The sequence below is a fragment of the Neofelis nebulosa genome, chromosome 15 (assembly GCF_028018385.1).
Source record: "Neofelis nebulosa isolate mNeoNeb1 chromosome 15, mNeoNeb1.pri, whole genome shotgun sequence".
NCBI classification, from domain to species: Eukaryota; Metazoa; Chordata; class Mammalia; order Carnivora; family Felidae; genus Neofelis; species Neofelis nebulosa.
This window is the reverse complement of record NC_080796.1, coordinates 7,360,054-7,644,048: the sequence shown is the minus strand read 5'-3', so window position 1 is coordinate 7,644,048 and position 283,995 is coordinate 7,360,054. Positions and strand designations below refer to the sequence as shown.

Genomic DNA, 283,995 nt, shown 5'->3' with positions numbered 1-283,995 from the left:
GGGCAGGAGCGCCCGGGTTCCAGTCCACACTGCCTGCTGGCTACAAGGCCAGAGCAAGGGGGTTAAGTCAGATTTTGTGGGAAGAGACCTTAACAAAGAGCCATGCATGCAGAAAGCTCTCGGTAAAGATATTACTATTACTGGCAACCATTTATTCAACACTCAAGCCTCTACACTGAGCACAGTCAGAATCCCTCTTAGCTCAGGGCACCTGGGGGCTCAGTCAGTTGAGCGTCTGACTCCTGGTTTCAGCTCAGGTCACGATCTCGCGGTTTGTGAGTTCAAGCCCCACATGGGGCTCTGTACTGACAGCTCAGAGCCTGGAGGCCTGGAGCTGCTTCGTATTCTGTGTCTCCCTCTCTCTCTCTCTGCCCCTCCCCTGCTCACACTTTGTCTCTCAAAAATAAATAAATGTTTAAAAAAAACAACTAACTCAAGGTTCTTTCTGTTGAATTAAGGACTCAGAGAAATAATGGATATAATGCTACAAAATTGTAAGAATATATATATGTATATGTTTATTGGTCTCTGCCCCCCATTCCTACTAATATTTTGTCATTGACCACTGTTCCTGACACGGAACTCCTAAATTCCTCAGAATTTCCTGGGTGGTAGTGTCTTTTGTTCTAATGAGGTGACTCTCAGTGAGGTGGAGGGGTGGGTCCTGGGGGCACCAAAGAGTCTAGACCATGTTTAGAAGCTTGGAACTTTCACCCCTCCCCCACTTTTGTGCACGCGCTCTCTCTCAAAAATAAATAAACGTTAAAAAAAAAAGAAAAGAAAAAGAAAGAAAACCCCTAAAGTTCAGGGTTCTGAGAGCCTCCAGGCTGGTGAACACGTCCGTGTGCCAGGAGGCTGCTGCACTCCGGCTCCATGGGCCCTTCTGGACCTCGCCCTATGCACCCCTTCATCTGTATCCTTTATCTGTATCTTTTGCAATAAGCTGGTAGGTGTAAGCACTTCCCTGAATTCTGTGAAACATTTTAGCAAATTATCCAACCCAGGAGGGAGTCGTGGGAACCCCGACGTGTAGCCAGTCAGTCAGAAGTACAGTGACAGCCTGGGATTGCGGCTGGCCTCGGAAACCCCTGCAGCAGGTAACCAGTCAGCACGTCCCACTGGCCACAGGGATGGCTGCAGGGTAAACATGGACGTAAATAAACCTAGTCAGAATGAAGGTGGGTTAGGAATGCGGTGCCAACGCATTCTCCTGTTCTTTAGAGATGAGAACAAAGAAACACAAAGGCCAAAGGTTGCTGGCAACCATCTTGGGACCATGAAAATCAGACAGAGAGAAATGGAGTCCTTGGGGAAATTGCTCAGCTGCTAGATCAAGCCTTGCCTGAAGCTCATGCTATAATGGACTTTTTTTTTTAAGCCCCAGGAGCAAATAAATCCCCGTCTCAGATAAGCAGTTTGAGCTCAGCTTTCCAGTTGCTTGATGCTCATGTATAGCAGGACTGCGGGTGCAGAGAGGGATGTAAAAGACATTGAAACTAGAAAGGTTTGAGGATTAAGCCACGAGAGGCTTTCCTTGTTCCATGCTAGGGTGCCAGACTTCATATAGGCAGTGGGGAGACTCGCTGAAAATTGTTGAGGAAGGAGGTGGTGTAATGGAATCTGTTTTTCGGAAATTAGCCTTCATGGCAGGATGAGTGGCAGACTGGAGGGAAGGGAGATTAGAAGCAAAAAAAATAAATAAATAAAAAATGTGATTAGTAACGGGTATGGGAAAGGACATTTTATCAAATATCCCCAGATGTCGACTTCGTGGGGAGAGGGGGCGTTGGCGAGCAGGCAGTCACTTCTGCACAGCGTCTCCTGTTATCAGCGCTGAAGGCCTTTCCTTCACCCCCTAAGAGCAAACAGCCCACAGCTGAGAGGCTCCAAATCCTAATATCGCAATAACTCCGAAGGCTATCCAGCTGTCTTAGGAGTTTCAAAAAGACAGAAGCTTTTTGTTTGGAAATCTAAAACAAAGTTAATTTTAATCTATTTTTTTTTAACAATACTTCAAAAAACTTTTTTTAATATTTATTTTAGAGAGGGAGAGAGAGAGTGAGTGTACAAGTGGGGGAGAGACATAAAGAGAGAGGGAGACACGGAATCCGAAGCAGGCTCCAGGCTCCGAGCTGTCAGCACAGAGTCTGACGTGGGGCTCGAACTCACGAACCGCAAGATCATGCCCTGAACCCAAGTCGGACACTTAATCGACTGGGCCCCCCAGGCGCTCCCAACTAACAATACTTTAAAGAGTGGAAAGAAGGGACACCTGGGGGGCTCAGCCGGTTAAGCATCCTACTCTTGATTTTGGCTCAGGTCATGATCTCACGGATGGTGAGTTCGAGCCCTGCGTCGGGCTCTGCACTGATAGCACGGAGCCTGGAGCCTGCTTCGGATTCTCTCTCTCTGTCCCTCTCTCTCTGCCCCTCCCCCTGCTTGCTTTCCCTCTCTCAAAATAAATACACATTTTTTTTAAAGATTAAAAAGAAACAGTGGGGACAAGAATACACCCCAAAACAGGCTATAACAAGGTGTCCCCGCTCCCAAAAGTTTGCGAGCCACTGATCTAAGTCATGGTGCTCCCAGATGTCCACCGGGAGCACCTGCCACAGCAGCTGCCAGTGAGCTCCAGCCTCCCGGCCCCTGGGGATGGCCAGAGGCCTCCAGGGCTCACGTGGCTCTGTCCCCACGTCCACGAGGAATATGAACACCTACATCTCCTGTCCCTGCGTCAACAGACAGCCCTGGCTGGCCCACTGCTCCGGCACGGCCCGAGGCTCCACACCCCGTCCCCCTGCCTCGCAGCCTCTTCCTGGCCGCGCAGTGCTCCCCGACCTGGCCGCGCCCATCCTCAGTCCCCAGAGCTTCCCACGGGCAGACTGCCACCCGCGTTCCAGACCCGCTGTTTAATCTACACGATTCCCATCGCGCTCCTTGCCGGCTTCCTGTTTGTGGAAACTCCTATACAGCTTTTGCGCGTCACGAGACCCAGGGGCCCGGCTCACGACAGCCCCCTGCCAGTGTAGTCCCTCTGCATCGAAGGAGACGGGGAGCCGCTATCTGATCATTTCCCTTTTTGTTGTAGAAACAGAAGCTTGAAAACACCCAGGGGTTTCCAATCCAGAGAGTTTCCCACAAGCTTTGACTGCACTGCCCGCTGGCTTCCTGTTAGCAGAACAAAGTTTCAGGCTGAGTCACAGCAGAGAGCCCAGCCCGGCAGTGATTCACGAGTGTGGCTAACGACGCCCCTGCCACCAGCACCGGCCACTGTGGGCGCTGCCCCCGCCGGGGCTGCCGTGGCCCCAGCTTAGCGGGCTCCCGGGAGCAGGGCGGGCGGGCCGCGTTCCTGAGTCTCTGTCCCGGGAGGCACAGGCCTGGCAGCAGCAAGAACAGGCTGGCCTTGAGATCCGGGGACCAGATGGGGCCTGAATCAGGACTGTTCCAGGGATGCCCAGGAAGGCACCCCTGCTTCCAAACAGCCACCCCCCGCCCCCCGGCCTCCACACGGCTGAAGAGTCCTCCCTCCGAGTTTTCTCGGTCTTCCTTTAAGGCACAAATGCAGCTTAAACGGGCCGCTCACACCCCAGTGTGTAACGTGATGAGCTCACTGTGGAAAACACTCCTCACGGGGGCGGCGGATGGAAGGCATGCGGCCAAACACGACCAGGCGGGGAGAGGCGGGCAGGGGACAGGCACGGCGTCCAGCACTTCTCAGTCCAGCCTAGGACCGGGCCTGGCTGCAGGGCCCACCCTGGGGAAGTCCCTCACCGTCTGCTGTGAGGCAGTTCGGGGTTCTTCCTGATTCCAAGAGCCTCCCGAGGGGCCTCTGCACACAGCAAGCCCCACGGCTTCTGCAGGGACAGAACGCAGGGGCTCCAAGCCATGCCCAGACCCGGACACGAAAGTTCACGCGTGGGCCTATCACCTGCATGGTCACCTGCACCGCATCCCGGGAAATGCAGCCCCTCCTGATGCCAGAGACGAGGGGGAAGGGACCCCACACGTACCTCTGACCCAGGTCTTCTGACCCAAACTAAGAGACCAGGGGGACGGGACCCCACGCGTACATCCGACCCAGGTCTCTGACCCAAAGTACCAGGATACGCCACGGCAAATTGATTAATTCCTAGACTTAGCAAAACTCCAGACATCATCACGTAACACAAAAATCCACGGTCAGCAGGTGGCAGCGGGTTCACTGTGTCGCCCAGCTACCAGGGGTCCCCGATTCCGCGTCCGGGCGGCACACAGACGGCCTTCTCGCAGCCTCCGCGACCGGCCTGACCCCAGAGGAGGCGAAAGCACAAACTCCGACGTACCGAGAAGGGAAGGCAGCTGCCTGGGGGCCGGCTGTGTCGCAGGAGCTCAGAGAGCCCCCGACCCCTGTCCCACAGGCCTCGGGGACTCTCCCACTCCCCGGGTTACGCTCCAGGAGACAGGAGCTCAGCCCTGTGGGTAGGCCTCCCACCTCGGGCATCTCACAGACATCTTAAACTTGTAATTTCGAACTACAGTTCCCCTTCTCCCCCATCCCCTCCGTCCTCCAAACTCACTGGCCCCTCTTCACCTCCTTTATCTCTGCTCCTCTCGCCCCAGGGACTTGGCACGTGTCGCATCCTGCCCTCCCTGCGCTCAGCGACTTCCCAAGCCCTCTCCTCCCGCACTGGGAGCCCCACCGCTCCTGGGGGCTCAGGGCCCCCGCCCCAGGGAGGACCCCTCAGCCGCCGGCCACACCGCCTCCCCACTGTGCCCTCCTGGCCGCGTGGACCCAGCTTCTGGGGCACACTTGCTGCCGTCGTGGCCGTGCACGCGCAGGGTGACCCCCTCATCAGTGTCCGCAGACCTCCCCGTGTCTCCCGGGACCCTCAGCGGCGGCACAACCTGGCACCGACCTGACCAGCCAAGGAGCTTGGTTTTGTCTCTTTGTTTTCACCGACGCACTTATTTATTGAGGTCTAACCTGCAGACACGGTGACTCAATATTTGTGTATATTGTGAAACGATCAGCACAAGAAAGTCTGGCTAACAACCACCGCCGTGCAGTCACTGAAAACACTTCTTCCCATGATGATGAGGAAGAAGCCCCAAGAGCTCGCGGGGACAGAGCGGCGGCGAGAAGAACCTGAAAACTGCGGCAGCAGGAGCCTGTGGGTCCTTCGTTCATCCCTGGGCCAGCTTCCGCCTTACTGTGACCGAGGAACAAGGTTTGCAAGAAATGTGGCTTCAGGCACAGGCCCGGCAGGCAGAGGACTTGATAAACCGGTTCCTACCTTTGGTCTACTCTCCCTGCCTGTCTTCCTGCTTCCAGAAGGCAGGCTGGAGGAGGCCCCATGCTGCCAGGCGAGGGGAGGACACGGGGACACACAGGGACGGCTGGGCGCCGGGGAGATGTGCACATTCCGTTCCTTCTCATCCCTGGGACTACGCGGCATTTCAAGGGCGTGGTGATTTTTGGGGCATCCGGGTGGCTCAGTCAGTTAAGCGTCTGACTTCAGCTGGGTCACAATCTCCCAGTGCGTGAGCTTGAGCTCCGCATCAGGCTCTGGGCTGACAGCTCAGAGCCTGGAGCCCGCTTCGGATTCTGTGTCTCCCGCTCTCTCTGCCCCTCCCCTGGTCACACTTTGTGTCTCTCTCTCTCTCAAAAATAAATAAACGTTAAAAAATTTTTTTCTAACAAAAGGACTTGGTGATTTTTGAGATTCTGTATGAAAATGATATGAGATTTAATTTTTCCAAGTCCTTGCGGTCCATTCTATCCAGAAGGCGTGAAATCCCAACACTGCAGGTACAATACTCAGAAATTACATTATCACGGTTTTTGGCCCAGCCCAGGGGATGAGACCGGTTCAGACACGGGCCCCAGTGGCTTCTAAGACGGAGAGTCTGGAGACTTGATTCCGGACCTTGCTGTTACTTTGAAGAGCCACATCAGATCAGATCGACGTGTTCAAGTGCACCGTCTGTGAAAACTCTGCAGTCGGTCACAGACGACTTACGCAGCGATGGCTCCGGGACAGAGTGGTGTAGACAGAGGCGCCTGGGCCCGTGAGCAGACTCGGGGGAGGGCATGGGGTCTCGGGGCTGGGGACAGAGAGTGCCTCCCCTGCGCCACTGCTGGGCCACCAGGCAAAGAGAAGGACCCGAGTTGTATCTCCTATACTCGAGACGAACCCATCATCTGCAAATGACACCGTTTTTACCATGACCGAAACAAGTCATGTGGGACACACCTTCTAGGTCGCCTGGACACCTGGTTGAGAAACTCAGAAATTACTGGATCACTTTCCTGGATGAGAAGGTGCACTGGTTTCCCAGCGTGTGCCTCCCGTCACCAACCCCGATCTGGCTTCGGTGCAGCCTGTCTGTGCTTCCAACACCACGGCCGTGTTGCCGAAAACCTGTGCGCAGTTAGGTCTTTGTAAACAGTCCCACGTTTGAAAGGCACTGAGGGAGCTTCAAATAGCGAAACGACGGCTACACAGATGGCAAAATGCTTAGAGTCGGTGTTAGGAGGAAAGAGTCACAATCAAACCTGTGTGTGCACTATGGACAAAGGTTTCAAATAACATAGATGTACATCTGATAAAATTCTGGAATAGAATTTACCAAAATTGATAATACATTAGGATGATGGAATATGGGTAATTTTTTTTTTAATGTTTATTTTATTTTTGAGAAAGAGACCAAGTGTGAGTGGGGGAAGGACAGAGAGAGAAGGAGAGACAGAATCTGAAGCAGGTTCCTGGCTCCGCGCTGTCATCACAGAGCCTGACGTGGGGCTCGAACTCACGAACCAGGAGATCGTGACCTGAGCTCAAGTCGGACGCTCAACTGACTGAGTCACCCAGGCGCCCTGGGTAATCTACTTCTCATTCTACTTTCCAAACTTTATGAATTGATGTTTTTAAAACTAAAAATATGAATTAAAAGAATTCTGAGTGCGTGGCTGGCTCAGTTGTTAGAACATGCGATTCTTGATCTCGGGGTCATGAGTTTGAACCCCGCGTTGGGTACAGAGATTACTTGAATAAATAAACAGAAAGAGAGAAAGAAAGAGAATTCTGCAATAAATCTTATGTTAAAAGTTGAACATTTATTCCACTGTGCTGTTATTCTGAATCTTTCCACAATGAACTTCTTTTAAGTTGAGGCAAATCTGTATTTCAAAGGGTTTAAAAACAATATTTCTCATTACAATAATATTTAAATGTAACAAATAGAATAACCCTGAAGTCAATCAAAATTAACAGGCGAAGGAGAAAAACAGAAGATTTCTCTGTAAGCAACTCCCCAGGCAGTTCACGTGCGCAGGACAGGCTCTGACCCACCTCTGTGCCGGTTCTGTCCCGGGACCTGTGCAACCTCCCCTGCGCCTCTGTCCAAATGGGGAAGCGTTGGTATTTTGGCCAACAGCACACACACCCCTTCCTTGAGCCCCTGGGGCGGGCGGAAACTACCTCAGAGACGCAGCCCTGATCTACACACTCACACACGCCCCCACCCACACACGCACACACACACACCACACACACACACTCTCACATATGTGTTCACAGCCACACTCACACACACTCGGTGTCAAGCCCTTCAGAGCCTCAGGGAGGTTTCCCTGGCCTTTTGGTTTGCTAAGCACAACTCTAAAGGCCAAAACAAAACAAAACAAAACGGTAAGCATCATCATGCTCTGCAAATACAAAATTGCCACATATAGGGGCGTCTGGGTGTCTTCGTCGGTGAAGCAACTGACTCTTGACTTCGGCTCAGGTCATGATCTCACAGTTCGTGAGTTCAAGCCCCACGTCAGGCTCTGTGGCGGCGATACAGAGCCCGCTGGGGAGTCTCTCTCTCTCCCTCCCTCTGTCCCCTGCCCCATCCACGTGATCACACGCTCTCTCTCAAAATAAATAAACTTTTAAAAATAAATAAATAAATAGAAAGGAAAAAATCTCTTCCTTCTCATCCTGAAATGCCCTTGTCCACTGGTGAGAAATCAACGCGCCCTGGGACAAAAGCTCTCGCTACCCGGGGACGTCGCTGACCACACCCTTGTAAAGTGACGAGCCTGCTCCTTGGTTCCATTCTGGCCCTGCTGGACGTTACAACAAAGGAGCCAAAGTCACTCAGTCTTGCCATCAACGGAGCCAAAGTCACTCAGTCTTGCCATCAACGGACGGCGTCTGCTTTTATCTTCCACGCGCCTAACAGCCTCTGCTATAAGCTCAGGCATGAAATTGAAACTTCTGGAAATAACCTCAAAACGAGATGCAATAACCCCGCCGCAGTGAGCCCACTCACGAGTGCTCCCCGCCAGTGCGGCCACGGACATCCGTCCAGTCCGGGCCACCAGGCTTGGTCAGGACTTCCAGGACCTTCCAGCATGGAAACGGGTGACTCGGTGAAGGTCGATGATCGAACTGAGATTGGCAAAACAGACATCGACTTCCTGGGACTGAGGGAGCAGACTGAACTGCGGTGAAGGTTCTGTCTTAAGCAGGTATGTGAGGAAAAACGCTCCTTCCACCCTCGTCTCTAACCATCAGCTTAACCTGCTTTCATAAATGGCAATGGAACGTTCCGTAAGCGATACACTAGGCCGACATCCCACCTTAGAATTCAGCAGGAAGAAAACTTGTGATGAAAATGACAAAGTTTAATGAAAGTTACAAAGTTTAATTTCCAGTAATGGCCTTGTTTAACAAGCAGCTTACAAAATCCCTGCAGATTTAACGATCCTCGCTTGTGAGCCAACGGCAGTCAGCTCTGGGGAAAGTCTCCTGGAACCCACGCTTATAGAACATCCGCTTTACAGGTAATAGAGAATTTCCCTGCAGGTCAGGAACTTGACAACCTGCAGCGTCTCAGACAGAGGACGCCTCTACAGTCAAACCACAGGGGACTACACGGAAGGGTCCTTGTTCCTTAGCTCAGGAGACGAGCTGATCAAGGTGATGAAATAATTCTGACACATAAAAGTAAATGACAGCGAGGGGCGCCTGGGTGGCTCAGCTGGTTAAGCGTCCGACTTTGGCTCAGGTCATGATCTTGCAGTTCGTGAGTTTGAGCCCCACGTCGGGCTCTGTGCTGTCAGGTCAGAGCCTGGAGCCAGCTTCCGATTCTGTGTCTCCCTCTCTCTCTCTCTCTCTCTCTCTCTCTCTCTGCCTCTCCCCTACTCTATCTCTCTCTCAAAAATAAATAAACATCAAAAACAAAAGGAAAAATTCTTTCTTAAAAAAAAAAAAGCAAATGACAGCGACAGAGGATTTCCAAGTTAACTCTGAGAGCAGATCCGCCCTGGTTTTATGAGCGTGCAACAAGGATGCCTCTGTACAGACAGCCCCCGACTGGAACGGCTCCACCTCCTAGTTTCCGACTCTTGAGACCGAAGCAAGGCACTACACGCCCGGTAGAAACCACACTTCCAGTGGTGAATTTTGACCTTTTCCTAGGCTAGCGATCTGTGACATTCTCCGGCAAGGCTGGTCAGAGGTCCCCGCTCCCTGCCAGCCGGTGGTCAAGGGGTTAGCACCGCACACCCACGGCCATTCTCTGCCCACAAGACCGTTACACTCTTCAGTACAGTCGTCAATAAATTACACGAGATACTCAACCCTTCACTACAAAATGGGCTTTGTGTTAGATGATTTTGCCCAACTGCAGGCTAATGGGGGTTTCTGAGAAGTTTCGAGGTCGGCAGGTGTATTAACTGTATTTCCGGGTTAACGGTATTTTCAACTGACAAGGGGTTTATCGGACTTGACTCCGTTGTAAGTCGAGAAAGTTGTGTATTAACAACCAGTGAACATAAGCGGTGAACCAGTGAACATAACAAGATATCAGTCGAGTTACACCGAACCAGAAAACTTCAAAACAACCTAAGAGGTCAAATCTGAGTGTCAGGTTGGGGCTGGACTGTAAGGAGAACTGGCTGGCCCCACCCTCACCTTTGCACCCGTCCACTTTGCACACCTGTCCACTTTGCACCCGGAGACAAAACAAACAAACAAACAAACAGAACCAAATCACAAAAACCAGGATCGCTCTGTGTGCTCCCAGCCCGCAAAATATGAAACCTCAAAGCTTTCCTGCAGGTTACCGACCTCCTACAAAAAAACGTGTCTCTCCCTAACTTTTACAAAGTTGATGTCTGAAGATCCGTCTCAGCCTCTGTAAATACTAAAATCATGCAAGAAAACTAATTTTTCTATGCTAAACAGACTGACTATAAACTCAGTGATTCAGTAATTTCTTCCCTTTAAACACCTGTTGCCTTTTTTCCTTGGTCAGCCTGCCTTTCTCAAGCCTGGACTCCCTTACAAACTTCTTTATAAGCCAAGTTGTTTTCTTAAGGTATTTTCATCTCTGAGTCCTTCTGTGACAGTGACTTGCTTATCTGTCCCCATCTTGTGGTCCTACATCCCTCTCTCCATACCTGCTTCTAGTCATGGCCGTGTGGCTCCTGTCAAACCAACCTTCTCACAAATAACAACTGTAAACTCTGGGCAAAACATAAAAACAACCAACCAAAGACACTGGGGAGTAACCAGAACAGGCAGATACCGGAAGGAAGTGAGCAATTGGATGCAAGGAAAAGAAGTGGGTGCATTTCCTGGTTTTCATGGCTTTTATCCAGGGGGACGTGCTTGGATTACAGTATACAAGGCAGCTGAAAGTCAGAAAGAAAACCCAAAGTCTTACTCCCGTGAAGCACCAGAACATAGAGTTGAGAGAGACACAGCTCCTGTAAAGCAAAGGGGAAACCCTGGAAAGTGGAGAGCCAGAAAGGAAGAGCCCCAGACTGCGTGCATAAATTTTGCGGGAGTCCCTGGCTCGTGCCAGAACCACACTGGAGGAAGCAGCCCTCAAGCCATCCAGCCAAGACTACATGAAGTGAGCAGAAATTTGACCTACGGTTCACAGCACAGAAGACAAAGCTAGCAGTCTGAATGTAACCAAGTTAACTGCCTACCACCAGAAACAAACAAACAAACAAACACAGAACACAACTCTTACAGACACAGAACACAACTCTTCACGAGAACATACCACAATTGAGAATCTCAACAACACATCATTCACAATGTCCAGGACACGGTTCTAACCTACTTAACAATTGGGGCGCCTGGGTGGCTCAGTTGGTTAAGCGTCTGACTCTTGACCTTGGCTCAGGTCAAGATCTCACGGTTCATAAGTCTGAGCCCCGTGTCAGGCTCTGTTCTGTTCTGACAGCGAGGAGCCTGCTTGGGATTCTCTCCCTCCTTCTCTCGCTGCCTTTCCCCCCAACCCCCATGCACGCACACTCTCTCTCTCTCTGAAAAATAATAAACTTAAAAAATAAAAAAATAAACTTAAAAAAGTACTTAGAATAATTACAAAGAAACAGGAAGACATTATCTACACTCCAGAAAGAAATAAAATCAATGAAGATCAACCCTGATGAATAGTATGTGTTGTATGAATAGTATGATTCACATACCGTTAGCAGATAAGGGCTATAAAACAATTATCGTAACTAAGCTCAAGGACATAAAGGAAAGTATGTTTATAATAAATGAAAAATACCAGCAGGTAACTAGAAACTACAAAAAGAACTAAATAGAAATTCTGGAACTGAAAACTATCTATCTGAAAGGTTAAAAACCACTGGATGGGCTTAACAGCGGAATGAAGACGAACTTAAAGACAGATGAATAGATTTCTTCTCTCTCTTTTTTTTTAAGTTTATTTATTTATTTTGAGAGAGAGAGTGAGAGACAGAGCTTGAGCAGGGGAGGGGCAGAGAGAGAGAGGGAGACACATAATCTGAAACAGGCTCCAGGCTCTGAGCCATCAGCACAGAGCCCGATGCGAGGCTTGAACCCACAGCCATGAGATCATGACCAGAGCTGAAGTCAGACGCTTAACCGACTGAGCCCCCCAGGCGCCCCAGTAGATTTGTTTTCTACTCTGAAGAGCCAAAGGGAAAAAAAATGATGAAAAAAATAACAGCTTCAGGAAGCTGCAGGACATTATGAGAAGAGTAAACATGCGTGCAATTAGAGTCACAGAGGAGAAGAGAAACAGACAAGAGCTTGAAGACATAACGGCCAAGCTTTTCCCCAAATTGCTACCCCATCTAGACAGCAAGCTCAGTGAAACTCAGGAACTCCAGGATACACATCCTTAGCGGTCGACTCAGCGCCTGGCAACACGGCAGATTTGCCCCTTGTACACATTTATGCGTTCAGCACCCAACCTAATTCTTTATTGAGTGCTTACTGTATGTAAAGCACGATGAAAGGCGCGAGGGGCACAAAGATGCCTCAGGGACAGCCGCTGTGCTCAGTGCGGGGAAATAGGGCTTTGAAAAAGACAAGAGGGAGGAACCCAGCTGCTTCTTGTTGAGGAAGGAGAGGGTTTCATTCTCTCCCAGGCCTTGCATGCTGATTTGCTCGGTTTGCTTACGGTCGTCCCTACCGAAGGGAGAACGTAACCCTGTGAGTCCCGAGTGAGAAGGGGTCTCCTATCAGCAGGCGACAGTTCCAGGGGCCTCTCTCCAGATCCCCTTCAAACAGTCCTTTTCTCCCCAAACTTTGTCCGTTTAGGACAAAAGCGGGAGCCTCGTCCACACAATTTTCACTAATTCTGCTTGAAGGCGCCTTTCGCTTTTAGGCAGAATTTATATCCTAGGGACATCTCCAGGTGATTAACCGCGACACACGACGACGCTTGTGTCACATGTAAGGAGAAACGGCTGAACGGGATCATCTCTCCACCTGGAAAGCGTACACAGTTGCAGAGGTGTGAACGCCCCTCCAGGGCGTAAAGCCTAGAAGCTCGACAGGACTCCGTTTGTGTGTATGTCAGAGAGACAGCAAGGCAGAGAGAGTCGCAGAGGCAGACGCAGGGTGAGCGGGACTCTTAGCATTCCCTCCTCTCCGTGAAACGTCGCGTCGCGGCCGTTTCCTCGGGCTGCTTGCACGCTGTCCACTTGCAGCCCGTGCTTCTGAGAGGCAGCCTGTCCACAAGTAAACTCAACAACACGCCCGGGCAGACGGGTGCCGGTCTGAGAGGCTCCTTCAAAGTCTCACCGTGGATACAAGGGCACGGTTTGGGGCACAATCCCCAAAACGAGACGCCTGGAACCATGAATTTAGTAAACGCCCTGAAAAGAACCGCTGGGAATATCTTATTTCTGTTGCAAAAAAGAATTCACCCACAAAGATATGAGCAGAAGTTAGATTTGGGTATGTTTGCAGCAGCCTCTGCGTCCAGGAAGTGGCATTTATGAGTTTGGTTCTGGATCTGTCACTGGCTCCATAAGTGACTTCAGCCAATGTTGTAGTCACTGGTGCCTGCGTAGCCGCCAGTCGGGGATGATATTCTCTGCCACCCGTTTCTCAGCCATGCCACATGTGTCATATCGTGGCGGTTGTCATCCTGAGTTACTCCTGTGCTCCCGGCACTGTGATGCACTCTACTTGCATTCTTTCTTTCTTTTTTTTTTTTTTTTAATTTTTAAACACTTATCTATTATTGAGAGACAGAGAGACACAGAGCATGAGCAGGGGAGGGGCCGAGAGATGGAGAGACGCAGAATCCGAAACAGGCTCCAGGCTCCAGGCTGCGAGCTGTCAGCACGGAGCCCGACGCGGGGCTCGAACCCACGAACCGCGAGGTCGTGACCTGAGCCGAAGTTGGACGCTCGACCGGCTGAGCCACCCGGGCGCCCCTACTTGTGTTATTTCTGATCCTACCAACCCTCCTAAAGGTGGGCACTATTCAATTTATAGATGATGATGCTGAATCTCAGAGAGGTTCAGATTTGGAAAAGTCACGCTAACTAGTACGTAGTAGTGACAGGATTCTACCAGACACCTCTTGCGATTTTATCTTAGTGTGGTTTTATCCATTACTTGATATATAAAAACACTCTATGTGTATATATATATATATACATATATATATATACATATATGTATGTATATATATGTATATATATAGGAGGAGAAGGGGGAGGAGAAGGAAGAGGAGAAGGAGAAGGAAGCAAAAGAAGGAGGAAGAGGAGGAGGAGAGGGGGAAGAGGAGGAAGACGAAGGAAGCTTAGGATCTACATGCATGGAGTGTAAATCCAGATCAAAGATGAGATACGGCCTAAATCAATCAGAGACTAAACAAAGCACAGAAAAAGCTACAAGCTGCGAGGACCACGCACAAAACAAAAAGTCAGAGAGTATTTAGATGCCTGGTCCATCCCCTGAAAATCACTGAAGACTCTTAGTTTTCGCGTTGTATCCATCTGGACCTGGAAAACAAACCAGGAGTCTTACACCCACACCACACGAGACCAGGGCTGTGCGTCCCCCCACATGACGTCTGTACTCGAAGACGAGTCTCTAATGTTTGCAAATCCACAGCACTGGAAAAATGGTTGTTGACAAGCACACGGGAGCCCACTGTACCGTCTCTGTATTGGGGCAGGCCTAAGATTTCCCATAACCCAAGTTTTAAAAGCGAGAAAGGGGGAAAGAGAAAGCAAAAGAAAAACGGCAGTCTGCCTGGGATGGAAAACAAGCAAGGCCTGAAAACAAAGAAGAAATCCTGATACAGTAAGTGACTCGTGAAGGGGCCTCTTTCCCCCGGCTGGACAACAGTTCTAGGACTTCAAGAGGAGAAAACGCAGGGAGAAGAGAGAAAGGTCCTCCTGTGAAAGCCCGAGTGTGTTCTCACGAGATGTGAGGGACTCCAAATGACCAAGAAAAGCCAGCATCTTGGAAGAGACGCCAGAGGGGCCCGATATGGCGGAGCCCGAGCACCTGCACAGGGACCTCGTGAACAAGGGCAGGCGACACCAGACGACTGCTGACAATGAACGTAACAGCATCCCAGAGCAGAACTCAAAAGCATGCCTAGGATATTGACATACACATACCAAAGACAGATCTACACTGATGTCCCCGTGAATCGGTCTGCTTAAGCACTCACCAGGACTTCCAAACACTTAATTGACCTTTCTCGAGTTGACCTTGTTTGCTGCCATTGGCACAAAGCGGCCAGCTGGGGCTGTGACGGTTATTCTTCCGTTCACGCATAACTTGTAAACCGGTGATTCCCGACGTTTTTCAAGTTACCATGGCTTACTTGATTTTATGAAAATTGTTCCTTTTTTTTTTTCTCCCTAAAGGAAAAAAAGCTTTATGACATATTTGTGTTTTGTTTTGGTTTTTTTTGATGAAACTAAACAAAACTAAAAGTCCTAGTAATTCTCTTCAAAAAACTGTCTTTCGGGGTCCGTGGCTGGCTCAGCCAGTGGAGCTGCAATCCTTGATCTTGGGGTGGTGAGTTCAGGCCCCAAGTAGAGATTACTTAAAACTAAAATCTTTAGGGGCGCCTGGGTGGGTCAGTCAGTTAAGCGTCTGACTCTTGATTTTGGCTCAGGTCATGATTTCACGGTTTGTGAGATTGAGCCCCACACTGGTCTCTGTGCTGACACCACAGAGCCTACTTGGGATTCTCTCTCTCCCTCTCTCTCTGTTCCCCCACTCTCGTGCGCAGCTCTTTCTCTCTCAAAATAAATAAATAAATATTTTTTAAAAAGAAGATCCTTAAAAAATTGTTTTTCATGGGATGCCTGGGTGGCTCAGTGAGTTAAACATCTGAGTCTTGATTTTGGTCATGATCTCGTGGTTCATGGGATCGACCTGTGTATGGGGCTCTGTACTGATAGCACAGAGTCTGCTTAGGACTCTCTCTCTCCTTCTCTCTCTCTCTGTCCCTCCCCCAGGTGCTCTCTTTCTCTTTCTCTCAGAATAAATAAATAAACATTTTTAAAAATTGTTTTTCTCTTTTTTCAATGTTTATTTATTTTTGAGAGAGACAGAGCGCAAGCAGGAGAGGGGCAGAGAGAGAGGGAGACACAGAATCCGAAGCAGGCTCCAGGCTCCGAGCTGTCGGCACAGACCCCGACGCGGGGCTCGAACCCACAAAAGGCAAGATCGTGACCTGAGCCAAAGTCAAATGTTTAACCGACTGAGCCACCCAGGCGCCCCCCCAAAAATTGTTTTTCATATTAATAGGAGCACAAAAATATCCAGCATTCAATAAGGTTAAACATCCAATGAAAGACTACGAGCCACACAAAGGAATAGTAAAACCTTACCCTTAACAAGGAGAATGATCAATGAGGATAAACCGACCCACAACTGATAGCCCCAGATGTGAGCATTAACAGACAAGGACATAAAAACAGCCATCACAGTTGTATTATACTTGTTCAAAATTTCAGTGGACACCTGAAAGCTATTTCTTAAAGACTCTTATCAAACTTCTAGACAATATAGCAATGGAACAGAACAAAGAGCACAAAACTAAACCCATGCATTTTTGGTCTACTAATTTATGACAAAGGACGCAAGGACGTACAACGGGGAAAATACAGTCTCTTCAGTAAATAATAGCACTGGGAAAACTGAACAGTCACGTGCACAGGAATAAAATCAAACCCCAGTCTCACACTATATACAAAAATCAACTCAAAATCGACTGAAGACTTAAATTTCAGACCTGAAAGCATAAAAATCCTAGAAGAAAACGTAGGTGGTGAGCTCCCTGACACCTCTCTCGCAATGAGTTTTTGGATTTGACACCAAAAAGCAAAAGCAACAAAGGCAAAAATAAACAAGTGGGACCACATCAAACGAAGAAGCTCCTGTGCTGTTGGCGGGACCTAATGTGGTGCCACCACTGTGGGAAACAGTACAGAAGTTCCTCAAAACATTAAAAATAGAGCTCCCTTATGGGCCAGTAATTTCACTTCTGGGTATACATCCAGGGGAAGGAAGGCCGGCCATCAAAGAGGCATCTGCAGCCCTGTGATCTTACAGCATTCTTTTTTTTTTTTTTAACGTTTATTTATTTTTGAGACAGAGAGAGACAGTGTGAGCAGGGGAGGGGCAGAGAGAGAGGGAGACACAGAATCCGAAACAGGCTCCAGGCTCTGAGCTGTCAGCACAGAGCCCGACGCGGGGCTCGAACTCATGGACCGTGAGATCATGACCTGAGCCGAAGTCGAACGCTCAACCAACTGAGCCACCCAGGCGCCCCTCTTACAGCATTCTTCACAAGGGTCGAGATATGGAAACAACCTAAGTGTCCATCAGCGAAGGAATGGACAACAACGTGCACACGCACATACGCATACATACACTGGGATATCATTCCGCCACGAGAATGACACTCGTGACATCGTGGATGGACCCTGATGGCATCACACGAACTGAACTAAGCCAAGGGGAAAAACTACATGGTGTCACTTCCGTGTGCAACCAAGCAATACAAGTCAAGCTCACAGAAACAGAGAACGGATGGGCACCTGGGGGGGCCCAGGCGGTGAAGCGGTCGACTTAGGCTCAGGTCATGATCTCCCAGCTCCTGAGTTCGAGCCCTGCGCCGGGCTCTGTGCTGACAGCTCGGAGCCTGGAGCCTGCTTCGGATTCTGTCTTCCTCTCTCTCTGCCCCTCCCCTGCTTACACTCTGTCTCTCGGTCTCTCTCTCTCGGTCTCTCTCTCAAAAATAAACATTTAAAAAATTTAAAAAAAGAAAAAAGAAACAGAAAAGAGACAAGTGGTTGCCACAGTGGGGGAGGGGACAATAGAGAGGTTGTTAAAAGGGCACAAACTTTCAGCTAGAAGATGAATAAGGACTCGGGATCTAATGCACAACATGGGGACTACAGCTGATAATACTGTGTCACATAACTGAAATTTGCTAAGAGAGAGAGAACTCAAATGTTCTCACACACATACGCACAAACACACACAAGATAAATATTGGAGGTGATGGGTGCGTTAATTAACTGGATGGGAGAAACTCTTTCACAATGCACGCATATATCAAATCATCACAGCGTATCCTTTAAATGTCTTACCATTTTAGGGCGCCTGGATGGCTCAGTTAGTTGAGCGTTGACTCTTGGTTTCGGCTCAGCTCATGATCCCAAGGTTGTGGGTTCGAGTTCCGAATGGGGCTCTGCGCTGACAGTGTGGAGACTGCTTGGAATTTTCTTTGTTTCTCCCTCTTCCCCTCTACCTTGCTCCCGCTCTCTCTAAAATTAAACAAAGAAAAATTTTTTAAAAATAAATCTTACCATTTTTTTTGGTCAATCATACTTTAATAAAGCTGAAAAAATAAAGTAAAATAAAATAAAATACCAGCCAACACCTAAACAACTCCTTAAAAAAAAAAAAAAGCTTCTAGAGACAAAAACTACATTATCTGAAACAAAAATTAGGTCAGATAGAATCAATGGCAAAGTAGATATTGCAAAAGAAAAGGTTAGTGAATTTGAGACATAGCAATAGAAACTACTCAAAAGTAACCAGAGAGAGAAAAAAAAAGAATTTAAAGAAATAAAATCCTCGGTGAGCTGTGGGCCAATGTCAAGCAGCCTCATATACATGTAATGGGAATCCCCCAAGGGTATGAGGCATAGGGACATAAAACAATATTTGAAGAAACAGTGGTTGAAATTTTACCAAATTGCATGGAAACTGTAAAGCCACAGATATGAGAAGCCCCATAAACCCCGGCACTTGCAACATGAAGAAAGCCATGTCAAGGCACATCATATCTATGCTGAAAACTGCTGATAAAAAGTCAATTGGCAAAAAAAAAAAAAAAAAAAATGAACCCCAACCGCAGCCTTCCACCGTTTACAAAAATTAACTCAAAATGCATCGATTCAAATGTAAAATGTAAAACTATGAAATTATGACGAAAAAACAACACAGGAGAAAATCTTGAAGATGTTCAACTAGGAAGAGTGCTCAGATTTGATGTTAATAATATGATCCGTAAAAAGGAAAACTTGACAAATTAGACCTCTTAAAAATTAAAAATGTTTGCTCTGTGAGAGAACCTGTTGAGAAAACAAAAAGACAGACTCCAGACTGGATCAAAATCTTTGCAAACCACCCATCTACCAAAGGACTCGGTGTCTAGAATATATAAAGAACTCTCAAAACTCAACAGCAGAAAGGCACACAATACGGTTAGAAAGTTGGTTAAGGACATGTCAATGAAGTGAATATACAGATGGAAAATAACCAGATGACCCAATGTCAAAAATCAGCAACCAGGGAAATGCACGTTAAAGCCACAGAACAAAAAATCTCAGTGCTGGCAAGAATGTGGAAAAACTGGATCACCCAGAGATTGCTGGTAGGAACATAAAAGGCTACAGCCACTCTGGAAAATAATTTGGCATTTTCTTCTCAAACTAAAAATGCACTTACCATGCAACCCAGCCTTAGCACTGTTGGGTATTTATCCCAGGCAAATCAAAACCCGCATACACTCAAAAACCTATACGTGAATGTCCATAGCAACTTTATTTGTAATAGCCAAAAACTAGACTCAACACAAATGTCCTTCAATGTATAAATAATTAAATACATTGCGGGACATCCACACCAAGGAATACTACTGAGAGATCAAAAGGCACAAATTCTTGGTACAATGAGACCTTGGGCTGGCCTCCAGGGAAAGCAAAAGGCTATATATTGCACGATACCATGTAAACGATTCCATTTACATAACATTCCTGAGATAACTAGAATACGAAATGGACAACAGATTAGTGGTTGCCAGAGGTCATGGATTGGAGGAAGGGGGGCAGAGTGGCTATGAAGGTACAGGGGAGCCTTGTGGTGATGAGAGACACTGTATCTCACTTGTGGTGGCAATTACAGGAAGCCACGCGTAAAGTAAAACTGCACAGATACATACATACACACATCCACGCACACGCAAACGAGTGCATGTAGAGCTGAGGAAATCTGCATAAACTCTGGGTTGTATCAATGCCAATTTCCTAGTTTTAATGCAGTCCTATGGTTACACAAGAGATCAACATTGAAGGAGGCGGCTGAAGGGGACACCGGACCTTCCTATACATTTCTCTGCCACTTCCTGTGGATCTACAATCATTTCAAAAGAAAAAGTTAAAGAGAATAAGAAACTTACTATTTACATAAAAACAATATAGCCTAGGGTTTCTTACATCCTATAGCAAAAATGTAAGTAAAAGATATGACAGCAATGGCATAGAAACCAGGAGGAGAGAAACAAAGGTAGACTCCACGGGCTCTCACACTACACCTCCAGTGGCAGAATGTAACCTGATGGCAGACTGACGAGTTAAAGACAATACCGCGACCCTAAAACCCCAACGTAACCACTAAAACATCAAGGTGAAGAGATACAACTAACAAGCCAACAAAGAAGATAAAATGGAGGGGCGCCTGGGTGACTCAGTCGGTTAAGCATCCAACTTCAGCTCAGGTCATGATCTCATGGCTCGTGGGTTCAAGCCCCACGTCGGGGTCTGTGCTGACAGTTCAGAGCCTGGAGCCTGCTTTGGATTCTTTGTCTCCCTCTCTCTGCCCCTCCCCTGCTCATGCTCTCTCTCTCTCTCAAAAATAAATAAACAAATAAAAAAGATAAGATGGAAACATAAAAAATATTCAAATCCAAAAGAAGGCAGCAAGAGAGGAAAAAGGGAATAAAGAACAGATGAAACTAATAGAAAACAAATATAAATGATAAATTTATTTTTTTAATATTTCACATAACCAAATTTTTTAATGTTTTTTATTTATTTTCAAGAGAGAAAGAGAATGCACACAAGCAGAGGAGGGGCAGAGAGAGAGGGAGACATGGAATGTGAAGCTGGCTCCAGGCTCTGAGCTGTCAGCACAGAGCCCGATGCGGGGCTCAAACCCACAAACCACAAGATCATGACTTGAGCCGAAGTCAGACGCTCAACCAATTGAGCCACCCAGGTGCTCCGATGATAAATTTAAATGTAATCATATGAGGGGCACCTGAGTGGTTTGGTCGGTTGGTTAAGCGTCCAACTCTTGATTTTGGCTCAGGTCATGATCTCACTGTTTGTGAGATCAAGCCCCGCATCAGTCTGTGCTGAGAATGGGAGCCTACTGAGACTCTTTCCCTCCCTCTCTCTCTGCCCATCTCCTGGTCGCTCACTCACACAGTCTCTCTCAAACTAAATAAAATAAACTTTTAAAAAAGGTAACCAGATAAATAATAACTGTGTCCAACAAAAGCAAAATGCACACTCTTCAAGTACACATGGAACATTTATCAAGATGGATCATATTCTGGGCCATAAAACTTATCTCAATAAATGTAAAAGGGCTTAACTCATACAAAGTATGTTCTGTAATCACACGGAATTAAATTAGGAATAACAGAAAGGTATCTGGAAAAATCTCCAAATAACACATCTCTAAATAACCCATGGGTCAAAGAATAAATCAAAAGGAAAATTAGAAAGTACTTTTCATGACATGAAAATGAAAATACAACCTATCAGAGTTTGTGGGATTCTACTAAAGCAATTCTTATAGGGAAATTTACAGCACTAATTAATTGCCTATTAGAATAAAAGAAAGGTCTCAAATCAGTGACCTCAGGACCTATGATATGAAACTAGAAAAAGAAGAATAAGTGAAACCAAAGTAAGCAGAACATAGGAAATAACAAAGATCAAAGAGAAAATCGATGAAACAGAAAACAGAAAAACAACATACAGAATAAATGAAATCTAAAGGTGGTTCTTTGAAAAGATCAATAAAATTAATACACTTCTAGACAGACTGATCAGGAAAAAAGAGAGAAGAGACAAATTACCAATATCAGGAATGACAGAAGTAAGTGACATCACTACAGACTTTACAGATACTAAGGGGATAACAAGAGAATATTATAAACAACTTTATGCTTATAAATTTGACAACTTAGATAAAACATTGTTTGAAAGATGCAAACTACGAAAGCTCACTCAAGAAGAAATAAATAACTTGAATAGACTTTTTTAAATTTTTAAAAATATTTTATTTATTTTTGATAGAGAGAGAGCACAAATGGGGGAGGGGCAGAGAGAGAAGGAGACACAAAATCTGAAGCAGGTTCCAGGCTCAGAGCTGTCAGCACAAAGCCCAAGGCAGGGCTCAAAGTCATAAATTGTGAGATCATGACCTGAGCCGAAGTTGGACGCCTAACCGACTGAGCCACCCAGGTGCCCCTTGAATAGAACTATTTCTGTTAAAGGCATTAAATTAAATTAATTAAGGTTTAAATCCTTCCACAAAGAAAGCTCCTAGCCCAGATAGTGAATTCTACCAAGTATTTAAGGAAAAAGTAACACCAACTCCACACAGAGTCTTGCAGAAAATTGAAGAAGAGTAAATAATTCCCACTTCACTCTATGAGCTAGCACTGCTCTGATACCAAGGCCAAAAAACATTATAAGAGAAAAAACCACAGACCAATATCCTCATGAACATGGATACAAAATTCTTAAATAAATTTCAGTAAATGGAATCCAACAATTATTAAAAGGGTAATACAGGGGTAATACAGTCAGTTAACCGCCCAACTCTTGATATTGGCTCAGGTCATGATCTCACAGTCATGAGATCAAGCCCCACATTGGGCTCTGTGCTGGGCATGGAGCCTGCTTGGGATTCTCTCTCTTCCTCTCCCTCTGCCCCTCCCCTACTTATACTCACTCTGTCTCTAAAAAAAAAAAAAAAAAAAAAAAAAAAAAAAAAACATAAAAATTTTAAAAGAGTAATACATTATGACTAAGAATGGTTTATCCCAAGAATGCAGCCTCAGTTTAACATTTGAAAAACAATGTCAGTCATTCTATTAACAAATTCATAAGAAACACCATGTGATCACTTCTAATGCAGAAAAAGCATTTGATAAAATGCAACACTTTTTCATGACAAAAAGACTCAACAAACTAGGACTAGAAGGAAACTTCTTCAACCTGATAAAGAGCATTATGAAAAGCCTGTAGCTGGGGCACCTGGGTGGCTCAGTGAGTTAAGCATCCTACTTTGGCTCAGGGCATGATCTCATGGTTCGTGAGTTCAAGCCCCATGCTGACAGCTCAGAGCCTAGAGCCTGCTTCAGATTCTGTGTCTCCCTCCCTCTGCCCCTTTCCTACTCACACTCTGTCTCTGTCTCTCAAAAATTAATAAACATTGAAACAAATTTTTTTGAAAAGTCTATAGCTAACATCATAGTTAGCGGTGAAGAACTGAATACTTCCCCCCAAGATCAGGAACAACATGAGGACATCCATTCTCATTACTTCTGTTCAACAGTGTACTAGAGGCTCTAGCCAGTGCAATCAAGCAAGAAAAAGAAATAAAAGGCATCGAGGTTGGAAAGGAAAACATAAAGTTGCCCTTAGCCCCAAACAATATCATCATCCAAGTAGAAAATGTGATGGAATCTACAAAAAAGCTACCAGAACTAGTGAGTTTAGTAAGTTTAATAAGAACATAAGATCAATATAACATGTCAATTGTATTTCTGTATACTCACAACACAAAATCAGAAACTGAAATTTTTCAAAATAATACTATTTATAACAGCATCAAAACAAAAAAAAATTAGGATAAATATGGCAAAAGGTATGCAAACAGCTACGCTGAAAACTACAAAACATTGCTAAAGAAAATTAAAGAAGAGCTTTTTAAAGGGTGGAGAAATATACATTTTCCTCGAATCTGAGAGCTCAATATTGCTCAGACGTTGACTCTCCCCAAATTGTTCTATAGATTCAGTGCAATGCCAGCGAAGATCCCAGGTGGATCTTGCAGAAATTAGCAAGGTGATTTTAACATGTAAATGAAAACGTGAAGAGCTTAGAATAGCCAAAATCGCTACGACACAAAATAAGGTTGGAGAACTCAAACTACCTGACTTCAAGATTTGTATAAAGGCTACAAGAATTGAAAAGTGGGATTTGGCGTAAATAAGCAAACAGATGAAGGGGACACAAACAGATGAAGGGAACCCGGAAATAGACCTACACATATATGGACAACTACTTTTTGACAAAGCTGCCAAAGTAGTCAGTGGAGAAAGGGCAGGGCTGGAATGACTGGTACCCACACACAAACACAATGACCTCCAGTTCATACCTGGCACCATATGCAACATGGAGTGATAGGTCTAAATGCACAACCAAAAATGGTACAACTTCTAGAAAAAAATGTTGGAGAAAAATCGTGTGATTTGGAGGCAGGCAAAGATTACTTAGAACACCAAAAACGTGACCCCACAAAAGAAAAATCGATAAAGTGCACTTAGCCAAAATCTTAAATTTAGCTCCTAAGAGAATGAAGACAACTTGTAAACTGAGAGAAAACCTTTAAAACGTGTATCTGATAAAGGATTTGTATTCGCACTACATAAAAAAACTCTGAAATACTAATAACAAGAAAACAACACATTTTTAAAGTTTATTTAGTTTGAGAGACAGAGAGAGAATGAGAGCGAGAGGAAGGGCAGAGAGAGAGAGGGAAAGAGAGAATCCCAAGCAAGCTCTGAGCCCGACTCAGGGCTCAAACTCACAAACAGTGAGATCATGACTTGAACCGAAACCAAGAGTCAGACGCTTAACAGACTGGCCACCCAGGCGCCCCAACAACACAATCTTTTAAATGGGCAAAGCATTGGAACAGGTACTTCCTCAAAGAAAACGCACAGATGGAAAACAAGCAAACAGAAGGACTCATCAGGGGAATGCACACCAAAGCCACGGCAAGAGCCCACCTCGCACCTATCGAAATGGCTAAAACTGAAAAGACTGACCATCCCAAGTGCTGGGAAGGTGACAGAGAGAGAAACTGGAAGTCCCACACGTTGGTGGAAACATAAGATGGTCCGACCACCTTGTAAAACAGTTGGGCAGCTCTTTACAAAGATAAGCAGAGCACAGGGGATTTTTAGGGCCGTGGAACTGTGGGGCATAAGTTTAGCAATTCCCTGAGTTTGCACCAATGGTTTAACAGGGTTTAGGACTAAAGCACCTAGGATTAGGTAAACAGAGCAAAAGTGCCCCCAGCATAGTACAAGGTCAGAAAGCTGCTTCCACAGAATGCAAGGTCCACAATAGGTAAACAGGTAAACAGGGCTGCAGACTGCACAGCAGGGTGAAATTGCCCAGATCTGAGCTAGTTAGCAAAATAAAGGTGCCTTGTTGACCCTGAGGTAGCATGCTCAGTCCGTCTTATCCCCTAGACAAGTTAAGATAAACAGACATGCCTCGTGCCTGCCATAAACAGCCATCTGCCCTGCGTCGGGATTTTGTTTTGTATTGAGCCAAACCCCTAACACCGCATATCTTCGAAACCCCCTTTCTCTCACACGCGAGTTAATGTTCACAGTTTTATTGTCTCTTTCTGCATGTCCATCACCATTGTTTGTAAGCCTTCTGATCCTACTAAATACGGAGCCGGGACCCTTACTCGGAGCTCTTGTCTCCTCCCGGTCATTAGCCTCTCTCATATTCAATTCTGCATCTTCTCCCTTGCTGGACAAGAGAGAACTCCAGACTCAAAGTCTGTGACATGGAACTATCCTGAATGATACTGTAACGGTGGATACATGTCATTATAATCTGTTAAACCCCATAGAATGAACATCGTGTGTCAACTACACTCAAGTAAAAAAAAGAAAAAGAAAAAGCCAACATAGAACGTAGAGCATCAGGAGCAAATCCTTAGGGATGCTGTCGATGGGTGATAACAACGTGTCAACACGGGTGGACAGATCGGAACGAATGCACCATCCGGTGTGGGGTGCTGTGCCTGTGTGGGGTAAGGGCTGCACCAGAACTCTCTGTACTTACCACTCAATTTTGCTGTGAACCTAAAACTGCTCTACAAAATAAAGACTATTCGAAAAGACAAAGGGGGTGAAGTATGGATCCACGCTACAACACGATGAACCTTGAAAACACCACACGGAGTAAAAGAAGCCAGTCCCAAAGGACCACATACGATATGATTTCATTGACATGGGATGTCCAGAGTAAGTAAATAAGAGAGACCAAACGTGGATTATTAGTGGGTAAGAGCCACCAGGGGAGGAGGAAAACAGGGAATGACTATTAACTGGCAAAACACAGTTTCTTCTGGGTTGAATGTTCTAAATTTAAGAGAGCAGTGCTGGTGCACAGCTCTGTGAATGTACTAAAAACCACTGAACTGTACACGTAAGTGGGTGAATTTTATGGTATGTTCACTAAAATCTTGAGAAATGTTTTAAAAATTAAAAACTATGAAAACCGAAAGAAGAAATGATTTATATGGTTACTCTGGAAGGCACATACGTGCGAGGAAAAGTATACGGTCAAAACCAGACATATACGTGAATTCGTGACATCTCTTTTACTTGTGGTCTCGAGTTGGACATGGGACCAGGACAGCAGGAGCCCCTTCTGTGCGGATATTGTTCCATGGAACACTGGCATGATGATCTCCCCACGGAAGGAAAGGGGTAAGAGTCGTACTGGCTATGAAAACATCTACTCTCCAAAACATATAATGACTCAGAGGTAAGTCTGTATTACACATCTTTTGTTTAAAACGTACAGTGATGGGGGCCCCTGGGTGGCTCAGTCGGTGAAACATCCGACTTCAGCTCAGGTCATGATCTTGTTGTTCGTGAGTTCAAGCCCCACATCGGGCTCTGTGCAGACAGCCCAGAGCCTGGAGCCTGCTTCGGATTCTGTGTCTCCCTCTCTCTCTGCCCTTCCCCCGTGCACGCCCTCTCAAAAATAAATTGAACATTTAAACGAAGATCCTTCTGTGCATTTATGGAAGCCCAGCTCCACCCCACCCACCCCACCTCCACGGCAACAACACTCAAAATTCAGTGATTCCAAGAACGACGGCACCAACAGATCCATTTTGCTGTGTGCACAGAGTCCTACCAGAGATCCGAGTTGTGTGATTTCGGTTTTTTGTGAGAGCAGTGGCCCTGTGCCGCGGTCTGGGTGAGAACAGGAAAACGGGTGGGTGCCACTGAGGGTCCCCATCTGTAAGTCTGGCTTCGGGTAACACGGACACACGAGCTTGACCTTCGCTTCCTGGAGACTAGAAGTTTGTAGTCGCGGGCTGTGTTGGCAGGTCCGTGAGGTCATCCAGGGTCAGCCTTCTGCCGTGGTCCTCGGCGTGTGGCTCCCGTCCTCGGCTGACATGGTGGCTGCTACAGACCTGGAATGTGGTCAGCAGCCGCGGGAAGGGGAAAGGGCAAAGGGAGGTGCTCTGACTGTTCCGGGAGGTAAGGACGGAGCTGCCCCGAGCAGGGAGAGGGCGATGGCCGGCAGGTCAGGCGCCCGGCTGCCTGGAGCCAGAAAGACGGTGGATGCAGGAACCGATCCCGGGATAACACGTGTGCTGTCCTGACCCTCGAGGGCACAAAAGGGCTGATGTCCGGAGCTGAAACGCCTGGGTTTAAAGACCAACAACCTTTCTTAAAGACCAACGGCTGCAAAGGAGTTCACTGCTGTGTTCAGGTCCCACCCTCCAGGGACCTCTCCCCATCCTGCTTAGCTGCCCAGGGTTCTTGAACTCACGAACAGTGACATCACGACCGGAGCCAAAGTCGGACGTTCAGCCGACTAAACCACCCAGGCGCCCCAGAAATATCTCCTGTTTACCGAGGCCGGCGGGGGGGCGGGATGGGAAGAGGGAAGAGGGGCATGAAAATGCAAGGCGGAGAGACAGGTGACAGGTTCATGGTGAGCTGAGTGAAGGGCACGGTCAAGCAGGGGCAGGAAACACGGGTATCGGACAGCGAGAAGCACAGAGAAGGTGGCCGCTTTCATCAGACCCGGCTCTCCTGCCGGAGGCAGGCCACCCCCACCCGAGCCGAGCCCTGCTCCGAGTTGGAACCTGGGAGAATCTGCCTCGCTCGCCCGGTGAAAGGTGCTCCTGGGGCCTCACACCTGCAAGGCGGCAGGGACCTGAGCTCGGGCTTGGCTCTCCACCTGGAGCCCCTCGGAGGGGGGCAGCCTGGCAGGGGCTGCTGCCTTCCCTCCTGTGCCCCAAGGAGCTGCCACAAGCTGCAGGACCAGCCTCCCCTCAGCAGCGGGCCGGTGAGTGAGTGCCAGGTGCACGGTGCTCCCTCAAAACGCATGAAGGGACTAAAGGTGCCTGAATGCAGAGCAAGGGGGGCAGGAGCCCGGGAGGGAACATCCTGCACTTCTGGGCATCCTGCCTTAGCTGGTACTTCAGCTACAATGTGAAGTAATTCACCCCTTCTGTGCACAACAGATCTCAGAGGGAACTAAAGCTATAAGATTAAAAAAGCTTCTCTTTCCCCTTCCCACCCCCGCACCTGCCGGCAGGCCCTATACGGGGCTGGTGCCTCAGTATGTACATATTCTGTCCAGATACCTTCTGTTGAATGTATTTGCAAGAATGTAACTTATAAACAATTTGATTAACAATAACTCACTTATAAAGTACATCCTACATTAAAATTACTAGGAAGGGCTGGGGTTAGGCGGGTGGGGGAGGGGGGTGGGCCCTTCCCCGGGAGCAGTTCCTGGGATGGCCACCAGGTGTCAGAGCCACCAACAATGCTCCCAGAGCCCGGGGCAGGGGAGTGCCAGGAAGGGTGGCAAGACCCCCCTGGCAGTGTTCGGCCCTTTGGTGAGAATTTTGTCTACTACGGCGTTGGGTGGGGGGAGTAAGGGGAGCTGCAAACCCCTTAAATTCTCAGGCCACAGATTCCCCTTCACTGGGTAGCCTCTGATCCTTGGAGAAGCCATGCGAGCGCGGCCAGGTTCTCTGGGGAAGCATGAGGATGGCCTGGGCCGTCTCCCTTCCCCAGCCAGAGGCCAGTGGAGAGGTGAGCGCCGCGGGGCACACAGAGGCGGGCTCGGCCACCCTTCCTCCACGGGTAAAGTTCTGCACGCAGAGTCGCGTCCAGCCGGGCCTGGCCCTGTCCAGCAGGCTTGGGGGGCTCAGCTCGCGGGCAGCGCCCAGGGCGATTCCGGGGTAACCAGAGCCAGCCCATTACAACAAGGAGGTCGGGGTGGGGGTGGGGGGGGCACGACGACCGTGGCTCCAGGCAAACAGCACATCTGTAGAGTGTCCAAAAGGAAGAGGTCCCTGGACCACACCCCGCTTCTGGCCTCGGGTCCAGACCCACTGCACACTGGGGCTTCTCACGGGTGAAACTTTACCACCTATAAGAATGCCAAGCTTGTGGGAGGGGGGTGGGGGTAAGGGGAGAGCTCGACACTCCCTGTACCACATCACTGACGTCTAAATAGGACTCCAGGTTCGTGATCTCCACGCATTCTGACAGGCAGATGAAGGTGACCTTTTTCTGTGATTGGAATGGCCTCATCGTCTAAACTGGTCCGTCCCACACAGGCCACGTGAAGCAACAGTAACTATCTAAGTCACTCTACACCTTACATGTCATGTGTGTAATTTAAAATAATACACCTGTTGCCATACACGTAATAAAAGCGGCAATTATCGTTAACACATAGGTAGTGTTCATATTCAAATGCGACCATGCATTTTATGCTCGATGTCTCAAGCGTCATATTCAAGCCAAATGATTCATTTAAAAATAAGAAAGGACAGAGCAACGTTTAGAGTGGGATCCACGTTAATGTACCACAACTGGTACAATAATCGTTGCTTTGATGTGGCCAACACTGGTCTGGCCGTGGAGGTGTTTTGTTCTCCATTCTCCTATTACACATGATATCAGAGGTACGGAATTGAAAAAATCTCTCATAATGCTAACCAGACTACTCCTGTGATCATTTCAGAGGGAACACTGTCCCTGAGGAGGGACAGACAGAGCCAAGGGAAGGGGCCGTCGAGCACCACCCTAATTTGCTCTGGGTTTGCCTACCTCAAGGAAGCCTCCCCTCCTGGATCATCCTGGACCCACTGGATTCCTGGTAAGTCAACGAGCCTCCCAAGCCCATGAATAGTCTAGTCTCCTTCATGAGGCCACTCATGTGACAGGGTTACACTAAGGCCCAGACAGATGCCACAGGTCAGTGTCTCACGAGATCCCCAAGCTTCTAGGTCTCTGAAAAAAAAAAAAACAAAAAAACCATGGGGCGTTGAGGGTGGTAAAGGATGGAATTCAGGCCCTGCCCACTTCGCTGAATCAAATACCTGCTTGCCACACGCCCCTCCAGTTTAATCACGTTTTGCGAGGGTGAGTCAGAGAGGAGGTGGGCGGCCGTGCTTGGTTTTCCAGGCATATGGTACCCTAATGACCAGGACTCCTCCCTCCACTTAAACCTCCCTGCACAGACACTCCTCCAAGCCGTGCACCCGGCCAGGCAAAAGGCCTGATTCAGAATCTCATCTCCTCACCGGTACCCGAGGCTGATCCCCTTCCATAAAAGGGTGAAGGAAATCATCAATGTGAACGCACAAAAACAGATGACTTCCTGAGTCACACCTGAGTTTGGGCGCAGAGTTTGGGTGCAGGGTAAGGTCAAGCTAAAAGCTCAGAGGTCACGGACCATAATTATCCCTCCAGAAGGGCAGCCTTCCTTACCCATAGCCACGCAGCTTCTGAGGCCATGAATGACAAAGAGCTGGGCCCGTCGAAACCCCAGAGGAGGAAACATTCCTCACCAGGTCTCCCAGCCCAAACTTCCGTGACAGGCACCAGAGGAGTAAACTGACTAAGCCAATGGAAGCAAGCGAGAACTGGTTCCCCTGCTCTCTAGATGGCTCATGACATTTCAGTTACGCTCAGCACAATATAGCCGAATTATTTATAACCTGTATGGAGCCTCCTGGCTTCACAGAAGAAATCTTAGTTGGTGGGGTTGAAGAAAGCTACAAGTAGAGACCAGAGAAAAGTTCACAAGTAGAAATGAGCCCGTCCAAGGGGCCGTTTGCGTCCTGGATACGTAAAGCATGGCGCCTTTTGTTCAGGAAGCCGTGAGGGTGGTGTGTTTTGGGAGGTGCTTACTTGCAATTTATTTCTCCGAATAATGTAGTGTTCATGTTCTGTCTCTCTCCATCCCTCCCCTGCTCGAGCTCTGTCTCTCTCTCTCTCTCTCAAAAATAAATAAACATTTAAAAAGTGTGTTTAAATAAATAAATAAATAAATAAATAAATAAATAAGGACTGTCAGCTTTAAAAAAAAAAAACAGGGGGTGCCTGGGTGCCTCAGTCGGTTGAGCGTCCAACTCTTGGTTTTGGCTCAGGTCATGACCTCATGGTTCATGAGTTCGAGCCCCATGTTGGGCTCTGCTGACAGCACAGAGCCTGCTTGGGATTCTCTTCCTCTCTCTCACTCTCTCTCTCTCTGCCCCTCCCCCACTTGTGCTGGCTCTTCCCCTCTCTCTCTCTCTCAAAATAAATACATAAACTTAAAAAAAAAAAAAAAGGACAATCTCAGGTCACTACTTTGCCAGCCCTACCTTCGATGACTAAAGGAAGTCACTGGGAACAGAACTGCCCTCAAAGTCAGGAACGTATGACTATCAGGCCTCGCCAGGACACCTGGGCAAGACACCTGGCCATCACGCATGTCAGTCACGGTCACCTTGCCTGAAAAGTTTAGAGGCCCAGATTCCTTTCAATTCTAAATGACCACACTGCAGAGTTCAATACATTTTCTAGATGGTCACTTCCCACAAGAACAACGGGGAACATAATAGAAAACCCCCCAAAATAGATCACTGTGCTGTAGCAGGGTCTATCACACTGTGTAGACGTGGCCTTGGTGAGGCCAGGCTGCTTGGTTAATCAGACACAGGGATGTGAACACTTTTTCGGGTAAGAGAGCCACCCACCCGCAGGGGAGGACGGACTACGATCTCCAGATCGCGACTGCGGTGGGGAGCACCTCTCTGGGGGACGGAACGAGCGTGGGTCTTTTTTGAACCTAAACCCAGTGTCTCAAGGGAACATTTTGAGTCAGAAAACAAAGCGGGCCGACAGGCTGTTTGGAGCCGCGACTCCTGCTTTTCAAGTTCACGCTCAGCCTACCTGTGGTGAGGCCTGTGGTTGCCACACCGGGGCCGTCCGCAGGGGCCAAGTGTGCTCAGAGAGGCTCTCGTTACATAACCCACGGCCACGGCCCCGCACATGCATGAGCGGGCACACATGGGATCTCGCACGCTGCATGCACGGGAAGGGGGTTAGAACACACGAGGCTGCAGGACAGTGACAGGGGTGAGCTCAGGGCCTCCTGCCGCACAGGTTAACAACAGCAGCATTTCACATTCCTGTGGTTGTATGAACCGTGTGCCTCGGGCGAAACAAAGGCTCCAAGAAGAGTAGAAAGCCAAGCGAGTTCTCAGTGAGCAGCTCCTACCCACAGGCCCTCATGACGCGGGGGACGTGGGGTTGGGCGGGGGAGACTCGGCACCTAGTGCTCCTGCGTCAGGTGTGAACGCCGTTCGGCCACTGCTGGTCAGTGTCCAGCTTGCTCCTGCTCAAAGAATGAGCCACCTTTGACTCCAAAACCAGCTTTACCCGCTCCCCGCCCCCCTGCGATCTCTCTCTCTCTCTCCCCTCCACTCTCTCCACCCACCCCTGCTCTCTCTCTCCCCCCGACTCTCTCTCTCCCCACCTCTGCTCTCCCACCCCCCAACCCCCAACCCCGCTCTCTCTCTCTCTCTCTCTCTCCACTTCTATCTCTCAGAGGCATTTTCTTCACCGCACCCTATGACCGGCCTGGCTTCAGGTAACCAGGGCTCATTCTAAGTCACCTTGTTGTCACCCCGAGGCTTTGTGTTATCTGTTGCCTCGGCCTGGAATGCTCCCAACCCTGATCTTCACGAAGGTGGCTCACAGAGGTCTCGGCCTCCGGGGAGCCCCTCAGAGGGGCCCTCCCCAGCCCTCCAACTCCAAGCATCCCCCACCCTGCATTCTGTCCCGTGACACTACCCTGATTCCCTGCCTGGCACTTCACACCCCCTCATTTATTTCCTGTGTGTTTCTTTCTTGCCTGTCTCCCCTCACTAGCATGCAAGCTCCGTGGACGTGGGCATTCTGTGTCTTGTTCACGGACTGTTTCTAGCCGCTACAACAGGGCCTTGCACACGGCCAGTGCTGGACGAGCGCCAGCTGAACGAGCGGACGGACAGTTGGATGAGGGAGGAGGGCAGAGGAGGCCATCCCTGCGAAGGGCCGATGGTGCGCTGGGAATAAGGCAACGAGGACTCCAGAGTCCGCCAGGGAAGACGGACATTTACCCAAACCAGTGTGGTGCAAGAGAAGCTCATGGAAGTGTGTGCAGCTGTCTGCTCGATGGGAATGTGAGGACAGTCTCAGGAAAGGTCAGAGGTGGCCAAATGGGCAAAGGAGACAGAGGGGTGACGGGGAAGGCACCTTGTCGGGGAGCATCACGGCAAAGCAGCACATCTGGGAACAGACCGCAGGTCCAGAGGAGCCCCACGTGAAGCAGTGAGGGGTGTGAGGCCTGGATGGGGTGGGGGCACAGGCCAGTGCAGCCTGGAAGGGGGGGCACGTGCCAGGTCTTAAGAGAGCCTCGCACACCAGTCCCCGTGCGCTGGATTTCAATCCTCTGAGAGGCGGGAGCCATTGAGGTATTTTTAAGTAGGGAGGTGACATGATGGGTTTTGACTTACAAAGATAGTTTGGGTGGCAGTGAAGGCCACGAGAAGAGAACAGAGCAGAGCACGTGGGTCACTGTCCCCTCTGGGCCTGAAAACGCCCAGATGTCAGCCCCCAGCAGCAACAGAGAAGGAAGAGTGGTCACAGACTGGAAGCTGTTAAAAGGGTGGAATCAGTGGGACTCAGTGACACTCAACGTGCGGGAGGTGACAGACAGGACGGGGCTGTGGTCTGTGTGGCCTCGCGCGTGGGGGTCGAGAGGCAGCCAGGCCAGAGTGGCCGGCTCATGTGAGCTCAGGGCCACCTGCCCAGCCAGTTATCTTCAGCCCTCGAGCCGCCATCGGTGACAGGTCCCTCTGATGGGTGCACATCCAGCCCACGACATGGGTGATTTATCTGCTCGTGAAGATTCGCGTGTTAGGATTTCAGCGCGGCCGTTCTTGGAGGCACACGCTGGGCCACCGCCACAGAAGCATGACTATTGGTCTAAATATAGACGCGCCTGTCACCTCCGAGAAAGAACAGACCAGAACCCATGGTTCCACTCACTCCGAGGAAGTTTTAAGGGGAGAAAATTAAAGAACAAACCTTGCCCTGTCTCTCAGGCTGTGAATCTAAGCAGCAAACCACGACTGCCTCACCTGCTGCCCTTCTCCTGTCCTCCTGGCTAACTCGGGCCCCAGAACCCTCGAGAGCGGCCCCCTCCCCAAGACAGTTCTCACAGGCCTCAAGGGATACCTCACAGGGGCTGAAGAGCGGGTACAGCCAGCTGGCTGGCCCAGTGCTCTGCAAGGACCCCACTTTATTCCTTCTGTCCTGCTCCCCCTGCCCCACCCTCTCCCCCCCCATCCCCCCCACCACGAGCTGCCACCACAAGAACAAATGCACAATTTGGAAAGCGTGGGCTCTGGTACCTGGCTGCTTGGTTGAATCCTGGCTTTGCCATGTGGGAGCTGTGTGACCCGGGCAAGTTGCCTAGCCTCTCTGTGCCTCCGTCTCGAAAATAATGTGGTAAAATAATGCAGTGATTAAATGAACGAAGCGCACGGTGAGGGCCCAGCAAATGTTCGCTGTTGTTCCCACGGCCGCCCCTCCCAGCCCTGGGGAAGCCTCGCTAAGTCCTAAGACAGGGAGCCCAAGCTGCGGGCATCCTGCTGCCAGCTCAGGGGCAGTGCCCTCCTTCTGCAACATGCTACCAATGGGGCTGACCAAGCAGGAGAGATGGCATCCAGTGTCTTCTGAAATTATCATTAGAATGTTCTTGACGGTTTATCTCCACAGCCCTCCCTTCTCACGCCGTCCTCCCAGGACTCACCGCAGTCAGAGTCATCTGGGCCAGGAGACAAGTGAGTGACAGACACACACGGTCTCCCTCCCTTGGGGAGGGGCTTTGTTACAGGGTCAAGTGGGGCCAGCCTGGCTCCTGCTCCCTTAAGATGGGCTCTTCCCAGGAGAATCCCTCGCTCCTCACCTAAATAGATTTCTGGAGTCTTCCAAAGGGAGGGTTGAGTCCGGTCCTTTGGAAGAACGAAAGCCCAGTTGCATTGTTAAATTATGTGTAAGTGGAAATGAGTATAAGCTGTAAAAACATGCTAAATTCAAGACTAAAACAATAGTTCTGATATGGACTTTTAACTTATCTTGGACGATGAGCTACCTGTCCGCAATCTTAACATTAGGACAGGGAGAGGAAAATGAAATTTTAAACATGATACCCATTCACATTAACATCAAAAACACCCGTCCGGCGCATAGGAATCAATCTTACTGATAAAAGAGGTGCAAAACCTGCCCAGGGAATCCAGAGACATTCCCAAGAAAAACGAAAGAAGACCTATATAAGTGGGACAGCATGCCGTGTTCCTGGGCACAAAGGTTCAATGCCGTGAACATATTCGCTTTTCCCAAATCGATCTACGGATCGTATTCGATTCCAGTCAAAATCTTGGCGATTTTTGGTGGAAACTGACAGGATGACTCCATTTTTTTTTTTTCTATGAAATACAGGACCAAGAGAACCAAGGAAATCTTGAAGAAGAAAAACACAGTTGAAAGATTTACTCTGTCAGATGGCAAGACTTATCATACGATTACAGCAGTTAAGTCAGTACAGTATTAGCACAAACTTTGGCCAGCAAAAGCGCAAAGATATGTGAACCGACCAAGAGAACCAAGAGGGTTTAGAAACAGACGCACACGTGTGCCAGTCTCTAATTCATGGTGACAGCACCACACTGCGGGGCAGAGAGGAAGGCATGGTCTTTGGACCCTCCGGATGTAAACACGGAAAAACAAATGAGCCTTGATCCTACCTCACACCAGTCACAAAGCTAAACTCTAGGGGTGTCTGGCTGGCTCAGATGTAAGAGCGTCTGACTGTTGGTCTCAGGGTCACGAGTTCGAGCCCCACGTTGGGCGGAGAGGTTACATAAGTAAATGAACTTTAAAACAAAAAGTCTAGGAGTGTGGACGTATCCAGGGCAGGTAAAGGATACCTCTGAAGCTTGCAGAGTCTATCTGAGAAGAGTATCTCCGTGCCCTTGAGGACGGGGAATGACTTCTGAAGTAGGACACAACAAGCACGAACCATAAGGGGAACAATTGATGAATTGGATTTCATTAAGAACTTCTGCTCGTCGAGACACCATTAAGAGACTGAAAGCAAACCACACAGCGGGAGAAGGAATCTGCAGGACGTGGGTCCAACAAAACACTCACACTCAAAATCCATAAAGAATTCCACAGATCAATGAGAAAGAGGAAACACAATGTTAAAGGGAGGGAGATGCAAAAGACTTGAAAAGGCACTTCATAAAAGAGAATATCCCATGGCACAACCCCCCCCAAAAAAAGAACAACTATCTTAAAAGGGCTCAACATGGTTAGTCATCAGAAAAATGCAAATTAAAACGACGGTAAGACGCTGCTCAGGTCGGGCAATGTTTGCTTTCGTGGCAGGGGTAGGGGCCTCCCAGGAAAGAATCCAGTGAGCTGCACACTTAAGGATTTATGTGCTCTTCTCTGTTTAGGATGCTTTCATAAACATGTTTCCTAAAAAAGCAAGAGACTTGAGAAATCTATCAAGCAAATTTAATGTGGAGACCTGACTGGATCTTGTTTCACACAAGGCAACTGTTAAGACAGTGTTTGTGAGAATTCGGCCATCAACTGCATATTTGATGATAATGAAGACGTTGTTCAGGTGTTTGGGTGACGTGATGGTGTTGCAGCGAGGTCTTGGGGCGCCTGGGCGGGGGGGTGCAGTCGGTTCAGCGTCCAGCTCTTGATTTCGGCTCAGGTCATGATCTCGTGGTTCGTGGGACTGAGCCCTGCGTTGGGCTCTGTGCTGACAGTGTGGAGTCTGCTCGGGATTCTCTCTCTCTCTCTCTCTCTCTCTCTCTCCCTCCCTCTCCCTTGGGCCCCCCACTCCCGCTCGTGTACACATAAGTATGAACTCGCTCTCTCAAAATCAATAAACATTTAAAGAAAAAGGAGAGTTCTTATTGTTTAGAGCTACCTACTGAAGTATAAATATGTACATTATAAATAAAATAATACCTTAGATATGCTTCAGTAATAACCGACGAGGGAGGACAGTAAAACAAGAATAGATGAGTTACTGGCCAATACTGGACAGTAAGTGCTGGACAGTAAGCACCTGGGGATTGCTGCACAGGTGGCCCTTGAACGTGGAGGGCAGAAGCACTGACTCCCCTCCGCAGCCAAAAATCCAGGCATAACTTCTGACTCCCTGAAAACTTAGCTGTTAATAGCCTACCATTGACTGGAAGCCTTGCCAATAATGTCAATAGGCAATTAACGCATTTTTATATGCATTATATACTGTATTCTCACAAAAAAGTAAGCTGGAGAAAAGAAAGTGTTAAGAAAATCGTAAGAGGGGCGCCTGGGTGGCGCAGTCGGTTAAGCGTCCGACTTCAGCCAGGTCACGATCTCGCGGTCCGTGAGTTCGAGCCCCGCGTCAGGCTCTGGGCCGATGGCTCGGAGCCTGGAGCCTGTTTCCGATTCTGTGTCTCCCTCTCTCTCTGCCCCTCCCCCGTTCATGCTCTGTCTCTCTCTGTCCCAAAAATAAATAAAAAATGTTGAAAAAAAAAAAAAAAAGAAAATCGTAAGAAAGAAAATACGTTCACAGGACTGGGCTCAGCGTATCGAAGAAAATCCGTATCTCAGCAGACTTGCGCAGTTGAAAGCTGTGTCGTTCAAGGGTCACCTGTACTGTTGCACTTTTGTGTACGTTTACAATCTTGTATAATAACAAGATTGTATTTTTTTTAATACAATAGCTTACTGTATTTGTAAAAATAGCTTTTTAAAGCTATTGCACAGCCAAGGTGTTATGCTTTGGGGCTATCCATGACTCCTCTCTTCTACCCGGCCCCGACATAATCAAATCATATCGTGCAGTGACAATGGAAACCATGCACACTGAACCCTCAGGCTACAGGGACCGCAGGAAGTCAACTTGGCCATTCCCTCCTTATCGAGCGGGGTATCTGAAACAGAGGGGCCCACGCTACATCTGCACACTGAGCAGCACAGGAAACGTCTACTCTCAGAGAAGCAGTTAAATAGAAAATATTTACAGAAGAGTAGTCATTGATCTGTACGCTCTGAGGGATATGCCGTCGTCGGAAGGTCTCTTAGCAGCCCGGGTGCCCTCCCTGGAACAGAAGACTCTTAACGGAGGCTCCCACAGCCTCCCTGAGCTAACTCTTTCTCTCTTATGCCCAGACAGTAAGCCTGTGCTGTCCGGCCTCTCTCGGTGTGAAGTCATCAACTGGGAATTCTTGTATAAAACAAGTCTGGGATCCTGGAGTGGTGTGGGCTTTCACAGTCGGGAAACAAACGCTTCACGAGAAAAGACTCAAGTGATTACAAAAGTAAGATGACTGAGGCCTCCTGACCCAGCGTGTCTCCCAGGAAGCCCTCCAGGTCTAGTCCTTCCTTCCAGCCCTCACTCACCACTTGGCAGTGAAGGCCACTGACTTGATAAGCAAATCTCCAGGTTGCACCTAGCTTAGTTTGCTCCCCTTCTGGGCAACAGGCCATGTCGACAAGGCCTTCTCGGAGAAATGAGCTCTCCCTGTGGTGGCTCCTGGAGGAAGGACCACCTTCTACCGCCCGCCCCAAGAGGCTCACTTATCTATTAATCAGGCTAATGAAACAGTGACGGCTTCAAAGGGAAGAGGCCAAGGTTTCATATACACAAAAAGGGCAAGGTTAAAAAATGAATTTATGGGACTGTTCCATTTTTCTCTTGACCCCCAGAGACCTCAACATTGGATGCTTTTCTGACTAATACCAGGCATCTCTGAAGAGCGTAGGGGGGGAGCACACAGCTCTGAAGCCTGTGCGCCCAGCTCTCCCCAACACCAGCTACATGGCCCCAAATTGCCAAGTGCTTTGGTCTATCACCTGTAAAATGCAGGTAATGTACACGCCTCCCAAGGCCGATGAGATTAAAATAGTACAGTTTGTGTAGAGCGCTCAAAACAATGCTTGGTGTTGGCTCCTCGTGTTATCCTATCGCTACAGAAGCCATGGACAGAGAGAACGAGAAGGGAGGCTCCTCGGAAACCGAAGGAAAAGAACAGTGTTGTTAAGGGGCGCCTGGGTGGCTCTGTCGGTTGACCGTCCAACTTTGGCTCAGGTTATTATTTACGGTTCATGGGTTCGAGTCCCGTATCGGAATCTGTGTGCTGCCAGCTCAGAGCCTGGAGCCTGCTTCTGATTCTGTGTGTCTCTCTCTCTGTCCCTCCCCTGCTCATGCTCTGTCTCTCCGTGTCTCTCAAAAATAAACAGTAAATAAATAAATAAATAAATAAATAAATAAATAAATAAAACACAGAGTTGTTGAAACTCTGTGGCTAAACTTTACGAACCCATCTATTTCTAGCTATTTCCATCTGTCACCAAACAATATTTGCCAATAATTTGGGGAGAGAGAAAGATATTCCGAGGTAAGAGGTCAGAGGTCTAGCAGGAAAGTGGACAGCCTTAGGTTTCAGAAACGTATACAGAAAGGCTGCTCCTTCGGGCGACAATGCAAACCCTACTCGCGCTAAATAAGGAGGCTGCAAGTCCGTGCACTGCCAGTCTGGACTCGGACACTGCCACTCCACTCGCCCCAAATCGGAGCTGAGAGCTGCTTGCACTCTCTCGTCGTTAATGACTGGCATCCCTGGGCTCCTTCAAACAACTTTCTAAAATTATTGACGCTATTTTAATGTTTCACATCTGTCTACACGCTTAGTATTAGTAAAGAGAATAATTTCAAAATAAGAATAATTAACCGAAGAGGTCCTGGGAATTAAAACATTAAAATTTTTAATTTTTAAAAGTGTAGCCATTAGGGGCGCCTGGGGGGCTCAGTCGATTAAGGTCTGACTCTTGGTTTCCAGCCGGGTCATGATCTCACGGCTTTGTGAGTTCAAGTCTTGCATTGGGCTCTGCGCTGGCTGGCCATATGGAGCCTGCTTAGGATTCCCTCTCTCCCTCTCTCTCTGCCCCTGCCCTGCTCCTGCTGTCTCTGTCTCTCTCAACAATACATAAACGTTAAAAAATGTTAACAAAAGTCTAGCCATTAGACCCTGTGTGTACATTCTGAAAACATACTCTTAATTAGCACTTGTTTCTTGTTAACAATCATTAATTGTGTTTTACCATGGACTGTTCTTTAATGATCATAATGCCAGAGAAGCGAACAAACAGCATACATGACACTGAGAATGAGGAATGCTGCCCAAAGGGCTTGCTGTCTACCATGCAGACTCCAAGGGCCGTGAATTATTTAGCTACTTTTCAAAGTTAATAAATAGGAGTGTCTTTTTGCCCTTTACTCCCCAGATGAATTTAACCAAATGAGAGAAAGGGGTGCGTACATTCAGTTAGCAGTCTGGGTACACAGAAGACACAGGTGATGAAAAGGAGATGTAAAGAATGTATAGATTTCATGTCAATTAAATAATGCACAACACTGCTTTATCCGGCATGTTTTCATTATGACTAAATTGTTGTGAATATTTTGATGGTTTTTGAGGGTATTTTAAAACACATGAGTACCTTAAAAACATACATTAACACACACACAAAAAAGAAAGCAAAATCCAAATGACACTTAAAAAATAGTGCCTTCCCACCACTGGAGTCCTTCCACCCAAAGGTTTAGGCTTTTCTGGGGGAGCCTGTGTGGCTCAGTCAGTAAAGCGTCCGACTCTTGGTTATGATCTCGCCATTTGTGAGTTCGAGCCCCACATTGGGCTCCGCGCTGGCAATGTTTATTAATGAGTATTATTATATTTATTAAGTGTTATTAATTTATTGGTAAATAAATATATTATTAATATAATAAATTCATATTGCTAACAAATAAATTTTAAAAAAACAGAACAAAAGGTTAGGCTTTTCTATCCTACTGGAAAAATGATGTATGCACATACGTTGACTTGTTTACTAAAAGAATCATATTTTTTTTCTTTTTCTGTGAGAGAGAGAGAGATTGCAAGTGTGCGTGGGGGAGGGGCGGAGAGAGAGGGAGAGAGAAGCTCAAGCAGACACGCTCGGCGCGGGGCCCGTCGCAGGGCTCAATCTCAAGACCTGAGTCGGATGCTCCACCGATGGAGCCCCCAGGCGCCCTAAAAGGCAGCAGATTACGCAGTTTGGCTACATGCATTTTGTCCTGAATAGCGTATGTATCCTGATACTTTCAGATCAGCACAGCTATTACCACATTCTTTTTGCTTTTGCACACGGCGCTTCAGGGAATAGCTTTGCACACAAGGCTTGGTGTTGTAAGTGGTTTTTCAACGCGACCTGCTGCCAAAGTCCATGCAGGCGGCTCCAAGCGGTCTATCCCACTTGTGTGGTTGGAAAAGAACACGTCTAGTTTCCTGGGTGGATTTGGGTGCTTCGGAAACTTTCCTGGGATGCCCTGATTTACACCCCATGGGTCTCGGGAACAGCACGGGAAAGGCCTGTTTCCGGCTGAGGGACGTGAATGCTTCCGCCTGTTCGCTTTTGAGCGTGAGGGTTCCCGTGGCAATGCAGGAGCCTGTCTTTGCCCTTAGGTCCTTTGCGCTCACCCCCTGCCGCTTACAGGTGCGCCCTGCAGGCTCATGGCAGGGGGAGATGTTTGCGGGAGGAGGAAACAGGGGAGCCCGGAACCGGGAGCGAACAGCAGGTAGGACTGCCAAGTTAGCTTGCCTTCGCTAGTGAGCAGGTGTCAGAAACTCCCCCTCACTGAGGACTGACGATAAGGAGCTGCCTGCCTGGGGGCCGGGGGCACGGGAACACAGTCACATGGGAGAGTGACCACAGGGTCTACGGCTCAGGACTGGTAAGAACAGGAAAGCCATCTTACATCTTGGCACTTAGTTGCCTCAAATCCTTTTTGAAATGATGGCGGGCTTAAGATCTATTTTGAGGGGTGCATGGGTGGCTCATCAGTTAAGCATCTGACTTTGGCTCAGGTCACGATCTTGTGGTTTGCGAGTTTGAGTCCCCGGTCGGCTCTGTGCTGACAGCTCAGAGCCCGGAGCCTGCTTCGGATTCTGTGTCTCCCTCTCTCTTTACCCCTCCCCCACTCATGCTTTGTCTCTCTCAAAAATAAATAAAGATAAATAAAATTTTTTAAAATCCATTTTGAAATCTTTTGACAGCATTTTCCCAAACGTTTGCTGTATTTGTTACCTTGTTTGACTACCACATCAACTCAACAGGTAGGCTGAGGTCATTTTCTGTATGTACTTACAAGACGGAATGACTACAGGGCGGCAAAGTTACACAACTCACCCGAGGTTGATCAGCTAAGTGTTTGGACTCCAAGCACAGTGCTCTTTCCTGATGTCTCCCTCACCCACCCAAGTCCCAGGCCAGCTTGCGACTGTCAGAACGCTGAAGAAGAGCTAGGAAAGGAACCAGGGATAGAAACACACCCTCCCCAGGGATACCTGAGATCATGAAAACTACCTCTTCCTAACAAAAATTTAATGAATTGAATAATATTGATGCTGCTAAGTACCAGGTTGAGATACCAAAGCCACATCGTGACAGAATAATAGTCTTGACTCATTTTACAAAGACTTCTATGATAGGGCTGGCTCAGTCGGTGGAGCGTGGGACTCCTGATGTCTGGGTTATTAAGTCTGAGCCCCAATGGGTGCAGAGATTACTTAAAAATAATAAAAACTTAGGGGCACCTGGGTGGCTCAGTCGGTTAAGCATTCAACTTCAGTTCAGGTCATGATCTCACCGTTCGTGGATTCAAGCCCCGCGTCGGACTCTGTGCTGACAGCTCAGAGCCTGGAGCCTGCTTCAGTATCTGTGTCTTCCTCCCTCTTTTCTTCTGTCCCTCCCCCACTTAGGCTCTCTCAAAAATAAACATTTAAAAAATAAAATAATTATTAATAATTAATATTAATCATTAAATATTACAAAGTAAAAAATTGTGGAAATGTGCTTTTATATCTTATTATAAACACACATACTATCTCAGCTTTTTTTTTTTTTTTTTAACGTTTATTTATTTTTGAGACAGAGAGAGACAGAGCATGAACGGGGGAGGGTCACAGAGAGAGGGAGACACAGAATCTGAAACAGGCTCCAGGCTCTGAGCTGTCAGCACAGAGCCCGACGCGGGGCTTGAACCCACAGACTGTGAGATCATGACCTGAGCCGAAGTCGGACGCTTAACCGACTGAGCCACCCAGGCGCCCCTCTCAGCTTTTTAAAAAATCCAGTAGCTCTTAATTTTTACGGTTAGACACTGCCTTGGATGGTACTAATAAGTTGTCATTTCAATATCCAATGCCTATTTCTTGAGTTGTCTTTTTTTCTAAGTCTTTTTTTGAGAATGTCCTACAGAAAAAACATAGTTTACTTTGTAAAGCCTAGATACATATCTGTCATAGAAACAAGACTTTCACAAAATCCTAATTGCCCTTTCTATGAGTGTTTTCCTTGGATATTATCTGTTTTCATTCTCTTGGGGACAGAGGTCTAGAAAGGCTCCTCTCTGTGGACTCGAAGAAGGGGTCTTAGTAAATTAGAAAACATTACAAGCAGCCTTCAAAACCGAAGGCCCGCATAGGTGCTACTCTAGGATGCTGGAAGTCAGGAAAGCCTCCCTGACCGGGCCCAAAACGAACTGAATCTCGAAAGACTAACTGGAATCAGAAGGGTAGAACTTCAAAAGATGAAATGAGCCCAGCACGTCTAGGGTACAGTCACGAAGGGTTCATAAAGGGAGTGGTAAGGGATAAGGTCTAAAAGAAAGCCTGCGGTCAGTCTGCAGAGAGCAAGACGGACGGTGGGTTTCATCCTGGAGGTGATAATGGCATTACTGAAGGTGAGTGTACACAGAGCTATTCCAGCATTGTTCTTCCGCACACGGACTGCAAACGCAGCTCTAAAGCCACTCAGAGTTCAGACACCAGGTTCTCCAGCTATAATGTAGCACAGAGAAAAATGCGTGTGCACGTAGACTTCATAAATTCAGAATTCTAGTGAGAGCAGTCGGGATCACATAAAAAAAAATAGAAAAGCTAGGATATACGTATTAAGTTTAGACAGCAACTGAGCCCAGTTTCTGTCTTTTCATCCTCTTTACTTTTGTTAATGAAGCATGAGCCTTATCTGCACTAAGTAACCATTTCCTTAGGAAAGCTATACACTTCACCGAGAACCTATCCTCAATACTGTTAGGAGCCTGACAAATTATTATGAACAACTCTTAATAATAATAAGGTTGTCTAAAGTGAACATACAAACAGGGCTCTCTGAAGGTGTTAACCATCCAGTAATTCAGGCTCTGCTGGCTATAGGGACAGTGCCCTACGATCCTTAGCTGGCACTCGGGTCTGTCTCAGGAGAATAAAAACATCCAATGTGAGTCACCTTGCGATTACACCGCCACCTGGAAGCATATTTAAGTGATGACAACTACAAAGCTAGGTCTCTGTAGGACCCTGCATGAGACTTCCTCTCCCTTCTTCCAGTCTGAGGATCAACAGAGCTCAGGATTCCTTTACCAATTTCTCCTCGGCATCATTCTTTACCATTTTTCCAAAGTGGAAAAGGACAGTCTCCCAAGGCCTGGTTAAAGCTACCATGACTTGTTATTACGGTAAATTTCAGAGACAGAAAATGCTTAGTTAAATCCATGTTTTTTCCAGAGGAAACGACTTAGGAGAAAGATTTTTTTTTTTTTTTTAATTTCTGAGAAAATGCACACACTAGGTATGTGAGCGATCACCCCACACGTAAATAAAACTCGTTGGGGTAGGGCAGACCACTCACCAGTGGTCAAGGTTCAGCCCAGTCTTTGCTGCTGCATTTCTGCAGCAACACAAACACGTACATCACGGTGACACGGAAGCCTTACGTTTCACCAAAAAATGTCATGCCTGGATCCCAAGCGGAGTTCAAATCCCGCTGGGAAGAGATGCACTTTTGGAGGAGGCGGATGGAAGGCAGAGGGGCCGCCCCTAGGCAGGTGCCCGAGCACCGCCGGTTTCCCCGCAGCAGCCCACCTCCCCAGGGGGTGCAGGGCTCTCGTCCGCCCGCCGCCCCAGACCCTCGGGCGGCACGCGATAATTCCAGCTGCTCCACACTAGGACCAGGAGGTTGTTCGCCCGGGGTTACCGCTGGCTGAGCCGCCGGGGCCTCCCACCCTGCGCCTCCTCGTCCAGATCCCGCCGCCCCGTCCGAAGCCCGCCGAGACCCCGACCCCCCCTTGACCCCGAACTCGACCCGGCGTGCGCCGGCACCAACCCCCACCAGACCCCGGCCCGCGCCGGCCCTGTTTCACCCCCTAACCCCAGCCCCGATGCCTACCCGCGCCGACCTCGACCCTCCTGACCCCGGCCCGCGCCAGACCTGGGGCTGCCGCACTTACTGCTGCTAAGGCGGCCGTCGGGGTCGGGGTCGGGCCCGCGTCCGCGCGGGGCCGGGGTCGGGGCTGGTGTCGCGTCCCGGCAGGGCTGGGGTCGGGGTCGGCGCGGACCGGGGCCGGGGTCGGGGTCACGTCCGGGCAGGGCCGGGGTCGGGGGTGTCGGGGCCGGGATCGAGGACGCGTCCGCGCGGGGCCGGGGTTGGGGGCAGCGGGGCCGAGGTCCGGGTCGAGGCCGCGTCCGCGCGGGGTCGGGGCCGCGTCCGCGCGGGGCCGGGGTCGGGGACGGCGAGACCGGTGTCGGGGTCGCGTCCGCGCGGGGCCCGGGCCCGGGTCGGGGGCTGCGGGGCCGGGGTCGGGGTCGCGTCCGCGGTCCGCCCGCCCCGCCACCCCGCGCACGTGCCGCCTGACAGGCCCCCCATAGGCTCCATACCTGCCACCGGAAGTGAGTGAGGAGGGCAGTATAGGCATTTCCTGTGACGCGAGCGCCTGGACTCCATTAGGCAGCAGCTGGGGGAAGAATCAACACACCAGGGAGCGGAGCGCAGCCACCGAGCGCCGAGGCGGCCGCTGCCTCCGCCGCCGCCCGCCGCCGCCGCCCGCCAGCGCCGGGGCTCAGCCCCGCGGCGGGCCCCGCGCCCCCCGCCGCCGCCCGCCGACCCCCGGCGCGCCCCCGCCGCGCTCCGAGCCGCCGGGGGGAGGGGGGGAAGGCCCGGACCCTCCTGCTCCCCCTCCTCCTCCTCTCCCTCCTCCCGCCCCTCCTCCCGCCCCGGCCCCGACCCCCCCCCCCTCCCCGCCCCCGGCCCCCTCGCCCCGACCCTCCCCCGGCCCCCGCCTCGCCCCGCCGGCTTCCCACCACGGCCTCTCTCGGCGAGGAAACTCTGGCCTCCGCTTCCTCCTCCTCCGACTCGGACGCCGGCGGAGCCTCCCCGCCCCCGCGGAAGAAACCCCGAGCCTCGGCGGCGGAGGGAGCAGGAGAGCCCGGGGCTTCGGCAGGCAGAGCAGGCCTCTCCCCTCCGTCCTCGTCGTCCTCGTCCTCGTCCTCGTCGTCGTCGTCGTCCTCCTCCTCCTCCGTGGTGGTGGTGGTGGGCCTGCCCCCGGCCGCGGCCCCCGCCGCCGCCCCCCACCGAAGTAGCGGCCACAGCCTGGTCAGCGGCGGCATCATGCAGGCCAACGGGGCAGGAGGAGGAGGAGGCGGCGGCGGCGGCGGCGGCGGAGGGGGCGGCGGGGTCCAGGGACAGACCCAGGAGCTGGCCTGCCTGTCGGCCCAGAACGGGGAGTCGTCCCCGTCGTCGTCGTCCGCGGGGGACCTGGCCCACGCCAACGGGCTGCTGCCTTCCGCCCCCTCCGCCGCCAGCAACAATAGCAACAGCCTCAACGTCAATAACGGGGTCCCCGGCGGGGCGGCCGCCGCCACCGCCGCCGCCTCGGCCGCCGCCGCGTCCTCGGCCACCCCGGAGCTGGGCAGCAGCCTCAAGAAGAAGAAGCGGCTCTCGCAGTCGGACGAGGATGTCATTCGGCTAATAGGACAGCACCTGAACGGCCTGGGGCTCAAGTAAGTGTCCGGGCGGCCGGTGCGGACGGGCCGGCGGGGGGGGGGGGGGGGGGGAGGGAAGGGCAGGGGGGCTGCGCGAATGGGAGGGGGGCCGGGGACTCGTCTGTCGGTCCAGACAGATGCGGGAGTGTATCCGGGTGCGGGGGGAGGGGCGGACGGAAATAATGGACCTCGGAGGTTTGTTTTTCGAGTGTATGTGAGAGGCGTCTTTGTGGGACAGCCCCCCGGCCCCCCCCGCCCTGACGGACACCCCCGGGCAGAGCACCAGCCCGGGAGGACAGTCCCCTACAAGTGTTCGTGGGAGCGGAGGGGCCGGGACGCTTGGGAGGGAGGCCGCGCTGGAAGCCTGGTGGGAGTGGACGAGTGGAACCCTGTTGTCATTTGAAGGCCCTTGTGTACGAGCAGGAGGCCTGCCACCAACTGCCCCAGGCCCCGGTTTCGGGCCCAGAAAGCCATTGCCTGTGAAAAAGGGACAACTGATGTGCAGATTCAATGCGGGTGGCCTTGCAGTGCCTAAAGCTGGGTGAAGGTGGACAGCAACCTGGGCCACAACCCACCGGGCCGTGTGCACAAAGAAACCCTGCCCGGGTGGAAGGTGGGGTGGGTGGGGGTGCCCTGGATGGCCGGCCAGTTCCGCTTGGAAGCAGGGGCCCCAGTGAGCTCTGGGCCAGCCCAGCTGTGGTTCTGGATTCATAGATTTGTTGGGGGGTGGGGGGACACTTTCTAGAAGTGACTTCAGTGTTCTGATTCTCTGGCAAAACGCACGGAGCTGAGCAAGAAAGCATCAAATCATAAACACAAACATGTAAAGGAGAGAGTCTCAGGTATCGAACTATCTGATGAAAGAAACTACATTTGATCAGTCTTTTCAGCTCACAAAGACAAACACGTCTTCGAAAGATTTCACTTTGTTCCCTGAGGGAAAGGATTAGTATGAAAACAGATTTTGTAAATGTGAACAGAGCATATTACTGAGACCAGAAGCAAGCTGACAGCAGCAGGAGGAAATAACTCGTGACTGTTTGGAACCTACACCATAGTAAATTTGCTATTTTTAGTAGAGCGAGAAAGAGAGTGATTTTTGATGCTGGATTTATTTTAATTTTAAAGAGCGACCTAGTAGAATTTCCGTGCGAACGTAATATCTGGATGTAAGGCCCTTCCTTCCCTACCCCAGGTCGTCCCGATCACCTTATCTGGAGCTGACAGTTTCTGTCTCCTGAAACGTTGTAAGGTGGTTAGTCTGTCCCTCCTGGGTCTTCGTTTATTTGACCCGTCTGTTAAGGCACGTCTTTGGAGATTTCATACTTTGCTAAACTGCTGAGGAATCACGTGGTAAAAATCGGAAGAACTTAACTCTGATTCTGGTTTCAAGAAGGCCTTTAACTTGACATAAGCACAGGAAGGTGGCAGTTTAAAAATGCAAGTTTGGTGAGCCAAGCACATTGAAAAGCTCTTTCTTTCTTTCTTTCTCTTCATCATGAACTTAGCTTGAAAACTCCCGCAACTGTTGTTATGGACGTTAGTGTATTTAGAAGGGTAAACCCTAAAGTTGGCCAGGTCTGTTTACACTGTATCTCTCCTGCAGCCAGACTGTTGATCTCCTCATGCAAGAGTCAGGATGTCGTTTAGAACATCCTTCTGCCACCAAATTCCGAAATCATGTCATGGAAGGAGACTGGGATAAGGTAAAGTAGGGCATATAGAGCTGTGTGACTGCTGCTAAAATTATATATTTGAATGTTCATCCGGTGACATCTCTGTTTTTCTTTTATACCAATTTTTGCAGGCAGAAAATGACCTGAATGAACTAAAGCCCTTAGTGCATTCTCCTCATGCTATTGTGGTAAGAGGCGCACTTGAAATCTCTCAAACGTTGTTGGGAATAATTGTGGTAAATACACTTTTGTTCTTAGTTTCACATTCATGCTTATTTTAGTAGGTTATTGATAATTGTAGGCTTTTGCTACCTATAAAAGATAAAGCCTAAGAATTGTTAAATTTTGCATAGTTAAGTTTGTAAACTGCGATGAGTGTTAATGATTTAAAGTTTTGAGTTTTATGTCTTGAAAATCGTGTTTCATGTCTTTAAAGTCATGTTTAATAAATGTGTCGTTTGAACCTAGTTTATAAATTAAGCTTCTACAGAATCGATCGAGAGGTGTTTGTGCTCTCGGTGCCATGAAGAACAGTTTTATGTGGAATCAAACATAAGTTCTACTTTTCTATTATCTGTACTGAACGTACCAGCAAAGGAGATGTATCCTAAGGATGCAAAGGAGATCTATCCTAAGTAGCTGGTACATTGTCTTTCTTTTCTTTAATCTTTGGGAATAACAGTCCATTCAAGCCAGCTCCTTCGGTGTGCTCACCATTTTCCATTCTTGCAGTCGTGTGAACTGACAGTGTCTGAGTTGGTCAGTGTATGTATATTGGTCTGGTAGGGGGTTTGTGAGCAGATCTGACCACGGAGCTCGGCTCACAGGCCTTCTTTCCCTGACGAGGTCACCTTAGTAGTTAAACTGGTTAGCCTCTCTGCTCAGTCTTCAGGAATCTTTTATACTGAGAGGACCTTAATTCTTCTGTAGATGTCGGTGAGGGAGAGGAGGGGATAAGATGTTCTGAGTGACTGTGATTGGAAACCATGGAGAATCAGCTGCAGGCTCCTGGCCTTTTAACTTCTAGCTGATTCATTTGTTGTCAAAAGCAGTTTCCTGTCTGGTGGGGGAGGGAAGGAGCACCAATAGGAAGTGAAGTAGGGAAACCAGCTGTTTGTTAAATATTAGTAAGTGACTACTGTTACCTTTTGGTTGTTGTTTTTTTGTTGTTGTTTTTTTTTAATTAGGCCAAACATTAATCTTTCTGCTTTTGTCTGTAAACCTAACAGGGTCTCTTATTTTTGTTTTTGGCATGTGTGTGTGAATCTTAATTACAAAAGAGTTTTCAAATTCATGATAATGATTTTATACGATAATATATAGTCCTAGGGAATAGATTTAAGGCGAATTAAAGGTACAAAGTATGAACAAATGTGGATTAGTTTAAATTGATGATCTAGTATACATGTTTTTGCTTTCAGTAAATACTTAAATATTAAAATTTTTACTTTTGAATCAGATGATTGATAATAAAATAACTCGTGGAATAATCAGTTCCCTGTCAAATATTAAAAATGAAAACAGAAGTTAAACATCTATATTTAAGAGGCTTATAAATTTTCCAGCAGATATAAGTTTTCCCCAGTCATTATGTTTGGGTTTTATCAAAAAAAAAAAAAACCACACAAAACAACCAAGTATATTTTAATGGAGCAGTTTCTCATAAGTGATTAGCTCTGGCAGAATGGAAGATAACCCTGAAATAAAGACAAGAAATATAAGTGTGTGAGTTTTGGGGAGATTGTTTGCCTTTTGTAAGCTTTGCTTCAAATTCCATTTGTAATTTAGTAGTGAAATTTTTATAGGCTCACTTCCTATTTTTTTCTTATAGAAATGTGGGGCTTGTGTCTTGGATTTAGGGTATGACTGTCTCATTTGAAATCTTCATTAGAAGCAACATGCAAACTCAGGAAAGGTAGTTGTAGATAATGAGGAGGAATCCTTTCTTTTTACAGCCTGTTCAGTCTGTAGAACGTTCTAGGATCTAATAAAACATGAAGCTTAGATCTCTGGCTGAGCCTCACGCCATCAAACTTTTTAGGTATTTATACGAAGAGAAAGGTTCCAGGTTTAAGATCCAGTTCAGCATTTTATCACCCTTCGAGTCTGTGTTCAGATTTGCTCCTCTCCCCACTCGATCTCCAGAAAGATCGTCTAATCCAAGCGTAGTTGTAATAATGCCATGGAACACAACATGGAGCTTTCTTTTAGCGTCATTATTCTTACTGTATGCCCAGACACGTTTGATGACTTAGTCTAGGCTAAAATTGTATTTTACTTTTTAAACTTTTCTTTCAAATTTATTTATTTTGCGAGAGAGAGAGTAAGAGCATGTGGGAGGGGCAGAAAGAGAGGGGGAGAGAGAATCCCAAGCAGGCTCCGTGCAGAGCCTGACTTGGGGCTCAAACCCACAAAACCATGAGAATCATGACCTGAGCCGAAATCAAGAGTCCAGCGCTTAACCCAACTGAGCCACCCAGGCGCCCCTGTATTTTATTTTTTAAGCTCAAATACTTTTATTCACCCAATCTACTCCCTGCCCGCCTGCCCCCTCCCCCCCCAATACCATATTTCTGAATGCTTTCCAGTCAGATGATACCAGAAATAGCAGAATTTGCTCTGGACTTTCTGGAAAGTGAGCTCATGAATCAACATTTTTCATTTTGGGTTCAAATATGGTTTGATACGTTTGGGGAGTTTGGGTTGGTAGTAGAGGCCAGTAGAATAGGAAACTCGGTCTAAAAGTTTTATGTATTTTTTATTGTATAGAAATGTGCTTAAGAAAAGTGTTCAAATGCTAATTGGAGGGACAGAGATTAACTAGTGTATTTTAAAGTTAAATAGGGAGGGGTTTTGAAAGCCATGGTTTAAATAGAATTCATTTCCCCTTTCCTCTGAGTCATGGTTTAATTGCTACGACTTGGTTATAACCTTATTCCAGAGTTAGTGAGAGGCACTCCTGAGTTAGCTAGGAGGCTGCCCGGGATAACCAGACTTCCTGTGCAACTTCGGGGTTTTCCTTCCCGTTGAATGGCGGGAGGAAAGAGTGAAGCAGCCCCGATACTGGGTGGGCCGAGGGGGGCGGGGGGGAGACAGGGTTTACCACGTGGAGCTGTCCCTTATCCATTTCTTTCGTTAGATGGTAGAAGGGACAGAGACTCCCTGGGCGGAAGGGCTCTGAGAGATGATCAGAGGACAGAAATAATCTCTCACAGAGGTCCCCCTAGGAGCTGGGAGAAGACAGAAAGGGGAGCCTGTTTTCTCAGTCTCTTTCTTTCTTCATTTGAGAAGCTTGTGCTCTTAAAGCAAAAAAAAGTTAATAACGCTCTGTCTCCAGCTCAGCAAACTTTAGTTTTGCCGAATTTTTTAAAACTTTTCTGGTAAATAATTAACATCATTGGTGAACGATGTTAATTTTCTTGAACTTGTGTTTACAGTTTTGGGAAGTAAATTGCAGTTGTACTCTTCATCCTTCTCATACATGTCAAATACAAATCGAACTGATTTTTAGGAGAATAAATATTTTCTCTTCCCACCAAATCGCTCGCTGTGCTTGGCCAGCGGTGTGTCACTCACCACGCCCGCCACCAGGGTTTGGTGCCCCTTCGAGGGTATTCTTTGTCTCAATCCGGATAGAAGGCCTCCTCGGGTAGTCTGTGCACTGCCTGTCTGGCGTACCCCGTATGTACAGGGAATGCGTGTTCACACCGGCTTCTCCGACCACGTCCTCTGCCTGTGTCCTGTGCTGCCTCTGCCCCTTAGGAAGAGAGTAACATCGTATCACAGGCTCTTGGTGGCAAGATAAAGGGGAAACCCCACTTGGGGCACTGTCCCTACCTACACTGAGCGGGGGTGTGCCTGGAACCTAATGATGGATACCCAAAAAATAAAGATTCGCTCTGAGTGCTAAAAAGTAATTTTCTCCAAATTTCCAATTGCTGAGAAAATTTATTGAAGAAATCAAGTACACATACTATTGGCCAGTTCCATGTGGCATTTAAATGAAAACTTTTGCAGCTAAACAGGATTCTCAAGTTTAATTAGAAACACTACGTGAAATGAAACTTGTAACAGCAGATCGATAAATGGAAATCTACATTTCATAGAGGTTTTTTTTTTTTTCTTTCCAGAAGATAAAATGGTGAGAATATCCAGGATAACTTCAAATATAAAAGTCTTTTAAGTTGTTCTTTTGGTTTTTGTCACCTGATGGACTTCAAAGTATTTTTTTATTTGACACACAGAGGTTAGCTTTTGGCTCCATGAACAACACGCTTTGCAGGGCCTCTTGGTACTGGTCTGTCTCTGAAGCATTCACTAGCCAGTCTGACTTTTAAGTATAAAATTGGGTAAGGGTAAATTCTAGAGTTGTAGGAGCTCATGTTACAGTTTGAAATTTTTTTCATCGTTCTTCAGTTACAGGTTGAAGTTTTAGATGATCACCAAATATATGCAGTATGTCTTATAAACGATGTGTCTAAATGTAGGCCTGACTAAATGACAGGGTTTGTTTCGTTTACTTTCGCTAGAAACCATTTTTCCAAGCTTGTACATATGCCTTTTTTCTGGATACTGCCTAATAGAAAACCGTGTAGGGGCGCCTATGGGTCAGTCGGTTAAGCGTCCGACTTGGGCTCAGGTCACGATCTCACGGTTCGTGGGTTGGAGCCCTGTGTCAGGCTCTGTGCTGACAGCTTGGAGCCTGGAGCCTGCTTGGATTCTGTGTCTCCCTGTCTTTCTGCCTCTCCCCTGCTTTGTGTCTCAAAAAAATAAATAAACGTTAAAAAAAATTTTTTTTTTAATGTAGGGAGGCTCATGGTACCCTTAACTCTGTGAAGAAATAATTTCACTACACCATTTTTGGATAGCAGTATATAAATAATGTTTTCACAGTAAGCCTCTTACTGAAGAAGAAGAAACTATCGTTTGGTTTTTTCTTTTAAGTAGATTTAAAATCTTTGCCACCGAGTCCTTGGGGTCTCGAATATGACTGATGTTTTCTGCACCTGTGGCATGCTCAGGCGCCACAGGTAGAGGTGACAAGAGAGCCCCTGTAAGCAGGGGTCTTCGATTGTAGAAGATTCTCACCTGGCTGCTCATAAGTATCTCTTTTCCAGCTAATAATAGAGTAAAGGGACATTAAAAAGAATTAGAACCAAACTCATTCCAGAAAAAACTAAATGTGAAAGTGCTTCATAGTAAGCTGGAAGTGGTTTGTCATTTTGGGGGCAAAGAGCTGATAATTGTCTGCCTCCCAGTTCAGGGCTTCAAGAGCTCTGGTTGTTACCAGTCCCCAAATACAAAACTGGAATCCTTCTGTAGACTTTTCAGGTTAGCTTTTTTTTTTTTTTTTTTTTAAAGTTTATTTACTTTGAGAGAAAGAGAACACATGAGGGGCAGAGAGGGAGAAGGAATCCTAAGCAGGCTCCGCAGTGTCAGTGCAGAGCCCAACTCGGGGTTCGAACTCACGAACTCCGAGCTCATGACCTGAGCTGAAAGCAAGAGTCATGTGCTTAACCGACTGAGCCACCCGGGCGCCCCTGCGTTGTAGTTTTTAAATGATTTCCTCTGAGAACCAGTTTTTCTGTCGTTTCCAAACTTGTTGCATAAAACCCCCTAATGCAATTATAAAAGTCAGGTGTTTAAAACAAATTTCGAGGGGCGCCTGGGTGGCGCAGTCGGTTAAGCGTCCGACTTCAGCCAGGTCACGATCTCGCGGTCTGTGAGTTCGAGCCCCGCGTCGGGCTCTGGGCCGATGGCTCGGAGCCTGGAGCCTGTTTCCGATTCTGTGTCTCCCTCTCTCTCTGCCCCTCCCCCGTTCATGCTCTGTCTCTCTCTGTCCCAAAAATAAATAAAAAACGTTGGAAAAAAAAAAAAAAATTAAAACAAATTTCGAATACTTGGAATAGTTCTGGATTTTCACAAAAGAAATAAAACTCTAGGTGAATGTTTTAAGGGCAGAGTTCGTGTTTTCCTGTGTTGATGCGATGGTCACTAATGGCCGTACCTGATCTGCGATCGTGCGTTGAAAGCAGAGTTTTCTTAAGATGTGGAATCGCGCAGTCACATTTCATCTGCTGTGACTCTGTTAACCCGAAATGTTTGAGTCATCGTAAAGCTTTATGAAAAGTTATTTTCAAAGGGCGTAGTAGAATGGTTTCTACTGTTCTGTTTAGGCACAAACATTTTCTGAAACTTCCGTCAACTTTTTTCCCCTGACTGCTGCTTTCTGTCATGTCAGAGGATGAAGTTTTTGCTGCTGCAGCAGAAGTACCTGGAGTACCTGGAGGACGGCAAGGTCCTGGAGGCACTTCAAGTTCTGCGCTGCGAGTTGACGCCACTGAAATACAACACGGAGCGCATCCATGTTCTCAGCGGGTAAGGAGGCCCGGCCTGAGCCGGGCCGATGAAGGGGCCGCAAGGGCTAGCAGGGGGCCGCTCCCGGGTCCCTCTTCTTAACGGCGTGCCCGCCTCTGAAGATGGCTGAACTCTTGGACCGTGTTCGTCTGGATAAACTCACTCACGTGTCCCAGCTCTTGTTGTCCTCACGGGAGGCTCTGGGATCAGCCACGCGAGAGGGTGAAAAAAGAAGCGCGTGTCGCCATTTCGTGGTCTCGCAGGAAAGCCCTGTGGCACGACTGTCTGTGAAGACAGTAGGCGGCGAGGCTTCCGGTGCGAGGCATCAGACATTTCTGTTACCGTGTACCCGTCGCGTCCCAGGCCCTTGCCAAGCGCCCCACTTGAGCCTCGCGTCAGTCGTGTACGTGTCGGGGGGCCGTGGGGCTTGGATCTGGCCCCCCTTCTGTTCGCGCACACGCTCTGGGCCGCACCTTCAGGTGCCTTCTGTGCACGAGGCTCCCGCTTCCCCGCGCATGTCTCTGGCCTGCCTGACGTCTTCGGGGTGTCTCCAGGGTGTGTCGGGTGAATGCTCACAGCAGAGTTCTCCAATCCGCTTGCCCCCTCCCCCCACCCCCGCTCTCACTTTCTTGCCTCTGTAAACGGTAAGACCTTCTACCCACTCGTCCAAACAAAGCCCAAGGTTCATCCTTGCAGGTGTTTAACCCTTTCACTCCGCTGTGCGTCGGCCTAACTCTAAAACATACCAGATCTGTCCAGTTCTCTCCGTCTCCACCATTTCTACCCTAGTTAGTCCACACCAGCTCTCCTAGAATATTCCCGTACCCTCCTCATGAGTCCCACCCTATGTGTTCTTGCTCCTCGAATGGCACACGGTTCACACAGCAGCTGGCTAGATACAGAAGTAAAACCGTACATTAAGTCATTTCTCTCCCTTTCTTAAAATGCAGAATCTCTGCTTAAGCCCACACGCTTGCTGATCCTTCCCTGCCGTCTTTTCCTTGATCCGTTCGCTCCAGTGACACGAATGTTTTTTCTGTTCCTTAACTTGCCAGGCCACTTACACTGCCTGTTCCCTTTATCTTAGATGCTCTTCCCCTGATCTTTTCGGAGGAGCTACTAGTTGCTAGGGTCCCAGCCCAAATATCCTCTCCTAAAACCACCCACCAGGTGTTCTCTGTCACATCACTGTGCTTGTTTTTCTTCATAGCAGTTTTTATTATAGGACAGGGCCCCGGCATCCAGGACAGCATTGACACATGATGAGGTTCCAGATACAAAATGGTGGGTAAAACGATGGACCCAGAGAGGTATAGGGTTCATTTTAGGGTTTTTGAGGGAAAGGAAACAACGTCAGAGAAGCGACGTAGCCAGTCCAGGATACGGCTAACACACCACCAAGAGCCGAGCCCCAGACTCCGGCTTGACTGATTCTAGAGTCACCGGTCCACACCCGCTGCCTCTTGAAATGGTGCTGCTGCTGGATGTCCTACAGTAGCTGACCGCTTCCTTCCTTCTGTTTACCTCTCCGATAGGGGGTCTGGTTTCTGGTTTCACGGTATGATGAGGTTTGTCTTGTCTGGTCACAGAACACATAACTTTATCACATAGCCTTTATTCCAGAATGATCTTAACCCAGTGTGTCCCTTGAGTGTTCCACATAAGGAAATGGCCCAGAGATGTCCAGGTGTGGACTTGGCGTTCAGACCCATGGTTTCTTCCTCTCACCCTCTCCTTCCTTTCAGTTACACTCTGTGGTTTCCCATAGACAGGTTCATTTGAAATCTTAAAGTATAACGTGTATTTTCTTTTAATTTTTTTATTTTAGAGAGCAAGTCGGGGAGGGGCAGAGAGAGACTCCTGAGGGGGCTCCACACTGTCAGCACAGAGCCCGATGCAAGGCTCGAACTCAGGAACTGTCAGATCATGACCTGAGTCAAAATCAAGTCGGACACTTAACCGACTGAGGCTCCCAGCAAAGTAAACAATTTTTCCATAAAATTATCGATGATAAATTTTACTCCCAAAAATTTATTTTAGAAACCAAAATTTTTATGATATCTGGCTTTTTTTTATAGGGTATTTTGAGTCAAACTACTCATGCTATTAAAGTAGCTAAGATACTGTATGCTAAATGGCAAGAGAGCGAGTAGGTCTGCTCCTGAGGAAGAAGGGCCTAAGTTACTGGCTGCTAAGTACAGTTCAGAAGGAGAGGGGGCGGCACTCCTGTTAACTGGGAGGTGTCGGGTGTTTCTCTCATCATTTAGGAAGCTCTACCTCCATACCAAGTAGTGGACTGAGTACTTCAAGTACTCCCTCTTATTTAATCCTGACTTCCTTATTTAGTGCCCTTTTTCCAAGTGAGAGGAACAGGTCTGAGAGCATCGTCCCAGAGTAAAAGCAGGAGGAGGGTCCCTTGCTAGGTCTGGTCACTGTGTCCGAACCGTGCCTTCGCTTCCCTGACTTTCAAAGCCCGTTCTCGTGAGAGGAGCCAGAGGCAGGTCAGGGTCCCACTTCCGCGGGGCCCTCCTGTGTTCTCCAGAATCCGTGACTTGAGCGTTCACACCTCCTTTGGCACACATAGTGAGCCGGGAAACGGTTCCCAGGTTTCCTGCTTTGGGGGATCACGATACCTTTCACGGGATGACACAAGGGTGATTATCCAGTCGTTCCGTTTCTTGAGTGACGTCTGTGATCAGCTCTTGAAAGTGTGGTGGTGTTTAATTAACATCGTGTAAATTGAAGGGGTTTTTTGGAGTTTTGTTTTACAACTGAGGAGCAGCTGAGTTAGCGTAGTATTTAAGAGCAACATTTGCAGCTAAAAATGCCTGGGTTCACATCCCCTTCGTTTTTGCCTCTTACCTAAGCCAGTTCCTGAAGCTTTTCTGTGCCCTCCGTGCTTCGTCTGTACAAAGAGAACGCTAGCGCTTGCTTCGTGCGGACTGTGGCGGGATCGCGGCGGGCGTTAAACCAAGTAGCGCGTGGAGCGCCTGGAACAGAGCCGGGCGCACAGGGAGAGCTGCACGTGTGCCCTGGTGGATTGTAATAATCTGCTAGTGGATGACACCATCGTGACAGTTACCGCGCATGCTGCCGTCACACTGTATTACGTTGTAGTAATTCTGTCCAGGTGCCAAGTTGTATTAGTGAATTGGGTCCACTGTAGAGATTTCTTCTTGATGAGTTTTTCTTAGTGAAAATATAATCAATATTTTCCAATTATGTTTAATCCGAAGCAAAGGGTTTGGTACTCACTGCTTTCCCTCTGTCGCATTTTCAGCTATCTGATGTGCAGCCATGCGGACGACCTCCGGGCCAAGGCAGAATGGGAGGGCAAAGGAACGGCTTCCCGATCCAAACTGTTGGACAAACTTCAGAGTAAGAAGAGTCTTCATTTTTGGTTTCTGTGTTTTCGCTTATGTTAGAAATAGATACTGAGAATTGATTAGGTAGCCTTGTGTCTAGACATACTCTTAGTGAGCAGTGAGCAGTAATGTAGGCAAGAAGGGAAAATCCATCACGAAGCCCTAAAACCAGAGGTTTCCAGACGGGGCCCTGGAGTCTGGGAGGTAGCTCACATCCTCAGGAGCCGTGGGGGGTGTGGGGTGCGGGTCCCAGAGCAGCTCTCCTTGCACCTGTGTTGCGCAGTCACGTTCCCGTTGAGATTTTCTTTGTGGGGGAAGTGCTGTGGTTCGAGAAAAAGGACATAAACCAGACCTTTAAAGAACTGTTTTTCCTTTTTAAAGACTTTATTGTACTTTTTTTTTTTTTTTTTTTTTTTTAAGTAAGTTCTACACCCAACGTAGGGCTTGAACTCACGACCCCAAGATCAGGGGTCACGCGCTCCACCGACTAAGCCAGCCAGGAGCCACCAAACTACAAGTGTTTTAAATATTTTGTTGATTTCAATAGGAAGGCCCATATTTAATTGTTTTCCTCAGTGTTATAGGTAACTTCCAAATTAGCAGAAGGGTTTTATTTTTGCCACAGTTTTATACATAAACGACCTTTTTGCCCTCTTGGATTTTAAATCACTTTACTCTGTTGCACGTTGAGGTGCAGGAGTAAACATCCTAGGAATCGGGAAACCTTGTGGTCCGGGAGGGGTGAGGCACGGAAGGATTGGAATAGATTGGTGTCTGCATCAAAACACCAGTCCCCCTCCGTCTCTAGATTTCTAGATTTCCCTGCACGTGCGGTGACGCTTAGTTCCCTCGGGCGCGTGGTCGTCTGTACATTTTCTTTCCATCACTGCCTTTTAGGGGGAGGGGGGTTGTTGGTGGTGGGTTTGTTTTTTGTTGTTGTTTTGCTTTTGCTTTTGTTTAGTTTTGGAAATTCACATGCAAGTGAAAGCCCTCCTGGGGCACCTGGCTCAGTCAGGGAGCATGTGACCTCGACCTCGGGATCACGGGTTTGAGCCCTCCTTTGGGCGTGGAGCCTAACTTAATAAATGAATCAAGTTTTTAAAAATTGTTTAAAAAAAAAAATACAAGTTAAAGCCTTCCCGTCTGTCCCGTTTTGCAGCGGCGCCCCCGTAGCCGCTGACAAATCCTGATGAAGCCCACGTTCTGTCGCACCGCCCGCCACTGCTCCGTTCAGGGGGCCTGAATTATCGGGTCAGGGCCAGTGCAGCAGAGAGCGAGCAAGTGTCTTCAGTAAAAGGTTATACTGTCTTGGTGTTTTAACATTTACTTTCGTTTCTTGTTTTAAAACTATCTTCTCCTGAAGCCTACTTGCCGCCATCGGTGATGCTTCCCCCTCGGCGTTTACAGACTCTCCTGCGGCAGGCGGTGGAGCTACAAAGGGACCGGTGCCTGTATCACAACACCAAACTCGATAATAACCTAGATTCTGTGTCTCTGCTCATAGATCACGTTTGTAGTAGGTAAGAGAACAGCTTCTTATGCTCTTACGTTCTGAAGCAGGCTAACGTCTTACAGACTCAGTACGAACTTTGTGAAAATGGTTTTTTTTTGGAGTTTTGTCCTGTCGCGGTGAAACCGTTTGTCTCTGGTACCGCGTTCACGTTCACGAGTGGAGCTGGGATTACCGAAGCTGACGTTTCCAGAGAAACGTGCAGGTGTTTATGTAGTGACCCTCAGCTGGAGAGCGTGCTTTCCTCCTCTTGTCTGTGGGCGGGTCGCTGATCTTCGGTGTCCGGCCCTCCCGGTGAGGGCTTGTGAGTGTTGTCGGGTGGGGAGGCCACTGACCCAAGTGTTGGCCATCCTTGGAGGCCAGGACTCTCTTTCTGGACGCTGTCGCTGTTTTAACAGTGGCCCCAGTTATTTCCTGCCCATAAAGATCATGGAAATACTTTGTTCCTAACGGTAGGTCTGCTTTTTAGTAGAACCTGGCCCCTGAACTAAACATGGTTGGAGTAACAGGTGTTAACTTTCTGGTTTGGGTTTGTTGCTGTACCTGTCCAAATACGTAATTTAACCTGTAGGGATTGAGCCTCCGCTTTTGATATTAGGAGTATTTTGACTGAAACTGTCCCTACTATTTTAATGATGATCTCCAAGTTAAAGCAGAGCTCGGGGCGCGTGGGTGGCTAGGTCGGTTAAGCGTCCGACTTCGGCTCAGGTCATGATCTCGTGGTTTGTGAGTTCGAGCCCCGCATCGGGCTCTGTGCTGACAGCTCAGAGCCTGGAGCCTGCTTCGGGTTCTGTGTCTCCCCTTCTCTCTGCCCTTCCCATGCTCATGCTCTGTCTCTCTCTGTCTCTCAATAATAAATAAATGTTAAAAAAAAAAAAACTTTTTTTTTTTTTTTTTTTTAAAGCTGAGCTCTAATTTTTAAGACACTGAAGAACAGGGGCGTCTGGGGGCTCAGTTGTGTAAGGCGTCCACCTCCTGATCTCGGCTCAGGTCATGATCTCCCGGTTCGTGGGTTTAAGCCCCGCATTGGGCTCTGTTGCTGACCATGCAGATCCTGCTTGGGACTCTCTCTCCCTCTCTGCCCCTCCCCCACTCGCACACGTGTATTCTCTCTCTCTTTCTCTCTCTCAGTAAATAAGGTGCTAAAGAACGAATCTGGGAATATTTCAGGCTTCAGGAGGGAGACGATCTGGGTCTGGTGAACCAAACACGAACAGCTGTGCTGTGCGTGCCCAGTTTGTTTTGCCAAAGGCCCCTGCAGAAGCCCCGGTGCGGGCAGGTGGGGCCAGGGTGCGGATGGCGACGGGCTTTGGGTCCAGGAACCTGAACGTTGGCGCGCGTGGTCCAGGCATGCACAGAACGCTCTGCGTGTGGCTCGGTGTTGCCTCCCCTCCCCAGATGCGGTGGAAACAGGAGGCTGACGGTTGGCCTTCACCTAGCGGATAATGACTTGGTGTGTGTCTTAAACTTGCTGAAAGTGATGGATTAGAGTCCTTTTCTTTTTTCCTGTTTTACTGTTTAATGTTGTTCTTTAACTTCGAATTTCTAAATCTTTCAATTGAAAAGAGGTAGGAGATTATAGTTAAAAAGCGACATGGTTTCATCCTTCGCAGCTCCTGTGGGGAATGTGAGACCAGCGTTAAAACTAAGGCAGTTGTGAAGCCAGGCCTTTCTAAGATTTAATTTATTGCTGAATATTGCTTGGATTTGTTGCTGGCAGAATGCTATTTGCAGTGGCCTTTATGGTTTAAGAGGTGTCGGTGGGTGAAGGGCTTGCCTTCCTGTGCGGAAACTCAAATCTATGAGCACGGGACCTGCGTTTTTCTTAATGTCTGTAGTAGGACCTGTGAAAGTAAATGATGGAAAATGTTTAGTCTGACTTTGTCTTGCCCTCAGATCAGGGATCAGGCTCTTAGAACCTGCGTAGAAAGCACTCCTGAAGTTTTACGTGGGAGTGAAAGTTCATGCTTTTCAGAACTCACCGTCGATTGGAAGGTCTCCCCTGTAGTCTTTTAAAATCAAAATAGGGGCGCCTGTGTGGCGCAGTCGGTTAAGCGTCCGACTTCAGCCAGGTCACGATCTCGCGGTCCGTGAGTTTGAGCCCCGCGTCAGGCTCTGGGCTGATGGCTCGGAGCCTGCAGCCTGTTTCCGATTCTGTGTCTCCCTCTCTCTCTGCCCCTCCCCCATTCATGCTCTGTCTCTCACTGTCCCAAAAATAAATAAAAATGTTGAAAAAATAAATAAATAAATAAATAAAATCAAAATAAAACTTTGACTCTGTGCTTCTGCTACTTACCAGTGTACACGCCACACACACACACACACCTGCCTCAGAGTCTGCTGCTTAAGATAATTCCCTGCTGTGCAGTCACACTGTCTGTGTCCTTCGCTCTTCAGATTTCTGCAGCCAGCACAGCCCCGTAACTGTTGCAGATGTTGGTGACGAACAGTTTCTTTTTTAAACCCAGTGACTGCTTTGCAGACTCTTTGGTTTCACTGCTGGCTGCCGCTGGTTACCTGTGCTTTATTAACTGTGTTCCAGACAGTTTCTTTGGTCATCCCGCCTTCCTCTTCTGGGTTCTAACGGTGCCCGGGTCCAGGCAAGGGCTGCAGAATTCATCTCCTAAGCCTTGGACCTTAATACAATTGTGCGTGTTGCTCGAGTATCTTAAATGCAGCACGTCCAAAGTGGACTTCCCTCTCCTCTTCCTGTCCCTGAAGAGTCTACTTTTCCTCTTAACTTCCCTGTTTCAGTGAAGGGCTCCCGTCTGCCCAGATTCTCCCAGCCAGAACACTGGGAGTCAGCCTAGAGGGACATTTAGGGGTGCGTTTGAATGGCACCGGGGAGGGATGCGTCAGGCATAAAGTTGGGATACACGTCTTTACGGTGAACTGTTCCTTTGTTGCTGAACTAGGAGAGGAAAACCTGGATTTGATTTAATTCCTACTATTCCCCTTTCATCTAGAGGTCTTCAAATGAAATTTTGCTGTCTTTTTTACTTACTCTACTCCCTTGGGGAAATAAGATTAGCATTGGAACTAGAAAACTGTATTCTCATAAATTAAATCTTAGCACTGAAATCTAAATACCAGCTTTTCTTTCTTCTCTCTGGAGGACAGAGAATTGATTATGAATAAGTGAACGGGAACTTGTAGAAATCTTAATCAGCACTGAAGAGTTTTCTTTAGATCATGTATTTGTATCTGTGACAGTGAATGCATATTTTTGGTTAAATTGGTGGGGTTTTTCACCAGCATCCAGTGGAAGGATGTTTCCATAGATAACTTTGTAAGTGTTGAGTTTTTAGTAAAAGATTATTATGAAATATTTATAGAAACTTAAAATGTGAAGATTCAGTGTGATTAAAATGCTATACTATTCTCTTTTCCTTGGGAAGGTGCTATTTTTAACACCGTCTTACATTTCTTTTTTAAGTTTTTTTAACTTTTTTTTTTTTTTTTTTTTGAGAGACAGAGTGAGCAGGGTGGGGGCAGAGAGAGAGCGACACAGAATCCCAAGCAGGCTCCAGGCGAATCCACGAACTGTGAGATTATGACCTGAGCTGAAGTTGTACGCTCAACCCACTGAGCCACCCAGGTGCCCCAACACCATCTTAAATTTTAAATTTACTTGAAAACTAAGTCCTCAGCTTTCACTTGTGTACATCTAAAATTAGGCTGTTAATAAACTGAGGGCTGTTTTTCAGAAATTATTTAATGATAAAAATAATGACAATTTAAATACTACTGTAATGACTGTTGGTAGTAGACTGGATGATCTGTGCCCTAAATTCTTACTATGAATTGGTCCTTTGTCAAGACCATTTTATTGCTCTGGTTTTAGATCTGTCATTTCACTGATCATGGGATCAATCTAACCCATTTGAATTATTGTGTATCTTATGCCTAAATATAAAGTGTTTCTCACTGAGTAAAAGACATCACTCTCAATTACTACCCATAAAGTGGTGGGGGGGGGAAGCACTCTTGATATTGAAAGTACCCACTTGACTGGAATTGTATCCAACAGTGTCTTGAAAAATGCAACTTAAAAAATGATAATTGAAAGAAAACTGGTCTTGGAGAGTGAGCCATAGGTTTAAATCCTGATTCAGTTATCGGTCTGTGAGACTCGGTATTTGTCCTCTGAGCCTTATGAAGACGGAGATGTTTACTTGCCTTGCAAGCTGGTCTTGAGAATTAGCAGTACTATATGTAAAGTACGCAGCAGTGCAGGGCATCTAGAAAGTGCCTACTGAATGGCAGCTGGTATCGATTGTGTTTTAGATATAGAATAACCGTTTAATATTAAAGCAACTTACAGACAACCCGAAAGTTTAAAGCAGCCTGCCGATAGTCAAGTGCTACAGTAGATGGTCATTGTGTGCAGATACAGAATGTTAACTTGGTTTTAAATCTAGATTACTTATCAGGCTGGTGAATTGATAAAAATATATTTTTAGATTCTAGATTCGTTGGGTAAAAAAAATAGGGAAAACCATTTTTCCAGACAGACTTAGAAGGTCATCAAGTCACAGGGATGAACAGTACAGCACAGGTAACACAGTCCGTGTAGAACACACCTGTTGCGGTGATAACATAATGGTTGAGGCGCCGCCACACGCCTGAAAGACATTTTCTATCATAATGTCAGGTGTACTTGAGTTAAGAAAAGTTTCTCCACTAATGTGTACCTTTTTTATAATCTTACAGAGACCGTTACAGGGCCGTACTGTCCCCAAAGAAGTCACTAATTTATACGTGACCACTTAAACGTAAAGAAACTAAAATTAAAACTCAAGTTCCTCAGCTATGCCAGCCGCATGTCACGTGGCCGGGAGCCCCAAGTGGCCAGGCTCCGCGACTGGTGGGCTGGGTCCAGAGCCTTGCCAGGTTAGCTCAGGAAGCTGTCCGAGGTGCTGCTGCGGAGGTTGGAAAACGTCAAGAGAGTTTAAAAATAGTTCAAAAGGTGCTTAGAACAGTCATCCTTGTGGTAACTGCCTCCTCTTTAGGTTGGTGATTGTAGAAGTCTCTGCCCTTCGTCTAGAACAATCACTGCCGCCCCTGAGGTGCCCGCGAGAGCGTCAGGCGCCATCTCCCCACCCTGCCTTCACGGCCTCGTTCTTGGACTCCACCCTTGCGTACGGAGTTTCAGGAGGCATGTCCCCTTCCCTCTAAGCTTATGGTTGGAAAAATTGAGACTCGCATTAAAGGGGTTGCCCACTTCCTGGGAAGCTACCTGATACGTGGCCAGCCGCCGCAGCCCTTCCTGGACACCGCACTTCCTGCTCCCCCCAGCGGGGCATTAGAATTAGCGATCACTCGTGAGTATCTGTTGTGTTCCAGGATCTTGAGATGTTTTTCTCATCTTCGGCAGAACCCTATTAAGTATAGACGAATCCCATTTTATAGATGAGGGAATGGAGGCCTAGAGGAGGTCAGTGACCTGCCAGACACGACAGCTTGTGACCCAGACTCTCTGATGCCTGTTGTCCTTCTGTTTGTCAGCATACATCCTTCCCGATGCCGGCCCGCTCACACAAACTTGAACACCTGATTGTTAATTTTTATTCATAGGAGTTGACTTAATCAGACCAAAAAATTCTCTGATGGATGCATACTTTTACTCTTTTTTCAATCTTGAGAACGGGGGTAAAAAGAAAAACTTGGGCATTGAAGGAGACTCTGGATTACTGATTTCCCCTGAGATGGCCTTGGCTGATGTCATTATAATCTTTTTCTATGTACTATGGAAACTTGATTCTCCAGATTTATAAGGACATTGGTATCTCGTTTGTAAAGTTTCTGATCTCCACGCGGTTCTATCACTTTTTCGTTGTTCTTATTCTACTCTGCTTTGAACGAAGAATTACTTGTGGACCTCTCTGTTTTAGGAGACAGTTCCCGTGTTACACCCAGCAGATCCTTACGGAGCATTGTAATGAAGTGTGGTTCTGTAAATTCTCGAACGATGGCACTAAACTAGCAACAGGATCCAAAGATACGACCGTTATCATATGGCACGTTGATCTGGTATGTACTTTGCTGCGGGGGCTTTAGATGACAAAAAGGTAATCGGTGATGGAATCGACCGCTTGTTAGTGAATGAAGTGTACACACGTAAATGAGTTCTAAGCATTCTCCTCCCGTTCTTGTCGTGTCTTCCCTCTTGCTGTGCTGTCTAGATGATGCGCGTACACCAACAGTCCGTGCGCGTTACGTGCCGGCACTGAGTCCGTGCACGCGAGGTCTGGCTTCATCCTCTGCCTACACCTCTTGCTTCCGTGTGAGGAAACTGAGGCGGAAGTTAAGTGCCCAGGCTTTCAGAGCTCGTAAGTGGCGGAGTTAGGCTCAGATCCAGGAAGAGTTTCACTCCAGACCCACTGCTCTCGATGCCCCCTGCCGGTTTGTGTGCTAATATTTGATTTCCGGATTGGTACGGCATCCGCTGTGTCACAAGTTAGGAGAAGACTTGTTACCATTTTGCCTTCCGAATCTCTTTTTTTAATTTAATTATTTTTGAGAGAGAAAGACCACAAGTGAGGGAGGGGCAGAGAGAGCGGGAGAGAGAATCCCAGGCAGGCTCTGCGCTGTCAGTGCAGTCTGACACGGGACTCAAACTCATAAACCGTGAGATCAGGACCTGAGCCGAAATCCAGAGTTGGATGCTTAACTGACGGGGCCACCCGGGTGCCTCTAGAAGGAAATATCTTTAAAAAAAAGAATCAGGCGTGCCTGACTGGCTCAGTCTGTAGCATGTGCAACTCTTGATCTCAGGGTTGTGAGTTCAAGCCCTGCGTTGGGCTTGGAGTTTATTACTTTAAAACAAAATCAAATTGGAGAACACACCTCGAGATTTGTGTACCTACTATGTGCTGTGAATGATGAAAGGTAAACAAGGCCTACCCTTTGCGATAAAGCAGGCGTTCTCGTTTTGTACCACGTACTACTCTGGAGGGACCCCCCCCCCCCCCAATAACATTTTTAAATGCATAAGCCAGAACATATAGGAAGCCCAAGTATGCTGAAATAGAGTTGTCAAGATAGTATAGAAACAGATACAGTATAATAACGCGGTGCTTTTTTATTAACGCATTAAATAACAAGTTCTAGCAAGAGAGCTAACAAGTATCAGATTTGACGTAGTGATGGGCGTCAGTGTTTCAAGATACCTGCAACAAGTAACGTGCTGTGAAAATATTTGAGATTTCTGTCAACCGCCACCTTATCCTTCCTAATACTCAGTATGTGAATGTCCCTCGTGTATCACCTGATGCCGCCTTGTTAATTGCCTTCATTCAAGATTGAAGGAAATACTGAATTTTGGCCTGCGGTTAGTGAAAATAAAGATGTGCACTTGTCCCATTCAAGTTCAGAGACCCCCGTTTCTGTTCCTGAATGACTCCTTGCAGACCACAGGTGAAGGAAGTTTCGTGCAATATGTACAAAGGGTCACAAAAGCGCAGGCCTGCCGCTCAGGTGAGCGCACCTAGTCTGACCTTGATGTGCACAACATCAAGGGAGACAGGAAGGGGCATTTTGGGGCGAGAGGGACCTTACCTTGCCCTCCCCCACCTTCAAATAAGAGAATAGGGTGAGTCAGGCAAAGAGTGGGAAATCAGATTAGGAAAATAGCGTGGGGTCTAGTCTCGGCCTTTGAGTGCCATTCCAAGGAGTCGCATTTCAGCAGTTATCTGCAACATGTCTGGAAAGAAAGCATATCAGACTGTGCTTTATTACGTTTTCTTTTGGCAACGACGTGTAGCAGTTCCTACCGTTTGGCACCTATTTTCTGAGCACGTGCTCTATGCGAGGCCTTCTTGCCAGCTCATGGTCATACAGTGTGATTGTTCTATACTGGGTGCTACAGGGCCTCAAAGAAGAAACGCCACTGGAGCTGGAGAGCAAGGGCAGAGTAAGACGAGTAAGTCTTCGGAGAAGACGGAGTAAACAGTTACTTAGACAAACTAGTTACTACTGACCCCAGGTACAGGAGGACATGGCTGGCATCCGGGCAGTTCCGGGAAGAGGCTACGCTGCGGACTAGGAGACGAGGCTCATGATGTACAGAGCAGCCAGTCGAGGAGGATCTTGTACACTTTGCTGGGGACTTTGGGCCTTCATGCTGGTATCACCCAGGGTGCTGTTGCCGGGACAGGAGTTCCACGTGAAGGGCTTTTGTAGCCAGAGTAGCTTGGGACATGCAGAATTCATGCTTTTGTTCCAATTTGAAATGCAGTGGATTTTAGAGTTTAGCACGATGGTATTTTATGTCAAGTACTGTCTGAAAAACTTGTAAGAAAGTTGGTGATCTTCTTGAGTGTGTGTGTGTGTGTGTGTGTGTGTGTGTGTGTGTGTTTTAATAGATAGAAAAAAGAATACGTAGGGACCTTTGAGGTTTGAGTTGGTGTGATTCCAGTGCCTAATTTCTTTTGACAGGTTTTCTTACCTTTGCCCCCCCCCAAAAAACATTTTACTCATTTCCCCACCCAAAATCTAAAGCAGAGTTCAGTGGATTCCATGAACATGATATTTCCACTTGGAACAGGTTAGTATAGAGATGCTGTGCTCGTAATGACCTAGTATTAATATCCCCATTGATGTTTTGCGCTTTTTTTTCCAGGATTAATTAATGTGCATGAAACAATTCGTTTTTTAGTTACATACTTCTAAAGTAGTTTGTCATCAGTTTAGAAGTGAATCTTTGGGTAGATACGAAGGACCGCCATGAATGAGAGTTTCTTGCTGGAAGATCCTGAGCCGGTCCAAAAGCCTAGACTTCCCTGTTAAATTATGCCAGAGACTCTCTGTTTTTATACGGATCCCCAAGCCTGTTAGCCTTCTCCCAGAGAGGAATCACAGGCAGTCGTAGTGTTACCTAGTTAGTTTTGTCAAACAACGGCGGTTTGGACAAGGCGATTGAATAAATGCTAGACTTAGGGTCCAGTGAAGAAACAAAGTACATTAAACACATCCATTGGTCAGTTACATTTCTGGAAAAATCTCCCAACCTATTTTTATCGGAGTAGTTTATCAGACCCATCCCTAACTACTTTTGGGTCCTCGCCGTTGGAATCCTGCAGGCTTGATACTGGTCTCTATCTTTGACCAAACCTAAAACTGAACTCCTTGCTTCCTGCCCCCGTTTCCTGTTCCCACAACCAAAATGTACAGGTCGTCCCATTCTGTTGTGTGTGACCTCTTTCGGTCCAGACTTTTGTTTGGATGGCCTGTCTTAACTGTTAATGGCTGTGGTGTCAGCTCTTTATGAGTGTATGTTTCCTATGTCCGTTCGTTCAGATTCACCTTCCACGTCCTCCTAGAGCCAGATGTTACATCCCGTAGTCCCCGTCCTAAGCCAGATGTCACGTCCCATAGCCCCCGGTTTAAAACTTGTCGGCGGCTCTCCTCTCACCCTTAGCCCGAAGTGAAGGTGCCCACTCTTCAGCCCTGTCACTCGCCACCTCCCCTCTCACGGCGCGGTCCCTTCCACACGGCTCACGCTAGGGCCCGGGCAGGGGCAGGCCTTCCACATTCACAGACTTTGCGCCCTTCCCTGTACCGTGGGGGCGAGGAGGGGTGGTAACCTTGGAGACTGATGAGGGTTACACGAGGCGCTGTTGCCAAACGGTGCTCGTCCTGCCCAGCCACAGCCAGAAGCTCAGAAGACTGGCCACTCCTCAGTGTCACACAGAGAGGTGGCGGCTCCACTCATGCGCGTGGACTCAGAGGATACTTGTCCACGGTCATGACGGCATTAGATACAGTAGCCAGAAACATGGAAACAGTCCCGTGTTGGTCAGCTGACAAGTGGGTACACGGGGTCTGACGTGTCCGCAAATGGAGGATTTATCAGGGAGAAGGAACGGAATGCTGACCCCGGCTGCGACACAGATGGGCTCTGGAAACACCACGCAGACGCACAGAGTGAAAGAGGCCGATCGCAGAGGACGCCATATTGGATGGCTCCACTTGTACGAAACGTCCAGAATAGGCAGATCCAGAGAGAGACAGGAGTGGCTGCCAGGGGAGGCAGGTGGGGGCAGTAACTGCCAGTGAGTACCTGCCAGTGAGCCTTCTTTGTGAGGCCACAGAATGTTCTAGATTCACTAGGTCATATACTTTGAGAGGGTGGTACCTAAGTTGTGTCTCAAGAAAGCAGTTTTCAAAAATGAAAACGTAGCTGTGACTACACCTGCTTTCAGTGTCCCTGAGAGCATCACCAGGTAACGGCCTGTGTCCTTATGTTGGCCTCTGGCACACGGGGCCTGGTGCGTGGTGGATGCTTACTGGATGTTGCCGTGTGGACGTGTCTTTATGAAGCAGGCTGTTTGGGCTTCAGCTGGGAGATTGGTGAAATCTGTGAAAACTTCCTCAGAGTGAATTACGTTCTCAGAGTATACCCTCGCAGCTCATTGAAGTAGGACATGGACTCTGGGGACTCTAACCAAGTGGCCTCTTTCCCCCTTAGGACACACACCTGCTAAAACTGCTTAAGACTTTAGAAGGACACGCGTACGGCGTTTCTTACATTGCATGGAGTCCGGATGACAACTATCTTGTTGCGTGTGGCCCAGACGACTGCTCTGAACTCTGGCTCTGGAACGTACAGGTGAGCGCGTTCCGTCCCTGCTTCGGCCCTTAGGGAAAGCCGTTCCACACATCCACACGCTCGAAACTTGACTCTCCCGTAGAGCAGGGCCATTTGGCCCCCTTAGCAAAGAGAATCCGTCGGATGGAGCCCAGGTGTCCGAATGTATAAAGCTAAATATCATGCTGAGCATGATAGTTTTGAAAAGAAAGAGGAATGAGTATTTTCAGGAATGGTGGACTTGACGCTGTTGACTGTGGGACTCTCCCCACCCACCCCACCCCCGCCCTCCCCAGAGGATGCCCTGCGGTTTCGTCTTTGATGTACGCGGAACTGCCATGTGACAGCCTCCCTGCGGGGTCAGACTTCTCACCTGGCGGCCACACCATTGTCCCCTGGCCTGTGTTGGGTGTTCTCATCTAATCTGGGAAACGAAGTTTCAGCTCTTAGTAGTAAGCGCTCTGTTGCTGTCTCTAAATGAAAACTTGGCCTTTATCTAGGGTCCCATTTTTTAAAAATTAGCATTAAGTTCCCGCCATTAATTTTGTACTATGTTTGGGAAACCTTATAGTTACAATTTGAGGGTTGTTTTGGTTTTTTTAACTTCCTTCTGCAAAATGGCTGGTTCGATGCCGTTCTTTTCACTTTTCTGACGCGAGGCCAGAGCGTGGTCCGGGCTGTGGTTTGAATGTAAAAATGCGAGTTGATGAGCTAGGCCTGGGAGTCCGGGGGCCTGGAAGTGAGTTGGTTTTTACTGAGAGAGTGGAGCTCAAACTCTGCAGAAGTGTGCACAGGGGGTACCCCTGAAGGTGACCGGCCACACTCTCGCTCTGCTGCTGCCCCGGGCGGTTCTGTCACTGCTCACTTGCTGTTCATGTGTGAGACCCCGCTTTCTTAAGGAAAACGTTCAAAAGTGGAGGAATACAGCGGTGACCTGGGCCCAGCACCCTGGATTCGGCAGTTAACATTCCATACATTCTGTGTGGACACGTGTGTGCTCACGCGTGAGGACGTGCATACACACTCACATAGACCCCCACATCCAAAACGTTTGGAAGGAAATAACACATAGGATGTTTTATCCCAAATATTTAAGCACGTACCTGCTACAAAATAACGTTCTCCCGTATGACACGCGCTCCCGTCTTAACCTGACATTAGCTATAATTAATCCTCTAATAATCTAACATTCGTTTCATGATCAGACACGCCCAGCGCCCTGCTGGTGCCATTTTTATCAAAGCAGTGTGCGCGCAGCGTGTGTTCGGGATCCGGTTCAGGGAGCGGCAAGGCACAGGAGAGTCCGTGGCTTTCTCAGCAAAACAGGCCTGAAGTGAATCTCCCCTCAAAGACCAAAGGGGTTTTTTCCGTCAAAGCTGTTTTCCCCCATTCAAAGGAAGACATGTCGTCGTAACTCTACAGTGGTAGACTCAGGATTTATGGTGGCCACAGTCTTCCTGTGGGTCAGTTTTGAGTTTCTAGACGGTTACACGATGTTCTAGCTCGCCTGTTTGCTTGTGTGTTACTCAGCGGACCTGTTACGTAGTCCATTTTCACCTTATTCCTTTATATTTTTAGGTTGTTTCGTAATTACATACTCACATACGTGCTGTCCTGAGCGTAACAGAAGAAAAGACCATTTCTGCCTACAGAAATGTGTACTAACGTGTTTGTGACAGGAAGTGTGGAGGATTTAGCTGTTGCGTGTGTACTTGTGGTTCTAAACTGTTTCTCTCTAGCAACCCAAAAAGATAAGTAGGTGAGAGCAATTAATACGGGGGAAGGTTTTAACGTTGCTGGACCAGGGAAAATCAGGGAGACTTCCGGTTTTCTAGTTTAGTGTCCTCTTTGCTTTTATTACTTGGCCCCATTTCCTGATCCTACACTTTGTTTTCACTGTTTTCTTTTTACTTTTGATTACCCATTTCTCACAGGAAAATTATGCCCATGTACTTTTTATTACATCAAGGGCAGCTAATCTCTCTCAGAGCCTTTCTAATCCATGAACAAAATGGAATCGAGACTAGATTAAATGGTATGTGTCTACCTTCTAAGTTGAATAACCTAGAAAAAAATAAGAGGAGGATGTTTCAGTTTTGTAACCACTAAACAGTCTTTCGTAGTTGGGAATACTTTAAAGTGGCTATGCCAAACAGTACAAAAGTTCTTCTTTTCTGGGACTTTTAGTTGAGATAAAATGAGATATCAGAGTGCCTGCGTGGCTCAGTCAGTTAAGGGTTTGACTCTTGATTTTGGCTCAGGTCATGATCTCACGGTTTGTGGGTTTGAGCCCCGTGTCGGGCTCTGCGCTGACAGCGTAGAGCCTGCTTGGGATTCACGCACACATGCTCTCTCTCTAAATAAATAAACTTAAACAAATTAGATATCAGAGAAATAATTTTCCTTTCTCTCTTCCCATCTTCCCTACTACATTTTGAGCATCTTGAGTATAAAATTTGACATAATTTAGAACACCCCTGCCCTAGTTCAAGGGCACAGTTTTTCAATCAATTAATCGTGTTCGTGAGGAATTGCTAATGGCATTAACTGCAGTTTTAGAATAAATCTGTAAAGGACTATGGAGTGAGGAGAAGTAGGAACTCAGAAGGAACGGGCCTGCAGCGCTGAGCTTTTCACCACATTCTTAATTCATTTCTCTTTGAGGCTGCGGTGTTTTTGTTTGTTCGTTTGCTTTTTATGAGGCTGGTGAAAATAGTTCATTTCTCCAGTTAGGAGGACTAAACTAACCAGATAGCCCAGTCACTGTTGGCTTTTCTTTATACATTCCCTTTAGAAGAATATCTGAAGGTCTTATCCACAGTTTTATTCCTCTGTAGACGGGAGAGCTAAGGACAAAAATGAGCCAGTCTCACGAGGACAGTTTAACAAGCGTGGCTTGGAATCCAGACGGGAAACGCTTTGTGACCGGAGGCCAGCGCGGCCAGTTCTATCAGTGTGTGAGTATGTTGTGCGCCTCTCCACGCCTCTGCTCTTCGTTGTGTTCAAATAGTTCGTTTGCCGGGGCGCCTGGGGGACCCAGTTGGGTAAAGCGTCCGACTTCGGCTCAGGTTGTGATCTCACAGTTCACGGGTTCGAGCCCCACGTCGGGCTCTGTGCTGACAGCCCGGAGCCTGGAGCCTGCTTCCGATTCTGTGTCTCCCTCTCTCTCTGCCCCTCCCCCGCTCATGCTCTGTCTGTCTGTCTGTCTCTCTCTCTCTCTCTCAAAAATGAATCAACGTTAAAAAAAAAAAAAGTTTAAAATAGTCGCTTGCCTTGGCATCTCGTATAAGATACGTTCCACGAAGACCTGCCTTGTGCTCGTTCTGAATGAGCAGGGTGTGCAGAACTGTCTGTTCTCCTTTTTATACAAACTATGGACTTTGAGTTTAGTAAGACGTAAAAAATTATTCTACTGAGCATTTTGTTCTCATAAATAAGTTTCTAATGTATAGGATCGAAAAATATTTTACTATTCTTTTGAGGTTTTAGGTTTTTTGTATCAAAAATATGCTGAGTTTCATGAGCAGGTGGTCTTAAGTATTTGAGGACTAAAAGTGGTGAGGAGAGCTACCAGAGAGCCTTCCGGTCGTTATTTGAAATGTCTTTTGATTAGCATCTGCCCTGCTGATCTTGGATTGGCTGTCTGACAAGCAGAGGTACTAGGTGACAATCCTGTGACGAGTCCTGTCACGAGGCCAGCTCTGCCAGGGGTGTGATGTCATCAGGCCCTGTCTTCTCGAGGCTCAGTGCCAGGGGCACTTCGAGACATGTTTTTAAGACCAGAATTAAACAAGATCCTGAATCCCATAAATCGCTAAATGTCGCCGGAGATGCGTATCGTGAAGACTTACATGGTCGTTACAGACTGGGGGGCCTTCCATTAAGCTGGCCGTGGGACACGTGCTTGCTTACAAGCCCCCAGTGCTTTTTTTGTTCCCAGTCGTCTCAGCACAGTGTATTGATCTACGTGTGATCTTCCCATTTTTTAAGTGGAGTTTCTATTTGTGGGCTAATGCACTGTCCTACTTTTATTTCTTACTCCCTCCGTTTTGCTTTGTTTTAACGGAGGGATAACTGACACGTAACATTATATTAGTTTCAGGGGTACAGCGTAATGACTTGATGTTCGTGTGCGTTGAAAATTACGACCACGGTAATTGTCCACTAGCATCCAAAGTTGTCGTGAGGACTGTTAAGATATACCCTCTTAGCAACTCTCAATCTGCAAGTTAGTCACCACGCTGTACGTGGCAGCATTTAAGCCGTTTGTCCTTAAGTCCCTGGCTGCAAGATGACCACGACGTCTCTGCCGACCCCGCCGTCCCCTACGGTATTGACCCCTTCGGGACAAGGACTTGGCAGCCCGGCCCCCTGGGGAACGGGAACAGGGTGCCCCTCCGACCTTGGAACATTCAACAAGATGATAATCCTGGGAGCTCTGATCTGTAGAACACATTACCCATTGGAGCACGTTACAAGTTTTTAAAGGGTTGTAGCACGTTCTGGCTTCCGTAAAGCTGCAATTACCGTGTCAGCAACCTTTTCCAGATCACAGCTTCTGAGTGGTTAGGATAAACCTCAGTATAATGCATTTTAAAGGAGCATTTGAATTCTTTTCCAATAGTAGCGAGGCCCTTACTTGGAATTTAGGGATTCTTTCTTTCTATTTATTGTATTTGCCTGTGCCTGGCTGGTTGTTGAAGGAAAGATGGATTTTACAGAGGTTCTCTCCCCCTCCCAACAGTTTTATTGTTGTAATGAAATTGGCCCTGTATTCAAATTTTTGCGACTAAAACCAGTCGTGGAACAATTAAGTTGAGATCAGGAAAAAACAAACGTTGCTGCAGAAAGACATTGCCAAGAGATTCTTTCTGTTTGCTTTCCACGTGCTGGTCAGCTTTGGGGCTAAATGGTGCTTTTCTCCTCAGGATTTAGATGGTAACCTCCTTGACTCCTGGGAAGGGGTCAGAGTGCAATGCCTCTGGTGCTTGAGCGACGGCAAGACGGTTCTGGCATCAGATACACACCAGCGAATCCGGGGGTACAACTTCGAGGACCTTACAGATAGGAACATGTAACTATTTTTTGTATCCGTTAAATATTCGTTGATTTATGTTAAAACGTGTGGTGGAACTTGCTATTGTAGAAGAAGAGTTTTTATGTTGTGGATTTGGTTTGACTGTTTGGATTGGCGGGTCTGGTGGTGCCGAGTAACCAGAAACTCAGATTTTCTTCCTTGATTAAAATAGTGCGTAGCGGCGACTACAGACAGAACTGTGGTCTTTAAGCTAGTAGAACAGGTTACATTTTGATAATTTGAATGATTTTCAGTATGATGATTTTCAGTATGTTGCTTCTGACAGATTATTTTCTGGTTACAGAGTACAAGAAGATCACCCCATTATGTCTTTTACTATTTCCAAGAATGGCCGGTTAGCTTTGTTAAATGTAGCAACTCAGGTAAGCTTATCCTTCTCTCAAAGAGTTAGTGTAGTTCAGATTTTAATTGCGATTTTTGGGGTGTGTGTGTGTGTGTGTGTGTGTGTGTGTAAACGAATATTTCTACAAATACTTTTTCTTCAAGACTGCTGTTTTTACAGATTCTTAAATTTTACCTCATATGTTTGACCTTCAAAGGTGTAGAGTCAACCATAAATTTATCAGAATGTTGGCATTTTGCGTAACGAGAAACTAAAACTGTTCCATCAGGCAAAGGGAAATTCACAGATGACTTTTTAAAATTCTTTTGAATTGAGGGAGAATAAATATGTCCATTTTCTTTTGCCTACAGGGAGTTCATTTATGGGACTTGCAAGACAGAGTTTTAGTAAGAAAGTATCAAGGTGTCACGCAAGGGTTTTATACAATTCATTCATGTTTTGGAGGCCATAACGAAGACTTCATCGCTAGTGGCAGCGAAGGTAAGTTGTGTGCACTGTTGGAGCGTGTGTACGGATGGGGTGGGAGCTCGGTGACCGTCTCCGTGTGTGAAGGTGGCCATGTTGCCGGGCAGATTCAGGGTGTTAACACGGGTAAAAATCGTAAGAGAGCGCTGGTCACGCTTGGTGCGTGCGTCACATCAAGGTGTACTTAAATCCAAACTCTTTCAAATGCCGGCCTGCTCTTTTCATGAGGCTGGTGGCATTCAGAGGTTAGTAGGATCTAAAAAGTCTGGTTGATTATGATGATTTAGCTGAACTTAGACAAAATTGATGATCGCTAGATCTTTAGTGGTTTTGTAATGGCCAAAGAGAATAATAGAGTTCGATAATTCTTACAGTCTCAGAAAAGCTGAAGTTCTAGAAGAGTCTCTACTGCCTTTCAGAGCAAATGTGCTCTCCAGTTGGCTAACATCAGTGTTTCAGGCAGGCTTGTTCCCAAAGTAGTCCGGTTTAAGAGAGACATTGTTTAAAATATGCAACATAGATACAGGTGAGTAAGTACTGGAAGTTAGCGTACCTTTTAAGGTGACAGAAATACAAGTCATGGGAAATTACTGAAAATTTTCAGTGGCCACACTGAGTACCCACTCTACTGCTCTAAGTACTAGGGCAGCAAGTTATTTAAGTCACTTTTAAAAATACTGAATCTAGTTTCACAACCTAGACCAAGGTACTGGATTATGTTGCTAATGTTCCATGTTTGCTACCCCTGTCTTGTCAGTACACAGAGGATCACAGAGTAACACAGGAGTTTTTCCTCTGAGTATGAGATGTACTGAAGAACTAGAACAGGGCCGCCCCAGGTGGCTCTGTCGGTCAAGTGTCGGACTCTTGATTTCCGCTCAGGTCATGTTCTCGCGGTTCATGAGTTCGAGCCGCGCATTGGGCTCTGCACTGACAGCATGGAGCCTGCTTGGGATTCTCTCTCCCTCTCTCTCTACCCTTCCCCCACTTTCACTCACTCTCTCAAAAGTAAACTTTAAAAAAAAAAAATCGGGACAAAGACCTTTAGGGATTCATATGAAGCATACGAATTTATCTGTTGTTTCTTTCACCAAAAAAAAAAAAAAAATCCGATAAGATTGAGAAGAGTGGTTTGTAGGTGACGCTTTTGAACAGTTTATGTCTTTGCAGTTAGAAATCCTTTTTTTTTCCTGGTAGTTTAATCATTTGTTTTCGCCCGGATTCCGCCTTGGCTCCTACTTTGACACGGTCCACACTTGGGAAGCCTTCTGCCTGCCTGTCCACTTCCCCCCGGGTCTCTCGCAGCCCTGCTCCCCCTCTTCAGCCTCACAGCCCTTCCGAACGGCACACGTGCCCTAGAAATGCCCGGAGAGCCGTCTGGCCGCCTCTGTTGCCAGTGACACAGTCCTTCATTCTAGGCCCCGAACAGACTTTGAACTAACGATGAATACTGTGAGCACAGCACAGTATGTTCTATTTGGGGCTACAAGTGACACACACCTGAAATAGCGAGACGCGCGTTCTCGAGTCCGGGTGGCAGAGCGGTTCTGAAAACGTCCTGAGCACCAAGCGGATGTAGTGAATGTCTCCTGTCCCGAGACGGTCACATTAATCCACCTGTCATTCGTTTGCAAGGAAAATATTTCAAGAACCTTCCAAATCCCCAAACACGCGAACAGCAGTATAAAATAGAGCGATGAGGAAACCTTTTCCCGGAAGAGTTCTGCTGTTACTCAAGCGTGTTCATTGTGCTGGTGATCTGAAAAAAACTTGCTTTATTTTTTTGCCCTTGCATGAGCTGTGGGTGCCCTGGACGGTGGCAGCCGGCAGGGCTCGGTCCGCAAGCCGGTGGCTCTGACCCTGAGCCCTGCCTCAGCCGCACACTCCGTGGGTGTGTGCTCACAGAGTGCTCCCCACAGTAGGCAGGCACCTTCACGCTCCTCAGACCTGTGGTGTCCTTCTTTGGAGCTCCTCCAGTTCGGGGGGAAGCGTGGCTAATCTGCCGGTCTTTCTCCGTGTTTTTTCTTCTCATGCAAGGAGAAATGATCGAGCAGCGTACGCCTTCTAGGCGAGCTCCGCTAGCTCTCCTGCGGGGGTCTCCGCTTTGGCTTCACACACGCACGCAGGATGCTCAGAGGCAGCCCCAGCCTCACATCGTCACGTTAGACGTTCTGAAGCCAGGACGTCGTCCTTTTCCATAAAGGACTGACCGCCCCCCCCACCAGGAGCTCCCACGCTGGCCACTAGTGGCACGTCTTGAGGTTGAATGCTTTTCTAACTCAGCCGGGATTCTGCCCTCTGTTTAAAGACCATCACTTCATGGTAACACGTGGTGTCTCCTCTGTGCCAGGCTCTTTTCAAAACTCTGTTCCATACACAACCTAATTTTACCCTCGTGCATGATGAGGTAAGTCCAGTCCCTCCTTTACGGCTGCAGTGTCGCCAGGAGCGGGTTATGTGTCCACAGCAACAGGGCTGGTCGGTGGTGGAGGGTGGCCAGGCATTGAGTAGCCGCGGCTCCAGAGCCTCCGCTGTCCCCGAGCCCGGAAAGGGCGTGGGCAGCACCGTGTAGGCCCAGGACACGGTGTCCGGGACCTAGTGTGCGCTAAACACCCGGCGAGGGGTCCGCTGTCACCTGCGTCATTGCTGTTGCTGAATTTGGACACATAGTTTTTCTGTCATGTCCGGTTTCCCTAGCATTTGTTGTCTCTGTCCTAGGTTTGTTCACGTCAGAAGATCTAGACTGTTAGCTCAGGTCTTACAGAACATTGCAGATTCTGTGATGACTTGAGGGCTAATCAATCACCTTTAACAGGGAAAATGTGTATTTTATTAAAATGGCTTTTTTCGGAAGGTAATTTATCGAGCTGCTCGTGGCACATCTCATCACATCACATGTTCTGTGTGTAACGAATAATAAATTGAAGGTCAGTAGGACAACTCCCTAACTTTTCTTTGAATTGCCGTTTGTTCAGATCACAAGGTTTACATCTGGCACAAACGTAGTGAACTGCCCATCGCGGAGCTAACAGGGCACACGCGCACAGTCAACTGCGTGAGCTGGAACCCACAGATCCCATCCCTGATGGCCAGCGCCTCCGATGACGGCACTGTTAGAATATGGGGACCAGCACCTTTTATAGACCACCAGAATATTGAAGGTAACCCCACTGCACGGCAGCCAGGCTCCCTCCCGGTGGAACAGGGCCCCACTCGTTGTAAAGTTGCAGGACTTTTAAGCGTGGGACAGAATTTATGTTCTCCCTCATTTAGAGGCTGTATATGCTCTCCCTTCACAGGAGTGTAAGCAATGTGAGAGGCGGGGGGTGGGGGGTGTGCACGTGTGTGCATGTGTGTGCGCAGTGACAGTGGGGAGAATAAACTGAAATGTGCCACCTCCTTCATATCCTCTGGCTGTGGTCAGTTCAACAGCATATGGAAAATCATCTTGCTTCATGATGCAGGAAGCATTTTATATTTTTATACCCACAAGAACTAGCCATTATCCAAAATGTGAACCACTTTAGAACGATCTTGATTATGGATTTTACTCTTAAAAATAAACCCGTATGGCACCACGTGGCACCCCAGCCCCTGTGCAGAGGAGAGGGAAGGAAACTGAACTTCCCCCGTACCTTGGGGCCAGGCAGCATGCCGGCCTGGTCGTTCGTGTGCCGTCTTGCACAAATCCTCCTGGCCCTCCGAGAGACATGTTTACCCTCAGTTCTGGAGGGTTCCAGATGGAGTTGGGCCAGGCCTCACTCGAGCGCTGCCGGCCTTCGAGTCCCGAATCCAAGAGGGTTTTCTCACAACCTTGGAATGCTTGGTAACGAAGCAGGCCCAGAGCGAGGAAGTGAACAGTGAAGGACAAGGCTCCGTTGAGCAAGACATTGTGGCTGGAGGGAAGACGTGATGAGAAGGTTTATGGAAAAGACTTAACTCCGCTTTCACACAGAGCAGGTGAAGTGTTTTGTTTGCTTAGAAGGAAGTCCCTGACCTAGAAAACCAAGAGGAGATTTGCGTTCATTTTGTCCCACATAAATGAGCCAGAAAGGCAACCAGCTGCTGTCAGATGAGAGCGGGAGCCTGAAGGACAACAGGGGTGAAGTTTGGGAACCACTGCTCAGTGGTTCAGGGCCCGAAGGGCCGTTGGCCTGTGCGTCACCGCACGGCAGACCCGCTTCCTCAGGGAAAGCCATGAGGACTCAGCCTCCGCTCCATTCGTTGTCGTGTTTCAGTTTCTGGGCCGGGGCTCTGATAGAGACGTTGCATACGTCCGTCACTGGTCGTGCGTGCGTTTCTAACCTTATCAGTCATTTGGAATTTGTCTCTTCAAGTAAGATTTGAAGGCAAAGAAGAATCTTGGGTCTGTAGTAACAGATTGACCTTCTAAGTGGATTTATTTTAGACACACCCTTGAGCTTCTCTCTCTATGACAGTGAAGAGCCACTGTGCTGCCGGGGGGTGGGGGGGGGGGGGGAGGGGGGGTGGTGCTTAGTTGATGCGGATGCACCAGATGTGGTGTGGCTCTGAGCTCTGGTCCGGGTCAACAACTCTGCCTTGGGTTTTGGCAACATCGATAGAGCCAGAGACAGATAGCCCTAAAACAGGAAAAATGCTTCTGTGTAACTGGGTATGTGGCTGTTAGGCCTTCTATGTAGCACTCTTCTGGTTCTTTATCCCCCACTCGAAGAAACTTTTTTTTTTTTTTTTTTTAATTTAAATGAACACCTGTTTGGAATAGAAATTTTGAAAAGTATAGGTGAGGCTGAAGAAAACAACCTCCAAAAACCATGACACCCTAAGTAAGATCCTTTTATGATAACGGTAGAGTTCACAGGCGGTGACGCTGCTACAGCCTGGATGGCACGAAAGACCGCTGAGTGTGATTCCGTTTGTATGAAACGTCCTGAGCAGGCATACCCCCAGACACTGAAAGTAGACAGGCTGGGGGCCGGTGTTTGCGGATGAGTGCCAACAGGTGACGAAAACATTCCGCAGTTGGTGGAGGTGATGGTTGTACAGTCCTGTGGACGTACCGGTAGTAACTGTTGAGTTGTGCGCTCTAAGTGGGTGTGTTGTGTGTGTTGTATGTGGCTGACCCACAGCCAGAGAGGGGAGGCTGATGACTGCAGACCTTGAGACGGGCAAAGCAAGGCCATGGTCGCAGGGCCGTGAGAGTCTAGTGTGATCGATCGTTCACTTGGGGAACAGAGTAATGAACGTAGACTGTCCTAAGTTAAGACATGATACAAACACTTGGTTTTAATGATTATGGTGGAAATGTCAAGTGTGTGCCTTGGCGTGATTATTTTTCAGTGGGAGTACGGGTTGTCATGTCATGATGCTATTAAAACTTACTAACTGGTAACTTTTTTCTTCCCCTCCCCTCTCCCCTCCCCCTCCCCCCTCCCCCCCCCCACCTCCTCCCCGCCCTCCAAACACATTTCGTCTTGTCTTCATTCAGAGGAATGCAGTAGCATGGATAGTTGATGGCGAGTGTGGAGCAGACGGCTTCTGTTTAACTTAAAATTAGTCGTATTTTAATGGCTTGGGATTTGGTGCAAACAAACATGATTGATAGCTGGACAGACATGCTCGTCATGAAAAAAAGAACCATTTCTGAAGCCCGATTGGGGCCAAACATTTACACCTTGCTTCATAGTAACCAGTTGAGATGAAGCACGTCGTTAGAACGTTGTTGGACGCCATGTTGAATCGCCCCCATCGGTTGTGAAGGACTGTGCTACATTCAGGCTTACCCACCGAACTCCGTATATATATTGTTTTCCCTCCTGCCTTTTGTCTGGTGGGACACCATTCTTGTTGCTCTTCTGTGTAATGAAGTTTAAATGCTTGTTTGGAAAACTTTATTTAACAGTTTAGAAGGCTTGATAGAAGGAGTGCATTAGTCTGAAGAGTACACATTGGATAGGAAAGAATTTCCTTCTTTTGTTTCTCCAAATCTTTCCGCCTTATTTAGCTTGAGATCTTTGCAGCTTGGTTCATGGATTCTAGCCTTTGCCCGTTGCGCAGTAGATACTGATCCAGATGACAAACCAGTGAACTATGTCAAAAGCACTCTCAATATTACATTTGACAAAAAGTTTTGTACTTTTCACATAGCTTGTTGCCCCGTAAAAGGGTTAACAGCACAATTTTTTAAAAATAAATTAAGAAGTATTTATAGGATTAAAGTGACTTCATTTGTATACATTTGGAATCTAAACCAGCTTAAAAAAAAAGTTTCCTCTATGACTTAAGATACGCAGTAAAACTGACGCTCTTCCGGAATCCCACATGAGACTTGGTCAGAAACAGAGCTTGGAAGGACATTACACAGGAAATCCAGAGTAACCCCTTGGAGGTTTCCCCCCTTTTGTTTTTTTTTTTTCCCCGAAGGAACATCAGTACCTGATGTCGAAGAAATTCAAGATTCCTAAAGAGAATTTTAAGCCTGTACCAACAGGAGAGCTCGGTAGTGAGTCAGTGTAGGCTTTCCGCAAAGCATGTTCCGAGCTGTTCCCGGCTTGGAGGTCTGCTCTGGTGGGGTCCGGCACGAGTGGAAAGCAGGTGTGACCACCGGGGAAGTTCATAGCATGACCCAGCGTGTTAGAAGACTCCACAGGCCACAGACCGAAACTGGGTTTCACACCTCATAGTCCTGTGTCTGAACTGCCCGTAACGTTTTGACCTGTCGAGGGACGTACACGTACAGAACGCTCCTTCTCAGTTTTTCAGATCTTGCCATACTGAACCTCATTCCAAACTGGTGCTGTGGGTAGTCTTTGCCTCCCCCTCCCCTGGTAGTTCAAGGAAAGGTTTCCTCCGTGGGAAAGCACTTTTAATCCTGACAAGTTCACATATGAAAGAAGCCAAAAGCCTCCCGTTCACATTGTGCTTTTAAACCCCGTAACAGCTGGACACGGCGTACTTCGTCTCCTTTGGAACCACCTCCCCGTTCCGGCAGAGGGTCCGAGGGGACCGCGGCTGTTACGGTGGGGAGAGGAGTGGAGGTGCCCCCGAGATGAGGTTCTGGCGAGGAAAAGGGCCCGTGCCAAGTCCCCTCTGGGGCCCGGGACCCTCAGAGCAGAGCGAGAAGGGCTTGGGTGTCAGGGACTCTCCTGTGGGGGCGGGGACGTCAGGGAGGGGAGACGAAAGAAAAACACAATTGGCCTTAAAATAGCACGGATTCTCCCAAAAGCTCATAGTAAGAGGAAGCGACAGACCGTGTCAGCAGATGATTTTATCAAATTGGTATGTAAAAGATTTCTTTAAGCTCCATTTTGCAGAGACCCCCACTTAGAGAATCAAGAATTCCTGTTTTGATACTTCTAAGTTACGATAACGATCTGTTACAGTTTATCTGGTACTTCATTTTTCTTAACTAAAATTACTTCTTACTTTAAGCTTGAATAAAAGTCTTCATTGGTAACTGTATATAATTCAGTGGCAACTTCTCTTTCCCGCAGTACAGTTAAGTCCAGGCACGTTTTCCGCCCCGAAGCCGTTAGGCAATGCACCCCGTCTCCACAGTAGCATCTCTGACGAACTGTGGCCCAGAAACGCCACGGCTGCTGACAGATTAGGCCCAGCGCGCTCCCTGAGGTCCGCGCCCGTCCGTGGGCTTCGGCCTCTGCTCCTCCCACTTCACCTGGCCGCCCCCACGCAGGAGCCCAGTGCTCCGTGGGTAGTTGAGGACCTCTAAAAAAGCGGAATGAAAGGGAGACACGCTGGCCAGGGAACAGAACTCCACTAAGGCGGAGTAACGATGATGCCGAGGTCTCCGGGGCGTTCCCGGGGCCGTGACCCCGCGGCGTCCCGCACACGCGGGTGCCTCGCCGTGCCCGCTCCTGCACCTGCTGCGCGGGGTCCCGTAGGGCAGGCCGGGGGTGGCCCGTAGCTATGAAGTGACCAGCTCCGCCAGGGCTCTAGTCTCTGCGTAGGCTCGAGAGCAAGGGGACGGCCAAGCCGGTACAACGTACTAACGTAGAAACTGAAAAGTACCAATACTTTTTGCACGTAGATCAAAACTAGAGTGGAGAATTTGGGCTCCAAAAATCAGGTTAGTAGGCTCATTTCCATGTGCTTAAAAATGTTTTTGTTCTTGTTGTTGGTTGATTAAGGGCTAGGGCAAGTCTAAAATGGAATGCCTTTTGCCTCCAAACAATCGGTTATCGACAGTACAGTGTTGGATGTGAGGCGGGTGGGGGTGGCGACGGAGAAGTTGGGGGGGGGGGGGGCGGGGAGGGGTGACAGCTAGCGTCCCTACCCTCCACGTTCCTGCTGCTCCTCTAGGTCAGGCAGACATGTTGTGTTTAAACCAGGTAAGTCGCTTAAACAGGAGATTGTGCTGGCGAGCGTCCCCATGGATTGGCCGGTGTTCGTGGGTGGGAGAGCAAAAGGGATTACCTAACTTTAAATACAAACTAAGTGATTCAAGTCACCTGCCTAGTTGTAAGGGGAAAAAAAAAAAATTCCTAACTCCTTGTCAGTATTTTAGTCTGAAATCCCTCTCGCAGAAATACGATTTTTTCGTTCTTAGGCGTGTTCTCCCTCTAGAGTGGCGTTCCGTGACATTAATAGAAAACCCTTCTTCCCCACCCCTCCCCACCTTGAAATTTTCTTTTTTAGGATGTTGTTTCCTGCACACAAGAACTGACCTAGCACTCTGCTCACGGTGGTAAATATATCGTACATCTCTTGAAAGGGAAATATCTGTCAGGTTCTTTCACAGCAGAAGAATGGCAGCTTTTGAAGGGGGAGGAAAGAAGACATTTTTCTTAATATCCTTTTGGTCCCATCTCTAAAACGTACACGTACCTCGCTTTAATGTTTAATTTCCCATTTAGACTTCAGCAACTCTCTTTCGGCGTTCCTCTCCAAAAGAGTACTTGGGTTTTCAAAACCATCCCGGATTCCATCGAAACTGCTCACTTTAAGAGAAGAGGTGAATTTGAGTTTATTTATACTTAGACACTTTCTAAAAACAGGGTGACTTCATTGAAATCCTCAGTGCTGTTGAGCTGTTGTCACAGTAGCTGCCCTCTAGTTGCAGAAACAAATCTGTAAAAGCCCGTCCCCGTCTACTTAGTCCAGGTAGGCTGGATTGAATGAAACTACTAGTATAAAAACGTGTGCGTGTCGTGTGTCTGTGTGCGAGAGAGCGTACCGAACTCATAAAAAGCCCTAGAAACAGCTTCCTGGGCTCTTCATGTCAATTTTAGGAAGTCTCGTGCACATGTGAAGCGCCCTCTCTGAACTCAAGGTCTGGTTAATACTGGTATATTTTTGTAAGACTCAGATGTGTCCCCACGCGTGACTCAAACATTTGCGGTGTCGGGGTCAATGTGCTAAAACGGAATCGTAACATTTTTAGGCACGGATGGAAAAAATGTCATTGGCTCCTTGAAAAACGTGTGTGTGTGGCGAGGGGAATGGATCCACAAAAGCATGTATGTACTGTAACAAACCAAGCTGTAGAGATCAGGGAAAGAACTTCAGTGTTGATCTCAAGATACCTAAATTGTCAAGATTTACACGGCATTGTGGTGGAACTAGTTAACGCTTAGAGCTTTCGGTATGTAATAACTATTGCTATGGACTGATTCAGTGTTTCAAAGGATTGTGTTCTCAAATTTGGGGGAGTTCTGGTTTTTTGTTTCTGGTTTTTTGGTTTTTTTTTTTTTTTTTTTTTTAACTGCCTCTCAAATTATATTTAGTAGTTTAAATTTCTTGGCTTTATTATTTCATTAAAGCATAAAAAACTTCAGGTCTCCGGTATTTATTTTCACTTGTTCTACTAATTATTTACAAAACATTCTTTGTTAACTTTTATTTTATAAATGTGTAGTATATTAAGCGTCTTTAAAATTTTGTTCAGTTGAAACTACATTAACTTTGATTTGCTTTACTGGGATTTCTTTTTTTTAATACACCTTTTCCATGTCAGTGCGTAGCACTTACCCAATTGTTTGTATTCCCTTTCAATCCAATAAACAGAATGAATAAGAAACTGTTGCTGTGTTAAATCTCCTAAATTCCACTCATCTGAATGCTTACATAGTATGACTTCTAACCTAAAACAATGGATTTGCTGAATTTGACTTTCCTCTGTTTCCCTGGAGGTTTTTTTTTTTTTCCTTTTATTTATTTATTTATTATTATTATTATTATTTTTTAATATATGAAATTTACTGTCAAATTGGTTTCCATACAACACCCAGTGCTCATCCCAAAAGGTGCCCTCCTCAATACCCATCACCCACCCTGCCCTCCCTCCCCCCCCACCCCCCCCCCCCACCCCCCGGAGGTTTTTAATGTTTACTTTTGAGAGAGTGCAAGCGGGGGAGGGGCAGGGAGTGGGGAAACCGAATCCAAAGCAAAGCTCTGCGCTGATGTGGGGCTCGAACTCACGAACCACGGACGAGACCGTGACCTGGACCGAAGTTGCTGAAGTTGGACACTCGACCGACTGAGCCACCCAGGCGTCCCTGGGACGTCTTTTGTAAAGCGCAATTGTGTAATCATGGAGGGATTAGTTGAGAAAAAAATTTAAGGGATACTTGCATTTTAAAGGAGTCACATGCCTGCTCCATTTTGTTCAAAAATGTCACTGCATCTGAAATTCGTCATGAGGAGTTGGATATGTTGATTAGTGGAGAAAATATGCTTCCAGTTTGAGATTAAAATTTATTTCCTGGGGCACCTGGGTGGCTCAGTCGGTTAACAGTCCGACTTCGGCTCAGGCCACGATCTCGTGGTTCGTGGGTTCGAGCCCCGCGTCGGGCTCTGTGCCGACAGCTCGGAGCCTGGAGCTGCTTCGGCTTCTGTGTCTCCCTCTCTCTCTGACCCTCCCCCGCTCATGCTGTGTCTCTTTTTCAAAAATAAACACCTTTTAAAAGTTGAAAAATGTATTTCCTCACGAGTAATTTGGAGAATTTAAACCTTTCCATGGAGAAAGCATTCAGTGTGTGCAAACCCACCGCACAGCTGTGCTTACAGAGAAAGGGAAAGAGCTGTAAGGTGCTTCCGGCCAGCGGCAGCATCCTGCACAGAAGGACGTTCACCTGTGACAGGCCAGCACCAGGCAGGCAGCTAATGGGGGGCTGGCGGCCGCCAGAGCCGGGCTAGGGGGATCTATGTGTTTTCTTTAAGTAAGGTGCTCCTTCGCGGATTTGGAAACTCCCAACTGTTCATTTACACGTCAGCTCTTGTGTCAGAGCTCGATATCCGGCATGGAGAATTTTCCAGCTTTCACGAATCTAAGTGTGGAAGTTGTATTTTTTTTTTTTTTAAAGTGTATTTATTTTGAAAGAGAGCACGCATGAGTGGAGGAGCGGCAGCGAGAGAGGGGGAGAGAAAGAGTCCCAAGCAGACTCCGCACCATCACCACAGAGCCTGACACGGGGCTCGAACTCACAAACCGTGAGATCATGACCTGAGCCTAAGAGTCCCGACCGAGCCCCCCAGGCACCCTGTCTTCTGGTTCTTAAAGCTACAGTTTGCAAAGGAAAACAGGCTTTAAGTGAAGGTGCCCGAGCCTTTCTCAGGCAGGCAGGTGTGTTTCGGTGAGCTTTGTCCCCATTCGTGGGCTTGCATGCAAAGAACGTTCCAGCAAGCCTCAGTCTCCTTATCCACAGAGACCTCCCCCCTCCCCGAGCAAGTATGCCTGCTTTCACTTCTGTCCCTGCTCTCCCTCCTGGCACACGTGCGGGGCCTCGGGACGTCTGTCAGGTGCCAGGCGTGCTCAGTGTGCATGTTATGTAGTCCCTATGAGCAAGAGAGTCCCTTTGTGCCGGTTATGTAGCCCGGCCTCACGAGGCGAACGTGACCAAGGGGTGGCGGGCCTGGGGTTCAAATCCCCCTGTGATTCCACAGTCTAAACCCGGGATCATGTAAGCGGTTCAGCTTCCAGACTGCGAGTCCCATTTGGGAACACATTTGTTCAGCTGGCGCTCCATGCTGGGGCAGAGCCCGCGCTTGTGACCTTGGCAGTGAGGCCAGGAAGCAGGAGCCCGAGCGGGGAGGGGATGGACAGCGACCAGCCGCGGCACCACGCATCTGTCTGGCCGAGGAGGGAGGTCCCCACACGGTGGGCACTCAGGCCGCCGTCCAGCTGCTTCCCGTGCTTTTCTTCCGTTCTCCGGTGGCTTCACGGGGCACGGACTCCAGTGCCTGGTTTACAGACGAGACAATTGGGCTCAAACGAACCGGTCTGCAGGCACAGGGCCTCTGAGCTGGGTGCCTCCGAGCGCACGCGCTTAAGCACCGCCAAGAACAAACTCCCTTGGTCCGTAGGTAGCCACTTACCTTGGACTCAAAACCATTCAAACTTGGCAAAGGTCGGCGAAGATTGGAAGGGCCCGCTGGTTCTGGCTGACTGCGCAGCTCAGAGAAGAAAATGACAGTCTCAAAAGTCTATCAAGAGACTTCTCTCCGCATAAGTAAAGTGGTCCATAAAACAGACACGGGAAGTTTCATAGAGGAGAGCCCCCACAGTAAGTTTGCACATCTTCAGAGTGCATAAATTTATAGCGTAGTGGTTAAAATTACGGGTCCTGGAATCTTCAGACCTGACTCTAAATCCGATCACTGGACGTGTGGTGATTTACACAAGTTACTTCACGTCCCCTGACCTGCAGGCGCAGCTAACGGTGTTGGGCGCTCGGCTCCGTTAACACGGGGCATGTGTGGAGTCGCTCGGCAAACTGTGCTTGAAGACGGGCTGAAAAGTCAGCACAGACGATGCAGTCAGCAAAATCCGTTAGATGGAGCTTCTGCACAACACACGACCTGAGCTGACCTGACCTGGGTCAGATGACCCAGCTTCTTCCAACAGATTGCCGGAAAACAAGAGGGAACCTAGTGGAGGAGGAGACATTAACTGGAGGAGATGTGTAAATCTGGTTTGGATCCATGCAAGCGTGAACAAACCAACGGAAACGCTTGTGAGCCAATGGGGGACACGTGAGCACCAACCAGATACTTCGGACCAAGAGATCGCATTTATGTAGGATATCGGTACCGTGGTCGTGTGTTTTCAGGACCCTTATCCTACAGAGATGTGGCCAAAATAGCACAGATGTAATGATGTCTCTTATTCAAAACCATCTGACTTCAGAACAGTAGGGGGAGGGAGCAGATTACGCATAAAACAAGAATACCCATGACCAATTACTGTAGCTGATACAATACAAAATTACCAAATACCATTAACCAGTCCCTTCACTGTCTTCAAAAGTCAGTATGTTCCCGTGTGGCCACACGAATCCTGACAGGGAGGATGGATGGACAGCCGGACACGTCCCTTTTAATGGGCCCGTCGAGCACGGCGCTCCCCCCACGTGCATCCAGTCTGCGAAATAAACGTGGGATCAGCTGTCAAAGGAGATCCTGTTCCTCCTCCGCCTCAACTCTGTCACACTGTCACTGACAGATTATCGATTTCAGTGAACGTGGAGGGGCTCACCGGGGAGCCAAGGTCAGGTCCCGCCAGGGCCCTCGGGGAGTGGGACCTGGAGTAGTTGTCAAAGTGACCCTCCTGGGAAAGGTGCCTGGGGAAGCAGCCTTTGTCAAGGAATTGAAAGAGCAGCTGACTCAGAACTGAGTTACCTCTGAGACCCCCGCAGTCTGGACGGGATGGCCGCAGTTCCCACTGCCCTTCAGCTTTGGGTGACCCTCATCTGGGAATTCAGATCAGTCAGGGCCAACCAAAGAGAGTACAGATTTAATTAAAAACAAGTTGATTACTTGCCACCTTCAGAATTTTCACAGAAATTATAGCCAAAAACCACAAGGCTTTGCCCCGGAAGCCAGAATGGCCTAGCTAAATGAGCATCACCTCGCCAGAATGTGTCCGTCTGTTAGCCACACAGCAAACTCTTGGTCCAAAGTACACGTGGCCGGTGGTGGGTGCCTACGCGGAACCCACAGGGCTTCAGACCCCCTCCTCCGGCTCGTTGCCAGTTCCTGCACAACCAGGACAGCGTTACTCACGTTTGGGGATGGTCACACCCGGCCCGGCACACTCCGCCACCCCGGCTTCGGGTTTCACGGCCTCCAATCCGGCCTCGAACCCAGTGGGGCTGGGTGGCACCGCTCCATCGGGCCTTCCTGCTGGAAGAGCACCTGGAGAGCGAGGAGGCACAGGGGTGCACGTGTGTTCTGTCCCCAGGGGCCCCAGCTACATCCGGTCTGGCTTCCTCGGCAAACAGCGGGGGCCCCGGGTCTTGCCTTCGCCAACGGACGGGGAAGGAGTGGCCTCGGCCAACCTCGGGGCTCCGAGGTCACCTCTAGCAGCAGCGATGTGGGTCCCCTCCAGGGAACACAGGACACGGACCTGAGCACGTCGCCCAGCTTTGAGAGCCAGTGCTTGCCCCTCGCCATCACCTGGGGAAGACCCCCCTAAAAATACACGCCCACACTGGTCACCGCCGGCCCTGCCGCACGCAAGCCACACAAGACGGGCGGCTGTGCAGTTGTAACCACGGCGAGCGTGTCAGGAGGAAGGGCGCACGGGATCCTTGCCTGGCTCCGAAGGCTTGTGGGAGAAAGGAAACCACTCTGGCCACAGCCCCCAGCACCTGCCAGCTTCCCAGGGCGTCCCGTCGTCTCTGGGCTCTGAGGGCCCGTGCTCTCCCGCAGCTTCGCCGCTTTCAGAGCTCGAGGGGACGCCAGGAGCCACGGGAGATGAGAGAGGAAGGCAGAGAACCAGGTTTCTTCTCAAACAGCCAGGTGCCTCCAGAGGAAAAGGTAAGAAAAGTACCTTTTCGGTCACAGGTTCTCGGCTCTTTGCCGGCACAGCCACAAATACTCACAGGGAGGGCCTGTCGGGGCCCGGGAGGCCAGCAGAGCACCTCTCCTCACCCGTCACTGCGGACGCCACATAGAGGGTTTACCCCTTGGGCTCTGCCACGGCCAGAGCTTCAGAGAGTGGCGTTAGGGTGCCAGACAGGAACGACAGAAACGGCCTGGCTCACTTCACCCAGCGGAGCCGGAGAGGTGAGTGCTCCCCGGGGCTCCCACCAACCGCAGGGGCGGCTCGTCCAGATCTCCCACATCACACATTGGTCATCGGCGCGGTAGCAGGGCCCCAGGCAGAGCGGTGACGGGCTCCAAGGTCCCTCGACGACCCGCCGTTCCTGCTCTAATCTGACGAGCATCTTGTACCAAATCACTGCCCCAAACCCATTAACCCCAAGAACCAAATGCAGCGGGATCGGCTAGAACACGAAAGCAAGACCCGGCTGGAGCCAGTGCGGTCGAATGGGTTTGAGGTGGAGTTTGGAGGCCATGGCTTTAAATGAAAATGCTTGATAATATTTTGCTTTTTTGATTTATTTTCCTTTCTAGAAGCGGTAATTACACTGTACCTGGGCAAATGGCTTATAAGGTTTCACAGGTTCTGCAAAGAAATACATATTTTTTGAAATGTCACTTTCTGTTAACGTTCTTGTGAGAAAACTCAGCCAACAGTCCCATAAACCTTTAAACCATACTGAACGTAGCGAAGCTGCCTCGACAGAGGCCAAAGGGCAACACTTTCCTCCTCTGCCTGGGTGGCCAGCGGCGCTCTGCACTCTGCCTTTTCTGCTGTCCACAGGCTTCCCTATGTTTCTGTAGCGGGCAAGGCTGGGGCGGCCATGCCGTCACTACGTACAAATGCCAGTCCTCGACATACAGACGATGAAAACCACACGTTGGGGTTCAGACTGACGTGGAGAACCAGAAATCTACAAAAACTCAATTCGTGTTTTTTAAATACTTTATATGGTAAAAATACAGCAAAAATATTTTATTTTGTTCAAAGAGGAAAAAATATACTGCTATGGTCACGGTTCTCAGGATGATCCACGTGGTCTCTGGCTCCCCGACGACGCGCGGTGGTGTGGGCTGGCTCCGGACGCGGCGCCCGCAGCCTCAGTCGTTTATCAGAGCCAAGATCATACTGCGGGGAGAAGAGATCGGTGTTACCGACGTCTCCTCAGCAGTGTTCCTGCACAGTCCGGCCCGGCCACGCTGCTGTCTGGGGCTCAGCAAGGAACAGACCATCGTTTACACATAAAAGAAAGAATGTCCGGGGGCGCCTGGGGAGCTCAGTCAGCTGAGCGTCTGACTCTTGATTTCTGCTCAGGTCGTGAGGTCACGGTCGTGAGATCGAGCCCCGAGTGGGGCTCTGTGCCGACAGTGCGAGCCTGCTTAGGATTCTCTCTCTCCCTCTCTCCCCTCCCCTGCCCGTGCTTGCTCTCTCTCTAAATAAACTTTTTAAAAATGTGTAATTAGGGCCTCTCAAAGCCTTAATTTTTTTCACTTAGAAATAAATAACTGGGGTGGGGGTGGGAGTACAACCTAAAACCAACGTTGGGCTACAGTTTGGAGCAAACACAGAAAACCAAACAAGACTTTAATTCTCTGCACATGCAAACTGCAGCCCGGCAGTGCACCGGGCAGGACCCTCGCTTCCACGCGGGATTCCGGGCTGTTCCTGGGTGCCGCCCGCGCGGCCTGACGGCTTCTGACACTCAGAGGTCGCTCAGTAAACACTCTGCTAAAACCACCACAGTTAACAGCAGCAACGAAACTACCATCATTTTCTTTCCCTGCTTAGATGACCAAACTTCACAGAAACCCCCTTACACGTTACTAATGCAGTGATTCGTTGCCCAAATTTAACCAAACCAGGTGTAGCCCACGTGCAGCACAGATTCACGGGAGCGGCTGATCCCCGTGAAAGATTCTGAGAGTTTACCGCCAGTCAGCACAAACCTACATGCTTTACATGCATTATCTCATTTAGTCCAGATCATAATCCAACGAGGCAGGCATTAGATACCGTCCCATTTTCAGACAAAGAAACTGAGGCATAGAGAGGTTAAGAAGCAGCCCTGGGTCACACGGTAAGCGGTCGCCCCCAGACCACACGAGCCCAGCACCCAAGCAGAACACCAAGAGCATCGACCCCATCACTATCTGAAGAATACAGGCATTTCTCCCTTTCATTCTGTGTAAGAAACACGGACGGATGTGAGTGTCCGCCACGCGGCAGGCGATTCCAGACAGAAGCCGTATGAAATCCCCGCATTAGAAACCTGACAAGGGGCACCTGGGGGACTCAGTCAGTTGAGCTTCTGACTTCGGCTCAGGTCACAATTTCATGGTTGATGAGCTCGAGCCCCACGTCGGGCTCTGTGCTGTCGGCCTCCGTCCCCCCTCTCTGCCCCTCCCTTGCTCACACGCTCGCTCTCTCTCTCAAAAATAAGTAAACATTAAAAATAAATTATTAAAGGGGCGCCTGGGTGGCTCAGTCTATTAAGCATCTGAGTCTTAATTCTGCCTCATGTCATGATCTCCTGGTTCACGGGTTCGAGCCCCACGTTGGGCTCTGTGCCGGCAGCATGGACCCTGCTTGGGATTCTCTCTACCCCTCCCCTGCTCACCCTCAGTCTCTGAAAATAAACTTAAAGAAAAAACCTGCCATCTCTATGCAGTTTCTAAATATCGGAACCCTTTGAGTGACGAAAATTGAGGCCAACACAAGTTCTTTCTAACAGTCCTCATGCCTGTGTGAAAAATTAAAATTTACCTGGGAAGAGAAATAGGAATGATCTCGTTAAGCCTGCATAAAAAAGGTTAAGCCTGACTTCTAGTCTCCTAAAGGTTTAATCGAATCATACACACAATTTTTTTTCTCTTCTTTGCTCGACTCCTTGGCCTGGCGACAGATAAGGGAAAAGGTGGCATGTTTCTCCCTAAAACACAATTTAAGGTTCAGACAGGACCGCACGAGGCTTCCCGCGTCTGGGGGCCAGTCCTTGCTGGTACCCCTCACTCCCCATCCGCTACGACTGGAAGGCAGACGCGGTTTTACGGGGACGGGCTGCCTGGCACGTGGCGAGGCGGTGCACACCTACGTCCTCACCACATCCCCCGGAGACCCGAGGCGGCCGGTCCCTGGGAGCCGGGGACAGCCTCCGCAGCCACGGAGCAACTAACATCCCGAGTACCTACGGCAGGTCACGCAGATCGCTGATCCGATGACACAGAAGTCTAGGCCGGGAGAATTCCACAGGGTCCCCCAAGGCTCCGCAGTGTTGCCGCAGAACCCACAGCCCCCCACCGCGAGCAGACGTCCGTGCAGGACAACGCCAGGGGGCCGTGAACTCACCTGTAAAGATACATGAAGAAACAGAGCAAGTGGAAACCAAGCTTGATCATGGCTTCCTTCATGTGCGACTTCAGCTGACCCCGATTGTGGATCTCTGTCGGGTCGAACACTCCCATGTTACCACTCGGCACCATAATGAACCTGAGGCACACGCGATAAAAGGAAATCCAATCATCAGCACAAATATTCAAAGTAAGCACCCAACAACCAGCCTTTAAAAGTGACCAATCACGGGGGTGCCTGGGTGGCTCACTCGGTTAAGCTTCAGCTCAGGCCATGATCTCGCAGTTCATGAGTTCAAGCCCCACGTCAGGCCCTGTGCTGACAGCTCAGAGCCCAGAACCTGCTTTGAATTCTGTGTCTCCCTCTCTCTCCCTGCCTCTCCCCTGCTTGTGCGTGCTCGCTCTCTCTCGCGCTCTCTCTCAAAAACATAAAAAAATAAAAGTGACCAATCACAGCAACCTAAAATTCAGACCAGACACGGACGGACTGAGTCTGATGATGTCATTGGCCACCATGTGGTTTTCCTCTGAAAGATACAACGCTTGTTAATTTTCTGCCCTCTAAATGAATCTGGTAACACTCTAGAGAAGGGTATTTTATGCTTTGAGACCCTTTTACCCACCTGTAGAAAACTTCTAAATCGGTCATACCTACGGCCGTTTTCCAGCAGACACAGCGAAGGGGACTCCAAAAGCAAACCAATTTTATCAAGTTCTTAGAAACTTCTTTATCTAGAAAGTTCTGAAATAATTAATACAATTCATCCCACAACACCTTTACGGGGAGGAGCAGTCTCAGTTATTCCCATGTCACAAAGGAGGGAGGCTCCTGATCCGAGGATGACACTCCTCCATCCGCACGGTCTGTGAATGGTGCCGGTTTACAGACCCAAATTTAGAGGAGACAGAAGGGAAATGATCTAGAGTAAGTGCTACCCCGATAAAGCAAAACCCCTCTTCGGTTCAGACAGTAGATAGTTCAGACACGGCACGTAACGTCTAACTTTACGGAACTGTTAAAAATGCAGGCTGAGTGCACGGTATTATTAAGCGATCATACCCCGACAAGTCAGAAATGCCCTCTGCGGAGCGGTGGAGGCGCAGCAGTTGTGGGGACGGGAGCAAGGGCCACAAGGCAAAGCAAGGGAGGGCACAGCGAGCCCGCGCTGCGTTCTGACGCCAGACCAGTTCGACCCAATGTTCCCAGACTCGGGAGGGACTCCCAACTTTTTAAAAAAGTCTGAAGACCCTGGTTTAACACGCCGGGGAAGCCCTCAGGCTTTCCCACTTCCTTCCCATCACTGCACGTGCACCCGGTGCTCCCCCACACGACCCCCTTTACAGCCGAGGAGCCGGCTTACTCGGGGAGCGTCCACCCGCGGGACTACATGCGCAAGGACGTGCCCTAACCTCGCACAGGCCGGTCCCTTCCTACCATGCACAGTTCTCACATGGACGTCTGTGAGATGCAAATGCCCCCGAGTTCCACAAACTTAACCCCCCCCCCCCGACTCCCCCAATCCTGCCGCCCCCGAGTAACCGAGAGCCGAGCGACTCCGCTCCGTCTCAGAGCCCTCTCCCGCGGGTCCTGACTGCCCCGGCCCTCATCTGTCACCGACAGGCGGTCAGACTCCATCTCCGTCCGCCCTCCCCTCCGAGTCCCGCTCACACGGGGGTGTCCTCTGCATGCCCGCGTCACAGCCCTGCCCCGGCCCTCCGGTCCCACCCCTGCCTCCTGGCTCTTCCCCACCAGCCGGTCCTTACCACCCGATGTTCCCAGGAAATCTTCCCAAAAACCACTTCCTTCATCAGCTTAGCTGCTCAAAAGCATACAGAGCGAACAAGATGCACAAATGGCTATGAAGCACATTCGAAGGTACCCAGGTCGTTAGTCCCCAGAGAAATGGGGTCAGAACCACAGCGAAACACCACGCCCAACGGGATGGCTCAAACGAAAAGTCACAGGGGCGCCGGGTGGGCTCAGTCGGAAGGCCGTGCGATTCATGATCTGGTGGTCACGACCGCGGGGGTAGACGCTACTTAAATTAAAAAAAAGGAAGACACACAACAAGAGGTGTTGACGAGGATGTGGAGAAACAGGAACCCACACACACAGCTGATGGGAACACAAAATGGTGCGGCTGCTTTTGAACCCCAGGCAGCTCCTCAAAAAGTTCAGTGTAAAGTTACCACATGAGCCAGCAAATCCACTCCTAGGAAAAGAAAACGTGTGTCCGCACGAAAACACGCACGTGAATGTTCACAGGGCAATTGTTCGTAACGGCCGGAAAGTACAAACAACGGAAATGCCCATCCGCTGCATAAACAAAATGCAGGCTGTCCACACGGTGGAACAGGATTCGGCAACTAAAGGGAATGAACACGGTACCCGCCACACGGATGAGCCTGGAAAACGTGCCGAGTGACAAAACCAGTCACAAAAGAGCGCTTATTGATCTCTCCTGTCTGACAGGTCTGCACAGAATAGGTTATCTTATGAGAGACAGAAGGTAAACTGATTGCTCGGGGCCAGGAGAGGGGAGGGGAGGGGAGGGGAGAGGAGGGGAGGGGAGGGGAGGGGAGGGGAGGGGAGGGGAGGGGAGGGGAGAGGAGAGGAGGGGAGAGGAGAGGAGGGGAGGGAAAGGAGAGGCAAGGGGAAGGAAAGTGGAGGGGAGAGGAGAGGAGAAGAGGGGAGGGGAAGGGTAGCGGAGGGGAGCGGAGGAGAGACTGCTAATGGGTATAGGGCTTCCTTCTGGGGTGAGGAGCATGTTCTAGAACAGACTGGTGCCGGCTGCTTACATGTATTAACATACTAGAAAGATCCCGAACAGAGAACCCGCAGTGGGTGAACGTCCTGCCACCAGGGCGCGTGCTGATACACGGGCTCCGTGGGCCGGTGCGCGCGGTTCTGGGTGGCGTGTCCTGACCGCATCAGCAGCTGTTCCGGCTCCCTCGTCCGCGCCTGCAGCCTGCCGGCCCTCACGCCTGGTGCGTCTGCCTCCAGCCCCCCAGCGCTCCCTTGTCCGCACACCCTGGAGAAGTCCTTCCCCCTTCCGTCTGTCAGACCTTCCCCTTCCCCGTGTAGGCTCTGCGCAGACACCCCTCCTGGGAAGGTCCCAGCGCGAGGCCTCCCCGCCACCCGTCGGGTGCCCCAGCCAGCCTCGTACTGAAGCCAGCTGCCTATTTTGTCACTCAGCGTTTGCCTCTTGGCCTGCGGGCAGAGCCAGTCTCACACAGGTCTGCGCCCCCAAAAGCAGGAAGTGCAGATGTCTGAAAACAGGAAAGGGTCCGTCTGTTGACTTTTTTTTTAAACCTTTTTAAGTAGCAGGTAAATCTGGGAATAGCCAGCCAATCTGTCACTGGGGGAATAAATTATCAGGGCAATAAACCCACGTGATCTTTGTGATGACGGGAAACAGAATCTATAGAACTTTTCTGTCCCCCCCAGTAAACCCGCTAGAACCATCCATCATACTTGGTACCACGCACGAAGAAGCCGCATGGAGCTAGCCTCCCTTCCTCTGGCACACTCTGCTGTCACAGACGAATGACGGTACGGGCTCGGGGAGTCACTGAGATAGTCTCAGGATTCCCACTCTCCCTCCCAAATTCCCATTCCTGATCACAGGGATACTGAGCCATGCTCAAAGTCTGCGTGGGACGGCACCTTGCCAACTGGGGCAGGGGCCTGTGCTCTGGCTGAGCTCAGGTCAGGGTGCTGATCTCCGGGATGACCATGCAAGGACACTGAGAAACTTAAAAAGTAATGGTTTCCCTCTGGAAAAGGGGTCCAGAGATTTAAAATCCCTTCCGTGGCTCAGGTCGTAGTCTCACGATCTTTTTAAATTCATCCCCCAAATCTGCTCATTTCCTCCTCCTCACAGCCTTCTGTGTGCTATCACCTCCTCCCACCCTCCCTTATTCTTTTCTTTATCCTTCTTCTTTTTTTTAGGTCTTATTTATTTAAGTAATCTCTATACCCAACACAGGACTCGAACTAAGGACCTTAAGAGTCACATGCGCTTCTGAGCTGGCAGTACCCCATCCTTCTGATTCTAACTACACTTTATTTTTCATATTTATTTATTTACTGTTTTTTAATGTTTATTTTTGAGAGAGAGAGAGAGAGACAGAATGTGAGCAGGAGAGGAACAGAGAGAGACAGGAGACACAGAATCCAAAGCAGGCTCCAGGCTCCAAGCTGTCAGGACAGAGCCCAGTGTGGGGCTCGAACCCATAAACCTCGAGATCATGACCTGAGCTGAAGTCAGACGCCCAACCCACTGAGCCACCCAAGCGCCTCTCTAACTGCACTTTAAAATCACATTTATGGGACTCCTGGCTGCCTCTATCAGAAAAGCATGTGACTCATGATCTCGAGGTCCTGAGTTCGAGCCTCACATTGGGTATGGAGATTACTAAAAATAAATAAACTTTTAAAAAATTAATCAACTTTAAAAAATAAAAATAAAAACTCACATGTAAAAATATGATGATTACACCTCAAAAAACTAGATAAAAATAAAACCAAAACCTAAACATTTAGCAGAGCAGCAAGGCACAATGAAAGCAATCCCATCCCCCCCCCCCCCCCCCCCCAGACCTTCACAAGAAAATGCGTCCCGTATAACTGCCCCACTGCAGTAACAGCACATCCAGTGTGTGTCCGCTGAGCGGGGCCTGAAACACTTCCCGAATGCGTTAAGTTACAGTTCTGACGTGATCTACTCTGCAGGCTTTAAAGTGAAATCCTCGGGGCGCCTGAGCAGCTCAGCTGAGCGCGTCTGACTCTTGATTTCAGCTCAGGTCCTGATCTCACAGTTGGTGAGATCGAGCCCCATGTGGGGCTCTGCACTGACAGAGTGGCACCTGCTTGGTATTCTCTCTCTCTCTCTCTCTCTCTCTCTCTCTCTCTCTCTCTCTCTCTCCCCCTCTCTCTCCCTCTCCCTCCCTCCCTCCCTCTCTCCCTCTCTCTCTAATTAACTTAAAACAAAATTAGAGTACAAAGATAAATTAAAAACTAAAGTGAAATTCTCTCTGAAGCATTCCCAGTATATTCTAATTAAAATCTATAATATAAGTAACAAGAATCTTATATTCTTAGACTAGTGACCACTCTTATGGAAAACACACGTCCTTAGACATCGCAACTGAACGTTACAAATTGTTAAAATTTATGCGTGTAAATTCGTGTTCTGACTCTAAGACTGGACGATGCAAACTGCTATTGCCAAAGTAAACAGGAATTTATGCTGACTCCACGTGGCATTCGGCTGTCAGTTATTTCGTGACTGGCACGTATTTTATTGCAGAAAAAAAACATTAAAACATTTTTTTAAATTTTCCTTTAAATGCCAGGACACGAAGCATCAGTAAACAAACTAAACTATACTCACCGATATATATTCCAAGTGGCAACGGGCAGGTTGAGAAGGAAGATGAACCAGTGCAATGAGATGAGCATTAACACGGTGACGACGGTGTGGCCGATCAGTTCGGGAATGACCCACTGCAAGGGAAGAACACGGCGTTACATCGCCCTGCTGTGTTCTTCCCGGACGTCCGTGTTATCTGAAGCTAAGTCAGTGGATACGCAGCGTTTACAAGCTAGTGTTCCAAGATTTATTTTTAGACTCGGATGACCCAGATGTGCATACGCTGCCAATGCTCACGCCGTGCAAACACGTCACACACAGCTTAAACATAATGCACTTAAATTGCAATTAAGTTTTATCCTCAGCAAAGGTTCAGATTCATTCACTAAGCGGGTATGAATGACAACTGGGGAAGAAACGGAGCATCGTTTACCTGCTATTCCGAGGTCTGTGCCAAAGCCCCTCACTCTAGCCGGGGTGGTTTATATCCAAATATACACTGCCTTGCAAATCAGAATATCAATCTTAAACATTCTCCAATCTCCTGAACCATGAGGGAAATCCTTTCTCTCTCTCTCTCTCTCTCTCTCTCTCTCTCTCACTCTCTCACACACACACACACACACACACACACACGTACTTTAACAGCTCACAGTAACAGCGAGGAGCTGACCAAATATGACAAGGGACCCGGATCCGGGAATCCCAGCCTGCTGGCCCCACGGCACCCGGGCCCTTACCTACGCGTGCTGCCAACCGCGGAGTACTCTACTGCTCATGCGCCAACAGCTGTGGCAGCAGGCCCTCCTTCCACCAGTAATCCTCCTCCCCTGCGAATAGAGACTTTCCTTTCCGTGGAAGTTAACAGTAACAGGCAGACACAAACTGCCTCTTGCAGAAAGGAGAAAGGCAAAACTCAGAGAGGTTAAGTAATCTGCCCAAGGTCACAAAGCTACTTAGTTGGCAGAATAAAATAGTCTAAGTCCAAACACACTGGGCCCAGGTCTCTCGCATTTCCATTTTAGATACTTTATTTTTGGAAACAAAGAAGGGATTGGCTAGGCCTTAAACCTAATTGGCAATCGACAAACTTTTAAAGACGCAAAACGGAGTTTCTGAAGTGTAACCAACTGAGCACAACGCTTACAAGGGTAAGCTGCAGAAGTCAAACAAACCTGGAGCTGGATCCCTGCTCTCCCCTACTGATTGGCACCGCAGGCTCAGGAAGGGTCGCTCTTCCTCTCGGAGCCACGGTTTTCGCATCTGTAAACCGCGGCTGAGGATGCCCGCACCTGCACCTCGCACCTCGGGACGCCGCTGCCCGGAAGGAGGCCAGGTGTGGCCCCCGCAGAGCTGGAAACGCTTTTACTGCTACCACCGGCCGCACCCTCGGCCCCCAGCCCCCAGCGTAGCTTCCAAACTGGACTTCTTACCTTGGGCGGCAGTCACTTTGTTTTACAGCCACAAACGAGAGGCAAGAGTCTTAGGAAGCGACACTTCGCTTTCCTCTGCTTGCTTTCCTTCCTTTCAGCCAAGCCCTGTGTTTTCGTGGTCGTCCCTCCTCAGCGAGGTGTCCTGCCCCTCACTCGCTCTCTGAATACCTGCACCGGGCAGGGGCCCGGAAAGTCCTCCCGTGGACTAACTGAGCAGCACGCGACAGAACACGTGCGAACAGCTGCCCTTTCGGGTGCCCCAGCAAGAGTCCAGGGGGACACCGATGACCCCGCGGTGAGGCGGCCTGTCTACGCGTCGGCCCACAGCCTGGCCCACGGCCTGGCGCCTCCGTGAGCGCGTGCCTTGCCCTAAGCACGGATAGACGGCCGTGTACCAGAAACTGCGGAAGCCCCCCCGAGGGGAAGACAAAGGGAGAGGAGCTTGGAGGAAGCAGATGTAATGGAGGAAGCAGACGGCAATTTCAAAACTATTCTAATCGAGATTCTCAGAGAGCCAGGACACTCACACCCGAGCAAGGGAGGGAACAAGGTCTCAGAAATGCAAACCTTGCCGTAAATGGCGCGTCTGCAGGAAACCCAAAGGGACAAAAATTTTAAAAAAGAACGGGCAGGGGCGCCTGGGTGGCGCAGTCGGTTGGGCGTCCGACTTCAGCCAGGTCACGATCTCGCGGTCCGTGAGTTCGAGCCCCGCGTCGGGCTCTGGGCTGACGGCTCGGAGCCTGGAGCCTGTTTCTGATTCTGTGTCTCCCTCTCTCTCTGCCCCTCCCCCGTTCATGCTCTGTCTCTCTCTGTCCCAAAAATAAATAAAAAACGTTGAAAAAAAATTTAAAAAAAAAATAAAATAAAATAAAAAAATAAAAATAAAAATAAAAAAATAAAAAAGAACGGGCAGAGAATCCAGCAGATGAACTGTCCAGTGCGTGAAAGTTGGTGAAAGAGAAGAGAGAAAACGAGGGGAGGGGCGCCCGGGTGGCTCAGTCCGTTGGGCGTCAGACTCTTGATCTCGGCTCGGGTCACGATCTCACAGCTTGTGAGATGGAACCCCGTGTCGGGCTCTGTGCTGAGCATGGACCTGCCCGGGATTCTCTCTCTCCCTGCCCCTCCCCCATGTGCACATGCACAGGCTCTTTCCCTCAAAATAAATAATCATTCAAAAAAAAATACAACCCAGCTGGTAAAATAACCATTCTCCTAAAGATGAGAAGGCTGAAAGTAATATAATGCTGGTTACGCCTCGATTTTTTTTAAAAAGTCTTGCAGTTTGGCAGATAAATACACACAAAATCTCTTATTTCGAAGACTAGGTCTATCACTGTATGAAACCACATTCTGGAAAATTCAAAATAAAGAAAAAAAGAAGAGGAGGAATACAGTTTGCCAGAAATTTTAATTGTCCGAATGTCACGTTTTTCCCCCATGGACCGGAGAAATAGAAGCAGATGCAGAAGAGAAAAAACACACGGGAATGACTTCCGGGTGAAGCCGAGAGCACCTCGCAGGGTTTAGTGAGCTGTGGCGTGAACTTTTATCCAGAAAGTCTTCTGTCTGCTCAGCTCGTAAAATGAATCAGGACTAACTGGTTTCCCTACATCCAGACGAACCCCGCGGTTCAGAGCATCCTTGCCAACACAGAGTTCTGACCATGCACTAAAGGTAAAATGGTCTCGAGACAAATCAACTAATTTATTCCATTTCTCAGCAAACCACGAAAAGAAGGTCATCTTTTATGCAACAAAACAGACTGGGCTTTTTAGTCACGGGCAGGGAGGATGGGTTTCGACACAGAAGACAAAAACGATTATCTTCATAACAAGCCTTTAGAAGCCGAGTAAAGCCGCAAATTTCAAGTGGGGTCTCCCAGTACAGTTTCACGATCTAAAATAATGCAGAAACACAGTAGCTCTACAAACATTCCAACGAGTAGGAAACAACATACACTTCAAAACCAAATATACATATGTTGGTTATCTATAATAACCTCAAACACAAAAAATGAGTAAGGAAATGTCTTACCTTGTTTAATTTGGAGCAACATGATCTAGCATTAATGTAATCACATTCTAAATCGGACAATGTAATTATCTGAGGATCAAGATAAGGAATTACAAGACTTTTTTTTTTTTTAACTTTTTGTTTTATTTATTGTTTTTGAGAGAGAGCGTGCACGTGAGAGCATAGGCAGGGGAGGGACAGAGACAGAGAGGGAGACACAGACTCCTTAGCAGGCTCCAGGCTCCGAGCTGTCAGCACAGAGCCTGATGTGGGGCTCGAACTTGTGAACCGTGAGATCATGACCTGAGCCACCCTCGTGCCCCTACAAGACTTTTGTCTTTGTTATAGCTAAATGTTTTCAAGTTTCGGCAAAAAAAAAAAACCCAACTGTAGTGCAGAATTAGATTTGCCTTGAAAAAATTTTAGTTATTTCCTTAAAGTTCACTCATTAGACAACTCAATTTTCTCATTTATGTTCCTTCAACAAATTATTTGCACAAAAGAATCTTAGTATGCTCAATTCTCAAGTGACCCATACCAGAACATCCAATCTGACTTCCTCAAAAGTGAAAATGACCATAAGAATCGGAAAATAAGACCTATAAAAACAACTTAAATGTGAAAAACCTGAATAGACCCCACTATCGATACACTGTATCGATAGTGGGGTCACAGGTGAGCAGTGGTTATGGCTCCTCATAGAGGATTTGTTTTCCTAGTATTTTTCTCTCTTTCCCAAACTTTGCACAGTAAGCACACATTCTAGTAGAATTAAGCAAAAAACGAGTTTTAGCATAGAATATAAACTCACAAAAATGTGAGGACAGACACAGAAGGAAACAGCCTCAACTGAAGGATACAAGGCCTGAAAACTACTGTCAAATAAATTCTCCACCCCCCACCCCCTGCCCCCCAATAGCTGGGACAAAGCAGAAAGGAAACAGCAAAATGCTGAAGATCACTGTCGGCAGGCGACAGAAACACGGGGTTTATTACACGACATTCTCTACTGTAATGTTTGGAAATGTCCAATAACACAAGTGAAAGTAAGTGTTCTCACCCAAATTCTAAACATTTCCGTACGGATATTCCCCTATCACCTCAACACAATGAAAGTCAAACTCGTCACCGTCTCCACAAATTGTTCCACGTCCACGCGGGTTTCGTCTCTGTCGCCGACACAAGCATCACCTGTCCAGGCTCAAACCCCGGGGGGGTCATCGCTGCCTTCGTGTTCACACCCCACAAGCAGCCTTCACCGGCCTGCTCTGCCCAAGAATCCTGCCTTCCACCGGCCCACGGTTCGAACCCTATTTCAAACCCACACAGGCCCATCCCCCAATGGTTTCTTACCTTCCGGTCTTTCCTCTTTCCAACCCACTCTACAGACTCATCTTCCTAACACACCATTTGTTAATGTCAAGAACATTCCATGGCTCCCTACTGCCTCGAGGATAGAAGTGAAAGCTCAAGTTGTCCCCACCTTCACAGGCAAACCTTTCAAAGTCTGATCTAATCCAGCCTTTCCAACCTTGACCTTCTCCGGCCAAAATCAACCGTGTGCTCCAGATGCTCTATGCCTTGACCCCATCACCCAGGAATGCCATAAACATGCCTGTCTCTGCACCTTTGCTCTTGTCTGATTCTGAACACCCACCCCTCCCCTTCGGCACAGGCTTTCTTCGGGGTTCGAAGTCCAGGAAAACTCCCATCCCTACAGAACTTCTACCCTGACCGTTTCTACCTCCAGAAGGAAGCTCAGGCAACTATCCAAAATGACAGTAATGTGCTGAATCCCAGCGAAACACACCCTACACGCACCTTAATGTCTACCTAACACTTTCCTTTGTACACAATTTGCTATAAGCCAAGGCTATTTTAAATCGAGCCTAGCTTTCCAAACATCAAAACCAGAAACCCAGGTTTTATTTCTCTGTTAAGTCCCAGTTCTTTATGTCACAAGAGGGACATAGGTCACCAAAATTTAGGCCAGTAATTCTGCTTTTTCAGTCACTTCACCAAGCCTAATAAAACTGAAGGTTCTTGGGTGCCTGGCTGGCTCAGTCGGTGGAGCCTGCGACTCTCGATCCCGGGGTCATGAATTTGAGCCCCCTGTTGGGTGCAGAGATTACTTAAAAATAAAATCTTGAGGGCTGCTGGGGTGGCTCAGTCCGTTAAGCACCTGATTTCGGCTCAGTTTGTGTGTTCGAGCCTCGTGTCAGGCTCTGTGCTGACAGCTTGAGACTGGAGCCTGCTTTGGATTCTGTGTCTCCCTCTCCCTGCCCACCCCCCTCCGCACCACTTATGCTGTCTGAATAAACATTAAAAAAAAATTTTTTTTTAATAAAAAATAAAAATCTTTAAAGCAAAAACAAAACAACCTGAAGTTCTCGTTAGAATTCATCTGTTAAAGAAAAAACTGCAGCTGAACTGGGCTGGGGTGGGGCAGAGCCCAGTGGCCACGGGGCGGGCACTGTGCTGGGTGCCGAACGTGTGTTCTCACTACACACACACACACACACACACACACACACACACACGCCCCTTCCTGGGAAGTAAAGGTGCCGAACGCGTGTTCTCACTATACACACACACACACACACACACACACGCACACGCACGCACGCGCGCCCCTTCCTGGGAAGTAAACACTTCCCATTTCACCCAGAACAGAGGCAGGTGCAACACTGCGCACAGCGAGCCTCTGGCTGAGCACTGGGGTCCTCACTGCAAACTGTGTCCACTCCCTGCAGATCAGGCTGCCTGTCCCTAACAAAGTTCGAGGTCACACCGAAAACCCACGCCACGCCTATCCCCAAGCCAGGGTGCTCTGGAGAAAAGAAAGTTTGATTCGCTCAGAAAGCAACCCGAGGAGGCTTCCGACTCTCGATGGTGGCTCAGGCCACGATCTCACGGGTTGTGTGGGGTGGAGGCCCCATAGGGCTCTGCGCTGACAGCAAGGAGCCTGCTTGGGGTCCTCTCTCTCCCTCTCTGCCCCTCCCCCCGCTCGCTCTCTCAAGAAATAAACATTAAAACAAAAAGCAAAAGGAAAACATGACAAAGGAAGCAGCCCCCGTGATCCCCGAGGAAGGACAAGGGGCAGCCTAGCACGGATTCTTCCCCGCTGTTTAAGGACCTCTGACTGGCCCGGGGCTGGACGCTCCCTGCGGGCGGGTGCGGGTCCCCCATCCACGCAGGGGCCCCGCAAGCCCGGTCCGCACGACGCCCGCTTGCCGCCACGGCCCCCGCAGGGCTCCGCGGCGACCCGAGGGGACGCCCGCCGGCCCGCGCGCCCCCGGCAAGGGTAGGTAGGGAGGGGAAGGGCTCAGCGGCAGCGGCGAGGGGGACGGCGGGGGGGGGGGGGGGGTGCGAGAGCGGCAGCGGGGCCGGCCTCCCGCCCGGCTCCGCGCTCGGGGCCCGGGCCCCCCACTCCCGCGCACCTGCCCGGCCCCGCCTCAGCCCCGTCCCTCGGGCGCCGGGCCCGGCCGGCCTGCGCCCGCCTCAGCCAAGGATACGAAGTACACCGAGAGGAAGATGAGCGCGCAACAGTCGAGGAGAGAGAAGACGAACACCACCGCCTCCATCCTCCTCCGCCGCCGCTCCTTCCGTCAAACCAGCCCCGGCGCCCGGCGCGCCCGCCCGCCCCTGATAGGCCCTCGCCGGGGCCGCTGGGGCGCGTAGTCCCGGCGCCGCGGCATGCCGGGACTTGTAGTCCGCCGCCGCCGTCCCGACGCAGGCTGGGAAGTGTAGTTCGCGAGCCCCGACGTGGACGCGAGGCGAGGGCGGGGTTCCACCTTCATCCTGACCGGTCCGGAAACGGTGACCAGAAGTAATCAGCAAGCATTCACAGAACGCTTGCGTCCCCCGGGCACCCGACTTGGCCACGGGAAGGGGTTCTCCTCGCAAAGCGTAAGTCCGACAGCGACAACCCTGCTGGAGATTCACCCTCCTGATGCCGCGTTGTCAGCGGGCCTCACCGTTCCCTGCCTCAGCTGTTGCAGCGCCCACTCGCTCCGCTGCAGACGTTAGGATTTTTGAAGACGCAGTGTGTTGTCTTGTTCACTTAAGCAAGTATTCACGCACCCGCCCCCACTGCAGGCCGAGACCTGCTCTGACCCCAGGCACAAAAACCAGCCAGGCAGGCCGGGAGTCACAGGGAAAAGGCCATTTATTTCAAAGGCAAAGTCCATCAAACTCACACATCTGTTCAACCAATACTTTATTTTTATTTCATTTTTAAGTAGGCTGCACACGCAACCTGGGGCTTAAACTCACGATCTTGGGATCAAGAGTCACAAGCCCAAGCAACTCCCAGCCAGGTATCCCCCCACCAGTATTTTCTGGTGCCAGCTAATATGTGCCAGCTCCCGGGCCCTACGGATACATGAAGAATGACGGGGAAGGTCCTTATGTTCCGGTAGCTTCCATTACAATGGGGGAGACCGAGGGCAACAACAAAAATCTATTACTGACAGGCAGTTGTAAGTAACTGGAAGAAGACAGGGAGGTGAAACGTTGCAGACTGAACAAAGCCAGGCTGACCAGCTAACATCTAATTTGAACTCTGAACAAAAGCGTGTTTCAGAAGATGGGAATCAGGATTGCAAAGGCCCCATTGCTCATAGAAACTTGACGTCTTTAAGGAACAGGAAAAAAGGACCATGTGGCCGTACTACAATGAACAAGGGGGTAGAATTTTGACCTGCCATCAGAGGTGGCATGGAAAGGTCACACAGGCCTTGTGGACCACCCCCCCACACACACACACACACACAAGTTTCACCTTTATTCTCATATGATGATAAACCACAGGACAGTTTTAAGTATAAAAGTACCTTGGTCTGATTTACATTCTAAAAACATCCTTCCACAGGTGCCTGGGTGGCTCAGTCGGTTGAGCGTCCGACTTCAGCTCAGGTCATGATCTCACGGTCTGTGGGTTCGAATCCTGAGTCAGGCTCTGTGCTGACAGCTCGGAGCCTGCAGCCTGCTTCAGATTCTGTGCCTCCCTCTCTCTCTGCCCCAACCCACTCACATTCTGTCTCTGTCTCTCTCAAAAATAAAGAAACATCAAAAAAAAATTTTTTTTAATAAAAAATAAAATAAAAACATCCTTCTGTGTGGTGCACTATAGGTACGGAAGGGGTCAGGTTTGTCTGCAAGGAAACCACGTAGGAGAGAATGAATAAGGGAACCCATGTGACCGCAAACCAACAGGATTTCCTGGACGGGGCATAAATCCACAAGATCACCAATGGTTCGTAGGTTAATGCCAGACAGGGAACAGATGACAGACCAGCTAGGACTATACTCCCCCACACCTTGCACACACCACTGTCAGAGCGTTCATCACATCAACTGCTCCACGTGCCCAGCCAGCCATGCCCTAGATTACACTGACAGTAACAGATGTTATTAGTTTTTGTACACCCCCGTAGCTTCCATCCTGTGAACAGCTGGTGTTTAATAAATGTTTGCTAAATGAATGACCTATACGGACTCTAAGGAGAAATTTCATTAAAATTATTCCAGATTTTATTAAAAACGTAAACCTAATCTCACGTTCCTCTCAAGTTGGAGCAGAAAACAACAGGCTATCCCATATTCTTTATGTGCTGTTTAATTCTGAGTTAAAAAAAAAAAAAAAATCTGGGACCAGAACCAAGAGTGAGAGTTGCAAATTCTAATCAAGACAGTCTCTGCCTCATTCTACTTGAAAATTCAAAACATGGTTGCAATGGCAAAATTTGAGAGAACAATGTTGATCAGGATTCAAAAACAGTGTGTATGTGTGTGACAGAGAGAGAAAGAGAGAGAGAAACAGAGAGATCAAGACTTTGGGTTTAAAATATAGCTTGGGGCACCTGGGTGGCTCAGTCGATCTCAGGTCATGACTTCAGGGTTCATGGGTCCAAGCCTCACATCGGGTTCTGCACGGACAGTGCCAAGCCTGCTTGGGATTCTCTCTCTCAACCTCTCTCTCTGTCCCTCCCCTGCTCCTGCTCTCTCTCTCACTCGAAATAAACTTAAAAAAACTTTTTTAAATAAAATATGGGTTATGCTTTTAAAAGTACAAATTGAGGGGCCCTGGGTGGCTTAATCGATTAAGCGTCTGACCCTTGATTTCGGCTCAGGTCATGATAACACAGTTAGTTCGAGCCCTGTGTCGGGCTCCACACCATCAGCCTGCTTGGGATTCTCTCTCTCTCTCTCTCTCTCTCTCTCTCTCTCTCTCTCCCTCTCCTGCTTGAGCACTCATGCTCTGTCTCTTACAAAATAAATAAATAACCTTAAAAAAAGTTAAAAGGATAAACTGAACTGTTAAAGTTTCCAGTCTGGCTTGTAAGGAGCTAGCAAATTACCCGTAGGTCCTAACAAATAAAAAGCCAAATAAACTGAAAAATCAACATTTCTTACATCTATCAGAGGAGTGAGGTCACTGCTTCAAATACACGAGAGAGAGACAGGCTGTCGCAATCATGACTTGTCGGGGCAGAAATCTCCACTGGGGCAGGAAACCCTCAACAGTGACACAAAGTCGGAGGCTCAGTGGGACAAGGCTGAATAGAAAACTCGAGCAGCCACACTAGTGTGAATCTTACATCCTGGAGTTCTCTCAGGTTTTCCTAGTGAAGACTGAAGAAAAATCTTCCAACAGGGGAAGGCAAAAGTGGCCATCTGTAAATGCCAGAGCAGGATCATATTATTTAAACGCAGACATGGAGTCATCATAAATATGTACTGCAAACTCTAGGGCAACCACACACACACCAAAAAGTGATACTGATATGCTAAGAAAGAAGAGAAAAAGGAATCATATAAAATGCTCTATTAAAATCCCAAACGGCAGAAAAGGAATAGAAGACAAAAACACCAAGGCAATGAATAGAAAACAGTAACAAATAATGGTAGATGTGAATACAACTGTACCAATAATCACTCTAAATGTTAATGGTCTAAACGTACAAATTATGTGACAGAGATTATCATAGTGAATCAAAAAACAAGACCCAACTACATGCTGTCTAGAAGAAACTTTAAATATAAAGACACGTATAAATTAAAGGGATGGTGGCTATGAGAGTAAAACTTTAATATTCTCGCCAGAACAACAAAAAGGTAATTACGTGAGGCAAAGGAAGTATTCATTAATCTTACATGCAGCGAATAATTATGCTGTACACCTTCAACTTAGGCAATGTTATACGCAATTAGATCTCAATAAAGCTGGAGGAAAAAAAAGTAAAGGGATGCAGAAAGATATCCCGTGCTAACACTAATCAAAGAAGGTGGGATAGGGGCACCTGGGGGGCTCAGCCAGCTAGGCATCCAACTCTCAATTTCAGCTCAGGTCATGATCTCACCGTTTTTGAGTTCGAGCTCAGCATAGGGCTCCATGCTGACGGTGCAGAGTCTGCTCGGGATTCTCGGTCTCTTCCTCAGTCTCTGCCCTTCCCCTGCTGGCACACTCTCTCTCAAAATAATAAACATTAAAAATAGAAAGTAGGAGAAGTGATATTAATTTCAGACCAAGCACACTTCAAAGTGAGAGAGATTATCAGGGATGGGAGGAGCACTGCATAATGATAAAAGGCCAAGCCTCCGAGAAGACGCAACGATCCTTAATGTGTATGTGCCTAACAGAGCATCAAAATATGTGAGGCAGAATTTGGCAGAACTACGAGGAGAAATAAATGAATCCGCCATTAGACTTGGCGACCTCAACAGCTCTGTGACAGAAATGGACACACACAGCAGATGGAAGATCAGTAAGGACACAGCTGAACTCAACAACACCATCAATCATCGCTTCTCGGCCTTTTGGCTGAGATCAAGCGCAGCAACACCATCAATCCACAGGATGTAATTCACATCTATGGATGAATCAATGGATGACTCCACCCAACAGAATACATACTCTTCTCAAACTGAATGGATTCCTCACTTGCTGGGTGAGGATTCCAGATAAAAGATACATGGATATAAATCTTTGACACCTAGCATGTCTGGGGTTAGCTTTGTTCTAGTCCTATCTTGATCGATAGTTTGAATTAGTGTAGAATTACAGGTTGGAAATTTTCTGGAATAATTTTCGCAGCATTGCTCCCTTGTCTTCTAGCTTGTATTAGTGCCTAAGTTGAAATTTTTGTGCATTCTAAAGTTCCTGATCCTACGGATGTATTCTGTCCGTTCTTCCGGGAAGACTTAGGACCTTCCCTTTTCCCTGATGTTCTGAAGTGTCATGACGACACGTCTTCTTCACTGTGTTAGGCACTCAGTGGACTTGTGGATGCGAAACACATGCTTTCCAGTTCTCATACGTTTGCAGGGTTGCTAAGGTTTTGTAAAACTTCTGTTTTGTACCTTGTTGCTTCATAAAACAACTTTTATTAATACACTGGGACTTCCTAGACACAGGATTGTTCCTCTATTTCCATCCCTGTATATTTTGTTTGTTTTACTTTCTGTGGGAATTCCTCAACTCTACCTGACAAACCTTCTGATGAAGCTTATTTACTGTTTTCTCTTTAATTTATAAGAGATCCCTTTTGTCTTGTTTTTTTTTTTTTATACTATCCTCTTCTTGTTTCAGTGATACAGTATCTTCTCATTTCCATGAGGATATAAATTTTGGTGTATCGGACATATTCTGCTCTGAGCATTACCTCTGTTACCTCTAATTTCTGTTTCCACTAATTTGTTTTGGTCTGTGTTTCAATGTTGGAGATTAACTTTAATCCTTGATGGTCTGTCTGTTCATATGTTAAATTTACCAATGCAAATAAGGGGCACCTGGGCGGCTCAGTAGGTTAAGCCTCTGACTTAGGCTCAGGTCATGATCTCCCGGTTTGTGAGTTCGAGCCCCACGCTGGGCTCTGTGCTGACAGCTTGGAGCCCGGAGCCTGTTTCAGATTCTGTGTCTTCCTCTCTCTCTGTCCCTCCCCAACTTGTGCTCTCTCTCTCAAAAATAAATAAACATTAAAAAATTTTTAAAAATAAGATAAAAAATAAAAATGCAAAAAAGGTGGTTGGGAGCCCAGTGTGGATGGGCAGGGCTGGTTGACTAGTAGGTTTCACTGTGTGTCGATCAGTGGTCAGCTACTCGGTCAGTGGTTGACCCTCGCCTCCTCAAATGTGTGTCTGTTCCCTAGAGCCCTTCAGTTAGTCCAGAAAAGAATCCAAACTCTTGCTTGGAAGAGTATAAGCCAAACTTGCCAGATTTCTGAGAAGGAAAAATGGGGAAATGGAGCTGGGGTTTCATGTGAGGACACTCGCCTAATCTTGCTGTGTTCAGTTGTACATCTCTGCTGTCTGCTTAGCACAAAAGAAGAAAAAAATACATATGGACTAGAAAAGAGGAAATCAATTCAGTCCATATAGATTGTCTTTATAACCAGGTTGGAGGACACAAAATCAATACACAAAAATCAACTGCATTTTTCTATTATCTACTTAACAAATCAAAATTTTAAAATAGTACTACTTACAGTATCACCAAAAGGCATGAAATATTTAGGGATAAATCTGATCAAATATCTCCAGTATCTGTACGTGATAACTATTAAACACGGATGAAATATATCAAAGAAGACCTAAAATAGATATACCATGTTCATGGCTTAGAAGAGTCGAAGTTGTTAAAATGTCAATTCTTCCAAAATGGATCTACAGATTCGATACAAAACCAATCAAGATCACAGTAGGATTTCTTCAAAGGAAATGTCAAGCTTATTATAAAAATTATATGGTAAGACAAAGAACTTATAATAGCTAAGACAATTCTGAAAGAAAAAAATCAAAGTTGAAGGACACACACTGATTTCAACAGAAGGAACCCAATAGAATTTAAGTAAGGAGTTAGAATGAAAAATTCACTAGAAGGTGTGATCAGGCAGAAAAACAATCAGCAAACTTAAAGATACATTAACTGAAATTACATAGCCTAAGAGGAAGAAAGGAAAAATAAAGAACAATCGTCAGACCACATGAAATCTGCAGGACACTATCAAAGTACCAGTATGTGTGCAATGAGAGTGCCAGAAAAGGACAGAGAGAAAGGAATAGGAAGAACATTTGAAAACATAATGACCAATATGTACATGAACCTACACATCCAAGGAGTTCAATGAATCCTGAGTATGATAAACTCAAAGAGGTCCACACCAAGACACATTATAATCAAACTATCTAAAGTCAAAGATGGAATTCTGAAAGCGGCAAGAGAGATTACTCACATATCTTGGTAAGATTAAAGCTGATTTCTTATCAGAAATCCTGGAGAACAGAAAACACTGAGATAACATAATCGAAGTGCTGAAAAAAGAAAACAAATAAAAATTCTAAACCGAGAATTCCATATGCAGAAAATTGTCCTTAAAATTAAAGGAAAATGTAGGGGCACCTAGTGGTTCAGTCAGTTAAGAATCTGACTCTTGACTTCAGCTCAGGTCATTATCTCATGGTTCCTGGGAAGGAGCCCCTCCTTGGGCCCTATGCTGACAGCAAGGTGCCTGCATGGGATTCTCTCTTTTCTCCTCCCCCGTACCTCCCCCGCCTGCACTTTCTCTCTCTCTCTCTGGCTCTGCTCCTCCCCCACTCATGTACGCACTCTCTCAAAATAAACATTTTTTTAAAAAAGTAAAACAGGGGCGCCTGGGTGGTTCAGTTGGTTGAGTGTCTGACTTCAGCTCAGGTCACGATCTCATGGTTCATGGGTCTGAGCACCGCATTGGGCTCTGTGCTGACAGCTCAGAGCCTGCAGCCTGCTTCAGATTCTGTGGCTCCCTCTCTCTCTGCCCCACCCTACTCACACTCTGCCTGTCTCTCTCTCAAAAATAAATAAACATTAAAAAAAAATTTTTTTTAAGTAAAAATAAATTAAGTTAAAAAAAAGAAAAAAAGTAAAATGTAAAACTCCCAGAAGAAAACATACGGGGAAGCTTCATGACATTGGATTTGACAATGACTTCTTGTATATAACACCAAAAGCACAGACAACAAAAGCAAAAATGGATAGAACTATATCAAACTTAAAAAACTTCTGTGCATCATAAATTAAAAAAAAAAAAACCCACAAAAACTGTGCATCCATGGAAACTGCTGAGAGAGCAAAAAGGCAATCTACAGAGTGGGAGAATATTTGAAATCAAGTATCTGATAAGGAGTTAACAAGAATAAAGAATTCCTACAACTCAACAACAACAAAAATAACCCCATTTCAAAATTGGCAAGGATTCAAACATATTTTTCCAAATATATACAAACAGCTAACAAACAGATGAAAAGTGTGCTCAACATCATTAATTATCAGACTCAGGAAATCAAAACCATAATGAGATATCACCTCATACCCCTAAGGTTGGCCACTACCAAAAAAACAGAAACAAAAACAAAAAAAAAAAACACCCCACCAAAACCCAGAAAATAACAACTGTTGGTGACAATGTGAAGAAATTGGAACCCTTGTGTGCTGTTGATAGGAATTTAAATTGGTGCAGCCTCTATGAAAAACAGTATGGAGGTTCCTCAAAAACTTAAAAGTAGAATTACCATGTGATCCAGCAATCCCACTTCTGGGTATATATTCAAAAGAACTGAAAGCCAAGATCTTAAAGAAATATTTGCACACCCGTGTTCACTGCAGTGTTGTTCACGATAGCAGAGAAGAGGAAACAATCCAAATGTCCACTGGTGGATTAATGGATTTACAATGTGGTATGGGGCGTCTGGGTGGCTCAGTTGGTTAGGCATCTGACTTGGGCTCCGGTCACGATCTCACGGTCCGTGAGTTCAAGCCCCGTGTCGGGCTCTGTGCTGACAGCTCAGAGCCTGGAGCCTGCTTCGGATTCTGGGTCTCCCTCTCTCTCTGCCCCTCCCCTGCTTGTGCTCTGTCTCTCTCAAAAATAAATAAACATTAAAACATAATTTTTTTAATCACAATGAAATATCGTTTCATAAATGACTCTCACTAAAAAACAAAAAAGAGAGAAAACAAGTTTTGGGGAGGATTCAGAGAAACCAGAACCTCATGCAGTGCTGGTGGGAATGTAAAACAGTGCAGCTACTGTGGAGAACGGTTGTGTCACTGTTCAAAAAGGTACACATTGAATCAACAATGACCCACCAATCCCCATCAGGTATGTACCCAAAAGCACTAAAACGAGGTATTCACAGAAAAACCTGTACAGAAACGATCCAGCACATTATTCTTAAGAGCTAAAGAGAGGAACTAAACCTAATGTCAATCAACTGATGAACTGCTAAATCAAACGTGATCTGTCCACTCGGTGGGATATTATTCAACCATAAGGAGCGAAGGACCAACATTCACTGCAACCCGGATAAGCCTTGGAAACACTGCTAAGTGGAAGAAGCCAGACACAAAAGGTCACGTATCGTGCGGCTCCACTGAAATGAACGCCCAGGACAGGGAAATCCATAGAGACAGAGAGAAGCTCGGTGCTTTCCAGGGAGGGGAAAGGGAGGAATTGGGAGGGACACGGTGCGGGGCTTCTTTTGGGGTCGAGGAAACCGTTCTTGAGCTACGTAGTGGTAATGTTGCACATCACTGCAAACGCCCTAAAGCCACTGAATCTCACGGTGTAAGATAGTTACAACGGAGAATTTTAGGTTATATAAATTTTACCTCCATTTTGAAAATAACGGAATTATGCACTTGAAACAGATGGATTCATCATACGTGACTCCTCAATAGAGTTTTTTAAAAAACAGCAGGCGGGGGTGCCTGGGGGGGCTCAGTCGGTTGAGTGCCCGACTTCGGCTCAGGTCATGATCTCACGGTTTGTGGGTTTGAGCCCCGCGTGGGGCTCGGTGCTGACAGCTCGGAGCCCGGAGCCTGCCTGGGATTCTGTGTCTCCCCCTCTCTGTGCCCCTCCCCCGCTCATGCTCTCTGTCTCTCTCTCAAAAATGAATAAACATTTTTTTTTTTTAATTTAAAAAAAAAGAGAGAGCAGGTGCTGAGTTCTCCTTCAGGAAATGGGCTCTTCCTGGCCATTTGTCCCTCCATATTCATCTTGGACTCAACTTCGGAAACTCCTCCGAATAACCTACATTGGCTCAAATTCATGTTGATTCTGACCGACAGAAACTTCAAGTAACGGTGCTTTAAGCAAGAAGTCAGTCTACTTTTTCTCTCCGTTCCTGGAACAGGCAGAGGCGTTAGGACCTACGCTCACTCTCTCGACCAGAAACTTCCAACACAACCAGTCTCTGCCCTCCCAGAGGTCCTTAACTGTAACGTTCTCACAGTTTTCCCCTGGCCGCTTGGACAGAAGCAGGTTCCCTCTCACTGTGGACACCCGAGTACACTGTTAATTACTTCGGCCTGTTCATTCACTTTCCCGACAATCACCCATCCAACACCTTCTTCCAAAGGGACCATTCCAGGGGCTGTGAAAGCCTTGCTAGTTCTCATTATTTTTTTTTTAATGTTTATTTCTTGAGAGAGAGAGCGAGCTTTTGCGTGAGCATGAGCGTGAGCAGGGAAAGGGCAGAGAGACAGAGAGAGAATCCCAAGCAGGCTCCACGCTGTCAGCACAGAGCCCGACGTGGGGCTCGAACCCACGAACCGTGAGATCATGACCTGAGCCGAAATCAAGAATTAGACACTTAACTGGCTGAGCCACCCAGGCGCCCCTATTTCTTATCGTTCTAACTATACATTTATTGTTTGCCAGTCCGGGGCCTGCCCCTCTCCTTGGAACATTAAGCTCCAGGACCATAATCTGTTTGACAGTCACTGCAGCCTCACTATAGCACAGACTCAGCAGAGGGTAGATGACAAACATTTGTGGATTTAATACATAAAATGTCAGCTCAAATTATTTTCATTTTACTTAAAATTAGGGACATGAAGCGTGCGTGGGTGGCTCAGTCGGTTGAGTGCCCAACTTTAGCTCAAGGCATGATATCTCAGTTCGTGGTTTCAAGCCCCACGTCGGGCTCTGTGCTGACAGCTCAGAGCCTGGAGCCTGCTTTGGATTCTGTGTCTCCCTCTCATGCTCTGTCTCTCAAAAATAAATAAGTGTTAAAAAAATTAATTTTAAAAAACTTTTAAAATTAGAGTGAGGCAATCATCTCAAAGGAGGGAAAATTTTATAAGTTAAAAGAATTACTAGCCTTTATCAGATAAAAGAAATCAAGGTTTTTTTCCTTTTGTTTTTATTTTTTTAAGTCTATTTATTTTGAGAAACAAAGCACATGAGCAGGAGAGAACAGAGGGAGAGGGAGAGATTGAGAATCCCAAGCAGGCTCCGTGCTGTCAGCTCAGAGCCTGATGCAAGGCTCCAACTCATGAACCATGAGATCATGACCTGAGCTGAAGACGTGACGCTCAGCAGACTGAGCCCCCCAGGGACCTCCAAAGTTTTTTCCTTAACCTGAGAAAGCAAGGATACAGACTCAGTCTCTAGCTTCCAGCAAGCAGGCAACATCCCTCGGGAACCTGGGTGAGAATCCAATGCCATGCATACTCTCGCCTTTTCTCCTTGTTCCTATCATACATGGGGTGACCACGTAATTTACTGTACAAGCTGGAACTTTCTGAGATATAACGTGAGAAACCCAATATACAAATGAACAATACAGGCTATACATAAAAGCAAAACTCTGGGGGCACCTGGGTGGCTCAGACAGTTAAGCATCCACCTCTTGGTCATGATCTCACGGTTTGTGAGTTTGAGCCCCACATCAAGCTCTGTGCTGACAGCGTGGAGCCTTCTTGGGACTCTCTTTCTTCTTCTCTGTCTGTCTGCCCTTCTCTCACTTGCACTCTCTAAATAAATATAAATCATCTCTAAATAAATATCAATCAATCAATCAATGAATCAATCAAACAGAACTCTGCCTTACAACCTGCAGCATCCAACCCAGGAAGCCAGTAGTCTGGCTGATAGAATGCCAGACCATTAATCTAACAAATAATCCAGGAGGCCAAACAATAAATCCTATTAACAACTGGCCCCAAATGGCCAGGACTCCATTAATAACTGACAGTTTCCCTGGTTTTCGTCCCCACTCCCAACTTTAGGACCAACCAGAAAAAGCCGAGTCCACTCCCCTAATCACATAGGATGCCCTGCTTCTATACACCCTCCTACAGCTTCCCCAGGCCAACAGCCTCCAACCAGGGCACCCCAGAAGCCGTCCCTGTTTCAGCCACAAAGCTTCCCCACTCCTCCGCGTCCCTTTGAGTCTCTGCCAGAATGCAAGTGATGGTGGTGGCCTCCCCTGCTATTGCCAAGTTCTGAATAGTCTTTGCCTGTTCTCATTTGGGAGATTTTCATGTATTTCCACCAATTGCTACACTATTAATAACCATGCTGGATCAAGAGGTAAAAATCGGGACTATCCTAAGTCAGGATATAGATCACCCAAATTATAAAGCACAATTAGGCTGCCAGTGAGATACAAAGTTTGGGAGGAACAAGGCATGAAGCACAGAAGGTGAAATGTGCCAGTACCACTAGGTGGGGTTGGAGGACATTCCAATTACTGCAGGAAGTTCTTGAGATCGTATGCACTCAGGTTACTAGTCAGTCATCTTTTTGGTTTAGATGTATGATACTATTTAATCTGAACACTAGAATTGATGGAAGTTGTCTTCAGAGAAATAATTACTAGCAGGAAATCCACTGGAAAATGTTCAAGCATACCGTTATCAATACCTAGCATTAACTTATTTTCAATTACTGCCTGCTGCGCCTGATGTAGTAAAATGGTGAAAAACATAATGCTTGCCCTTAAGAAGTAGGCATTGTGGAAAAGTACTTCAGGTCTGTAGGGGTCACATAATTTGCGAATTTTCCCAGTGCAATATTTTTTTTTAATTTTTTAAATGTTTATTTATATTTGAGAGAGACAGAGCATGAGTGGGGGAAGGGCACAGAGAAAGGGAGACAGAATCCGAAGCAGGCCCCAGGCACTGAGCTGTCAGCACAGAGCCCGATGCGGGGTTCAAACTCACAAACTGTTAGATCATGACCTGAGCCGTCGGATTCTTAGCCGACTGAGCCACCCAGGCACCCCTTTCCCAGTGCAATATTAAAATAAGGGGCTACTGGGGTGCCTGGGTGGCTTGGTCAGTTAAGCCTCCGACTTCGGCTCAGGTCATGATCTCACGGTCCGTGGGTTCGAGCCCCGCGTCGGGCTCTGTGCTGACAGCTCAGAGCCTGGAGCCTGTTTCAGATTCTGTGTCTCCCTCTCTCTGTGACCCTCCCCCGTTCATGCTCTGTCTCTCTCTGTCTCAAAAATAAATAAACGTTAAAAAAAATTAAAAAATAAAAAAATAAAATAAAATAAGAGGCTACTTGTTCAAAAAGTTTTAAGAATTCCAAGGTGGAAACACTGTGTATCAATTGTATTTCCAAGAAAAGAAGAAAGAAATCCTTTCATTAAGAACAATGAGAAATACTATATTTCTTAAAAGTAATACCTTCCTTTGACAGCCATTCAAAAATTTTTAAAAAGCCTAAAATTCTAGTGTTTAGGGTATTAAATTTCTTAATTAAATTAGGGTTGATAAAAAGACAGTCAAAAAAATAATTATCAAAGATGGTGCATTTCATATCATATGTTTTAAATGTTTAATGCTTTTAACAATGAAATACTGTGAATACTATTAAACAAAATACATTTTTTAAGTTTATTTATTTTTATTTTTTTTAATATGAACTTTATTGTCAAATTGGTTTCCACACAGTTTATTTATTTTGAGAGAGAGAGAGAGCGAGCGAGTGGGGAAGGGGCAGAGAGAGGGGGAGAGAGAGAATCCCAAGCAGGCTCCACACTGTGAGCGTGGAGCCCAATACAGGGCTTGACTCATGAACCATGAGATCATGACATGAGCCAAAATGAAGAGTCAGACGCTTAACCAACAGAGCCACCCAGGTGCCCCAGCAAAATATTTAAGTGTATGTATTTGAGACAGAGAGTGTGTGAGCACGAGAGAGTGAGGGAGGGCAGGGAGGGAAAGAGAATTCTAAGCAGGCTCCACACTGTCAACGCAGAGCCTGAACCGTGAGATCGTGACCTAAACTGAAATCAAGAGTCAGACACTTAACCGACAGAGCCACCCAGGCACCCCTAAGCAAAATAGTTTTTTTAAATGTTTATTTATTTTTGAGAGAGACAGAGCACGAGGAGGGAAGGGGCGGAGAGAGAAGGAGACCACAGACCCCGAAGCAGGCTCCAGGCTCTAACTTATCAGCACAGAGCCAGATGCAGGGCTCGAACCCATGAGCTGTGAGATCATAACCTGAGCCGAAGTCGGACACTTAACCGACTGGGCCACCCAGGCACCCCTAAGCAAAACATTTTTAAAAAAAAACACACATATAGGGGCACCTGTGCATGCACAGGTCATGCACCCATGAAGCCAGCCCTAAATGTAGAATAGTATTCTATGACAAATTATAGACTACAAACCATGCTGCTTTGTATGCAGTGTGATGCTGCTGGGCCCTTTAGCCTGCTTTTTTCTGTGTGATACATTTCACATGCACAAAATTAAATTACGTTTAAAAAGTTACTGGGTGTTGACTGTATTTGTGTTATTTACTGTATGAAATCTTCCCTAAGGTATAATCGTAATTCTTTTGCTTTTCCCCACAAGACTCAAGGGCAGGGCAGGGACCGGAACTGGGAGGCACTCTAAATTTTTGTTCAGTGAGAGGAGGGTTCCCTGGGTGGAGATTGTAACGAAGGGAAGTATCTGGAAAGGCTGAAAGGGAGATGGTTAGTTAGGAATCTACAAGTCATAGACTGGCCAGGAATGGCATGATAGACCAGCGGAAATGTCGGTGAGAGCAAAGAGCTGCGTGTGATCAACGTGTCTATTAGCATTACCTTCCAGGACAACCGGAAGCCTCGGAGCAGCAGGAATCTCTTGTTTCTTCGTAGCTGAACCCAGTGCCTGGGACATAGGTGCTCAGTACCGACGCGTAAACGCAGGCAATGCTGCTTAGCTGCAAGCAGGGTGCACACACAGTGAAGAAGTGAGGAATGAAGGCGGAGCCAAGTCAACCAAAGTTTTGAATACCGGCGTGAGCATCTATATGGATAAGGACCACTGAAAAGGGCAGCCACGTGATCTGCACTTCCGAGGGAAAAATTACCCTGCGGTACCTTGAGTAAGAAGAGTCATGTGTTCACATCTCACAGCCTTCTGATTCCATCTCCCCCCGACCCCAGCCTCAACACGCGATTAAGCAAGCGAGCAAACGGAAACGAAAGCCGGTAACTGAGCGTGCGTGTGTGTGAACACTAACTGTCCGTTTGTGTCTCCTTAACTGCATAAAACTTTACGGGCAAATACGGACGTTTACCAAAATTCTGGGCAGCTTCTAGGTCAAGCTGTAGTCCTGCACTGGACTGCTGGACAAACCGGAGGCGGAAAATCGGGCAAGGCAGCCAGGTTTCCGAAGGCGGCGGACGCCGCCCACCCCCTCCCCCGCGCACACCCGCCGGGCCCGCAGGGGCCTCCCTGCGGGTTCATCCCGCCTTCACCGTCCCAGGCGCCCCAGGTTCGGGGTTTGCTAAGGTTGCAGCCAGGACCAAGGCGCCCTCGCGCAAGCTGCGGTCCGACCCAGACGAGCGAGCGGGAAGACGCAAGACGCTCGCCGGAAGCCCCAGCAGCCGCCACGCGCCCGTGTCCGCGCAGCGGGGAACAATAAAGTTGAGCGTGTTCAAAAGGGGTCCTTGGCATCCAGGGCCCGCCGGACAAGCCTGCAGGATAGGCCGCCCGGAAAGTCCCCGGTGTAGGCAGGTCTCCTCTCCTCGGTGGCGTTCTCCTCACTCGCGGTGGAACAGCGAAGGTACAGCGCCGGGGACACGGCCCGGGCGGCGGGCGGGCGGGAGAAGGCGGAGCGGCCTGCCCGGCGATCGCCGAGGGCAGCCCGGTGAGGATCCCGGTGCCCGTGGAGCCCAGCGTCCTGGCTGCGGCCTCCCGGACGCGCGATGAAGCCCCGGCCCGCGAGGTTCGTGGACAACAGGCTGAAGCAGCGAGTCGTGCAGGTGGGTATCGTGCGCGGCCCCTTCTCGGCGGCTCCCGGGCCAGCCTGGGCCAGCCGTCCGCCGCGGCCCGGGTCCTGGACGGGGTGCGGGCAGCCCTCCCGCCGCGGCGGGGCTGCCGGCGAACGGGGACGGGGCAGACCCTGAGGAGCCGGGGACCGGGCGGGTGTAGAACCCGAGGAGCTGGGGACCGGACGGGTGTAGACCCTGAGGAGCCGGGGACCAGGCGGGTGCGGACCCTGAGGAGCCAGGACAGGGGCGGGTGTTTGGAGTGGGTTTGCATCTGGTTTTCTTGTTTTAAGTTTGAATTCACCTATTTTGAGAGAGAGCGGGAGAGGGAGAGAATCCCACCAGGCTCTGCACTGTCAGCGCAGAGCCTAATGCGAGGCTGGATCCCACGAACCGTGAGATCGTGACCCCAGCCAAAGTCAGTCGCTTAGCGGCCTGAGTCCCCCAGGTGCCCTGCCTAGGGTTTGTCACTTTTGTAGCCCTGGGTAGACAGTCTGTGTGCTGAATGCCTTGCAGGCGCACAGTCTGCAAACACTTTTTTAGGAGGAGAGGGCCCGTTCCTTCACTTTGCACTTGGGGGGGGGGGGGGATGTATACTTTGTTTTTCTTTAATTTCCGAGCGCTGCCTCCTCCTTTGCGGATCAGTTTCTTCCACTAAATTCTAAATGTTGGAAGTGGCTTGAGTCCCTGTGCTGTTTCTCTGTCCTCTTACCTACTTCCTGGGGGATTTCATCCAATCTAAAACCCAAAAACACTACCTATTCACTAAAAATACTATAAACACGAAGTCCAATACAAACACAGTTATAAATTAAATGAAGACATATTCACTTTATTATTTTATTTGTTATTGAGAGACAGCACGAGCATGGGAGGGGCAGAGAGGGAGACACAGAATCCGAAGCAGCTCCAGGTTCTGAGCTGTGAGCACAGAACCCGACGCAGGGCTCGAACTCACGAACCGTGAGATCATGATCTGAGCTGAAGTCGAGGCTCAACTGACTGAGCCCCCCAGGCGCCCCAAGACCTTCACTTTAAATACTACCTATAGAGGTGCCTGGGGGGCTCAGTCGGTTGAGCCTCGACTTCAGCTCAGATCATGATCTCACGGTTCGTGAGTTCGAGCCCTGCGTGGGGCTCTGTGCTCACAGCTCAGCTTGGGATCTGTGTCTCCCTCTCTTGCTGGCCCTCCTGCATATGTGCACTCTCTCGCTCTCTGTCAAAGATAAATAACCATTAAAAAAAATTTTTTTTTTAGAAAATACTATCTATATATTCCTAGAGTTATGTCTCCAGTGTGGATTTTATCTTGAACACCCAGCTGCCCACTAAACATTTTCTCCTGAGTGTCTGACCGGTGCCTCCACCAACATATCCACACTGAATTTTTTTGTGTTCCCTCCAAACCTGTCCTTTCTTAATGTTCTCTGTATCAGTAAATGACACATTGTCAGGGCCAAAAATCTTAACAACCATTATTACTCCTTTGTTTCACGTTCTTTTTTTTTTTTTTTTTTTTTTTTTAATTTTAGAAGGAGAGAAAAGAGTGCGTGAGCAGGGGGCAAGATGCAAAGAAGGAGAGAGAGAGAATATTAAGCAGGCTCCGTGCTCAGCCCTAGCCTGACCTGGGACTCCATCCCATGACCCTGGGATCATGACCTGAGCCGAAATCAAGAGTTGGACAGTCAACAGACTGAGCCACTCAGGTGTCCCTGTTTAGCTTCTATAACCAATTAATTAGCAATTTATTTGTATACTCCAAAGCCAGCCACTCCTTTCCATCTCCACCTCCAACCATCTGTGCCCAAACCACCATCTCTCTGTCTCTCTTCTTTTTTTAGCGTTTATTTTATTTAGTCTGAGAGGGAGAGAGCAGAAGAGGGGCAGAGAGAGGGAGAGAGAGAGAATCCCGTGCAGGTTCCACCGTCCACACAGAGCCTGACGTGGGGCTCGAGCTCACAGTTCCATGAGATCACGACCTGAGCCGAGATCAGGAGTCAGAGGCTTGGCCAACTGAGCCACCCAGGTGCCTTAAAACTGCCATCTCTTCATTAGACTATGACAGTAGCCCCCTAGGTGAGCCCTGTGATTCTGGTTTTATATAAGGTCTGTCCTTCGTTAGGGCCGCCAGGGAGGTCCCTTTAAAGAGAGCTTGCAGGGCCGCACTCACGGAGCTCCGGTGGACTCCCAGAGTGGCTGAAGAAAACCCCTCCTACAGAGCCTGCCACGTTCTGGCCCCCGTCTCCTCCTTGCCCTTGTGTCCCTTGCTGTCCTGCCTGCTTCCACTGTCCTGACCACACTGACCTTCGCTCTGGGAGCTCTCAGCTGGCTTTGGATGTTCACCACCTGCTGCATCACTTTATTCAGGAGGTGTCTCAGCGGTGACTCCTGATGGCTGGATCCAGCGGCCCTTCTCAGTCTTCACCACTTCACATTCTCAGTTTTCGCCTATTGCTATTACTTGGGTTCGTTATAAAAACACTAGGTTCTTGGGGCGCCTGGGGGGCTCCGTCGGTTAAGCGGCCGACTTCGGCTCAGGTCACGATCTCGCGGTCCGTGAGTTCGAGCCCCGCGTCGGGCTCTGTGCTGACAGCTCAGAGCCTGGAGCCTGTTTCAGATTCTGTGTCTCCCTCTCTCTGTGACCCTCCCCCGTTCATGCTCTGTCTCTCTCTGTCTCAAAAATAAATAAACGTTAAAAAAAATTAAAAAACCAAAACACTAGGTTCTTGCGGTTTAAAATAGAAGGGACAGAGGGTGTAAAAGAAAATGACTTGCTTTCATCTTCATGTCTGTAGAGGTCAGCATGGAGAGTTTATACATACGCCTAGATTTTATTCACACGGATGGGCCCATCCACGTTGCTTCTGCTTGCTCTGTTCACTTAGCGGTAGACTATAGTCCTCTCCCCACACGTAGTACGTTTGTCTCCTATTAACAAGGGTGTTAGTTACATGTTGCTGCATAACCACCCCCAAAGTTAGCTGTTATTTCTGTTGCCGTCAAGGAACTGTTTGCTTGTGGAGATGAGATGTACACAAATATGTGTAATCCAACATTAATTGTAGCAAGTGACTGCACGCGATAGGAGTCCAGAGAAGGGGAAGGTTCGCGGGAACGGTCCTGCTTTGTGTGTCGAGTCTCTCGTCACTGGAGGCATTTGTGCCAAGACCATTAGGGGTTCTTGGGAAGAAGCTGCAGTATGAAGGCAGGCATCCCTTGACGGGATAACCAGCAAGCCTGGACACGTGGAAGCTGACAGACATTCTGGTTTGAAATCTGGCCCTGTAATTTACGCGCTCCCAAGTAATTAGCCTTTTTTTTTTTTTTTAAACTTTTTTAACGTTTTTTTTTTTTGATTTATTTTTGAGACAGAGACACAGCATGAACGGGGGAGGGGCAGAGAGAGAGGGAAACACAGAATCGGAAGCAGGCTCCAGGCTCTGAGCCATCAGCCCAGAGCCTGACGCGGGGCTCAAACTCGCGGACCGCAAGATCGTGACCTGAGCTGAAGTCGGATGCTCAACCGACTGAGCCACCCAGGCGCCCCTCAAGTAATTAGCCTTTTAAAGTCTCTTAAACTGGGGCGCCTGGGTGGCGCAGTCGGTTAAGCGTCCGACTTCAGCCAGGTCACGATCTCACGGTCCGTGAGTTCGAGCCCCGCGTCGGGCTCTGGGCTGATGGCTCGGAGCCTGGAGCCTGTTTCCGATTCTGTGTCTCCCTCTCTCTCTGCCCCTCCCCCGTTCATGCTCTGTCTCTCTCTGTCCCAAAAATAAATAAAAAATGTTGAAAAAAAAAAAAAAAAAAAAAAAAAGTCTCTTAAACTTTCCCATCTATAAATTGGGAAGACGGACATCCACCTCATAGGATTGTGAGTGCTGCCGAAAGACTATGTGATGCAGCAGGTGCATGGTGCGCCAAGTTTCTTGGGAGTTTTTCGTGGTGCCTCCAGGCCAAAAGTAATACCTGCTAGGTCTGTTTATTAGGTAGCTACATTCAAGCCACTTAGTGACTATATAGTCCAAATAAGTGAGTAGCTTTTTGAAAACATAACATGTAAAAATGGAAGGAAAATGAACCTAGTTGTGTTTCATTCTTAACTGATCACGCGAATGGGATTTGTATGCCTGTTGGATCAGATTGACCCTGCCATTCCCATTTCCTGTTCCACATTCATTTAATATTGAAACCATGAATTTTCTCAGGCTGGAAGTCCCTGCAGTGTTGGACGGGTGGCAAACGTTATATGTTCCCTTAAATTCAAAACAGCCTTCGATGCCCTTGTGAGTTTAGTGCTTTGTTCTGGGGTATTTGGGAATTTAGGAGACAGTAGGCACTCACTACCTTACAGCTATTCTAGTTGTTGCTGTTGTGTCATCGTAGCGATTAATAATGTTAATTAAATTCTCTGGTTCCAGACTTGACAATTATTTAGTAATTTGTATTTATGTTTTTGATACGCTTAATAATGAATTTACATCATAGCATAACATGTTTGAGTAGCTCAATCTCTGATTAAAATCTGAGTTTGAAAGATTGAGTGTTGAATATTTGTTGTATTTTCTGTTTCAGTACCTCACCAGTAACAGATGTGGCAAATATGTGGACACTGGAGTTTTAGCATCTGATTTACAAAGAATGTACAGGTAAAGAGATGTCGTCTCCAGATTCTTGCCTTTCTTTCCTACCATTTTGAGTTTCCGTCTCGCCCAAATTTTCAGTTGATATTATCGCTGCTGGCGTTGTTCACCAGTCCATAGGTTCAGAATTCAATTATACAAAGATTTAGCAGGTACCTGTTATGTGCAACGTGCTGTCCTCGTTACTAAGGGCAATGGCTGCTGCTTCTCTTTCAGTACCTTCCAGACTGGTCAGCAGTACGGCCTCTTCTCGTATCTCATTAAAGGATTAAAACCAGTAGGCATGGTCTGCCTGAGCTTCCTGGCTACTTTGAAACATCTCTAGGCTTCCTACTAAAGATTCCAGTTTTTCTCGTGTCTCAAATCCCACCCCTCCTGATGGGTCACTCCGTTAATTATTACCACTTTGTATATTTCAAAGTCTCCTGTTTTTTCTTCTCAGTATATTAGTTTGCTAGGATTGCCATAAAAAAGTATCAGAGGCTGGGGAGCTTAAACAACAGAAGTTTAAGTCCTCACAGTTGTGAATGCTAGAAGTTAATGGTCACTGTCTCTCCTTGCATTGCAGATGGCTATCTTCTCCCTGTGTCCTAACATGGTCTTTCCTTTGTGTATGTGTCTGTATTCTAATCTCTTCTTGTGTTACTATTTTTCTAAGATTTTATTTTTAGGGGCGCCTGGGTGGCTCAGTCGGTTAAACGTCCGACTTCGGCCCAGGTCATGATCTCACACTTTGCGAGTTCGAGCCCCACGTCGGGCTCTGCACTGCCAGCTGGAAGCCTGGAGCCTGCTTTGGATTCTGTGTCTCCCTCTCTCTCTGTCCCTCCCCAGCTCATGCTCACAGTTTGTCTCTGTCAAAAATAAATAAACTTAAAAAAATAAAAATTTTAAAAACAAAAGGAAAAAAAAATATTTTATTTTTAAGTAATCTCCATACCCAAAGTGGGGCTCAGACTCATAACCCTGAGATCCAGAGTCAGGCGCCCCTCTTATTCTGGGGTGCCTGGGTGGCTCAGTCAGTTAAGTGCCCAACTCTTGATTTTGGCTCAGATCATGATCTCATGGTTCATGGGATTGAGCCCCGCGTCAGTCTCTGTGCTGGTACTTTGGGGCCTGCTCGGGATTCTTTCTCCTCTTCTCTCTCTTCCCCTCTCCAGAAATACTCTCTCAAAATAGATCCAGCTTGCACTTACTCTCTCAAAATAGAATAGAATAGGATAGAATAAGATAAAAGTCATGTACCCCTCTTATCCTGATTACAATACCAGTCGTATTGGATTAATTTGCTTCAGTGCTCTGTCCTGTGGGCCCACTAGGATGGCTGCCCTGCCCTTTGGAACCGAGGAGACCGTGCGGCTCCCCGGGCCCGTGCCCCCTGGGCCGATGGTGGTGGTGGAAACCCTGCCAACCTCTGAGCTTCTTTCTGAGGCGTTCATCCCTTCTCTTGAAGGATAACACATGTCTACAGCTGGATGGCCCCTCTCCTGTAGAATCCCAGAAGTCCAGCCACCTTCCTTCATTTCATCCTCCCTGTCTCCTCCAGTACAAGCTACCGGGGTTTCTGATGCTGTAACCCCGTCTCTAACCAAAAAAAACTACAGTAGGAAAAATGTAAACTCAGAAGTTACTAAAAAATAAGCTTACGGTCGGTGTGAATTCAGTGACAGTTATATATTCATGCAAATTAATGGGATCAATTTAGATTGGTTTTAATGGGAAAATGTTGGTGGAGACCATTGTACTAAGCTTCTTGTTCTGTTTTTCAGTATAGACTATGGTCGAAGAAAAAGAAATGCTTTTCGGATTCAGGTAGAAAAAGGTGAGTCTTTTAGTGTTAGAGCTGAATTATTAATGAAGTTAAAGAATTGTTTTAGCTCATGACTATTTCTTTTTGTTTCAGTATTTAGCGTAATTACTAGTGAGAAAGAACCTAAGGATCTAACAGAATTAGAAGATGAGCATCTGGCCAAAAGAGCAAGACAAGGTGAAGAGGAAAACGAGTAAGGATTACAGAAAAGGGGGTGACTTGAAAACCATGAGCCTGATCCCATACATTGCCAGTTGTGAAATTTTCCGTGGCTTTTCCTTGCCAGCGAGGCTGTGCAGAATACCTGATCTCTCCAGACCTTTGCTTTGGGCACACTGAGTGCTCACTATTGCCCAGAGAGGTTGGATTCATTCTTTGTGCCTTTGTATGAGTGGTTTTCTGTAGCTGGAGGGTTCATTCCCATTAGGAACTACCACTCAGCTTTCAAGAGGCCACATTAGTGCCTTTGTGGGGCCTTGGCTTCCTGAGTATTTCCTTAGCTCCTGGTTGCAGATGTTTGTTATGATGCTTATCATACGGCTTGAGGTTGTTTGTATTGAGAGTTTTTATCATGGATCGATTTTACATTTGTTAAATACTTTTTATGCACTTAATGAAAGATTCTGTTATGGTTGTCTCCCTTTGTTCTGTTGGTGAATTACATTAATTTTTGAGTGCTAAGCCAGTCTTGTATCCTGGGATACACCCAACTTGGTCCAGGTATATTATCCTTTTTTATATATTGTTAAATCATTTTGCTAATCATTTTTGGAGATGGTTATGTTTGTATTCATAATGATCTGAATTTTTTTTCTTTTTTGCAGTGTCTTTGTCAGGTTTTGGTGTTAGGGTTATGCTGGCTTCATATTGTTTGGGAAATGTTTTTTGTCTCTATTTGACAAAAAAATTAGTATAATGTTACTGTTACTTTTTTCTTAAATAGTTTGTTAGAATTCATCTCAGCCTAGAGGCTTCTTTTTGGAAAGGATTTAGATAACAGTTTTGTTAGACAAAGAACTCTTCCTATTTTTCTTCTTCTATCAGCATTGGTAAGTTGTACTTTTAAAGAAAGTTGCCCATTTCATCTGAAGTGTGGAATTTGTTGGCTTAAAGTTTTCAAGATATCCTCTCGTTTTTCCTTTTTTTTTATTTTTTTTTTCAATGTTTATTTATTTTTGAGAGACAGAGCGTGAGTATGGAAGGGACAGAGAGAGGGAGACACAGAATCTGAAGCAGACTCCAGGCTCTGAGCTGTCAGCACAGAGCCCGATGCAGGGCTCGAACCCGCGAACCATGAGATCATAACCTGAGCCGAAGTCGGACTCTTAACCGACTGAGCCACCCAGGCGCCCCTCGTTTTTCTTTTAATGTTTATAGGATCTGTGGTGATCGCTCCTTTTCATCTTATAGCCGCATCGCTGCCTTTTCGTTTGGATTTACCATTATTTTCTTAACTAGTTCCACACTCGTGGACAGTTGGTTGTTTCCAGTTTTGCACTATCGTACACACAGCAAATAATCCTGCAGCACATATATCTTTGTATATATATATATATTTTTTTTTTTTTAATGTTAAATTCTTGAAGTGGTATTGCTGGGGTCAAAGATGTCTTTTTCAGATTTCTAGTACATTTGGAGTTCTTTTCCCAAAAAAGTTGCCTCAGTTTATATTCCCAGCAACTTTGTATAAAGAGTGTAAAGAGTTTATATTCCCAGCAACTTTGTATAAAGACTTCAGGATGCCTGGGTGACTCTGTTGGTTGAGCGTCTGACTCTTGATTTAGGCTCAGGTCATGATCTCGCGGTTTGTGGGTTCAAGTCCTGCTGACAGTGTGGAGCCTGCTTGGGATTTTCTCTTCCTCCCTGTGTGCACCTCCCTTTGCTGTCTTTCTCTCTAAATAAATAAATAAATAAACTTAAAAAAAAAAATGGAGTGCGTTTCTCTGCACCTTTGCAATCCTAGTTACACTGTTATGTAATCTTTGCCAGCTTCCTAGGCAAAACTTGATGTTTCTATTTGTAGTTTTTTGATAACTAGTGAGATTAAAACTATTTGACTGTTTCATGTTTCCTTTGTTAGTTGCTTGCTTATGGGTTTTGTCTGTCATATGAGAGCCGACTCTTGGTTTGGGCTCAGGTCATGATCTTGCGGTTCTGTGAGTTCGAGTCCCACTTTGGACTCTGCTCTGGTACTTGGGATTCTGTGTGCGTGTGCGCGTGTATGTCTCAAAAATAAATAAACAAACTTTAAAAAATAAAAAAGTGTCTTTTGGTTAGAGAAGTTCTGGATCTTTACCTAGTCAGATATGTCAGTCTTTTCCTGTATGGTTTGTGCTGAAATACTCAGAAAGACGTCTCACAACAATATGTGGAATCCTTGTTTCTTTATAGCATTCCATTTAACTCTTTAATCCACTTTGTAGGGTATAAATTGTAAGGCAAAATTATTTCTTTTCCAAATAGTTGAATAATCCACCTTCTTTACGTTGATTAGAAACGCCCAAAAGTATATTAATAGAATTTAATGAATAGCAAAATAATTCATGTCTTAATTATAAAGATGGTTCATGTCATGCACGTAAACCTTTTTACTTAGGAAGAGTCCTTTTTTTATTAATTATTTTCTAAAGAAACACCATTGAACAGTAGCAGGGTCCATCAACTCTGGGTTATAATGAGCTGAGCCTGCACTACAGTTTGTAGTTAATAGGATTTATCCCTGTTTCTCATGCATCATATGAAAATCTCTCCTACCTTCATTTCTCATGGGCAGACTTGGGAAAGCTACCCTGGTCACACAGATGGGTCATGTTGAATTTGTGAATTTGTTACTCGATTACTTACTGATGGCTTGCTGGAATATTTCCTTTTGTTGGCATCTGATGTTCCTAATGAGACCTTTGGGTCTGATAGGACTCTGCGCTTCACTTTTATTTATTGCGTGCATTAAAATAACCACAGTTTTTAAGCATTTATGTGTATTCTAAGGACTTTGTCAGCTTGTTTAATCCTCTAATGACTCAGACGTGAACTTTACATGTTATCTTCTCTTTATAGATAAGGAAGCTGATGCTCAGAGAGGTTAAGTAGAAGCTAGTAACCAGTAACCAGAATTCTCAGATCGCAAAGCCTGGGCTCTTAAGCACCATAATACTTTGCCTTAGTAAATTTTTTGTTTGGGGTAGTAATTTTTTTTAGGATGTGTGAGCAAAGCCTTTAAAATGTTTCTTTTCCTCTTCTTACTGAGGTATACTGAAAGCTCTTCAGATCATGATTCAGATATGGAAGATTACCCAGATCCACAGGTAAGCCAAACATTTAATGGACCCACTTTTATTTTTTTTAGTCATTATGAACCCTCCTTAAAAAAAAAAAAAAGTGTGGAATAGAATAAGAGATTTAAACATCATCATCAAGGGGTGCCTGGTAGATCAGTCCGTTAAGCGTCCCTAATTCGGCTCAGGTCATGATCTTGCGGTTTGTGAGTTTGAGCCCTGTATCGGGCTCTGTGCTGACAGCTCGGAGCCTGGAGCCTGCTTTAGATTCTGTGTCTCCCTCTCTGCTCCTCCCCTGCTCACCCTCTGTCTCTCTCTCTCTCTCAAAAATAAATAAAACATTTAAAAAAAAATTTTAAACATCTTCATCAATACTTCTGTGGACAGTGTTGAGGAATCCTTGGGAAGGCCATCCTTTCAGTATTTGTGTTTATGGCCTGTTTTATAGGAAGAAGAAGGGAAGAGAATGGCCTGAAATAAGGGTACACAGGAATAGAAAGGGGAATTAATAGTAAAAATTGAGAAAAGGGTACATTTTCTGCTAAAGGGCTGCGGTTGCCAATAAGTAAGGTTGCATTTAAGAGACATATTTAAGTGATGCCAGATAATTTATAACTTACTCTCTTTTGTTCCCATTGGTAATTCCATTTTTTTGATATATTGACAAAATCAGGATGATAATGACATGTGATCTGGTTTTGAGTTGATGAGATAATAGTGGCTCTTCTTGGCCAGCTCATTGTCAAGCCCAGTTCTGTTATATATTTTAATAGTTCATTATTTATTTTGAGAGAGAGAGAGTGAGCAGGGCAGGGGTGGAGAGAGAAAATCCCAAGCAGGTTCCACGCTCAGCGAGGAGCCAGATGCAGGGCGCAAGCTGACAACCACGAGATCATGACTTGAGCCAGTATCATGTGTCAGAGGCTGAATCGACTGAACCACCCAGGGGCCCCCAATTCTGTTATATTTTTAATTTTTTTTTTTTTAACGTTTATTTATTTTTGAGACAGCATGAGCAGGGGAGGGGCAGAGAGAGAGGGAGACACAGAATCTGAAACAGGCTCCAGGCTCTGAGCTGGAGAGCTCTCAGCACAGAGCCCGACGCAGGGCCTGAACTCACGGACCGTGAGATCATGACCTGAGCTGAAGTCGGACGCTCAACCGACCAAGCCACCCAGGCGCCCCTATGTTATATTTTTAAAAAGCGAGCACGCTTCCTCGGTTTTCTTTAACTTTCATTTATTAAGTGGCGGTGAAGCGGGGGCACATCTGTTTGAACAGGAAATGTTGGTGAAGCATCTGTCAGCACCCGTGTTTTTTGACTGGAAGTGCTGTGAGGGAAGCTGCTGGTGGCTGCTCGTGCGCGTAGCCCGTGTCCGTGAGCGCCAGCGCGGTGACGTAGGCGATGTCGTGTTTCTGCCAGGCGGCAAATCACATGAACAGCTCCCTGCTCTCCTTATATCGGAAAGGACATCCTGACTCTGCTTCACGGACTCCCGAGATGGATCACAGAGAAGCCACCGTCTCGGCCCCACGGACACCTTCCGGAACAGACTCCATTCCTTCGAAGACCCCTGCCAGGGGTTCAGAGGGAGGGTGGTTTATTGATAGAACTCCCAGTGGAAAGATGGACCTGGCAGACGAGAAGAGCAATCACAAGAAGCCAGGATCCGAGAGAGAGGTATTTTTGTAGTGATGTGTTCACGGCCCCATTACCGCCACCTCTTCTTTCCAAGTGCAGGCCTTCTGATGGAGATGACCTTCCTCCAGATTAGTCTCCACACGCAGATGTCTTTTTACGAGTTAAGTCGGGTGGTTCTTTCGCGTATTAAGAATGACTCCATTCAGTCTAGAATCAGAGTCCTCACAAGTAATGGCCGGGAAAGCCCTGTGTGCGTGGCTGTCCTGCTGGCACTTCAGTCATCTGCTGCCCGCCTCAGTCACCGTGGCCTGGCGCTGTTTCCAGAACACCCACTCGCTCTCACCTGGGGCGTTTGCACTCATGCTTCTGTCTGAAACTCCCCCAGATTCCTGTGACTCACACCATCTTGTTTCCCTGTAATCTTCGCAGAGTCACATATTGACGTGTTAAATAGCACGTTGTGGGATGTTCTTTCCTGCCTCATCTCCTTTTGGTCAAGCCCTTGTGACCACTTAGAACTTACTGTAGAATTGTTTAGTTGGGTTTCTTCTTTGTCTTCTGTCTTCAGCTTCGGAGAGCAGGACCTTTGTTTTGCTTCATAGTGTCTCCCTGGCTAAAATGCACCCAGCACGTCGTTGTCAGGCAGTTGGTCGAATTTGTGCCTGATGAACTATCCGAGGTGCATTTACCAGCGCAAGTTAAAGAATAGGTACCTCGTGTGCGTGTTATGCTTGGAAGGCTGGTTGTTGTCAGAGGAAGGGAAATCAGCTCGTGAACAGCTGTGTGGTTCGTGTTGAGCCTCGGGTAATGCCTTCAGGGAGCCTGTACAAATGGGCACACCGTGAAAATGTACTAAATAAGGGACACCCTTTTTTTTTAACCTTTGTAAGTTGCAGTATACTGTACATAAAAGTGAAGCTGGATGAATTATCACAAAGTGAATACACTGGGCACCATCCTTAACTGATTTTTTTTTTTTTTTTTTTTTTTGAGAGAGAGAGCGAGAGAGGCACGCGAACGAGTGCAAGAGGGGCAGAGAGAGACAGAGAGACAGAATCCCACGCAGGTTTCCATTGTCAGCACGGAGCCCAACATGGGGCTCCCATCTCACCAACTGTGAGATCATGTCCTGAACCAAGATCAAGGGTGGGACGTTTAACCCACTGAGCCATCCAGGTGCCCCCTTAACTGATTCTAATGCCTGGCATTAGATCCCCTAGGAGATCCCCTAGGAGAGGGGATTTACAGTGATCTGTCCCACGATAGGCCCTGAGTATGCCCCCGGGGCTCACTGTCCAGTGTGGTAAGTGCTAGCCACCCATGGCTCTTGAGCACTTGAAATGTGGCTAGTGAAAATGAGGAACTGAATTATTCATTTAAATTTGTAAAATAATACTTCAGTTATTAGAAAACTTCTAATATGGGGCGCCTAGGTGGCTCAGTCAGTTAAGTGTCCGACTTCAGCTCAGGTCATGATCTCACGGTTCGTGAGTTCGAGCCCCACATCGGGCTCTGTGTTGACAGCTCGGAGCCTGGAGCCTGCTTCAGATTCTTGTCTCCCTCTCTCTCTCTGCCCCTCCCCCCCTCATGCTCTATCTCTGTCTCTCACAGGTAAATAAACATTTTTAAAAAATTAAAAAACAAAAAACTTCTAAGTATGTTTGGAACAACTTGGGCATGTGAATGTACTCTTTCAGCTGTAAGTTTTATGAAGTCTAAATGCAAATTAAATATTTCCCACTAAAATTTAGTGTACGAGTTGAGATGTGCTATTAGCATAAAATACATGTTAGACTTTGGAGACTTACTATGAAAGATAATGTAAGACCTCTCAATTTTTTATACTGACTGTATGTTGAAACGATAATATTTTGAGTATATTTTGTTAAGTCACGTACTAAATTTCACTTGTTGATTTCCCTCTTTTTTAAACGTGGCTACTAGAACATATTTAAAATTTTGTATGTGGCATTGTGTTTCTCTTGGACGACACCACTGTAAGTGGTTTTTGAGAACCACTTACTTGATGTGGCAAAACCGTTCTCCTTTTGAATTTTCACTAGACCTTTTTCAGACCTCTTTGTGTTAATCATGTTTTTAGAGGACATTATTGCAAGGTTAAGGAAATAGCTTGAGTCTTAAGTTGAATTATACTTTTTTATGGCTTTCGAAGCAGCTCTGTAGTCATATTTAATTTAGCGGTTCATCAGGCATCACATGAAGACCAACTGGTGAAAAGCTCAGTGAGAAATTAAAGGTGAACATGAGCATCTCACCTCCCGTGAAAGAAACAAGGAGAGTTGCTCAAACACAGGGCAGATTATGGCAGGCTATAATACAGTTGCAAATTCAGCGTTCTGGGAATATGGGCATGAGATTAACTCTAACGAGAAGAATCGTGTGTCAGGGCATAAACTGAGCTTTACAGCTGTGGAAGAGAAGGATGCTCTCCAGCAGCTACCATCCTGGAGCAGAGAGGTTGGGAATAGCCAAAGTAGGTGCAAGTGCCAGGGCAGAAATGGGGTATTTTAGGGCCACCTGGGTGGCTCAGTCGGTTAAGCATCCAACCGTTGATTTCAGCTCACATCATGATCTCTCTGTTCATGAGTTCAAGCCCTGCGTCAAGCTCTGTGCTGACATCGTGGAGCCTGCTTGGGATTCTCTGTCTCCCTTTCCCTCTGCCCCTCCCTTACTTATACACACATTCTCTCTCTCTCTCTCTCTCCCTCAAAATAAATAAGAATACACTTAAAAGAAATGGGGTATTTTAAATAATGACCATCTTTTTGTTTTTGTTAAAAAAAAAAAACAAAAAAAAACCCCAGGCGTCCCTGGTTTTTGTTTTTTATTTACTTAAGTAATTTCTCCACCCAAACTCATGACCCCTAGATCAAGAGTTGAATGTTCTTCCGAATGAGCCAGCCAGGTGCGCCTAAATAACAGCCCTCTTTAAGAAAACATTGCCATTGTAATTTCAAGCATGGCATATTTAAATTTGTTTTCTTTCCAGGATTCCAAAGACGCTTCTCTGCTGGAGAGTAATGAAAAAAGGAAAGGCAGGCTGAAGCGCAAGGGAAACAAGAGGAAGAAAGACCTTCAGGAAGTAGACGGAGAAATACAAGCCGTCCTGCAGAGGAAAGGTGAGCCACGGGTCTGGGGGGGGGGCTGAGCATGCGTGAAAGAGGCTTCGCTAGTCCCAGCTGTCGTTCTGGGGGGCCTGCTGTGTGCGGTTCATGAGAAAACACTTCGGTGTCTCGTGGTCTCAGTTTATTTAAACATTATTAAATGCAGCGCTGAGTTACTACTGAATCACTAATCTTTTCGTCTCCTCGTTTGATTGCCAGCTAAAGCCAAGGGGCTGGAATTACAGATCTCCAAGGTGAAATTTGAAGATGTTGGAGGCAGCGATACGACATTAAAAGTTAGTTCACATTCAGAATTTTACTCAGATGGTATATTGCCAATCAGTTATTCACGGAAAGCAGCCTGGAAGGGGGGGGTGGTGGTGAAACTTGGCCTGTACCCCGCAGGGTGCTGAGGGATAAAAGAAACAGTACCTTCCGCTTTTCCACCACTAATTATGGTGTACGTAAGGTTCGTGCTTTGTAAGTAATACTGTTGTACGCGAAAAATTCTAAGAGAATACTGTGCAAAATTATATGCCAACAAACTGGGCAATCTGGAAGAAATGGAGATTCCTAGAAACTCAAGTGCACTACCCAAACTGTAAGTAACCCTGTTAGTTATTGTCCAGTGTCTACTCTGCCAGTTACCGTGGTGGTTACTTTCCATCATCAGTGCGAGGTAGCTGTTACCACAGCTGAGGACACGGAGGCTTAGGCAGGTTCCTGTGGAGTCCCACCGTGGGTCCCAGAAGCCAGGGCTCAAACTCATGAGTCTGCTGCTTTGCAGAACAGGTTTCCTTCCACTTGGATTCCTTCTCTCTCGGGCCGCGAAAGACCTCTTTCCTGTTTATTCCCTGCTAGGAAGTCTGCAAGATGCTCATCCACATGCGTCACCCGGAGGTGTACCGCCACCTGGGCGCCACCCCGCCGCGTGGGGTTCTCCTTCACGGGCCGCCGGGCTGCGGGAAGACCTTGCTCGCGCACGCCATTGCAGGGGTGAGCTTTGCTGACACGCAGTTGCTTCTGTTGCTTTTGTTCTGTTTGTCTTTATTTTCCTCTTTGGTCAACTTGAACCAGACTTGACGTATTCCCAGGAGGACTGATCCTCTCTTCATTTTTCACCTCTTTCACGCAGCTCTTTGTGAGATGCTATTTTTTTGATACATCCAATTATTTATATGGCAAAGGTTGGGTGGGAAGCAAAATAATATGTCTGTAAATACCCTTTTTTTAACACACAGTGTATATTTTAGTTCCCTTTTCCCCTTTAAGCCAGTGATTCTCAAAAGCAGTAAATAAGGAAACCAAGGACTATATTGTTTTTCACAGCTACATATACTGAAAATCTCCATTCAGAGTCATGTTCTTATACTTTTTAGTGTTAAAATAACGTTTCTGAAATGGTAATAATACTTAGTTGGCAAGATAAAGTTAGCAATCTTATTTTCATCCCATGAGTTGTTTTTGGAAACTGTTGGGTGGTAAATGCAAAATGTCCCAGTGACTTCAGTTTGAAGAATAGCGTGTCATAGTAGCTACTAATAGGTTAGGATCTGCGGGATCGGCGCTCTTACGGGACAACAGGTTTGCCTCACTTGCTCCTCTGTTGAACAAAGTGTCCTGTGACAGGTGCATGCCAGATGCTGGAAAACAGCGATAAGTACAGAAAATCCAGGTTTACATTCAAGGAGCTTTTCAGTCTAATAGGAGAGGCCGACATTAAGCAGCTATCATACAAGTAAACACTGTGCACGGTCACAGCAGAAATGAGTGGGAGACAGGAAGTGTGGGATGCTAGCTGGTCCCAGGTTGCCCGTGGTTGAGGAAGTGATTTTCAGAATAGCCTGAGGATGAGTAGGGCTCAGGCAGGCTTGTTGCCCTCCGTGCTGGTGGGGCTGCAGCGGCTGCTCCTCCTTTATGACAGGAACCTGTCCTCTGCCGACTAGCTGGCTCCTCCTCGGGATGCCGGGGTGAGAAGTGCCTGTAGCGTGAGCGGGAAGGACTGTCACAACCCCTGCCCTTTCCTATTAAATTGTTCTGGCTCGGGGTGTCTGGGTGACTCGGTCAGTTGAGCGTCCAACTTCAGCTCGGGTCATGCGTCGGGCTCTGTGCCAACGGCTCGGCGCCTGGAGCCTGCTTCGGGTTCTGTGTGTCCTTCTCTCTCTGCACCTCCCCTGCTCACGCTCTGTCTCTCTCTCAAAAATAAACATTAAAAAAAAGTTTTTTAAGGAAAAAAAATTGTTCTGGCTCAGCTATAGGTCGGGGGTAAACACGTCTGAAGATTCAAGACCCTTTATTCAGAAGACATAACGACAATTTCATGGTGACTCTTGTGAAGTAAAAACGGGTGGAAGTATCTAGTCGCTGTGTTTGAATTAAACTGTAGATTTTTAAATAATGGTTTTCATCGGACCGACACAAAAGATGAAGTTCCTCAGAAAAGAGGTCATTTTAAAAATTAAATTTTGAGGGACGCCTGGGTAGGGCTCAGTCAGTTGAGCATCCGACTTCGGCTCAGGTCAGGATCTCACAGTTCGAGTTCGAACCCCCCGTCGGGCTCTGTGCTGATGGTGCAGAGACTGTTTGGGATTCTCTCTCTCTCTTTCTCCCTTTCTCTGTCCACCCCCTCCCCCATGCCCTTTCTCTCTCTCTCAAAAATAAAGAAACTTTAAAAAAAAATTCACTTTTGAGAGAGGGACTGAATAAGGAAAAGGGAGGGGGAAGATAAATTTTCAAAATGTGGTCATTCTTTCCTGTGTTTGTCCCCAGGAACTGGACCTCCCAATTCTGAAAGTAGCTGCCACGGAGATTGTATCCGGAGTGTCTGGGGAGTCTGAGCAGAAGCTGAGAGAATTGTTCGAGCAGGCAGTGGTGAGTCAGCTGGTGACCCACGTTGGGCTGTCTGCTCGTGCGGCGTTACGACGGAGAGCCTGTCCATCCAGGGCCAGTGTCCGTCAGCCTGGTCGCCTGCCATCCTCTTGTAAACTTGGTGATTTGTTATCTGTGATGACTAAATATTTAAAATAGATCCACTGATACAGACTGTTGGATAACATCGTCTGTTCAGTCTGAAATCAAGTGTAACTGTAATTGGTGAGAAGTTCTGGGCTGTCACACCCAGTGGGCGTTTGCTGAAAATAGATACCCTGGGGCACCTGGGTGGCTCACTAGGTTAAGCTTCTGACTTCGGCTCAGGTCATGATCTCCCAGTTCATGGGTTCCAGCCCTACGTCAGGATCTCTGCTATCAGCTCAGAGCCTGCTTGGATCCTCTGCCCCTCCCCCACTAGCGTGTGTGCATGCGATCTCTCTCTCTCTCTCAAAAAGAAATATTTTTTAAAAAATTCTTTTATGTTATTTACTTTTGAGAGAAACAGAGAATGTGAACGGAGAATGGGCAGAGAGAGATAGAAAGAGAATCCCAAGCAGGCTCTGCACTGTCAGCACAGAACCTGATGTGGGGCTCAAACTCGTGAATCTTGAGTTCAAGACCTGAGCTGAAATCAAGAGTCAGACACTTAACCAACTGAGCCACCCAGACACCCCACAAAAATAAACAAACGTTAAAAAAAAAAGAAAATACCTTATCCTTGTGAGATTTTCTGTCACTTTCACTTTGCACAAATTAAGTTACCAAACAACTTGTAAGTAGCATGAAAATTTTTAACATTTAGGATTATCACATTCTAAAAACAACCATAGAAATGCCAGGATAAACTCTTCTCCTTTTGCCTAATTGAACTTGTACAAAGAAAATCTTGTTAACCAGAGAAATTACGAGACTGGATTTTATCCTAATTGTAATTCATTTCTGAATTACTATTAAATTCACTATTTAATTACTATTAAATTACTATTAATTACTATTAAATTACTATTTAATGCACTATTAAAATGTGGGTGTTTAGGAACATCTGGGGAAGACATTTACATTCTATTAGAATTTTATCCTGAGGATACGTGATAGTTACAGGCCTGTGCTTGCCAGTCAGAGTCATGGTCTCCAGTCGTCGTGCCTCCATGCACTGACCGCCTGGTCGTGGACGGAAGAGGTTTAACCACTGTAACCCTTAGTTTCCTTGCCGGGAAGCTGGGTTAATAACATTACTCAAGGGGTCCCTGGCTGGCACAGTCAGCTAAGTGTCCAACTCTTGATTTTGGCTCAGGTCACAAAGTCATGGACTTATGGTCTTGGGATCTAGCTCCTCCTTGGGCTCTGCAGTGACTCTTTGAGGTTCTCTCTCTCTTAGCCCCTCGCCTGCTTGCACTTGCACTCCTCTCTCTTTCTCAAAATAAATACGCTTTAAAGAAAATAATAATGCTCAAATCTCATGGCAGTTTGGGTCGTATTAAATGGGAGGATCCTTACAAACCCTCAGTGGCCTGCCCAGCTCATGGCAGATGCCCTGTAGATGCTGTGACATTGTGCACACTTGAGAGTCACTAGTTGTCACTGTAGTTAAAACTAAGAAAAAGTGAAAAGATCAACTTTATGTCATTATTTGCACCCAGAATATGTAAGGGTTGTTGAACGTGGCCAGTATAGAAGCTGGTAAGAAATTAGAAGAGAACTTGTATTTTAGCAATACTTGAGAAAATAATTTTTTTCTTTCTAAGTTTTTATTTAAATTCCAGTTTATGATGGCCTTTTGTGGTATTTTTATTTCCAGTCAAATGCACCCTGTGTCCTCTTCATTGATGAAATTGATGCCATTACCCCCAAAAGAGATGTTGCTTCAAAAGATATGGAACGAAGGATTGTGACCCAGCTCCTAACCTGCATGGACGGTCAGTTTAAAAAATTACGTTCATTTTAAGATGATAAATTGTGTTTCTTTTACCAGTGTAAGTAACGTGTGAGGACATGAGCCATTCAGGTAGAGTAAAGCTGAGAGTAAAAAATCCTTTTCATAAAGAATTAGATCATTAATTTTTTGGAGCGCATCTGACGGTTATTTTAATGCATTTATACACAGAAATATACTGGCATTGTTTTCCTTCTTACAATGCTGAGATTGCACCATACACCTTGTTATATATAACCTGTTGTTTGAATCTTTTTTGTTTATTTGTTTATTTTGAGAGAGAGAGAGAGCATGCAGGCGCATGAGTGGGGGAGGGGCAGACGGGGGGTGGGTGGGGAGAGAAAGAGAGAATCCCCAGCAGGTTCACGAGCCGTGAGATCATGACCTGAGCTGAAATCAAGAGTTGGACACTCAACCGACTGAGCCCCCCAGGCGCCCCTGGTTGTTTGTATGTTAACAGTACATGTGGGAAATGTTGCTGTTTCAATGCCTTTGTGTTTGCTGCTTGACTGCTGCAGGGTTCTCTTCAGGACAGAGTTCTCCTGCTGCTCGTCCTCTTGGCTGCGGGCGTTAAAACCCACATGCCTCAGCAGTGGGATCAGCTTTGTTCCCATCCCGGTCGCAGCCCAGGGGCGTTCAGCGCGCGCGGAGCGTCATCACGTGAACATGCGTGTGCAGCTCATGATGCTGCCTGAAGTATTAGGTGCCACCTCCCTTCCTATACTGTCTTTTGCTTGTGCAGTAGTGACCTCATAGCCTGAACCTCTTCCTTGAGCTTTTATGCAGTTTTCATCAAGTATGTAAGAGCCTTCCTGTGTCACTGAAACCTCCCACCTTGTGTCTCTCTTCTCACCCTGAGGTTTACCAAAGGCATAGTTGCTGTCAAGTAAACACGTTTGTATTCTGTTCCACCCTGCACCTCACCCATAACTCCACGTCCGCCGCTGCCATCGTACTGAGGCGCATCGTGGAATGATCGTGGGGCATCCCAGCGCTGACCTCTCCAAACCTTTGTTCTTTAGTTTCCTAGTCTACAGACCTACCTCTTGCAGGTGTGGTGGGGCCTGGCCAAGGGCCACTGTGCCCTGGTGCCTGGCAGGCAGTGAGTGCCAGGTCAGCTCAGTAGTTCTCAACAGTGTTCGATGTGGCCAACCCCCTCGTCCTGGTTGTCGTAGGCACAGGTGGCTGAGCATGACCGTTGTCTTTCTGGCGGCCCCTTGGCTCTCTGGCCCGTCCTCACCGGTCCTCTTCCATGCCTACCTGCTTCCCCCCCATCCTCTATACAGAGGTGCTCTGTAAGGTTTCCCACTCGGTCTTCTCCTTGCCTTCTGCCCATCTCCCAGCCGTCTCCTGTGTCTCTTCATGAGACACAAATTTCATCTGTAACCTTGATATCTAAGAAGCCTCCAACACCTGTTCCCGGCTGCCTGCGAGATCCGTCACAGTTGGTGTGTCCCAGGCCGGACCCTCTCCCCCCATCACCCCTCTGCCTTTCCCTCCCATTTCTGCACTCACCCAGCAGTACCCCCTCCCTCCTTATCGTCCAGAGGAGGACCTCATGTCTCTCCCTTCTCCGTGCCCTCCACTGTTGTCTGCAGCTGCCCTGCAATTGGGTGTTTCCTGTTTCTTCCCCACCTTCTCTCCTCTCGCCTGATGGCTGTGATCAGACCGCAATAAGCTCTTCCCTGTATTCCTCTTTACTCTGTTCAAATTACCATTAGAATTGTCTTCCTGAAACACAAACCTTATCAGAAAAACCCTTTCCTGGCTTCCTGTTGGCTAAGGGATATTCTACAAGTTTCTCGTGTCTTGGATGTCAGAGTACTTACTTAGCGTCTTACTCCCTTGTTACCCATGAGGAGTGTGACCTCAGACTCCCCGCCGGCCCACCTGGGTTCAGTTGAAGGCAGTAATCCGAAGGAAGGGTACACGTGGGGCCGTGTGGTCCGTCATTCCTAGAACTGTCTAGATTGGGCCAGAGCAGCGCAGAGGGTAGCACACCCCGTCTCCACGCCACACGTCTGCTGTGAGACCGCCACTCCTCATTCCTGCCAGACTCGGCTGCTGGGCTGCTCCCCAGGCTGAGCACGCCACACGTGTTCGTGCCTCCGTGCTGTCGCTCACACTGTGTCGTCACGTGGATTTCGTCAACGTGTGTCCGCTTATTAGCGTCCTTCCTCATCCTTCAAGGCTTTCCCCAAACATTACCTCTCTGTGAATCTCCCTCGGTCCTCCATCAGAATCCGTGCTCTCTTCCGTCGGATTCCTGTGTTGCTTTGTTTATACCTGTTACTGTGTCACGGAATTTGTCCCGTGGCTTTCTCCGTAGGTTGTGAACTTCTTGAGGACAAAGCGTGTCTGTTTTCTTTACAGCTTTCGCGTATTAGACAATTAGTAAATGATAGCTTTATGTCCATACTGCTGGCAAAATGTGAACTACTCTCTAGCCACTTAAGCCACTTCTGTAAACGTGATCGTCCTCCGTCCCTGGGGCCTTATCCACCATTCATCCTGTGTCTGCTTCTTACTAGATCTGAATACCATGGCTGCCACCGCTCAGGTCCTAGTCATTGGAGCCACTAACCGCCCGGACTCATTAGACCCTGCTTTGAGACGTGCAGGAAGGTTCGACCGAGAAATATGCCTGGGTATCCCAGATGAAGCATCCAGGGAAAGGTACACTCTTCGTATGTCACGGGTCATCTGAACTGAATGTTTTGAAAACAAGAGGTGACAAAAACCACGTAGCCTTTTTTTTTCTCTTTGTTCTTGTGCTAGTAGCCTTGACCTGGACGGGAAAAGGCCCTCTTTAAATTAGTACTTAAGAAACTGACATGCTCGTCAATAACAGGGCCATTGTTTCAGGCTGTTTTCCCAGTAGTGATGGTGGATGTATGTGTGTATACCCCTTGGTCTGGTCCTACTGACGGTGGCTGGTATCATGGAGTCTGCAGATCAACGTAGGGACAGTGTGGGCAGCTGGGGAACAGAGCGTGCTCACTGGCCCACTTGTCAGTTGCATTGACCACTAACCTGCCTAAGACCACAGGTTTCCTGACAAGGCAGCTGGAGAGTTGTAAGTGAAAGCTGTCTCTGTATTTTGCAGGACCAGCCTTTCCTAGTAATGGGGGTTGAATGTCCGGAGAGCAAAGAAATCGCTGCCAGTGTCTCAATAAGCAAGGAAGGTGTGGGAGGCACCGTTGAGGCAGCGCATAGAGGTCTGATAAAGGGTTTTTCTGTGACGCCGTGTCTGTCGTGGCTTTGGGCTTAAGTTTGTGACACTAAAATTGGTGTATGTGGTTCGAGGAGTAGGTGGCATGTAGCGAGAAGAAACAGTCACAGGACGGTGACGGAGGGAAGGGGTGACAGGCAGGAGGCTTCGCGGAAGTAAACGTGGTTGTAAGGCACGTGGTGGGAGAGAAGGTTAGAGAGAGTGAGACAGGAGCGCATCGACCTTCCTTCTTCCCCGTATGTGATGTGCTTCAGCTTCTGATTGTTTGGCAGTTCCTTCCTCGGTTACCGTATTCGGTCCGGCTCATGTGCTCCTCGTACTGCCACACGTATGATGTTTAAACAGTCACGCAGCTACTCAGGCTTGTTTAGTGTGTTTAACCTGCCGCAAAATGATAGTTAACGTCTGAGTTGTTCCTATTTACGCCACAAACATGTATTGAGTGTATGGGGTGTGCTGGTACGTTCTGGAAGGCGTTGTGAGGAATACGAAGAGTGGCGAGTCCTTGCTTTGCAGAGGCCTGTGTCCTTTATCGAGCCCTTTTCATCCTGTGCCCACCTTCTGTAGAGAGAGGGACACGTGGGGCCCGTCTTCGCTGCTAGACAGGACCCTTTGTTCATCCACCCAGCACTCCCTCATCGACAGAGTCAAAGGGCTTCTGCTGAGGGCCACGGTTTGAAAAATATAAGCCTATAGAAAAGTGAAAAGAATAGTACGATGAGTATGTGCACACCCTTCAGCTGGGGCACCACTCACTCGCACATCCGCACTCCCTTCCAGTCTCAGCAGAAAACCTACATATATTTGTGTGCGTGTGTGTGTGTGTACCTTTTTTTTTTTTTTTTCCAAGCCATTTGAAGACGGAGGACAACAGGATGACGCTTCAGCCATAAGTACTTCCCCGGGTGACTGTCACTCCATTTCACACCATTTCAGGAAATTTAACACTGATGCGATAATACTAACATACGGTCTGTTCTGATTTTCCCAGTTGCCCCTAAAATGTCCATTTTAATTGCTTTCTCCTTGATCTGTGTAGTTTTATGTTTCATGTGGCATCCATTCTGGGATCAAACCTGCCGTTTAGTCAATGTGACCCTTTAACCTTACCCTGCCTCTTCAGGGAGGAAGTGCTTTCATGACATTGACATTTCCCAGGTGCCTCATAGTTTAAACTTGCCTGACCGTCTCTTCCTGATGGGACTCAGCGTAGGCATTTTGGGCAAAATACCGCCTGGGTGGTGAGGTGTCCTCAGCGTCCTCTCGGGAGGCTCCGAGTGTTCCTTTGTGTCATTATTGGTCCTGTTAAGTCCGGTCACCCAGTTGGGAAGTTTGTCAAGAGTTTTCTCCTCTAAAGGTACCTTTTTCCTTTATTCTTAACGTAATCCAGACATTTCTGGCACTAAAGGGTATTTATGGCCTCCTGTTGTCGGTTTGTCCAAATTCCACGTGAGACTCCGCGTGAGGTCTGTTGGCGTTCACGTCGGTGTTTCGTGTAGGCTGGGTGGCCTGGCTCGGTCACGGCGGCCAGCGCAGGGGTTGTGTCTCAGAACGAAGGGGGTGTTAGGTGTTCGCTGTGTTTAAGGCCAGGTGGGTAGAATGGGGTCAAAGCCTGAAAGATGATAGCTCTTGAATATAATCATGAGTGAGGATTTTTTAAGTGAGTATATTTTGAAAAAATGTTTATTCTGGTAAAAATAAACACATAAAATTTACCACGCTGACCATTTTTAGCAGTATGGTTTGGGAATATTAATTTGTATTTACTTTGGAACAAATTTCTAGTACTTTTCCATTTTGCAATTGAATCCTGCAAAACTAACATTGGACACGGCGGTTGGCATTTCAGTCGCTTGTGAGTGATCAGAAGAACGCTGAATACAAAAAGAAACGGGGTCTTAGGGAGGATATATCGGGCAAGGCAGACCTGGTCTGGGGGGTTCTGAAAGGCTTCCCCGAGGAAGCTGAGACTTTAAGGACAATAGCAACTAACTGGTCACGTGACGCTGAGAGCGTCCCTGGTAGGAGTAGCCTGCGCAGAGAGGCCCTGAGGCGACTGAGCCCAGTGAGTCCAGGAACCTAGGAGAAGAACACTATGGCTGTGGACGAGCGACAGCGGAAAGGCTGGCAAGGGATGCAGAAGGCAGTTCACACCCAGTTGGTAGATTCTGGACCTCGCTGGCAGTGTGGGCGGGAATGAAAGCAATTACTGTAAGCAAGACAGTGATGGAAACAGGCTGTTTATGTGGAAGGAGATCATCGTAGCTGCGGCATGAAGAATGAAGGGAAAAAGAGCAAGAGCAGGTTCTGGTGGACCCGCGATGGGGCTGCTACGATGTCTGGACGAGACGGTGACGGGCTTAAGGAGACGGGCAAGAGGTGGAGATAAGGGGAGCGGAGCCTGGTGGGAGCATCTGGGGTGATCAGTCGTCTAGCCAGTAGGCCCAGTGGGTTGCGTTTCTTGGCAGAAGGTACATGTGGAAAGTGGGAGCGGTTATTGAGCAGGAAGGAATAGTCCCATTTCTATCTGTTTTTGTTTTTGGAGAGAGAGGGGGTGCGAATGAGCGAGGGGCCAGGAGAGAGGGAATCTCACAAGGGGCAGAGAGAGAGAGAGAAGTAGGGCTCACCCAGGGCCGGGCCTGTGCCCACGAACCGTGAGATCATGACCTGAGCCGAAGTCCAAAGCTTAACCAACTGAGCCACCCGGGCGCCCTTCAGGCTTCTGACTTGAGCCTCTGTGCTGCTGGTTTTCTCTGAGGGGACCTGGGGAGGGACGGAGGAAGTAGCGGCGGGTGCCCCACGTCCCTCCGCCTTTTCCCAGATTCCTAACTCATCCCAGCTTTTGTTTGGTTGCTCGTAACAAAGACATAATAGTAACGTGCCTTGCTTTATCTTTACGATGGGAACAGTACCCCCGCTTTAAAAGGCTTCTCGTAAGGATCGCATCAATACACCCAGCACAGCTTCTGACTCGTAGAAATTTTAAGGTTGCTCTTGGTGTTTTCTTGGACTTTGAAAGTATCCTGTTACGGAACGTTCCAACGTACCCAAGAGCAGTCTGATATGATTCTTCTAGTTTCTGTTACTGCAGAACAAGCCACTGCAAAATTTAGTGGCTTTCAGCAACAGTCATTTTATTGTCTCTCACAAGCCCTGTGGGTAGAGAATTTAGAAAGGCCTCAGCTGGTCGGTTCTGTGCCCGGCCCGGCTCCCGTGTGGTTGTAGAGTGGCAGCTGGAGCTTGGAGCAGCCAGGCTGGGCGCGTCTGCACACCTGCCTGTCTCACCTGGCTCGGCCGCGTCTCCGCATGTCTGTCCCCCTCCTCCCCTCTCCGTGTGGCTCCCTTCACGGGACAGTTTGGGCTTTTCAGAGCCGGGCGGTCTCATAGCGTCTGTCCCACTGCTCTGTGCTGTTGACCAGCCGCTGAGGTCAGCCCAGACTCCAGAAGAGGAGAGCCGAGAGCGTACAGACATGCCTTTCAAACCCTCACGATGGGGGCGCCTGGGTGGCGCAGTCGGTTGGGCGTCCGACTTCAGCCAGGTCACGATCTCGCAGTCCGTGAGTTCGAGCCCCGCGTCAGGCTCTGGGCTGATGGCTCGGAGCCTGGAGCCTGTTTCCGATTCTGTGTCTCCCTCTCTCTCTGCCCCTCCCCCGTTCATGCTCTGTCTCTCTCTGTCCCAAAAATAAATACATGTTGAAAAAAAAAAAAAAAAAAAAAAAAAAAAAAAACCCTCACGATGGTGAAGCCCGGGTCGTATGACCCAGCCACAAACAATCCTCACCGTTTCAGTCCTGTTCTGTCTGTCCCCCATGCTTTTTCCTGGAGTGTCTAAAGCAAAAATCGGGCACCGTATTGTTTCCACAATAATACTTCAGAATCTAACGGGTGAAGACTTTTTATTTAACCTACGTGCTCACTAATAATTCTTTGATACATCCGATGTCCGAACCACATCCATAGGTTTGCAGTATAAAACCATTACGGATTTTCAGTGTAACCACATGTAGCGTTTTCCTGTCTCATCTGCACAGGGATTGTTCGCTGCCAGCCCAAGTCACATGTTAGGATCACACACCTCTACCTTTCTTTACCTTTGTAACTTTTCTGGAATCCACGATTGCCACGTTTTTGTCATTTACTAACCTTCTTGCAACTTTTTTCACATTCTGTGTTTCCTCCAAGTGCCTGTGCGTGGGTGTGGGTCTGTCCCTTACCTTATGTGACGGTGAGAGGCAGTAGGAAATAGCGGATGTGAAGTCGGAACAGCAGTGTCTGGTGTGAATTCTGTTGTCTCCTGTTGCTGCTGTCCTCAAATGGGAGTCCTCTCTGAGGTTCTGTTCTAACAGCACGGCTGATAGGACATCTGCAATGTAAGCTGTTTTGTTGAAGCTTGGCCCCCCCTGTAAAGCAGATGACCAGCTAACTTTTTACTTAGAAACCTCCAAGGGTCAATTGCTGAAGATGCGTCTTGTTGAGTCGATTCAGATCTTTCAGGAGAAGGTGTTGAGACCGTACCATGGGCTGTGGGTCTAGCTGCCGGTCTTCCAACACAGGCAGGTCGGAAGGATGCTGAGGAACTGTATATCCTGTTTTCCTGGTGGAGCGCGTGCCCGGATCTTCCCTCTCCTGCTGGCAGGCGGCATGGGGAGGATGTGGGGTCTTAGCACGTCTCACGCACGACTCCCAGCACTTGGGTTTTGGGCTCTGCTGTGGCCCAGTTTCCATGGTCCAGCACTTTGAGGCCTCCCGTTCCTGGTCTTTGGAGTTCGCCAGACAGATACACTTCCTTCTCGTTAGCGCACCTCTCTGAAAAAGGTTGATTCTGACTTTGTGCCCTCTCCTGGACATTTACCATTCTCTACTTCTGTTCTTGATAAACGTGGTTGGAGAGTACAGGCAGTCAGATATCTCTTGGCCTGTGCTGGTATGGATAAATGATTGACTAAACGGGTGAGAAGAGGCACGTCTCTGGTGCAGAAGAATTCCAAATAATATGTGTGTGGACGCACCGCCCTGAAGGAGGTGGACTCCCACTGCCTACCCCTAAAATGCGAGCTGGGCACGTTGACTTATTTGCAGAGTGCGGTACGGAAAAGGGCGAAGGATTAAAACCCCACGGTGGAAACCCTTCCAGACACGGCGTAAGGCCCGGTGGTCAGTGTTCGCATCCCGGTGGTAAGGGGGCCGACAGTGTGTACCTTGATGGGACCAGTGGGGACAATGCTTCACCTCTGTCATCTTCTTCCCCCAGATACATTGACTTAGTCTAATCACCATAAAAATATCAGACTAGTCCCCCATTGAGGGGTAATCTACAAAGTTCTGGGTCACTAATTCTCAAAACTGTCCTAATAGGAGAGGGGTATGTGGTACATAGAACTCCCTGTACTGTCTTCGCAGTAATTCTGTAAATCTTAAACTTCCAAAACAAAAGGTGTATTTTTTAAAGAATTTGTTAAAACTCATCCTATTTATAGCCAAATATAGCATTAATCTGGATCATTTATTCTGGGAACCCTTAACAGAATCTTTTTAAGGATTTACCGACCTTAGAGCATCAGCTAGAGCTGACACAGAGCCCTTTCTCTTGAGAGGCCTTTCTCTTCTTTGCTAGGAAGACGTGTAAACCTCAGAACCCCCCAAACACCTGTTCTTTCAGTATCCGAGCAGCATAAGTACCTCTCCCTGTGTAATTTTTTTTTTTAACATTTATTTATTTTTGAGACAGAGACAGAGCATGAGCGGGGGAGGGGCAGAGAGAGAGGGAGACACAGAATCTGAAGCGGGCTCCGGGCTCTGAGCTGTCAGCACAGTGTCTGATGTGGGGCTTGAACTCACGAACAACAAGATCATAACCTGAGCCAGAGTCGGACACTCAACCGACCGAACCACCCAGGCGCCCCTACCTCTCTGTATAGAGCAGCACTCAAGCCTGTAGCCTAAGCCCAGTGCTGACAGCTGGTTAAAGTCCTTGTAAGAATACAGGCGGATCATGGGGGTGCCTGGGCGGCTCAGTCGGTAAGCGTCTGACTTCAGCTCAGGTCATGATCTCGCGGTCTGTGGGTTCGAGCCCCACGTCGGGCTCTGTGCTGACAGTTCAGAGCCTGGAGCCTGCTTCAGATTCTGTCTCCCTGTCTCTCTGCTCCTCCCCCACTCACGCTCTGTCTCTCTCTCTCTCTCTCTCTCAAAAATAAATAAACATTGAAAAAAATTTAAAAAAAAAAAAAAAAAAGGCAGAACCTTGTATTGCAAGTTCCCTGCAGTTCCCTCCCAGAACGGGGGCAGGGGTGGGGGTGTCCAGGCAGTCTCCTAGTTAACGTTCACTGTGGAGTTTGTGCCTCTTGGTGTTTTTTTTTTTTTCCGGCAGAGGAAACGTTGCTGAAACATCTACCATCTTGAAACTGGAGCTCTCTTACTGGTTATTTTCTCCTCCTCTGGAGTTCCCAGAGTACGATGAATGGAAGTGTCCACACTTTTTCAGAAATACAAGTTGTAACTGGGAAACGGGTGACACTTACTTTGTGTGAGCTATTTTTCATAACATTGGAAGTTGCTTAGTATCCTTGTACAATGCAGTGAATAAGGTCTGAGTCTTCAGGAAATGGTTCTGTCATGGAGCCTTTTGTGGGTTGCTGGTGTGTCAAGTACCTGAGTAATTTTTCATTGGTCGGTAATGTTCACCTGCTTCCCTCTGGTTCACTGACGTGATCTCAGATGACTTTTCTGTAACTCACTGTCCATTGGCTTGGCACTTGAAAATACTCCTCTCTGCTACAAATTTGAAAATTGCAAAGCGTATTTCCTTGTCTGACTTAATTTGGAATATCACAGTGTGTGAATGGTAATAATAATGAACACTTGGGCCCTCGCCGTAGGTCGGCCACTGTTCTGAAGGCCGTGTGTGTGTGTGCGCGTGAGTGTTCACCCTGCCTGCGGAGCGCTCCTGTAGCTCACGCGTGAGGAAACTGAGGCGCGCGAGGACAGTCACTGTGTGATAGAGCTGGCTTCAGAGCCTCCGCCCTAACCGTTGTTCCCGCTTTCACACTTTCTTCAGTGGGTCTTACACAGATTGTTAAGGGACTCCTTCATAACAATGACCTGGAGGCCCACGGGTCACTGGCCCGTGCCACGCTGTGGTTCAGGCGAGTGGACTCTGCATATGCACGATCCCGTGAAGTTGGAGAAGTAACTGTCCTAATATAAAATTGGATGCAGGGGGTGTATCACCACAGCTTTTTGTGATGGATGGAATTCATGGTTTACTCGGAGTCTGGTGGCTTTTATTTCCGGCAGGTGTCCATTTCATCTTTTCTCTTGACCTCAGATGTGTTCGGTGACTTGTTTTTTCTGGTGCGTAAGGAGGCTGAAGTTCTTCCCCGTCTTTCCTACAGAATACTTCGAACTTTGTGCAGAAAACTAAGACTTCCGGAAACTTTTCATTTCCACCACTTGGCACACCTCACTCCAGGCTTTGTTGGCGCTGACCTGATGGCGCTCTGCCGAGAGGCAGCCATGTGTGCGGTCAGTAGGGTCCTGATGAAGCTGCCCGAGCCGCGGGCCGACCCTGAGATGGAAGCTTTGCTCTCCAGAGGAGGCCGGGGAGACGGAATCGGAACGAAGCCCGCTTCTGAAACACAGGAGCTTTCCCCGCAGGTGCCGAACCTGTCCTTCGTGTCGGCCGCCCAGCAAGCGTCGGTATGGTTGAGGTTTATGATTTATGTTTTATTGGCATTTTATCCACAGAATAATTATCAGTTACACCCAGAATGTCTGTAGCTTGAAAAGTACAAGTTGTTTTACTTTTTTAGCTGATCCCAAATAAATTCCTTTTACAATATTATGAGGCTCCGGACCAGGGGTTGGCAAGCTGTGGCCTCCCCACCGCCTGCCTGTCTTGTAAATTGAAGTCATAGCCGCACTCCTGTATTTACATGTGGCCTCCCTGCCACCACACTTCATAGCGGTGCCCCCACAGGGGTCCCTGGCGTGAGGCTGTGCGGCCCACAGGCTTGCGGTGCACACCCTCCAGACCTGGCCAGAGAGAGCTGGTCGGCTGCTGGAGGAGCGCCGGGCACCCGGTTGTATTCCCTGGTCACCTTCTGGTCAGGTGCGCCGGGACGATCCTCTGGCGCCCGGTGTCCGTGAGCCGGCGCCGCGCGGCTCTGGAGGACAGTACGTGCGTGAGGGGACTCGTGCGTCCAAGGTCAACGCTGCAGCTGTGAGCTCTAGGAGTTCATACTTTGTGCGCAGGCTTCATACGGCCCTGTCATCGAAGGAACGAAGCGTAAGCGACCATGGCCTGCCCGGGCCACACAGCTGCTTCCCAGAGCAGGTCCCGGTCCGTGGTTGTCAGATGTCTTTTTCCTCCTCACTCACTTGGAGCCACAGTCCATCTGTTAAAAAGAATAGTAAGCATATTCCTGATATGAGACACACAGAAGTTAGGACTTGACAGACTGACTCCGGGTTACTTTTCTCCCACCTTTATAGTGTCCTCAGAACAAGGAGTCTGTTTGCCTCCGAAGCTCAAGGCTCCACGTAGTGCCCTTCGAGGAACCTTGTTTTCAATTCTACTGCCACCAGAGTAACTTTGTTTGAATTTCATCAAGATTCAGCTGCTTCGTGGTTATTTGTAAATGAAAACTGGAAGAAATAGTTGCAGAAATGACCGTTACCAGCCGCCCATGTTTGCCACAGCTGGCCCTCGTTAGCACACGGACGTCCTTGTCCTGCATTTGGTTCTAGTCGGTGGACCTTTCCTCGGCCAAATCTTCATCCACACAGAGTAAAAGAAATGGCTTCTGTCGGTGGAGAAAATTATTAAAATCCACAGTAGTTCATTATAGCTTAAAGAAATATTGCGGTAATAATTTTTAAAAGCACAAAAATAAGTTTTCCGATATATATGCAGTTTTTCACTTTTCCCTTCGATCGCTCCCTTTAAGGATGAATTGCAAAGGCTGCTGGTGTTGCTGCGAAACCAGGACCCCCTCTCAGAGGAGCGGCTGCAAGGGCTGCGCATTGAACTGAATGACTTCATTGTTGCTCTGTCCTCCGTCCAGCCCTCGGCCAAAAGGGAGGGCTTTGTCACTGTCCCCAATGTGACTTGGGCAGACATCGGTGCCCTGGAAGATGTCAGAGAGGAGCTCACCATGGCCATCCTGGTAGGTGTGTCCGCCGTGGAACGGCGCTGGCCCGTGTGACAGGTGCAGGTGGGCTGGACTGTACGTTTTCTCTCATGTGTTCTGCTGTACTATCGTTCAGCCTCCAGCAACCTGTTTTGTTCTTTCGAAGTCTGTTTTAGGCTCATTCTGTGGTTATGCTTGAATTCTGTGGCAGTGAATTAAAAAAAAAAAAAAAAGTTGGGTTTCAACCAAGAGCCGACCATTTGAGAAATATTCTCTCAACTCGCTCCCACTCCTGTGGGTCAGAGAAGTTTCATAAAAGTCTGGATCGATTTTCGTTCACTCTTACTTTTCCACTTTACTGATCTTTAATGAGGAACGATCTACGTAGAGATGTGTAGCTGCTGGGAGAGGAGCAGGTGCAGGGCCCGGGCATGCCTGGCTCCTGACCACGGACAGCACGGCCTCTCCTCCATCTCTAGGACACCTTCTGAAAGCTTCATAGCCTGGAAGTTTAGGTAGTTTTTTTTTAAAAACCTTGATCTTAAGATGCTGAAGGTGTTGTGTCTTTATGTCTGAAGTGCTTTCAGAACTTACGTTTAGGTGTGATTTCCTCATGAGCAGGGACTTGATTTATCACCACGTACCCCGTGCTTGGCGCGGAGGTAAGCGCCCGGCCGGCACTGTTCTTACCTCTGGACCCTATGGTCACGGTGGCAGCTTGCATCTGGAGAGAACGTGGACGCGCGGTGTGAATGGACATTCGTAATGGATCAACTTTGGTGTTGTTTTTTACAGGCACCGGTACGTAACCCCGATCAGTTCAGAGCCCTCGGATTGGTGACCCCAGCTGGAGTCCTCCTGGCGGGCCCGCCCGGCTGCGGGAAAACGCTGCTGGCCAAGGTGCGCTGAGTGCAGCTGCGGGTTTTCTCCCCTGCTGTCTCGTCGGGTCCTGGGAATTTAGCCTACGTGTTAGAGTGGGCTAGTTTTACATAATTTTTCTCACAAGGTCATTTTAGTAAGACTGACAGTTTTCAGGAATGTGTCCCGCTTTTATTTTAATTACAGAAGGTACATCATTGGACATTTGTGAAATGAAAAAATTTTTTAATTTTTATTTAATGTTTATTTATGAGAGAGAGAGAGAGGGAGAGAGAGAGAGAGCGCAAACAGGGGAGGGGCTGAGAGGGAGGGAGACACAGAATCCCAAGCAGGATCCAGGCTCTGAGCTATCGGCACAGAGCCCGACTTGGGGCTCAAGCCCACAAACCGCGAGATCATGACCTGAACCGAAGTCAGACGCTTAACCGACTGAACCACCCAGACACCCCCATGAAAGAAAAAATTTTTTACGTGAGCCATGGCCCCATCAATTTTAATATAGCAAGTATCATATTCCCTGTAACTCTGGCTTTTTAGTGAGTACTATCGCATAGTTGTAGTAGCTGACCTTGTTTCCTGCTTTGCTGTAGTTATTTATAACCTAAGTATTTTCTTCGCTGTTCCCTACAATTGTTATTTTAAAAAATTGTTTTTTTCGGGTCACCTGGGTGGCTCAGTTGGTTGAGTGTCTGATTCTTGGGTTTAGCTCAGGTCATGATCTCACAGCTTTGTGAGATCGAGCCCCACATCAGGCTCTGCACTGTCAATGCAGAGCCTGCTTGGGATTCTGTCTCTCCCTGTCTCTGCTTCTCCCCTTCCTGGGTTGTCTCTCAAAATACATAAACTTTAAAAGAAAGAAAGCGAAAGCCAATAAGTATAGTTTTTAAAGCCCACTGGTAATTTTTAAAATGCCACTTAAGAAGCGTAAGAAACCATTTTTGCCTCCCAGACCGTCAAAGGTTAAAAGCAATGTTAATGGCTGTCACTGTAGAATCTGCACAGACGGTCTAGAAGGCACTTTGGTAAGGAAGCAGATGTGATCTGGTAAGGGGTCATTTTGATCCAGTGGAACAGGTCGAAAGCTTTAAAAACATTCCTTTTATTGAAAAATTACTTAGGGGGCGCCTGGGTGGCGCAGTCGGTGAAGCGTCCGACTTCAGCCAGGTCACGATCTCGCGGTCCGTGAGTTCGAGCCCCGCGTCAGGCTCTGGGCTGATGGCTCGGAGCCTGGAGCCTGTTTCCGATTCTGTGTTTCCCTCTCTCTCTGCCCCTCCCCCGTTCATGCTCTGTCTCTCTCTGTCCCAAAAATAAATAAAACAAAAACAAACAAAAAAAAAAACGTTGAAAAAGAAAAATTACTTAGAAGTGCGTTCTAATAAAATGGTTGAGATACAAAAATTTAAGTACAGGACTATTCAATGTAGTGTTGTTTCAGTGGGGGTCATTTCCGTAAAGTACAGAATACCTTTACGATAGAATTCTACACAGACGTTGAAAATACAGACGTGAGCATATATTGATATGGGAAGATGTTTAATATTGCTGTGTGAGAAAAGCACTTTTAAAAAGCTCGTATTTGTCAGAATTCATGTAAAAGTTATGGTACACGTTATCTTGATATCTGCATCACAGAAGAACATCGAGAAGAGCTGACAAGAAAATGAAGCAGTGGCTCGTAGTAGGTGGAGGGGAGAGGATTTAATGTGTCTCCCTTCTGCTTCAACAATTTTCTAAAAGTTTGTTTTTTTTTGTTTTTTTTTTTTTTTTTAATTTTTTTTTTTTTTTTTCAACGTTTTTTATTTATTTTTGGGACAGAGAGAGACAGAGCATGAACGGGGGAGGGGCAGAGAGAGAGGGAGACACAGAATCGGAAACAGGCTCCAGGCTCCGAGCCATCAGCCCAGAGCCTGACGCGGGGCTCGAACTCACGGACCGCGAGATCGTGACCTGGCTGAAGTCGGACGCTTAACCGACTGCGCCACCCAGGCGCCCCTAAAAGTTTGTTTTGAGAGAGAGCGTGAATGGGGGAGGGGCAGAAAGAGAGGGGGAGAGAGAGAATCCCAAGCAGGCTCCATGCCACCAATGCTGAGCCCGTCATGGGGCTCGATCCCACGAATTGTGAGATCACAACCTAAGCCAAAATCAAGAGTCCGCGCTCAACCGACTGAGCCCCCCAGGCGCCCTGTGTTAGCTGTCGTTTTTAACATCTGTATGATGTTCCACCTATAACTTACTTAGCCTTTGTCAACTTTTTAAATTATTTGAATTACTCTTAAATTAGGAAATTAAAAGTAAAGACTTTTTAGGAAGTACTACAACAGCCAAATAATTTGTGAGTGCTCCGTAAATGATCAGATACCCACAGTGCCATTTGCTCACATATGTATTCATGTGGACATGTGTAATACATACGTGAAGTTTTCCTAACTTATTTGTACTGATATTACTGAGTTTCCTTGCTTAACGCTTCCAGTACTCTTGCGAGGCATTGCTGTGAGGGGGGTGGGAACACCAGCAGAGGTAGTTCTCTGTTTTCTTGACAGCAGTTTGGGAAGAATGTAGCCCAAAAGAAGGTCCTGCACGTGAACATGTCAGTTCACCAGGTGGACGCGGTTCCCTGGCCCCGGTGCCTTGTATCGTTTGTTTTTTAATGAGTTACGTTTGCCTTTGAGTAGCCCTGCTCCTGGCAGAAAGGAGACAGGTTATTTGAAATCCATGGATATTGTTAGATCCCAGAGCAGATTATCCTCCTGCCCCTGCTCCTGCCTCCCCTCACTGTCAGCAGTTTGGCACCTGTCTGTGCAGTCAGCTTTCTGGCACCTTGCTCGTCCGGAGCAGGGAGTCTTACCCGGGACTCCACCGGTGGGCCTCAAGCCCACTGGATGCGGGTGGTGTTTTTTCCAGGGAGAGGGCTCACCACTTTCTTCAGATGCTCCAAGAGGTTCATGCCCGGAGGAACAGAATAGTAGAAATAGTAGAAAATGCCCTCGAATGGCAGAAGCGAGATGTTACCTTGGGAAAGTTGTGGATCCGCATCCTGGACAGAACCTGGTTAGAAGATGAGGGTTTGGGCTGGTCTTCCTGCTTTGGTTCACTCACCATCGCAGTGAGTTTCCTAAGCGCGAGGACATAGGACGTCCGTGACCAGCAGAAAGTGCAGGTGTGTGATTCCCAGAGCCAGCACGCTGTGGGTTGATGACTAATAAACGTCATCTGTCACCTGGGACACTGGCGCGGACGCAGGCAGCTGCTGATGCCGCAGGTGAGGCTCATGGTGACGTCCGGGAAGAAAACGTACGGTAGGGTCACCGTGTCCCACGTAGGAGACGGGGAAGATCTCCGGCAATTTCAGGAAATGCCGGCAGTCACAGTGGGTTAAATCTCACTTACGTGGCCCGTGGAAGCCTGGAAGCTGATGCGGAGGAGTCAGACTTGAGTCGATGTGCGTGACTCGCCGTCACGCGCGGTGTCGGGTGGCCGGGAGGAGGAAGCTGAGTGGTGCGGGCAGCCCACGCACATCCCTCTGCCAGCGGTGGCCGTGGTGCTTGGCGCCAGCCGCGTAGCGGCCTTGACCGCCTGTTTGGCCCTGAAGCGGGGAGGGACCCCGAGAAAGCCAGTGGCCGGACTGAGGGGAACTGTCGTGTCCCAGACTACAGGCTGGTGAGCTGTGGTAAATATTTCAAGTTGTACTCAGGGGTAAAGGCGAGTCCTAGGGAGACGATGTGATTGGCGTTCTTACAAGGGGACTCTGGTGAGTGGTAGAGGAGAGCGAGAGTGGAAGGGGACCGGTGAGGGTCGTCTCGTCCAGTCTCAGTTTGGTTTCTTTGCACATCCAGGTGGTCTGCGTGAGGGGTGGGTGGCGGAGGAGCAGAAAGCGTCGGACGCGGACATTTTGGCCTCAGGCTGACGGGACTTGGAGACGGATTGGATGATGTGACAAGGGTCAAGGGGGCCACCAGGCTCTGGGGCTAAAAGCTGTCGGAGTTGGGGACGTGGGGGTGCGGAGGGAGCTGGGACAGATCCAGGCGTCCTGCTTTGGAAATGATGGATTTGAGACATCAGGTCCGGAAGGAGATGCCGAGCTTCCTGTCGGGTGTGGCTCTGGAGCTCCGAGGCCAGGCTCCGGGGAGAGAAGGGACTCTGTTCCCTGATCCTTGGTGACTTATTCACATTTCTTCTCGGCACTCAGGTGACCTCTCTCGGGTTCTTTTACACGTACGACCGTGTTGGCTTTGAGCCGTGCAGTTTAATCGTTACTAAAAGTAATCTGTAAGCGCTGACCCGTGGCCAAGACTAATACTGAGGTTTTTGAATTTTGGTTTATGAGTGAACGATTGCTTTCATTGGGCAAGGCACGCCTTGCTGCACAGACTGGGATTTCACTGGAACTGCAAGCCGGGCTACAGACACGTGTGTGTAAGCGTGTTTGTATAAGCAACACCTTCACACAGATGGTCCACATCACCCTGTCTGGTTTCTCGTCTGAGTGATTTTTTTTTTTTTTTTTTTAATTTTTTTTCTTAACATTTATTTATTTTTGAGACAGAGAGAGACAGAGCATGAACGGGGGAGGGTCAGAGAGAGGGAGACACAGAATCTGAAACAGGCTCCAGGCTCTGAGCTGTCAGCACAGAGCCCGACGCGGGGCTCGAACTCACGGACCGCGAGATCGTGACCTGAGCCGAAGTCGGCCGCTTAACCGACTGAGCCACCCAGGCGCCCCTCGTCTGAGTGATTCTTAGAAAGTTGTAGATGTTTCTTTGATTTTTTTTTAACCCATTTCTCCTTTTCCTTTTCATCTCCTTCCTCTGATGAGAGAAACAGTATAAACTGCAAAAAGTCCTGTGTTGTCACAAATTACTGTTTACTGTAAATTTTTCTGATTTGTATCTTGGTTTTTTTCTCACTAGGCGGTTGCAAATGAGTCCGGACTGAACTTTATATCTGTCAAGGGCCCCGAATTGCTAAATATGGTAAGTTGTGGCGTTAGCCTTGGTCGTAGATGAGAAGTAACGGCTGCTCCAGTTACGAGCAGAGCGTCCCTGCGTCCTGGAAACACGGGACGTTTTGGTGAAGTCTCCACCTCAGGAGTGAAGACATTGCTTTGCTCTGTTGTACGAAGTGTGTTAAGTGCTCTCTTAACTAAGTCTCTTCAGCTCTGAGCCTCCATTTTCCCTCCTGCAAAATGGAAATAATCAAAAAGTTGACATTTTAGGGGCTCCTGGATGGCTCATTCAGTCAAGCATTTGACTTCGGCTCAGGTTATGATCTCACGGTTTGTGGGTTTGAGCCCCGAGTCAGGCTCTGTGCTGACAGTGTGGAGCCTGCTTCTCTCTCTGCCCTGCCTGCCCGCCCCCCAACCCCCCAAATAAACTTTTTTTTAAAGTTGACATTTTATTTTATTTTTAAAAATTTTTTAAAGATCATTTATTTATTTATTTATTTTGAGAGAGAGCACAGGGAGGGGCAGAGAGAGAATCCTGACAGGATTCGCACTATCACAGTGTGGGCCTTGAACTCATGAACCACAAGATCATGACCTGAGCCAAAATCGAGTCAGTTGCTTAACTGACTCAGCCACCCAGGTGACATTTTAAAGTGTGTACTCTGAAAAAATAAATAAATAAATAAATAAATAAATAAATAAATAAATAAAGCGTATACTCTGTGCCGTGTATTCGTCAAGCACTCTACATATACAGCCGACCCTTGAACGACACGGGCTTGAGCTGCGCAGGCCCACCTATGTACGGAGACTTCTCAATAAGTACAGTCCTGTAAGTGCATTTTCCTTATGATTTTCCTACTGATATTTTCTTCTCTTTAGCTGACCTGACGGTAAGAATTCACAGTTTGATACATAGAACACACAGCCGACAAAAGTCAGTTGACTTCGTGTCGTAAGGCTTCCCAAGGTCAACAGCAGGCTATCACAAGTTGAGTTTTAGGGGAGTAAAAAGTTACAGGTGGATCTTCAACAGCAGGATGGGTGGTCAGCCCCCAACCCCTGCCTTGTTCACGGTGACAGTCCCGTGAGATGCGGGTTATTGTTTCCTCTGATTCCTGATTTGCAAACGAGGAAACTCAAGTCTGGAGGTGTCACACACCTTGGCCAAAGTCCAGTGGCCCTGGGGGAGGAGAGCTGAGGTTTGAGCCTGGGCTACGTGACTCCCAGCGTGCTTGCCTCATCCTGATGTCCGGTAGCTCACACGACTTGTCTCAAAAAGTAAAAGTGCTCTGGGGGGAGATGCTACAATACTATACAGTAACTCCTCTCTGCCTTCAGTTTATATATCTCAGATTTTAGAGATTTTGAATATTGTATTATCCCTTCGTCCTTATGAGAAGTAAAAACACCGTTCCGTTCTGTAATGCGTTCAAAGAAGTAAAAGTAGTATCGTTTGGGGGCTCCTGGCTGATTCAGTCAGTAGAAAATGTGACTCATCTCAAGGTTGTGAGTTCGAGCCCCACATTGAGTGCGGAACATACTTAAAAAAAAAAAAAAAGTATTGTTTGTTTCAAAAGGCTTTTTAAATGTATCCCCCTTACCAGTTTGTATATGTTCCTATTGTATGTGTTACTTTCCTCCTAAAATAAGGATTTGTTTTTAAGCATTTCCTGCGGGCTTTCTCCGTACGTCTTTACTTTGAAGGGAGAGGATTGTTGCGGGTGGAAGCCGGGAAGGACAGTTCTGCCTGACAGTGAGGGGCTCTCATCCCCAGCCAGAGCTGGGTGTTGTGTCCGGAATACCAGAGCCGACAGAGGCTGTAAGCAAGGGCACAACCTTGCTTCACATTCTGAGGATCTGTTCCAGGCACGTGAGAAATTAGGAAGAGTAACGTATCTGTCACCCAGCGAAGCCCCTGCAGATCTTCCCTAACCACGTCCCCTGTTCTCTCTCCCACAGAATTTACCGTAATCCTGAATTTGGTCTTTGTTCTGTGTACTTTCTGCTTTTATTACATATGCATATGTATCCCTAAACGACATGTAGCATTACTGTCCGTGTTTCAAAAATGTTTAATGAGGCAGTTGGAAATTTGAACACTCCCTGGATACTCGATGCTAAGACAGTAATTTTTTTTTTTTTAATTTTTTTTTTTTTTTAACGTTTATTTATTTTTGAGACAGAGCGTGAACAGGGGAGGGGCAGAGAGAGAGGGAGACACAGAATCTGAAACAGGCTCCAGGCTCTGAGCTGTCAGCACAGAGCCTGACGCGGGGCTCGAACTCACAGACCGTGAGATCATGACCTGAGCCGAAGTCGGACGCTTAACCGACTGAGCCACCCAGGCGCCCCAAGACAGTAATTTTTAAGGGACTGGTGAAACAGGTGACGGGGATGGGAGCACACTTACCTGAAGGAGCACAGACTAACTTGTGGAAGTATGTGGTCACCAGACCTCGAGCGGTCTGGACACCAGCAGGGTGTCTGAGAACCGACTCAGTTCAGCTCAGTTCTGATGCTACCAGGACACGACATCCGATTCCTCAGGCTGAGGACTCGGTCCTACAGGAGTGTCCCCCACCCCCTATGGCAGACACCAGTCACAGGCCCCAGGCTGTCACCTGTGCTTCTGACACACCGACTACAGATTAGAGGCTCCAACCAACTCCTCCTCAGTTTTGATTAATTTGCCAGAGCAGCTGGCAGAACTCTGAGAAACACTTGTGTTTACCAGGTTGTTGAAGGACATGATAAAGAAGAAGAATCAAGAGCAAAATGAAGAGGTACATAGGGCACAGTCCCAACCTGGAGTCTCATGGGCCTTGGGGCCTGGCTCCATGGTTCCCCAGGTCTGGAAGGACCAAAAACTGCCCTTGAGTTTCTGTGGAGCCATGATTGGCTGAGTCATTGACCTTTGTCTATTCAGTCTCCGGCCCCCTCCCCTGCCTGGAGGTGTGTGTGTGGGGGGGGGGGGGGACACTGAAAGTTACACCCTGTAACCATGGGGTTGGCCCTCCTGGCAGCCAGCCCCACCCTCTAGTGGACCTCCACGCGCTTTTGTGGCTCTGACAGTTTTCAGAAACTTTTGGGGAAAACCAGATATGTCTGAGAAGTACATTTGGTCATCTGAGTGATCAAATGTATATTTCTTGTAAATCATTAGATCGCAGTAATACTTATCTCTGTTGACGTGTTTACCTCTAGTTCATCAGTTTTCCGTGTGGCATGCCGCTGAATGAACAGAACCACACTTCTAAAAAAATCAGTTTCTTTCTTTCTTGATGTTCAGATCGAACATTACATACATACATCCTTACTTTCATCAGTGAGCTATTTCCCGTGAGGGTATGTTCTCCGAAGGAGAATTGCTGTATCTTCACTCCTGGAAGAGAAAGTTTTGCCAGCTTTTCCCCAAGATGGTCGTTGCTGTTACGCCTCCACCAGCGGTGAGTGGGGGTTCCCGCTGTCCCACATCCGCACCATTCCTGCCAATCCGAGGACTGAGCCTTGTTCTCATTGTGTTCTGACTTTTTTCCTAGGGAAAGGTGGGGAGGAGGTCTGTGGCAGAGCCTGGAATGACCGGGAGAGATGAGGTGATGTAATGAGGAAGATAAACTTCTTGGGATTAGATAATGAGTTTGCTGTAGGACGATTCAGAATCAAGGAGTCCAGAGACTTCCAGCAGACACAGGGATGTGAGCCCGGAGTTCAGGAGATTCGGGGTGGCACTGGAAACCCTGGGGACAAACAGTGGGGTCCCTGACCCCAGTAAAACACTGCTGGGGATAGGGAAGGAGGAGACTGGTCTTGTAAGGGTGGAGGACGCCCAAGACTTTCTGAGCCTGAACATCCAGGAGGCTGTTTCTTCAACCTTGTCAGTAACCACAGCGTACGAGAAACCGAAAGTAGGGCTTTGGGTTTGGCAATTAGAAGGTCATTGGTGACTTCAGGGAGGGTGTTTTCAATAAGGGTGTTTGCAACAGCCAGGTTATCACGGTTGAAAACGGAAAGGCAGATAAGAAGTTAGAAATGATAGCTATAGGATCCTTATTTGAAATATTTCATAAAGGCCAAGATAGTGGGATTTTCTTCTGTTTGCTTATTTTTAAACACTGTCACCTTTGTTAAGATTGATTTTTATTCTGTCCTTTTGAAATTGTAGGTTTATCTTCCCCTAAATTAAGTTTCCCTTTGGCCATTTGGTTTGCTCTAGCCACAGTGCATTTGCCAGCTGTGTTGATCGTTCCGTCGACCCCTGTCTGATACTTGACCTCTCCCAGCTCACTGTTACTTTTTCTTTTAAAATATCTACTATTTTGGTCCAGCCTTTCAAATATAATTTTTGCTGACTTGGATTCTTTAGGAAATTGAGCCAGTCTACTGTATTTATATACCACACAAGATGTTATGATCAAGGCCACGACTTCTGCTTCCCAAGGACTATCTAGACCAGCCGGGAGTCTCAGTAGCAGGAGACTCTGTGAGGGCAGAGTGGGGAGAGCAACAGGAAGAAAGTCGGGGACCTTCTCGAATACCAGGAGAAGTGGAGGCAGGTTGGAAGACAGATCAAGTAAGGGAAGCACCTTGAGCAAAAGTACCAAGAAAAGACAGGACAGATGAGAAGACAGAAAACCCTCCCGTCACTGTCGTCCATGGCGTGTGCTTTCTGCCTGCATTACTTTATCACGGCCGTGTGGTCACGAGAGCGTAACAAACACTGGCGGTGGGGTCGGCACTGGAAACAGTTTGCAGACTCTGTCCTATTTAGCAGTTTTATTAGGAGAAAACATGCTTGGTTCACTAGTTTGAAATTTTACGAGAACAGTCTCTTAGGCCTCATGAACAGTGAGACCATATTCTTACATGTAGCTCTCTGCATTAACTTGTCCTAATGTTATAGGACGTTATGAATTACTGTGTTTCTTGACTGATCTTACTGTTTTATGTTTTGACTTAGATTTTACGGTATGGTATGTCCAGTGAAACCTGTTGAAGGCCTCACTGGCTCACTTCGCCTTCTCTGATGCCAAGTGACAAAGTAGATCTTTCATTAGCAACTTGACCCACGTGGAAATGATGGTCGAGCAGGAAATGGCAGTAAAGTAGTGTTGGATTAATGACAATTACTGCTGGGTGTTTTATATGCATACAGAGTAGGAGGTCAGTTCTTTTTTTTTTTTTTTTAATGTTTATTGATTTATTTTGAAAGAGAGCAAGCAGGGGAGGGGAGAGAGAGAGAGAGAGAGAGAGAGAGAGAGAGAGAGAGAGAGAGAGAGAGAGAGAGAATCCCAAGCAGACTCCGTGCTGTCAGCACAGAGCCTGACGTGGATCTCGATCTCACAGACCTTGAGATCATGACCTGAGCCGAGATCAACAGTTAGTCACTCAAACCTCCTGAGCCACCCAGGTGCCCCTCAGGAGATTAGTTCCAAAATCACAGTGTAGAATTATGGGATTGTGTCTGACCTAGAGAAGACCTTACATTTTTTTTTTTTTTTTAATTTTTTTTTTTCAACGTTTTTTATTTATTTTTGGGACAGAGAGAGACAGAGCATGAACGGGGAAGGGGCAGAGACAGAGGGAGACACAGAATCGGAAACAGGCTCCAGGCTCCGAGCCATCAGCCCATAGCCTGACGCGGGGCTCGAACTCACGGACCACGAGATCGTGACCTGGCTGAAGTCGGACGCTTAACCGACTGCGCCACCCAGGCGCCCCAAGAAGACCTTACATTTACTTTGTCTTTGTTTTAGAAACGAGGTAATCTATAGGCTTCAATAATAGCTGACTTTATTAAGTTGAACCATATACACTTGGCTGTGTTTCTGCATCAAAAATGGTTATATATCAGCAGTTCCATGCGGATCAACCTAGTACTTTGTGGACTCTGATATTTAAATGTCTTTTAAAACTAGTTTTACTGTAATTTGGCCCAAAGCCCCAAAGTTGAACAGTCTCTGCATTTTATTTCTGTGTGTGTTCAGTACGTTGGTGAGAGTGAGCGTGCAGTACGACAGGTGTTCCAGCGAGCCAAGAACTCCGCACCCTGTGTCATATTCTTCGACGAAGTGGACGCCCTGTGCCCTCGAAGGTCAGACCGAGAGGTAGGCGTATGCACCGTAAGCCTTTTGTAAGTTCTTATGAAGTCATTTCCTGAGAATACTGAGGTTCTTTAAGTGAAGAAACCTGGTAATTTGGAGTGAGGGCCTAGGCGTAACAGTTGTGTCGTTATCAGCCCTCGTATCCGTTTGTCTGTGTCATTTTGGTGGCACACTTGTGACTCACAGGGGTGAGCAGCTGGGGGTTGCAGTGATGGTGGCTGTGAATAGCCCGCCTCGTAATCTTGATCCTCATCAGGTGAATGGGCTCTTGAGGCCCAAGAAAATGTGCCTCGCGGTTCCACGCACCCAGGATGGGGTCAGGCGGTGCACTTTCTGACGCTGTACAGTTCGTGCCTGGGGAGGACGGGAAGTGGGCCTGCACTGCATTCCGCCTGCACGAGTCTGCAGCGTCGCTGGTCACGGGAATGTCAGCACAGCCGGGGCCTGGAAGCAGTCGTTATCAGAAGGACCTTGTCCCAGAGTCCACTGCTGTAAAGAGCACGTGGCCTTCTGGAAACCAGTATGCAGACTGTCTAGTGGGTACATTTGTGACACGATGACTAAGGAAGTGATTATGTTTCTCTTGTGATTCATCTTCAGATAGTTCTCTTGTGTGTGCCCTTAGGCTGTAAAACATTTATTAAATTCATTTCACTTAGAATCTCCAGAAACATTCCAAAGTCTCAAGAACAAAACTTGACTAATGTGAGTGTGATTCATGTCGCAGTGATTCTGTTTCCTCATCCAGTAGTCATCAGTAGCATCCCAGAAAATCCTTCTGGTCTTATCTCTGGGGGTGAGGTCAGTGGCCACGCAGAGGTCCTTCCCAGGTCACCCCGCCGGCTGGCAGATCCTGGAATCTGGTGGGGGATCCAGAGCAAAGCACTGCCCTTTCTGTCCGGCTGGTCAAGGCATGTTGTGCTCTGGAGTTGACTCCTATTTATCTCCTTGTCTTTGGTTCTGAATAAACCCTTCATTTGTCAACAGCCCCTATGTTGGTTTGCAGCCGCCTGTTAACGGCTGGTGATTTTGACTTTGGACAGATGCAGTGAGTGGGTTGCGGCTGGTCGGCCATTGCCACAGAGAGGTCTGTGGCCACACGAACCGTGCTCTGACGTCTGGGTTCTCGCTCGTTCTTGGATGTTTACTAACACGTGTTTCCATTTTCCAGTACCTGTGTTCTTCTCTTTGGACGTTTTCACCTGAAGGGGATTCTGAAGGAGAGAAATAGGGAGAAAAATGGGAATACATATTTCTTTTTTTTTTTTTTTTTTTTTTTTTAATTTTTTTTTCAACGTTTTTTATTTATTTTTGGGACAGAGAGAGACAGAGCATGAATGGGGGAGGGGCAGAGAGAGGGAGACACAGAATCGGAAACAGGCTCCAGGCTCCGAGCCATCAGCCCAGAGCCTGACGCGGGGCTCGAACTCACGGACCGTGAGATCGCGACCTGGCTGAAGTCGGACGCTTAACCAACTGCGCCACCCAGGCGCCCCTACATATTTCTTTTTTTAGCGCGTGAGTTATGCTTGGACACACGCTTGTGACAAAACTCAAATTAAGTACACACGTTAGTAGATCAAGAGTCCTTCTTCCCATTTCCCTCTGTTACTCTCCTTGGAGGTTATCACTCAGTTTCGTATGTAGTATTTGTTATTCTACAACTTTTCTCCATAAACTTAAAAACATGTATGGTTTAGAGTTTTATATGAGTGTGGTCATGCATCTTGATGATTTTCCCATGTGCTTAATGACTTAATTTTTAAACGATTGCATAAATGTTCTACATTCTGGAAACAGAAGGATTTCTTTAATAATTCTGTTTTAGACATTCACATTGTTTCTAATTGTTTTTCTTACAAACAGAACTGAAATAACATTCTAATCACATGCTTTTGTGCACATGTATGTGGACCTATACATACTATGTTTTGGAGCTGACATTAAATCATCCTTCACAAAAAAATACCGGATACATATGCCTGCCAACAGTATTGTCAGCAATGGCTAATACCCATCTTTTCATCTTTCGTCAGTTTTATTGTCAAACGTGACATTAAATCTTAGTATTCACGTCCCTGATTATCAGTGAGGTTGATTGTCTTCAGTGAATTTGTATTTCATCTTCTAGAAATTGCCTGATCAGATACTTTGATCCTTTTGCTATTAAAACTTCTTTTTTATCTATAGGAGCTTTTACGTGTGCTAGAAATTAATCCATTGTCTGATTGTGTGTGTTGGCACGTTTTTCCCAGTCTTCTCACTTACCTTTAATTTTTTTTATTACGTACAATGTTATAATTTTGTTAGAGTAAAACCTGCCTTTCACATTCCTGTGCTGATTCTGAGGATTTTGTCTGGTTTAGGTAGGACCGTGTCTGGGGCTGCTTTACTGTTCTGAGTCAGGATTGTCACTATGTGCATCTCCTGACATATTAGCTTTGTGTCCTCAAGGAGTGGTGACATGCACCGTTTCTTTTCTGGAGAAATTGTTACCACCTCTGTGTTGAGGAAACGCAGTAATCCCACCGCCCCCCCTCCCCCCGCCACACATACACAGCACTGCTTTTCTCATTTCTTCCATCGGGCGTTTAAAACCTTTCTGTGTCAGAGTGAGCTCCCCTGTGTCCACCACCGCCCTGGACCTTTCCCTTGGGTATTGCCGTAGATCTGCTTGTGTGCCTCTGGGAAGAAGCCTCGTGTCCCAGTCCAAAGTTCTGGAACATCTCACATCCCAGGGGCTCTCGTGACTGAGTCTACATTTGCCGAGTAGGAGATCTGTTGCGACTCTGGATGTAGAGTTCTCTCTTGTCCAGCAAGAGACAGGGACACAGGATTGAAAATGCGAGAGAGGCTAATGTCCTGGAGGAGAGGAGAGCCCCGAGTAAGGGTCCTTGCTCCGTTTTTGTTTGGATCAGAAGGCTTACAAGCGTGATGGACTGGACGTGCACAAAGAGACAGCGGAGTCTTGAACATTAACTCATGGGCGTGGGGGAAAGGGGTTTTGGAGATATGCTGTGTTAGGGTTTGTGTCAATACAAAACAAAATCCTGGCTCTGTGGAAGGTTGTTTACAGCAGACAGGAGGCCCCACCTCTGTTTACCTAAACTGGCCTGGGGGACCGAAAGGAGAAAGGAGCATGCTACCTCAGGGACAGCAAGGCACCTTTGTTTTGCTAATTAGCTCCGCTCTGGGCAACTTCACCCTGCCGGTGGTCTTAAGTCCTGTTTACCTGTTTACCTATTTTGGTTCTTCCTTCCTGTGAAAGCAGCTTTCTCCTATTGTACTAAGTTGGGGGGCATTTCCGCCCTGAATACCTAATCTTGTTTACCTCATCTTGGATGTTTTCATCTTGAGATTTCCTATTCCTATACCTTTGTCCTTATACTGGGGGCCTTTGCCCTGTTTACCTAATCTCGTTTACCCAAACTTGGGTGTGTTCACCCTCTGACTTTCTAATTCTTTATGCCTTGTTAACCCATGGTGCAAGCTCAGGGAATTCCTAAACTTATTCCCCACAGCCATTAGATCTTTTCTTTTTTTTTTTTTTTTTTAAGTTTATTTATTTTGAGAGAGAATGCATGTGTGCTCGAGGAGGGGGGCGGAGAGGGAGGGAGAGAGAATCCCAAGCAACCTCCACACTGTCAGCGCAGAGCCCAGTGTAGGGCTCCATGACTTGAGCCGAAACCAACAGACGCTCAACTGACTGAGCCCCCCAGGTGCCCCGTAGCCATTGGATCTTTGAATAACTTGGAGGCGTGAGATTTAGATCAGCCAGGCCTGCCCTTGTCTGGCTGTGAGGCCTGGACACGTGGCCTCTCCGAGCCTCAGCTTCCTCGTGGATAACACGATTCCGGGGACTTCCTGCCCCTGCGTTGCACAGTGCTGGGATGTAGTGACCACTCAGAAAATAATGGCCGTTACCTCTTGACAGAAGCTTTCTTGAAGTTAGCTAGTACGTTACTTTGTATGGAAAAGAATGACGATGCGGTTTTCTTTTTATTGGAAACTGATGGAGGTGTGTTCATTCCCTTTCAGACGGGGGCGAGCGTGCGCGTGGTGAACCAGCTGCTCACCGAGATGGACGGGCTGGAAGCGCGGCAGCAGGTTTTTATCATGGCGGCCACCAACCGACCAGGTAGGGGGTGCTCCCCATGACTGTCAGCGCTCCACGACACCGGGATTTACATTCATGCCACTAGAGGAGGGTTAAGTTTAGGAAATCCCTTTGTTGGCTCATAAGTTGAAATAAAACCTTAGGAAGCTTTTATGCAAATGATAGTGAAAAAGAGTTTTATTGCTTAGATTTGGGGGATTTTTCTGTGTTGGTCCTCGGAAGGTTGTCGTGTCAGAAAACCCAGTGTCCGCTTTTGACCACACAGATGTTATCAGAATTTGTGTCCTGCGGTTTCTCCCAAGCTTATAGGAAACAAGGACCAGGCTCTTCACTGCATGTGAAGGTTGAAGATAGAGTCACAAGGTTTTATACTGGGACCACATCACCATCCCTGCAGTAGCTGTTACTTAAAGTTGTTACGAGCTTCAGCGGAGCCGAGGGGCTTAGAAAAGGCCCATAATGTCAGCACCCGGCTCTTACTGAGGGTCCCAGAGTCTCTTCCTGTTGCTAACTACCCTGCCGTCCTCGTGAGCCACTGTGTCGTAGCCACCCCGCGTGGACACTGGTGTTAACTGTCTGCCACCGTCAAGCTCACAGAATTTGTCTTTCGGGTCTTGTAAGTTACTTTGAAAGGTAAAACCTCCGTGAAATATATACGATTTCATTTTAAAATGGAAAACGCAAATATATGAAGGTTTGTACTTTGACGGCAGTAAAGTACCGTCTCTGGAATCCGGCGGACCTGGGTTTGAGTCCTGGCTACAACTCTTGTTCTCTTACCGGTTCTGTTTCCACCCCCACCCGTGTGACACCGGCCGAGCACCTGTGTCACCCGTGTGACACTGATCACACGGAGCTGGTGTCAGAGCCTGCGAGGCTGCCACCAGGACCCTCGCGCTGCTGACCGGCCAGCCACAGGTGAACCCTCAGGTTCAGTAATTCGCCACAACAGTTAAAGGAATGCAGGAAAGCACCGTACAGTTGACCCTTAAACAACACGGGTTTGAATTACGTGGGTCCACTTACACGCGGCTTTTTCTCGTGAACACGGTGCAGTCCTGTAAACGTATTTTCCTTATGGCCTCTGTAAGGTTTTTGTTCTCTGCTGTACTTTATGGTAAGAATACAGCATATAACACAGAGAACGTGCATAACGTGTTAATATTTACGTTACCGGTAAGGCTTCCAGTCAACAGTAGCCACTAGTAGTGTTTTGGGGAATCAGAAGTTACACAAGACTTTTGAGCGCGCGGGGCTGGGGAAAGGGGGCAGTCGGTGCCCCTAACGCCCACGCTGTTCAAGGCTCACTGTACTTGAGTTAGTTGCTGTTTGTTGTGAAGGATGCACACGAGGCCAGGTGTGGGGGGCAGTGCAGACGTCGGGGGCCCTCTCCCCTTGGAGCCAGGGCACACGCCAGCCTGGGAGACCGGTGTGCTCGTCCGCAGGACGCTCCCAAGCTCTGCCGCCCAGAGCTTCCCTTGGGGTTTTATGCCTTAGTCACTGTTGGTCGATGGCCGCACGATTGAACCCGTCTCCCCAGAGATGTGGCTCCCACTTCTACCCTCTAACCACGGGCTTGGTCTTTCTGACAACTGGCCCATCCTGAAGTTACTATCTTGGGCCGACCTTGAGTTGGTCATTAGCGTAGCAAAGACTCCCGTCCCTGGGGAATGGCAAGGCTATTTGAAGCTTTCTGACAGGAACCGGGGACAAAGAGCAGAAGCCTTCTTGGTTACACCACCTCCGCTCTGGGCACACGTTACTTCCAGGATAATGACGCCAGTTGGCAGGATGGTCGTAAAGGGCAGTGTGTCTCCCACGGCGTGTGGCAAGGAGCTGTTCAGTAACTACTGCCTCTTGCCAAGAGCACGTTTGGTGACAGCCAGGGCGGCGGTCTCGAGGTCCTACACTCACAGCTGTCCCCGGGGGAATCTGGAAAACCTCACAGATCTCTGTGCAGAATCACACCCTGCGTTTTCTGGTAGACGCAGAGTTTTTCTGAGAGATTTCGAGAAGACACCGTAGTCTGCGATAAGCCATCCTGTCTTCACCTGGCACTCGCCGTTTTCGTGTTTGGTGATCGTAAACACATATCTTTAGCTTAGTCTTCTGTGGACTAGAACGTAACAGGTCCCCCCGTGTCCCTGGGTTTTATGTGAATCCTCGCCTCAAACAGTGCAGGTGCGTGTCCTTTCCCGGTCTCTGTTCACCTCTGAATTCTCTGAATTCTCGACAGCTCTCCGGATTCTTAGCTGCGAAAGCCCGGGCTGAGTACAGTAGCCTGTGCTGACTTTAGCCATGGTGAGGGAGACAGGAACACGGTGGGCACCTGTGTCTTGTCCCTTCCGGTGTCCCTGAGCCTGTTTCCTCCGCTCTGCCCCTCCCCCGTCCCCTTATCCGCGGAAGAGATCCCGCTGCCTTGCTGCCTACAGAAATCCAAGAGCGGCCCCGTGGGTCATCCGTGTCACCCGTGCGCGTGCCTGTGGCGGTTCTCTTCCCTAGTGCGCTGCCCTGCAGCATTCTGTTTGTGACTTGTTTTCTCCCCGCTTCCAGAAATCTCTTCCCACCTGATGGCTTTGGCCACAGGACAAACTACCACCATACTCAGCGGCTTCAAATCACCATTTTTGCTCTGACCCACAATTTTGTGGGTCGGGGACTCCGGAAGGGCTTGTCCAGAGGTTCCTCTCCGATCCCGGTGCCATCAGCTGGAGTGGCAGGGCCAGAGGACCGTCTCCGCGGTGACTCTTCGGCAGCTCCGTCCCCTCCTCACGGAGCATCCCCTCTCCAGGCCTCTCCTGGTGGCGTGGGCTCCCGCTGGCGGGATCCCGCATCCTCGTTCTCACGCGACCGCAGGGTTCCAGGAGCCGAGGGTGAGGCTGCCATTCCTGCTAGAGGCGGCGCCCGGGGGACAGCAGTGGGGAGGCTGAGGTTCCGGGGCAGGGACGCAGGGCACGAACACCTCCGGCCGCTCTGACTCTTCGCACACAGGCTTCTTTCCTGACGCGCTCTGTGATCGCACAAGGTGTAGCTCCGCCTTTCCGTTTGGTGTTGAAGACCCACCGGTCAGCGTGAGACTCTTTAATTTCTCAGCACGTCTTCTCTTCTCATCAAATATTTATGGAGTTTTTACCGTGTGCCTGGTCCTGCTTGGCTTTGGGAATTCAAAGGCTAAGAGTTTGGAAAAATGCTTTGTGTGTACTGTGATTTGGGGCTGGGGAACTTGGGTACGTAAGAGACAGACTGGCTAAGAGGGTAGAGAATGACTTGGCGAGGGCCGGGGGGTGGGGGGGTGCGGGCTGACTTAGAGATGATGGTCCAGGAAGGCTGTTGCAGAGGTGCTATGTGAGCACATGTACCCAGGGCGTAAGGGGCGAGAGCACCTGGCTGCTGGGGCCCAGACACACCAGCCGCTGCCGCTGGCAACGCACAAAATCGAAGGCAGAGAAAGGAGTCCTGGTGACAGAGGAAAGGAATTTATTTCCGTGAGGCCAACACCAGGGATGAGGAGGGAGCACGGGGCAGGCCGACTCCCCCAAGCCGCCCTCCGGGTGGGATGTGTGTGACGTTCCTCAGGCCCTCCTGGCTGCCCAAGGACTGGGGACAGGATAGAAGACACACGGTTGACTGATAGAGTCTCCATCAGTTTATAAATATCTCAGTAACATTACAAGGAAAAGGCAATTTTATCAATAGCCTAATCTCCAGGAACTCCCTACTGTCTTAGTGATAATACTCTGCTGGAGGGAAAAACAATCTTAGCTTGACAAGAGCTAGGTCTCCAGTATCCTTGAGTCTTCCTTAGCATATGGAAGTCCCACTGGAAACTTCCCCTGGGCTGCCCCCAACTCCACAGTAGAGAAGCTGTCACCTGCACTACCCCAGTGCAGCTCTTCCTCCCCATGGGTCCTGTCCCATGCTTTACTAAAATCACCCTTTTGGTACCAAAGACGTCTTCAAGAATTCTTACTTGGCCATCAGCTCGGATCCCCCACCACCACTCCAAAACCCCATCAGGGAGATGGGAGGCTAGCATCCCAAAAGACTGTCTCCAAAGTGCTGAGCAAAGGTCCAGGTTCAGAAAGGAAAGTGTGGGACAAAGTTGGTGGGCACTGAAAGGTTGGTCATCGTCTTGGGGTCAGTCGTGGGTGGGGTCTTGCTGGGACAGGACAGTCCCCGTTGCTTCAAGGGGTAGTTTCGGTTCCCTCTGGGGATGCTTTGCCTGCTGGGTGTTTCCCTGAATTCAGAAATTTGGAAATAAGAACTTAATCAGAAAGTACAGACTGAGGGGCATCTGGGTGGCTCAGTCAGTTGAGGGTCCGACTCTTGATTTTGGCTCGGGTCATGATCCCGGAGTCATGGGATCGAGGAGCCCACTTGGGATTCTCTCTCTCTTTGTCCCTCCTCTGCTTACATGCACGTGCTTTTCCTCTCTCTCTCTCTCTCTCTCTCTCTCTCTCTCTCTCTCTCTCTCTCTGCATTCCTGTGGGTCACTTGAACATTTCTTAGAATTTCATTTTGATTTACCTGTTATTTTTGAGTGTATCTCTTTGTAGAGTGTTTTTTGTGGATGAGACGGTTGTAGAACTGCATACACGTAGCTTCTCACTGTTTACTGATGTCAGCATTTCTTTTGCCAGTTCCAGCAAGGAGTGCATGCACTGCCTACCTTGGAGTTCCTGCGCCAGCCCCATTCGGGACTGTCCTCCGTGTCCCTTCTCCACTGTCTCAGAACCTCCTCAGACAGCGTTCTTATTTTTGCCTCAGCTGTGGAATGAAATTTTTTTGAAGTTTGTTTGTTTGTTTGTTTATTTATTTATTTTGAGAGAGACAGAGACAGTGTGAGTGGGGGGAGGGGCAGAGAGAGAGCGGGAGAGAGAGAATCCCAAGCAGGCTCCGAGCTGTTAATGCAGAGCCCGGTGTAGGGCTGGAATTGATGACCCGTGAGGTCGTGACCTGAGCCGAAACCAAAGTCAGACGCTTAACTGACTGAGCCCCCCAGGCGCCCCCTGTCAAATAAAATTTTAAAACTTAAGTGGAAAAGGAGGCTTTGTTGTATTTCCAAATTTTTGCTCTTCCCCTCGATCTTTCTTTTCTGATGTTCTTAATTTTTTTCTGACATTCCTTTTTGTTTCAGAAACTCCCTTTAGTTGTTCTTTTAGGTGTGTTTAGCTTGCGGCGAATTTTCTTGGTTTTCATTTATCCAAGAATGCCTTGATTTCCGGTTCTTTCTTTCTTGAAGCCTATATGGAGTTCTGGGTTGACAGAACTCTTTTCTTTCAATACCTGTAAATTGGGCCACTTCATGCCAGCCCTCGTGGTTTCTTCCTTCCTTCCTTCCTTCCTTCCTTCCTTCCTTCCTTCCTTCCTTCCCTCCTTCCTTCCTTCCTTCTTTCTTTCTTTCTTTCTTTCTCTCTTTCTCTCTCTCTCTTTCTTTCTTATTTCTTTTTTTAGTGTTTATTTTTGAGAGAGAGTGGGAGACACAGAATCCAAAGCAGGCTCCAGGCTCCGAGCTGTCAGCACAGAGCCCGACGCAGGGCTCGAACTGACAAACCGTGAGATCGAGACTTGAGCCAAAGTCAGACGCTTAACTGATTGAGCCACCCAGGCACCCCCACCCTCATGGTTTCTGGACACAAACCTGCTTTCGTGTGAATGCCCTAACAGTACAGGTAGGGCGTCACTTCCCTCTGCTTGGAAGACTTTTTCTCTCTTTTTTTAAGGTTATTCATTTAGAGAGGGAAAGTATGAGCGGGCAAGGGGCGGAGAGAATCCCAAGCAGGCTTCATGCTGTCAGCACGGAACCTGGCGAGGGGCTCGATCACACAGATGGTGAGATCGTGACCTGAGCCGAAATGAAGAGTTGGATGGTTAAGCCAGCTGAGCCCCCCCAGACGCCCGTCTCCTATTTTCCATTTCTGTCATCACTTTTTCCCCTAACCTGTGAGGTGCTGCTTTCTACAAAACAAGGGAAAGAATTGTTCTGTCCCCATCCCCCCCCCACCTCGCTGCTCTCAAGACCTGTGATGTCCCTTATGTGATGTGTGGCACACCAGAGTCCACCCCCTGTCCCGGAAATACTCCGCTTCCCTGGGCTCAGCCCCAGGAGATGAAGGTCCCTGGACAGAGTCCACCAAGACCACCGATGCCCTGATTGTCATCTCCTGTGCACGTGCGCACGTTCCTTCTCCTGGTACCGGCTCCTGTAAAGGACATTCTCAGAGAGGAACTGTCTGTTCGCGCTGAATCCTCTGTGCCGCTGGTTAAAAACACTCCTGCAGACAGGTATACCCAGATAGCCACACCAACCGGGTAGGGTCTCTACTGCTCAGCGGGGGTCTGTTTCCTACAGTAGCAACACGGTATCCAGAAAGAGTTTCTGCTGTCTGTGCAGCTCTGTTGAAAAATTAAATCTGTAAATTATGACACAAAGAAGTGTAAACTTCTGCACAAGGATTAGGTCTGCCCTTTTATGTTTGAGAGAAAGTTCCTAGTTCAGTCTCTATCCATTGTGATAAGCCCTTAGTAGTTTTTTTGTCAGGCGACTTGATGGCTGGCAACAAAGAAGAGATTTATTCCATTACACACAGTAAGATATTCAGCCACTTAAAGTTCCAAGTAAAACCTTCCCTTTTGTGTCCAGTCTGAATGGCCCTGGATCGTTGTTAAATTCTCCTTGAGTTGGTGCCATGTTCCGACCTGTGTATCTCGCCCTTTGGCACAAGGCTTCCCTTGTAAAAGTAACCTAGGCCCTGGCATCATTTCTGCTGATTCTCAGGAACCCGCAAATAATAAAACTCAGTATTTGTTTTGTGAATTGTAAGAAGAGACCTACTCCTGTTCCGTGAAGGTCGTCTGATCTTGCGGTAATTTTCATAGACATAGTATTGATGGTCTTGTTAGTCCAGTTTCTAAGAAAATGGCTTTATTGAGATCTATAATATGCCATAAATTTTACCCATTTTAAGTACACGATTCAGTGGTTTTGAGGATATTAACAGACTTGTACAGCCATCCCGACAGCCTGATTTGAGAACATTTCTGTCACCCTCAAGAGGATCTGTGCGTGTTAGCTGCCCCACCCCATCCGTCCCCACCTGCAGCACTGTCCTCCCTAGGCCTCCGCTTCTGTGTGTAAGTGGAGTCACACATGTGGGCTGCGGGGTGTGCCCTCTCCCGCTAGACGTCCTGTGTTCAAGGCACATCCGTGTGGCGGTGTCAGTACTCCGTTCCTCGTACTGCCGGATGACGTTCTGTCGTGTGGACGTACAACGTTTCACCCATTCTCCAGCTGATGGACATTTGGGTCGTGTCCACTTTAGGGCTGTTGTGAACCTCCGCATACAAGGTTTCGTGTGGCCGTATATCATAATTTCTCAGGAGGTAGATACCTAGGAGTGGGGTCTGTGGGCCACATGGTGACCCTGTGTTTAACACTTCAGGAAGCAGCCAGACTTTTCCAGAGAGGCCCAGCGTTTTCTGTTCCTGCCGATAATTATAACAAAGCCAAGTGTGGGAGTTCGGATTTCTCCACACCCTCAACACTTGTTACAAACCTTTCTAGTTGATTACAGCCATTCCAGTGGGTGTGAGGTAGTATCTTACTGTAGTGTCTTCTTTCGAGAAATACCTGTTTGAATCCTTCACCCATTTTTTTTAGTTGGGTCATGCCTTGTCATTGAGCAGTAAGAATGATTAATTCTAGGGGCGCCAGGGTGGCTCAGTCGGTTAGGTGGCCGACTCCGGCTCAGGTCATGATCTCACGGTTTGTGAGTTCCAGCCCCGAGTTGGGCTCTGTGCTGACAGCTCAGAGCCTAGAGCCTGGAGCCTGCTTCCGACTCTGTGTGTGTGTCTCTCTCTCTGCCCCTTCTCCACTCGTGCTCGGTCTCTCTCTCCCTCAACAATAAACAAATACTAAAAAAAAAAAAATTTTTTTAAGAATGACTAATTCCAGATACAAATCCACAGCCAGGTGTATGATTTGCATGTATTTTCTCCCAGCCTATGGCTGTCTTTTCACTTTCTCGATGGTGTAATTTGAAGAACAAAAGTTTTAAATTTTGGTAAAGTCCAATTTATAGATTTTTAATCACATGCAATTTGTGTCCTGTCTCAAAAACTCATTGCCTGATTCAGGGTCACAAAGATTAACCTCCGTGTGTGGTGACGGTTTTACACTTCCAGTGCTCACACTTCGATCTTAGATTCATTTTGGGTTAATGTTTGTGTGCTCTGAGGAAGGGGTCCCGATTCACCCTTTCGCACGTGGACGTCCACTGGCCTCGGCACATTTGTGGCATCTTCTCCCCATTGAATTGTTGGGGCACCTCTTGAAAATTGGGGGTCCGTTTGCAGCAAGGTGGAGTTTTTCCTGAAGTTGGAAGTCACTACCTTTAGCTCTTAAACGTCGGCTTGTTTTGGTACTCGGTGGGAGAGCGGTGCTTCCTCACCAGCGGATGGAAGGGAGGGCTCTTCACGCATCCTCCTTGTTTGCGAGTGAGCGGATTTTGTCTTTGCAGCGGTGGGATTTGGGCTTTCTTCACTGCGGACGTGAGAATTATCTTGACTCTGAAGACTCCCATCTGTGCCACATCGAGGTGGGGAGCCACTTAGCAAGCTGTAGCAGTACTCCCAGGGCAAGAAGTTCGTGTTCTCAGCAGCTGATGGCTGGGGTGTGGATGTGTCATCAGTTGACAGGACCTGTTAATGGATTGGCTGTGGACGTGAGTGAGTGGAGCCCGGCCGCGCCTCCAGGTCTCGGCCGGAAAGACTGGAAGGATGAGCTGGCCTCAACCAAGGCAGGAGAGAGCATGGTTGCCCCGTTCGGGGAGGACATGGGAGAAGATCGGGGCGTGTGTGAAGTGTGTCACGTCCAAGATGGCTCTCTGTCACAGGGGGGTGCCGGTGTGCGCCTGCTTCTCGCTTTCTACAACGCCCATTCCTTGCGCTCTTTCCCTTTAGAGGACGATAAGAGTGCTTTTCCCTTTATCGTCCTCTAAAGTGTAAGAAGCTGATTGGTACCTACGAGCTCTAGACGCACAGCACTGGATTTTCTTTGAGAGATGGTGTAATGCATCGAATTTTGGAAAAGTTTTTGATAGAGCATAGTTTGCCGTCCCATAGTAAGATCTGTATAAAGTGCTTGGTGGGGGTCCTGGCTGGCTCAGTCTGAGGGCCTGCGACTCGATCTCGAGGTCATGAGTTCAAGCCCCGTATTGGGTATAGAGATTACTTAAAAAATAATAAAATCTTTAAAAACAATAATAAAGTGCTCAGGGTGCTTTTTACTCGAAATTAAATAAGTAATTCCTTAAAATAAACTGATAAATAAATTTGTAATAAACTAAATATGGTGCTTGTCAGTTAGAGATATTAAATGATTATAAAATTCCTAAACTAAGTGCCTTCTAATTATGATTGGGATTGTTTACATCAGGCTTCATTTTTGAGCATGCAGCTCTGACTTTTAATATCTACTTGTATATTCAAGTTAAAAGATGTTTCCACCACTTGGTATTGGCATAGACACAGACTTACAGATCATTGAAACATGATAGGACCTACCTATAAAATACCTATAAAAATATTCCCCCACGTATCTGGATGATTAGTTTTTTGGGGTTTGTTGTTGTTGTTGTTGTTGTTTCCTGCTGCAAAAAGCTTTCCTGTTTCCATTTGGTCCGTGGCTTGGGAGCAGGCTCCAGGGTGTTGCAAAGCTGCCTGGTGGCCACAGAGAGAGGCTCGGGCACCAGCCCTGGCACCCGGGGGCTGCCGGAGGGGCCCCTCACGGGCTGCTGGGCTCCGGAGACCCCGAGTCATGCTGGGGGGTGAGCCTTTCCAAGAGGTGCCGGCCTCGCCCAGCCTGGTGGCGGGATGGGGGGGCAGCCGGCCTGCGGAGGTGAGTCGGGGGGTCACCCATCTTCCTGATGAGTTTCACTTCCGTCTAGGAAGTGCTTCTCCTGGAAGTCACGGCGCTGGGGGTCTGCGCGGGCCAGACCCAGGGCGTGTAGATCCAAATGGGCCTGGTCCAGACCAGGGCGGCTTCCATGGCATCCAGGCTCTCACCCCCTCATCCTGGCACGTCTTCCGCACGTCTCGGAAGAGGGCGCGGCTGCTGTGCTGGTTTTGCACCTTCAAGAGATGCTCAGCACCCTCCCGCTTCTCCTTAGCCAACTCATGGGAGAAGCGGTCCACACCCTCCAGAGCCACATCCTCCCGGTGGAAATAGGAGCCCAGAGAGAGGGAGGGGTAGGAGGCCCACAGGTGCTCGTGGACCAGGACGTTGACGGCGGCCTCCACCTCGGTGGGATAATTCTGACAAACCTGGGAGCTCATGGTGGATTGGTAACAAGGAGCTGAGTTCAGAATAGGGTGTCGTCCGGTCCCGGAGGCAGAAGGTCTGGATAATTGGGTTTTTATCGAACATGAAGGCCATGCAGTAGAGAAAGAATAGCGTTTTAAACAAATAGTGCTGGGACAGTGAGATATGTGGGAAAAATAACCTTTAACCTGTTAGAAGCCACATGAAAAATTAACCCAAAATGAATCAAAGACCAATGAAAAGTCACATTTGTAAAACTCCTGGAAGGAGACAGAGGAGAAGTGTTTTCTACCTTGGACTAAGCAAAGATCTTTTAGGTATGACATCAGAAGCACAGTGTTTTAGAGCAAAAGGATAAATTGAACTGCTCTTCACAAGGACAAGCCGCGCAGACACGGAGGCAACATTTACAGAATGTGTCTCTGATGAAGGAACTATGTCTGCAGCATGCGATGGATTCTCAAAACTTAGCAAAAGAAAAACATGAAAGATTGGCTAAGGACTGCACAGACGTTCACTGCAGTAGGGATCCCGGTGGCAGATAAATATGGGAATGTGCTCGGCATCTGGTCGTCAGGGAGATGCAGGTGAAGGCCGCCGTGAGAGACTACTACAAACCCTACATTAACCAGGGCACCGGGGCGGGGGGTGGGAGGGTGCTCGGTGTGTTGAGCATCTGACTCTTCATTTTGGCTCAAGTCATGATCTCACGGTCATGGGACTGAGCCCCACATCGGGCTCTGTGCTGGGCAGGAGCCTACTCGGGAATATCTTCCTCTGTCCCTGCCCCACTCGTGCTCGCTCTCTGAAATAAAAAAAAGAACTAAAATTAGAAAGATTGTACAAGCAATTGTAGGGGATGTAACATGGCACAGCTAGTTTGGAAAACGCTCTGTCGGATTCTTTAAGACCAGCACATCCTACAGTGTGATGTTGCCACACACGAAAGGGACTCACCAGAGAGAACGAGAAACTCACGCAAACACATGTCCACGTGTGCTTCTGGTGGGCCAGAACTGGAAACCACATGTTCATCAGCTGAAGAATGAATACTTCTTTCTGTCCTGAAATCGAGGCGTATCCATACAGTGGAATACTGCCCGCAACACAGACAGGATAAGTACTGACACACACAGGAACTTAGGTGAATGCGGATAATTGTGTTAAGTAGAAGAAAGCAGAGCACACAGAATGTGCTTGCACTTTCTTGGGGTCAGGGAAGAGCAGGAGAGAAAGGTCACAGTGGGGTCCTGTGTACGTTTTTAAACTGCAAAGGTCTCCTGACACCTGAATGTGTGGGGCCCTTTGCCCTGTAGAGTAAGATGGCACCCAGGCACGTGGGGCAGTGCTCCATCACGATGCCGCGAGTGTTGTGCAGTAATCTTTCTTTCCCCATTTCTGAGTAGTTTATCCTCGCATCTTGAAAGTCCAGCTTCTTTATGGAAGAATAAATTAATGGTTAAGTCTCAATACGCACATTAGAAAACACGAGTCCCATCGTTTCTAGGTGTGTCTGTACACGAACAAAGGTCTTCTTATTGTGAGCTTTGGGAAGCTTCTCTGGAATGATTGAGGGACCATTAGAAGCGATTAGGCTTAAGAAATGGGCTCTTTGTTCCTAATGAACTTCAGTGTCAGGCAGTTTGGGGTTTGCTCTTTGCTACTGTTACCAAGAATATGGTGGCCACAAAGGAGGGTGGAACTTTCTTCTGGGGGACTCAGGGAAGGCTTCCTGGAGAAGACCTTGTTTGAAAATTCCAGTAGTGTAAATGAGGAAGAAAGTGTTTCAGAGGAAGGAACCACTGAGAGCAAAGAGGAGGAGGCTTGAGGCTTCAGGTTGTTTCAGGAACAGCAAGAGGTCTGGTCAGTGGGGTGTGGGAGTCAAGGAGAATATGAGAGAGGGCACCAGAAAGGGCGCGGTCAGGTCTTGAGGGCCTGCCTGCCGTGGTGACAGATGTGGGCTAGTTCTGCAGGCACCACACAGGGTCCCAGAGTGGGGAAGTGGACACACGGGACCAGTGAGGAGCCCCCCTCAGCCCTGACTGAGGGCAGGGTCAGGAGAAGGCGCCCATTCAGAGGGGAGAGAGAGGCCTGGAGCCAAGCGGGTTTGGCCAGGAGGGTGGGTGGGCTTTTCTTAAGGATATACTTTGATGAGCAGGAGTTTTTAATAAGTCTAGTTTATCAGTTTTTTCTTTTCAAAAAAAGTGCTCTTCCCACCTCTCACGTTAATTGTATTACTTAAAAAGATTCTGTTTTATGAAGTCTTGACTCTCCGTTCTTCTCCAGATATCATTGACCCTGCAATCCTGCGCCCAGGACGCCTGGACAAAACACTTTTTGTGGGTTTGCCGCCCCCAGCGGATCGCCTGGCCATCCTGAAAACCATCACCCAAGTGAGTACAGGAAATGGCGTATTTTGGGTGTGTTTGTCTCATTGCAGATACAGACTAGCATCTGTCGCTTTCAATATTTGCTCGGCTGTGTCTCCCAAAGACAGATTTTGATCATTGAAGAGACTGTGCATTCTTTGTTATTTGCTTAAAATGACAGGGATATTTGTTAAGTTTTGAGTTAAATGCTCAACTGATATAATTGAGATTTTACTCTGATCATATTGTTTTGTTCTTTTATTTTTTTAATTTTTTTATATAAAATTGTTTTTAATGTTTTTTTTTTTTTATTTTTTTTAAATGTTTATTCTTGAGAGAGAGACAGAGACAGAATGTGAGTGGGGGAGCGTCAGAGAGAGAGGGAGACACAGAATCCAAAGCAGGCTCCAGGCTCAGAGCTGTCAGCATAGAGCCCGACACGGGGCTCAAACTCAAACTGTGAGATGATGACCTGAGCCGAGGTCAGATGCTTAACTGACTGAACCACCCAGGCGCCCCCCCCTTTTTTTTTTCGTGTTTTGTTTTGTTCTTTGAGATCTTTGATTGTTACTTTACAGAAATTTTCTTTAGAGGGATTTGAAATGGAATAGAAACTTTTGGACAATAAATACAGGCCCATTATAAATATCCAGAGAAAAACTGAGTTTTGAAACCACAGTGTTGAGTCTGTCCTCCATGCTGATGTGTACCGTCTTTTTTTTCTTCTTTTTTTTTTTTTTTAACGTTTATTTATTTTTGAGAGAGAGATAGAGTGTGAGCGGGGGAGGGGCAAAGGGAGAGGGAGACACAGAATCCGAGCTGTCAGCACAGAGCCTGACTCAAGGCTCAAACTCACAAACCATGAGATCATGACATGAGCCGAATTTGGACGCTTAACTGACTGAGCCACCCAGGTGTCCCTCTTTTCTTCTTTTTAAGTAAACTCTACATCTACAGTTAAGCGACCGACATCGGCTCAGGTCATGATCTCTCAGTTCATGAGTTCGAGCCCCGCATGTGCTGGGGCTCAGAGCCTGGACCCTGCTTCCGATTCTTTGTCTTCCTCTCTCTCTGCCCCTCCCCACTCGTGCGATCTCTCTCTCTCTCTCTCTCTCTCAAAAATAAACATTAAAAAAAATTTTTTTAATAGTTTATTCATTCTGCTATGTTCCTTGAGTTCTTTCTTTGATTAAGAATGCCTGCTGGTTGTTGGGGTACCTGGGTGGCTCAGTCGGTTAAGTGGCCGGCTTTGGCTCAGGTCATGATCTCATGGTTCACGAGTTCAAGCCCCACATCGGGCTCTGTGCTGACAGCTCAGAGCCTGGAGCCTGCTTCGGATTCTGTGTCTCCCTCTGTCTCTGCCTCTTCCCTGGTCACACTCTGTGTCTCTCTCTCAAAAATAAATAGACATTAAAAAAGTTTTTTTAAGTCTTTTAAAGAATGTCTGCTGGTTGTTACTATACTTATAACATAGTAGCCGGAATTGAGTTTTTCTTGGTTACACAGTCTTTCTTCCTGGTCTTTGTAGAAATTACAAAATTATTTTTTTACTTTTATTTATATGCATATATATTTTTTATGTAATCTCCATGCCCAACGTGGGACTCAAATTTATGACCCAAGATTGAGAGTCACATGCTCCACCGACTGGGCCAGTGGGGCGCCCGTGTTATTTATTTATTTTTAATGGAGTTATAGTCGACACGCAATATTATTTTAGTTTCAGGTGTGTAGCATAGTGATTTGACATTTTAAATGTTTATTTATTTTGAGAGAGAGAGAAAAACTTGTGAGCAGGGGAGGGGCAGACAGGAGGGAGAGAATCCCAAGCAGGCTCCGCTCCGTCTGCACAGAGCCTGATGCAGGGCCGGAACCCACGAATGCTGAGATGAGGACCTGACCAGAAATCCAGAGTCGGACACTCGACCGACTGAGCCACCAGGCGCGTCTGTTTCAGCAAAATGCCTTTGGGACGTTGCATCTGTAAAGATGTCTGAGGCCGCTGTGCGCTTTCTCTTCCCCCCTGGGGGATGATCTGCTTTTTCTGCCTGGTCTGCATTTGGGAAGCTGAGTAAGGGCGGCGGGTGCCTCACTGCCGCTGGTGGTCTGCTGGCTGTGGGCGCACATTCTGGGTGTGGGGTGCCAAAGCTGCTGCAGGCAAGGGGCTGTGTGTCGGACGTCTGGATACCTCTGATTCCTGCGCTGGGCTTTCCTTCTCTCAGGCGCCCGATTTCTGCTCTGTCTCTCTTATCGTTGGTCCCGCGCTTTGGCTTTTGCCTTTTTCTCCGTGTTCACTGTGCCGGGTCAACACTGGGAACACTAGGAACACTGCGCCCGTGCTCCCGAACTCTCTCCATCGTCCCTTCTCCCGTCCCTTCTCCCTGCCGTGCTTCCCTCCCTCTCTCTGCCCCCCACCCCCAGCCCTGCTGCCTCCTTGTCCCAGTGGGGAGGCCCGCTCCCGCCTCCATCCCTTCCCGCTCTGCCGGGAGCCAGCTGCTGCTGCTGCCTTGCAGTCGTGTCCTTGATGCCTGGCGTGGGAGAGGGAGCCGAGCTGGCACAGGTTCACCCTCACGAGGACGCCTGAGTGGGCTCCATCCTGGAGGACGCCCCATGTGGTGACCTGGACCTGCCCTATCCACCCAGAGCGTGGCCCGTCCCCACGGCCGTGCCCCCGGTGCCGCAGGGCTGCCTGGGGAAGACGCCCCCCTTCTGTACTGGCAGAGGGAGACTCTGGACCGTTGCTTCCAACTGCAGGGAGCAGTGTGTGTGGCCGCCTCCCAACAGAGGAGCGAGGGCCCGCTTTGTGGGCCGAGGCCCCCACTGACAGCAGTCTGGAAGACCGCTCGGGGGAAGGGGAGGCAGAGGTTGTGCGGTGAGGCTCACCGGAACCCAGGCCGTGTCGGGCGCAGCAAAGAGGACGTGGGTGTGAGCACCGTGTCCAGTTTTCGTAGGATGCTGGACTGACCGTAGAGTCGAGGGGCAGACACCGAGGAGGGTGAACTCTCTGCTCAGACCGCTGAATAGATGAGGGTCCGGGGACGAGGAGGCGATGCTGCTGGAGGTTCTGGTTCCCCGGGGGTTTTCCAGGCTGGAGTCGGCTCGGAGCTTGCGAGTTCTCGAGAGCCCTCTGGCTGCCACCACCACGTGGCTGCAGGTCAGAGACATGAAGACATGCCGCTTCGTCCCGGGGGCTCTCCATCTACCCGGCCACCCCTGGGCAGCGTCTGGGGACATTTATGTAGGGCGGAGGCCAGGGGTGATGGTGCTGCCGGATCATCTACGGGGCACGACACGAGTTATCCGACCCAAAGCGTCAGTGACACCAGGGGACCCTGCTGCGGTTGTGTGTCCAGTGAGTATGGTGACAAGCGTGTGGCCTTTCTCCCCCGCCCCCGGCTCTGTCTGGGAGCCGCGTTCCCGAGGTTTTGTTTGCTTTGGTCAAAGCCTCTATGTACGGATGTAAGCACCCCCGAGCATGTGCGTGCACTCGCTGTTTGTGCCCACAGGTCCCTGCAGTTGCCATGATGTGATAACTCACACTTGCCCCTGGGATATCACTCATTAAGGGCAGAGACCGGAGTGCGTGTGCCAGACAAGACACAGGTGGTGTTCAGGGCCTCGATCGACGGTTGTTTCAGGTGTGTTTCGTCCTCTGTGGGGCGCTTGGCACCGGGGGACAACTGGACACTTATTCATCTAGAATTTTCAGTGCTGTTTGCCAAAATAATTAGTCCTCAGACTGAGGAGCTCATGCTCAAAGCCCCCCACTTTAAAGGTAAAATTACTAAGAAAGTAAGACAGTAGAGGATTAACCTGCGTTATTGTAAACTACCTATATTCCCAATGGCGTGTGAACTCTGAGGACCCTAAAACCTAAGACGTAGGCCTTACCGCTGAGGGGCTTATCTTCCAGACCAAAGGATAATATGATGTTTATAAAACAACAAGCATATTCATTCATTCCCGAGGAGGGAGGAAAACGAAGGGAAAATAGCCCGGTCGCATCCGCTGTATGAATGCAGAGTGCGCACCCCCAGGGGGCTTTGTCGCCGTCTCCCAGTGTGACCTCCGGCCGCACGCACACTGCCCGCCACCTGCACACCGTGACCGCCAGCCGCCCCCTGTCGCTGGACCAGCCACGTACTTTGACCGCCAGCCGCCAGGAGGGCTGTGAGCGGCTCACCTCAGTGAGGTCAGCGCTCTGCCTCGGCGGTAGGTTTGCGGAGATGGGAAGGGGCTTTGCCCCGAGTCACCTTGAAAAGGCGGACATGACGCTGTGAGGGGTTGTCTTCAGATGTCCCTGCAAGGGAGGGTAGACCGCGGGGACACTGAGGTCGGTAACAGAGCCACCGTCACGTGTTAGCCAGGATGGGGGAGTCTGACCATTTTGTGCCTTGGACCCTGTGTGCGCGTGTCTGCGTTCAGACACAGTGATGTCAGGGCTTGTTTGTGTCATTTTTGTCTTGGTCCGTCCTGGTCACGGGGCAGCCTTGTGTGATGTCCACGTTCTGTGACGTTCTGTCCAGCAGGAGAACAGCACCGGCTGGCCGTGAGTGTGGACATTGCCGGGCAGCAGTGAGGCCCGCCTGACGGTGTTGGGAGCCGCCCGGCGTCCAGGACTGCTTCTCTCCTCCGCCTTGTGTTTCCACACGTTCTGTCGTGAGCGTGTAGTATATTTGTGGTGGGGTGGGGGTGGGGGGACGGTTTAAAGAATGGTTTTCTGGCATAAATGTAGAGGTTTAGGAGGAAGAGCGGAGAATCAGGCAGACGTCCTTTGGGCAACTTTCACGCACAAGGTTGTGAATGTGGAAAGGAAAAAAACAAAAAGACATTCGGATAGAAAAATCAGTTTGACCTTAAAAAGCAGCGTTTTGTAGCATTGTGGTTTGAACTGTTACGTGCTCCGTCCTCAGCCTGTGTCAGCGGTGCAGGCAGAGGAGGTGTTCGTTCCGTGACTTCCTCTCTGACCTCAGTGGGTAGTTCCGCTCGAGTTAAGGGGGTGCTCTGCTCTCCCTCGGGAGCCTGGGCGCCCACCCTGCAGAGAGGTGCCCACACTGCAGTGTGCTCCACCCCTCCTGTCCCCCTCCGCCTCCCCCTCCTCTTCCCCCCTCCCCTCCCCTCCCCTCCTCTCCTGTTCCCACCCTCTCCTTCCCTCCTGGCCCCTTCCTCCCTTCCTGCTCCCCTCCCCCTCCTCCTCCCCTGTCCCTCCTCCCCCCTCCGTTCCCCTCCTCCCCTTCCCCTTCTCCCTCTTCTCCCCTTGCCCCTCCCTACTCCCCCTTCTCCCCCCCCCCCCCATCTCCCTCCTGGAATGTTCTTGTTCATAAAGATCCAGAGTGGGCAGAGGGATAGGACTCAGGCCTCTGATTTCAGGGGAGAGTCCACAGTCAGACACCCTGGCTGCACACACTGTATAAATCAGTCCCACCTGAGAAAAAGTGGCATTTTCAATGTTTACCCTTCCGGTTTCAAAGTTTGCTGGCATCTGACTTGAATCCTCCAGATTGTTATATATGCTGTTTCTTCTTATTAATGCATGAAATAATATGGAGAGATTATAATAAAATTCTTTCATCTTGGTCCTAAAAGTCTGAAAAGATCTGTAGGTCAGAGCAACTTCTCCGTATCTTTTAGAGTCTTTTAGAGTTTTCTCTTTAAGAGAAAAATTAGTGGTGACAACCTACTTTTCTTTGTTGTTTCTGGTAATGATGTGGTAACTAGAGGCTTATCAGTAAAAACCCCCTTGGGCAAGGGGGATTTCTTCTTTTAACTTCCATTTCTTCCTTAAATAAACATCATTAGAACTTGCCCTATATCAAAAAGCCAAAATGATCATTTGATAACTGCCAAGGGCTTTGAGATAATAGTCTTTTCTTATATAATGCTTTTTTAAAAATGTTTATTTATTTTGAGAGAGAGAGTTAGAGAGTGGGCAGGGGAGGGGCAGAAAGAGAAGGGGAGAGAATACCAAGCAGGCTCCACACTGTCAGCCTAGAGCCGAACGTAGGGCTCAGACTCACCAACCATGAGATCATGACCTGAGCCGAAATCAAGAGGCCCTGCTTGACCGACTGAGCCACCTAGGCACCCCAGATAATGTGTGGTTTTTAAAGTTACAATAAAAATCCCACTAAAAGACCCCAAATTCCCCATTCATTTTTAAAATTGTGTCCCATGAGACTAAAATATATGTTAATATCTCACCTGGAAATGTTATCTGTCCAGTTTTCATGAGCCAAGAATATCAGATATAACAACAGGTAATATTTTTGAAGGTCATAACTGTGCATGTATGGATATGCTTAATCCTTCCAACTGCTTTTTGAACTGTTTGAAATGAGATATTTAAATATTCAACTATCGTTTCCATTTTAGTGATGAGCAAACCGTAGCTCACAAAAGTGGGGTATAGACATGTATATTTCTATATGTATATGTTTAGAGACTGGCAAGAAATTGTAAATTAATGGTGCTAAGATTATGTTAATTTTCTTTATTTTTTTCAATCAACTATATAAATAGATGTCATTCTGATTCCAGACGCTGTTATATGACAAAGAATAGATTTCTCTGACTAAAGATAGATTTAGTTATTGAAATAAAAGTAATAGTACGTCATGAGATATTTTTGAACCTGAGCTTTCCATACATCTAGTATTTAATCAGAATTCTAGGAAAAGTAGTGTAAATGGGTCATAACTTCCTTTTTTCTCCTCTGCTGTTCCAATTTTAGTATATGTGCTGCCGAAAGGAGCACATAACTTCCTTTCTCTTAATCGTGGTAATATGTTTAACTTAAATTTATCATTTTAACCGTCATTTTTTCATTTTTATTAGTTTCGGGTGTACAATACAGTGATCCAACGCCTCATACAACATGCTCGTCACAAGTGCGCCCCTTAATCCCCATCCCCGCCCCCCACCTCCCCTCTGGTGATCAGCCGTATGTTGTCTAGAGTTAAGAGTCTGTTTCTTGGTTTCTCTCTTCCTCTTTTTTCATTAGTTTTCTCAAGTTGCACATATGAGTGAAATCATGTGATATTTGTCTTTCTCTGACTTCACTTAGCGTAATGCTCTCCAGTTCCATCCACGATGTTGCAAATGCAAGATTTCGTTCTATTTTATGGCTAAGTACTACTCCATTATGTATATATACCACATCTTCTTTATCCATTCATCAGTCGGTGGACACTTAGGTTCTTTCCATCGACTATCGCCGATAGTGCTGCTATAAACATTGGGGTACATGTGCCCCTTTGGATTAGTGTTTTTGTATTCTTTGGGTAAATACCTAGTAGTGCAATTGCTGGGTCGTAGGGTGAGTTCTATTTTTAACTTTTTGAGGAACCTCCACCCTGTTTTCCAGAGTGGCCTCACCAGTTTGCATTCCCATCAGCAGTGCAAGAAGGTCCCCTTTCTCTGCGTCCTTGCCAACATCTGTTGTTTCTTGTCTTTTTGATTTGAGCCATTCCGACAGGTGTGAGGTGATACCTCACTGTGGTTTTGATTTGTATTTCCCTGATATTTGGCGATGTTGAGCATCTTTTCATGTGTCTATTAGCCTTTTTTTTGTCTTCCTCAGAATAATGTCTATTCAGGTTCTCTGTCCATTTTAATAGGGTTATTTGGGGCGGCGGGGGGGGAGTTGATGTTGAGTTCTTTATAGATTTTGGATACTAACCCTTTATTGGATATGTCGTCTGCGAATATCTTCTCCTGTTCCATAGGCTCCCTTTTAGTTTTGCTGATTATTTCCTCCACTGTGCAGAAGATTTTTATTTTGATGTAGTCCAAACAGTTTAATTTCACTTTGGTTTCCCTTTCCCTTGGACCTATCTGGAAAAATGTTTCTATGGCCAAGGTCAGGGAAAATCACTGCCTACATTTTAACCATTGTTAAGTGTACCATTCTTTGGCATTGGTACATTGACGTTGTCAGACAACAAACTTGAATTGAGTAATTTAAAGATCAAATTGGCTTTATTCAACAATTCATGAATGTGGGAACATTTCATTTCGTCCAGCAGGTAGAAGGAACTCCGAAGAGCTGTAGAAAAAGAAAGGCTTTTAAAGGCAGAAAGGAGGTGGGACAAGGAAGTGTGTTAGCAAGAAGTGTGTCGTTTCAGACCAGGACACCTTCCTGAGGGGTCGGAAGGGCCTTTTGTGGGGATTGTCTCACTAGTGCTGACCACTCTCCCTGGTGTCAGGAGGTCCCTTGGCTGGTGCGGACCGGGGCTTCCAAGCTGATGGCTAACGGTCCCCTCCCCGTGCCAGGAGGTCCCCTGGCTGGTGGGGACCGGGGGTTCCAAGCCGACGGCTGACGGTCCCCTCCCCGTGTCAGGTGGCCCCCTCCCCGTGCCAGGTGGTCCCCTGGCTGGTGGGGATGGGGTCCCAGGTCGACGGGCTGAAGGTCACCTTTTGGGAGAGGCCGAGACCGCAGTTGGGTTGGGTGTTAACGTCTCGGTTTGCCGACTGGGACTCGGCCCGAGTAAGTCCGTTTGGGGCCTTGTCTCCTTCCGAACAACTGCCCCCTCTTCTGACCCGCCCCTCGGCCTGCCTCAGGACGCCAGAAATGGGAGGCCTGGGCGCCACTCCCCGCTTGCGCTCTGCAGGCCCGGCAGCGTGTGCTGACGCCCCGCGGTCGCGACTTGAGGTTCACGCCTTTTAAGTGGCTCCTCGTCTTCGCTCCTCTCCTGGCGTTCCAGTCGCGGGGGGCCGATTCGCCCGGTGGTCAGCGCTGCGCACAGGCCTCCGCAGCTTCTGAGAGAGTCCAGCCGGCCGGCGAGACCGCGGTGGTCCCGCTCAGGGTGGCCCCGGCGTCTGGATGCGCTTCAGAGCCACGGCCCCCGAGACCCGAACCAACCGAAATCGAGCCGGAGAAAGACCATGCTGAGGGAGTGACCTTTGTACGTGAAGTGGCTCGTTCGGTGATTTCAGGAGGCTGAGTTTCAGCTTCGGCAGAAACGTTAATACGGTGGTGGTGGCCGCAGCACGGACGCCTCCTTGTGTGACCAAGACACGATCAAGGCCTGTCCTGCCATCAGAAACAAGTTGGGCCAGAGTCTAAGGATTTTCATTAGATGACTCTGCTTTAGTGGCAGATTTTCAAGAGTTAAGGAGAGGTTCCTCATCTTGGCTTCATTTACATTTATTCCTAACCAAATTCACGGAAGCTGGGACCTGCCAAAAGGAGCTAATTTTGAATCACGAGGGCCTTCTGGTACAGCCAGGGAGTCCAGCAAAGTTTAAGGGTCTGAGGACCACACAGATGGTTTTATTCTGGTTACCTGTGCCTTGTGTCTTCTTTGTATAGAGCCTGGACGCGAGGTTCCTTGGGTTTGGGTTTGTTAGAGACAGGGAAATGGACCGTAGGCGCAGAGAGACAGGGGTGATAGAGAGGGGCTGAGTTTGTTCGAGAGAAACCGAGGCAGGAGGCTCGTGGCAAGTACAGCGGTCATGTGGAGGTTGGATTACCCCCTTGGTCTTGGACTGGGCGGTACGGATGATGACATTATCTTTTCAGGCCGATGCCAGGGAGAGGGGTTTGTGTTTAGTGACCGTGTGGAGGCCTCATCTGGCGTGCTGGGAGGAAGCAGTCCACCTCGATGGTGATCGCTTCTCCCCCCAACTCGGGTCCCGCTGGCGCAGGCGGAACCTCTTGTGCCGTGTGACGTGTACCCAGAGGTGAAGCCCGAAGTTTGCTGCCCTCTGGGCAGTGAGGACCACCGGGCGTGGCCCCTTCAGAGATCCTCATCCACGAAGGGGGCCGAGGAAGTGGAATGTTATTTTGGAGAGCTGTAGCCAGATGTTTGAGGAAACTGGAATTCAGGACCGGTCTCGTGACAGGTGGGTAACAAAGCCTCAGAGGCATCTAACAGGATTAGAAGGGAGGATGACGGAGGTGCAGAGAAGTTTGTCTCCACAGTTACCTTCATTTTTCGGATGTTAGGGGATCAGGTAGGGAGATAGTACATGTTTCATCTTTGTTTCCGAACGTGTGCTTTACCCGACTGTTGTAGGTCACGTCTGGTTCCTCAAATCTGGAAAAATAAAATGTAAAGAACCAGTGCCTCAAGCAAGAGTGGTAAAATCTGTAGCCTCAGTTTGTTCAGTCCCACGTTACTAATTCTTGTTCTGTTCGAGTCAGGTTTTGCCATGAGTTCTGGAAATTCTTACCCAGTTCGTTTTTATGATCTTGAAGTCACCAGAAGCCTGTGTTTGCCAGGGCGTTGCTGTGAACCTCCTTGATGACCCACTTTGGCAGGAACATTATTGCAAAAGCATCTGAGTAAAACAGTAACTCTCTATAAATGACAAACACCTTCAAACAAGGCCCATTGTTAAAGATCTGATTAGAGTTCATTGTGATAGAGTTGATGGGAGATTTGATTGGTTCTGTGACGCAGCATTTTTAAATGAAAACTGGTTTTATGATGATAACGTTATTCCAGGACGTGTCAGACTCTCTCTGCAATAGTTCTGTAACTGCACAAACACCACCCTGGTTGTACTTCTTACTTGATATGCTGGTTTTACATATCAAGTGAGCCTTGCTTCAACATGTCCCCCTAGAAGGAGAGAAAAAAATCTTTTGAGATGTTTTAGGGGCCCTCTGGTCAATTTCAAGATTAATTCTAAGATAAAAAAACAAAACAAAACATTTAGGATTTGAAATTGGGAAGTAATCCAAGGAAACTTGTCCTTGCTGCAGATGAGATCAAGTTCAGATTCAGTTGTGCATAAGCACACTTGGCATTAAAGCTTTTTTTTTTTTTTAACCCTTAAAATTCAATCTTACCTTGACCATGCATAAAATTATTTCTCAACTTTTAAAAACCTTAATTTATAATGAAAATTTAGAAGTGAACAATTGTGAACTGTCCCTTCACTAGTCTTCTGTGCCTTTGCAAATTTATAAATATTTCTTTTTTATTTATTTTATTTTTTTTTTATGCCCAGCATGGAGCCCAGGGTAGCGCTTGAACTCACAATCGTGAGATCATGACCTGAGCTGAGATCAAGAGTCAGATGCTTCACCGACTAAGCCACCAGGCGCCCCTGTAAATACTTATAATTGCTAGAACTGTATGCTTTCCTCACAGTAAATGCTTTGGCAACACAAAACATGTTTCCTCCCAGACCCAAGGATCTCGTGTTCCTCTGCAAAGCCAAATGTAGATGAACCTGGTTTTAGTAGTGTTTGGGTATTTCATTTGGGGATGACCTAGGTATGCAGTGAATTTCATTTAACTCATCATTTAGCAAACCTTAGCTTTAAGGATTTGAGTAACCAAAAGATTTTGGAAACTATTTGCTGAAAATTCCACCTAGAAATTGTTCCCATTTACATCTGTGTAAATCATTTGTTCTTAACAGGTATGTTTAGATTACTTTTTTTTTTTTTTGGAAGAGAGAGAACGAGCAGGGGAGGGGCAGAGTGAGAGAGAGAATCCCAAGCGGGCTCTGCAGTGTCAGCCCAGAACCGCACTCAAGTCTTGAACTCTCAAACCGTGAGATGATGGCCTGAAATCGAGTCGGGTACTCAGTGAACTGAGCCACCCCAGTGCCTCTGGATTACTTATGAAAACTTCATTGACCTGGGACACATAGTTAGTTTTCTGACCAGCCAGTTTTGTAACTGGTAACAGGAATGTATCTGATTAGCAAACCAGGTAGAATAACAGTTGCCTTATATTCAATGTTAGTTCAAAGACATGTCTATTCCGATTACACCAACAAACCGAAAGTAGCTTTTAGTCACCAAAGATTATCCTAGATCATGTGAACTTGGGGGAAAGAAAGCTCCAAATACCTGGGTTGGGTTTTGTATTTTTTTTTTAATTTTTTTTTTAACGTTTTTTTAATTTTTGAGACAGAGACAGAGCATGAACGGGGGAGGGGCAGAGAGAGAGGGAGACACAGAATCCGAAACGGGCTCCAGGCTCCGAGCCGTCGGCACAGAGCCCGACGCGGGGCTCGAACTCACGGACCGCGAGATCGTGACCTGGCTGAAGTCGGACGCTCAACCGACTGCGCCACCCAGGCGCCCCCCAAAAAAATCTTTTTAAATATGCTGTCTGTTTTAGCTGGGACAAACAGCAAATGTTTCTGGCAATATCGAACCAGTCCTTGGACTCAAAGAGTCGTCACCAAATAGGGTGCAGAAAAATTTTTCTCTTTCTTTTTCTGCTGGATACACAGAGGTCTGGGAAGGCTGATTCGGGGGGAGCACGTTCACCCCCGGGCGGCTCTTGTTTGTTTCCAGGATCCCACGTGTAGTTTCCACGCAGGTGTGAGGACAGGGAGAGGCCCTGCACCTGCCAGACCTTGACAAGGTTTCCCACTAAGTATCATCTCCGTTTGCCCCGGCTGTTCTGGGGGTGAGGCCGCGCCAGCCAGCGGGTCCCCCACGGCCTCAACCAGCTCGGGGATGGCCCGTGGGTCCCTCCTTACTGGGGAGACGGGGTGTCTGTGCTGGAGCTACTTAGGCCGATTTTGTTCACTCTTGTTCCAGAGTTCGTCCTTCAGAATCGGATCCGTGGCCTGTCCTGTTTCCTGCCTTCTATCAACCCATTAATCTTTGGAGTGAACGCAAGTGTAGAAACCTTCAAGGATCCTCCTTGGGTTTAGGAAATTATTTAGCTGGGACCTTGAATTTGGCAGTTGGCCAAGGATTGAAAGCTGCCCCAAGAGGATTGCCCTGGCCGTGGCTGTGGCCTTGGGTAGTCTTATTTGGAAAGGCACCTATTTGATAGTCTCCTCAGAGTGAAAGGGGTTGAGTCTGAGAAGAACTAGAAGGAGGCGGGGAGCCAGTGATGTCTCACAGCCTCTCATTTCTCATTTCGCTTTAGCATTTGCCATAGATCTTTCTTTGTAGCAATTTTGGAGTTTTGGAGCATTTTGGAGGCATCTTCATGCCAATTTAGATAAGTATCCCATTCTCTTTGGTTTCGGAACGCTTTTTTTAAATTATTATTTTTTTAACGTTTATTTATTTTTGAGAGAGAAACACAGAGTGTGAACAGGGGAGGGGCAGAGAGAGAGGGAGACACAGAATCCGAAGCAGGCTCCAGGCTCCGAGCTGTCAGCACAGGGCCCGACACGGGGCTGGAACTCACGAACCGTGAGATCATGACCTGAGCCGAAGCCGGACGCTTAACCGACTGAGCCACCCAGGTGCCCCTGGAACCCTTGTTTTTAAGTGTATTTTTAAAATGATCTATCAGGGACGGGGCACCTGGGTGGCTCACTCGGTTAAGTGGCCGACTTCGGCTCACGTCATGATCTCACGGTTCCTGAGTTCCAGCCCCGAGTCGGGCCCTGTGCTGACAGCTCAGTGCCTGGAGCCTGCTTCGGATTCTGTCTCTCCCTCTCTCTCTGCCCCTCCCCTGTTCACACTCTGTTTCTCTTTCTTTCTCAAAAATAAATAAACATTAAAAAAAAATTTTTTTTTTTTTTAAATGATCTATGAGGGGCGCTTGGCTGGCTCAGTCAGTGGAGCAGGCAACTCTTGATCTTGAGGTCATGAGTTCAAGCCCCACATTGGGCATAGAGCCTACCTTTAAAAAAAAAAGTAATCGTATCTACTTGTAAGACTCCTCATGGTGGCCACTGTAATTTCCCAAAGGGCTGGCAGCAGTTGGTGGGATCCAAGCTGCAAGTGGAGTTTAACCCACATTTCTGTCTGGCCGTAGTTTTGAGCCTCCAACCTGACAATTCCAGACTCAGTTCTCAGAACATAAAAAGGCCTAGTAAGATTTTGCCATTTTTGCAGATATGTGCAGCTTCTGGGACTGTAGTTCTTAGACGTAAACTAAAAGCAAGTGTGCTGGATGGAGGTGGCCTACACCTGAGAGTTGGACGCTTAACCAACTGAGCCACCCAGGCGCCCCATCTCCAGTTTCTTCCATCAGCGTTTTACAGTTTTCAGAGTACTCATCTCTCATCTCTTCGGTGAGGTTTATTCCTAGGTATTTTATTGGTTTTGGTGCAATTATAAATAGTGGTGTTTTCCTAATTTCTGTTTCTGCTACCTCATTATTGGTGTATAGAAATGCAACAGATTTCCGTACATGAGTTTTGTATCCTGTGACTTTTACTGAATCCAGGTATCAGTTTTAGCAATTCTTTGGTGGAGTCTTTCAGATTTTCTATAGACTATAATGTGGTCTACAAATAGTGAAAGTTTGATTTCTTCCTTGCTGGTTTGGATGCCTTTGATTTGTTTCTTGTCTGATTCTGAAGCTGAGACTTCCAGTACTCTGGTAAATAACAATGGTGAGAGTGGACACCCCTTGTCTTGTTCCTGACCCATCGAGGATGATGTTGGCTGTGAGTGTTTTATATACAGCATTTATGATATTGACGTATGTTCCCTCTGTCCCTAGTTGTTGAGGGTTCTTACCATGAACGGATGTTGTGATTCGTCAAATGCTTTTTCGGTATCTATTGAAAGAATCGTATGGTTTTATCCTTTTTATCCATTGCTGATGTAATGTATCATATTGATCTACAAAACCTTTTTAAAGTTTGTGTGTTTATTTTGAGAGAGAGAGAGAGAGAGAGAGAGAGAGAGAGCAGGGGAGGGGAAGAGAGAGGGGGAGACACAGAATCCCAAGCAGGCTCTGCACTATCAGCACAGAGCCTGTCACGGGGCTCAGACTCAGGAACCACGAGATCATGACCTGAAGCGAAATCGAGAGTCGGATGCTTCACCCACTGAGCCACCCAGGCACCCCGGTTTGCGAGTGTTTTATTGAGAATTTTTGCGTCTATATTCATCAGGATATTGGCCTGTAGTTCTCTTTTGTGGTGTCTTTATCTGGCTTTGGTGTCAGGATAATGCTGGCCTCATAGAATGAATTTGGAAGTTTTCCATCCTTTTCTGTTTTTTAGAATACATAGATACTAGTTTTTTTATTACCAAAATAACAAAGATTTAGGAACTTCCAAAGCTTCATTCAGTTGCAGACTTGACCTGCAGAACTCAGATTTCTTAATTCCTGGTCCAAAGTTATTTCTTCTTCTTAGACCTTTTTAATGAAGTACAATACACGTACAGAAAAGTGGACGTATCGTTAATATACCCACTGTAAGAGTCTTTGTAAACAAAACCTCCAGATCAAGAAAGAGAACATTTAGGGACACCTGGCCGGTTCAGTCAGTGGAACATGTGGCACTTGATCTCAAGGTTGTGGGTTCACCTCCCACGGGTGTAGGGACTTCTTAAAAGTGAAGTCTTGGGGCACCTGGGTGGCTCCATCTGTTCATAATCTGACTTGATTTTAGCTCAGGTCATGGTCTCAAGGTTCATGCGATCGATCACCACATTGGGCTCTGTGCTGACAGTGCAAAGCCTACTTGGGATTCTCTCTCCCCCTCTCTCTCTGCTCCTCCCCTGCTTGTGCGCTTTCTCTCCCTCCCCCTGCCTCTCAAAATAAATAAACATTAAAAAAAATTTTTTTTAGAAAAAAATAATCTTATTTTCGGAGGTATAAGCAAGACATTACCCAGGTCAAGTTAGCCTTGCAAATTAACATTTGTATGATGAGACTGGTTTTGTCTGCTCAGAGAATTTTTTAAAAATCAAATACAATCTTTTTTTAAAAGTACATGAACATTAGCAGTTACATCCATAGAGTGGTGTTGCCGGGGCCGGAGAGGGGGTACGGGAGGGTCAGTGGTTAGTGCGTCCGACGTTTCATTTGGGGACGATGAAGAAAGCTGTAGACACCGATGGCTGCACAGCACCACAGACGTACTCCCTACACTAAAAATGGTTAAAATGATCAATTTTGTTAAGTACATTTTACCACAGTAAGAGAAGAGGTGACCACCAGAGCCACAGAAGCTGTGCTCCCCCTGCTGCCACCACCTGTGCCCACGGTTAACCGACTAAATGGAAAACCTGTGCAATAGAAGAGATCATGCCATCTGGCCGTCTAGTTTACACACAACTGGAGGGAAAACAGAAAAAAGCACCAAGATTGTTTGCCTGAGGTCCCCTGGAGTTTATTCCCCGTGAGGACTTCCCGGATCAGAGTGCATCGAGCGGGAAACACAACTGTTTCTTGAACCTATGTTAGATGAGCATCTGTGTTTTATCAAATAATAGCAGCTCGCAGTTGTATAGTTTGTGAAATCCTGACGCAGGCCGAGCTGGGAAGAAGTGATAAGACACCGGACGTCTGCGTGCAGAGCCCGGCCGTCTGGCGGCAACCTCTGCTCTGGGCGCCTGCCGCGTCGATACCTAATACTCACCTTGAGGCTGAGTAAGCGTGTTTACTCACTTATTTCCTGTGTGTTCTCACATAGCGTTTGCTACAATGGGAAGACCGCCTGCAGTGTATGTAAGTTGTGAATCAGAATAGTAAAGCAGATATCTACCCTCTGACCGGGTCATACATCTTAACTCACTAGAAACTGTTTCGTTTGCCTCTGCGGTTTCAGTCACTGAAATGTCACTAAATCCGCAGTGTGTGCACGCAAGGTGCCGTGGGGCGTATTCTGACGCTCGTCCTCTCCGGCTTCCCTTGGTGTGTGAGCCGGAGGGGCCTTGGCACCAAAGTCTGGATCGAGGTCCAGATAAGGCCTCCGAAAGCACACGCGGAGCCCAAAGGGCTGTGTCGTCGTCCCTGGTCAAGTTCTGAGCCGCTCCGCCTTCCCGGCCGGTCCCGCGTCACAGCGGAGCACTGCCCAAGTGTCCGCCACGTGTAACCTGCCAAGGGGAGGTGTTCCTCCCCTCTGGACAGCTTCGGGGGGCGGGTTTTGTCCCTGCTGTGGCTGCACGCTTTCTTTGGACGTCACAGGCATCAGTCGTTTGCTTTTGCTTCGTCAGTGTTGACATCTGCTTCTTAACCTTCTTCTCGAAACTGAAATTTTTAAAATTCTTCCCATACTGGTCAGTGATACTCATTTAGTCAAGCGGCCGTTACTATTTACTAAGAGCCTAGAATGTGGAAAAGTACTGCTCTTGAAAGCCTCACTGGAAGCTGGTGTTTTCTCTCTTAGAACGGCACCAAACCCCCACTGGCCGCAGATGTCAGTTTGGAAGCCCTTGCTGGGGACCTTCGCTGTGACTGCTATTCGTGAGTACCCGGGTCTCGGGCCCGTTATGTCTCCCAGGCTCCATTTCCTCAGGGGTACAATGAGGCAGAGTGGTCTTGCGGGGAGCACTGAGTCAGGGGTGAAACCCCTCTGTCGGCCTCTTCCTTCTTAGTGAAGGGACCACCCATTTTGAGGCCCCGAGGAACCCCGAGGTGCAGGGGTTGTCCAGACGACAGGACGTGATCAGAGCACTGTGGTGACAGCGTGTGAACGCCCCTCCCACCCTGTAAGGAGAGTGTCTCCACCTCACCCCGGCCCTCTTGGGAAGTTACTGTTAACGGGGCAAAGGCTTAAGTGAGTAGTTTACAGCTTCAGGCGCTAAAATCTGAAAAGATGTTCCGTTCACAACAAAGGCCGTGTCATGGCAGAGCTAAGCCCGGGCCACATCCTTGGGTTACACAGCGTAGGGTGTGCATTATAAAGGGTCAGGGTTAACGTTGAACGGTGTGTGCTTAGGGTTTATGCTCCTATAATCACTTTGAGAGACCGATAATTGTAGGCTTCAGCTACTGGTTTGTGATAAAGACGCCTCCACACCTGTGTAAGGGGTTTCAGTGTTAAGGAGAGCAGTGAACACCCAAGCGTGTGTGTAATTATTAAATAGCATTGTAAACCAGCACCTAACCGCAGAAACATTGGATTCACTTCACAATGTAAGCTCTGTGGGCATTTAAATTTTATATATTATCGGGGTTATCAACTTCAGACATTAAATAGGTTTAATGGCTAGAAATGAGGTGTTTCCCCCAGATTCAAACTCTTTCCTGAAGGGCTGCAGGAATTCTGTTTAAGATGTAATGTGGTGAAGCACCAGTCAGCACCAGCATTTTCCGCTGAACTCAGGAACCATGTTGACACGGCATATTATTGCCCAGAGTAATTATATGAAGGCTTGCTGGTTTTCCTGTTTTAGCTCATTTATGGTAGGTCCACTCAGCTCAGGCTTGAATCAAGGGTATTAAAGACTTTCTAGCCTTTGTGTTTCCCTGTTTTGAACTAGGTGCCATAAATGACTTCTTATCTGAGCTTACTCGAGATGTCAGGTAGCGTGTGGGCGGTCAGCTTGTCGGCAGCCTAGGCCTTGTGAATGAAGATTTTATGACAAATGTGTCAGTTTCTTCCTCTTGACTCGGCGATTCACTTTTTGCATTAACAGTATCTATTGCTATTAGCATTGGAGTAGTTACGATTCATTGCTTTATTTGCATCGTAATTACCCTTCTTCTAAAAGTTAGAAATATTTTAAGTAAAAGTGAGAAGCTCTTTCCTACTGACCATCATCTGTTTGCCCCACCTTTATCGGTTGGTTTCTTTCCTAATTGTGTAATATGTGACTGAAAATTGCTGTCAGACTTCTTTCTGTTCTTTGCAGTGTCTAAGAATAAATCAGTGAGGATGGTTATGTTTTTGCAGGGGTGCGGACCTCTCTGCTTTGGTACGAGAAGCTTCTGTCTGTGCTCTGAGACAGGAAATGGCAGAACCAAAGAGTGGGAGCAAGAAAGGTACCGTTCTTCCCAGAATTTCTCGGTTCCACTTACTTAGCACTCCGTATCGCTAAGGCCACTACTGACCCGGAAAGTGACCCTGTCATAGCAGCTCTTATCTGTGATGTTAGCACTGATGTTCTGCTGGGGCCTGTCCAGGAGCCCGCACCTCGCCTGGTTTCTGCCACATTTGCCTGGTCGCCTGCAATTCGTGGCCGTGCTCTCCCGAGGCCCACGGACCCTCACACACACCTCCCTGTCCTCTCAGCCTGCACTTCATCTGCAGGTCGAGTCCATGTTGATCTTTTGTTCCGTGCATTTCCAAAACTTGTCTTTTTTTATTCCTACTGATTTTCTCTTTCTTCTCCTCCCTTCTTTCCTCTGGCTACCGAGAGTCTCCGAACTAACTTTTGTTCCTCGTCACCCAGCATCTGTGTGGGTTACGTTCATCAGCACCCACCACCCACGCCATAATTTTTGTTGTTTAATTGTCGGATTCAGGCACCTGAACTTCTTTTATCATAAGCTGTTGCAAATTCCTCTCGGAAGTAGGTGATGTAACTTGCAAAATTAGGGTATCTTGAGGGGAACGACATGTGAGCGTGCTGCCTGAGAGCCGAGTCTGACAGCGTTTAAGGATTTCTCGCTGGAAACTTACAGGCCTCCCTTCACATATTGGCCGCTACTACTAATAATGCTGTTTGGACGTGACTTGGTGGTTGTTCAGCACATTCTGATGCCCCTGCCCTGCTGCACTTAGCCTTTCTAGTTCCCTGTCCTCCAGGGACTCTGAACGGGGCTCTTGCCGACTGATGCCTTCGACTACACATTTTGTTTTCGGCTCAGGTCACAATCTCGTGGTCGTGGGATTGAGCCCTGCATTGGGCTCTGCACTGGACATGGAACCTGCTTGGGATTTTCTGTCTGCCTCTGCCCCTCTCCCCCGCTTACTCATCTCTCTCTAAAATAAAATTTTTTTAATTATTTTTTTTTTAAGTTTGTTTGTTTTGAGAGAGAGAGAGAGACGGTATGAGCAGGGGAGAGGCAGAAGGGGAGAGAGAAAGAATCCCAAGCAGACTCCACATTGCCAGCGCAGAACCAAACATGGGGCTCAAACTCATGAAACCATGAGATCATGACGTGAGCCAAAACCAAGAGTTGGACATTCAATTGCCTGAGCCACCCAGGCGCCCCCTAAAATAAAATTGTAAAAAAAATTTTAAAAAGAATTGGAGCTCCTTGTAATCCATTGTTGTGTTATTATCTTTGTACGTTATATATATATTATAATTCCATAACATCTAATTACATGTATGGACTCTTTTTGTTTGTTTTGAGATAGAGAGCTGGAGTTGGGGACAGGGGGACGGAGAGAGAGAATCCCAAACAGACTCTGCACTATGAGTGCAGAGCCCAGTGCAGGGCTTGAATTCACGAACTGTGAGATCATGACCTAAGCCAGAGTCAGATGCTTAACTGACTGAGACACCCAGGTGCTCCATGGACTCGTAACTACTATGGAATAATACTGTCTGTTCCTAGTTAAATTATTGGAATTTATCTTAAAAAAGAACAGTTCCGGGGGTGCCTGGGTGGCTCAGTTGGTTAAGCATCCGACTTCAGCTCAGGTCATGATCTCACGGTTCATGAGTTCAAGCCCCACATCAGGTTCTGTGCTGACAGCTCAGAGCCTGGAGCCTGTTTCAGATTCTGTGTCTCCCTCACTCTCTGCCCCTCCCCCACTCGCACGCTGTCTCTCTCAAAAAATGAATAAACACCAAGAAAAAAATTTTTTTAAAGAACAGTTCTAGTTGTTCTTCATTAAATATCACCATTAAAGGGTAAACAATGTTAAAGGAGGGCCCCCCAGAGGGTATGTGATGTCTCTTTGGGGTATCCTGCAGTAAAATCCGATGAGCACAAGGTAGGAGAAATGGCGAGACGTTGGTCAAAGGGTACAGACTTCCTGCTGGAAGATGAGCAGGTTCTGGGGAGCAGATGTATTGCGTGATGACTACAATTAGCAATATGGATTATGTATTTGAAAGATGTTAAGACAGTAGATCTTCGAAGTTATTACCACACATACGAAAAGTGATTATGTGAGGGGAGGGAGGTGTTAAGTAACCTTGTGGTGGTGGTCACTTTACCACACGCAGGCGTGTGTATCGGACCATCACACGGCACACCTTAAACTTACGTACGTTAGATGTTAATAATAGCTCGGTAAACAGTGGGGGGCGGGTAATGAAAACATGGACTTGTTTTGTTTTTTTCAAAGTGTAAGAATCTCTAAAGATGAACAAAGTACTTTTTTATATAATTTGTCCCAAAATAAACTGTTTTGATTGCCTCGATAGACACCGATATAAAACTTAAGCACTTGTGTGTAAGATTAAATATGGTCAGGTGTGTGTAAATTAAATGAAAATGAGAAAATGTCCAGAAAATGTGATAAGCAGACTGTTTGAGGCTTGAATCATTCTGAAAAAAAGCAGAAGCAATGTGATCACTCATTTCCCCACATTCCCTTGACCGATGGGAAGTGAGCACACTGTACCCACCCGTGTGTCTGTGCGTCTGCCCCACAGGTGAGCTCAAGGTCCATCAGAAGCACTTTGAAGAAGCTTTCAAGAAAGTAAAATCATCTATATCAAAAAAGGTAAGAAATGCTCTCAAAATGTGCACAGAAAAGAGACTGGAATCAAGACCGGTAGCTCATGACAACAAGGAGAATAATTGCCTTTGTGAGAACATTCTTGAGAGATTGTAGTTTTTTGTATTTCTTGGAAGACTGAAGCCAGAAGGGAATGACCCCTCGTGTCTGTCTCCACCCTCTTGGGATTTCTGATCCGTCTGGTTCACCAGTTATCTGAGCTTCTCCACCCTTGCAGGCAGCCTTTTATCTGCCTGGAGCCAGACTCGCCCTGGTATCCAGGCCAGTGCAAATGTCCTTGCGGAAGGTTGGCGAAGGGCTAAAGGAAATGGCTGACATTTCTTTACATAAAACACCAGATTTTGTGTGTTTGCCTCTTACTGTGCCAAGGTGACCCATCTGTAGTAACTCGGGTGGCTGCGGTGACACAGGGCCACTGGGGGACGTGTCCAACCCTAGGAAGCCTCTATCTCGGGTTCCGTCATCATTGGTCTGATTCACTTTCATGTCTTTTATGTCCTAGGAGTGCTGTATGCCTTAGCCATGAGACCTGCTTATTGCTGGACTCAAACTTCCTTTAAATCATTAGCCATTTATTACCCTAGGCCTGGTGTTTCCCACTGTAACTACTGATCGAAAATGGGGAGTCAAAGTCCTAGCGGTGACAGGTGATGGGCTGCCCTGTCCCAGAGCCTCCGGGCTTGTTCTGAACATTCTCGGTGAGGTGGCCACCTTCCCACGTGTAGTTATTCTGTAAAGATTTCATTGTTAAGTGATGGCTACACCCATCGTGGAGCTCAGACTCACAACCCCGAGACCAAGAGTCGCACGTCCTAACGACTGAGCCCGCCAGGAGCCCCAGCCTTACCACTGTTAACTACAACACCCGGTTCATTGGTGTGGGCCGGTGGGATCTTTTAGGCATGTGACCGACTGCTTTTCCGGCTGCAGTCGAGCGAGAGTCTGCTGCACCGGGACGGAGTCCTCCCCGTCTGTGGAGAAACAACTGTCTGCCTTCCCCTCCCGGGCATTTTGTCGACCACAGGGATGTGTGCTCGTTCCCCTGAGCATCTTCTTGTAAAACACGGTCTTCTCGACTAAAACTGGGGACAGTTTGACAGTTCATAGTCCTGGGGCTCTTCCTGCTAATCAACAAGAGACTAGTGATGTAAGCCCCCAAAGATTCCGTCAGCAAAAGATTGTTTCGGCTGAAATGATTTCTCACCTGCGGCGGGAGTCTGGGGCCTTTCCAGCAGTTAGATGTGGACGTGGCCCCACATTTGCCGTTCCTTCTAGCCTCCCTGTTTTCAGTTGAAATGTAGTTGACGCGCAGTGGAGCAGAGCACAGTCCTGCCACATGCGACAGCTGTGGCCAGCGCCAGGACCCTCCGTTCCCGCAGGAGGTCCTGGGGCGTCTGTGGAGGCCGGTGTTCCGGGCGACCCCAGGCCTGACCCGTCTTCCTGCTCTGACTTCTTCCGTCTGAGGACTTGGCACACGTGGAGCTGTGTGGCGCACTCGGCGCGTCCGGCTTCTTTGCTCAGCGTGATGTCTCTGAGGTGCACGGTGTTGTGCGTCTGGAGTTTGGTCCTTCCCGCTGCAGAGTGGTTTCCCAGGGTAAGAATGTACCACAGCATCTCGTCCTTGCTCCTGCTGGGGGACGCTCGGCCGTTTCCGGGATCTGGCTTTTGTGAATAAAGGTCCCTTGAACGTGTGTGAGATAGAGCAAGGGAGAGAGGGGGGACGTGTCTTCACTTCTTGTGGTAAGCACCCACACGGGCCTGGCTGGGTCTCGAACGCGGGCTGCTCCGCCCGGGCTTGGTGAGGGCTTCTGCTTCTCCATGGACTCACGAACACCAGAGTGTCACTGTCCTTTAATGTCAGCCGTCCCAGGGATGTGAACCAGTGTCCCAGTGAGCCAGTTTAAGGGGGCATTCCCCGAACAACCGGGAAGGTGAGCATATTTTCACATGCTTGCCGGTCAGTTGGATCTCTTGTTTCCTGGCCTTGTGCTTTGCCCCTGAAAACTCAAGTCGTTTCTCTCCTTATTATAAATGTTTGTACAAATTCTTAGCTTAGTCTGGATTGAAGGCTTTTATCAGATGTGCACACAGAGGATAACTTTCTAAAGAGCAGGAGCTTTTATTATTTTTTTTTTATTTTATTATTTTTTTTTTTACATTTATTTATTTTTGAGACAGAGAGAGACAGAGCATGAACAGGGGAGGGGCAGAGAGAGAGGGAGACACAGAATCGGAAGCAGGCTCCAGGCTCCGAGCCGTCAGCCCAGAGCCCGACGCGGGGCTCGAACTCACGGACCGCGAGATCGTGACCTCCTGAGCTGAAGTCGGACGCTCAACCGACTGAGCCACCCAGGCGCCCCTATTATTTTTTTATATAAAATTTTGTTTAACATTTATTTATTTTTGGAAGACAGAGCAGGAGCAGGGAAGGGGCAGAGAGAAGGAGACACAGAATCCGAAGCAGGCTCCAGGCTCTGAGCTGTCAGCACAGAGCCCGACGCGGGGCTCGAACTCACAGACCGTGAGATGGTGACCTGAGCCGAAATCGTGCAGGAGCCTTTTGACGTATTACGTGTTCTGTCATAAGAAGTCTGGGCTATTTCAAGTTTGCAAAGATTCTCTCCTTTGTTTTTTTTCTAGACGCATAATAGTTTTAGCCTTTACGTTTAGGCCTGTGATCCATTTCAAATTACTGTTTTAGTTTGATGCGACTTAGGGGTCATGGTTATGTTTTTCCATGTAGCTGCCTACTGACTCTGACCCTACTGTGGAAAAAACTTTCCTACTGAATTACCGCACCATCTGTTTGAAAACCGATTGACCGTAAATGCAAGAATCTCTTTCTGTGCTGTTCCATTGGTCTTTACATCTGACTTTATGCTGCTGTATCTTTCTTACCACAGTCTTGACTATTATAGATATATAAGTCTCAAAATCGGGTAGTATAAGTTCTCCAAATCTGTCCCTTTTCCCCCCCAAAATTGTTTTGTTTATTTTAGGCCCTTTGCGTTTCCATATAAAGTTTATAATCAGCTGATCGCTTCCTGAAAAAGAAGCTTGTTGGGATTTTGAATGAGACTGAATCTGTATATCAGCTGTGAGAGCAGAAGTTAAAAATTCATAAACTTAGTACATCTGTCCATTTGTTTAGATTCATTTAATTTCTCAGAGTTTATTCATTTTTTAATTCATTTCACTTATTAGATCCACCTGATTTATTCAGTAATGTTGTGAGTTTTGGTGTAAATATCTTACACATCTTTCATCAACTGCATTCCCAAATAATTTATACTTTTTTATGTTGTTTGTCAATGTTTTTCATTATGTTTTCTAATCGTTTTTATATATTGACCTTGGCTGGTTCATTTGTCATTCTCTTACTTGTTTTGCCTCCAAAAAGATCAATTTTCTAGATTAAATTTCTGCTGTAATTTTGAAGTTTCCATGTTTGTTGCTCAAGTGATTTTATTACTAATAGCCACAAATGTGTGATCCAAAGCTTGATAGTTGCTTGACCTGATTCCTAAATTTGCCCATGTTTTTTGTGATAATTAAGGATTAAGTCTGCTTTACCACCTTTGTATAATACTTTTGCTGGTGAATTTGAAACCAGTGTATATTATGTTTATTGGAGGGGTTCTCCGTTCCTTCTTTTTTCTTGGTCTTCTCAGTTCTGGGTGGTGGCAAAGAACGTCTTCCTTCTGGTTAAGGACAGTTCCATTGAAATTTGAGGCATAGGCAGAGTCAAACGATCCATTTCAAAAGCCAAACTGAAAGGAAATAAAATCAAACCAAAAGAAAGGTTTGGCATTTGTGGTGATGCTTTTCTGGATGTGAAACTGAGTGGCCCATTTATAAGCCACCTCTTTCTGCTTTTAATATTAGGGCTCTTTTGGTTGTAAATGATGGAAACCCAATCCAGCTAAGATAAGTGGGGGAACAGAACTCGTCCACATAGCAAGGGTCGTGAGAACACGGTTGGCATTGGGCACGCTGGCTGTGGAACCTCGTCACGGGTTTCCTGGGGGAAGCTGGTTGCCTGCAACCCCAGACACCCCCCAGCAAGAGAATTCCCTGCCAGCCCTGGTGGGAGAGTGTCAGGGGAGTCTGCGGTCGGCCCAGCCCAGTTTAGGACCCCACGCCAGAACCAACCAGTGTGGCCAGTTAGGAAATTAGATACTCTGGCCAGGCTGGGTTGTGAGGGCCACAGAGTTTTTATAAAGGTCATGACTTCAAGACCTAGAATGAAAATCTGTAGATGGGATTCTGGTACTCAAGTTAATTGACTTGTTAGTGGCCGGGTTGGGATTTTGAGTCATCTTTTCATGCTGAAAAAGAATCACTAGATTTTGTTAAATGCAAAAGGAACACATCACGTTTTAGCCTGAAGACGTACTTACAGAAGTGGCAGTTGCTTCGAGACGCGTTAACACTGCATAAATGGTCAGGAGACATCCAAGAAGAAAGGTGTGCCCGTACTGTCCCCAAATCTGCAGGGCCGGTCATTCTAGTCCTGAAATATCCAGCACGTTCTTAAGCCAGGTGCACCTGCCTGCCAGCTGGCGCCGTTTCTTACCTTAGAGCGCTTTCCTCCCTGGCACCACATGATTCTTCATTTGGAGTTGGGCAGTGACAGCACGTCAGGTGGACTCCGTGTCCGCACTTAATTGGCGGACATAGTTCAGAGGCCAAATGTAGCAATGTGTCACCCGACCCAGGAAACCCTCGGTAACTGGTTGAGGGTGAGTGGTGACGGCAGTGAGCAGACCTTCCTTTTCTCCATCCCTGCTTGTCCTCGCTCCCTCCTCCAAAGATCCCTGCCCGGGCTACCAGGTCCTGTTTGGTGCTGAGAGGACCTAATGGGTCGTCACCCTATTAGGACAGACACCCGACAAATAAGACGGCCGTCCGCCAGCCGCGTCTCAGAATTCAGAGTCCTGTGTCTAGGCTGTGTCGCTTCATGGGCCAGCACAGCATAACCACTGTGCTGGTTTCACTGCTCACCAGAGACCTGAGACCCAGTTAGCCATTGATAAATGTTGAGGCCTTGAGGTTATTTCCCCAGATATTTATTACCTCAGATGATAGTCTTTTTACTCTGCTTACTCTGGCGCTGTTCCACTATCAGGAAGGAAACCTCACTCAAACATACGGTCTGATTTTTTTTCTTTCCTCTATGAAAGCCACACCACGAAACTGTTTATTAGCTCATCGAAGTCGTGGCCATGGCTCTTTGATTCTCCTCTTCACACTCAGGAGTACATGGGTCACTCATTTCCCTGATTATTTCTACCCCACCGACACTTGAGAGAAAAACGTTTCAAGTCAGAGTCCCTTCTCCCCTAGCTGTGTTTTAACAGCTTGCCTGAGATCCAGATTTCAACCTTGATCGCGAAGCTCTGCACGTGCGCAGGCCCTGTGCTGGGCTCGCAGATGCAGAAGTTGCAGGAGACGGGGCCCCTGTGCACAGAACATGGACTAACCTGGCCCCTTAGTTCCATCCATGTCGCAGGTGCTTCGCGTGCAGCGTTTGCTTAAAGGGTCTCGGCCGCATGACAAAGGCGGTGTGACTGATTTTATTAAAAACACTTCTGAGCCTATCATTCCAGACCTTGTAGAATTTTTTTATTCTCTTAGGAACATCCGTGGAAGGCTACATGTATGGGCTGGTGAGACTCCGTACCATTTTATTCTGTTTAATATTTGTGGTGATCATAAATCTTTAAACTTTAAATATTTGATTTCTGGAAAACTTGGTGAATAAGAAGCTACAGCTTCTCTTTTGGAGGTAGGCATAGTATGAATTTTGAATAAATATTAAATAAAGCAGATGACCAAACTGATTTTTAATTTGTTTGATCTTTTAAAAATGAGGCATACCATCAGGGTGAAGGCAGCCCCCTCCTTGTTTGGCAGATTGACTGGCCCTCATGAGACAGTTACTTAGGAAACGGGTGACGGCTCCTGGTAGGGAGAGACTGGTGGGGGTGGGGGAGGGGGACAGGGGTGTAAAAGTTCACCTTTTCTCCTCTTTGAACTTTGAACCTTGAGAATGCATCACCCATTCAAAAGAATTCAAAATTGGCAAAATAGTAATTTAAAAGTTCTGGAAGACCAAAATAATAATAGTTACCTCTGGAAATGAGAATTTTTTTTTTTTTTTTTTTTTTTTTGCTGATCTATATTGTCTAATATTTCTCCAATAAATCATGTTTTAGAATTTTAAAAAGTTATTTTACTGCAGAAAAAGGAATTGTTTTAACCTGGTTATAAACAAAGCATGCTTAAAATGTCTTTACTGTTTATGATTTAGCAGTGATATTGGTATACAAGGACCCTTTCTTTATCCTATTTCAAAGTTAATTGGGCGTTTCACTAATACCTACTCTATGTTTACCTTTGAAACCATTTGAGAGGTACTTGGAAAAAATGAGTGAAATAAGTACATAGACTTTTTTTCAAATCCGTCTCTCAAACCGGGGTAAACACTGAGTACAGTCCAGGAAATGGGTTTCCTTCTTGAGTGGAAAATCTGCCCTGCCCTCTGTTTCAGGGCTCTGAGTCGTTGCCTAGAGAGAACATCCGTTCTGCCTTTATCTGACTCAGGGCTGTCCTCAGAAAAAGATAATGGTTGTAAACTCACTCGTAAAAGGTCAGAAACCTCGTACGTGCTGAAGAGCCTGCCGTGCGTGGCCGCTTCTGTGAGCGTAGCTGCATTTCTGCGCACGTCTCAACAGCCCTGTCCTCCTGCCTGCCGGAAGCCGGGACGTCCATGTCCCTTTGGCAGAAGTTCCCCAAGCCGGCCGGCAAACACGTCAGCGCTAAGGCCATTTGTTACCGTTTGAAACCATTTCAGTGGCCCTACTCTTTGGTCTTTATTTTCATTTTTGCTCGTTTTGTTTTGGGGACCAAACCAGAACGATTCAAAGAGCATGTGGAAAACCAAGCAAACTGGGACAGTTGGGGAAACTGCAGAACGGACAAGCTGGGGGCGGGGCCTAAAAAACACAAGCCTCAGTGATTAGAACATTGTGATAATGGCACAGGAACTGGTCATAATATACAGTACATAATAGTGTCCCCCACACCAGTGATGGAAACATGGTGATCGATGTCGGGGCAGCTGGGAAGCCGTCTCCAGAAGTTCAAGTCGGACTCGCATGTCACACTGCAGGTGGGGGACGGGGGTGGGGGGCGGCGGGAGAGTTTAAAAGTAAGATCTGAAACCATCAAAGTAGGAGGAGACCAGAGATTTGTCTGGAAGTTCAAGTGGGGCGTGCCTTGTTTCCTCTCAGCGCAAAACCCGGCAACATAAATGAAAGACTCAGAATCTGACACACGAGGATAAAAATTTCTGCGCTAAAAAACTCGTCAAAAGACAAGTGACCAAATAAGGAAAATATTTGCAGTTAATGTCACAAAGGGTGAATCAGAACGACCAGAAATTGATGAGGAAAAGACCGACACAGAAAATGTTGGAAAAGAGGCGCTAGGTGAAGAACAGGGACAGACCCTTCACGGAAAAGCCAACGGGCTCGTTAAACGGAAAACTCCTCACCTTACTGATAATGGAAGAAAAGCAACTAAGATACTACTCTTTGCCTGGCAGTAGGCAAAGATCTCCGAACTTGATGATGCCTGTTGGCCGGGATACGAGGAGATGGGGGGGCACAGCCCTTTCCCGGGACTGAACCGGATTCCCGCTGCGGCTGGCCGGGCGGCTCCGGGAACTTCCCCCAGAAGCACTCACGACAGCGGAGCGGACTCGACGGTGGCTCCGCTGTGAGGCTCTGACGGATCAACTCGGAAGAGAGGAGCGTCTTCTAAGCGTGCCGTCGGGAAGCAGGGGTCCTGTGTGCTCTGCCGCCACTTCAGTCAAACACAAGGGAAACGCAGCGGCGTCAGTGCTCGTGCCGCAGAAGGAAGACCTGACAGCGTCGACGGGAGGGGCTTCGTTCACTCTGCGACTGCGTCGGGTCCTCGAACCTTGCGAGCACCTTGTGCATCCGAAAGAAGAACGACATTGGATTTTAAAACAGGTGTTCGAGGGCTCGAAACACAAGCACGTCCTCCCTCGGCCTAAACAAGCAGCAGTCGAGCCACTTCCCCAGACCTTAGATGCGTGTGTGGCCCCGGCGAGACCCCACGGGGCATCCCCCTGAAGGCAGCCTCCCTCCCCCCACCCCCCTCCGCTGGAGCTGCCCCGGCAGCTTCCTGCAGGTGCTTCTGTCCCCTTCTCGTCCACGCTCAGAACACTTAAAATCCTGCTTTCTTTGCTGCGTGGATAGAGCCGTAAGCAGCTCGTCACCCGACTTTTACGGCAAACCTCAGTCCCCGTGGAAGGGGGGGCACGTGGGGCGGGCCGCGCACTGAGCAGGCGGCTCCTTCCTCGGCCCGGAGACTGGGCGTCCTCACACGGTGTCCCCGCACCTGTCTGGGCTTCGCCCCTCTTCTTGCAGCAACACCGGTCGTGCTGGCTTAGAGCCCGTCCCGGGGGCTTCGACTGAACGTAATCGCCTCCCTAAAGATCTTTTCTCCAGTCACAGTCACGTGAGGTCCTGGGGGGGCTGGGATATCCGCATACGCGTTTTCGGGGGCACGGTTCGGCCCACCTCACACTCACCAGCTCTGTGTCTTGTCCCCTGTTCTCAGGACCAGGTGATGTACGAAGCCCTGCAGCGGTCCCTCAGCCGGTGACCCCCCCTTCCGACGGGCCGCGGATGGCGGCCCGTGTACGCGTGTTCTTCTCAGAGCAACGCGGCCCGTTCCGAGCTGAAGACGCTTCCCATCCACCAGCCGCGCGTGGGAACACCCTGCCCTCTCTAAGTAAAACACGCTTAACTGTTGAAATAAAATCACTGATAACTTTTTTTAAATAAAACGTTTATTTTGAACCGTTCTCAACTGTGCTGCGGAGAAGTTGCATTCACAGCAAAAGGAGCTTTTCTCCCCTGAGCCGTCTGAGGTACGTTGCCAACCTGAGGCCGCGTCACCCCCAGATACTTTGTTTCCTGCCGCCAGGACACCCCCACAACCGAGAAAGCAGCCGTGGGACCCGCTGTCCCGTGGCCTCAGGCCCCTTCCAGATCTCCAGCTGCCCCAGCTGTGCCCTCCCGTGGAAGGTGCTGGAAACCAGGTAAGTGTCTCCTTCCTCATCAGACTCCGCTGTGTCCCTGTAGTGTCCAGATTGTCCTTCCACAGCCCCTCTGAGGCTTCCACCGGTCACTGCTCCGTCCTGAAAGCCCCACTTTGTGCTGTGTTTCTGCTACACCTCGTTTACCGCGCTCCCCACGGTGGGGTCCGCGGCTGTAGCCCCTCCCAGAGTCTCTCCTTCATGCTCCAGAAGTGTTTATGCTACTTTTAAGAATGGACTTGAAGAAGTGGAGGAAATACGAATAGATGAAAGCACCCCAGGCAGATAAAACACCGTCCTTTTTACTGAGGAGCCCGCAGGAGCACAGCGACCTCTGACGTGACCCCTCCCACAGTTGCCGCAGGTGCAACTGTTGCATGGGGCAGGGCGCTCGGAGGACAGCGCTCTGGGACCCTAGGGGACGGGACACAGGGGCAATGGAATGGCATCCTGTGCTAGAGATGGCGAAGGATGAAGGGCAGTTATTAGAGGCCGGAAGGTTTGGGGTCCTAAATTTGAGTAGTAGGCCTAGACTGTTTTTGCAGCCAAATAGAAGGAGAAAGCCAGCTGGCAAATCACGTGGCAAATCATGAGAAAAGGCTAAGGTTTTCGTGGCACTTGAACGTTAGGTCTGAGCACCCTTCCTTTCAGTAGTTGAGCTCAGCCTGAGCGTGAGCGACCGGACAGGCTGCGTGTCCTTGAGCCTCACCGACAGCTGGGCCTGGGTGGACGGCAGGCGCTTACTAGGCGGGAGACCAACCCTCTAGGGTCACAGTGCGTGTTGCCAGTGCTTCTCCGGAAGGAAGGAGAGGTGCCACCACGTAAGCACGATGTGCAGGCTGCACACAGTCATGAGTTCTTGGTCCCCAGCTCGCGCCGGGGGGCAGATGCCGCCCCCATTTCATCAGACAGAAGTGAGGTCCAGAGCTGGTTCACGAATATGGCTCTCTAGTTAAACCTGCCCGACTTTTAGTCCACTTGTGAGAAAGACCCGGTCCTGTGTTCAGAAACACCTGGAATTCTGTCCATATGTGGAAACGCTCCGTGGTCTCCCTGAACACTTGGTGCTGACGACCTCAACTCCTCGCCCAGGCTGGTGTGTGTGGCACAAACAGCGATGGCCCCCCACGATCTGTTCACCCTGCTTCCTCTGGTGACAGGGTGTGCTGAGAACAGTGACTTGACCTGACCCGGCCTGGCCTGCGTGGCCTGTCCCACCTGGGGCAGCCTGCGTGGAAACCTTGGATCTGAGGCTGTAAGCAGAGCCTCTGGGATCGTCCCCAAAGACCACAACTGGTGTTGGAAGAAGAAAATTCTGTGTGGCTTTTTAACGCCACCCTTACCCTTTGCGGGGCTGTGCTCTGTGATCACAAACCCCTTCCACCAGGTACCTGGTGACACTCTGGGAGGCAGTGGGGCCACAAGGGGTAAGAAGCCAAGGCCTCTGGGCACCTGTGAGCAGTTTTCTCAGACTCAGATGAACTGGACCTTTGTCTGGCTTAAGCCATTTATATTTTGGTCTCCGTTAAAGCAGCCAGACTAATAATGGCCTAGTTAACACAGTGTTCAGACCAGGAAAGAGGCAGTTGTGAACCAGCGCGAGCAGAGCTCTGACGCGGTAAGAGGAGGGCTGGGGCCGGGCAGCCAGGCAGCCAGGCCACACCGGGGCCAGGGAAGTTCTGAGAAAGTGAGGTCTCAGCTGAGCCCTGGAGGCCAGGATGGAAATGCCGGAAGGGAAGAAGCAACTTGAGCTGAGAACAGACCTGGGGCCGGTGTCCCTGGGGAGCAGGTGGGCGTTCCCTTTCTTTCGCAGGTTATTGCCACAACTGCGCGAAGTCGTGTCCGCAGGAGGATCTTATTTCCAAAAGCTCAGAGTAACCTAATTACCCGATTAGTTACCTAATCACCCTGTGCGTTTTTGACACACGCGTCCGCATGGCACATGTCTCGCCGCCCAGGCTCTGCTGCCTGAACTCGGGGATTGGACACAGTGGACGAGATCCTCACTTGGAAACTGTCCTGTTCGTGTTCCAAAGCTGAGAAGCCACGGATCCAGCCTAAATTGGCGCCCTCCTCACTCAGACGCTGTCCGTGGTCCCATTGCTCTAGATGTGTAAGAACCGTGCCAATCACTAGGATCAGCATTTGCCTGTTATCTTCAACTTACTTGTATAAAAGGTCAAAACACGCAGCTAAACATTCAAGCCTTGCAGTCGTCTGACGCCCACCCCGGCTCGGCCGCTTCGCTCCCTGCCCATCTGGTCTCCTCACCCAGCCAGGGCCTGGTGCCGGGGCGCGTCCAATGAAAGTGAATTCTCCGGTCTTACAAGGCCATCGCGAGGAGACTGCTGCCTGGCACGTGGCCCTTCCACGTGCGGACGTGACGTGGATTCATCGGGTCATAGAAATCTGACTTTGTGGTCCGGAAACCGAGGCCGGGACACGTGAAGAGCCTATAACCCGGCAACTCACTCCTGCACATCTACCCGACGGAAACGTGTGCACGTGTTCACCAAACAGCGGCAGAGTCCATCCCAGACCAGAACCAGGGACAGCCCCAACATCTGTCAGCAGTGGAGCGGCCGCTCGAGGTGTCCCAGTCACTGGGATGCGACCCTGCAACCGCACAGGCGATGCTCTCGGATCCCAGACCTCGTGCATCCTGCTCGGGAACGTATCAAGTTCAAATAGGCCACGGCCACGGATGCCATTAGCAGTCGGGCTGATGGTTACTCCTGGGCTGGTGGTGCCTGGAAGGGGTCTGGACCCAGTGCCCAGCACACGGGCGCATGGTCTCTGTGGCAAGTCCTCACTCCCTGTGCTGGGCTCTCTCCTGTGTCTTCACCTCAGTCAAAGAATTTAAACTAACTTCCCAATTTTCCCTATAATTCACAATCCTTTATCTGATGTGATTCACAGTAAACATTTTGAGGGCACCTGGGTGGCTCAGTCGGTTGAGCGTCCGACTTCGGCTCAAGTCATGATCTCATGGTTTGTGAGTTCGAGCCCCACATCAGGCTCTGTGCTGACAGCCCAGAGCCTGGAGCCTGCTTCGGATTCTGTACCCTTCTCTCTCTGCCCCTCCCCCCACTCATGCTCTGTCTCTCAAAATAAAAACATTTAAAAATTTTTTTCTTAATTAAAACTTTCAATAGTAGAAAACATTGAAGATTAAGAACAGAGCATCAGTACTGAAAGTGGGGGTTACTTAGCCGCGAACAGCCACATGGGCCCAAGGCTGAGTTGACCTTCCTTTCCTCCGTTTTCCTTGAGACCCCTGGTGCTTTGCGCACTCTGTCCCCCCATCCCATAGCTGGTGAGAAACTGAGGTAAAGAGGGAGGGAGCGTTATTTCAGTTGGCCTGATGCCAGTGCTGTTCTTTGCTCCCAGGAGCAGAGGGTGAGCCGTTGAGGGCGGGTGGATGGAAGTTGCCTCCTGGACCGTTTCCCCTCTTGGGTGTTGATATGACTGTGCAGCCGAGTGAGTCTTGCCCCGGGGCAGGAGGGAGGCTAGTCAGGTTGGGGCTCTCAGCCACGGAGGCCAGTAGTGCACGTTCTGTCACGGCCCGGAATATTCCATCTCCCAAGACCACAGCCAGACAGAGGAACTGGAACGTGGGTCGGTCCGTCCGTCCCAGCAGCACCTGCTGGGACACCTGCCCTCCTGCCCTCCCGCGCTCCGAGTCTTGAAGGCGGCTTCTGGTCTCCGGGTGGCGGTGAGGCCCTGCTTCCGTAGGAGCGTTTCTGAGAGTTCCCCAGGCGCGGCCCTGGCGGTGGTGCCTTGTCCCGTTCCAGCCTCGCACACTGTCACACAGGGTCGCCCTTCCAGATCTCTAATTCTTCCTGTTGACAGAGAGCAGGGCCAGCCCCTGGGTCCCCTCAGCCCCAGCCGCCAGATCCAGTGCGTGACCTGGATCCTCCGTGAGGAAGAGGGAAAAACGTAAAAACCCGGTGCCTGCGAAGCCCATGTGGTAGGAAGGAAGCCGAGCAGGGACTGGCGACCCCATCTGTGCCTCGATGGACCCCGGCGCCGACCTCTCCCCCGCGCTCCCTCATTACCATCCTAAAACCCATGCCCAGGGCGGAGGTTTAACGTGTCAGCAGACTCACAGCCCAAGAAGCAGCAGGACCTTTAAAGTCCCATCTCTACGTGCTTACCTGTCCCTGCCTTCCCTCTTGACCCTCCCTGACCTCTCCTCGGGGACATGCTGACCTGTCCCTGCCTTCCCCCCCGCCCCCCAAACCCCCCTGACTCCTCGGGGCCCCAGTAAATCCCTGCCTGGAACAGCCATCAGCCTGTCGTCACTTCTGCACTGTTGGGTCACAGTGTCACTTCTCAGGTTAACACAGGGACCTTTGTGATACGACACCAGCTTTGGCCCCTGTCCCGCCCCCTCCCCTGACCACGTTTATTGTCACTCCAGTGAGGCGCATTGTTCTTTCACATGGAACCACTGCTGGGATGTCCCTGCTCCCTGGAACAGCCCCCCGCCCCCCCCCCCCCCAGGGCCGAAAGTGCCTCTTCCCGAGCAGCCCCGCCCAATCCCTCCCTCTGGGTTCTGCACAAACTGCTTTGTGCCCACCTGGACTGTGGCGCCCACACCAGATCAGCCCTAAGTACCGGATGCGAGTTCTCGTGTTAATTCAACACACGCTTCGTGAGCCCTGCCTCACGTCTGCTGGCTTTCGGGTGCCTCCTTGATTCTTAGCTCACGAAGAACTTCGATGCTGAAGTAACGAGCAGATCTTTCAACCCTTGCTTCCAGCTTAGATTTGCTTCTTAAACATGGACTCACTTGCTTCCAATACCATCATACGCTCTGCAGGGCACAGGTTTGGAGTATCTGTGCTTTAACACAAAACGTCACGGCTTTGCCATTCTGCCCAGTGGCCTGGGTTGGGCATGCAGAGGAAGGTGAACTATAGACATTATCTTACTAAAACATCAAAACTGAAGAATATAGTATCGTCCTTTTATATTTGAGAAAACTGAGGCCCAGAGAGGTTAAGCAACTTGCCCTTGGTCACACAGCTAACAAGTGACATCTGGGGATTCGAACCAAGACTGGCTTAAGTCTAAAGCCTCTGTCCTCCTACATCCTACCGGCTGCTTTGTTAGGAAGTGGAATTCTGTGTCGTGTCTCCTGGGTCTGTAAGAGGTTCTGCCTCCGTTAGCTAGTCTGACTCGAAACGATAATCTTTTTAAAATAATGGACAACGTTTCTTTGAATTCAAGCAACTAGCATCAGAAGCCTCTAGGCGCTAGCCACTTGTGAACTCTCCAGTTGTGAAAAACAACCGCCTGTTGAAATGACTGTCGGGTTGCAGGTCAAGGTCTGTGGAGCAAGATGTAGCCACAGAGGTAAAAACAAATGCGTGATTTAGCGATTTCCTATGGAAACTTTTGAATACATATGGAAGAACAGTACTTGGTTAAACCATAAGCAGCTGCTGTTTTGCAGATCAAACACAGCAACGTCCCGTCACCTGGTCCAAACACAGCAATGTCACCTGGTCCAGACAGGGTGACTCCCCACACACCCCCACCCAGCTTCTCCGCCGATGAGCTCGTGGCCAGTCTCATTCCATCTGTCCGTCCCTCAAGACTGCTCGCCACGGATTACTGGGAAATGAACCTGAGACGATGTATCATTTAATCCGTATGTATTTCAGTTCAGTGATTTTTAAATGGATACCGTGGGGGCGAAGAAATAGCTACCCTGTTGTCCAGCCTCACGAGTCAAAGATTTAAGGAAACGGGTGAATGTTTAACCCCAGGGACAGGAATGTGCCCACCTATCCTCCGCAGAAGCAGAAGTGGTTTCTAGATTCCGGAGAACAGTGGACGTGTCTTTTGGGGCTGCCCACCGAGGGGCTGAGCTCACGCGGCACGCTGCCGTTTGCACCATTTGGATTTCGTTTGGGAAAATACTACCTGCAGTTGGTTTTCAGAACTTCTGGGTTGTGAGTCGCCTGTCGGTGTGTCCCCTCCGTGATACGTGTTGACTCGGGGTCCCCGGGTGGGGCGTGGGGGGCCCCGCTCACTCGGTCTCCCCGGGGAGGACCCGTAAAACCCCACCTTGCAGTTAAAGGTGGGGAACCCAGGAACGAACTGCCCAAAAACACCGTCAGTGGGGCCCAGGGGTGGGTCCCAGGTAATTGTCCTTCGACCGCAAACACTCGCCGGCCTTGAGATGGGGAGATGATGGCATGGACTGATCTGAGACCGCCTTCCCCCCCCCACCCCCCCACCCCTGCAGCACATGGGCAGGGGCAGAGCAGACCGCGGGCGGGGCCCCTCCTCCTGGGCAGAGCCGGCTGGCCTATCCTCTGATAATGGGAACAAAGGCAGAAGGAAATGGCAGAAAAAATTAAGTTTCCTTATGACCTGCAGCCCATTGAGGGACATCTGAAGCTGGCAGAGGAAAACATTTCTCCAGGAACTCCCTACCTTAACGCCTTAACGTCTTAACGTTAATGCTTTGTTAGAGAAAAACAACCTTAGCTTGACAATAGCCAGGCCTCCAGGATCCTGGGAGTTTCACATATGAAAGTCCTTTGGGAAACTTCTGTCCTTACCTCCCCCGACTCTATAACCAGTCACTCTTCACCACCCCAGGGCGGCCCTTTCTACCCCCGGATCCTGTCCCCGTCCTTTAATGAAACCACCTTTTTGCACTGAAGACCTCTCAAGAATTCTTTCTTGGCTGCTGGGTCTGAACCCCAACCCTTCAGACCTCACGTACTCCATGGAGGGCGCCCGGCGGCGCCCAGGCCTCGTGTCCAGGCTCCGGGCAGTGAGAGCGGCTACACCAGCATGGGACACACCCCCATCTGAGCCTACACGGAGGGCCCGGGGTTTCCATTCACCGCTTCCTGAAGGGTTCCCACCGGCGGGCCAGGTCTCACGGAAGTTCTTCCGGGCTGGGACTTGCCCCTCCTAAGTCTTCTGCGACCCCATCGACCCCGAAGGCTCTGATAGTTTCTCCTGAGCCCAGTGGTAAGCCCTCTTCCGGGACCCCCCCCCCCAACCTCCAGGGAGGCGAGGTGGGTCCCGGGAAGCAGGGGGTGTCTTGTCTACTTCCCCCCCTTCCACCCTTCAGGAGGGTGTCCGGATGCGCCCCACCAGAATGAGGAGGAACCCCAAGAACAGAAGACGGGGGACAGAGGGAGGAGGCCGGGGGCCCTCGGGGAGGCCGCCTGCCCAGCCTGCAGCCGCTGACAACACGGACCCGCCACGGGGCGTAACCACGGCGCAAACGCCCGCCTCCCACGGTCTTTTGAACATGAAGACTGCCTGGCCCACTTCCCTCAGCACGTGTTCTTCTGTCCCTTCCCCGGAGAGCTGGTCACCTCGCTTCCCAAGCACCCGAGCGCGCGGATTCCGCCGTCTGGCAGCCAGAGAGTCTGGAGGCAGGAGGCCCAGAGCAGCGCACTCCCTGCGAGCTTCTGATCAGGTTCCTGCCGGACAGGTGGCACCTCGTTCACACCGCGCCTGCCACCTGCCTCAGTGTCCCCAGGGAGCCCCAGGGAGGCCGAGGGGGATCCAGAGCAGAACCTTCCGGTTACAAAGAAGTAAGTCACGGGGATGTGACGTGTGACATGGGGAATGCCGTCGATACTCCTGTCACGGCATCGTGTGATGGCAGAGGGTGACCACACTGTTGTGCGCCTGAAATATGGAGAGAACATCGCACGCCAATTCTGCTTTAATGAAAAAATGTTTTCTCGGGGGCGCATGGATGGCTCAGTCGGTTGAGCGTCTGACTTCAGCTCAGGTCACGATCTCACGGTCCGTGAGTTCGAGCCCCGCGTCGGGCTCTGGGCTGACGGCTCGGAGCCTGGAGCCTGTTTCAGATTCTGTGTCTCCCTCTCTCTCTGACCCTCCCCCGTTCATGCTCTGTCTCTCTCTGTCTCAAAAATAAAAAAACGTTAAAAAAAATTTTTTTTTTAATGTTTTCTCGTTAAAAAAAAAATTTTGTGGCAGTAATTTGAAGAAATTCCATGAACAAATAGATGAGAAACGTTTTGCAGCAATTGAGAAGGTAGTGTGTTCACAATGCTTTTGATCTCCGCTTCCTCGAAAAGCTCAAGAACACTTTTTCGTGGAGAACTTCACAAAAAGAGAAGAAATACAAGGAAGGGATTGGCACAAAAGGCACGTAATGGTCTCCTCTGGGGGGACAGGGTGGGGTGGGGCGGGCGCCCGGGGTCCTCTGTGGTGCGCGTGTCCTGCTTCGTTCCTGTTGACCCACATTATTGAAGTACAACTGTGTACAAAACGCCGTGCCCACTGAATACGGCTGGAGGAGACTGGAGATAAGCGGCCACCTGTGAAGTCGTTATGACATTCCGTGGCATAAACCTGTCACCTCCTCCCGCCCTCATTAATTTTCCTGCTCGTGATAAGAACATGTGACCTTAGATCTACCGGCTTTCTGAGTTTGTAGGCAGACGGCGCGGCGTTGTTAAGCACGGCTCAGGGCACGACACACACACAGTTCATCTCCTGCGACACGCTTTGTACCCTTGACTGGTGACCCCATCCTTGCTCTGTTGTGACCCTTCAAGTGCCAGGCGGACATTTTACGCTCCTTCCTGTATCTGTGGCATCTTTCACAAAGGAAGCATTTTTAGAGTCGGGGCTGCTTTCGGGCACGACTGAGAGAGTCGCTGAGGGAGACGCGATCTCAGGTTCAAGGTCACAGGGACAGTTACACGGGCCGGGAACCCTCAGCCTCCCTCCAGCCCTGACTCACCACCCAGATGTGCCCGCCTCCGGGGCTGCAGGCGGCCTGCCTGTTCGCGGGGTGAAGCCCGTAGGAGCACCTTCCGACCCAGCAGACTTGTGTCTCGGCACCTGCTCCTGCTCTTGCCCTCCCCGGGCGCCAAGCCGGCAGGTGTTTGCTGAGGTGAAAGGGCGCCTCTGCTTGAGAGTCTGCGGGGTGGCCCGGGCCACCAAGGGCCCAAGGGCAGACAAAGATTTCGTGAATTGGTTCAACAAAAAATGGTCCCTGGCCGCTCCGCTCTGAGCACACCCAGAGTCCCCGTGGGGCTCTCCTGGGGGTGGGGGTCTGGTCAGTGAGCCGGACACACGGATGCTCACGTGCACACGGGGCACACGGGGCTCAGGGGCTGAGCGTGCCGTCGTGTGCAGACGCGTCGGGAATAGCAGACAGGCGGCCGGCAAGGCCCGCGGGGCTCCCCTGCGTGGGATCATGGTGTGGGCCCCTCGCGGCCGCAGCCTTGCAGCCGGGCAGTCCTGTGTCCGTGCGTCTGTCCTGCCCCCTCCGCGAAGACGCTCCGGGGCAGTCCTGGCAGCCCACCGGGTCAGCAGGTGAGGAAAGTGACCCCCGACGGCGCGAGGAGCCGGCCACAGCCAGAGGAGCAGCCGGCCGGCCTCGCGGCTGAAAATCCCTTTCTTTACAGACACAAAGGACGGTCGGGGGCAGTTGGTCCGGGGTTGGGCCGCTGCTCTGCGAGCCGTCCCAAGGCAGAGCGGTGACTCATCCGGGGAGAGAGGACTCGAGTCCTGGAAGCCTGGCCTCAAGTCCACACGATGAGGGGGCGCCCGGCGCCGGGTCCGCTGACCAGCTCGTGATTCGCTCGCGATGCTGTTGCTGACCTTCCTGCCGCTACAGGAATCCCTAGAAACTTACAGAAAGGTGGCCGAATCCCACTTCTCCGAGACCAGCACTGTTCACGTGTTTCAAACGTTGTGCCTAAGTTTTCCTCCCGTCAGACGTGCCGGGTGGTTTTGTCCCTGATCAACACTTCCCGTCAAATAGGTCTCGCGTCCCTGACCGGTCACCTGCCTCTGTCCCTACGCTCCCTCCGGGATGCGGGGCCCTTGGGGGACAGATCCCGCAGCTCTGCAGGCCTCCCCACCATCGGGACGTTTCCCTGACGCCCGCCTGGTGTTTCACAGGGCGTGCCTGGCCGGCGCCCGAGTCGCGCTTTCTTTTTCGTCTCCGTGTTGAATTCCCCTCTTCTGGCGTCAGTGAAAACACGCAGGACTTTCCCACACGCACTGTCCATCCAGCCGTGACAGAGGCACGCGCACCAGACGACTGGACGGCAGAAACCGCTGGCCACGGTGCCGACCACCCGAAAGCCCAAGGCCAAGGAGCAGGCACGGTGGGCTTCACGTCGAGGCTGGAGGCGGCCACCACATCACACCTCACTCCCTGCACCCAGAGCCACTCGGAAGCCAGTTCGAGGGACGGGGGCAGAGGCTTGACCCGGCTGGTTTTTCGGCAGAAGGGTGGCGAGCCCCGCCGGGCTCCCTGGGGAGCGAGTGCCCTGGGCAGGGGAGGCGGCCCCCGCGGCCAAGCAATGGGCTGGTACCTGCAGGGAGCAGGCCCCTGAGCACGACGCTGTGCGCCTAGAGCAGATGAATCAGACCCGAGTTTCATGGGACACGTGTGAGCAGGTGCAAACACGGGGAGTTCGCTGCCCAGGGTGGCCATCACAAGGACACCGGCATGACCACGTGGGAAGTGATTGCATCCACCGTGGCCCCGCGTCTGATAAGGCCCCATTCTGAGGTCTGGGGGCTCGGCTTCAGCACGTCTTTCGGGGGAGACAGTTCAACGCACAGCACACGGCCAGGCTCCTCCTGGGACCTCGGACAAGGTGGGGTGGGGGGGGGGTGGGGGGGGCCGCCAGCGAGTGGGGGAGCCGAGGCCGCGTCACACGGGGCCTCCAGGTCCCGCGGGCACACGCGTGTGTGCGCGTGTGCTCGCTCACACGTGTGTGAGTCCCGGGGGAGGCGGGAAGAAGGCGCGAGGCCCGCCCGCTCCTCCCGTTTCGCCGCCCACCCCGCCCAACTGCACCCGCGCGTCCACATTCAGGCGCACGTTCACGGCGAACTGAGTTTTGAAAAGCCGACGTCACGCGGCCATTCCAGTCCCGGGACAAGAATCTATTCAAATCAGGCGGTTAGAAAAGCAGGTCATGTCGGTAACGCGGGACGTGCGGGTCCCCAGGCCCAGAGGCCCCGGTGGCAGGCAGACTTTCCGCGGGCCGGGGTCATGCCAGTGGGCCCCAGCCGCCGGCTGGACCAGGGGCCGGCAGCTGCCCCGACCCGAGCGGTGTGGGCGCGGCTGCCCCTACACAGGCCTCCCGCGGAGTGACTGCTGTGGGTGCTTGTGCGTGGTTAAGACTTGAGCTTCTTTTCAAACAGGAACACCCGCGGCGTGATCACAGGCACAGAAGGCGGAGTGGTGGCCTCGGGGGCAGGAGGAGCGTCTGGGCAGTCGTTCCGTGGGTGTAGACGCGCCCGTTCCGTAGGGGGGGCCCGTTCCGGAGCTAGCCGTGCGGCAGACGGCTGGTGACCAGTTTCAACACCGCGGCGTTCCCAGGGGCAGGAGGAGCTAAGGCCAGGCAGTGACCGTGCCTTCAATACAGGGTCCCCCAGCGCGTCCCCCCGTCCCCCGCCCTGGGAGGTGGACGGAAGGACAGGGAAGCGGCACAGAGGGCTTTGCTGCGGTTTCTCTTCCCTGTTGTCTCCAAGGTGTCGAGAGGTGACGCGGTGTCTTCCAAGCGCCACGGAACAGCGGTGGCCCGGCCGGGCTCCCTTCCCAGAGCCCCACTCACAGGCCGGGGCTGGGCCCTGGGCCCTGGAGCTGGGTCTGCAGTGGCTGCCCCCACCCCCCCGACTCCCGTCCTCCCAGGCAGAGGTGCTCACTGCGTCCCGTGCCCACCTCCTTTCTTGCTGGCTAACTGGGCCCAGGTCCTGCCTGCTTTTCCAAGAACAGGGGCGGGATGGTCTCTACAGAGCTGCGTCCTTTGCAAACCGTATGATTCTGAGCCAGCTCTCTCTTTTTTTTTTTTTTGAACTGTTTTTTGTTTTATTATTTTTTTTAATGTTTATTTACTTTTGAGAGAGACAGAGTGTGAGCGGGGAGGGGCAGAGAGAGAGGGAGACAGAATCCGAAGCAGGTTCCCGGCTCCATGCTGTCAGCACAGAGCCTGACGCGGGGCTCGAACTTACCGACCTACCGTGAGATCGTGCCCTGAGCCGAAGTTGGATGCTTAACTGACTAAGCCACCCAGGTGCCCCCTGAGCCAGCTCTTAAAAGCGTTTGGTTTGGGGCGCCTGGGTGGCTCAGGCAGCTGAGCATCCGACTTCGGCTCAGGGCATGATCTCGCGGTTCGTGGGTTCGAGCCCCGTGTCGGGCTCTGTGCTGACAGCTGGGAGCCCGGAGCCTGCTTCCGATTTTGTGTCTCCCTCTCTCTCTGCTCCTCCCCTGCTCACACACTCTCTCTTTCTCTCAAAAATAAACATTAAAAAAAAAAAAAAATGCTAGGTTAGATGTGCGCTCCGGGCCTCGGGAGCACTTGGAGGAGACAGCTTGAAGAGCAGCAATCACACCCGCCCGGCCACATGGCCAGGAGGTGGGGGAGGAGGGCCACATTCTTGGGAGTGACAGACCTGATCCCGTCTTTGACACTTCAGTTTTCAGACTAATTAGGAAGTGGGCCCTGGATTCAAGAACAATGTCACAGACTCTGAATTTGTTTCCTTAGCTGCACAATGAGGATGATGGGACTGACGGCACACGGGCAGACCCCGCCCCCAGGAGCCCCCTCGGCACCGCGAGCCCCCCACCCCCCACCCCCGGGGAAGGACTCTGTGCATATGTAGCCCATGTGCATCCGCTGGCTTCTCCTCCTCAGAAAATTCGTTTGCCCTCATAACATGTAACTCTGCAAAGTGGCAGAGATGGCCCCGTGCAAACCTGTGCAGAGCTAGGGCAGCGTCTGAGCGGCCGGGTCCCCCGGGGCCTGGAGCCGTGCCAGGTGGCCCCTAGAGGTGCAGAGACAGAGACGGCTGGTCCTTCTCCCTGGGAGGTGGGGAGATGTTGGGGCCCAGCCCTCAGCGCAGAACATCCCCCCCAGTCAGACCCAGGGCCCCTCGCACGTGGCCCGGCGCCCTCGGTCCACATGGGGAACCGAGAGGGGCGGGTGCTGGGAGGCAGGTGGCCTGGCGCCAAGGGCTCCTGCTCAGAAGGATCTAGTTGAAGCTTGTGGTTCTGCGGCTCCTCGAAGAGCGGGTGGCCGCCTGACTTTGTCCTGCTCCTTTAACCGAGTCGTCTGATTTGAAAGGAGATAACGTGGCTACATTCTCGTAGGGCGGAGATCTTCCTAGGGCATCGTCACGTGTCTCTGGTCTGCGGAGAAAGGAGCCAACACAGGGATGGGTGGACCGCGTGGGGCCCGGGGCTCGGGAGCCGTTAGCCGGGCACCACCTCCGCTCCCGAGGGGCCACGGGAGTTTGGGTTTTGCTTGGGTCCGTCCTGCGGTCCGGGCCCCCGGTGGGTGGCGGGGGAAGCCCAGAGCGCGGCCTGGGGTCCGCGGGTCACATGTGCTCAAGGGGGAGAAAGAAACTGTCAAGAGTGTGTGGCGTTTGTCACTCCGTCTTGATTGTCGCTGAGCCCTCTCGCTTGTATTTGTCTGTTTTTGAGACGGTAGCCGGAGATTAAGAGTCGCTTTTACAAAACTGAGGAGGCAGCGTGTGAACTGGAGTCTGCAAGTGGGGCGCAGCGGGGAGCCCCCTCGGCTGAGGAGAAGCACCGCGCTCCCGACCGGGGAACCTGGCTGTGGGCGGCCCAGAGCCGATGCCCCTGGAGCGCCAGGGCACCGGGGGGGGGGGGGGGGGGGCGCAAGGGGCACGGGGCTGGGGGCCCTTTTCCCGTCAGCGCTCTGACAGCCCCAGCTGGCGAGGGGACATGGTGTGCTGGTCAAGACAACAGTCACCGCAGAGGAAGGCGGACGGTGGGTGTGCGCTTGGGGCTGGGACACCTCCGCTAAGTGGGAGGGAAACTCGAGGCCTAAACCACCACCCCCCACCCCGGGCTCCTGCCGGCCCTGTTCCCGTTTTGACAAGTGGCTGTTCACTCAGGGTCACTCCCGGCCACCCCCCCCCCCCACGACGGCCCGTCCAGCGGCCTTGGGGGTGTAGATTAGAGGCCGTCCTGGATCAGCAAACTGCTGGTCTACAAGGACCCGGAGCCCCACGTGGAGGGCACTGCAATTCCTCCAGGCCTTTCCCACAAAGCCCCCATTCTCTTCCTTTTGCCGGGGCCACCGATAAAAGGACGTGGGCTGTGAACATGCTCTTTGTGTGTCTGTGCATCCTGCCTTTTGGGAGAAAATGCCAGGTGTGTGTCCCAGGCCAAGAAGGGGTGTGTCGCACCCCCACGCAGCCCCGTGACAGACGACACGTCTCGGACAGGGTCCCAACCCCTTGCTGAGCCACGCCCGCCTGAGCTGCCTTCCCAACCGCCCCGAGGCTTGCGTGTGTCGGTGTGGGGAGAGCTTCCCTCCGCTGGGCCCTCCTGGGCCGTCGGCCACGGCGGGCCGGACCTGGCGACCACAAAGCCACGAAGCCGCCCTCTTCCCCCCTGCTCCTCATTCTGTGTTCTCAACCGCGTCAAGGACTTTCCGGCCAAAGTGCACCGGCCCGATGCAACCTGCACGGCCTGCCCTTCTCCCACTTGGGGCTGCCCGGGAGGTGGCACTCGCCTCCGCCCCGCGTGGCTCCCGCCCTCTGTCTCCTCCCCCGGCCTCCCCACCAGCTGCTGCCGCTCCAGGGTCTCAGGCTTCTGGGGTGGCGTTTCCGGGCCTACCGGCCCATCCTTCTTCATTCCACATGACTAAGGCTCCTGGAAGACGCTCCGGCAAGACAAGAGAGAACACATTGCCTCATCCGACGCGCAGCCTCCCAGCCGGCAGGGCGAGTGCAACAGGCGCCGCGGCCGTGGCCCGGCCGCTCCGCACACACCCTCAGGCCAGTCTCTCGGGCCAGTCTCTCGGGCCCCACGTTTCTTCCTGAGAAAGTGTGGGCTCCCTCCGTGCTAGCCCAGTACGAGTTACGCAGTGGCCTGCAGGCGGCTGTGTGCCCCCCCTCGGCCGTAGCCGCACGGGACCCCCCTGTTTTGGGGGGATCTCTGATTGCACACGCAGTCCTTGCCCCAGAGCATCAGCTCTTTAATTTGGGACCGGGTTCCGGCCGCGTCCTCACTGCCTGACGCAGTGCCTGTAGACTGAATAAGGAAATGCATTTTTGCTCTGAGTTTACACGCGGATGTTCCAGAGTGGCATTTTAGGCCGGCCCTTTCCTCAGCTTCTGCTTAGGTGCTCGGGTGCGTCGGGGTGAGGCCCTCGCCTCACCTGGCGCTCACCACGCCCGGCAGCCGTGTGCACGCCGCCCGTGTCTCCTTGTTCCCCTTCCTGTGCACGACGGGCATGTCACTTAGGGGAGAGCGATGCTGGCGTAAATACTGAACCTCTCTGGCAGGCTCGTCTGCAGAGGCGTCGGCCGGCATCCACATCGGGGGCCTCACGGGCAGCGGAGGGGCTGGGGGAGCTGCCCTGCCCTCCCCCCGGTGCCACCTCCCACCCAGCGCCACCCTCCCCCCAGGAGAAAGTGGACACAAGAGGAAGAATCTGAGGAGTCCGGCGGCAGCTTGGGCTTTGGGCTTTTTGGCTAACCCCTGCTGCGACACGTTCGATAAAAAGCCAAACTCTAAAACACCAGAGTTTGGATGGTTAAAAGTTTAAACCCCAGAGATACAGCCTGACCACAAGCACGTAGGAAGTGCTCGCCCAGGCCCTGGAAGGAACTCGTTCTTGCGTGTTCCTGAGCCGGGCTCAGCAGATAAGCCGCCCCTGCCACTCGCCCAGGGCGGCCTCGGGCCAGTTTCAGCGCTGCCAAGCCGTCTTCTGTGTGCGTCGCGGAAGGATGAACCCAAGGAGGCCGGATGCAGGCTCCGCGAGCGGTAGGGTCGCTGTCTTCGGAACCCCACACGCCCTCCACCTTTGGCTTTGTTCAAGGACCATCTCCGTAAGTTGCTCTCCATCTACTACGAGCCCACCTCAGAGCCAAGCGTGGACCCTGCTAGGTCTGGCAGATGACAGTAAAGATCTTTCCTGCCCCCGGGAGCTACCGCCTCACGGGGACACAAACCATACATGTATAAGCAGAACGCGGGGCCGTGAATCATTCGGGGAGTCCAAGAGCGGCGCTGGACTGCTGGGGAGTGGGGACAGGCCGCGAGGGCTGGCGTGAGTTCTGAGGTGAGCCAAGCGGACCAGAAGGGGAAAGGAAATGTGGGCAGAAGGGAGTTGTGCAAAGCCACGGGAGGATTTCACATGCCCCGCCCTGGAGCTCCCCAGGCGCCGGGCTGGCCTCCCGAGTCAGAGGCCTCTCTTGGGAAAAGTCACTGCTGGGGACAGAAAAGGGGCTGCTGGGTTAGGAGACCCACCACCCAGGTGAGGACAGGTGACGGGACCGCCAGCCGCAGGCCTGGGGAAGGGTTAAGCGTGTGCACCAAGTATATGAGGGTAACCAATTGGGCGTATACTTGTGCAGTGACGGGGCTCGGAGAAGGCAGAGCCGCCTGACGGGGGGGATTCGGGGGCCATCAGCCTGCGTGGCTGCGTCCCGCAGGCAAGGACAGCAGGAGAGAACACAGCAGACTCAACGCATCGAGTCCGGGGCGCACTGCACAGATGGTGTCGTCTGTCATCGCGTCAGTGCTCTGAACGCTGCTCACTGTTCACGCGATGGTTCTGTAAGCAGTAGTTTGGGGACCAGGGATTTTCCCAGGCGGGAGGGCCAGGAGGGGAAAGCAAAGTCCTGTGGGGGTGAGACGAGGTCTGTCAAGCAGGTTTGCTGGCCCTTCGGAGGCCAAGGCTTCTGTTTTCACCCTGAGCAGGGCGGTCATGACATTAGAGGAATTTTGTCACATCTCACAGCACGGCTACCTGAGGGCTGTGTTGGAGACCTCCTTGACTTTTTGATCCCGCGTATTATCTTTAAATACTGTACCGCATTACACTAAATTCACCCACGTGACCGTCCGGGGACGCAGGGCTGCAAGCCTGACACCCGGGATGCCGGCTGCCGGAAGCCGCTCCCTGCCACCAGATCGCAGCCCGCTTCCGCTGCAGTGAGACGACACGAAACCTCAGCTCAGCTGCTCCTAATTTGAGTCTGTGCGTCTGAAAAAGGAAGTGAAATGTTGGATGTGATTAAACGCGGCACCTTCTTTGGGAACAGGCTACGAGTTTCAGCAGTGTGACGTAAGTTCCGTGTACAATAGGAGAAATTAAAAATTCAGCTTACAGGGAAAGAGGTGTCCAGATCGTTCTTTTTGGAGGGCAGTGACATTCTGAAGTAGACTCACCCCAGTACCGTATTAGATGAGGACAGTCAAGTATGAAAATGTCACAAACACTACCGTGATTAATAGCTCAGTTTATTAGCTGTTTTAATAAAGTACAACTTGATAGTGAAAATAACATACTAGAAAGAGCTTTTTTTAAAGCTTTTTTATGATATGCTTACAAAACCTCAGACACCAGGGAAAACTTCCTCCACAATGACGCAGCACACACGTCTCCTGTGAGCGCAGCTGCAGGCGGCCAGGCGGGCCGGCTGTTGACAGCCAAGTAAGCTCCTGGTGGCGCGGGGGTCACGTGCAGACACCGTAAGAGGGGCTTCTCAACATCGCGGTCCTGGATGAATAATGCAGAAACGCCACTTTTCAGCTGTGGTGAAGTTTCACAGAGGACCTTCCTCGGCCGTAGTGACACTTACTCCAGTGCTGCCTGGCCTTTCTGGTGCCTCTTCATTCTCGAGTAGGGACTCACTGTATCATCCATCACAAAGTCGTACAGGACTTTGACCCAGGAGGTGTAGTGAGGGAGGCTGTCATAGTACTCAGCCGCTATCTTCCTCACCTACGAGAGCAAACACACAGCAACGGGGGTAGTGAGCGCTGACCGAGTGCGATCGAACGGGACAGACGGATGCCCGACACAGACACGGAGAAACCACCAGACCTTCCGCCCTCCGGAAAGCCAACATTTCGGGAAAGGCAGCAGCTTCGGGAATTCTAACACAAGGCAGTTTGCATTTCAACACCAAATTATACGTGACCCTCGAGGACTACGGACTCTTTCCCATCACGCTCTGAACTGTGTATTTTCAATAGGTGAGCTGTGTACGTGAGTTACAGCTCAATAAAATGTTCAAAAGAAACCTCGTCACGCACACTGGTTAACAACGTGCTAGTTACATGCATTGTCACTACTTGGTAAGTACCAGCTATTCGCGGAGGAAGCAGAATGCTCCCTGATACGCACTGGACAGGAAGGGCAGGAGAGGGAAGGCGACCACAGCACTGAGGACGCGGACATGTGTAAGGAGCTAAGGACTAAGACCGCACGCACCGAGCAGGAACGAAGAGGACACTACAGAGCCCTGGGCCTTACGTCAAGTGAACCTGAACCGAGCCCAGTGTGCTGGGGGCTATTCAGGAAACTTGTGAGTTCAAGTACCACTGACCCTCGAACAACACGGTGTGAACCGCGCAGGTCCACTTAACACACAGACGTGCTTTCCAGATACACGGTGCAGTCCTGTAAGTGTGTCTTCTCTTCCTTATGATTTTCTTAATATTTTCCTTTCTCCAGCTTACCTTACTGCAAGGACACAGTACGAACACTGTAACATACAAAACATGTGTTGACCGACTGTTTACGACTGTTTACGTCATCCGTAAGGCTTCCGGTCAACAGGAGGGCTATTCGCAGTTACATCTGGGAGGAGTCAAAAGTCACATGTGGATTTTCAGCCATGCGGGGAGTTGGCACCCCAACCCTGGTGTTGTTCAAGGATCAACTCTATGGTTAATGTTGAAAAAATGACTTTGTCCAAAGGGCAACCACCTTTATAGCCTCTTTAAAAAGTAAGCAAAGGGGCGCCTGGGTGGCTCAGTCGGTTAAGCGTCCGACTTCGGCTCAGGTCATGATCTCACAGTTCCTGAGTTCAAGCCCCACCTCGGGCTCTGTGCTGACAGCTCAGAGCCTGGAGCCTGCTTCGGATTCTGTGTCTCCCTCTCTCTCTGTTTCACCACTGCTCACGCTCTCTTTCTCTCTCAAAAATAAATAAACATTAAAAAAATTTTTTTAAAGTAAGTAAAAAGTCCACTTCCTCACGGCAGAAGTGAACACAGGCCGCACACTGTCTTCAGGCCTGTACTCGGCCAGAAAGACACAAAGTAGCTGTGCCAGTGTCACATTAAGATGCTTTCAAAGTTGTCTTCAGCTGTGTGGTTTCCATTTTATTTTGAAAAACGTGAAGCTTAGAGAAAAGTTGAGAGAAGAGTAAAACAGACACATGCCCTTTCCCCAGGCCCCCCAAGGGAAACCGTGAGTCTCTCTCTCTGCACAGATTCATACCACGTAATTTGCTTTCTTTGCTGAGCCTTTTGAGAGTAAGTCGCAGACATTCTGTGACAACCTACGCTCACGTTCCACCTCAGTATTCCCCAAGAACAAAGACCTTCTCCCACAAAGCCATGATATCATGTTCACACTCAAGAAAGTGAGTATCCGCACGGTATTAGCTATTACACGGTATAGGTTGAAAGCCTCCCCACGGACCCAAAGTCCTCTCTCTCGATTTTTCCTTCCTCAAGCACAAATCCAGTCCACAATGATTTGTCCCCATTTAGTGTTCATGTGATGTGTGTCTGTCATCAGTCAGCATTTAAAAACCCACAGGGAAATCCAAGCGTGTTCCTTCATGTGCTCCACAAACAACACACGCAAGTCTGACGGGCAGGGAGACAGACAGTCCCTGCCCGCGGGACGTTTGCAGCTCTGGAATGGATCGTTCACAGACCGTGCAGGCCAATTCCATAGGACGTGTGTATTTCCCAACAAGCCAGCACATAAATCTTAGCTGAGCCCATCGATCTGACAGTGATAAAGCAATGTCAACTTCGGCTCCCTTTGCATAGGCACTGCTCGATCTCGGATATACTTTGCAAGCTGGCAGACCCTTAGCTCCTAACCCCCAAGGGCCACCCCCAGACTTAGGGATTCGGAGAGTAAACCCTGTAACACTGGGGGGGCGGACTCGGGATCTCTACTTGTTGTCTGCTTTGATGAGCAACTCAGGTGGACAAAATACATTAGATTCTTTTTTTTTTTTTTTTTTAATTTTTTTTTTTTAATTTTTTTTTTCAACATTTTTTATTTATTTTTGGGACAGAGAGAGACAGAGCATGAACGGGGGAGGGGCAGAGAGAGAGGGAGACACAGAATCGGAAACAGGCTCCAGGCTCCGAGCCATCAGCCCAGAGCCTGACGCGGGGCTCGAACTCACGGACTGCGAGATGGTGACCTGGCTGAAGTCGGACGCTTAACCAACTGCGCCACCCAGGCGCCCCCATTAGATTCCTTTTAAAACGGGCAAGTTACAGGCACCTGCGTGGCTCAGTCAGTTAAGTGTCTGATTTCGCCTCAAGTCACAATCTCAGCATTTGAGTTCGAGCCCTGCATTGGGCTCTGTGCTGACAGTTCGGAGCCTGGAGCCTGCTTGGGGTTCCGTGTCTCCCTCTCTCTCTGCCCCTCCCCTGCTCATTCTCTCTCTCTCTTTCTTATAAACATTAAAAAAATAAAATAAAATAAAAAAATAAAATGGGCAAGTTACAACTGATTTTGGTCATATGACCATCAGAAATTAGAATGTTTCAAATCCTTTACTTACCAGTGGGAGGTTTTTCCCGGGAACGTTGGGGAAGTCATGGTGTTCGTTGTGGTAACCCACGTTGAAGGTGAGTAGATTCAGAGGCCCATAATACGAGTAAGTTTCATGTCCCTTTAAGAACATGTAATGTTCAGCTATAAAATGTCCAGAAATCGGATGCAAACCTAGACCGAGTAAGGATGCTGCCAACATGTAGACTAAAGATCTAATTCCAAAAACGTAGTAAACTATAATGTCGAAAGTGATCTGGATCACAGTATTAATCACTTCCAGGTAAGAAATCGGTTTGGGGTTGATGAACAGAGGTCGAAAAGCATAAAAGAGAGGCTGAAGGATAACCCACACGAACTTTCTGAAAGTGGTACAGAAAAACCAGCCTTCAAAATCAGTGGGAATGTCCACATCGATGCCATCACCCCCAAGGTAGCGATGGTGGTCCATGTGATACCTCTTAAAGGAAACTGAGTATGGAACACCAATGGGAAGATTAGCAAATATTCCGAACCAACGATTCCACAGAGCTCGGTTGTTGCCGAAGGCGCTATTGTGGGAGACCTCATGGATAGCCAGGGTCATGGAATGGTTAATGCAGCTGCCGAAGGCGTACGCCCAGAACAGGACCCACTTCCAATCCAGGTCCTTCACCAAGTAAAACGCAACCAGCTGAGTGAGAACCATCAGCACTATAATCCAGATCAAGTTGGGATCGGGTTTCATCAAGGACTTTATCTCTGGATACTTTGCTGTGAAGAAAAAACAAACAATCAGGAACTGAGTAGAGTACATAATAGTTCTGTAATTCTAATTAAGCCAACACCGTTAAATTAACCCATGAATTAATTTTTTTCTCCAAATCATTAAATGCCCTCTATTAGAGGGAGGGGTATGTTCTCATAGTAAAGGTACAAAGTACCATGTCGCCACAAATTGAGAATGTATGCAGTAAAAATTAGCCTCAAAATCTAGAGTCTCCATACTAACAGAAAGAAAGTCACACGAGTAAAAGATTTCATGGTGTCCGATTCCCTTTTCACCCCTAGTAATTCTTTGTATATAAAATTTATAAGTTTTACAAAGTTGTGATCATAGTCTGAGAAATCTATCCTAGTGTCTGACAGAATGTATTATATACTTATGACAATACATGTATATACTTATATATAATGCATATGCAATCTATTTGCACATATAAATACTATATTACAGACAGTATGTACTGAGATTTCATAATTTCCTTTACAGTGACTAAATCACTTCTGGTTGCCAGTTTTAACTTCTACCCACTTCCCTATTTGTAGACATTTAGATTTCTAATATTTTTGCCAGCGTAGGCTTCTTACAGTCATCAGGATAATACAGAAAGGATTCTGCTGATTTACAATGCCACTTTCCTAAGGGCTCATTTCTGTGTTATAACTGCTAATTTGTTGGGTTCTTATTCTCTCTGTTGAGCACATATCCAAGCAGGAGGAAAAAGGCCAATAGCAAAAACTCTGCATCTCAACACGTGTCCCCCAAGGGCAAATGCTGACTCTTCTCTGGTCTCACGGCCTGCCTGTGGAGGGAAGCCCAGGCATGATGAACCTTTGGTTTTATGTGCTGCTGAGTAGGTTTGACCCAGGACGGCATAAGGACAAAAGACCTTTTACTTTTTTTTTTTTTCTTAATATTTATTTTTGAGAGAGAGAGAGAGAGAGAGAGAGAGAGACGGAGCATGAGCAGGGGAGGCGCAGAGAGAGAGAAAGGGAGACACAGAATCCGAAGCAGGCTCCAGGCTCCGAGCTGTCAGCACAGAGCCCGACGTGGGGCTCGAACCCACAAACCATGAGATTGTGACCTGAGCCGAAGTCGGGACGCTTAACCGACAGAGCCCTCCAGGCGCCCCAAAGGCCCTTTCTCTGGAGACGGGTCATTCAGAATGTTTTTGAAAAGATACGGAAGGGAAAAGGGAAGCTTCACCCTCTTTTCCCTACATGTGACATGACGAACTCAACCAAAGTTTAAACTACAAGGCAGGAAGCAATTTCATCCAGTTTTATATATGAGACATGGGGGTGGCACTAACCCCCGGTGAGTAAGTCCCACTTCTCTCTCTCCACTCCCTCTAATCTTTGTTGATTTAGTTCATTTCATCAAATGTTAATCAGGTTGTAGGCAAGAGACCAAAAAAAGTAACCCTACAGGCCTAGACGTGAATTAGTTTAAAACCAATTTTCCTCATATGAATGAAAAGTTGTTCAGTCATTCGTTAAAATAGGAGCATTTGGGGAGCAATTTCCACCACAGGAGAACGACTGTTCAGTTAATTGGTGGATAAGCAGTAACTCACTGGTACTAAAATATGTACTTCTGTCTAGACAGAGCTCCAGTATTTTCACCTTATATAAGGATTCAATGGACACGTCTGCCACAGCATAGAAGGCGATACGCATTTTATAGTATTCTAAAATCAGGAGGGGCATGTGGGGGGCTCAGTCATTTAGGCCTCTGACTCTTGACTTCAGCTCAGGTCATGATCTCCTGACAACACCCCACCCCACCCCACGTCCCCAGTCCCATGTCCCTGCTCTGCGCTGACAGGGCAGAGCCTGCTTGGAACTCTCCCTCTCTTCCTGCCCCTCCCCTGCTCACGCTCTCTAACCGAACATTTAAAATAAAAGATAAAATGATGAAACTCCTATGCATTGTTCCCCAGGACAAATCAAGTTGTCCCAAGTGATTCTGTACCAAATTCTTGAAAAGCTTATTTTAGTCTGTAAAGTCTATGCTATGATGGTACCAATATGAGTAAACAGGGAAAGAGCTTTCTCAACAAATGGTGCTGCGACAGCTGATTATCCACATGCAAAAGGATGGAGTTAGACCCCTTCCTCACACCATACACAAAAATTACCTCAAAACAGATCACAGACCTCAATATAGGAAAACTATAAAATTCTTACAAGAACACAGAAGGAAATCTTCATAAGCTTAGATGGCTTAGATACTATAACCAAAAACATAAGCAACAAAAGTAAAAAACTGATAAACTGCACTAGCATCCAAAAATGTTGGTGTTGCAAAGGATACCATCAAGAAAGTGAACCCACAGAATGGGAGGAAATGTTTGCAAATCACCTACCTCATAAGTGACTTGAACCTAGAATACAGGATGAACTCTTAAAGCTCTTACCATTCGTTACCCAATTTAAAATGGGCAGAGAGTCCGAACAGAGTTTTCCCCAAAGCAGATATACAAATGGCCAATAAGCACACAAAAGGTGCTCAACATTATTAGTCACTATGAAGCCAAAATGAGCTACCATTTCACATGTGCTAGAAGGGCTATGTCGAAAGTCAGGCAATGACAAGGATGTGAAGAAACTGGAACCCACGCGCGTTGCTGGGGACCATGTCAAATAGTACAGCTGGTTTGGAAGGGTCTGGCCCTCCCCTCGAAATGCTAAACACAGAGCTACCAATGACCCGGCAATTCCACTCCTGGCTAGCTACCCAAGAGGAATGAAAACACATCCATCTGATAACTTGCCTGTGAGTGTTCACTGCAGCATTATTCGTCAGTGTCAAAAGGTGAAAACAGCCCCACAGTCTACCAGCTGGCGAACGCACAAGCGAAACGTGGACCATCCATCCATACAATGGAGTACTACTTGGCCGCTAAAAGGAATAAAATGCTGACATGCTACAATATGGATGAACGTTAGGCTCAGGGAAAGAGGCCAGCCACAAAAGACCAAGGACTGCATGAATTCGCTTATAAGAAATGTCCAGAATAGGTAAATCTGGAGAGACAGAAAGTAGATCAGGGGTTGCCCAGAGCTGAGGAGTGAGAGAGACTGATGAACACAGGCGCTGCTTTTCTCCGCCCAAAACACAACACTTTCACACACATGTCTTGTCATTTAAGTATTACCTTTCCTGAGGTTATTCCCATCTCCGCTCCTGAAATGGGACATTGAGCAGTATTTGCACCTATGCTGAAGATTATATTTTCATGGAGACACTTATCAATGACATTTGTCACTCTCCAAGTGAAATGGTTCAGTGATGTTAAGTATGTGGGAAAAGGCTCATTGCCGAGATAAGCATCAGTAAGCACCTTTCCACTTCCTTGATTTTCTGAATATTAAATAGATGGCTAACTTCCAGTATTGAGGCGTTGGGTTTTTACAAGGTGGATACCAGCTTATTCTTGTGTAGCACGTTGATAAGTCATCAGTAAAAAGTATCATTATGCTATCTCTTCGTCTAAGTGATTTGCATCATATTTGCTTTAATTAAAAAGCACACATCCAAGGGCACCCGGTGGCTCAGTCGGCTAAGCATCAGACTCTTGGTTGCCGCTCAGGTCATGATCTCAGTTCGTTAAGCTGGAGTCCCAAGTCCAGTCCCCAGTGGGGCTCTGCCTGGACAGCCTGGATCCTACTTGGGAGTCTCTCCCTCTCTGCCCCTCCCCCACTCGTGCTCGCTCTCTCTTTCATAATAAATAAACTTAAAAAAAAAAAGAAAACACGCAACCGTATAGGTTCAAGCTACCACTTTACTGATTCGATTTTTTTAAATGCATTTTAAGTGGACCTACTAACTCTTGTTTGCAAACAAGCGTGAAACTTCTAACTTTAGACACCCCAGCAAAAAAAGCTTGCTCTCCCTTTTCACTGGGCAAATTGGTGCTGAGACAAAAAATAAAAACCAGTTAAGTACTACTCCTATTCCACTCAGCACCCATCAGTTTTCTGATTTTTTCCAAGAAATTAAAAGCACCTGCCTTGGAGGCAACGTGACCGCCATCAGAACTCCCCCTGGAACGGCTCACTCGCCCTTTACCTACTCCTCATCTTTAACATGGGGGTAACAGCCACCTCGTTACTGCGAGGCCCTACCCCGGGGCACGTCTGTGGCCCACGCAGCACGCTGCCCGGGCCCAGCATCTGGGGCCTCCGGGGAGGGGGGCCCTGCAGACCGCGAGAAGCCTCCATCCGCGGGGCCGAGCGGGGCCTAGCTCGCCGGCGGGGAAGGGCCCCGAGTCTGCGGCGGGGACCAGCCGGCGCTCCTCCGAGCGTCCGTCCTCCCCGCGCCCCCCGCTCCGGACTACGCCCTGCTCCGCGCACGCCCGCGGCAGCGCCCCGGGGGCCGTGGGGGAGGGTCTCCGAGCCGCCGAACCGCCCGCCGGGGCCGCTCCACGCCCGTGCCGCCACCGGGGCCGCAGCCGGGCCTCCCCGCGCCGACCGCCGGGACCCCTCCCTCCCCGCCCCCCGCCGCCGGGGCCGCTCCACATCGGAACCCCCTCCCCCGCAGGGACCCCTCCCTCCGGGCCCTTAACGGGCCACGGGCCACGGGCGCCGGGGAGCGCAGGCCGAGCGCAGAGCGCGCCCCGGCGGCGGGAGGCCGCGCGCACATAACGGGGCGCGGGCCGGGCCTCACCCAGGATCTCCTGGCGCCGGCTGGCGTGGGGCTGGTCAGTGTAGACCCACTCGAAATCCTCTCGCGCGACGCGGTTCCCCATGGCGGCGGCTGGCGGGCCCCGCTCCGGCTCTCGCTTCCGGCCCGGCTCCCGTGAGGCGGCTGCGGCGGCGGCTCCCGGCTCTTGTCAGCCGGCGGCGGGCGGAGCGGCGGAGACAGAGGCCGGGGCGGGGCCCCGCGGTCCTCCCTCTGGCCCCGCCCCGCCGGCCTCGCCCCGTCGGCCCCGCCCCGTCGGCCCCATTGGTTCCGCCCTTTTGGCTCCGCCCCAACGGCCCCGCCTGCTCCGCTGGCCCCGCCCCGCCGCCTCCCGGCTGCCTACGCGGAAGGCGGGCTCTCCCGCCGCCCGGTGGCGCCACGGCGCGAGACCTCGGGTGAGCTGTGCCGCGCGGGCGCTCGGCGGCGCCTGTCGGCCCCAGCGGGCAGAGGGGCCCGCAGGAGAACGCGGGTGCGCGGCCGCTGGGGGCCGACCGAGACGAGAAGCCGCTGCCGGCAAGGAGAGGGAAGGGACGAGGACCTGCCTGCCCCCGCCGTCCAGCCTCCGCCGTCGGGGCCCGTAGCCGCCACGGCCTGTCCTGGGAGGGGCGGCGGTCACACGGCCCGTTCCCACCTCTCCTGTCGAGAAGAAACTTGGGCTGAAACTACAGAAAGGAAGATGACGTTCAAAAAAAACCACGCTTTAACCCCGCGTCCCGTCTGTCAGAGAGGAGCTCAGAGCTGCGCGGCCTGCAGCCTCGGCGAGGAGTGGGCCGGCTTGGGGTGAGGGCCCCGTCCCTGTGTCAGGTGGTCCCCTCCCCGTGTCAGGAGGTCCCCTGGCTGGTGGGGACCGGGGGTTCCAAGCCGACGGCTGACGGTCCCCTCCCGGTGTCAGATGGTCCCCTGGGCTGGTGGGGATGGGGGATTCCAAGCTGACGGCTGACGGTCCCCTCCCGGTGTCAGATGGTCCCTTCCCTGTGCCAGGAGGTCCCCTCCCCGTGTCAGGAGGTCCCCTGGCTGGTGGGGATGGGGGGTTCCAAGCCGACGGCTGACGGTCCCCTCCCGGTGTCAGATGGTCCCTTCCCTGTGCCAGGAGGTCCCCTCCCCATGTCAGGAGGTCCCCTGGCTGGTGGGGACCGAGGGTTCCAAGCTGACGGCTGACGGTCCCCTCCCCATGTCAGATGGTCCCCCGGCTGGTGGGGACCGGGGGTTCAAAGCCGACGGCTGACGGTCCCCTCCCTGTGCCAGGTGGTCCCCTCCCCGTGTTAGGAGGTCCCCTGGCTGGTGGGGACCGGGGGTTCCAAGCCGACGGCTGACGGTCCCCTCCCGGTGTCAGATGGTCCCTTCCCTGTGCCAGGAGGTCCCCTCCCCGTGTCAGGAGGTCCCCTGGCTGGTGGGGACCGGGGGTTCCAAACCAACGGCTGACGGTCCCCTCCCCATGTCAGATGGTCCCCTGGGCTGGTGGGGATGGGGGGTTCCAAGCTGACGGCTGACGGTCCCCTCCCGGTGTCAGATGGTCCCTTCCCTGTGCCAGGAGGTCCCCTCCCCGTGTCAGGAGGTCCCCTGGCTGGTGGGGACCGGGGGTTCCAAGCCGACGGCTGACGGTCCCCTCCCGGTGTCAGATGGTCCCTTCCCTGTGCCTGGAGGTCCCCTCCCCATGTCAGGAGGTCCCCTGGCTGGTGGGGACCGAGGGTTCCAAGCTGACGGCTGACGGTCCCCTCCCCATGTCAGATGGTCCCCCGGCTGGTGGGGACCGGGGGTTCCAAGCCGACGGCTGACTGTCCCCTCCCCATGTCAGATGGTCCCCTAGGCTGGTGGGGATGGGGGGTTCCAAGCCGACGGCTGACGGTCCCCTCCCGGTGTCAGATGGTCCCTTCCCTGTGCCAGGAGGTCCCCTCCCCATGTCAGGAGGTCCCCTGGCTGGTGGGGACCGAGGGTTCCAAGCCGACGGCTGACGGTCCCCTCCCCATGTCAGATGGTCCCCCGGCTGGTGGGGACCGGGGGTTCCAAGCCGACGGCTGACGGTCCCCTCCCCATGTCAGATGGTCCCCTGGGCTGGTGGGGATGGGGGGTTCCAAGCTGACGGCTGACGGTCCCCTCCCCGTGTCAGATGGTCCCCTCCCTGTGCCAGGAGGTCCCCTCCCCGTGTCAGGAGGTCCCCTGGCTGGTGGGGACCGGGGGTTCCAAGCCGACGGCTGACGGTCCCCTCCCCATGTCAGATGGTCCCCTGGCTGGTGGGGATGGGGGTCCCAGGTCGACGGGCTGAAGGTCACCTTTTGGGAGAGGCCGAGACCGCAGTTGGGTTGGGTGTTAACGTCTCGGTTTGCCGACTGGGACTCGGCCCGAGTGAGTCCGTTTGGGGCCTTGTCTCCTTCCGAACAACTGCCCCCTCTTCTGACCCGCCCCTCGGCCTGCCTCAGGACGCCAGAAATGGGAGGCCTGGGCGCCACTCCCCGCTTGCGCTCTGCAGGCCCGGCAGCGTGTGCTGACGCCCCGCGGTCGCGACTTGAGGCTCACGCCTTTTAAGTGGCTCCTCGTCTTCGCTCCTCTCCTGGTGTTCCAGTCGCGGGGGGCCGATTCGCCCGGTGGTCAGCGCTGCGCACAGGCCTCCGCAGCTTCTGAGAGAGTCCAGCCGGCCGGCGAGACCGCGGTGGTCCCGCTCAGGGTGGCCCCGGCGTCTGGAGTGCGCTTCAGAGCCACGGCCCCCGAGACCCGAACCAACCGAAATCGAGCCGGAGAAAGACCGTGCTGAGGGAGTGACCTTTGTACGTGAAGTGGCTCGTTCAGTGATTTCAGGAGGCTGAGTTTCAGCTTCGGCAGAAACGTTAATACGGTGGTGGTGGCCGCAGCATGGACGCCTCCTTGTGTGACCAAGACACGATCAAGGCCTGTCCTGCCATCGGAAACAACTCTGTCCTTGCAGAGATGCCTGCCACTGGTAAGATCTGGTTTAGATAATCATGAGAACGTGGGGGTGCGAACGTGCTGTGACTTGCATAGGTGTTTGTGTCTAACTGGGCGAGTGCAGTTATCATTGGAGAAAGGTAAAAGCAAGGCACTGGGTGCTGTGGCCACGAAGATCGGACTCTACGAGTGAGTTCTAAGAGGGAGGGGGAATGCGTTGGAAATAGAAGAGAAATTGGTCACGGGGAGGACCAGCCATCTCTAGCATCGTGGACAGACTGGAGTTTTTGATGGCAAAGCCAGCAAAGCCAGATGGCAAAGTCTGAAAGGTCGCCCCACTGAGCAATGGCCTGGGAGACACAGACGTAGGTGTTACCTTTCCGGGCCATGCCAGAATAAAGGACAAGAGAGACGAGAGAGGGTTTTATGTTTAAGTATGACGTCTTGATCTGGCATCTGGGGAAGAAGCAGTCTCCATCGATGACGTCAGCGGCTTCCCTTCCTTGCCGGTTTGTTTCAGAGGTCTCCAGTGTCTGCACAGGACCAGATGGCAGGTGGAGCCTTCTTTTGCGGTGGGATGTGTACCCAAGGTTCAGGTCCCTGCAGTGTGGCTGAGGACCGGTCCCTTACAAGGAGGTTCAAGCGCAGTCTTTGTCCCTAGTGATCGCAAATCGGAAGGGTGGGAGAGAATTGGAAACATTAATTTGGACAGTCACAGCCAGATATTTGAGCTAGAAACATTCAGGAACCGGTCCAGTTTACGGGCATATAACACATCCTCTACGACAGCAAGACTAGAATCTAATGTCTACACAGGTGCAAACATAGTTTTCCTGTCTAGAATCACCCCCGCTTTTTTTTTCCCACCAAGATAACCACAGTAAACAAATGGTTTTTTTTTTTTTATTAAATTTGGTCTGATTATCTACGTAGTGCAGCAAGAATAGCAATTGACCATATAAACTCTTTTATTTATTCTCCTTCAGCTAAGGCAGCAGAAGAAATGGTTTATCATACACATGTTACGTTCGGCCACAAATGAAAACAGATTTAGTGCTTTAAGTCACAGGCCCAGGGAGTCTCTCAAAGGTGGTGGTTGCGATCAGATGGTGATGGATGTTCTAGATCCATTGAATCAAGCTCTGGAAAGTAGGCTTGCAGTCCAACCACTGGTAGCAGTGTCTCTGGCCTCTGGCTTTCCTTCTTTCCGGGTGCACACGCTACTGGTCTACGTGGACCTCTGCCTCATCTTTCTTCTCTTATGCTTCAGCCTGCGCATTTGCTTCTTCCTCACTTAGCCTTCATGGTGCAGAGTTTTCCAAGAAGATGGCGCTAAGGCTGAGCCACATAAACTCTTTTTAAGGCTCGAACTTCTCATAAGGGATTTCAGACTGAACTTTTAAAAGCCTCTGAGGGGGCGCCTGCGTGGCTCCATCGGTGAAGCGTCCGACTTCAGCCGGGTCACGATCTCGCGGTCCGTGGGTTCGAGCCCCGCGTCGGGCTCTGTGCTGACGGCTCACAGCCTGGAGCCTGCTTCGGATTCTGTGTCTCCTTCTCTCTGTGACCCTCCCCCGTTCATGCTCTGTCTCTCTCTGTCTCAAAAATAAATAAACGTTAAAAAAAAATTTTTTTTAATAAAATCATAAAACTAAACTGGGTACAAATTTCCAGAAGAGAAAAACTAGATTCAAGCAGAACAAGAACTAATTATATTGGATTGAATAAACTCATGGAGATAATTGTAATTTTTCTGTGACTTTTTGTTTTAAACACTGCTGCTTCCTTAATGTTTTGTTTTTCTAGACTTAAGGGAAATGTATTCTCTTAAACTATTTGTGAATTAACAGCAATTTGGTAAAGTCTACCTTTGTAAATAAAGAGGAAATATTTACCTTTTCTCCATACCTGATGCCTCCAGAATTCAGAAACCCTTGAGTATTCATTTCATATGCCATATAGTTCATTATTTGCATAAGCTCAGTAAGAATCTGTTCTCTTCATAACAGGAAACAACTGGAAACACTGGCTATTTACCAAGGGTTTGACTGGAATGTCATATTTGAGCGAGAGGTGCATAAACTCAGATATGACCACACAGCTTTTGGGAACTGCTTGGATAAGTCGGTCTGGAGCCTTGTCCATAGGGTTCTTGGCGGCCTTACCAGGTAAGTTAGGAATGTCACTTCCTGGTAGAACCAGGAACCTCGGCATTTTGGGGGGGGGGGGGTCTCAAGAAGACAGGAATTCACCCAAACTGTAAGTATTGCAGGTAACATGTGATGAAAATCCTCGGCTTGGCTTCCTGGCCTCAGAGGCTTTTATTATTTTTTTTAATGTTTTATTTATTTTTGAGACAGAGACACAGCATGAGTAGGGAAGGGGCAGAGAGAGAAGAAGACGCAGAACTCGAAGCAGGCTCCAGGTTCTGAGCTGTCAGCACAGAGTCCGACGCGGGGCTCAAACTCACGGACCGTGAGATCATGACCTGAGCCAAAGTCGGACGCTTAACCGACCGAGCCACGCAGGCGCCGCAGTTTTATGATTTTAAAGTTATCAGAAACTTGTACTTTTCAGAGTCCTTTCCATGAATCTCTTTGGAGATGAAGCATTTTGCAGGAATGCTTTTGCAAAAGTATCAAAATAAAACAAGAAAACAGCTTTTTAAATAATAGCCATTCTGACAGGTGTAAGGTGTTATTCCATTGTAGATTTGATTTGCATTTTGCTGATGGTGAGTGATGTTGAGCATCTTTGTGTGTGTGTGTGTTTGGTTTTATTTCTTTCTTTCTTTCTTTGTTTATTTATTTATTTTGAGAGACACAGAGACAGTGTGGGTGGGGCAGGGAGAGAGGGAGAGAGAGAATCCCAAGCAGGCTCCACACTGTCAGCACAGAGCCCGATGTGGGGCTCAAACCCACAAACCGTGACCTGAGCTGAAACCAAGAGTTGGACGCTTAACCTACTGAGCCACCCAGGCGCCCCCGTTGAACATCTTTTCATGTGCCTATCGGCATGAATGTATGTCTTCTTTGTCCTATCAGGTTCTGAATATCAAATTTCAATTTGGACAGTTTCCAACCACAGAGTTACTCAAAAAATCCTTTTGAATGAAATTCATCACCATTCTCATCCCCACCTGGCTTATATTTTTCTATTTTTTCCCCAGGCAGTAATTTTCTTCAAATGATATATTTAAGCTAAATAGTTGCTCCCAACCCCACCCCCCCACAACTTCTTGAAAGCCTGATAAAAAGGGAGCTGCTGTGGTTAAAGTATAAAAGTTGGCCAGACATAGACAAAGAAAAAATAATAGACATTAACAAAGGCTGGAGGAAGAAGGGAAAGGGGAGCTATCATTTAATGGATTCAGAGTTTCTGTTTGGAGTGATAAAAAAAAAGTTCTGGAAATGGATAGTGGCGATGCTTGTAGCACATTGTGAATATACTTAATGCCACTTAATTATACACTTAAAGATGGTTAAATGGTAAATTATGTACATTTTAACACACACATATACATAAAGAATAGAGACTTAAGAGAAGTGTGAGACAACAACATTAAGATAATCTATACACATGTAATGGGAATGTAGGAAAATTTTTCAAGTAAAGAATAGTTGAACACTACACAAATTTGATGAAAAACATTATTACATCCAAGAAGCACAATGGACTCCAAGCTCACGAGCTCAATGGACAAAACAGGAGATCAACACCCAGACACATCGTGGTAAATGCTGAAGGACAAGGAGAAAATCTGGAAAGAGCAAGAGAGAATTGGCTCAATACATTCAGGGAGACTCCACAGCATTAACAGCTGACTCTTCATCAGAAACAGTGGAGACCAGAAGGCAGTGGGATGGCATATTCAAAGTACTGGGGGAAAACACCCTGGCAACTAAGAATCTTACATCTGGCGAAACTATCTTTCCAATATGAAGGTAAAATACATTTCCAGATAAACACAAACTGAGAGAATTTGTTGCTCAAAGAGTCATTTGATAAGAAATACTAAAGGAAGTTCTTCAGGCTGAGAGTAAGTGACCCCAGAATGTAACTTGAGTCCACGTGAAAAAATAAAGACCATCAGAAAAGCTAAGTAATATAAAAGACGGCATAAACACTTTTTTTCTTCTACTTTCTTCTCTTAACTGACTTAAAAAGCAGTTGTGTAGGAGCACCTGGGTGGCTCAGTTGGTTAAGCGTCTGGCCCTTGGTTTTGGCTCAGGTCTTGATCTCACGGTCCATGAGTTCTAGCCCCACATCAGGATCCACACTAACGGTGTGTACTTGGAATTCTCTCTCCTTCTCTTTGCTCCTCCCCCGCTTGCATGCTTGCTCTCTCTTTCTCTCTCTCTCAAAATAAATAAACTTTAAAAAAGTAAAATAAAAATGTTTTTTAAAAAGCAATCCTATAAAGCAATATGTATATAATTGTATTGTTGGCCCTATAGCATATAGAAATATAAAATATTTAACAATAACAATAACAGCACAAAAGATGTGATGGGAGCAAAGCTCCCTGGGATCAAGGAAGTGACACCAGATGGTAACTCAAATCCACAGAAACCAATGAAGAGAAATGAAAATGGTAAGTAAGAAGGCTAGTATAACACACTCTATATACAGTTTCTCTCCTCTCAGTTTCTTTCTGAGGCATAAAATCATATAAACTAACAACTATAATGGTGTATTTGGGACCTGTAACATACACAGATGTAATATGTTTAACGATAATTGCACAAAGTGGAGGAAAAAGCAATGGAACTATATAGGAGTAACATTTATATGTCACTGGAATTAGGTTACAGTAAACTTGAAATATTCTGATAAGTAAGTTGTATATGGTAAGCCCCAGAACAACCACCATGAACATAACCAAAACATGTAGTGAAAAAAAATCATTAAAGGAATTAAAACTTTACACAAGAAAATATTCACTACATACAAAAGAAAGTGGTGAGGAGGAATAGAGGGCGGAAAAGACATGAGACATATAAGAAACAAAAAGTAAAAATAGTAAAGATAAATCTAGCTATCTCAGTAATAACATTAAGTGTGAATGTATTAAAGAATCAAATCAAAAGGCAGAGATTGACAGACTAGATAAAAAAATAAGCTCCAGCCACAGATCTTCCTTGACTTTCAATAGGGTTGTGTCCTGATAAACCCACGGTAAGTTAAAAATATGAACTCTAAGTCAAAATACATTTTTGTAGGTTACACCTAACCTACAGAACATCATAGCTTAGCTTTGCATACTTTAAATGTGCTCAGAACACTTACACTGGCCTACAGTTGGGCAAAACCACCTAACACAAAACCTATTTTATAATAAAGTGTTGAATATCTCACATAACTTATTGAATATACTGTACTGAAAGTGAAAAGCAGAATGGTTAAGTGTATCAGTCGTTTACCCTCACGATCACATGGCTGCCTGGATGCTGTGGCTCACTGCTGCCTCCAAGCATCACCAAACAGTGTTGCCTCACACAGGAAAAAATAAAAATTCAAGGGGCGCCTGGGTGGCTGAGTTGGTTAAACGTCTGCCTCTCAGTTTTGGCTCAGGTCACGATCTCACAGTTTCATGGATTTGAGTACCACGTCCAGTTGTGCTGACAGCTATTGTGCTGACAGTGGGGAGCCTGCATGGAATTCTCTCTCTCCCTCTCTTTCTACCCCTCCCCCACTCACTCTGTCTCTGTATCTCTCAAAATAAACTTAAAAAATAAATAAAAAAATAAAAATTCAAAATTCAAAGCACTACTGAATGCATATTGCTTTCACACCATCATAACATTGAAAAATTGTGAGCCGAACCATCTTAAGTTGGGGACTATCTGTATATAGTGACTACAAGAGACGCACTTCTGATTCAGAGATACAAATAACTTGAAAATAAAATAATGGGAAAAGATATATCATGCAAACAGCAACCACAAGAAAGCTGGAGTGGTTTTGCAAATATCAGACATAACAGACTTGAAACATAAAGGACATTTTATAATGCTAGCAAAACTGATAGAAGTGAGGGGACAAGTAGTTCAATAGTAATAGCTGGAGACTTGAATAATGGAGAGAACAACTAGAGGTGATCCACACGGGAATAGAAGACTTGAAAACTCCATGAACCCACTAGACCTAAAAAGTTATCTGTAGAGCACTCTATACAAAAATAGCAGAATATATTCTTTTCAGATGCACATGGAACATCCTCTTGGATACACCACATCTTAGGTCATAAACTAAGCTTTGAAAAGTAAAAAGGATTGCAATGATACAATGTTTCTGAGCAATGGAATGAAAGTCAAAATAGAAAGAAATTTGGGGAATTCACATATATGTGGGAATTAAACAACACAGTCCTAAATAACCCTTGGGTCAAAGACACAGTCGCAAGGAGAATTAGAAAAAAACTTTGAACTGAATGAAAATTAAGACACAGAACACCAAACGTGATGAGGCGCAGCAACTCAGTACTTAGAGGGAGATCTATAGCTGTCAATGCTTTTTTTATTCCCAACATTTCATTTTTTTTTTACTGTGGTAAAATACACACGACATAAATTCACTACCTTCACCATGGTTTATGTGTACAGTTCAGTGATATTAAGTCCATTCATGTGCAACCATCACCACCTGCCAAACTTCAGGACTGTTTCTTTCCATCTTGCAAAACTGAAACTCGCTCCCCGGCTTCTGGCAGCCATCATTCTATTTTCTGTGTCTGATTTTGACTCATCCAAGTACCTTGCGTAAGTGGAGTCACAGTATTTGTCCTATGTCACTGGCTATTTCACTCAGCACGATGCCCTCGAGGTCCATCCATGTTGCAGCCGGTGTCAGAGTCTCCTTCCTTTTGAAGGCTGAATAGTATTCCATTGTGTGCATACACCATGTTTTGCTTATGCATCCGTCAGTGGCCACTTGGGTTGCTTCCGCATTTTTGCTATTGTGAATTGCTTCCATGAACATGGTGTGCTAATATCTTTTCAAGCCCCTGCTTTCCGATTCTTTTATATGCCCAGAATTGGAATCGCTGGATCCCGTGGTAATTCTATTTTTAATTTTTTGATGTTTGCCAACTTATTAAAGGATGTGACAAAGGATATGAACCGAGAGCCAGATGAATTGATGCACAGGGTGAGGTATGGGTAAAGGTCTTGGAATTCTGTGTCCCCTCCAGGCACATGACCCTCTCCACATCTCCACATGGTCACCAATCCAGAAGTTCCTATTTTTTATTTTTTTGCAGGTTCACCACACTGTTTTCCACAGCAGCTGTATCATTTTACATTACTGCCAACAAAACAGGATAGTTCCAATTTCTCTACATCCTTGCCAATACTTTGTTTTTAATTTTTTTAAATGTTTGTTTTTGAGAGAAATGGGGGGGAAGGGGCAGAGAAAGAGGGAAACAAAGAATCCGAAGCTGGCTCCAGGCTCTGAGCTGCCAGTACAGAGCCCGATGTGGGGCTCGAACCCACCAGCAGTGAGATCATGTCCTGAGCTGAAGTCAGACACTTAATTGACTGAGCCACCCAGACATCCTTCATTTATTTTATTTTTTTTTTTTATGTTTATTTTTGAGAGAGAGAGCCAGAGAGGATGAGTGGGGGAGGGGCAGAGATGGAGGAAGACACAGAATCCCAAGCAGGCTCCAGGCTCCAAGCTGTCAGCACAGGGCCCAACACAGGGCTCGAACCCATGAACCATGAGATCATGACCTGAGCCAAGTCGGACGCTCAACCGACTGAGCCCCCCAGGTGCCCCAGATTTTTGTTTTTTAAATATAGTAACCATCATAGTGGATGTGAGGTGGTATCTCATTGTTTTGATTTGTATTTCCCTAATGGGTGGCGATAAGCATCTTTACATGTGCTTCTTGGCCATTCGTACATATTCTTTGGAGACCTGCCTATTCAAGTCCTTACAGGGTTTTAATTTTGTTTTTTATCACTGGGGTTTAGGAGTTCTTTATATATTGTGGATATTAACCACTTATGACTTGCAAGTATTTTGTCCCATTTTGTGGATTGTCTTTTAATTCTGTCGATAGGGTCTTTTGATGCACAAAACTTTTAAATTTTCATGAAATCCAATTTGTGAAAGTGATTTGTATATGTTCATTTCATTGAATTTCTGAGTAGTTTTAGAGCTGGAGGGAGTTTTGAAAAAGAGGACGAATATTCTTCCCTGGCAGGGCAAATGAACTGGTGGTGATCACTCTTTTGAATTGTTTGGCAACATGTAGTAAGGCAACTACGGACTTGTGTTAGTGGCCTCAGACCCCATCTACTGTTAGGACTGCCTCTTAGGACTAGAGGTTCTAGAAGCCTTAAAAATGTTTCGCCTGTATATCTAGGGTGAACCCATTACCAAAAAACTTTAGGACAAAAGTTGTCTTCTCCAAGCCCAGCTGTTTTGAGATAGTAAGTTCCGTAGGTTACTCTTAACATTAGTGATTTTGCCACTGGCTGCTTCTAGTAGCTGTATAGAATGTTCACCTATATATACTTATTATTAAACTTAAGAGTTAACATACTCTAGGGTCTCAGAGCTCCCAGCTGCTTCAGAATGTAGTATAGTGTAGCAGGAAGTATCTGAGCTTTGGAGGCAGGCAGGTCTGTGTTCAAATCCCACTCAGGCACTTGCTCGTATAATCCCGGAGATATGCTGCCTACCCTGTGTTTAGCTTCTGCAGCTAGAGTAAACCCTGCTTTCAAAGGCAGTTGTGAAGCCTGTAGGAACATACGGAAAACATACACACAGCAGTCCTTCTGGACGCGATAGCTAGGAATATGGCTTGTTGGAAGCAGAGCTCCACAACCTTTTGTGCATGAAATACAAAGAAAACAAGTAGCACTGGTTACAACACATTTATTTACGTACCCTGTTGTGTGACCGGGAGGTGCTTTTCACTTCCAATAATTGAATTCGGTTATAACAATTAAAATTCCAGAAGGTAAACTAGTAATTTATTGTTGCTCATGAGCATAAGTAAACAGACATGGTACCACATAAAGGAATTTTAAACACTTCTCAACTTTTGGTAATAGCTTTGAATATGGACCATATACTTTGGCAGTGGACCTAATCACCAGTAAGCGTGTAAATCTCATCATTCTCTTCAGACACAACAGGAAAAATTTGGATTTAACTTTTGAATTTTAGGAATTTAACAGATTCTTCGGAAGCTGGAAAAGGCCGGCATTACTTAAGCCTATCATACTTACCACGAATACAATGGACTGCTATTAAAAATAAAACGGTAAGCAGCAGTCAACTAATTGCTAGTTTCATTTTTTATGTTAGTATTTTTTGAAAAGATTCGACCTCAGACGGCAGGCTACAGATGTTTGTTATTTCAGGAGTTTTAACCTACTAATTAACCTTTCATGGACTAAAGGGACTCTGATCTCAAGAACTTGGATGGCATTATCGAATTGGGACTTTATATTATAGATTAGAAATAGTCATTCCCAAGAGACTGCATCATAGAGGACGTTCCTTTCAGAATGCCTTTATTCTTGGCTTCAAATCGTACTTGCATGGTATTTTTAGAGGGTTTGGTAAATACTAACAAATGGGTACTCACTGCTAGGGCAGGACGTAAGAGTGTGCTGATCACCAGGTATGAGATTTTACATCACATTAAATTAAAATTATATACTGTTGGAAATAGACAAGATAGGGAGTTCCTAGATCCTAGAAAATATTATGGCTAAGGAAATAGAGAACTCAAGAAAAGAATCCACCTCCAAGAAACTATTTCAGGAAAATAGAGTTAAGTGCCCTGTCTTAGGAAAAAGGTTATTAGCAATAAGGAACAACTGGGACATCATACATCGTTTCTTTGGAGATTAAAGTGCGGGCTATGACGTGGCATATAAAATAATGCATAAAATAGTGCAATCTTCAGGTGCCATAATTTTTGTTTATTACACATAACCTATGTTCATGTGTCCATTTCTTCTAAAAAAAATTCAGCTGTAGTGACACCTTTAGCTTATTTATTTAGGCATTACTTATACTGTTTTACCCACCTTCGGGGCTACATAGAACATTTTAACATTTTAACAAGTAGAATAACAGCGCATACATCTTGAAACTACTAGAGATTAAGGCAAGCCCCTGTAAAGTTCAGTACTCCAAAAAACACGTTTTACCCAAAAAAAAAAAAAAAAAAAAAAAAAAAAAACTGCTTCCAAAACCAGTGGCTTTAGACCAGATGGCACCCAATAGTTTTTAAAACAGTGTGATTAATTACTCTGACCACATCTGTGTTTGCCTCATTGTTTCCAGGCTCTGAACATAAAAGAGGAACTGAAAAGCAGCAGGTTCTGTAACCTCGGGTTCTGAAATAATCCGTCTTTCAGATTATGGCTCCGTTAGGGTGAGGCAGGGGCAAGTCCCCGTCATTTCCTTCTTACGCCTTTCCACACGTGTCTAGGTCTATGGCGCTCACCTTACCCAGTTTACAAGTGGGCGCGACCCATTACGATAGAGAAGCCTCCCCTGAAAAGCAGCCGAGGGTGATTCGTGAAGGGCGGTCCCAGGACAACACAACTCACACGCAGCACCGAAGCGCCTGCCGTCTGACACGGGATGAGGCAGCTCCAGCGCGGGAGGATCATCGACACCTTTCCTGCCGCCACGTGCCTGTTTTAGCTGATGCCAATAATTTGTCATCTGCTGAACCTTAAATACTGCTATCCAAAAGCAAGTACAACAGCCATCAAATTGGTCAAGGCGCTATCCTAACATGCTTTTCAGCGAGAGATCTTCGGCCAGATTTCAGCCTTAAACAAACCGCTGATGAATGTGTTGTGCTTCATCCCCGACCGCTACGGGCACTGACCTCGTGACACGTGATTATAAGCGTGTCCTCTGGAAATGTGGATTTTGAAACAGAAAAATCTACCTTCTGATAGTGTGAATGCCTGTTATGGAAGCCACACACTCATGTTAACTCATGGAAGACTACACATACATTTAGGGTATCTAGATGTGGTTTACAAAGGAACCTGGAAAAGTTGAAACAATTAACAACTGTTGATCATCTGAGGTTCTATCCTTTGATGCATCAGGATCCGACTTTGTAAACCTGTAAACATGTTACTTTAAAGAGTCTTCCTATTACCAGGAAAGCAGACTAGTAAAGGCCATGAGTATTCCGGTGGGCCTGCTCCAAAGTTAGGACAATATGGCTAAATCCTAGGATTACAAAAACGAGACCTGCTGAGAAAATGAGTTCCAGACGGGGACTTTTATGGATGACCTTGGCTGACAAATGTTTTTTGGAAATTGTTTTATTTTAAAATTACCTTCCCAACAAACCATGTAACACTTGGATGTTATGGTGTTTCATTGCAAACACACAACATTGTCAATGGAGTTTCCAGGTCAGACATAGAATGGACCAAAATCTAAGGACAGTATTATGTAAGGACAATATTAAAAATGGATAAGAAAAAGTTCCATTTGGTGAGGTTAAAGGATGCATAACCATGTCGTGTTGGACGGATAAAAAGGGTGGTAACCTTGTGCTTTTATTCAACTAAGGGACTTACCAAATCCTTAGGTTTTATGCAGGTGTCAGACTCCCACCTGGAAAGGGACAGTTTTCTATATTACACCTAAACTTATTTTAAATAACTGAAGCCCACGGCAACAGTTGTTTAAAAGAACTCACCAGTCAAATAATAACTACATAATTTAGTACATTAAAATAAATCTAGGACAGTAAGAGGTGAATGTCTCAAAAATATACAACTGGGGGAAATAACCACCGCACACAATTTGGAGGTTGTTAAAGTGACCGCTTAGAAGGGTGAACAGTGCAAGACATGCTTTTCCAGTTACACGCTCAAAACAGGAGTGCAAACGAAAATTAAAGCTTTTGTTTAAAGTTGTAGGATAAGGAAAGCTTGAAATTAACATTTAGAAGCTTCCCTCGGGTCATCCCCCAGAAACGAAATGATCAAAATGCTTTCTCGCTGTACGATTTTCTTCAATGAGCTTCCTTTCAATGGCAAAACTGCATCCCACAGCTAGGTCCCCTACTCACCGCCGTGGTGATCGCCACACGGCTCCGTGAGCACACACGGTGGTGAGTAAGGGATACCTGTAGTCACCAGAGTCCGACATCAATAGAGTCTTGGAGTTTGGGCTTCTGCCTTGGCCAGTGTACCTGAACCCTACAGAGAACAGACAAAGCGATGGGCTTCAGAGCCCTCTCGTTCCTGTAAGACCGGAGGGCAAATGGACTAACAGATTCCTCCCTAGAGGCGAGCTGCCGGGGTGGAGGGCGTGAAGCGCTGAAAGAAACCGCTGCTGCTCTAAAAAGTGGAGAAGTACAGAGGTTCCAGATCAATACCAGTGCAAGAGCTGTTTAAGTGAGCTGACTAGGCGATGCATGCATCCATCCATGCAAATGTAGGACATGGCCCCCAAAGAGAACTGAAAACATGTATCTAACAACTGGAGAAGTCCCTTGCCAGTAGTTTATAAAAATAGATAGTCAATACTGTAGAGGCCCCTTCTACAGTCAACGCTATGGAAGTCCGTCTTAGTTACCCATTACTTCAATACCAAAAAGCATTTACTACTTTTCAGACATTCCAGACAAAGGTCACTTATAACAAAAGGTCAGCTTTTTTTTTTTTTTTAAACAAGATACTGTCCATTTAAAAAGTAGGTCTCTTCTTTCAAGTGAAACAGGACGTTTTCTGTATTTGACTTAACTTCTAGTCTGTCCAGACTTTGTTTCAGGTCCTTCTGTAATGTGCATATACGCAGGACAAATAAACCGACTTTAAACACCATCCGCACAGAAAAAAAGTGAACTCCTCAACATGATAGAGCAGGTCTGGTTAGTACAAATCTATTGCAAAGTAAAAAGAATCTGTGCGTCGGTCCCACCGGGAGGCGGGGACGCGGCGTCCCAGCCCGGAGGGTTCCAGCGGAAGGTGTCCCGAAAGCCCGAGAAGCCAACTGGGCGTCTGGGTCCGCGTCACCGTTCCGCCACCGTCGTCACCGCCAACGCTGCCGGGCCTGGTCCCCCTCTGTAGCTCCAGGCACGCCCCGCCTCACTTCCGGTTCCGGAGCCGCTTAGATTTCCTAAGAGAGTCCGTGGCCTCCGCAGCCTTTTTCCGCTTCCGGGGGGCCTCCTCGCCGTGCCCCGACGCCGCAGCGTCCCCGACGGCGCTCTCCATGACCTCCCGCAGCTTGTGCTCCAGCTCGGCCAGCCGCGCGCTCTGCTCGCCGATGATCTGCGTCTGTTCCAGCAGCTTCTGGTCCTGGTCCTGAAGCTGCTTCTGCTGCTCCTGCACTTTAGTGCGCAGCTCCGACACCTCCCGCCTGAGCACAGTCACCCCCGCGCCGTTGGTCTTCACCTGCTGCTGGAGCTTGGTGACCTCCTGTCGCGACGGGTTTTGCTTGGAGAAGAGCTGCATGGTCGTGAGGGCCGCAGAAGGTCCCGGAACTGTGGAGGGAGAGTTTCAAGCGGTCAGTCAATCACTTCAAACGTCTCACTCCTGGCAACACTTCAGTAACGAGGCTTATTTTGAAGCGGGGTATCATTGTAGCAGGACTCCCGCTATTGCCTCTTGAAAGCCCACTCGGTTTACTGCGTTAACTTAACAATACCGGAATCTGACTTCTGATCCTCCTGTTCCTGCCACACGATGCACACCGCCAGCACGTGGAGAAGGGCACTTACTGACATAAACCTGTCCTAAGTATTATAAAACGTTTTAAGACCTACTAAGAAAACAAAAGTAGTAAAATTAGAATACGATTATTTTCTGTCTTATTTCTCATGTGCAAATACAAACGTTAGACTTCGAAGTACAGGCCTATCATGTTCTTTAAAAACATTTTTTAAAAATCTTTATTTTTGAGAGACAGAGTATGAGCAGGGGAGGAACAGAGAGAGAGGGAGACACAGAATCTGATGCAAGCTCCAGGCTCTGAGCTGTCAGCACAGAGCCTGACTCGGGGCTCGAACTCATGAGCCATGAGACCGTGACCTGAGCTGAAGTCGGACACGTAACCGACTGAACCACCCAGGCACCCGCCCCAAGGCCTATCATGTTCGTAAGTCCTCTGTGCACGTAGATGTAAAAGCTTCAACTTTAGCCAAACAGAGATGCCATTAAAAAAGCGGGGCTACATCACACGTGATGATCATGAAGAATTTCTGACATGCAGGAAGGATCTGGAATCACTCTGTTTTAGGAATAGAATGTAACATCGGCATAAAAAGCACTATCCTCGGGGCACCTGGATGGCTCAGTTGTTAACCATGTGACTCTTGGTTTCTGCTCAGGTCATGATCTCAGTTCAGTAGTTTGAGCCCAGCATAGATAGGGTTCTACACTGACAGGAGCCTGCCTAGGATTCTCTCCCCTCTCTCTGGCTCTCCTTCTGTCTCTTTCTCCCTCTCTCTTGGCCCCATCCCCGCTCACACTCTCTGTCCCCCTCTCTCAAAATAAACAAATAAACTTAAAAAAAAAAAACAAACCCACTATTATAATCTACCTTTAAAAAAAGTTACCTCTTGTTTTCTACAAGAATGGTGGATCTATTCATACCCTGCATTCATCTCACTTTCTCCTGTATACACACATAAGCAGGATATTTTCCTCGACTGACACATCCCTCCTCCTCCTCTCTCTGCTTACCTTCATCTGATTTCCACGAACCACATCGAGGCTTCGATCAATCCTTACCTCTTGTGAACTCTCAATCAGACCAGTCAACAATGACTCTATCTTCCTTAAGATTCTGTCTGTCCTAATTGTTTGGCATTTAAATGGACACTTCTTTAAAATATTTCTCTTGCCGGCGATAATTTCATTTTGAGTCTGCATATATCTTACCTGGGGACATAGTAAGATCCTCGAGAGCAGACACCACGTATTACACTTCCTTTTAGTCTCCACAGGACACAGTACAGTGCTGTGCGCATAACAGGTACTCAATAAATAACTGACGTATTAACGCTGAGATGCTGTAGGCTTTATTATTAAATTACAGAGAGCCACTCGATTACCCCACTGAGTACTCCAGGGAGCTAACTAATCCAAACAAAACAAAATGTCTTACTGAAAGTTTTTTCTTGATTTAAAGTATTTGCAAGGGTTGAAGATATTCTGAACAATTTGGTCTTTCAGTAAAGGCACAAATCTCTAGGCTATGATGTAGTTTTGCAAAATAGCTACCACAGAAGAAGTGACAGTGTTTAAAATAGCTTTATGCACCTTGTCTTTTAAAGTAGCAGCCAGACAGCCTGGGGACTGGAATAATTACCTGAATATTCCATGAAGAATTTGAGTTTTTTTTCCTCGTATGTTTAATTCTGTTTTAGCATAATGGATATTAACTAGTCAAGAAACAAACAAAAAACCAAAAAACTCCCTATATCTATAGCTCTTCACCCAGAAATTCTAACAAATGTATTGTGAGTCAGTAGCTATGGATATGTACAAAGATTTAGCCACGAGATTGTTCTTCAAAGTGTAGTTTAAATACTGAAAAACTAGAGACAAATGTACTTAACGGTAGTGGATCAGTTATACAAGTTACGGTCTCTAATCAATCTATCATTAATGATCGTGTTACAGATACACATTTACACACAGAAAAGGTCAAGACATATGATTAAATGGGGGGAAAAAGTGAGTTACAAAACTCCGCGTGTTACTTTAAACCGAACATATAATAAACAAGGATACCTGGAGGAGAGCCCATGAGTCTTCCAGAGACGTCTGATCCTGGTAATTTCCTCTTTAGAATTGGGACGATCTTTTCATCGAAGTACTCCATTGCCATGGAGGAAATATCCCTTAACTCTTGAAGTACTTCGTGGGCTCGCTGAGGGGCTCTGGTAGAATTGACGTATCTCAACACACGATAAATCTCGTCGATCACCTAAAGTAAAGAGTTCTCCTTAGCACTTTCAAGTTTGCTTTTAAAAGGCAATGGCCGAGTAAGGAGAGAAGGGCCGGCCCCTCCTCCGGTCCCCACAGAGACCAGAGGGCTGGGCTTGCCCTAACGCTCCCCGCGTTTCATTTGCACACGTTTCTACAGATCCTCCGTATCAGGCGCTGGGGCCGAGCAAGCATGAATAAAATACAGTTCCTGTTCTGAAGGAGACCGCGGTGAAACCGGGCGACACACGGGTGGGGCACGAGCCTCGGGACCCACCAGAGGACCGGAGAGGGACGGCGCATCCCATGCGTGACCCGGGTGGAGGCATTTCCCCTGAGCCGCTTCGCTCCAGCCCCAGACCACCCCCGACCCCGGCCCCAGTGCCTCCCACAGTCCTTTCCTCTCGCTGTCGGCAGGGGCTCGATCCTCTGGGTTCTGTTTCTGTAAGACCGGCTGTGGACCGGAATGAGGTGTCCCCAGACCCCACTTTCCCGAGATCCCAAAGGGTAGCAAGAGACTCCTCCCTTCACGGGGAATTGCCAGTGGGGGAAACACAGGCCTGGCAAACACGGAGGAGAAACCGTTCCGACCACCCTGGCTCCCAATTCTCTTACTGGAACCGTAGCTGAACCTGCATTTCCACCCTCAGCTTTCGTCCCTAGAATGAACTGATAAATCACACCTGTCAACTCATTCGTACCATATTCTCTTTAGTGTATGTGGGCTTTTAAATATATTGTGAACACGAGCTATCTCTTTCAATTTGCTCAAGTCTTCCATTAGGGAAAGTAAACTCTGGGGGTGCCTGAGGGGCTCAGTCGGTTAAGCATCTGACTTCGGCTCAGGTCACGATCTCACAAGTGAGTTCGAGCCCTACATCAGGCTCTGTGCCCACAGTGTGGAGCCTGCTTCGGATTCTCTTTCTTTCTCCCTGTCCCTCCCCCACTCGTTCTGTCTCAAAAATAAATATTAAAAAATTTAAAAAAATAAGTGAATAAAAATACATTAAAAAAGGTAACATTTCTAACTTTTACTACATACAGATTATTTTAGTCGAGTGGGATAATTCATGTTTTCAGTAAAATTAAGAACATTCTCTTTCCAAAAATTATATGCAAAGGACAAGATGAAGGAGGAATGACCATGGCACGCTGGCCCCACAACGCTTCTCCCATTCGGTTACCAGTGGCTGCAATGGCACTTATTAAGAAAACACGGTATTTACCCAATTTTCACAATATTTCACTTTCTAATTGGGGTTAATTACTTTAGCAGCAAGAATGTAATGGCGGAATGAGTCTTGAGGTCTCCTGGAGAGATCACAGGCCACAGGTTGGTCACTTAAACTCTCTTATTTTAGTAACTTTTGATTTTCTACTTCTCAGCAGATCACTCCTTCAATCTTCTTTTTCTTTTTTTAGTAATCTCTACACCCAACGTGGGGCTCAAATTCATGACCCTGAAGTTAAGAGTCATGTGCTCCACTGACTGAGCCAGCCAGGCGCCCCTGGTCGCTTCAACTCTTACTGGCTGTTTCTACAGCTTTCAGATGTGCCACATGCTGAGTCCTACCTGAGCGTGAGATGATAAAAATAATGAAAATATTTTAAAAGTAGGATACATACCAGATATGGTGAGGGACCACCGTATCTTTAGAACATACAGCTCACTGTGTCGTGCTGTTTACTTCAGTTCATTTGTTTTCAAATTTTTATTTAAATTCTAGTTAACATATAGCGTAGTACTGGTTTGGGGAGAATCCAGTCATGCTCATGTTTACACTGGCACAGCAGTAAATGACATATTATGGATACGATTTAAGTCTTCAGACTCTTGTGAGTGAGGGAGAATTTCTATCTTGTTTAATCCACTGTTCAGCAAAGTTCCTATCAGAAAACTGAACCTCCTGTGTCCTCATTTTTTCTCACTTTCCATCTTTTTGTACTTGAGATCTTTTTCCCTTCTACCCCTTTAATCAAACATTTTTGTTCATAGTTTAAAATCTGAAGTGCATTTAAAATTTTCTGAAGATTTGTACGTGGCATGTGTTTGACTGTATCCTTTTAAAATTTCTCTTAGAATACTAGTCAGTTTCAGAGGCACCTGGGGGGCTCAGTTGGTTAAGCGTCCGACTTTGGCTCAGGTCGTGGGTTTGAGCCCAGCATCAGGCTCTGTGGTGACAGCTCAGAGCCTGGAGCCTGCTTCGGATTCTGTGTCTCCCCCTCTCTCTCTGCCCGTTCCTCACTTGTGCTCTGTCCCTCTCTCTCAAAAATAAACATTAAAAAAAAGTATTAGTCACAATTTCTTTAAGTTTTATATTCTTGTATGGTTTCCTCAAAGGTGTTTTCCCTGTTTTATTGTGTTTTGTATCAGTTTGGTGATTCTTTACTCTCTGTTCCCATTTAAGACCGGAGCACACAGACGGCTCATAGGAACCCCTTGGTTAAGCGAAGACAGCAGGTGGGGCGGCCACAAAAGTCAACGTGAGAACAGACTGATTCTTCTTTTTTTCTTTCTTTCTTTTTTAAAGTTTATTTATTTTGAGAGAGCATGAGCAGGGGAGGGGCAGAGAGAGAGGGAGAGACAGAATCCCAAATAGGCTCCGCACTGACAGCGTAAAGCCTGACACAGGGCTTGAACTCACGAACCGGGAGATCGTGACCTGAGCCAAAATCAAGAGTCAGACCTTAACCGACTGGGCCCACCAGGCACCCCCTCTTCTTTTTTCAATGTAAAGGTTCGGGGACTGTTTATATTTATTTTGGGACAAGTACAGTAAAGGGAAGAAATGCTCCTAAATAACACTGATTTTTAAGAGTGTCTTCATGTTAAAATCAATTATAAAGAAACAAAAAAACAACATTCTGGAAACATTCGATAAACTCAAATTAAAGGCTATTTCTCAAAATAAGGGACCCGTGTTCTTAAAAAAGGTGAAGATCGAGACAACACAAAAGCAGCACAGGGGACTACTCCCATGGGGGGGGGGGGGCGGACACTACTGTCCCAGGGGGGACATTAAGGAGGTAAAGTCTACGCGTGACCCCAGGCTGGGTTCTGGATGGAGAAAAAGCAGCAGGGAGGGTTATCGCTGGATCAGGGATGAAACCTGAATGTGGGCTGTCAGGGAAGTGTTACCTTATCAAAGTTACATTTCCTGATTTTGATGACTGTGCTGCTCAGTAAGAGAGATGTGCTTTCTCAGGAAATACATGGAAATATTTCCGAATAAAGGATCACAATATCTCCACTATTTTCAGAAAAAAAAGCCAGATTCAGAGAGAGAGTGAAACAAACGGGACGGACAAACAGTAAACAATTGCTGGATGTGGAAAAGAGACACACAGAGCTCAGTGTGCAATTTCTGCAATTTCTGTGTGAATGTGAAACTGCATCGAGACAAGAAGTTACCAAAATGAGAAGAGATTGAAAAACGCTACCCCACCGGTCCCCCGCTGCCTCTCCGGCCAAAACACTAAAAACAAACCAACAAAACCTAATACATAGATTTGAAGTTTGTTCGAGGGAAATCTAGACTCATGACCTCGCATCATCACTTACACTGAAAATCCTGACTTTGGGGAACCAGCATGTTTCAGCAGAAGTGTTTCCGGGGCCCCTAGTGATGCTTAAGAACAGGGACTTGTCCCTGTGTTTCTCCTTCCATGTCCCAGAACGGTTAGCTGGCCTCTGCTCACTTGTGTGCCTCAGCATGTGTGAACTGCCAACACGGACCATGAACTTACTGTAAGAAGTGGGACTTCCAGGTCAGAAGGCTTGAAAACCGTACGCGGGGGTAAGCCCAGTATCTGCAAGCTCTCAGTTCTGAGAGAAGATGGACGGAGGACCAACAGAGCGGTTGGGGTCGGCAGCTGCGGCCCTGGTGGACCCGCAGCGGTCTCACGGGAACACAAGCACACACGTGTCCTCCCCGAGTGTCGTACACGGCTGTTCCCCAGACAGGAGGAGCTGTGACAGACCATGTGGCCTGCGAAGCCAGAAACACGTACCGCCTGGCCTTTTACAGGAAAACTTTGGGGATCTCTCCCCAGGGAGGACAGTGGCAAACTCCCAACTGCTCTGAACTCTTTTGAGATTTTCTCCTAACGCCGTTACCAGTATCGCCCCCGTCCAGAGACGCCATCTGAACCCCCTTCCGTCAGACCTGGTTTTTCACTCAGTAGAAAGGCAATGACCTAGCTGTGAGGAGTTGGAGAAGGGACCTGTAGGCTGAAATCATTTTTATCTTATATTTTTTAGAGAGAGAGAGCAAGAGTGTGCGAGCGGGGGAGGGGCAGAGAGGGAGAGAGAGAATCCCAAGCTGGTTCCATGCTGTCAGCTCAGAGACCGACTGGGGCTTAATTTGAGCTCGTGACCTGAGCCGAGATAGAGAGTCAGACACTTAACCGACTGAGGCCCCCAGCAGCCCCTAAATCATTTTTAAATATAGACTTGCAACTCAGCCTCCCGTGTCAGCCCCACTGTCGCCGGTGCCTGGAGCTTTCCAGAGGCTGGCTGGGCAGACAGCGCTGCCTCCCAGCTCCCCACTGCCCAGCTAGGGTTTAAACTCCTCCGCTCTGCCAAGCCTGCTGCCACTGGTTCGTGTACTTTCCAGCTCCCAGACTTCTGGTGCTCCGCTCCCCTGACCTCGCTCTCACGGGTCTCGGTCTTTTTTTCCTCTTTAAAATTAGCTCCTTCGCTATCCGAGCAAGCTTTGGGACGGGTCAGAGGTAAACATGTATTCAGTCTGCCGTCCTGAACCTACCATCTGATGTAAAGAGTGAATCTGCTCTTTCGAGAATAATTTTAACAAAGCTTTTTTTCCAGCCGTTAGTGTAAAATCCCAAAATTCTGACATAAGTCAAGTGTTCTCATTTAAGCTACCATGTTGATGTGACCCGGATTCACTTAAGTAGCTCATCAAAGAGTAATTTGCGAATGAACTGCTTACTACAGACCTGAATTCCAACCAAGTGCATACGTTCTATACAAACCAGAGAAATGAGTTCCCTTATAAAGTATGAAAACTCCTGAACTTTTTTTTAAATTTTTAATTTTTGAGAGAGAAAGTACAAGTGGGGGAAGGGCAGAGAGGGAGAGGATCCCAAGCAGGGGGGGGATCAAACCCACAAACCGTGAGATCACGACCTGAGCTGAGGTCAAGAGTCGGATGCTGAACCGACAGAGTCACCCAGGCGCCCCAAGATGGCACTTTTAAGAAACAAAATAACCCGAGATGAGTTAAGCGCGATAATAACAAAACTCGTTTCTGTTTTCTGGTGGGGTTGTCTGTCAGGTTTACAGGAGGAGTAGTCAGGGTGAGTCTGTGAGGACACGGGCACTACTAAGAAAAAAATGGGAGAAAATGGTAAAGAACACAACCGGGAAATCAGAAGGCTCGAGTGTAGCTTTTGTCAAACCCTGCACACTCCCTGCACGCTCGCCAGGCCGCGGCTCTCTTCCCACCGGAACACGAGTCCGGGCACAGACGAGCGCTCTGCGAATCCCAAGTGGTTCGCGAATGTAAGAGGAGGGCAACGGCTGGGGACAGGGCCGGGCGGACAGCTGGACCCCAGGGGAAGCCGGGCACCGGGCTCCTTCGCACCTGCTCTCCCGCGGGGGGCGCAGAAAGGCGCGCAGGGCCTACTGCACCTGAAAACTGCACACTTTCTCGGCCGTGGCTGCCTCGGCTGCTGTTCTGCTATAGAAACAGAGCGAAAAGTCAACAAAAACTTGCAAAAACAAGCAGGACTCATCTGGATCTGACCTTATTCATTCAGATAGCGAAGACCAGCATTCCAATTCTGTGATCCTGGTCACTCAGAACCAAGACTGGAGACATCGGTAAAGGCCAGACACCGACCAGCTTCGGCTCTGCAGGCCACGTGCACTTAGCACAAACTACTCCCCTCTGCCTGGTGACGATTGGCTGAATCGGTTTTGAGGTTATGAAAACTGTAAGATGTTTCTTAAATATCCATATTCTTAACATTGAGACATGCAAAAAAACCCAGGAGACTGTAGGGGACAACCTATGCTACTTCAATGGACTTCCCAGAACACTTCAGCGTTAAGGCCTATAAAGCAGATCTGGACAAAATCTGGCATAAGAATCAGAATCTGATGTTTCTGACTGGTCACCTTCTACAGTTAAGTACCCCACAAAAGAATCTGTAGCTAGTACGTGGGAAGTGAGATATACTGAAGAATATTCCAGGGGTGCCTGGATGGTTCAGTCGGTGAAGCATCCGACTCTCGAGTTTGGCTCAGGTCATCTCATGGTTCGTGAGATTGAGCCCCACGTCAGGCTCTGTGCAGGTGGCGTGGAACCTGCCTGGGATTCTCTCTCTCTGCTGCTCCACCCCCCCCACTTACTCAGTCTCTCTCTCAAAATAAATAAACATTAAAAAAAAAGACTATTTCAAATAAAATAAGAAATGGAATCCCTCCCATAAACTCACAGAAAATTGAAACTGAAGAAAGTATATAGAAAATATTACCAGTGTTCATGACCCATGGAGATGACAGAAAAAATTTTTTTTTTTTTTAAATTTTACTAGGTTCCAACCACAGTAAGGGCATCTTTTGCTACTATCATTCACTCTCCACGCCTTCCACACACGACAGATACAGACCGCGCCTGAATTTACTCTCCACTCCAGCAACGAGAGGCTATGCCGGAGTTATATATGCTGCAGTACTTGTCCGCAGCAGCAGGAGTGGCACATGGAGGGCTGGAGTCTCAGCTACCTTGGGGACAGTAAATATGCCAGAGGAGACTTATACCTGTTAAACAACTCTCTTCCTCAGCCCTGTGTGTGCCGCTATCCAGTGACCATCTATTCTTACCAAACCTGGAAGTTTCTGAGTTGTCTTCAGGAAGCACTTCTCAAACACGACCACATCAGCCTGTCCCTCCCCCTCCCCCGACCCCCAAACTATAACAGTTGAAGGCGGGGAAGACACCTATCTTGTTCTCTGCTGTTCTTAACAAGGAGTACAAAGCTCACAGATGTGTTCTTCAGCATGAACTCTTTTTTTCCTTCATATTTACGGAAACAGTGTATTAACTGGGGTGCAGTATAAACTTCCTAACAAGCTTCGAGAGCACAGCAGGGCTTCTGCTGTTCGCTTCCTAACGTGAATCTTGAACATGAAGATCACATACGGGACGTATTTATATCAGTTACGGTACCGAAGCTAAACAAATCCATTCACAGAAACTCAGTCCAGAGAGGCAGGAACAACTCGGACGCTTCAACAATCGCTTTCTAGTAATTTCAGCTTAAGCAGAGCGACCAGCTGTCCTACGTAAGCAATCCTAGTTTACCTTTCCTGGGATGAAGCAACAGAGATTGGAATCCACATACTTCATGAAAGTCATATTTAACAGTGAGAGCCTTGTTTCGACGGCGGCAAGAATGTCTGCGTGGCGAGCTAACGAGTGGTTTCTTCTTTCTGACTCCCTCCTGTAATAAAGGAAAGCATCATGAACGAAGTACTGTGGACCAAAATGTTAAGCAATGAAAATGCCTTGGGGCGCCTGGGGGGCTCAGTCGGTTGAGCATCAGACTCTTGATTTCGGTTCAGGTCCTGATCCCAGGGTTGTGGGACTGAGCCCTGTGCTCGGCTCTGCACTGAGTGTGGAGCCTGCTTAGGATTCTCTCACTCAAGTTTAAAAAAAAAAAAAAAAGCCTTACTGAAATAGTCTGAACATTTACATGTTACTTCAGATCTCTACAGTTGGGTCACCATTTAACTGTAACCAACGATCAATGAATCGCTATATCCAGAAATCCCTGCCGAAGACCAGTACGCACTGGTGAAATACTTGAAAAAAAATGTCAGTTTCTTTGTGTTTTGGCTATATCGAGCCGAATGGCCATTTGAATCAGAAAAATCAGATAAAGGAAAGAATTACAAAGGGACACAGAGACAAGTGAACTGTATGTTTTTACCCGTAAAATCAGCTCACTTAAATTTTTAAACAGTTTCACTGGGAAGTAATTCACATGTAAAATTCGCTTTTAATGTGTATAATTTAATGCCTTTTAGTCTATTCACAGAGCTGTGCCCCCATTAGCACGATTTAACTTCTCCACATTCTCACACCACAGAAAGAGGGCCCGTAACCGTCATCAGTCACTCCTACTCCCCAGCCCTTGGCAACCGCTGGTCTCCTTTCTGTCTCTCTGGATCCGCCTATTCTGGACGCTTCAGGTATCTGGAGGGGCAGCGCCTGCAGCACCTTGTGTGCGTCTTCCTTCACGCAGCACGCTTCCCCCAGCTCGGCCGCGTTGGAGCGTGTACCCGGGCTTCGTTCCTTTCTGTGGCCGACTAATATTCTATCATATAGACGCGCCACCACTTTGATTATCCGGTCATCGGCTGATGACTTTTGGGTTGTTTCCACTTTCTGACTACTATGAATGATGCTGCACTGAATGCTCGTGTCCCAATTTTTTTGTGTGGTTATGCTTCCATTTCTTTTAACTATATACCTAGGAGTGAAATCGTTGGGTCACCTGGTAATTCTATGTTTAACCTTTTGAGGAACGAGGTGTTTTCGCAAGTGGCAGAACCAGTGTACGATCTCACCAGCAATTAGTGAAGGTTCCGGTGTGTCCATATCCTTCCCAAGACGTTTTGTCTTTTTTGTTTCAGCCGTCCCAGTGGGTGTTCAGCGGTATGTCAGCGCTCCGCTGGGCAATGCCCTGCTGACCGATGATGCTGAGCCCCTGTACGTGTGTGCCGGCCTTCAGTTTATCGTCTCCGGAGAAATACCTACTAAAGCCCTTCGCCCACATTTAAATTGGGTTATTTGTCAGTGGATTAACTCAATTATGTTTCTTGTTGAGCTCTAAGAGTTCCTCGCGCAATCTGGACACAAGTCCCTCATCAGATGTATGAGCTGCAAATATTTTCTCCCCTTGTGTGGGTAGTTTTTTCACTTTTTGATGTTGTCCTTTACAGCACAGTTTAAAATTTTGATGAAGTCCAGACTTTTTTCTTCTGTTACTTGTGCTTTTGGTGTCCTAGCAAAGAAACCACTGCCTAATCTAAGTTTATGGAGGTCAGGACTCTGTTTCCATCTAAGGGTTTATCGTCCAGCCCTGACGCTCACACTTAGATCTGTAATCTATTTGGAGTTCATTTTCGTAGACGGTGTGGGGAAGGGGTCCAAGTTCGTTCCTTGGCGCACAGACACCCAAGTGTCCCGGTGTCATCTGTGGAAAACATCACTTTCCCCACTGAGTGGTCTCGCGTCCTTGTTGAAAATCAACGGACTAAACGTATCAGGATCTATTTTCCATACTCTCAGTTCTGCTCCGTTGGTCCATAGGTCTGTCTTTGTGTCGGCAACACACTGGTTCGATTACTGTGGCTTTGCAGTCAGTTTTGATACTGGGAAGAGGTAGCACTCTACCAACTTTGTTCCTCCTTTTCAAGATTGCTTTGGTTATTCGGAGTAAGAATTGCAAGACGAACCGGTCATTTTCTGCAAAACAAGACAACTTGGATTTTGACGGGATTTGCAGTGAATGTGCAGACCAGCTTGGGGAGAACTGCTGTCTTCACGGTATGAAGTCTTCCCATCTGTGACCGTGAAATGTCTCTTTCAAGTCTCTTCAAATCCCCTTTACCAATGTCTTCTCGTTTTCAGGGGACAAGTCATCTTTTGTTACAGTCATTACATACATCTTATGCTTTTTGATGGTACTGTAAATGGAACTGCCTTTTTAAAAATATATTTATTTTTGAGAGAGACAGAGACAGAGCACGAGAGGGGGAGGGGCGGAGAAAGAGAGAGGGAGACCCAGAATCCGAAGCAGGACCCAGGCTCCGAGCTGTCAGCACAGAGCCCAACGGGGGGCTCAAACCCACAAACCGCGAGATCATGACGTGAGCCAGAGTTGGATGCTTAACCGACTGAGTCACCCAGGTGCCCCTGGGATTGGTCCTTTCTTTAAAGTGAGCTCTCGCCCGACGTGGGGCTGGAACTCGACCCCAAGACCAAGAGTCACATGTTCTACCAACTGAGCCCACCGGGAGCCACCCCCCTTTCTGAGTCTAGCTGACACACAGTGCTACATTCGCTTCAGGCGCACAGTGTAGTGATTCAACGTCTCTGTACCTTATGCCACGCTCGCGGCAAGTGGAGCTGCCGTCTGGCACCGCACGGCGCCGTGACAGTACCCTTGACTAGAGTCCCTGTGCTGTGCTTTTCATCCCCATGACTTACTCATTCCGTAACCAGAAGTCTGTATCCCCCACTCCTGTTCATCCACTCTGTCCATCCCTGCACCCTGGAACGGTTTTACTTTGGTTTTTGGATCATCTATTGCTAGTACATACAATTACACAACTCCTTTTTGTGTATCAATCTCACATCTTGTGGCCCTGCTGAACGTGTTTATTAGCTCTAACCATCAGTGGACTCCTTATGTACGCGATCACATACGTGTCAGATCATGTCACCCATGAAAAGAGAGTATCAATTCTTCCCTTCCAACCTGGACGCCTCTTATTTCATCTTCTGGCCTGACGGCCCTGGCTACAACCCCCAATAAGATGCTGAACAGAAATGGTGGACAAATGAGGGTCAAAATCACTTACTGTGATCCGGGTACCCTTCCCCACAAAAATCCGGAAACCGCGTAACACGTCAACTTACCCAGATTAAAACACAAAACCCCAAATAAACAGGAGTGCCTGGCTGTGACTCCTGATCACAGGATCATGCGTTTGAGCCCCATGTTGGGTGTAGAGATGACATAAATTCCAAAAACATAAACAACCAAGAAACGAACAAAAATCCCCACTTGTAAATTACTGCCGTCACTAGCCACAGCGTACCTTGGAAGTTGTGCTTTAACTTGTTTCTGACATAGATTGTGGTATCTCTCCACTTTTAGAAATCCCTGATTCAACATTCTCTGGCAGACCAAGTCCATTCTTTTACAAACCTACAGGAAGGAAGAAGGAGAAAGAATTTTAAAAAGTAAAAACCAAATAAATAACAATTAACCTAGACTCCTGTCAGCTGCAAGTGCTCTGTGCCGATGCTGCCCCCTCGTTTGCCGTCTGAATCTTTGAATCAGTATATACGGGCGAATGCCTCATAGTTTCTAACTCTTGCAACATTACGTTAAGAAATTAATGGGGCGCCTGGGTGGCGCAGTCGGTTAAGCGTCCGACTTCAGCCAGGTCACGATCTCGCGGTCCGTGAGTTCGAGCCCCGCGTCAGGCTCTGGGCTGATGGCTCGGAGCCTGGAGCCTGTTTCCGATTCTGTGTCTCCCTCTCTCTCTGCCCCTCCCCCGTTCATGCTCTGTCTCTCTCTGTCCCAAAAATAAATAAAAAAATGTTAAAAAAAAAATAAAAAAAAAAAAAAAAAAAGAAATTAATATTAGTGTAGACAAGGAATATTTCACCTTTAGCTATTTGTTGAATGTTCTGAATGTATCCCCACCACTATGGTCAGAACTATAGTCATGAAGATCAACGTATTCAAAAGGTTTTTAAACTTTTTTTTTTTTTTAAGTTTTTGAGAGAGCGCACAAGAGGGGCAAGGGGTAGAGAGAGAGGGAGGCACAGAATCCGAAGCAGGCTCCAGGCTCCGAGCTGTCAGCACAGAGCCCGACGCGGGGCTCGAACCCACAAGCTGTGAGATCATGACTTGAGCCGAGGCTGGATACTGAACTGACCGAGCCACCCAGGCGCCTCTCAAAAGGTTTTTCCAAGTTTGAAAAAAGAAAATTCTCCTTTAGCTAAAAATGTGTATTCAAACTTAAGTCCAACCTCTCATAAAGTTTATATCACCTATAATCAGAATGAGAATTCTTATTTATTTCTACCAGTCAGGGTTAACTACAGAGAGTTAGTCTCTGCTAGACTACCATAGTCTCCATGACATATTTTAACATATGTAGCAGAATCCTGAATATTTTGAATCTTTGAGGAATACTGTGCTTTTTATAGAGTAAAAGCACAAAATCATAGTCAGAACATCTAAAGTGGACCCTGACTTCTACACATTCTTGAGCAAGTCAGCTACCGTGTGTAAAAGGTGGGCAGCATCTAACTCCCAGGGAGATCATTAGGATTAAATGAAACAATAGACGCTAAAATCACTTGGTAAACTCTAAAGTACTATGTAAAGATTGCATTAAATAAACTTTGTTGAACTTAGTACTAATTTGAAAACTTTGTTCCATAGATGCTAGATTTCTGCGACATCCCGGCACCTTTGTTATCCTAACAAAACCTGCTACACAAAATCCATTTCTTCTTTGATCCCTGAGAATTTGGCAGTGACTCGGCGCCATCAACTTGAACACCAGCTCTCACTGCATAGTGTGGACACTGAGAGTGCACGACACAGGTAAATCTGTACCAAGGCCAAGTCAAGCAGGTGGGCTTGTCATGTGCTTCTTCCCATCTCTCGTGGTGCCCAAGCACAAACGCTGGACAAACCCTTGTTGAAACGGAAATGCTGATGAAATCCTTGGTGTCTGTTTTCCCCTGAGAACACAGACACACAAATTCTGGCAACCTGGACAATGAAGGCTTTACTGCTCTAGTACTAAATACTATGGGCTTCCTACTTCACAACACGCCAGATGAAATGTGTTAAGAAACACTGCTTTTCAATTTGAAAACAAGAACAGCAAATTTTAAGTACTAATTCTTAATAAATGGTATTTTAAAATATGGTGGGATTCTACCCCCCCCCCCTTCCTTTTTGGTAGAAAGAGGGCACAAGTGAGCGAAGGGCATAGAGAGAAGGAAGAGAGAAGCGGGGCTCATGCTCACCTGATGTGGGGCTCGAATTCACAAACCACAAGATCATAACCTGAGCTGAAGTCTAATGCTTGACCCACTGAGCCACCCAGCTGCCCTGGAGGGATCTGTTTCTAACTAAAATAAACCAACTGTCAACATACCTTCAATGTCTATTAAAGAAAATGACAGTAGGGGCACCTGGGTGGCGCAGTCGGTTAAGCGTCCGACTTCAGCCAGGTCACGATCTCGCGGTCCGTGAGTTCGAGCCCCGTGTCAGGCTCTGGGCTGATGGCTCAGAGCCTGGAGCCTGTTTCCGATTCTGTGTCTCCCTCTCTCTCTGCCCCTCCCCCGTTCATGCTCTGTCTCTCTCTGTCCCAAAAATAAAAAACGTTGAAAAAAAATTTTTTTTTTAAATAAAAAATAAAAATAAAAAAAAAAGAAAATGACAGTAATAAAAACAATATGTATCAAGATAACTTTTAACGTTTATTTTTTGCAATCTCTACACCCAACGTGGGGCTTGAACCCACAATCCCGAGATCAAGAGTCCCATGCTCCCCTGAGTGAGCCAGGTGCCCCAACATAAATAACTTTTAAAGGAAAAATAACTCTTCTAAAAGTATCTAGTGAGTTCCATTTTTGCAAATCTCTTTGATATGTGGCTTTAGAGGAAGTAAAATACATATCTGCTTCTGTATTCAATCTGAGATATTACCTTGGAAAATTCTAGAAATCATAATATACAAGGATACATTTCATGAACTCTCGGTTTGCTGACATCATCTAATGTTGCAACAGCTACTGGAAAGCTCTGTCCACTTGTGAAAGGCGGCGAGTGAAAAATGGGCAAGAACAGCTTAGTAGTATAATGAAAATATTTTAGATCTTACAGACTCCTTCAAAGGGTCTTGGGAACCGCTTTGGGATCCCAGGACTAAACCTGAAGAACCAGTGCTCCATTCAAGAGGACAAAGGGCCTAAGATAGAGGTGTGGCCCATGCGAAGACACAGGGTCTGGAGTGAATACGCCACTGAGCAAATAGTGACGACAGAGCAGATGTGCAGGCAAGGCTGAGTGAAATACTTGGAGCAGAGAAATCAGTAATGAGAAAGAACTTTAAAAAGACTGCCCATTTTGGGAAAGATCTTGTATGGAGAATGGTCATTTTCTGTAAGCAGAAAATCTATTAGGACCAAAGATGTGGGTCCAGAAAATCCATGAAGATGAACCCCCAAAGGAAGAAATGGAAGGTAAGAAAATAAAGGCTTATATACAGAGTCTCAACATTTTAAAAAAGTGTTTATTTTATTTTTGAGAGAGAGAGAGCATGAGCAGGGGAGGGGCAGAGAGAGAGAAGGGGACAGAGGATACGAAGTGGGCTCTGCTCTGACAGCAGAGATCCCAACACAGGGCATGAACTCACAAACCGGGAGATCATGACCTGGGCAGAAGTCAGATGCTTAACGTACTGAGCCACCCAGGTGCCCCTCAAGTAATATTTAATGTTAAAAGCTGGTAAAAAGATGGGGCATCTGGGTAGCTCAATCGGTTGAGCGTCTTGCCTCTTGGTTTCGGCTCAGGTCATGATCTCATGCTTTGTGAGTTTGGGCCCCGCATTGGGCTCCATGCTGACAGTGTGGAGCCTGCTTGGGATTCATTCTCTCTCTCTCTCTCTCTCTCTCTCTCTCTCTCTCTCTCTCCCTTCCTCCCTCTTCCCCTCCAGGGTGTTCCTATCAAAATAAATAAACTTGAAAAAAAAAAAAAAAGCTGGTAAAAAGAGAAAACAGGAGGTCACAAAGACAGACAAATTGGAACAGCACCAAAAAAGCTGAAGTCAAAAATATTTTAAGCATTAGTCAATACTGTAGGAAAAGATCAGCCTTTAAAGTGGTATTCTTTCTTTCCTGGATGTTTGATAAGCATGGACTGACCAGTAGCACAAAAACAAAGACACAACGGATCATATATCTTTGTGGAGAATTCAGAAAGAAGCAAAGTGGCCTCTGAACAGTTGGGCCCCGAACAACACAGATTTGAAGTGCACGGGGCCACCTATACATGCATTTTTCTTTTTTCTTTTTGTGGATAAATTCAGTACAGCTCTGTAAATGTATGTTCTCTTCCTTATGATTTTTTTTAAAGATTATTTAACTGTAAATAATTTCTTTTCTCTAGCTTACTTTATCATAAGAATAAGGCATATGATATGTGCAACACCTGAAACATGTGTTAATGGACTGCTTATGTCACCGGTGAGGCTCCTGATCAGCAGTAAGCTATTAGTAGTTGAGCTTTTGTGGGGGGGGGGGGGGGGTCAAAAGTTCTATGTGGATTTTCAAATCCATCGTGGTTGGTGCCCCTAACCCTTGTGTTGTTCAAAGGTCAACTGTACACTAATTTCCCCTGCGATACCTGATTATATATGCTAGCTTGCAATGCAAAATTATCTCATTTAAAATACAGCTTTATACATATGGGTAGTTTAAGAATTTCCCAAAGCTAAAGGGAAGAGTATTTATTTCCCTGGTTTATTAAAACAAAACAAAAATCCTAGCAATTCAGCCATTTGCCCAAGACAGTAAAATACAATTCTGAAGTCTAATATACAAAGATGACGACTCTGTCAAAAACTACCATGACATTTATAGGTCAGCCAAAACCTACACTATCAATATAGAAGGGAGCTGATGGAATATCAGCCTCTAATGGGGACATTTGGTTTGGATCCCTCTTGCTGTCCCGCTTTGAGAGAACAGATGTGGTTTTTCCTTGTTAAGTACTTCAAGATTTAAAATGCCGTGTGTATCTTTTTCATCATTTTCTAACATAAGTAGTAATGAAAATTTTTCTTCACTCTGTTTAGAAATCTTTTCTGACATGTTGTGCCACCAGGGTCCTTGACGATGCAAGACACGTACACCATCAATGTGTGCAACCCACAATTTCCCTGTTAAACCTAACCTTAATATCAAAATCTTGGCTGATTCTAAGATGCACATTTTTGCATATTTTAACATTTGACATTGGAAATGGTCCTAGAATTATAACTGGCAGCATTTCTTCTTCAGATGTCTTAGAATGCCTTGGAATATAAAATGGTGGACTTTGATTTTGTTTAAGATGTTATAGAGACTTTAAGATGCTACCAATTTAACAAAAGCTCTTCTGGGGGTGGGGGGAACATAAGCACTGCTACACAAATCTACATATAAGTTGACCAAGACACATTCTGATTTCAAAAATGTTAAAATCTGAAGCTATATCTTAGAATCAAGGAAATATTGTAATGGAACCACATTTTTCATGTACTTATTTCATGGTCTACATTCTCAAGTGAACTGAATACTTGATGTTTTTCTCCAATGAATCCAGAAGCTATTACCAAAGATTAGGCTGCTTACTAATAACCCTCAAACTGGAAGGAACTTAAGACACCAGAACCTTCAGTGAGGACATGGAGACATTAAGAAATTATGTAACTTGCACAAAGTCACCACACCATTCAGTGGCAAAAGGAAAATTAAGAATTCAGGCTTCTAATTAGTATCTTCTTAAATTTAGCAATCGGCAGCATAGAGATGGAAATAATCACCCTAATTACTCTCAACTGATTGCGGTCTCACTAACACTGTCCTGCGGCAGGGACTGTCAGCAGCGGCCTCAAGTAGGACTTCTTGAGCAGGCAACATGAGGTCTCAAGGACATCGGTGGGCGTTCTCCCCACAGTGCTGAAGTTAGAGAGATGGCGCTAGACCAAAATCTTTCTAGAATTCTTCCAAAGTTCAAAAACCAGAAAACAATGAGACAAATCTGCACTGTAAAACATTTTATAAGCCATCTGTCCTGATTCTTCAAAATGCCAACTGCGTGGAAGAATGAAAAAAGTAGGGAGAATGTTCTAAAGAGACAAATGTTTTATTAGATTCAAAGCACTTATCATCCACCAAAAAAAACCAAAAACACAAAAAACACTATAGGGACATTTTGGGGACAATTGAGAAATTAAAATGTAAAATGTAATTTTAAATCCCTGGAAAGTGATAATAGTGTGATCACAAAAAGGACAAAAATGTCATTTTATTTGCATTTTACTTTCAAATGGTTTAGTGAAATAAATAATCTGTGTGTAGATTTAGAGAGGGAGAGAATGATCAGACAACTGAAAGAGATAAAGCAAATGTGGCAAAAAGTTAATGATGGGTAACAAATCACTTAAAAATTGTGCTTCCATGGTATGGATTATCTAATATACAATACCATATAAAGAGACACAGGGTTAATTATGTACTGGAATCACAACTTTTACATTTTTTGGGTATCCCCCGTAGATGTTCACTTGGAAAGAAAATATAAATTTACTATTAGACAGAGCAAAACAACTAGGAAGAAAAGCCTGTTCCCAGGATTTCTATAATGCCTCCTAAAAGCCAAAGAGAAAAGCTCTTCTGGGGCGCCTGGGTGGCTCAGTCAGTTCAGCAATCAATTGTTGATTTTGGCTCAGGTCATGACCTCGAGGTTTGTGGGATCGAGCCCCGAGTCGGGTTTGTGCTGACAGTGCAGATCCTGCTTGGGATTCTGTCTCTCCCTCCCTCTCTGCCCTTCTGGCGTTCACTCTGTCTCTGTCTTGCTCTCTTGTTCTCCTGCAGACAGCTACTCACTAACTATACACTAGCTTCATATCATCTTATCAATGTTTGTTATCATTAAGAGTATTTTTCTGGGCGCCTGGGGGGCTCAGCGGGTTAAGTGTCCGGCTTTTGCTCAGGTCACGATCTTACAGTTCGTGGGTTCGAGCCCCGCATCGGGCTCTGTGTGGACAGCTCGGAGCCTGGAGCCTGCTTCAGATTCTGTGTCTCCCTCCCTCTCTGCCCTCCCCTGCTTACGCACTCTCTCTCTTTAAAAAATAAATAAATGTTAAAAAAAAACAACAACACAATTTTTCACTCAAGCTTCTTAAAATGCTCCTAAATTAAAACATTTTCTCATCTTGTCTGTTGGAGGTAAATACGAAGCAGCTCACGTTTCAGCTCTGCTATAATTTGTACAGAAAATACATTCTCCTCACAACATTTATGTTGTGTTCATCACACAGGGCAGCGAAGCGCTTTTTAGAACGATTCAGGGGCGCCTGTGTGGCTCAGCTGCTTAAGCGTCTGACTCTTGGTTTTGGCCCAGGTCATGATCTCACAGTTTGTGAGGCCGAGCCCTGCATTGGGCCCTTTGCTGACAGTGCAGAGCCTGCTTGGGATTCTCTCCCTCCCTCTCTCTCAAAGTAAGTAAAAAACTTAAAAAAGAGAGAGAGAGAGAAAACGATTTCATTTATTCAACAAATACTGAATACTGATACAGAATCACAGACTATGAAGGATCCCTGATGAAAGGGTATAAGGAGCCTAAATTCAGTGCCCGACCGGCCCTTCCGGAGACAATTCCAACACAACACGCAAGAGCAGCAGTGCTGTAGGGGGAACTCTGAGGAACAGGAGGGGGTCAGGTTCAGGCAAGAATCCCAGAGGCTTTCCCGAGGTGCTAACAGGACGGTGTACCCCGAAGACAGGCAGGAGTGGCTGCGGACAGAAGAGGCGTGCTTGCAGGACCGGGGTATCTGGGAAACCCAACAGCTCGACGATGCTGGTTTCAATCAACCTTCGTGCCAGACGCTGGAAGGAGGTGCCCGGGAGAAACCTCTTGCAAAGGTGATCTTTTGCTCCTAGTCTCAAACGTCAAGAGATTGGACCGTACGCACAGGCCATCCTTTGAAGCTAGCACCTTCTCCCACCCCCGCGAGAACCCGCACACCCTGCATGCGGGGCGCGCAGGTGCCTCTGGCCCCGGTCAGGAAATGATGACACGAAGGGGTGCGGGTTGTTTCCTGATGTCTTCACCTGACCACCCCCCCTCCCAAAAGTTGTCCACGCTGGAGCTTCTCAAAACAGCTTCTTAAATCTGGCCGGTCTGTGACATGAAAAAGGGCAAAGGGAGGGGGAGCCTGACCATTGCCGTAGGTCATATGACACGCCACACAATCCTCTCGCTGCTCTGATTAGTCACCCTGCTCCAAGCACTTCGTCACACCGTATGTCATTTTTGTTTCCGCCAGGAACGTTCTTTCACTGTTACTAACTGGACAAAAACTCATCTTGAGGGAGCCTCTCCTGAATAACGTCAACATTCTTGTATTTATCATCTTTGCACTTGTTATCTGCCGCCTTGTAAGTATGCTCCTTCTGTTTTCGTGATCCTGCGGGCAGGCTTACTGACTGAAACCCTCTTCCAGACTAGAATCTTCAGGAATAATGAAGTGTCCCCCACATGTTATAATCATGTACCCGTACTTAAGTACCTGGTAATAAAAATAACCTAATGATGAGATGGGGAGGGGGGAGCCACAAATCAGCAATACAAAGAATATATTCTCTGTAATACCGCAACAAAGAGCAGTGCTTCTCCAAGTGTGCTCTAGGGACCCCTGGGATCCCCAAGATCCTTTTGAGAGTCTGTGAGGACAAACTATTTTCCTAATACCAAGATGTAACTTGCCACTTTTACTCTCGTTCTTTTATAACATATAGTGGACTTTTCCAGAGGCAACAGGACACGTGATAACATTTTTTGACAGCTGATGAAGTATGTACTGTCTATTCCTGTGTTCCTGTGTCTTCTAGAATTTTCTAAGGTAAGCTCTTAGGTTCTCAATAACTTTTAAGAGTGTAAAGATGTCCCGGATTTAAAAAAAAAAAAAAAAAAAGGTTACAGAACAACAGAGATGAGGAAAACATCTTGGCTATTAAAAAATAAAGAATAACTGTTTCTCATTTTCCTTTGTATTTTCTACCAATCAACCTTCTCTGTGACTACACTTTTCTAGCATATTTGAACACAAGCTGGAAAAGGAACTATAAACGGGGAACAGATTTAAGTAGCTAGAGTGTCTAAGGCAATACCTTGGGATAAAGTATGTCTGCATTTGGTTACCTACCGAAAGATTTCCTTCTAGATAACGAGCAAGCCTTCTGAATTTAACCTTTAGTCGTACTTATGACCTGAACCGCTAATAGGATTCCATTAAATTTACAGGAGCTACGCTCAAACCGCACAGGAAGAAACTCCTAGGATCTCGCTAAAACATCTTTGAAAATGCCTGCCACATTCATGATTCAGTGAGTGAGAACACCGTGCTCACCAGTCGGAGCTCTGCGCTCAAGCCTGGCTTAGACATGCTCCCTAACAGGGCAGGAACTCACTTCTTAACCTTTGCTACTTGTTTCAAAAACTCTCAAACTTGTCAAGGGGGCCTAGGTGATGGTCTAAAGCTGCATCAGCACAAATCTGTCTGATCTACTGGAAAAACAACTCAAAGTACAAGTTTTGTCATTTCAAAAGTTCTATTTGGCCAAATAATTTTAAGTATGTTGGAAGAGTTAAATATTTAAAGAACTATTTCTGTGTAACCAGGATTTCCAGGCTCTGGGCATATTTTTGGAGTAACAGTCAATGGCAGGGAAACCCCAACAATTCAACAGGCTATTTGCACAATCCCTTGGAAGTAGCCAGACTGCGGAGTCAAATTTAAATTATTCGTGGTCACAGGAAGCAAAGACTACACCAACCAAAGTGCACAGAGAATTCGAGAATGTTATTTTAGCAATTTCAACGTTTTGAGAGCAAATCTTTTGTGCCTGTTGGGCACCTAGTTTAGGTGCTAACAGTTACAGTTGAGGTCCTAGTAAGGCAAGTAACCTGGGAAGGAAGAAAAACCCCAAATATCCCAACATCAACTGCTGGGTAGTTGACATTTAGCTTTACGGAAGCTAATTCTGTTCTTAATTAATATGGGTCTCTTCAAAGCATATCCAGCCTTAATTCCACGAAACAAACAAACAAACAAACAAACCCCACACACTTAGAAATGAAAGGAGCTAAGAAACTGATGCTCCAGATAGCAGCACCCACACTGAAGTTCCTGGAGTTTCTGGCAAACAGTTCTTTAGGTACAAACGGCCACTTGGCCAGAAAGGGCACGTCAGGCACCCCCTGCACCCGCCACACAGCTTCTAGACTGCCCATTTCATAAAGACCACAACTAAATTAATGCTGACATCTAGTGGCAAGAAAGAACATCTTTCTTTTATAATGCTACCTGAATTGTGCCTTAGGACACCAAACCAATGACTCTGAAACCAAAGACATTTCCAAATCCCCACAAAAGATTACCCACTTAATCTAAGAATCATCTACCGATCTTAAGTAAGCAAAGGAATTTCCTCATTACTAAACCAGAAGGAAAAAGCACCCCTCTTTGAGACATACAATTGGCTGCAGAACCTTTTGGGGTGGGGGTGGGGGGTGATGGTGGGGCAGGGGATGGTAAGGGACTCCCTATGACAAATCCTTGTTTGAGACCACAAATCGTATCCTTAAAAGCTTGGGACAGGTGACTGCTTAAGAATGCAGCTCAGTATTTCACTGGAAAGGTGTCATTTATCAATAAACTGGGATGCATTTTAACTCTGTCCCGTAAGAAGCTAGCTCCCCCCCCTTTAAAAATGCTTTTAATTTCTAAAAAAGCGAACGACTGAGAAAGGAACCCAGTGTCCTCCACACCTACAGAAGTGTGACCGCGCCAAGCTCTCCAGAGCCATTGTCTGGCTCAGAGGCTCGACCCGCAGACGCAAGACAGGACGGCAGGAAGCCTGACCGGACACCATGCTTTACCAACCCGAGGGAATGCTGGAGATTCCACAGGGACTTCCAGGGTGCCATGCTCTGGGAACTCGGGGACAACCAGTTTTGAAACAGCACTTTCCGGCGGAAGAATTCTCCGCCCTGCAGCCCGGGATGGCGAGAAAGAACACCGGCCGTCGGTCTGAACCACAATTCGTCCACTTTCCTTTGAGAAGTCTGGTCTCCCTCCCACAGCGCGGTCATGGCCAAGCCGGAGCTGCAGGTGTGAACGCGGCCGGTCGACGGGAAGCTGCCGCGCACAGCGCATCCAGAAGTCCGTCTTTGTCCTCTCAGAAGCCACCCCGAGCCCGGATTTCGCTTCGACACAGAACCGGCCTGCAGTCCCTTCAAAATGTCCCCCTCCTTCAACCTCCTTCCCACTTGGAGACAAACCCACCGACAGGAAGCACAACCTCTCCCTCAACTGAGCCGTTCGTCAAGCCCTCGGCCGAAGCTCGGCGCGCGGTAGGGTCCTGACGGCACAGATCGCGGAACCTCCGCGGCTCCGGGGGGGGGGGGGCGGGGAGGGAGCACGGCGTCCCCCAGCGCCGGCGGCCGGGGGCCCGGGGTCACTAGTTTGGAAACGGCCGGGAGACCCGGCGCGGCCCGGGGGTGGGGAGGGTCGGGGCGAGGCCCAGCCGGGCTCCGTCACCGGCCAGCCGGAGGAGGGGGGTGCCGGGTCGCGTTCCCGCCCCTCCGGGCGCCCACCGGGGTGGGGGAGGCCTGACCAGCAGGGAAACCTAGGGGGCGGAGGGGGGCACAGTGCGTGATCCCCACGGCCGAGCCGAACCTGGCGCGGCCCGGCCGGGGGGCTGGAAGGTGGGGCACAAAAGGCGGCGACCGGAGCCGCGAGGTCGGCGCTCGGGCGCGGCGGCGGGGCGCCCAACTCCCGCCCCGCTTCCCGGGCCCCGCCGTCCCGACCCCGCGGCAGGAAGGGGGGCGACCCCGCTGACCGGCGCCCGGACTCCGCGTCCCGGAGCCGGCTGCGCCTCCCTCCCCGGGGACGCGCTCGCCTCTCCGCCCCCTCCCCGGACCGCGGCCGGCGGAGAGGGCGGCGGGGGTCCCGCGGGGGCCTCACCAGGCGGAGCTGGCTAATTTCGTCGTAGGACATAAAGCTGAGGATGTTTTCGATGGCTACGATGGGCAGCGCCACCAGCGTGTTGTTCTGAGGCAGCTGGTCGGGAGCCAGCGGCGGGGCCGGGGGCGCCTGGGAGCCCGGCTGCGGGGCCGGGGCCGGGGGCGGGGGCGGCAGGCGCTGGGCAGAGCCGGCGGCCGCACAGGGGCCGCCGTCGCCGTGGCCGCCGCCTCCTTCCTCAGCCATCCGCTCCTCCGACGCCGCCGCCATCTTGGGGGTTTGATGCCTTCCCCCCACTGCAAGGGGCCCAGGGGCGCTTCCGGTGCGTCACTTCCGCCTGGGCGCGGGGCGGGGCGCCGGAGGGGCGGAGCCTGCGCGGGGACGCGCGGAGGGAGCCGCGGGGGGAGCCGCGGGGGGAGCCGCGGGGGGAGCCGCGGGGGGAGCCGCGGGGGGAGCCGCGGGGGGAGCCGCGGAGGGAGCCGCGGAGGGAGCCGCGGAGGGAGCCGCGGAGGTCGCAGGTCTTCGCGGCGGGGAGGCGGGGTCGGGCCGTGTCCGCCCCGGGAAGGCGACCCGAAGCCGCCCAGGGCCGGAGCGCGAGGGAGCCCGGCCGGTTGAAGTGCTGTCCGCCGGAGCGCGTTCCTTGGCGCGCCCCCTGACGCGGGACGGTGGCCACAGTGTCGCCTGAGTGCAGGTGGGACGCGGCTCAGAGTCGTGGTTTCCGCGGACCCAGGAGTGGTTATTTTAGGCAGGTAACAGGAGTGAGGTACCGATTGCAACAAGCAAGTGGAAGAACCTTGACGACATCAAGCTAAATGACAGAAACCAGGTCCAAGGGACAACACTCTTCTGGAAGTGTGCAGCCTAGTCCGTGGCGCGGAGGGGGCGGGGAAGGGGGAAGCGGGAGTGGATGCAGGAGAGGGAGCTGTTTCCTGCTGTGTGGCTGGGGTGCTGCTGGGTGATGTGGGGGGGTGCGGGGCCGGGGTGCCGCTGGGTGACGGCGGGTGCGGGGCCGTCCTGTTGGGTGATGGGGGCTGTGGGGCCGGGGTACTGCTGGGTGATGGGGGGTGAGGGGTCGGGGTGCTGTTGGGTGATGGCGGGGTGCGGGGCCGGGGTGCTGCTGGGTGATGGGGGGGGTGCGGGGCCAAGGTGCTGCTGGGTGATGGCGGGTACGGGGCCGTCCTGCTGGGTGATGGGGGGTGCGGGGCCGGGATGCTGCTAGGTGATGGCGGGTGCAGGGCCGGCCTGTTGGGTGATTGGGGGTGTGGGGCCGGGTTACTGCTGGGTGATGAAGGGTGCGGGGCCGGGGTGCTGCTGGGTGATGGGAGGTGCGGGGCCGTCCTGCTGGGTGATGGCGGGGTGCGAGGCCGGGGTGCTGCTGGCTGATGGCGGGGTGCTGCTGGGTGATGGTGGGGTGCGGGGCCGTCCTGCTGGGTAATGGGCTGGGGGAGATGTGTGCAGGGCTGGGGGGGGATGCGGGGGAGGGAGCTGCTTCCTGCTGCGGCCAGGGTCCTGCTGGGGTGAGGAAGAAGGAGGGGGGGGGGGGGACGGAGGAGCGGGGACTTGGGGGGCAGAGGGGAGGAAGATGCGTCCTGTGGGGCCGGGGATGAAGGCGCTTCAGAGTCTGAGGTAGAGGAAGCACAACCTTGTGAGTACCCTGAAATGTTAAAGTGATTTTTAGAATATATGAATTATATCTCAATTAAAAACTTGATTTAGGGGGGCTTGAGTGGCTCAATCCGTTAAGCCTCTGACTCAGGTCACGGTCTCAGGGTGGTGGGATGGAGCCCTGGGTTGGCGGAGGCTGCTTGGGACTCATTCTCTTGCTCTCTGTCTCTGAAAATAAATAAATAAACATTTTAAGTTGATTTAGGCGGGAATCATCAAAAAAATACTAAGCTGAAAAAGTAAAGGTGTGATGTGGAATCTAATATTTAGGTAGTCTCAAAATAATTGCCCACAAGTTACATGTTCATCGCAAAGATAAAAAAGAAGTTTACAATAGAGAAATTTGGTGGCCACTACCGTATCCAAATCATCAGTATTAATATCAGGAGTTATGGGAGGAATGGACATCATGTACCTCCTGAGGATGTGACACAACATAACATTCCTGCAAAAAAGAAAAAAAAGGCATAACCTTTATTTGAGGTAGGCAAATCTGGATAATTGATCAGTGCTCTGTAAAAACAGTATTGTCGTGAAAGACAAAGACTAAGGATTTGTGCCAGATTAAAAGGGACTAAGGAGATAAAATAACTAAATTAACGGGTGATCCTGGATTAGGAAAAATAGCTCTAAAGAACATTATTGTGACAGTTGGCAAAATTTGAATATGGGCTATGTATTAGATAATGTAATCATATTTCATTTTTTGATTTGGATAATTGTGATCTCGTAAGAAAATGTTCTTCTTAGGAAATACACATTGAAGTTTTAGGGGTAGAGGGCCATATCTCAACTTGCTCTCAAATGGTTCAATAGATAGAGGAGATTAACAAAGCAAATACCATAAATGTTAACAAGTGGCGAATCTGGATGAAGAGTTTACAAGAGTTCCTTGTACTATCTTGCAATTATTTCAAAATAAAAAAAAATTTAAAGGTGTGTGTGTGTGTGTGTGTGTGTGTGTGTGTGTGTGTGTGTGAAAATTAATAAAGGGAAACGTCCCTAAAGCGGATTCTGGATGCAGAAGGGGAGCCTGGAAGGGGGAGCTGTACCGCTCAAGGTCAATCACAGGAAGAACTGTAAATTACAGACCCAACAGGAAAGCATCCTGAATTCCAGGCACCACGGGGAAGATGTGAGGGCATCTCGGAGAAGAGACCCCCAACCCCCCCCCCACCCCACACACACACAGCTCAGCCACTGAGAAACCACCATCACCCTCAACCCCGATGCTTCTCCAGTGGACTTTGGTTCAAAACAACCCCTCCCAGCTTCCTCCTTCTTGTCCATAAAATAACGTTCCTCTCCTCTTTGTTGGACTTGCCTATGGTTTTTGCCAAAGCGGGCCTGTCCCCAACCGCAATTCTCTGTTATTCCCAAATAAAACAGTCAGTTACTTTCACTGGTAAAGTAACTGACTCCTGTTTTTAAGGTTGGCACTTAATATTTCCATACTTTTGTAACCTCATCCTATAACAAAGATAAGGGTGCATAAATGACTAATTTTTGAAGCTTTCTGATCTTAGTTCTGGGTCTCAAAAGTCTCCAGTATGTTCTTTGTTTTGCAGCTCTGGTTTGGAATCTAACTATTGCGTAGTAGATGCGGAAACCGCAGGAAAAGCTAAGTGAGTAAACAGGCTTTGGAAAAGGGGGTCAACTAAAGCAGGGAGATTAACGGGAGGGGGTGGTGGTTGGCCTGGCCGATTTGGCGCACTTTCCCCATTCTGGGCACCTATCTTGTTGCAGATTGTGAAATCCTTTGTAGTTCTTTCTTTCTTTCTGCC

The 283,995-nt window shown here is 48.4% G+C and overlaps 5 protein-coding genes and 4 long non-coding RNA genes across 18 annotated transcripts in view; 3 read left to right on the top strand and 6 right to left on the bottom strand.

Moving 5' to 3' along the window:
* The window catches only part of LOC131496147 (uncharacterized), an 81,408-nt gene extending 35,426 nt beyond the window's left edge, over nucleotides 1-45,982 (bottom strand). The window contains exons 1-4 of one of the 3 annotated variants that reach the window (XR_009254348.1): nucleotides 45,798-45,982; nucleotides 29,752-29,934; nucleotides 17,906-18,082; nucleotides 14,965-15,157 (exon numbers count right to left, since the gene is read on the bottom strand). This is a non-coding gene — a long non-coding RNA (uncharacterized LOC131496147). The other 2 variants (XR_009254346.1, XR_009254347.1) reach the window with 2 other exon arrangements.
* LOC131496149 (uncharacterized) lies at nucleotides 40,130-41,551 on the bottom strand. Its single transcript, XR_009254349.1, has 2 exons — nucleotides 41,035-41,551; nucleotides 40,130-40,744 (listed from the first exon to the last, which is right to left on the bottom strand). It is a non-coding gene; the product is annotated as an uncharacterized LOC131496149 (long non-coding RNA).
* A 183-nt stretch (nucleotides 45,983-46,165) lies between the features above and the next one.
* Nucleotides 46,166-83,751, top strand: WDR26 (WD repeat domain 26). Of its 3 annotated transcripts, none has more exons than XM_058701404.1 (14): nucleotides 46,167-46,919; nucleotides 48,508-48,607; nucleotides 48,709-48,813; nucleotides 54,819-54,955; nucleotides 58,215-58,312; nucleotides 59,663-59,819; nucleotides 65,704-65,842; nucleotides 70,281-70,421; nucleotides 73,238-73,357; nucleotides 75,329-75,474; nucleotides 75,782-75,860; nucleotides 76,192-76,321; nucleotides 79,282-79,467; nucleotides 81,774-83,751. In XM_058701404.1, the coding sequence occupies exons 1-14, from the start codon at nucleotides 46,528-46,530 to the stop codon at nucleotides 81,797-81,799; spliced, it is 1,956 nt and encodes a 651-aa protein (XP_058557387.1). In that variant the 5' UTR covers nucleotides 46,167-46,527; the 3' UTR covers nucleotides 81,800-83,751. The 3 variants fall into 3 exon arrangements, with proteins under 3 accessions (XP_058557389.1, XP_058557387.1, XP_058557388.1); XM_058701405.1 differs by having other exon boundaries at nucleotides 46,168-46,919; nucleotides 48,709-48,765; XM_058701406.1 differs by lacking the exon at nucleotides 70,281-70,421 and having other exon boundaries at nucleotides 46,166-46,919.
* An 8,307-nt stretch (nucleotides 83,752-92,058) lies between these two features.
* Nucleotides 92,059-106,953, bottom strand: CNIH4 (cornichon family AMPA receptor auxiliary protein 4). Its single transcript, XM_058700246.1, has 5 exons — nucleotides 106,811-106,953; nucleotides 103,317-103,385; nucleotides 99,871-99,983; nucleotides 94,473-94,613; nucleotides 92,059-92,255 (listed from the first exon to the last, which is right to left on the bottom strand). The coding sequence occupies exons 1-5, from the start codon at nucleotides 106,877-106,879 to the stop codon at nucleotides 92,228-92,230; spliced, it is 420 nt and encodes a 139-aa protein (XP_058556229.1). The 5' UTR covers nucleotides 106,880-106,953; the 3' UTR covers nucleotides 92,059-92,227.
* Nucleotides 106,954-110,369: 3,416 nt separating this feature from the next.
* LOC131496336 (uncharacterized) lies at nucleotides 110,370-121,955 on the bottom strand. The gene is made up of 2 exons (XR_009254442.1): nucleotides 121,161-121,955; nucleotides 110,370-113,609 (listed from the first exon to the last, which is right to left on the bottom strand). It is a non-coding gene; the product is annotated as an uncharacterized LOC131496336 (long non-coding RNA).
* Nucleotides 121,956-121,989: 34 nt separating this feature from the next.
* NVL (nuclear VCP like) lies at nucleotides 121,990-212,881 on the top strand. 5 transcript variants are annotated; one of them, XM_058701821.1, is made up of 24 exons: nucleotides 121,990-122,128; nucleotides 126,903-126,976; nucleotides 128,737-128,789; nucleotides 128,871-128,970; nucleotides 132,025-132,082; nucleotides 133,476-133,733; nucleotides 136,705-136,834; nucleotides 137,039-137,115; nucleotides 137,681-137,815; nucleotides 139,589-139,690; nucleotides 141,489-141,606; nucleotides 144,155-144,299; nucleotides 152,247-152,550; nucleotides 153,801-154,019; nucleotides 154,779-154,883; nucleotides 159,773-159,835; nucleotides 165,795-165,914; nucleotides 169,950-170,049; nucleotides 182,636-182,742; nucleotides 199,726-199,802; nucleotides 201,235-201,323; nucleotides 203,897-203,967; nucleotides 212,635-212,714; nucleotides 212,749-212,881. In XM_058701821.1, exons 2-23 carry the CDS (start codon nucleotides 126,969-126,971, stop codon nucleotides 212,677-212,679), a joined length of 2,484 nt encoding a protein of 827 aa, XP_058557804.1. In that variant the 5' UTR covers nucleotides 121,990-122,128; nucleotides 126,903-126,968; the 3' UTR covers nucleotides 212,680-212,714; nucleotides 212,749-212,881. The 5 variants fall into 5 exon arrangements, with proteins under 5 accessions (XP_058557804.1, XP_058557802.1, XP_058557805.1 ...); XM_058701819.1 differs by lacking the exon at nucleotides 121,990-122,128 and adding an exon at nucleotides 122,162-122,327; XM_058701822.1 differs by lacking the exons at nucleotides 121,990-122,128; nucleotides 133,476-133,733 and adding an exon at nucleotides 122,162-122,327.
* A 17,479-nt stretch (nucleotides 212,882-230,360) lies between these two features.
* On the bottom strand, nucleotides 230,361-239,307 carry DEGS1 (delta 4-desaturase, sphingolipid 1). Its single transcript, XM_058701766.1, has 4 exons — nucleotides 239,108-239,307; nucleotides 233,684-234,426; nucleotides 230,723-230,865; nucleotides 230,361-230,640 (listed from the first exon to the last, which is right to left on the bottom strand). The coding sequence occupies exons 1-4, from the start codon at nucleotides 239,187-239,189 to the stop codon at nucleotides 230,598-230,600; spliced, it is 1,011 nt and encodes a 336-aa protein (XP_058557749.1). The 5' UTR covers nucleotides 239,190-239,307; the 3' UTR covers nucleotides 230,361-230,597.
* An 11,583-nt stretch (nucleotides 239,308-250,890) lies between these two features.
* FBXO28 (F-box protein 28) lies at nucleotides 250,891-280,852 on the bottom strand. 2 transcript variants are annotated; one of them, XM_058701765.1, is made up of 5 exons: nucleotides 280,550-280,852; nucleotides 268,820-268,929; nucleotides 265,293-265,431; nucleotides 257,767-257,962; nucleotides 250,891-255,512 (listed from the first exon to the last, which is right to left on the bottom strand). In XM_058701765.1, exons 1-5 carry the CDS (start codon nucleotides 280,814-280,816, stop codon nucleotides 255,118-255,120), a joined length of 1,107 nt encoding a protein of 368 aa, XP_058557748.1. In that variant the 5' UTR covers nucleotides 280,817-280,852; the 3' UTR covers nucleotides 250,891-255,117. The 2 variants fall into 2 exon arrangements, with proteins under 2 accessions (XP_058557748.1, XP_058557747.1); XM_058701764.1 differs by lacking the exon at nucleotides 280,550-280,852 and adding an exon at nucleotides 279,467-279,937.
* LOC131496307 (uncharacterized) lies at nucleotides 276,768-278,641 on the top strand. The gene is made up of 3 exons (XR_009254423.1): nucleotides 276,768-276,959; nucleotides 277,333-277,423; nucleotides 277,825-278,641. It is a non-coding gene; the product is annotated as an uncharacterized LOC131496307 (long non-coding RNA).
* Nucleotides 280,853-283,995: the final 3,143 nt, after the last annotated feature.

Excerpts from the sequence above, each read along its gene's own strand:
- WDR26 (XM_058701404.1), top strand. The coding sequence starts at position 46,528 with ATGCAGGCCAACGGGGCAGGAGGAGGAGGAGGCGGCGGCGGCGGCGGC. Across the intron at positions 58,313-59,662 it reads ACTGTTGGACAAACTTCAGA|CCTACTTGCCGCCATCGGTG; the intron begins GTAAGAAGAGTC and ends CTTCTCCTGAAG. Across the intron at positions 75,475-75,781 it reads GACCTTACAGATAGGAACAT|AGTACAAGAAGATCACCCCA; the intron begins GTAACTATTTTT and ends TTCTGGTTACAG.
- NVL (XM_058701819.1), top strand. The coding sequence starts at position 122,271 with ATGAAGCCCCGGCCCGCGAGGTTCGTGGACAACAGGCTGAAGCAGCGA. Across the intron at positions 122,328-126,902 it reads TGAAGCAGCGAGTCGTGCAG|TACCTCACCAGTAACAGATG; the intron begins GTGGGTATCGTG and ends TTTCTGTTTCAG. Across the intron at positions 136,835-137,038 it reads AGCCGTCCTGCAGAGGAAAG|CTAAAGCCAAGGGGCTGGAA; the intron begins GTGAGCCACGGG and ends TTTGATTGCCAG.
- FBXO28 (XM_058701764.1), bottom strand. The coding sequence starts at position 279,739 with ATGCGCTGTGCGCGGCAGCTTCCCGTCGACCGGCCGCGTTCACACCTG. Across the intron at positions 268,930-279,466 it reads AATCTCCAGCATTCCCTCGG|GTTTGTAAAAGAATGGACTT; the intron begins GTTGGTAAAGCA and ends TCCTTCCTGTAG. Across the intron at positions 255,513-257,766 it reads ACTCATGGGCTCTCCTCCAG|TTCCGGGACCTTCTGCGGCC; the intron begins GTATCCTTGTTT and ends CTCCCTCCACAG.
- DEGS1 (XM_058701766.1), bottom strand. The coding sequence starts at position 239,189 with ATGGGGAACCGCGTCGCGCGAGAGGATTTCGAGTGGGTCTACACTGAC. Across the intron at positions 234,427-239,107 it reads CCGGCGCCAGGAGATCCTGG|CAAAGTATCCAGAGATAAAG; the intron begins GTGAGGCCCGGC and ends TTTTCTTCACAG. Across the intron at positions 230,641-230,722 it reads AAAGGCCAGGCAGCACTGGA|GACCGCGATGTTGAGAAGCC; the intron begins GTAAGTGTCACT and ends TTATTCATCCAG.
- CNIH4 (XM_058700246.1), bottom strand. The coding sequence starts at position 106,879 with ATGGAGGCGGTGGTGTTCGTCTTCTCTCTCCTCGACTGTTGCGCGCTC. Across the intron at positions 103,386-106,810 it reads TCTTCCTCTCGGTGTACTTC|ATAATTACATTGTCCGATTT; the intron begins GTATCCTTGGCT and ends CTTGATCCTCAG. Across the intron at positions 92,256-94,472 it reads TTCTTCATGTATCTTTACAG|TATGATCTTGGCTCTGATAA; the intron begins GTGAGTTCACGG and ends TTCTCCCCGCAG.